General features: G+C 43.2%; 2 protein-coding genes across 3 annotated transcripts in view; one reads left to right on the top strand and one right to left on the bottom strand.

Moving 5' to 3' along the window:
* cep72 (centrosomal protein 72) overlaps window positions 1–97,356 on the bottom strand; it is a 144,845-nt gene extending 47,489 nt beyond the window's left edge. Inside the window, exons 1-7 of the mRNA XM_080203009.1 lie at window positions 97,293–97,356; window positions 87,292–87,419; window positions 76,793–76,985; window positions 67,830–67,938; window positions 54,288–54,466; window positions 17,266–17,360; window positions 10,873–10,918 (exon numbers count right to left, since the gene is read on the bottom strand). Of these exons, the coding sequence (XP_080059135.1) occupies window positions 10,873–10,918; window positions 17,266–17,360; window positions 54,288–54,466; window positions 67,830–67,938; window positions 76,793–76,985; window positions 87,292–87,419; window positions 97,293–97,356 (814 nt within the window). The remainder of the gene's footprint in view (window positions 1–10,872; window positions 10,919–17,265; window positions 17,361–54,287; window positions 54,467–67,829; window positions 67,939–76,792; window positions 76,986–87,291; window positions 87,420–97,292) is intronic.
* A 19,145-nt stretch (window positions 97,357–116,501) lies between these two features.
* On the top strand, window positions 116,502–243,849 carry slc9a3.1 (solute carrier family 9 member A3, tandem duplicate 1). 2 transcript variants are annotated; one of them, XM_080202988.1, is made up of 17 exons: window positions 116,502–116,763; window positions 199,208–199,510; window positions 203,169–203,329; window positions 209,568–209,646; window positions 213,120–213,297; window positions 214,717–214,937; window positions 219,326–219,528; window positions 220,921–221,010; window positions 222,772–222,842; window positions 223,868–223,997; window positions 226,023–226,129; window positions 227,727–227,856; window positions 229,914–230,087; window positions 233,093–233,159; window positions 235,138–235,221; window positions 236,752–236,992; window positions 240,757–243,849. In XM_080202988.1, exons 1-17 carry the CDS (start codon window positions 116,505–116,507, stop codon window positions 240,758–240,760), a joined length of 2,502 nt encoding a protein of 833 aa, XP_080059114.1. In that variant the 5' UTR covers window positions 116,502–116,504; the 3' UTR covers window positions 240,761–243,849. The 2 variants fall into 2 exon arrangements, with proteins under 2 accessions (XP_080059114.1, XP_080059122.1); XM_080202996.1 differs by lacking the exon at window positions 116,502–116,763 and adding an exon at window positions 157,110–157,405.
* Window positions 243,850–288,358: the final 44,509 nt, after the last annotated feature.

Below are 288,358 nucleotides of genomic sequence, written 5' to 3'. Positions count from 1 at the left end.
GGTAGTACCTGTATGACAACAGTTGATGGTATGGAGATGCCGGTGTTGGACTGGGGTAAACACAGTAAGAAGTCTCACAACACCACATTAAAGTCCAACAAGTTTATTTGAAAGTAGTCCAACAAGTTTATTTGATAGTAATCCCGCAAGTTTTCGGAACACTCACCTGACAAAGGAACAGTGTTCTGAAAGCTTGTGGGTTTACTATCAAATAAACTTGTTGGACTTTAACCTGGTGTTGAGACTTATTACTGTGAAAACTTTTGATGCAGACAACAGATAGAAAGAATGAAATAAATAAAGTGGTACAGGTAACATACACATCGCACTCAATTATGCTGGACACTATGCTAAGTTGAAACAGGGGTTCTTGCTTCAAAATTCCCAAACCCTGTTCCAAATCTTTGCTAGTTTATCAGAACAGAAAATGCTGAATTGAAGGATGTAGAGGCTCCCTGCAGAGAGGTGAAACTAAAAGAACAGTGAATAGACTGTAAGCAATCAGTTACAGAGGCGCTGAATTGATAAACAAATTGCTTATACCTGTTAAATCCATGCTGTCAGAAGACAGGAAGAGATGACAAACAAAATCAGTTAAAATTTCTACACTGGCTATAAAAAAAGGAGTCAGTCATACCAGTAGAATGACATAATGTACTGCACCTAAGATATGTGAACTTGTGAGACCATATTGAAACTACTAATGAAAAGATTTCTACACCACTTTGGATATTGCTAGCCCTGTATCCTTAAAATATTTAAGGACTGACTGCACCTTGGTCTTCAATTCATCTTGATTGTGAGCTCCTCAAGCTAACTTTCCCTCTTCCTGCTGTGTCACAATGTCTACAGCTCAGCATTCAGCTGATCAAGAGCTGAAGGCCAAGCTGCAGACACTGTGATGTATCAGGGAGAGGGAAGGAGTTACCTGGAACACTTCGTTCCAGAAGGCCATCATGCCCTATAGGCTAGTAAAAAAAGTGTTTGAAACAGCATCTCATCTTCCAGCTCGTCATGTTACAGCCTTCTGATCTCAACATTAAATTCAACAACTTCAGATGATTACCTCTACTCCACCTCAACCCCTTTGTTTTCATTTTATTTAATTTTTAACTGTTCTCTACCTTTCATTTCTTTATTGTCTTTATTTTTCTTTCCCCCTATTTTATCCTCCCTTTTCTGCCCCTTTGCTCCCTTTTCTCAATTTTACCTCTCTCTTACCCATCTCTCAACTCCTCCATATCTTCATCTATCACAGTTTACTCCCTGATATCAGCTTCTTTGCTGTTTGGCCTTTCACACCTTCTATTCTTTCCACGGACTTCCATTAGCACCTCTCAGCCTTTCCCCTTGTTTTTGTTGCTATGACTCATCTTTCATTCCCTCACCCTAGAGTATGAATACATATTGCACTCTCCATGCCTTTTAGCTTTGACAAAGGGTCATCCGGGCTCAAAACGCCAGCTCTTTTTTCTCCCTTTACAGATGCTGCCAGACCTGCTGCGATTTTCCAGCATTTTCTCTTTTGGTTCACTTTGGGCTAGTGTTGTCTTACTTGGTCAGTTATTAAGAACAGGAAGGTAAGGGGGGGATCAAGAAGGTGAGAGTGGAGGAGCTTAAGCACTTACAATTGGGCAGTAATTTTGATATCTTTGCAGCTTGTATGAACAAAAGAGCGGGCTGCAGTATGGATAAGCAGACTTTATTAGCCAAGGCACAGAATATAAGATCAGGCAGATTATGATGGAGCTAAATAACCACTCCTTAGACCACAGCTAGAGTACCGTATTCAGTTCTGGTTACCACGCTATAAGAAGGATATGATTGCACTGGAAAGGGTGCAGAGGAGATTCACCAGGATGATGCACGGGCTGGAGCATTTTAGCTCCGAGTACAGGCTGGTTAGGCTTGGGTTTCTTTCCTCACAGCAGTGAAGGCTGTGGTGTATACAATTATGAGGGACATAGATAGAAAGAAACTTTTCTCCTCAGTGGAGGGATCAATAACCAGGGGGGCAATAATTTAAGGTCAGGGTAGGAGATTTAGAGGGATTGGAGATAAAACCTTTTCACCTAAAGGGTGGTAGAAATCTAGTACTCACTGTGTGAAAAAATGGTGGGAAAACAGGCAGGAACCCTCACAACATTTAAGAAGCATTTAGATGAGCACTTAAAAAACGCCATAGTGTACAAAGCTATGGACAAGTGCTGGAAAATGCGATTAGATTGATAGCTGCTTGATGACCTATGCGGACATGAGGGGCCCTGTGCGGTAAAACTCTATGACTGACCATGGCCATTATGGTACACGAAGCTATTCAAGCATGTTGAGGTAAAGGGGATGTATTGGTAATAGGCGACAGTATTCCCTCTACCCAAGAGTGAGAATTCTGAAGGCTCTTTTGCTTGCCTGATGCCAGAGTTTGGAATACCTGCTCAAGGCTGGAAAATAACTTGAAGTTGGAGGGCGAGGATTTGGATATCATGGTCCAAGTGATAAGTATGAATGAAACAGGTAAGATTAGGAAAGAGGTTCTGCAAAGGGAGTATGAGGAGCTAAGCACTAAATTAAAAAGCAGAGCTCCATAGCCTCTGGATTATTGCCTGATCAACTTGAAAACTGGTATAGAATAACAGATTCTGGAGATGAATTTGTGTAAAAACCTGTATGGGAGAAGTGGATTCTGGTTCGTGGGGCACTGGCTCTCATACTAGGGAAAGTGAAATGTATTTCATCTGAACAATGCTAGAACCAGTGTTTTGAGTATCATATATTTAGGGAAGATTGAGTAAATTAAAGGGAAATTACAAGGTAATCAATCAAGGCAGCAATAAAAGGTGATGACAATCAGAGTAGGACAGGAAGGGACGGTGATTGTAAACTCAAGACTGTACCAGCAGTTGGGGCCAGAGTTCACACAAACAGTGATCAAAAAATTGGATTAAGAGATCCATATCTAAATGCCCACAGCATTCGCAATAAAGCATATGAATTGTCAGCACAAATAGAAATGTATATGTATGGCCTAACTGCCATGTAAGAAGTCTCACAACACCAGGTTAAAATTCCAACAGGCTAATTTGGTAGCACAAGCCACAAACTTTTGGAGTACTGCCCCTTCATCAGGTGAGTGGGAGTTGTGTTCACAAACAGGGCCAGAAGGTCTCTGGTAGGAAGGAGGGGAAGGGAGGCACAATCGCTCTCTGGTTAGGGGGTTGGGGGTGGGGGAGGCCAGATGGATGTCTGGTGGGGAGGTGGGGGTAAAGGGACGACTGCTACTCTGTGGGAAGGAAGTGGGTCAGAGGGTCACAATCGATCTGGGTAATGGATGGGGTGGGTGGATAAGGGGGACAGTTATTTTGTGGGGGTGGGGCAATATCTGTGGGGACCGTCGCTCCTGCTTTTCACTCCCGGGCTGCTTTATCCGCTTTTTGCGGCCAAGGAGCAATATGACAGGGGTGCGATTTTTCAAATTTCTTTTCACTGCACATGCACAGTTCAGAGCTTCGATCAGAGCTGTGTAATAAGCGCTACCCACAGCGCGATTCAGACCCATGATTTTTTTTTCAGGCCAAGTGCATATGGGGGCGCTTTAGATTTCCTGATCTGAATTGCGTCCAGATTCAGCACTCAGAATCAAAATGGTAAAATCGGGCCCTGTAGATACTCAATAGGCTAAATGGCCTCCTTCTGCACTGTAGGGATTCTAGGATTCTAAACCTGGAAAAAAATCAGCCCATGGAAAACAGTGACAGCAGTAAAGAATCACCTTTCAATTGCAGAACACTGTACCATCACCCTGAATCCAGGCTTTGAGAAAGGGGCCAAATATATCAAGGTAATTCCTTCCACTTGATCTCTGCTCAGTGTCGTCCTACCAACATAATGAGATTTAGGCCCACGGAGTTTGTACATGCGTATGGATATTATATGCTGTTGTGTTCTTTATATTTTGGTATGCTACATTACAATAGAACTGGATATGTAAGGTTCTGTTTTCTACACAAAGTTTTAGTTAGCACAACACAGTTAATTGCTTCCCTTCTTTGTTAGGCTGCTCTATCCAAAAACAAAAAGGTTTAGTTTATTATACAAATCTCAATAAAGAAATGAATAAGACCTATGAAATTGACAGTCTGATCACTTCACTTTGTCTAATTTACGAGCAATTAGCTTCATTCTCAGTTCAGGATTCCTGTTACTTGAATCTTATTCTAGCCAAATTTCTGATCATCCCATTGAACCCTTACAGACTTCTAATAGTTCCTTATCTCCTACCACAGTAAATCCGAAAATTCTCATCTCCTCATTTGTAAATCCACTTTGCAACATATTGTCCTGTATCCATCTCAAACCCTTCATTATTCTGTACGTGGACTGTTCTATGTTGTCCTCTTTTCTCTGTCCCACGACATGTGGTAGAACAAGTTAATTTCCAGAACTTCTTTTAACCACCTCCAATTTACCAGCCTTTCCCTCCCCATCTTCAGAGTCTACATATACCACTTCAATTTGATAATCTTGCCCCAGCATCTAAAACTCCTACATCATGCCTTCTCTTTCAAATTCCCTGAGCTACTCCCGTTTATTGTGCCTTTGTGAAGAATCTGATGACATTTAAGCCACTAAATATATAAAGCACTGAAGTTATTTCATACTGTTCTTCAGGATTATGCTACTATTATGTGATACCTTTTAAAAATTAACTTCACAATTCTTAATTTCTTAATTCTTTAATTATATTTCACATCACTAACTTGCAGCAGATATATAAATACCATTAGACTAATAAAGTGTATCAGATGCTTAGAATTATAGATGGACCCAATCAATTTGCATTCCCTTATTAGATTTAATCCTAACCCAATATGGATTACCCACACCTCTGAATGTGAATATCCAATCAGGTCCGAAACTCCTCAGTTATATCCAGATCTGATCTGTCCCCCATTTCCTTCAAACAAGGCAAGGTTCTCCCCAATTAGTCTCAGCCTTTCTGCTCCACTTAATCCCATTAAACACTGGAAACTTTTGCACATGCATAACCAGCAAAAAACTTAAAAGTTAGAAAATCAAACCCAAATAGATTCTGTTCTTTGAACTTCCCGTTTTCTCCCCTCTTTTTCGTTGGGCATCGATTAAGAATGGGCTACAGTTTCCTCCTGATCTTATCCAAGTGACTAGCCTTTACGGGCAAGTTTAGAAAGCGACTGTCAGCAGGTTATTCAATTTCACTGAGGTGTGGAGGCTAACAGGTTTCAGAGTTGAGCCTCTGAATTTGAGTAGCTGAGGGTCACTGCCCTGATGGAACTTATTTGGGTTTTAAAATGTAACCTGTGTGATTAACACCTCATAGTCATGTGGCTAAGCCTTGAGGCAGCCTCTGGAGGCAGACATCTTAAGGTCAGTTCAACAAACACCGCTCACAGAAACACAGGACGCAGCTGTCCTGATACTTGTAAAATGGTGTCAGAGAGTGGTGAAAAAAAAACAGATGTTTGAAACCTGCAAAAGGAGCAGAGAAGACACTGAGAACAGAGATATTTCATTATTGTCACATGTGCATCATCATAAATGCAATACCAAATTTCAAACGACCATAGCAGTTTATACTTCAGCATAAAAAGGTTGCTGAAAGTTGCATAAAATGTGGAATGGGATTTTCCCATCCCGCTTGCCACGGGGATCAAAGCACATGGGACAGGACCATGCAAAGGCCCAGTGACAAAGGTTCAAAATTGCAAACAGTTGCTGAAAAGAAAGGAAAATAGGGAAAAACTGCAAAACTACAAAAGACAAAATAAAAGACACACAAAGACTGCAAATTAAGTTGCTAGCTGCAAAGAGAAAGGAAACAAAATCAAAAAGCTGCAAGTAAATAGGTTCAATATTACACCAGGCAAGTGATCTTTAAATTTCTCATGTACTTACACACTCCTGCTTTTCAAACTCAAATTGTCCTTGCTGGAGATATGACAGGTGGTGCTATATGTCTGTAGATGTTGCTTGGAAATTATTGCACTGACTTTGCTGTGTTAATTTAGCCTCTGCACGTGCCTGATGAAAGTCTCTTGGTGCCTTCCCAAATTAACCTTTTCCCATTTTGGTTGGTCATCATGAGTTCATGAAAAGGTATGATATCTTCAGAGATGCTTTGATAAAATTGCTAACACTATTCAATGGAGGCGGCTTTGAGTGGTTTAGAACCTCCTTGCTGGGCATGTTGGCTTGGGGGAAGAACTTGCTGTTGTGCTGCATTGTCTTTCTTGCCGATGAATTTCAAGGATCTTTTGAAGACAGTGCCGGTGATGCTTTGAGGTGCCTGCATGGTGCCATGCCCCTAAGTGTTGGGCTTGAGATTCTAGTCCTCTTCTTCCGAGATGATGATGGAGTGATTTTGGTTTTGAATTGAAGGTGGCATGTGATAGCCAGGTCCTGCTGAAGTTAATGGGTCGAAGGGGCAGGATCATCAATAATCTTAAAAAATCTATCCAAGGACTGTTGGACAGTTTTCTTGTGTTTCTCTCATAGATCTCTTTGTAGCAGTTAGTGGAATTATTGATATCCCTGTTCACTTTGGCATTGCGTTATCTGCTTGGATCATCATATACTCTTCTGATCGTCCATGAAGATTTCCATTGTATCTTCAATAAGTTGAAAAGCTCTTAACAGTTTCACTGACAAAACTCGAGGGGGTGACATTTCAATATGTTTTTCCTCTTCAACTTGTTGACTTTCTAGTTGCGTGAAGTCTTCAACAGACAATTCCTCTCCTTGGAATGCAAGCAATTCCACCATATCTGGGTTCCTATCAAGTAGAAAAGTTTTATGACCTTTGGCAGCTTCAATTTCCAACTCTATTACTCTTTCAAAATGTATGCTCTCCATGGCACATGTTTCCAAAGAAGTCCTGTCTCATCAACAATAAAATCCTGTTTTGGTGAGTAGTCACCCTTTTCACTGACTCACTACAAATAGACAAGGAGTACATTAGCCACTTCCATATCAGCACTAGCTGCCTCACTGGGCAGGTAGAAACGTCTCATGAAATGCTCAAACCATCAATGCTGAGCACTAAAACTTTCTGACTAAGAACTCTCATTCCGCAGTCTGTAAATCTTCATTCAGGCTTTTGGCTTTTCCTTGAACAACCAGACTAATAAGCACCTTCTACTGGTTCTGACCTTCAATCCAGCCTGCCAAGAGTATTTCAATGTTTTCTATTATGCTGCTTCTGATCAGACTCACCCTGGCAACACTTACAGGTGTAACACTTGGCACATATTGTTTGATTTTGTCAGCATTTACTACAGATTATTCTACGGATTTTCATCAGCATAGCCCAAGCACTCTAGCAATTGTCGACTGCTGGTTCTCCAGCCTCAAGACATCCAATTTCGCTGCTAGGCTGACAGCAGCAGACTCACAACCATTATCCGTTGGGCATTCTGACCCATGTTTTGAAGTGATTCAAAGGCTTTGCAGCAGTAAATCACTAGTCTGAAAGAAAGGAACTTTAAAATGGTTGCTCTTCGTCATCTGATGCAAATGTTTCCCTTGCCGGTTTCAAAACGGCTCTTGCCTCACCTACAGCAAGCAGAGTTGAACAAGGGCCTCAGTCCGGGGCTCCAAAATTTATCAGGTGATTGCAAATTAATTGGATGATGGCAGAGTCAGCCTCCTGAGGGCTAAGTACTGTGCACCCTGTATTTTTCACCTCATGTCTTGAGACCTGAATACAACAGTGAATGCCTCTTGTTCTCAGAAGTGAAAATGGTTTGTGTGTCTCATCCACACTGGCACCCCGGGACTCCAAAATGGAAAACTGCATGCAGAGTCAAGAAATGGGCCTTTTTCCACAGCAACAAGCAGCCCAGGCTTCAACTTTGTGTTTGAAGTAAAAAAACACTCCTGTTTTGGATATTCTTTCTTTATAATGTTGTAGGGCTTTTATCCCCCTCGTGCGCAAACAAAGACCTTTCTTTATGAAACCCTATGTTAGATCGAAATTAAGTGACCTGACATGTAAATGCACATGCGTGCAACGAGGAAGCGCGATGTAAAAATAGAAATTGGAACTTAAATTGGAGAAACAGGCCTTAAAGGAATTATTTTAAAACAACAATGGCACAGTGGTTGGCACTGCTGTCTCACAGCGGCAGGGATCCAGGTTGGATTCCCGGCTTGGATCACTGTCTGTGTGGAGTTTGCACATTCACCCCATGTGGGTTTCTTCTGGGTGCTCTGGTTACCTTCCACAGTCCAAAGATGTGTGGTTTAGATGGATTAGCCATGCTAAATTGCCCCTTAGCGTGAGGGGGATTGGCTGGGATTGTGGTCGGTGCAGACTCGATGAGCCGAATGGCCTCCTTCTGCACTGAAGGATTCTATGACAACGTGACATCATGCAGGGAGACTTAAAGCAATGAGTTACTGCATAACTTAACAATATGACATAGAAGACACATTAGGGATGTGTGTGATTTTAGCAACTGTAAATTATTTCACTATGTCAGTTTGCTGGATAAGTAGCAAAAAGTTGCTGACATTTATTACTTTCACACCAAAATGATAATTCTATTGAAATTAATGATTCAATTTGCTGTATATTAGATTAACATACCCAATGTACTTTAGTAATTTACTTGGGTCAAATCAATATGATTTTAAGATAATTACACTAGTTGGATTCCACAAAAGGTTCAATAAAGCAGCTAAAGTTTCTTGTTTACTTGTCATTCCAAGCTAACTGAATGGGTGGAAATTTTAACAAAGTATAAGCATGCATTGGAGGTGGTACAGCAAAGCTTCCTGAAATGAAAGAATTGTCCCAGGATGAAAGGCTGAGCAAATTTGACTTATGCTTGCTGGAGTTTAGAAGAGTGAGAGGTGATCTCGTACAGGATTCTCAAGGGGCTTGCTAGGTTAGACACAGAGGTTGTTTCCCTTAGTTTGGATGAATAGGACATGGGGCCACATCAGACTCAGGGTAAGGGGGTGAATATTTAGGAGATGAAGAGAAACTTCTTCATTCAGACGGGGAATTGGAATTGTCTGCACGAGCATGTTATGGGTGCTCCATCATTGAGTATATACAAGGGCAAAGAAAAACTCTCAGGAAATCAAGGGAAATGGGGAGCATGAGGAAAGTGGAGTTGAGGCAGATCAGCCATGATTGCACAGATTGGCTGGTCAGGTTCAAGGGGCTGTTCCTTTATTTCTCATGAATTTTACTGAGAGCCGAATAAAGTTTGGGGCATGCTCATTATAAGCTCAAATATCTCTTGCACTGTAAAGGGGAAAGATCTCATCATATTAGTGATTTCTAAAGACTGCGGTCTGCAGAGACCACAGTGAAATAGCCTGAAATAAGTGATCGCAAAGTCTGGGTTTCCATATTTAACTGTACATGTGCAGACATCTGGCAGTTTCACAGGGCAGTGACAGTGAATGCTGACAATTTTGCCATTATTAAAACTACCAAATCTGGGTCATTGTATTCTGCTGACAATAATCCCAACACAACAACCGTTTATTAAGTGCTTACATATAGTGGCACAGTGCTGCCTCATAGCACCAGGAATCCAGCTCAGGTCACTGTCTGTGTGGACTTTGCACATTCTTCCCATGAGTGCACGTGTTTCCTGTGGGTTTCCAAGTTTCCTCCCACAATCCAAAAATGTGCAGTTACGTGGATTGGCCGTGCCAAATTTGCCCCTTAGTATCCCAACTTGTGTAGGTTAGGGGGATTAGCAGGGTAACTGTATGGAGGTATGCGAGGGCAGTGGGGGGCTCAGACTCAATGGGTCAAATGGCCTCCTTCTGCACTGTAGCGACTCTCATTGGCATCCCATTGTAAACATTTGCTCCCTCTACTATTGGCATAGTATGCACTGCTGCAACTATCTACATAGAGTTTCGCAAACTGTGGGTCACAACCACCCAACCCCTACCGCCTTCCGCCCTGCGCGCACGCACACACACACACCACAAAGATGAGATTCTGCGGTTGCGAGCTCTGATCAAATTTTAAGAGCCACAAAGTCTTTTTAATCCTTGAAGCTGCAAATTTCCCTTCAAGGCACATGCCATCCTACCTTAGAAATATGCTGTTGCTTCTTCATCGTCACTGGGTCAAAACCCTGGAACTGCTTCCATAACAGCACTGTAACGTACTTACAACACATAGACTGCAGTGGTTCAAAAAGATGGCTCGCCGTCACTTTCTCAAAGAATATTTTCAATGTTGGCCTTGCTAACAACATCCCAATCCCATGATGAATAAAGAAAACACTAGGAAAGGTTAATCAGATCAGTCTAAGTTTCATTGTTGAGGAAAGGGGTGATGATGCCGATTTTTAAAGCAGGAAGGACGATGCCTGAACAAAGGAAGCCAAGTATGAAAGAGTTAGGAGAGGAAGCTGGGTTGTAAATTGGCTGAGGACAGGAACAAGGGAACAAAAAGTAGGACTCATTCAAGATAGGTGCTGAGAAAGACATAGGAAAGAGAAAAGAAGGAAGAAAAACTTCTGAATAATACTGGGCTTGAGGTAGAATGTGTAGGATACTGAGGAGGCGGTGAAGGGTAGGAGAGAGAAAATGGAGATCATGACAGAAATAAACATATTGAGGACCTTAATTTTCAATTTATCAGTTCTACACGCTTGGAGTCAAGGACGGGAACGGTGGGGAGTGGGCTTTGAACAGACAGCTGATCAGGAAGAAATGTTCAGCATCACTTTAGTTAGAAACAAATTCTCGGTTTAGTGGTTATAAGAATGACGAAAAAGTTAGCTCAATTCATTGCGAGCTTCAAATCTAAGGAATGTTTAACAGTATTTAATGAATCATATTTTAAAAGAGATCAATTACCTTCAGTGAATGGTGCAGAACCTTTCCTTTGCAAATTCATATTAGCCTAAGTGGAATTAAGAAGCAAACAAAAAAAAAATTAACATAAAATCAATAACTTCACAAGAAATCAGAAAAGGGCATTCCAGGACAGAATCTAGACTTCTTGACAGGCTACATTACACTTTGGTGTACTATATTCTTTAAGGAAAACTAATTTTCAGAGCAAGTGTCTCAGAAAAATCTTGCAAATGTCATGCTGCCTTTGCCATCTTGCAAGATAGCAGAATAATAATCTGACATGACAATCTAACCTCACATCCATGACTTGTTGCATTCCAAAGGTGACACTTCAAAGACACGTAAACAGAGTGATGCATGCACATAGTTTTAAGAAAGCTTGGCAAATGGTTGAAAATTTCAATTGAAGTAAATACAGTTAAAAAAAAATTATAATTAAATAATTGCATCGTTCTCAGCTGTGGAATTTGCTATTGGAAGATCTGCAATCACACCTACCTACCGCCGGTTGGGGGAGAAAGACAAGGTGCATTCCGGGGCAGCGGTACATTATTTTTTTAAAAAATTAACTTATAGGATGTGGGCGTCACGAGCTAGACCCGCATTTATTGCCCATTTCTAACTGCCCTCATCTTGTGGTGAACTACTGAACCCAAAGTAGAAGGGCATTTCTAATCACGCACAAGGAGGTGTAGGTCATCACATGGTTAGGCAATGAGGGTGATAGGAGGAAAGAATTTGACCTCTATATGATAGTTTTCCTTAACCACCATAAAAATGTTATAATATCAAATAAGAACAGTTCTCTTTGCTTTGTTAAGGCATTTCATTGACTCCATGACAATACAACAGAATGTAAAAGCTGTTGTTTATAATTGAGTGAATTTTGACACCATATGTCCTTAAAGGGGAAAAGTTCCTTTGTCCTTTGCACTGTTTTTAAAATGCCAACTAACATAGTCAATGACATTCTGAAGTGAATGCGCACATTTGCTCGGAATGCTGAATTCTAATTTGGCCTGGTTGCATGCTCATAGTACTTGGCAGTGCCTCCTGCTCAAAAGATTTGTGTGTGGGGATAATGGACAAGGGCAGGGTAAGCCTCAATGTCATAAAAGAGGAGAAAAAGATTTGTATTCATATAGCTCCTTCCACAACCTCAGGACATCCAAATTATAAAGATCTACACACAGCAAGGTCTCACAAGCAGTAATGAGATACATTGCGATGCAGGCTTTAGGAGCCCTATGGTCTACTCCTATTGCTATTCATGGAATCAGAGAATCCCTACAGTGCAAAAGGAGGCCATTCGGCCCACTGAGTCTACACCAACTCTGACAGAGCATCTCACACAGGCCCTATCCCCATAACCCCATGTAATTACCCAGCTAATATCCCTAACTGGCACATCTTTGGAGTGTGGAAGGAAACCAGAGCACCCGGTGGAAACCCACACAGGCAGGGAGAATATACAAACTCCACACAATCACTCAAGTCTGGAATTGAACCCAAGTCCCTGGTGCTGTGAGACAGCAGTGCTAACCATTGTGTCACCTCATATTTTCTTACGTAAATGAGAAGTGCATTTGTGGATTTGGAGAAGTGATAAATGTTGGCCAGTATTCCAGAAAGAACCCCCGCCACTTCTTTAAAATGCCACTGAATCTTTTATTTGGCCTGAAAGGGAATACTACCTCAGTTTAATGTCTCATTCCTACAGTGCTGCACTCGTATGTCAAGATGAATTACACGCTAAAGTCTGAGGTAGAGCAGTGGTTACATTAGTTAGTGGAATATTAATCCAGAGGCCGAGACTAATGATCAGGGGATGTGAGTTCAAAGCTCACCACAGGAGATGGGGAACTTAACTTCAGTTAGTTAAATAAAATCTGGACTAAAAAGTAGTGTCAATAACGGTGACCAAGCAACTGCAGGATTGTCAGAAAAACTTCACTTGTTCACTAATGTCCTTTAGGAAAGGCAATCACACCTTACATGGTGTGAACCAGGTGACTTCAGACCCACAACAATATGGTTGATTCTAAATTGTTCACTTAAATAGCCTATCAAACCACTCAGTGTATTCAAAAATGTGTTTCACCACCACCTCCTCAAGGGATGCTGGTCTTGTTATTGACATCCAACGAATGAATGGAAAAAAAAACGTGGGGCTTAAAAACACAAGCAGTCACTTAGTAACACATAACTTAAGTATTGCTGAGAAAAGGAGACATGTTGAAGCTTTTTCTCTTGCACTCATCAGGACACTCCACAAGATTACAAGGGGAAAACAACAATTTATACTGTAATAGGAGAAAGTGCTGATTCACTGATTGGTTGGCAAATAGACTCTGATTGAAGATGTTGCCATGGAGAATGCACCAGGTGATTAATAGTTAACCACCAAGCACTATTTGAAATTTAAACTAAGCAGTTTGACCCTGACTTTTCAAGGCAATGGCATGGGATATATTTTTCCAGCAATACCTCTAGCTCAAGTGAGAGTGAGCTTCTGTATTTGGAACAGAGCATTTATTGTTGTTCACAGAAATCATTAGGATGCCTAATTTTTATGGTGTCAAGACAATTACCTCACGAACAAATAATTCTGACTTGTGCAATGCATCTTTAAGAGGTAATAATTTACTCTCTGTTGGCAGAGTATTAATAGAGGAAGCGTCAAAGGTTGTTTCTTGGCTGTGCTGAGCTACATTCTATCAGTCACTATAGTTAGCCTGGTTTAAGGAGAGAAAATGGGGAACAGGGAGGATAGTCAAGATTCCTGTTCTTGGTCACTTTGTAATGATTCTAGCTGTAAATGGACATTGGTGTAGTATGTGGTCTAGATTGCCCAGACACTTGTCATGGTCTTGTAGCCTAAAAAATGGCCACTTGAACAAGTACTACTGCAACCCCTGGCCAGTACATGAAAAGCAGAACAGGAATTGAAAGATAATTGTAAGAAAGGACATGTGTGAATGAGTATCTCCAGCACTGTTTTGTAAAGATATCTGGAACAGTCTAAATCTCAACACAGTAATTTTCACATATCAAGCGAAAGAACAATTCTTTAACAACCTCAATCAAAACACCATGGCCCCATCGCGGTGGGGAAGGGGATAGAAAATATGGTAAGCTGTTTGAAAATCCATTGACTTTGTTGAGACCGGAAAATCTTGCCGATGAGAGGGGCTGTAAAGTTCCACCCCATTATTCCCCAATGACTACCCACATCAAGTCATTCTCAGATGCAAAACAGCCACTTTCCAACCAAGAACTGGGATAAATATCTTTAATATCTTTCATGTGGCGATGCCGGCTTTGGGCTGGGGTGGGCACAGTAAGAAGACTCACAACACCAGGTAAAACTCCAACAGGTTTATTTGGAATCACAAGCTTTCGGAGCATTGCTCTTTCCTCAGGTGAGTCACCTGATAAAGGAGCAGCACTTCAAAAACTTGTAATTCCAAATAAACCTTTTGGACTTTAACCTGGAGTTGGGAGACTTTTTAATATCTTTGTCAGTGCTCTCTCTGCAAATAGTGTTCCTGTTCCCGCAATCATATTACCATTAAACCTGATCATTCAATCTCTTCTCTTGGCCTGCGTGTTCGCTGATACTGTAAATGATTTCCTCTCTTCAGGCACTGTCACTCTCTCCTTCAAATCTGCAATGAGCACCCTTCTCCTAAAAAGAACTTTGTAAACTACCATCCCATCCTATTTTCAATCTCCAAAGTCCTTCAGCACATTGCCCCCTTCCAAATTGGTTACCATATTTCCTGGAACTCTATGTTTCAATCTCTTCAATCAGGTTACTGGCCTGCCACTGTATCAAAAGTTCTTAACAAAATCACAAATTACATCTTACGTGACTGCGACAAAAGCAAACTTTCCTCCCACCTTCTTCACAACCTGTTTGTAGCTTTTGACAAGGATGACTTCATCCTCCTGCAATACCTCTCCATTGGCTGGGACTGTTCTCACCTGGTTCCACTCCTATTTAACTAACCACATCCCTTCCTATTATATCCATGTAATCGAACCACGACCCATTTCTTTCCTGCTCCTGCACTATTAATTACCTCTGGTCTCCTACAAGGATCTCTTCTTAGCCCCATCTTTTTTTTCCATCCTCATGCAAACATCATCTGAAGGTACAGCGTTTAGTTTTAACCTGTACACTGACGACATCCAGCTCACCACCACCTTATGCGACTCCTCCACTGTTGCTAAATGATTGGATATCCAGTACTTGACAATCATAAATTTCCTCTAATGAAATAAAGACTGAAGCCATTGTTTTTGGTCCCCTCTCCAAAATCTGTTCCTTAACAACCGTCTCCATTCTTAACTACGGCAACAGTCTGAGATTAAGCTAGTCTGCATGCAACCTTGTCATCACATTTGATCCTGAGATTAACTTGCATCCTTATATTTGTGCCATGTCCAAGACTGCCTATTCCCTCCTTCATATCATTGCCTGATTTCACCTCTCTCTCAGCTAATCTATTGCCTCCGTTCATGCCTTTGTTACTTCCGGACTCAACTATTCCAATAAACTGCTAATTGGTCTCCCACAGTCTACCCTCTGTAAACTTGAGCTCGTCTAGAACTCTGCTGCCCTTGTCTCAACTCGTAGCATGTCCCACTGCCGTGACATCTGTCTCGCTGACCTACACTGGGTCATAGGCAAGCAACATTTCGATTTTAAAATCTATTATCCTGGCCTCAGCACTCCCTATTCATCTTGGCCCCACAACCTTCAAGGATATCGGCACCTTCCAATCCTGGCTTCTTCTGCATGCCCGATTTTAATTGCCCCACCACTGACAATTGTGTCTCGAGTTGCTTAAACCCACGTTTTGGAATGTAACCCACACATCTTTGGACTGTGGGAGGAAACCCACGCAGACATGGGGAGAATGTGCAAACTTCACACAAACAGTGACCCAAGCTGGAAATCGAATCTGGGTCCCTGGTGCTGTGAAAGTTCTCCCTACACCAATCTGCCTTCCTCCTTTAAGGCACTCTTTAAAATCTGCCTCTTTGATAAAGCTTTTGGTCATCTGATTTAATATCGCCTCATGTGGTTCGGGTCATGCTTAGTTTTAAATGCTCCAATGAAGCACTTTGGGATATTACATTATGTTAAAGGTGCTTTATCACTCCAGAATGATCAGAGCAATTCAATTGTATTTTGCTTTTAAAAAAGGTAATTTAGGTTACTCTATTTGTGGTACTTCTAAATATGATAGCATTAAAGGTTTAAGTGGAGTAATTATACGGAAAGAGCAGGGAAAGGCAAGCAAAAATAAAACATATGAAATGTTTTTAATATTAATTCAAAGTCTAAGTTGTTCTTTAGTAGCAAGTAACTTTAGTTAGTTTATTTACTGGTCACAAGTACAAAGAACAAAGAACAACCCAGCACGGGAAACAGGCCCTTCGGCCCAACGAGCCCGCGCCGCCGCATCACCCTACACCTGTTCTACCCTGCATGTCTACGAGTGGGACCCTACTCAGTCAGATTCAGGGAAGAAATAGTGTCAATTTGGTAAAAACCGATTAGCCTAAGAGCACATCTTTGGGGTGTGGGAGGAAACCGGAGCGCCCGGAGGAAACCCACGCAACCACAGGGAGAATGCGCAAACTCCCACAGACACAGGCCCAAATCCATGTGTCTGCACAGCCAGCAGTGCTAGTCACTGAGCTGTTGCGGCGCCCGTCTACCGGTCCAGGATCAAGTAAGGCTTACTTTCACACTGCGATGAAGTTACTGTGAAAATCCCCCAGTAGCCACACTCCAGCACCTGTTCGGGTACACTCAGGGAGAATTTAGCATGGCCAATCTACCCAAACTGCACACCTTCAAAATCGAATCCGGGTCCCTGGTGCTGTGAGGCAGTAGTGCTAACCACTGTGCCACCATGTCGCCCTTATGGAGGAGCAATGGGAAAAATATAGATAATAATTGGAGGTGTTTTTATTTATACACATTATACTATGCATATGTATATAATTGCATGTGAATAAAAGCATAGTAACTAGCAAAAAGTACCTGCAATTTCTTGGTGTTGTCAGAAAGGCGTGGGTTAAAGTACATGGTTTTACAATATGAGCAGGAGAGTTAACAAGAGACAATGCAGAGCAGAGAGCACAAATGGTTCATTTTTTTGGTTAACCTGGAGCCAATTTCACAATGTGTACCTTCAGTCTAATTAGCAAATTTGGAGAGGATAGACAAGAAAGTTGTCTTGCCAAAAAAAGCCCCTTGTGAAATGTTCTTATTGCCTCAAACAGGACTCTGAATGTTACAGTAATTTGATAATCGGTTATGCACTGTAACAGTACACTTCACTTATTGTCAATAGTAAGGATCAGTCTTGAAACCTTAGGAATGTTGACAGTCAGGGACCTGGTCGGCTGTGAGGTGATTCTTGTTGCAGGTTCCTGGTTTACTGCAGCATCATCAATCTCCCGAATACCTTAAAAGAGTAGTGGTCGTGAGGGGAGGCGGGGGGTGGAGGGGAGAGAAAGAGAAAGAGAGAGAGGGAGGATGGGGTGGAATGGCAGGTGAGGATGGGAGGGGGGAATATGAAAGAGAATGGGAAACCACAATTATTACGCCAGCAATATATAGAAAGATAAATACTCAATTCCAGTTCACGCGACTCATACTTTTCAGTTAAGTACAGAGCTGCTCCACAGAATTCATGCAAATTCCACAAAAGGACAGAATCAAATACCCTTTAAAGGTAGTTTAAACAGAGAACAAATGATTGAAGAACAGCATGATGGTTAATGCTAGAACTTGAAATCGGAACACAAAATATTTCTGTACACATAAAGGCTGGTTGTTTTGGGGAAATAATAGCACCTGAAAACAAACTGCATAGTGGCACAATAGTCAGCACTGTTGCCTCACAGCACCAGGGACCCGGGTTCAAATCCAGCCTTCGGTCACTGTCTGTGTGGAGTCTGCACGTTTTCCCCATGTCCGCATGGGTTCCCACTGGGTGCTCCAGTTCCCCCCCCACAATCCAAAGGTGTGCAGGTTATATTGATTGGCAAAACCAAATTGCTCCTTAGTGTCAGGAGGATCAGCAGGGTAAATACATGGGGTTATGGGGATAGGGCCTAGGTGGGATCATTGCCAGTGCAGGCTTGATGGGCCAAATGACCCCCTTCTGCAATATAGGGATTCTATGATACAAGAATTCCTGCTATCAGTTTGAGTCTTTTGAACCTTTTAATAGTGCTAACATCACTCACCCTGATCTAGGGAAATGATTTCCAATGTGCTAATGATATCACCACATGAAGGGAATCTTATGCATTTGTGGCCATTTATTCACTGATGTGTTTATTATTTGCAGGCCAACTCTTCAGTCAGAAACATCTCTAAGTAGACTGCTATTGGTAAGCTACAAGATCAGAAGCATAAATTGCACCTGGCAGGATGACTTGCTCCACTCGTTCTTGCTTTTCTTAAAACTACAGCGGTGCATCTGCATGATAAACCACCCACTAAAATAACTGAAAAAACACTTACCTGACTATAAAACTTATTTAGATATATGTTATAAAAACATTGCCCACAGGCCATTAAAAGAAAGTTCTAAAATACTTCACAGCAAATGAGGTACTTTCAAAGTCTCGTCAGAAATGCAGCAGCCAACTTCAGTTCTAGTGAAGTGCATCCAAATTGCCCTAGAGAAATGCAACTCAGGTTGTTTACATACACCACCAGATTTTGAAATGGACTATGCCTTCTTGCTGCTCGTCATGCTTTAATATCTGGAATTATCACCCTAAGGGCATCATGATGGCACAGTGGTTAGCACTGCTGCCTCACAGCGCCAGGGGCCTGGGTTCAATTCTGGCCTTAGGTCACTGTCTGTGCAGAGTCTGCATGTGTTTTCTCCTGGTGCTCCGGTTTCCTCCCATAGCCTGAAAGACGTGCTGGTTAGGTGCACTGGCCATACTAAATTCTCCTTTGGTGTACCTGAACAGGCGTCAAAGTGTGATGTCTTGGGGATTTTCACAGTAACTGCTTTGCAGTGTTAATGTAAGCCTACTTGTGACATTAATAAATAAACTCTGAACTTTAAACCTCTTCAACTCTCCCTTTCTTCTTTAAAACACTCTTTAAAGCTTAACTTTTCCCCAGCTTAGATATCTGGGCTTCAAACCTTGTCTGATTACACTTCTGTGAAGTGCCGTGCAATGTTTTTCTATGTAAAAGTACTCTACAGGTCAGAATTTCCAGTCCCATCCACTGCCAAGATCATCCAGTTCCATCAGTAGTAAGTCAACATTTGGCCAACCCACCCCATCTCCCATGAAGGAACACGCCACAGCGGGACTGGAAAATTCCAGCTTACGAGTGTAAATTGTTGTTCTGAAGAATTGTGAACAGATTGTATTGGGACATAAATAATTGTGCTGCAATTACTTATGATTATTTCACAGGTAAATAAATCCAACCCAAGTGATTTCACCCTAACTGTTTTGGCCTGATGTTTCTACATTCTGCAATGAGAAGCGGAAGATAACCTGGTATATTATGTGGGCTATTGTGTAGCCACTAGTGTTCAGCCATTAAATATCAACTTTAACATGTTTCCTTTTACATGTTCACGAAGACTGGGGAGGTTGGGGTTTATAGGGCTGCTTATGGAAATTTTGTAAGAAGTCTCACAACACCAGGTTAAAGTCCAACAGGTTTATTTGGTAGCAAAAGCCACTAGCTTTTGGAGCGCTGCTCCTTTGTCAGGTAAGTGGAAGTTCTGTTCACAAACAGGGCATATAAAGACACAAACTCAATTTCCAAAATAATGGTCGGAATGTGAGTCTTTACAGGTAATCAAATCTTAAAAGGTACAGACAACGTGATGGAGAGAGCGTTAAGCACAGGTTAAAGAGACGTGTACTGGAGACAATACATACTTCTTTAATCTGTGCTTAACGTTCTCTCCTATTGGTTATTGGCTTTTGCTACCAAATTAACCTGTTGGGACTTTAATCTGGTGTTGTAAGACTTCTTACCGTGTTTACCGCAGCCCAATACCAGCATCTCCACATTATGGAAATTTTGTCAGAGACCTTAAATTGGTTACAGTACTTCAAAGAACATTATTAAATTTTGCCATAAACAGAGGAACAAGTGCTGGCAAACATTCAAACTGGGGCAACAACATTAAAAACATGCTTGCAAAATAAAAATGAAAACAGCCAACAACCACAAAAGCTCGCATTTGCAGAAAAGGCTCAATAATTATACTGCTATTCACTAATAGTGAAAAATGAACACCTCACAAACTTAAGACTGCTGATTTACTACTGCTTTGCTCAAGTGAGGCAGAAGACACATTGAAATGTGCAACATATTGTCCATGTTAGTGATTTAGACTGAAAGAAGTAATCAAGCTGTATTTGTACTAGAATTAGTGAGATTTGCAAACTCCATGATTATAGCCATATTTAAGTGACAGTTGTAGAATATAGGCTTTGGTCACTATTAAAAGTTTTCTTTGTTCTGTAGCTAACTCTGCTCACTGCAAACAGGGTGATGTGCTGCCTTCTAAATGGCAGGCGTGTTAGACCTTTCCACGCACAATGTAATTGCTCCACTGCCAAGCTCCAGTTGTGCTGAAGCTCGTTTTTCTACTTAATTCCAGGAAGTGAGGGGTGTAATTGCTGTAAATAAATGCAGCTCAAGGTCATTCAAGAGGTTAACTATTGTTTGATCATATAACTTTCCAGATTGGAATGCGCCGGTCTGTTTACAGTACAGAGGCCATAAGCATTTTAAGATCGGTTTGCATGTGTAGCCATATAGCATTGGGTGTGCACTGATGTCCCAGTTTTACTGTAATAGATGTTCTTTGAAGTACTGTTACCAATTCAAGGTCTCTGACAAGCACCAGCATATACCGACCACATCTGTTATAACACAATCGCAAACCTTTTGGATAGGTGATCTCCTGTAATAACTAAAATATTGGGGCAGCACAGTGGCACAGTGATTAACACTGCTGTCTCACAGCACCGGGGATCCGGGCTCAATTCCTGGCTTGGTTCACTATCTGTGTGGAGTTTGCATGTTCTCCCATGTCTGCATGGGTTTCCTCCGGGTGCTCCAGTTTTCTCCCAAGGTCCAAAAATGTGCCGGTTAGGTTGATTGGCCATGCTAAAATTTACCTTCGTGTCAGGGGGATTAGTAGGGTAAATATGAGGGGTTACAGGAATAAGGTATGGGAGGGATTGTGATTGGTGCCGACTTAATGGGCTGAACGGTCTCCTTCTGCACTGTAGGATTTCCAGGATTCTATGGTTCTTTTTCAGAGCATGTTGGCTCTGAAGAGTCAAACGGACTCAAAACGTTAACGTTGCTTCTCTCTCCACACATGCTGCCAGACCTGCTGAGCTTTTCCAACGGTTTCTGTTTTATACCCAAATACATCTCTGCTAACCTTCAAAGGACAGCATCACTTATCCTAAGGAAACAAGATGATCATCTTGGAGAAAATTAATTCATGCACAACAACAAAAATGAACAGATGGCTAAAAATGAACAAATCTAATGAGGCAAAGTATTCCATACTCCTCCTTGGGTCCGGGGATTTCAGCCTTAACTAAAATTCTTAACCAGAGTACCAGGCTAGCAGAGATCCTGCCAACTGTACCTCAATATTCTGTACCAATTCAAAAATTTAACACAAAGTTCAGCAACCAAGAAATGTTATATACTCTAGGGATCTCTCTCCAAGACAATGCAGTGGTGTAGAATTCTGGTTCTTGTGAGCAATATTCTGAGCCACACCTCTACCAGAAATGCTAGTGTTCGTTCAGCTCTGTGAAATCAATAACAACCGATAGAGAAGGATGTTCGAACAGAAAATAACGAAACCAACTGACATGGGGAAAACTCTCATCCTGTTATGATTTAGTAAAAAAACAACAGTTGTCACCAAGAACTATAAGTTTTTTTTTCATTTTATTCCAATTCAATCAAATCAAGTCCAATTCAGAGTCTCAACAAGTTGACAAGACAGGACTCTCACCTCCTGTATTGGGCTTGATCTACACAATCCAAGCTGACTGGAGTAGGCATAGCTCCCCCACTAAGGCTTGATCTCATTTGCATCTTAGCCAAAAAGGCCAAGATGCCACTTTTAAAAGTTGTTTCAAATGAAGCTAAGGTGTAACCTAATGACTTCAACCAAGCACAGCATGTCGATACTACACTTGATCTTAGCCAAAAGGCTGAGAATGATGAGATACTTTAAAATCAATACAAGTAGAGGTTTAAGATGAGGTTTATTCTCTTCCACATTTTGTTTGTCCATCTCCTTTGGTTCTTTTAAATACAGCTTGGTTAAAAGAGATGAACTTGTGTTTACACAGACCTTCTCAATTTCTCACAACATCCTAAAATGTCTTCACAGCCAATGAATTTAGTCATGGAGTTACACTAATTCTTATGAGCTCTAGTGAAGCTTTGTTGTATTAACATATTCACTCAAAGCGACTTCAGGAAGCGTAAAGAAGAACATGCACCTGTCTACATCGACGGGGACAAAGCAGAAAGGGTCGAGAGCTTGAAGTTTTTAGGTGACCAGATCACCAATAACCTGTCTTGGTCCCTCCCATGCCAATATTATAGTTAAGAATGCCCACCAACGCCTCTACTTTCTCAGAGGACTAAAGGAAATTTGGCACATCAGCTACAACTCTCACCAACTTTTACAGATGCACCATAAAAAGCATTCTTTCTGGTTGTACCACAGCTTGGTATAGCTCCTGCTCTGCCCAAGACTGCAAGGAACTACGAAAGGTTGTGAATGTAGCCCTATCCGTCATGCAAACCAGCCTGAAGTCCACTGACTCTGTCTACATTTCCTGCTGCCTTGGCAAAGCAGCCAGCATAATTAAGGAGCCCACACGCCCCGGACATTCTCTTTTCCACCTTTTTCCATCGGGAAAAGGATACAAAATTCTGAGGTCACATGCCAACCAACTCAAGGACAGCTTCTTTCCTGCTGCTGTCAGACTTTTGAATGGACTTACCTTGCATTAAGTTGACCTTTCTCTGCACCCGAGCTATGACTGTATCACCACATTCTGCATTCTCTCGTTTCCTTCTCTATGAACGGTATGCTTTGCCAATATAGCGCACAAGAAACAATACTTTTCACTGTATGTTAATACATGTGACAATAATAAATCAAATTCCTAAGTCCTGGCACAGGAAGGGAGAAAAGAAGCAGTCATGTAAGAGACCGTACACATTGTAAATAAAACTCTGTTGTTTTCAACCCCACTACTTCCTAGCACCACATCTGCAAAAACACAACAAATTGGTTTAGCAGTTGCTGCTGTCTTTTCTGCAAACATGCAGCCAATTTGAACACTGCAATATCTCCTCATGAGATAATGACGAGTTATTTTCAATGGTACTGGTTGAAGAATTACCACAACACTGGCAGAGCATCCTATCACTTTGAACAGAGCCATGGCCCCTTTAATCTGCCCACCTGAACAGACGGACAGAGGCCTTGCTTTAATGTCCCATCCAAAAAGCTGGGACAATCAACAATGATTTCGCTCAGCACTGTACTGTGTATGTTCTCAAATTGTAGAATGGGGCTTGTATCTGTGATTCTGATTGAGGAGAGAAGTTTGCTTTCAAATGAGCCCTGCTGACTTAAAACTAATAGTGTACTAAAATACTAATGTGAAAAAATTCAAGTCAGCATACCCAGTTCACAACACTTTTCCCAGTTAGGAAGTTACAGTTTTCACCTCTAATCAAGGATTTGAGCACATAACCTCGGTTACTCCTGCAGCGCAGTACGAGAGAATGCTGCGCAGTCAGAGAAGTCACACAGAATGACTACTAAACACATCTTCCCCTACTCATTCCAGCATTCTGAAGGGACCGTTCCCTCAGCAACACACAAAGCCATATCTCAGTCGCCACTAACATACCCATCCCACGGCACCCTTCTGTGCAACCCAAGAGATGCGACGCCTGTCCTTTAACCTCCTCCCTTCTCACCATCCTAGGTCCCTAACACTTCTATCCAAGAGAAGCAGCGATTTTCTTGTACTTCCTTCAATTGACTGTACAGTATTTCTTGTTCACATTGTGATTTGCTCTACATGTAGGGGGTGTCAAATGCAGACTGGGTGACCACCTTGTGGAACACCTCTGCATGACCCCAAGCTTCTGTTTGCTTGTCATTTTAATTCTGCAGTTTCCTTCCCTGCTGATCTTTCTGCTTGTCTACTACAGTGTTCCACTGTAGCGCAATGCAAACTGGAGGAACATCACCTTATCTTTTGATTCTGCACTCTACAACCTTCTGGAGTCAACACAGATTACAACCTATGCCTGCATCTTGTCCTAAGTGTCTTTCTTCTTTTTTTTGATTTGCTGGGTTGGCTTTGCTTATCTTTCTTTATCCCTTCATGTTGCATTCAGGTTTTTAATGAAGCCATTTATGCTTCATTTGGACACAACCTCTGTTTCTTATCCCCATAACCACAGTTTTTGGCTGTTTATAATGAAATCTGTTGTTCTTTAATCTAAAACTAACCAGTGGTAAACTGTCATGTTGGTGAACAGTTTCCTTTCTGAAAAACATTTATTTATTAATGCCAGTAGCTTTACATTCACACTGCAATGAAGTTACCGTGAAAAATCCCCTAGTCGCCACAGTCCGGCGCCTGAACAAGTATACTAAGGGAGAATTTAGCATGGCCAATGCACCTAACCAACATGTCTTTTGGATTGTGACAGAAAACTGAAGCACCCAGAGGAAACCCACGCAGACATGGGGAGAACAACTCTGTACAGACAGTGACCCGAGCTGGGGATCGAACCAGGTCCCTGGGCGCTGTAAGGCAACAATGCTAACCACTGTGCCAACCTATTTGCTACAGATCAAGCTTCTCTTTGTTTTCAGGTGTTATGGCCTTTTCTTTTCTGTTGATGGGTAGTGAGAATGAAGAACTGACTACCACATGGATTGGGGGTGCAAATAGCACAGATCCATTTTACTTACATTTATGTATCACTGTTAAAGTAGCATTATCTAATAAAATTTTACACTGAACCACATTAGGAGATATTAGGGCAGATGACCTAAGTATTGGCCAATGAAATAGTGTTTAAGGAGTATCGCAATGGAGGACAGAAGGATAGAAAGGCAGAGGGGTTCAGAGAGAACATTCCAGACGCTAGGACCTCAGCAGCTCAAGGTACAATCACCAACAATGGAATGACTAAAATTGGGGATAAACAAAAGGCCAGAATTGGAGGAACACAGATCTCTCGGAGGATTGTAAGGCTGGTGGAGGTTACAGAGATAATGGAAGGGCAAGGCCAAGGAGGGGTCAGTTTTTGTACAAAGCGTGCAGGAAGGTTTTTTGACTCAGTATGTTGATAGGCCAACTAGAGGTGAGGCTATATTGGATTTGGTGCTGGGAAATGAGCCAGACCAGGTGCTAGACTTGGAAGTTGGGGTGCATTTTGGTGATAGTGACCACAATTCGGTTACGTTCCCCTTAGTGATAGAAAGGGATAGGCATGAACCTCGGGTCAGTAGTTTTAGCTGGGGGAAGGGTAATTATGAGGCTATTAGGAGAGAATTAGGAAGCATAGGTTGGACTAGGAGACTACAGGGTCTCGGAACGTCCGAAATGTGGAGTTTTTTCAAGGAGCAGCTACTGCGAGTCCTTGATATGTATGTCCCCGTCAGGCAAGGAGGAATTGGTCGAGCTAGGGAACCGTGGTGCACTAGGAAAGTTGATTCGCTGGTTAAAAAGAAAAAGGAGGCTTATGTCCTGATGAGACTTGAGGGCTCAGGTAGTGCACTAGAAAGCTTTAGATTGACTAGGAGGGAGTTAAAGAGAGAGTTAAGAAGGGCAAAAAGAGGACATGAGAAGACTTTGGCTGATAGGATTAAGGAGAATCCTAAGGCGTTCTATAGATATGTTAAGAACAAAAGGTTGGTTAGGGCAAGATTAGGGCCAGTTAGAGACAGCAGTGGGAATTTATGTGTGGAACCGGAAGAGATTGGAGAGGCATTGAACCAATATTTCTCTTCGGTGTTCACGCAGGGGGACATAAATGTAGCTGAGGAGAACACTGGGTTACAGGGTTGTAAACTGGACAGTATTGCAGTTGATAAGGAGGATGTGCTAGATATTCTTGAGGGTTTGAAAATAGATAAGTCCCCTGGGCCGGACGGGATTTACCCTAGGATTCTCTGGGAGGCAAGGGAGGCGATTGCAGAGCCTCTGGCTCTGATCTTCAGGTCGTCGTTGGTCACCAGTATAGTGGCAGAAGATTGGAGGTTAGCGAATGTTGTCCCATTGTTTAAGAAGGGGAACAGAGACTTCCCCGGGAATTATAGACCGGTGAGTCTTACTTCTGTTGTGGGCAAGGTTTTAGAAAAAATTATTAGGGATAGGATTTATAGTTATTTGGAGAGTAATGAATTGATTAGAGATAGTCAGCATGGTTTTGTGGAGGGTAGGTCGGGCCTTACTAACCTTACTGAGTTTTTTGAGAAAGTGACCAAAGAGGTGGATGGGGGTAAGGCAGTTGACGTGGCATATATGGACTTTAGTAAGGCGTTTGATAAGGCTCACCATGGAAGACTTCTGCAGAAATTGCAGATGTATGGGATTGAGGGTGATCTAGGAAATTGGATTAGGAATTGGCTGGCAGATAGGAGACAGAGGGTGGTGGTTGATGGTAAGTATTCGACATGGAGTTCAGTTACGAGTGGTGTGCCTCAGGGATCTGTTTTGGGGCCACTGCTGTTTGTAATTTTTATAAATGATCTGGATGAGGGTATAGTTGGGTGGATTAGTAAATTTGCTGATGACACCAAAGTCGGAGGTGTGGTAGATAGTGAGGAAGGGTGTCTTAGTCTACAGGGAGACTTGGACAAGTTGCAGAGCTGGGCCGAGAGGTGGAGGATGGAGTTTAATGCGGAAAAGTGTGAGGTAATTCACTTTGGCAGGAATAACAGATGTGTAGAGTATAGGGCTAACGGTAGGACTCTGAATAGTGCGGAAGAACAGAGGGATCTAGGTGTATGTGTACATAGATCCCTGAAAGTTGGGAATCAAGTAGATAGGGCTGTTAGGAAGGCATATGGTATCTTGGCGTTTATTGGCAGGGGGATTGAATTTAGGAGCCGCAGCGTCATGTTGCAACTGTACAAAACTCTGGTGCGGCCGCACTTGGAGTATTGTGTGCAGTTCTGGTCCCCACATTATAGGAAGGATGTGGAGGCTTTGGAGAGGGTGCAGAGGAGGTTTACCAGGATGTTGCCTGGTATGGAGGGGAGGTCCTATGAGGAGAGACTGAGGGATTTGAGGTTGTTTTCGTTAAAGAAGGCAGCTACGAGGGGACCTTATTGAAACATATAAGATGATTAGAGGTTTAGATAGGGTGGACAGTGATAGCCTTTTTCCTCGGATGGAGAAAGCTAGCACGAGGGGGCATAGCTTTAAATTAAGGGGTGGTAGTTATAGGACGGATGTCAGGGGTAGGTTCTTTACCCAGAGGGTGGTGAGGGATTGGAATGCCCTGCCTGCTGCAGTTATAAATGCGCCTAGTTTGGGGGCGTTTAAGAGATCCGTGGATAGGTTTATGGATGGTAAGGGTTTGGTTTAGGTTAGAGGATCATTGTTTTTTAACTGGTTGGCGCAACATCGTGGGCCAAAGGGCCTGTTCTGCACTGTAATGTTCTATGTTCTAAGGAAGGATTTAAAAAGGAGAAGAATTTTGGAATTGAGGCATTGTTTGCTCGGGTGCCAATTTATGTATAGGTGAGCATGGAGATGACGAAAGAATGGGATTTGATGTGAATTAGGATATAAGTAATATTCTATTACTTATATCCTAATCCACTTTAAAAGAATAGAACTTTTAAATTCTATCAAGATAGATTATTCGCCAGGACCAGATGGGATGTACCCCAGGTTACTGTGGGAGGTGAGGGAAGTGATTGCAGAGCCGCTGGCAATGATCTTTGAATCGTCAATGGAGATGGGAGAAGTTCTGGAGGATTGTGGATGTGGTTCCTATTTTCAAGAAAGGGAACAGGGATAGCCCGGGAAATTACCGACCGGTGAGTCTGACCTCAGTGGTTGGTAAATTGATGGAGAGGATTCTGAGGGACAAGATTTATGAGCATTTCGAGAAGTTTAGAATGATCAGAAATAGTCAGCACGGCTTTGTCAAGGGCAGGTCGTGCCTTACAAGCCTAGTTGAGTTCTTTGAAAATGTGACTGAACACATTGACGAAGGAAGAGCGGTGGATGTGGTTTACATGGACTTCAGCAAGGCGTTTGAGAAGGCCCCCCATGCAAAACTTCTTGAGAAGGTGAGAGGGCATGGGATCCAAGGGGCTTTGGCCTTGTGGATCCAGAACTGGCTTGCCTGCAGGAGGCAGAGTGTGGTTGCGGATGGGTCTTTTTCTGCATGGAGGTCGGTCACCAGTGGAGTGCCCCAGGGATCCGTTCTAGGACCCTTGCTGTTTGTCATTCTCATAAATGACCTGGATGAGGAAGTGGAGGGATGGGTTAGTAAGTTCGCCGACAATACGAAGGTTGGTGGCGTTGTGGATAGTCAGAAGTTGCAGCGTGACATAGATAGGATGCAAGACTGGGTGGAGAAATGGCAGATGGACTTCAACGCGGATAAATGTGTAGTCGTCCATTTTGGCAGGACCAATGGGATGAAGGAGTACAACATTAAGGGTAGGAGTCTCAGCAGTGTTCAGGAGCAGAAGGATCTTGGGGTCCGGGTCCATAGGACACTCAAATCTGCCTCGCAGGTGGAGGATGTGGTCAAGAAGGCGTATGGTGTACTGGCCTTCATTAATCGAGGGACTGAGTTTAGGAGTCGGGAGGTAATGCCGCAACTTTATAAGACCCTTGTCAGACCCCACTTGGAGTACTGTGTGCAGTTCTGGTTGCCTCACTACAGGAAGGATGTGGAAGCTATCGAGAGAGTGCAGAGGAGATTTACAAGGATGTTGCCTGGATTGGGAGGCATGCCTTATGAAGATAGGTTGAGGGAGTTAGGTCTCTTCTCCCTGGAGAGACAAAGGTTTAGAGGCGACCTGATAGAGGTTTATAAAATGTTGAGAGGAATAGATAGGGTGGATTCTCGGAGGCTATTTCCCAGGGCTGAAATGGTCGCTACAAGGACACCGGTTTAAGGTGCTGGGAAGCAAGTACAGGGGAGATGTTAGGGGTACGTTTTTCACTCAGAAGGTGGTGAGTGAGTGGAAACGGCTGCCGTTGGTGGTGGTAGAGGCGAACTCACTGGGGTCTTTTAAAAGACTTCTGAATGAATATATGGGATTTAATGGGATTGAGAGTTACAGATAGTTCTATGGCTTGGTAGGTATGGATGCGATCGGCGCAATTTGTGGGCTGAAGGGCCTGTTTGTGCTGTAGTGTTCTAAGTTCTAATACTGGACGAGCTTAAGCTTATGGAGGGTCGATAGCTTATTGAGGGTGCATTGGAGTACACTGAAATAATAAACTACAGAGGGAACAAAGTCACCGATGAAACAGGGATTATGAGGGAAAAAGGAATAAAAGAATGTGTTGATTGGCTGGGATGAAGTAAGTAGAGTGCAAAAATTTTGTTTTTAAAGTTTATTTATTAGTGTCACAAGTAATACTGTAATGAAGTTAATGTGAAAATCTCCTAGTTGCCACACTCCAGCGCCTGTACAGGTACACTAAAAGGGAGAATTTAGCATGGCCATGCACCTAATCAGCACGTCTTTTGGACTGTGGGAGGAAACCAGAGCACCTGGAGGAAACCCACGCAGACAGGAGGAGAACGTGCAGATACCACACAATGACCCAAGCTGAGAATCAAACCTAGGTCCCTGGCACTGACAGGCAGCAGTGTTAAGCACTGTGTCACCGTGCGGCCCCTACGAGTACAGCATAAATACTGAATGGTCTGTTCCTGTAATCTAAATTCTATGAAAATAGTAATAAATCATTCATCTCATTTTTGTCTCTGTATTATGTAAACTGAATTTTCCATAGCTTCATAGCACAAAGCCACAGGACACTACGTGCCCAATTTTACTAAGTTGTACTTTACCAAGTTTTGGGTGTGAAAACTTGGCAAAGTCGGGCATGAGGCAAGTAGTGTGATCCGTGTCCATCTCCACACCCATTCCCCCTTTATCAAGGGCCATAAATAGCCACCGTCGGGACCGTGCACGAAACAGGCATGACGTCAATTTAAATGGATTTGTACACATTTAATATGATTTAATGGGTTGCACACCGAAACTTACTGGCACATCCCCCTTTACCACCGTGTTCGCCTGCCAAGATTCGGTGTCTATCAGACATGGTCCTATTTGGGCATTCCGACTTCTAAAGAGGTAAGTGCTGAGCTTCTAGTGGCTCTCTGCTTCAGGCTGGGTGTGTGCATGTGTGTATGAAGATGCCTCTTTGAGTCAAATCGGGGGGGGGGGGGGTCACATGGTTCCACTTAGATCAGTGAGGGGGGGGGGGGCAGATCTGCTGCCGATCGGTGTGTGTGTGTGTGTGTGTGTGTGTGTGTGTGTGGTGGGGGGGGGGGGGGGGGGGAAGGAGGGTCTGCTGCCATTCTATGTGAAATCAATCTGGGTACCGATGGGTGGAATGGGATAAGGAGGTTATTAATGTTGTGGGGGTGGGACAGTGTGGGAGCCAGGAGGACACATTATCCAGCCCAGGAGCGATGTGGCTGGAGAGTGTTTTTCTATCTTTTTTTTACTGCGCACGTGTAATTGGTGGCACTGACCAGAGCAATATCCTGGTAAACCTCCTCTGCACCCTCTCCAAAGCCTCCACATCCTTCCTATAATGTGGGGACCAGAACTGCACACAATACTCCAAGTGCAGCCGCACCAGAGTTGTGTACAGTTGCATCATGATGCTGCGGCTCCTAAATTCAATCCCCCTACCAATAAACGCCAAGACACCGTATGCCTTCTTAACAACCTTATCTACTTGATACCCTACTTTCAGGGATCTATGTACACATACACCTAGATCCCTCTGTTCATCCACACTATTCAGAATCCTTCCGTTAGCCCTATACTCGACACATCTGTTATTCCTACCAAAGTGAATTACCTCACACTTCTCCGCATTAAACTCCATCCGCCACCTCTCGGCCCAGCTCTGCAACCTGTCTAAGTCACCCTGCAAACTACGACACCCTTCCTCACAATCTACCACACCTCCAACTTTGGTGTCATCAGCAAATTTACTAATCCACCCAACTATATCCTCATCCAGATCATTAATAAAAATTACAAACAGCAGTGGCCCCAAAACAGATCCCTGAGGCACACCACTCGTAACTGAACTCCATGACGAATATTTACCATCAACCACCACCCTCTGTCTCCTATCTGCTAGCCAATTCCTGATCCAATTTCCTAGATTACCCTCAATCCCATACATCCGCATTTTCTGCAGAAGCCTACCATGGTGAACCTTATCAAACGCCTTACTAAAATCCATATATACCACGTCAACTGCCTTTCCCCCATCCACCTCTTTGGTCACTTTCTCAAAAAACTCAGTAAGGTTAGTAAGGCACGACCTACCCGCTACAAAACCATGCTGACTATGTCCAATCAATTCATTACTCTCCAAATAACTATAAATCCTATCCCTAATAATTTTTTCTAAAACCTTGCCCACAACAGAAGTAAGACTCACTGGTCTATAATTCCCGGGGAAGTCTCTGTTCCCCTTCTTAAACAATGGGACAACATTCGCTATCCTCCAATCTTCCGGTACTATACCTGAGACCAACGACGACCTGAAGATCAGAGCCAGAGGCTCTGCAATCACCTCTCTTGCCTCCCAGAGAATCCTAGGGTAAATCCCGTCCGGACCAGGGGACTTATCTATTTTCAAACCCTCAAGAATGTCCAGCACATCCCCCTTATCAACTGCAATACTGTCTCGTTTACACCCCTGCAACCCAGTGTTCTCCTCAGCTACATTCATGTCCCCCTGCGTGAACACCGAAGAGAAATATTGGTTCAATGCCTCACCAATCTCTTCTGGTTCCACACACAACTTCCCCCTGCTGTCTGTAACTGGCCCTAACCTTGCCCTAACCAACCTTCTGTTCTTAACATACCTATAGAACGCCTTAGGATTCTCCTTAATCCTATCAGCCAAAGTCTTCTCATGTCCTCTTTTTGCCCTTCTTAATTCACTCTTCAACTCCCTCCTAGCCAATCTAAAGCTTTCTAGTGCACTACCTGAGCCCTCAAGTCTCATCCGAACATAAGCCTCCTTTTTCTTTTTAACCAACGAATCAACTTTTTTAGTGCATCACGGTTCCCTAGCTCTACCAATTCCTCCTTGCCTGACAGGGACATACCTATCAAGGACTCGCAGTAGCTGCTCCTTGAAAAAACTCCACATTTCGGACGTTCCCAGTCCCTGTAGTCTCCTAGTCCAACCTATGCTTCCTAATTCTCTCCTAATAGCCTCATAATTACCCTTCCCCCAGCTAAAACTACTGACCTGAGGTTCATGCCTATCCCTTTCCATCACTAAGGTGAACGTAACCAAATTGTGGTCACTATCACCAAAATGCACACCAACTTCCAAGTCCAGCACCTGGTCTGACTCATTTCCCAGCACCAAATCCAATATAGCCTCACCTCTAGTTGGCCTATCAACATACTGAGTCAAAAAACCTTCCTGCACGCTTTGTACAAAAACTGTCCCCTCTAACGAGCTAGAGCTATAGCAATTCCAATCAAGATTAGTAAAGTTAAAGTCCCCCATAACAATTACCCTATTACTTTCACTCCTAACCAGGATCGTCTCTGCAATCCTTTCCTCAACTTCTCTAGAACTTTTAGGAGGTCTATAAAAGACTCCCAACAGGGTGACCTCTCCTCTCCTATTTCTAATCTCCGCCCATACTACCTCAACAGACAAGTCCTCATGATTCAGAATCCCTGATATTTTTTCAGGCAGAGTGCGCATGGGGGTGCCTTATAACAGGTCTAAAAGTTGGATCTGAAAATGGCAAAATAGGGTCCTATATGACCATTTGCATTAACTGGGCAAGTAATTTGACAAGGCAAATTGTTCCCACTCTAAACTCCCATCTAATTTTTATCCCAGTTTGGGTGCCAATGTGGAATTTTTCAGATTATTTATTTCCTTGCATGATATTTTGCAGTTATGTAGACCTACAATGTCATAAGACATAACATTTGCTCAGCAATAACGTTCAAGTAAAACTAGTCTTAGGCTGAAGCCTCACACCAGGATTTGTGCACATTGGTTGGATAGTAGGGGCGATTATAAACCCCTTCCTCCCAATTTTTCCTTCTCCATGTAACTAAATTCCGCTGGCAATACAGAGCCTCATGGGTGCATGCGTTTCCTCGGGTGTTCCAGTTTCCTCCCATAGTCTGAAGACGTATTGGTTAGATGCATTGGCCATGCTAAATTCTCTGTGTATCTGAACAGGCACCGGATTGTGGCGACTAGGGGTTTTCACAGTAACTTCATTGGAGTGTAAGCCTACTTGTGACATAAGAACATAAGAACATAAGAAATAGGAGCAGGAGTAGGCCATCTGGCCCTTCGAGCCTGCCCCGCCATTCAATAACATCATGGCTGATCTGTCATGGCTCAGTTCCACATTCCCGCCCTCTCCCCATAACCCTTAATCCTCTCTCTCATCAAAAACCTATCAACCCTCTTCTTAAAAATATTTAGCGAGGTAGCCTCCACCGCTTCAACAGGCAGAGAATTCCAGAGATTCACCACCCTTTGAGTGAAGAAGTTCTTCCTCAACTCCGTTCTAAACCGCCCCCCCTTTATCTTGAGGCTGTGCCCCCTTTCTGAGCGGGAAGAGTCTCTCCACCTCTATCCTATCCATCCCATTCATCATCTTATACGTCTCAATGAGATCTCCCCTCATTCTTCTAAACTCTAACGAGTACAAGCCTAGTTTATTCAGCCTCTCCTCATAGCTCAACCCCCTCAACTCCGGCATCAGCCTAGTAAACCTCCTCTGCACTCCCTCCAAGGCCAAAATATCCTTGCGTAAGTATGGCGCCCAAAACTGCACACAGTACTCCAGCTGCGGCCTCACCAATGCCCTATACAGCCGCAGCAAGACCTCCCTACTTTTATATTCAATCCCCCTCGCTATGAAGGCCAGCATCCCATTCGCCTTCCTGACCACCTGCTGCACCTGCAAGCTGGGTTTTTACGACTCATGCACAAGGACCCCGAGGTCCCTCTGCACCGCTGCCTGCTGCAGTTTTTCTCCACGTAAGTAATAGTCCTTCCTACCATTATTCCTACCAAAGTGGACCACCTCGCACTTGCCAACATTGTGACGAACAAATAAACTTTACTTTACAGCCAATTGGAAATATACTCACATTTTAAAAGGTAGTCAAGATAGAGGTAATCAAATTTGAAATGATCAGATAACAAAAATCGATCGTGCGCATAAGTTAAGCTTTGGTACTCAGTTTACTTATTAGTGTCACAAGTAGGCTTACATTAACACTGCAATTAAGTTACTGTAAAAGTTCCCAAGTCGCCACACTCCAGCACCTGTTCGTGTACACTAAGAAAAAATTCAGCACGGCCAATGCACCTAATCAGCACATCTTTCAGATTGTGGGAGGAAATTGTCATGCCCCAAGGAAACGCATGCAGACACAGGGAGAATGCGCAGACTGCACATAGTGACCTAAGCCGGGAATAGAGCCTGGGTTCCTGGTGCTGTGAGGCAGCAGTGTGTACCATTATGCCATGGTGCTGCCCTTATTATTCCTTATGTAGCAATTTTCAGCTAAATATTTCAGAGCCTGAGTTGCACATTCTTTGGATACTACGTACACTATGTGTCTTATTCAGCGCATTTTAATAAAAATAAGTATCATTGGAATTTCAGAAACTGGGCTGCTGATATTTCATGTTGGTGAAAGTCTGCACACAAAGTTCAAAGCTCAGTCGGGTTGTAATTAGTTAATTTATAACTTCGGCTATCGTGACCTTTGCAATTAATGATGACTTATCACTAATTACAGGCACCAAATTATTCAACTCACATCTCTCTTTGGTTTGAACAAGAGCAGTCATAAAAAGGAGCTCCTGTAAAATGGATAGCAACGCAGATTGTTGCAATTTATCCCCTGCTGGATGAAAAAGGTTTGCCAAATTAGCAGAATTATTATCTTTGCAATTCCAAAGTAGAATCAATAGCTTAGGAACACCATTGCTCACTACATTCACATTTCCTAAAGCGCATTTTTAAAAGTTCAAATCATCTGTGGGTGCTATTTAACATATGTGGAGACGCCGGCGTTGGACTGGGAGAATTCTTACTGTACTATTTAACAAGCAAGCTTCTGAAAGGAGGTTACACTGAGTTGCCACCAGTTTCTAAGGCATGGCGCTATTGTGAGACTTTCACCTTTTCTTGCTGCAGGTAACCTAGTTCTCCATAAGGGTTTTAGAAAAGTTCAGTGAAACATCTGTGAACATTTTGTGATCTACTCAATTTGAGAAAAGCAGCTAGCAAAGCTGTACAACACAGATATTTTTGCTTACGGGCTTGTCAGTCCTGTTGGCTGTCATGTAAACAACTTGAAATGATGTCCTAAGAGTATAACACAAGAGGCTTTTGTACAACATCGAAGCATATGGAAAGAAATAACTTGTGTTTGGCATTAGATAGTTTCTGACTGACAAGGGAGTCATGGAGAGTTGGAACTCCTAGCTGCTCAGCCACAATCTTATCGAAGAGTGCCTGCCTTAACTCTAATGTTCCTATATATACCTAGGAAATTCGAGAGGTGCCATAGTGGGTAGATTTCTGAGCCAATTTTATCAAATATGGTCCATTCAGAGTTTATCACCACAATGTCATTCAAAACATCAGAAGTGATACATATAACAGAAGCACATTATTAACTTCCAGTTGGAAGCTGGAAGTTACAAAAAAAAGATAGCTAGAGCTTGATGCCCCGACAAATATGTCAGTATTTGGCTCAGCAAATATGGCTCAGTAATGGCTGACATCACAATAGTGACTACTCTTCAAAAGGAATTGCAATAGTTCATCCTAAATAATCTCTCACCTGTGGAACACCTTGCAAGGGGGAAAGATTTCAAATGTGTATCAATTCCAATGCCTTGAATTCATCTGTAGAGTGCAATAGGTTTATGTTTCTCAGGGGACAGACCTTTGTTGCTTGTTGGGGTAGATCCAATGACCAAAATTCAAAGACTGATAACACTTCAGCTGAAACTATCAACTGTGATATGTGTTTATCAGGCCTTCAACAAAAGCCAGTCAGATTGAACTTCCTGCCAGATATCAATTGCCTAACAATTATGAATGATACATTTAGAGGAATTGCTTGTGTCATGAAGTTGGAGATACAGCTATTAAGTATGACTCAAATTGATTATTAAATCAAATTTTCACAACAAAGTGGAAAGCTGAATTCTTTTGACAAAATGCCTTTGCTGACTGACTGATAGCAAGAAATAAATGCTGACAGCATTTTTATTGCATTGAGTATACCCTCTGGCATTTATTGGAAGGACAACTGCGTATCTATCAAGTTAAACAAGGACCTTGCTGAGTCACAGAGTTAAAGGGTCCAGGCTGAATTCCCAATTTGTGGTGGATACATGATCTCAGACAAGGTAGCATCAGGAATTCTAACAAGAGCCTTCTGCTTTCCTCTTTCCACTACGATCGCCAACACGGATAAGGACAAGAGTAGGGGAACATTCTTTCACTTCAAGCTAACAAGCATTCAACACCATTCCTTCATGTCCTACCTAAAACCCTGGTTACTACAAGGACTGTAGTCATTCATGGTAAAGCAAACGCAATAAACAAACAAATAAAGCAATCTGCCAACATCATCATCATCAACATCACTAAAATAGAGTATCTGGTCATTATCATGTTGTTTACACATAGAAGGAGATTACAGATAGTTCCAAGAAAAATAGGGTGGTAATTGTGAGAGATTTTAACTCTCCCAGCATTGACTGGGACAGCCATAGTATTGCAAGGTTGGATGGAGAGAAATTTGTTGAATATATTCAGGAGGAATGTCTCATTATGTGGATGGCCCGACTAGACAGGGGGCAATACTTGACCTCCTCTTGCGAAAGAAGGAAGACAGAAGTGTTAATGAGTAATGCTATCAGTTTGAAGATAGCTATGGAGAATGATAGGTCTGGTCCAAAAGTTAAAATTCTAAATTGGGTCAAGGCCAATTGTGATGGCATCAAGCAGGAACTTTCAAAAGTTAATTGGGGGAGTCCGTGGGAAGGCAAAGGGACATCTGGTAAGTGGGAGGCTTTCAAAAATGTACTAACCAGGGTTCAAGGTAAGCACATTCCTCTTAGAGTGAAGGGCAAGGCTGGTAGAAGTAGGGAACCCTGGATGACTCAGGATATTGAGGCCCTGGTCAAGAAGGAGGAGGCACATGACATGCATCGGCAGCTGGAATCAAGTGAATCCTTTGAAGAGTATAGGGGGTGTAGGAGTAGGGTTAAAAGAAAAATCAGGAGGGCAAAAAGGGGACACAAGATTTTTTTGGCAGATAAGGCAAAGGAGAATCCAAAGAGTTTCTACAAATACATAAAGGCCAAAAGAGTAACTAGGGAGAGGGAAAGGCCTCTTAAGGATCAAAAAGGTCATCTATGTGCAGATCCACGAGAGATGGATGAGATCCTAAACTAATATTTCTCATCAGTATTTACTGTTGAGAAAAGCATGGATGTTAGGGAACTTCAACATAAGAAATAGGAGCAGGAGCAGGCCATCTAGCCCTTCGAGCCTGCCCCGCCATTCAATAAGATCATGGCTGATCTGTCGTGGCTCAGTTCCACATTCCCGTCCTCTCCCCATAACCCTTAATCCCCTCGCTTATCAAAAGCCCATCAATCCGCATCTTAAAAATATTTAGCGAGGCAGCCTCCACCACTTCAACGGGCAGAGAATTCCAGAGATTCACCACCCTTTGAGTGAAGAAGTTCCTCCTCAACTCCGTTCTAAACCGCCCCCCCCCCCCCCCTTTATCTTGAGGCTGTGCCCCCTAGTCCTACTGTCCTTTCTGAGCGGGAAGAGTCTCTCCACCTCTATCCTATCCATCATCTTATATGTCTCAATGAGATCTCCCCTCATTCTTCTAAACCCTAACGAGTACAAGCCTAGTTTATTCAGCCTCTCCTCATAGCTCAACCCCCTCAACTCCGGTATCGGCCTAGTAAACCTCCTCTGCACTCCCTCCAAGGCCAAAATATCCTTGCGTAAGTGCGGCGACCAAAACTGTACACAGTACTCCAGCTGCAGCCTCACCAATGCCCTATACAGCTGCAGCAAGACCTCCCTACTTTTATATTCAATCCCCCTCGCTATGAAGGCCAGCATCCCATTTGCCTTCCTGACCACCTGCTGCACCTGCAGGCAGGGTTTTTGCAACTCATGCACAAGGACCCCGAGGTCCCTCTGCACCGTTGCCTGCTGCAGTTTTTCGCCATGTAAGTAATAGACTTGGGGAAACAAATAATGATGTCTTGAGGAGTGTACATACTACAGAGGTGGTGGTGCTAGAAGTCTCAAAGTGCATCAAGATAGATAAATCCCTGGGATCTGATGAAGTGTATCCCAGGTCATTGTGGGAGGCTAGGGAGAAAATTGCAGATCCCCTAGCAGTGATATTTGAATCATCAATAGTTACAGATGTGAAGTGCCTGAAGATTAGAGTGTGGCAAATGTTATGCCTTTGTTTAAAAAGGCCTACAGGGAAAAGTCTGGGAACTACAGGCCAGTAAGCCTCACATCTGTGCTGGGTAAGTTGTTGGAAGGTATTTTGAGAAACAGGTTCTACAGGCATTTAGAAATGCAAGGACTGATTAGGGACAGTCAGCATAGCTTTGTGAGTGGAAAGTCATGTCTCACAATTTGATTGAGTTTTTTGAAGGGGTAACCAAGAAGGTAAATGAGGACAGTGCAGTTGATGTTGTCTACATGGACTTTAGCAAGGCCTCTGACAGTGTACCTCATGATAGGTTGTTGCGTAAAGTTAAATCTCATGGGATCCAAGGTGGGGTAGCTGAATGGAGACAAAACTGGTTTGATGACAGAAACCAGAGGGTGGTTGTAGAGGGTTGTTTTTCAAACTGGAGGCCTGTGACCAGTGGTGTGCCTCAGAGATCAGTGCTGGGTCCACTGTTATTTGTCATTTATATTAATAATTTAGTTGAAAATACAGGAGGCATGGTTCGTAAGCTTACATTAAACACCAAGCTTGGTGGCATAGTGGACAGTGAAGAACGTCATCTCAGATTGCAACAGGATCTTGATCAATTGGGCCAGTGGCTGACGAATGGCAGATGGAGTTTAATTTAGATAAATGTGAAGTGATGCATTTTGATAGATTGAGTAAGTCCTGTCCTGGTTCAGTTAGGGGTAGGGCACTGGGGAGAGTTACAGAGTAAGGAAATCTAGGGATACATGTTCATAGTTCCTTGAAAGTGGAGTCACATGTGGACAGGGTGGTGAAGAAAGCATTCAGCATGCTTGGTTTCATTGGTCAGAACGCTGAATACAGGAGTTGGGATGTTTTGTTGAAGTTGTACAGGACATTGGTAAGGCCACACTTGGAATACTGTGTACAGTTCTGGTCACCTATTATAGAAAGGATATTAAACTAGAAAGAACGCAGAAGAGATTTACTAGGATGTTACTTGGACTTGATGGTTTGAGTTATAAGGGGAAGCTGGATAGACTGGGACTTTTTTTCCCTGGAGCACTGAAGGCTGTGGGGTGATCTTATAGAGGGCTATAAAATAATGAGGGGTACAGATCAGGTAGATAGTCAATATCTTTTCCAAAAGGTAGGGGAGTCTAAAACTAGCGGGCATAGGTTTAAGGTGAGAGGAGAGAGATACAAAAGGGTCCAGAGGGGCAATTTCTTCACACAGAGTTTGGTGAGTGTCTTGAACAAGCTGCCTGAAGCAGTAGTAGAGGCAGGTACAATTTTGTCTTTTAAAAGGCATTTAGTCAGTTACATGGGTAAGGTGGTATAGAGGGATAGGGGCCAAATGCAGACAATTGGGACTAGATTCAGGGTTTAAAAAAAGGCAGCATGGCAAGTTGGGCTGAAGGGCCTGTTTCCATGCTGTAAATCTCTATGACTCTATGACCCTATGCTTATGTGGAAACTTGTGTGTAAAGTGGCTGCCCCATTTCCGTCATCAAAACAGCTGCTATAAACAGTGGTTATGTGGCCATTCTAGTTCAGTATTTCATTAACTGGAAAGTACTTTGGGATTTTGTGAGCTTGTGAATTTCACTATATTCGTGCGATTTGTTTGCAGCGGCAGAAATAAAACCCATTACAAAATGACTCAGCAAACAAGTACAGCAAATGACTAATACTCCTCTCCAAATATAGTCTCTCTCTCAGAAATAGTCTACAGACCAAGCTAAACCATAAGCCTCACCTATCACTGACCTATATACTCTGCATCTTGTATGCTGTCAATGTGGAGATGCCGGCGTTGGACTGGGGTAAACACAGTAAGGAGTCTCACAACACCAGGTTAAAATCCAACAAGTTTATTTGGTAGCAAACGCCACTAGCTTTTGGGGCTTTGCCTCTTCATCAGGTGAGTCACTCACCTGATGAAGAGGCAAAGCCCCGAAAACTAGTGGCGTTTGCTACCAAATAAATCTGTTGGACTTTAACCTGGTGTTGTGAGACTTCTTACAATGTGATTAAAGGTACAGGGACAGTGCCTCAAACCTAGCAACCTTGGGACCCAGGCAGTGCCAGATCTTACTGGATTTTTGGGTTGGGCAGTTCAAGTAGTTTGCAGTTTGGTCAAATCAGGTTAGGTGGTGTCAAGGGTGGCTTGGAGCGCAGGATAAAGCACGTGAAGTGGCAAAGCCAATAATTAGTCCAGTAATTACAGAATTCCTGCAGTATTGAAAAAAATTGCATGACTGTGCTACAGATACCAATCAACCTTTTGAAAACACTTCCTATACATGCCAGGAGAATAGAATATAATGTGCAATGTATTTACACTTGGTTTCACAACTACCTCATTAATTTTCTTAGACGTAATTCGGACATCTCCAACGAAGCACTGTGCACACAATGGCATCACATTTGCCCTTCCTTACTGGCATGACTTGACAGTCAGTACTGTGAGAAACAGCCTCAATATAACATGCAACATTCTTAAACACGTGATGGTGCTCAATTATTTTTCCATTCCTTCGACAAGAAGTACTGATATGCTTTGCAGCATTAGACACCAACTTAAGACACACTGGATGAGGCTGTCTTCTTTATTTTGGTACCTTTCCGTACTTTATTCCTAATCAAAAAAGCCAATTAAGTCCAATCATGGTCCCCACACGAGGAACAAACCAGGTCCAAGCTGACAAGACAAGGATATGGCATCCCATCTTGGGCTTGATCAAACAAGATCCAAGCTGACGGAATAAGGATTTACAACTCTCCCCCCACTACCCCCGGGGCTTGATCTAACACTTCATCTCAGCCAAAAGGGCTTTGAAAAACTGCATCAGATAAAGCCTTGGTTTAACCTCATTGGCTACTCCAATTCTTTACTCTAACGTAGCTTTGGCAAACCACGATCACAGGCGTCAGCGCAACACATCCCAAGTACAATGGACTAGCCACATCCCCTGCCTGATCATGGTTTCACCTTGCCTTCTTTTTGACTACAACTTAATGGATTCACTTCATTTTTCAATCTTTTTGTCCTTTTCCCCAACTGTGCCAACCGTGGCTCAGTGTTTTTAAAAACACCTGCTTCTGAGCTAAAAGATTGTAGGGTTCAGGTTGTTCTCTCGGGACCTGAGCACAGAATCTCGGCTGACACTCTCGTGCAGTAGCAATGGGGTGCTCCACTGCTGGAAGACATTAAAGTGAGGCTCCATGAGCCCTCTCAAGGAGATAGAAATGATCCCATGGTGCTATTTCGAACAGAGTTCTCTTTTGGGCCCTGGTCAATATTTAGCTCTCAACCATCATCACTAAAAGCCAGATTATCTAGTCATTAGCTCATGGTGGTTTCTGGAACTGTGCACAAACTGGCTGCCAAATTTCTAACATTATGACAGTGACTACAATTTCAAAAGTACTCCATTGCTAGGACATTCTAAGTTCTTGAAAAGGTACTCCATATGAGCAAGCCTTTGTCTTCCAACAGCATTGACCCATGAAGGGACACCATTCCACTGATGTCAACAGCTTTCCCGAAAATCATTCACGTCACCAGTATTGAGCACAGGCAGTGTGACTGGCAATGGGCTCTTCAAAATTTAGGGGATATCAACCCAATTCTAATGCAGTTTTCGCCTTCGAGGGTGAGTCACTATAGTCAGTCTCTCCGTTGCACCTTTCTGCCCTCCAAGCCTGGCCAATTTCAACACAAGTAACTAACAACCAAATCTAAGTCCAATAACTGAGCTTGGATCAGAAATCAAATTTGTTCATCTCTAGTTTTGTACATTCTTCATCATGGTGATACAACAACATACTGAGCCTATAGACTCCAAGCTAGAATTTTGTCACCTATAGACTTGACGATTCCAATGCTCTCCTTGCTGTCCCTCCCACTCTCCATAAATGTCAGCTCATCCAAAATTCTTCTGCATTAAGTCTTGCTCCTCAATTTCAAGTTCTCATCCTGGTTTCAAAATCCCTTCATTCAATACTGTACTTCAATGCTCTATACCTCCAGCCCAGTCCCACACTCTTCTCAGAAGTCTACATGCCTCTGACTGACCCACTGTTGACTTGATCATGGATGCCCATATCATCAATTAACTGATGCACTAACCCATCTAGGTGAGGCCACACCTGGAGTAGTGTGTGCAGTTTTGGTACTGTTATCTGAGAAAGTATGTCCTTGCTATAGAGGGAGTACAGTGAAGGTTTAACAGGCTGATTCTTGGAATGGCAGGCCTATCACATGAGGAGAGACTAAGTCAATTAGGATGAAATTTACTAGAGTTTAGAAGAGTGAGAGGGGATCTCAGAAACTTATAAAATTCTAACAGGTAGACAGGGTAGATTCAGGAAGAATGTTCCCAATAGTGGTGGAGTCCAGAACTAGGGGTCATAGTTTGAGAATAAGGGGCAAACCTTTTGGAACCGAGGTGAGGAGAAATTTCTTCACCCAGAGAGTGGTGAATGTGTGGAATTCACCACCACAGAATGTAGTTCAGGCCAAAATGTTGTCCGATTTCCAGAAGAAATTAGATATAGCTCTAGGGGCTAATGGAGTTAAGGGATATGGGGAGAAGAGGGGGAGATCAGGATATTGAATTCAATGATCAGCCATGATCAAAATGAATGGTGGAGTAGGCTTGAAGTGTTGAATGGCCTACTCCTGCTTCTAGTTTCTATCTGCTTGTTGCCAAGTAATGTTCTCTGTTCTGTTATACAGAGAGGAAACATAAAAGTCTGAGTGTTTAATGATATGTGTCGAGATGAGGGAAGGACCTCACACAATGTGAGTGACTGTGAGGCATGGGTTTGAAAGGGTAAGAGGCTGAGGGTGAGTGCAAGCATTGGCGGCAGGAATAGGAACAAGTGAAGCTGCAAGGTTGCTGTGCAGCAGCACGCTGACAGGTCAGAATGCAGAGCCCAAAATGTTCTACCACTCACTGGTCCGAGATCTGCTTGGTGCATTGTCACCAGATTGAAGGGACTGCACGCCACTGCTCACTCATCCATGCTTGCTTGGTATGAGAGGTTTTCTTCTTTCTCCAGTCCTTAGGAGCACTCACTGCAATCCTGTAGATCCCACAGCAGGAGGTCCAGATGGTACAGCCTTCAAATGGTGCACCCGAACAGGTGCCGAAGTGTGGCAACGAGGGGATTTTCACAGTAATTTCATTGCAGTACTAATGTAAGCCTACTTGTGACACCAATAAATAAAAAAATGCAACTGTGTTTTCCGTTCCCCGTGCTGTAGGCTGCAGGTCTCCTCTCTACTTTAGTGGTTGCTGCGGCCTCAAAGATCAGGTTGCTGATGAGCCCTTGTAACCTACGCCATGGTCATCTTAATTCGGAATCATTCCTGTGACGGAATAGACCTACCTGCCCTTCCTAATTATCCAGGGAGCCCAGAGCAGGATGTTAATTTGTTTGGTCTGGGACAGAGCAACAGCCAGGGTGCCCAGATCAGTGAGTTGTGTTCACAACCCATAATGATCCCACCGTTCCAACCGGTACTATGGCAAGAGAACGCCACCAAACTTCTCTTGTCAGCCTTACAGATGAGTAACTTCAACTTCTAATCAACTGTTACTGAGCTGACCTCAGCTGGGACTGTGGTTCTGGTGCTACACTAACAGGGAGCAGGTCTGAGAAAGATACATATTGGAATGACGCAGCTAACGTATTCACTTGCAAGATTCACATGTGAATGATTTATCAAAAGGCAACAGCTTCTCACAGAACTCTGCTCCAGTGAGTTGGTCAATATATTCACAAGGAGGGGGGCAGGTGAAGAAAACTGGAAGAAAATAAATGTTTCCTTGATGATGCTTTCTGTTCTCTTACAGCATGACAGCAAATTGAGCTGCAGCAACTAATTCCAATGCCATTTAGTGGTGAAATTGGTGGCACAGTTGTTAGCATTGCTGCCTCACAGCGCCAGGGACCGGAGTTCGATTCCCAGCTTGGGTTACTATCTGTGCGGAGTCCACATGCTCTCCCCATGTCTGTGTGGGCTCCCTCTGGGTGCTCTGGTTTCCTCCCTCAATCCAAAAGGTGTGCTTGGTTAAGTGTATTGGCCATACTAAATTCTCTCTGTGTACCCGAACAGGCGCCAGAGTGTCGTGATTAGGGAATTTTCACAGTAACATCATTGCAGCGTTAATGTAAACCTAGTTGTGACACTAATAAACAAAAAAATGCTTGCGTTTTCAGTTCCCCACATTGTAGGACTGGTTACTACAGCCAGGTGCTTTTTTCACAGTGCAGGGAACAGACGGCACCTAAACCTAGCTACTCAGAACAGCACTGAGGCAAAATATGCTACTCTCCTCTCATTTCAATCACTGTTTGTAAATAAAACCGGGTGGCCATGAAAATTTTTAGAAACCAAGGGATTACACAAAGAAATTACTATTTTTTAAAAATCGCGAGCTTCTTTGCTTCTGCCACAAGGTCGCAGATAAGGGCCGGTTCTGATTTCCTCCTCCTTGCGGGGGTTTTCTTGGCAAATAGTTAATGAAACCAAAGTGCAATGAATACTTTCAAAATATGTGAGCAAGAATGGTGGTGCTTTGTGAGGGAAGAAGGCCAAAGAGAATCATATTGCAGATTTTCCACTATACATGACGCACCAACATGACACACCAAACATTAGTTCCTGTCAAGGAGAATTAACATCTCATTGACTAAAATCTTGCTAAATCCAGGCCTAAGCTGGTTGCCTTTAACCTCTTGTTTCAATTCACACTAATGACAAAGAAGAATGTTGCAGTTTGTGACTTAAATCTCAACCTACAGGAAGAAACAGCAGTGATGTGATAGTGCAGCACGCTGAATTACCACTAAATGGTGCACACTGGTTTAAATCCCCACCAATAATGAGTCTCAATTGTCCTGAGGCATCCAATAGACATACGCCTGCTGGGAGATGGGAAAATAAACTTGCAAGCAAAGTTGCAAGTAGATTTAATCTGTGCGTTATAGATTCTGATACAAAGTGGCACTCATGGGAAGCTGGGAACAAGTCAGTCACAGGCATTTACCCAGCTCTTTAAGGTGATAGAGAAGGAAGGTGAAAATAAAAAATAAATTCAGTAAGTGGTCTTTTAGGTTCATCTCCAGGCTAATACTGGAAAATAAACAAAACGCCTTGTCTGTCTTTTTTTTAAATTTATTTTCCTCTCCCCCCCCCAGCCCCACTCTTTCCCTTTTTCTCTCTCTTTGGTTCCCTTTTCCCTAATTTTACCTCTCTCCCAAGCCCCCATATGTTCATCCATCACAGTTTTCCCTCTGATTTTAGATTCTCTGTCATTTGACTATTCACACCTTCTATGCTCTCTGGACTGCCATCAGCACCTCTTAGCCTTTCCCCTTGTTTCTGTGGCTATGACTCATCTTTCATTCCCTCACCCTACAGCATAAAGACCTCCCACTTTCTACGCCTTCTTAGCTTAGACAAAGGGCCATCCAGATTCGAAACGTCAACTCTCTTCCCTCATTTCAGATGCTGCCAGACCTGCTGAGATTTCCCAATATTCTCTCTTTTGGAAACAAAATTTATTTTTCCTGTGACTGCCCCTTTGATTAGTACATCCATCTCTTTGCTTTGGATTTGCGGCACAGTGGCACAATGGTTAGCACTGCTGCCTCAGTGCCAGGGATACAGGTTCGATTCCCCACTTGCATCACTGCCTGTGTTGAGTTTGCACGTTCTTCAAGTATGTGCTTGGGTTTCTGCTGGGTGCTTCAGTTTACTTTCACAGTCCAAAGATGCGCTGGTTAGGTGCATTGGCCATGCTAAATTAACCCTAGTGTACCCAAATAGGCACCGGAATGTGGCGACTAGCGGATTTTTACAGTAACTTCATTGCCATGTTAATGTAAGCCTACTTATGACTAATAAATAAACTTTACTTTGTGTCAGGCATTTATTACAGTTCAACCTTTCACTTTCCATCCTTGACATCACTGCCCACCACATTCCCTTTGGCCAATCCAACGTCTATCTGATGTTTATTGTTAAGAGATGATCTCTGTAAGCAGAATGATCTGAACCCTGTGCCGTACACTGGTTAGGATACCCGGGATTGAAAGTAACTCCAATTGCAAAACTGAGGCCATTGAAAAATCACACGTGCTATAGACAATGTTCCCCTGCTTATTCCTAATGGCAAAATAACATCCTGGTCAGAACACTGGTTCCAGGCCAAAACAAAGTAAAATGTATTTATATGTTAATAATTATGGCCCAGATTTTCCAGTCTCCAGATGTCATATCCTGGAAGATATGCTGTCGGACCCCTCAAAAGTCCCAACGCAAGGACACCGTAGGAGTTGCCAGGGAGGTTTTCAGTTCCGCAGAGCAGTATCCAGAAACTTCCGAAAAAGTTTTTAATTGTTGAGTTAGAGTCAGAGACTTTGGAAGGTTCTCACTTATGGAATAACTACACCAGAAATGCAAGACAAGAAGGAAACATATCTAACACCAGGGTATTTATGCATCTGACCCCCCCGCCCCCCGGCTTTCCACTGACACCACCTTCCACACCCAGTTCCCCTCTGACATCTCCCCTCCCCCCTGCCAAATCTGACTGCTCCCCCCAATCTTCCCACCCAAAACTGGCCTCACTATGCTACCACCTTGCTATCCTACCCACTGGCATCATGCCCAGCTTGCCATTATCATCCTGCCGCCCTTTCCACCTCAACCCCTTGTCACCTACTACCCACCTTGACACCTACCATCCTGCCCAGCTCGCTCACACACACATTTGCTAACACAGTGAAAGGCTATTTAAATAACCCAAAGCTTTTCAGTGTTTGACTGGATGAAGGCTTACCAAAATACCACAGCTACTGGCATAAAATGGGGGCACGTCATGGATTCCGCTGATTATCCTGCCCTATGAAGAAGGATTCCAAGGACAAGCACTTCTGAAAAAGGCCCAGTTTGGAATTCCGATTTAGAAATGAGGAGATGTAGTACTGTGCAAAAAAGGAGTGGAGTGGCAATTCGACAGTGACTGCCGTTCCTCGGAAGATAGGAAAAGATAGTCCCAAAATTTAAAAAATGAAACAAAAGTCATCTATGTGCAATTAAATGCCCCTTAAACATTTAGGACTTTATTTTACCATTTTGATTCGAAGTGCAGGGTGGATTTGAAACTGGGAGTGTTTCAGATCCAACTTTTAGACCTGTTCTCAGGCGTTCCCATATGCACCTTGCTTGAAAAAAATCAGCAATTCCGAATCATGTTGCATAAGCTGGTGGGCGGGGCTTACCGTACCCGAAATCCTGCAACTCTGCTCGGCACCTCCAACTGCGCATGCACAGAAAAAGAGTGATAGAATGCAGCTCCCCTGCCACATCGCTCCCAGGCCAGATAATGCCTCCCCCGGCCCACACAGATATTGCCCCATCCCCATAACATTACTGACCCCACTATCCTCCCACCCCACCCACCACCCAAATCGATGAGGGCCCCTCCCCCCTCCACTGCATTGGTTACAGGCAGAGTGGCAGTGGACTCTCCCTTCCTCCTCACTGATTACAAGCAGAGCAACAGCAGACTCCCCCCCCGTCCCCCTCACCGATCACAGGCAGACTGCCATGAATGCCCCCCCTTCCCCTGCCCCACCGATCTCAAGCAGAGATCTCAGCACCTATCTCCTCACTAACTGGAGTGCCTGAATTGGACTTCTATAGAGCATGTCTGTTTCGTGCCGATCTGAATGGGTGAACATGGTGGTAAAGGGGGAAGTGCCGTTAAGGTTGGGAGTGCAGCCTATTAAGTTAATTTAAACGCATTTAAATGGCCATCGCACCCATTTCAGGTGCAGGCCCGTTCGCGGCCATTTCCGAGCCTTGGTAATGGAAACCGGCACGGGGGTGGGCGTGGATCATGCTACATGCCTCACACCCGAATTTACCAAGTTTTCGCACCTGAAAATGAGCGCAACTTGATAGTAAAATCAGGCCCCAAGAGTCTGATAAGTATTGAGGTTTTTTTTGATGAAGCATTAGATTTGTGTTGTTGTGGACCTTGGACCTTCCAGCTGCAACGTGAATTTCAATTAATTCAAGTTCAGATTTGCTGAAAGAAACTAAGACGGTGGGAAAATTCCAGTCTTTATTCATCCCTAAGACTGGTAAAGCCACAGCTGTCAACCATCTATTAGAGGCACAATAGTTAGAATTATTGCATGGAATGCAACTGTGAACATAATATCACATTGGTATATAGCAGGAGGGAACAGGTCTGAAAATCCACAACATTGACTCTAGGCCCGATGTTGTCTCATGGCATCCAGTCAAATGTGGGCAAGGAAACCTCTTCCTGATTACCACCTACTGTTGGTGCAGGACTTTTCATCAACAAGAATAGCATGCTAGCACCATTGCAGACCAAGGACTAAAGAACACAGCGACCAGACTGGGTTTGCAGCAAGTGATGAGGAAACCAATAAGGAAGAAAAATATACTTGATCTCATCCTCACCAACCTACCGACTGCAGATGCATCTGTCCATGACACTATTGGTAGGAGTGGCCACTGCATAGTTCTTGTGGGGATGAAGTCCTGAATAGTCCATAAAACATAGGAGCAGAATTAGGCCACTCGGCCCATCAAGTCTGTCATTTAATCATGGCTGCTATTTTTCTCATCCCTATTCTCCTGCCTTTTCCCCATAACTCCTGATCCCCTTGTTAATTAAGAACCTATCTATCTCTGTTTAAAAGATCTCAATGACCTAGTCTCCAGAGCCTTCTGCGGCAGAGTGCTACAGATTCACCACTTTCCGGCTGAAGAAATTCCTCCTCATCTCTGTATTAAAGGATCATCCCTTTAGTCTGAGGTTGTGCCCTAACGTTCTAGGTTTTCGTACTAGTGGAAACATCCTCTCCATATCCACTTTATCCAGGCCTTGCAGTATCCTGTAAGTTTCAATAAGATTCCCCCTCATTCTTCTAAACTCCATTGTGTACAGATGGAGGATACCCCCCATTGCGTCGTGTGGCACTACCACTGTGCTAAATGGGAAATATTTTGCACAGATCTAGTAACTCAATTCTGGGTAAGCATGGGGTGCTGTGGGCCATCAACAGCAGCAGAATTGTACTCAACCAAAATCTGTAACATCATGGCCCAGCTTATTTCCCACTCTACCATTACCACCAAATCAGAAGATCGACTCTGGTTCAATGAAGAGTGCAGGAGGGCATGTTAGGAACTGCATCAGGTGTTGCTAAAAATGAGTGTCAATCTGGTGAGCTACAACACTGGACTACTGAATGACAAACATCAAAACTTGCAAGTAATAGAGCTAAGCGATTGCACAACCAACAGGTCAGATCTAAGCCTTGCAATGCTGCCACATCCAGTTGAGAATGACGATAGACAATTTAATAACTCACTGATGGAGTTATTATGGAGGTTCCACAAACATCCCCATCCTCAAAGATGGAGGAGCCCAGCACATTGGTGCAGAAGTTAAGACTGAAGCACATGCAACAGTCTTCAACTAGAAGCGCCAAGTGCATGTTCCATCTCGGCCATCTCCGTAGGCCTCAGCATCACAGATACCAGTCTTCAGTCACTCCTTAGTGTACTAAGAAAAGTCTGAAGGCTCTGGATACTGCAAGTTCTATGGAAACTGACAATAGTTAGACAATAGTACGAAAGAATTGTGCTCCGGAAATTGCCATGTTGTCCTGCTAGTGCTGCAGAGAGTTTGGGGGGTGGGGGGAGGGGCGCGGTGGTGAGGTGGTGGAGATGGTGGTGGTGGAGGATAGTCATTGTGCTTTCATTTCCATCCCACTAACAGGATGCAAATTGTTTCACACCAATCTCCTCTGGGATTCCCAATATGCCATAACAAGCACCCACAGAAGATCCAGTGGGAAATTCACACTAGCATAAAACTGATTTTTTTGAGTCTGGAGCAAGGGAGTGCCCCGAGTGTCAGTGAACAGATTATTGCTGCGAAATTGGATTTGTCCTGCTTTTTATATACAGGGCACATCTGAGCAATTTTCCACATCGCTGGGGTGATGCCAGTCTTGCATATGTACTGGCACACCTTGGCTAGGGACACAGCTAGTTCTTTAGTATCATGTTTGGAATGTTGTCAGGGCCATAGTCTTTGCAGTATCTAGTGCTTCCTGATGATTCTCGTTATCACATGGAGTGAATCAAACTGGCTGTAGACTGGCATCTGTGATGCTGGTGACTTCTGGAAGAGACTGAGCTGGATCATCCACTTGGCATTTCTGGTTGAAGATGGTTGTTAATGCTTCAGCCTTATTTTTTGCAATGATGTGCTGGGCTACCCATCCTTCAGGATGGGGATATTTGTGAAGACTCATCCTCCTGTTAGTTTTGCCCACCTGCATTCACAACTGAATCTGGCAGGTCTGCAAAGCTGGTGTCTGATCTGTTAGTCCTGGGATTGTTTAGCTCTGTCTATTGCACACTCCCTCTGCAAGTGGTCATATGCTGTAGCTTCATCAGCTGATATCTCGTTCTTAGCTTTGCCTGGTGCTGCGCCTGGCATGCCCTCCTGCATTCTTCATTGAAACAGGGTTGATTAATGGCAATGGTAGAATATGGTTTATGGTTGGCTATGAAGTTACAGATTGTGGTTAAATACAATTCTGATGGCACACAACAACTCAGATGCCAGGGCTTTGAGGTGCTCTTCACAAGGACTGTGCAGTGGTCTCTCTGCACGAGGTCAGGTAGGTTTATCCCTTACACAGGGTACATTCTGGATTCTTGCCATCCTCAATGCTTCTTCCAACCGCCGTTCAACTTGGACGAATAATGATAGATCTTCTGAAGTGGGAGGGCAGTAGGTAATATCAGCAGAAGCTTTCGTTGCCGATTTTTGACTTGAAGCCAGAGACTTCATGGGGTCTGGAGTCAATGTTGTGTACTCCTTCACGATTATATATAAGTGTGCTATCGCCACCCACGTGTGTCTGTCCTGTCAATGGGACAAGACATAACTGAAGACAGCACTCCTGATGTCTGGGACACTGAATGGCATAATTCAGTGAGTATGGCTATCTCAGGCTCTTGTTTGTCTACTCTGTGACAGCTCTCCCAATTTTGGCGCAAGCCCAAGATTACAGTAAGGCTGACTTTGCAGGGTTGACAGGGATAGGTTTGCCATTGTCATCTCCAGTTTGATCATATACAATTCAATTTTTACCAACATGGCATTGCCTTATATAGAAAACTCATTTAGAAAAAAGAACTGCACAGCACAGAAACAGGCCCTTCAGCCCACCAAGTCTGTGCTGACAACAGATGCCTCTCTAATCTAATACTTTCTTGCCTCTACATGGTCTATTTCCCTCTATTTCCTACCTAGTCATGTATCTATCCAGATGCCTCTTGAATGTTGTTATAGAAACTGCTTCCACCACCTCCCCCAGCAGTACGCTCCAGGCAGTCACCACCCTCTGTGAAAAACTTGCCCCTTACATCTCTTTTAAACTTTCCCCCTCTCCCTTTCAACCAATGCCCGCCCAAGTAACTGACTCTTCGACCCTGAGGAAAAGACTCTACCAACTCTATCCAAGCCTGTCGTAATCTTTTAAACCTCAATCATGTCCTCCCTCGTCCTCCAACGCACCAATGAAAACAAGTTCAAGTTTGTTCAACCTTTTTTCATAGTCCATATTCTCTAACCCAGGCAACATCCTGGTAAATCTCTTCTGCATCCTTTCCAATGCATCAACATCCTTCCGGTATTGTGGCAACCAGAATTGTACACAATACTCCAAATGCAGCCTAACCAAAGTCTTATACAGCTACAACATGATTTTCCAATTCCTATACTCAATGCCCTGACCGATGAAGGCCAGCATGCTATACACCTTCTTGACCACCTGAGTTGCCACCTTCAGGGAACTGTGGATCTGTGAGCCTAGATCCCTTTGCTAAAATGTCTAAGGGCGCTACCATTTACTGTATACTTTCCTTCTACAGTAGGCCTTCCAAATCACATCACCTCACATTTGTCTGGATTAAATTCCATCTGCCATCATTTGGCCCAGGTCTCCAGCTGATTTATATCCTGGCGTATATGACAATCCTCCTCACAATCTGCTACTCTTTCAATTTTTATATCATCTGCAAATTTACTAGTCAAACCATCTACACTTTCCTCCAAATCATTTACGTATATTACACACAGAAGGCCCCTGAAAAGAGGCCTTAAGTCCTAGAATCTGGTAACAAATGATAACTTCCATTTGAACACTGGCCATTCTGAAACTGCAAGAAATCATATTTTGCCATAATTCTCTCAACATCCTGTGTTTTCAAGCAAGTTTCTAAAATGAAACATTGTGATGAAAACAGTCTTCTAAGGTTACCAATCTACATAAACCAAACTATTACACCAAATTCTAACCATGCCAAAAAAATTTGGTGAGTTGCAATTTAAAAAAAAACTTAACTTTTGGTTATGAACATCTTTTGTCACTGCGTGGCCTTGCATTTCATCTTGGTTGATTCTTCTCTTTATTGCCTGAAGAATAGTCACTGATCATCAAGTCCATTTAATCAATAATTTAATGATGCCCCAGCAAAAACAAACTTTGATCCCTCGCTGTGTCATTCAAAAAAAGTGACTGAGCTGCCCAATGTGATGCATCTCCCCAAATCCTCTTCAAAAACATGCACACTCGAATGCTTGCAACAGAATCCATCATTAGAGTTTCCAATGAAACAAAAAATTCTTCAATATTCAAGAATTATCTGAGGGACATTCTATCACATACTAATGTGAGAAACAATTCCAGTTCCAAGGGTAGAAAAGTCAAGTACTAGAGGACCTAGATTTAAGATGCATGGGGAAAAGTTTAGAGGAGGTGTGTGAGGCAAGTTTATTTTTACACAGAGGGTGGTGAATGTCTGGAACGCATTGCCCAGGGCGGGAGCAGCATTTAAGGGGCAACTAGACAAATACATGAATAGGACGGGGAAGGAAAGGGTGCAAATGCCGTAACTGCATTCGGTTTTCGTTTAGGCAGGCATCGTGGTCAGCGCAGGCTTGGAGGGCCAAAGAGCCTATTCCTGTGCTGTACTTTTCTTTGTTCTTCATTGATTTCTACAGCACAGAAACAGGCCATTTGGCCCAACAGATCTCTGCTAGCATTTATATTTCACATCAGCTTCCTCCCATGTTCCTTTATCTCGGCTTATCGACATCTTTCCATTCTTTTCTCCCCTTCATGTACAAACCTCACTTCTTAAAGGAATACAAATAGCAGTCAATGCTTCTTATATGCAGAACATTTGCAGCAGCACGAAGTTCCCAATGCTGACAGAATCCATGCTTTTGGTATTGTTTAGCACTAGTCAATCAATTGTCCAGCAACAAATGAACAACTTGCCATCACAAAACATATCAGAACATGATTTCAATGAGCTAAATTAGGCTTTATTCCTTCTGTAGTGCTACAGAACTAAGATAGATATCAAGATATCTTTAACAAAAAAATCTGAAGCATATAAAATATATGTTGCAATCTTCTTACCTTGCATGTTATGCAGCTTGACCTCGGGAGCACTCTTGGCTGAACCTGTGATTCCAGGGGACTTGTTCAAATCCCAGTTACACTTTGCGATGAGGTTCAAAACAGCTTCATCATCTTCATCGAGTTCTGAGCATTTCTTTGTCAATGAGTTTACAAATTCTGCCCTCGGGTGTCTAGGCCTAAAGTACAAAAGAAATTAATAGCATAGAATGCAGTGAACAAGGAAGTATATTCTGTTTTGTTATTTTAATATGGCTAATATGTTAGAAACACAATGACATCAACAACTTCCTGTTCGCATTCATGATTAGTAATCTCCACTGTAAAAAAAAGGGACTTTTGTGTGTAAAGTCATTAGGGCTTTTCAAATTGTACGGGTAAAGGCTTATAAGTTAGACGGTCCCAAATTTGATCTTCATCCACATTCAAATTGCTGCACATCAATAAATCTTAATGTCTTTGGTTGAAGAGCAGAAAGAAAACGATCAGCCTCAGTTGCTGTGGCGAACTATTAGCAGAAATGTGGCAAAGTATAGTTGTCAAGAGAAACTCAGAATTGGTCTGATCATGGCCAAAGTTATTTAGCAACATCCTTAGTCTGGGATCACAGAATTTCTCAACCCATCCAGCTGCCAGCAAACAATGAGAGTCAAACAATATTTACTTTTGAAGAGCAAGCTCTGAATTCCCTCAAAGCTGTTCAAATGCGGTTCAATGACTGCACACCTCCTGGTGTTTCAACCTCGTCTCCCAAGATACCATCCACCAGGATTTCCAGGACTACACTCCAGCTTCTAATAACTGGTGGAATTTCTGCTCTGTGATATTCAGCTAGATTCAATGGGTTGGCACTGCCCCTGGATTTCACCAGACTCCATCTCCGCAGCTACATCAAGCCGCAAATGACTCCCAGGGCTTCTTCTGGGCCCTAACCCTTTCCAGTATGGAGACAGTGACCTCTGCCACTTTCTCCACTCCCCAGAACTTCTCCCAAGCCCTAAATACCCTGGCTTATCAAACGTCTTCTGGGACTCCTCCTGAGCCCCAACTACACAGAGCCAGCTAACAACAATACCTTTGCTCCCTGGAGCCTCCTAATAACAACAACTTTTTGGTATGGTCTGTGCCTCTATGCCCGAACACTCACTCTCCCAGCAACAGGCAGAAAATTGAAATGGATCATTATATATATTTATAACACAGTAACAAGGATAACTTGGTATTTACATGGTACAATCTATTAAACTCTTTTTAGTTTTACGCCTCAATTTGACATGACACGCGACATAGAAGAATATGTAATGAAATACAATAATATTGAGTCAGCTCATTCTAATGTGGAGCTGAGTGATGCAGATTAGAGAAGTCTCAGGCTCAATCCTTCGACTGTACTGATTTGTTTCAGCAAGCGTATCCTAATAATGTTGTTTAATGAACTAATAACGATGAAGTGGTAATGTCACTGGATTAGTATTCCAGAGGAATGCTCTGAGGATATAGATTCAAATCCCATTATGGAAGCTGGCGGAATGTAAATAGATTAATAAAATCTGGAAACTAGTCTCAGTAATGATGACTATGGCGACTATTATTGATTGCTGTTGAAAGCCCATCTGGTTCACTACTGTCCCTTTTAGAGAAGGAAATCTGCCATCCTTCATGTGACTCCAGACCTACAGCAGTGTGGCTGGCTCTTTGCTGCCCTCCGCAATGGCAAGCTACTTAGTTCAAGGGTAACTGGGGATTGACAACAAATGCTGGCCTTGATAGCAAAGACCACATCCTATCTACATTCCCAGGCTTGACAGGGAATTATTAGCTCTAGTGCCTAAAAAAAACACACCCCTTATTCATTAACTTCAGGAAAGGAACAGGAAAAATTAGTCCAAATCATATGACCACATGAAACAGAATGCAAATATCATAACATAAATCCAGATAGAAACATTTTCCATACATTTTAGCATTAGTTACAGCCCCGAGGCATCAAGACACAAGAATGAAACAAAAGTATTAATACACACAATATAGCCAATGAGGACTAGCAGAATCCACCATTAACAACTGGGTTGTTTGTATTCCCTGAAGGTTAGACAGTTTAAAAAGGACATAGATTTAAAGAAATTAATAATAAAGCAATTAGAAGAGAGGAATAGAGAATTCTTTTTTACCCAGTGAGTTGTAGGGGTCTGGAATACACCTCCAGAAAAGGACAGTAGAGGCAGAAAGCCTGATCATATTTAAGCATTTACATCAACATTTGAAGTGCTGTAACCTACAGGGTTACAGACCGAGAAATAGAAGGTGGGAGTAGGCTAGATAGCTCTTTCCTGGTCAAAGACACAACAGAACAATAGATTCCTGTTGTAAGGCTTTCTTACTCTCTGAACAATGGCAGGGTCAAGGAAAGTAATGTGCTTCTTCAGGGAATAGATAAAACAAACGTGATAACATGCTCAACATAGCCACAAACCTTAAAGTCAGCCTTTTTTCTGAGTTTATACTTTCATATCACTGTTGTCTATTCAAAGTGACCCATTCCTCTGCACTACTGACATACTTCCAATTTGCAGACATCTACTTGAGCAAAACCAAAATGATTGAACTTATAACAAAGGCAAAGCTCACATAAACTGATTTGTAAACAATAAGTGAAGAAATTGGGCAGAAAAAGAGAAGTAATTATAGCATCTCTCGAACAGGAAAGTTAATGTAGGCTGTGACTTGTCAACCATTACCAACTCTCAAGTTCTCTACATAATCTGGGAGTAGAGATGGCATTAGCATCAACCAAAATCTTGAGCTCTTCTTACACGAACAGGAATCAAACTCTAAAATTTTCCCTGTTCCTGCAATTCACTGCTTGGAGTCCCTGCGTTGAGCTTAACTGCGCAACATTGAAAGGCAGTACTATCAGGTTCATTTAAGATCACCCATTGGAATGAATCAGTGGTTAACATTCGTAAGAAATTACAAAACTTGTGACTAATTTGGTCGTGTGTGTGTGCGAATAATCTGTTCTTATTTTTTGATGTCAAAACTATCAGCAACAGAATTCTGTAACCACTTAAACCCGAGTCCCAAATGTTAAGCTCATGTGTGCATTCTCCAATGTAACCTCCAATTGTCAGCACAGCAATCAGGAACACATACATCAGCATAAGATCATACAGAGATCAGAAAGATTCATACAATAAGGGATGCAATTTGACGCTTCCAATTCTTTCTTCCTTGGATACCTACAAACCTCTTATCACAGCACACAATGGCCAAAGTATAATATCTGAGCCTTAGCCTACAAATCCCCACAAGGACAACTTCAGTAAAAATAAGTATTGTTAAAGTAATAAATTAATTTCATTAAGCTTGTCCAAAAACGGGTGAAGCCTCCCAGTTTCTCGCCCATTGGGCACTTAGAAATCTTTTTGGAAAAATCACATCCACTATTTCAGCTGTGGGCTGATGAGGGTATTACTAATTCTGTGCTTTTATACTCTTTATCTCTGTTTAGAAAGCCAATAATCCCATTTGCTTTTTTTTTAAAGAAATGACCTCAACTTGTCCTGTCACCTACAAAGCTTTCTCTATGTGCACCCAAGGTGTTCCAGTACGCCCTTTAACATTTAGTTTAAATGTATGTTCATTCTTCCTACTAAAATGTATATTTTACACTTCTGTGTTAAATTTTATCGAAAACGTGCCTGCCTGTTTTACAGTCTGCTTAAAGGTAAACTTTGCAAATGGACACTGGCATCATGAACTTGGCAGAGATTTTGTGCATGAAGCAATTAACTTTATTAATTTGGAACTAGTTATAAATTTAATGATTCTCAATAGGGCTATACCAAGCTCTAAAGTTCAAAAATGATAATCAACGTCATAAGCACCATATAACCATTGACTCTTTGGACAATTTTGAGTATACTATGTTGTGAATTTGCACTCAGGATGTTTGCAGGAAAGAGCTGTATAATTAAGTCAATAATTAATAAGCCCTGAGAAAAGTATACAAGCTTTAATATCAGCAATTTCTAATAGCTCTCATTCCTCATATATGTTCTGCTTATGTAAGCAGATTTTTTAACCAGTAGGATGAATATCAATTTCCTTAGCACATTTGAATACTTTCCCTTCCAATAAATGCTACTCTATCCAAATGTACAGCTATGGGCCCGGTTTTAGCATCGCGTTGCACCCATTTTCAGGCCGGAAAACTTGGTAAAGTCGGGCGTGAGAGGAGTAACGTGATCCGTGTCCGCATCCGCCTCCGCGCCTTTTCCCCCTTTACCAAGGCCCAAAAATGGCCTCAATCGGGACTGCACCTGAAACGGGCGTAACGGCCACTTAAATGCATTTAAATTGACCTAACGGGCTGCACGCCCAACCTTATCGGCACTTTCCCCTTCACCACTGCGTTCACCCATCCAGAATCAGTGCGAAACAGATACACTCCACAAAAGTCCGGCTCAGGCGCTCCAGTTAGTGAGGAGGTAAGTGCCTGGCTTCCGATGACTCTGGCATTCTGCCTGAGATCAGTGAGGGTGGGGGGGGAGGGGGGTGTCCGCTGCCACTCTGCCTGAGATCAGTGGGGGGGCCAAGATCGGCCTGGGTGGCAGAGGAGATGGAGGGATAAGGGGGTCAGTAATGTTGGGACGGGGTGGGGCAATGTCTGTGCAGGTCAGGCAGAAACATTATCCAGCCCGGGAGCGATGTGGTAAGGGAGCTGCACTCTTTCTTCTGCGCATGCGCAGTTGGAGCTGCAGGATTTCGGGCACGTTAAGCCCTGTCCATGGGCTTCTGCAGTGCGATTCCAAACCGCTGGTATTTTTGCAGGCAGAGTGCGTATGCAGATGCCTGAGAACGCATTGGAAGTCGGATCTGAAACACCCCCAATTTCAAGTCCGCCCAGCACTTAGAATGAAAATGGTAAAATAGGGCCTTGTGTGTCTAAAAAGCTTGGAGATAAAAAATGCACTTACTCTCCAACGGTCTTAAGTCAGAGTCTGAGCAGAGTGAGGGAATGGTTTCCTTTTTTCACATTGTCTGAGAATCTACCATTTGATGCTCACGGTTTCCTTTAGGATTTAAAAGACTTGCCTTTATTCTTGATTACTGGATGACCCAAAGTGTTTTACCACCAAATCTTCGCCATTGTGATGCGAATGTCAATGTTGGTGAAGCGTAAAAATGCTGCAACATGCTGAACCCACCCTGACTTGTCCCTCTTTCACGTTGATTTCAGTTTTCCTACCAGTCACCCACTTAGTACAAAGCTGTCCCCTCTTACCGATCTCGATCGCCTGTTCCTGGCTGCCTCCTCATCTGAACTTCTACCATCTCAGCTCTCGCTCTCTGACTGCGCCTCCTCCTCCCTTTTCCCTGAACTCCGTTCTCAACTGCCAAAACAGTTCTAACATTTGATGCTGTACGTGGGTCTTGGCTGCTTCTGCTGCGTAAATCATAGCCCAAATGGACAAATATTTACATTAAATATCCATACTCAAAACCTATGAACTGACTAGATCAATTCATTAGAACATTCTTTCACTATTTGTCCCTGCTCTCCAACCAGCCAGCATGACAGTTTTAAAAATCACCTTTCTCTGCTGGCTATAAGGGACCTCTATGAAACAAGTCCAAGAATTTTTAAACCAGTTTAGTGAATGCAGGTCCACCCTGCTTCAGGCAGCAAACTCACTCAGGCAAGTTACAAGGGTAGTCGCTACGGGAAATGCAAAATGACAAAGCTGAAGTGCTTAGGTTGGGACAGAATAAAAAGGAATCTTAAACTGCTGTAACGTTGTACTTGACAACTTGGTGCTGACGGTAGATATTAATAATGCAAGATTATGCTCCAAGGACTGGCGTGATTCATTTTATTTGGCTGTCTTTTCATTTTGACCTCAAAAAGGAGCAGAATAAAAACCTCACCTTAGGACTGATTCAAAAAAGGTACTGCCTTGTGACAAATCAGTATCCGTAAAACAAGATTCACTCTGGGATCACGAGACCATAATGAGTCAGGTGATGGAAGGAACAACAAAACTGAAAATGCTGGAAATTCTCAGCAGGTCTGACAGTGGAGTGAGAATACAGCTAGCATTCAATTCTAGGTGACTCTTGGTCAGAGGAAGACTCTGACTAAGAGTCATTCAGACTTGAAACATTGGCTCTGATCTCTCTTCACAAATGTTGTCACGCCTGCTGAGGATTTTCAGCATTGTCTGTTTCTGTAGTAGATTCCAGCATCTGCAGTGATTTTTCACAGCATCAGGGTCCCGGGTTTGATTCTCGATGTGACTGAACTGGCCGCCTAAAAAATGGCAATTTACGGGGCAAGCTGGGGTCACTGGACAAGTATTGAAACAGCAGACTGCAGCTTAAAAGACAAAGATAAACAGGTTGCAGCTCAGACAGCTGAATACACAGGAAATAGGCCATCCAAAGATAATGGACACTTTCTGGTCAAGCATATTTGTTTATCAGACAAAGGGGAGCCTTAACCCCTTATTTGGGAGGGAGGTATATGACCTACAGGCATGGCCCTTGGGTACACACAGTAAGAAGTCTCACAACATCAGTTAAAGTCCAACCAGTTTATTTGATAGTAAACCCACATGCTTTCGGAAATGCTGTTCCTTCATCAGGTGTGTGTGTCAGGTGGGGACACACCCAGAGATTGGTGTGGCAACACCTGATTGGACTCTTATCGATCAGGGTGATACAGTCCTGATCGACTGATTGACAAGAATCAGGAGAGCACCCAAAAGGACACGAAACCGAGGGATAAATGGTGCTGCACAACAGAAGAAGCTCCTTCTCTCTCTCTGACCCCATGAACGAGCTACAACAGTGACCAGCTTGGATCATGTAGATCAAGTCCAAGACAGGAGGAGGTGAGAGCCCCGTTTGTCAGCTTGGATTGGGAATGTCTCACTTGCTAAGACTCTGAACAGTACTTGATTTGATTGAATTGGATTAGATTAAAAAAAAGGTGACCATTGCCAGCAACAACTAGCACGAGGAGTGCCACCACACCCCAAGAAGGAAGGAAGACTAGATCCAGCGTGTCAGGCTGAACCAACGGACCAGATTATGCAGAGGATTACAGAGACCAGCACACAGATAAAGACCAATATCTGCCTGGGTACTTGCCAGTCACTCAAAAGATAAGATAAGATCTAGTATTGGACTTGAACTTTAATATTTCTGTAAGATAACTTATTGTTGGTTGAGTGGGTGATTATTGATTGTGTATTTAAATAAATATTGTTGTACTAATAAGAAGCCTACCACATTAAAGTTAAAACAGACTGTGCGGCAGGCACAACACTGGCTTGAGTCTGTGCGAAGTCTGCACTTTCTCCCTGTGTCTGCATGCATTTCCTCCAGGTGCTCTGGTTTCCTCCCAGTCTGAAAGACGTACTGGTTAGGTGCATTGGCCATGCTAAATTCTCCCTCAGTGTCTGAGTGTGGCGACTATGAGATTTTCACTGTAACTTTATTGCAGTGTTAATGTAAGCCTACTTGTGACACTAATAAATAAACTTTAAAAACTTTAATTTGCTTTGACAATAAAGCTGAGATCAGCACCACTGCCCTAGAAAAGGGTAAATAAAACGCCAGATATCTCACCCTTGATTTCTAATCCAGTAATGCCTTGTTAAAAATCGAGGGTGTGTGGATATCAGATAAGGACAAGATGTTGTACAGCTCTGAAGGCCACAGTGCCCTGTTTCCAAAAGAATGGTCCCTTCACAAAATGCTGGAGGACAGCCTGAACTCAGAGCCATTTCTTACTTGCTAACCAGGACCAATAAAACATTATCTGCACTAAGAGACATCCCATTACCATCAATTAATAATTTTCTATTCTGAAGTTAAAAAAGTGAAATAAAATCACACATGATTCAAATCTGAATGAACCATTAGTATCACAGTGTGGCACCTATATAATATATATACTTCATATATATCAATATGCAGCAGCTGCCTTTAAAGTTGCTTGAATATTTATATACAAGTACAAGGTTCCATATATAATTCGTTGACCTCCTCCTGGATGATAGGAAAATCTGATTCAAGAGGATGTTATATTATTACTTTAGTTTTACATTTACACTTTTCAGATTATTTTCCATATTAATTTTGCAGCTCGATTTTAGCCTCTCAGCGTTAATTATCTGAATTACAATTTGTTGTACTTAAATACATAGTAAAAAAATCCTCCTGTAGCCCCATCCCTTTCCATCTTGGAAACATTCCCCAATGCTACAATCCATTGCCTCCAATTCTCTGCCTCTCCGATTTTGCCCTCTTGAACATCCAACTTCATTTACCCCGCTAATGGCAACCTTGTGTTCAGACACCTGCGCTCTGAGCTCTGAGATAAATAGCGCATGAAGATTCAATCACCAGTTGTGAGGCAAAGGCTATAACATCACTTAGGAGTAGAAATGAAATAAACATGTGAAAAGGAGAAATATAAAACAATCAGAAGAGAATGAGATTGCAAGAGGCAGTGCTGAATAACTTTGTCCTATGCTGTAATTTCTGTTGTTATGAAAGCTTCTTTGTTGAGCCCCAGCCCTTGGGCTCAAAACTGAACCACCTGCACTTTGTGTGATGTCTTTGGCTGAGATCAGTTTTGTCATATAGTAGGTGGTTCTCCCAGTCCACTGCACTGTTCAGTTGGCATCCAGTCGATCGTGAGTCTCCGGGACCACGTTTTATGATGTAGTCAGCCTTGCGCTAATATGGAAATTCACATTTCCATATTATACACAGGTACGAGATTCTACATATAATTTGTTGGAATACTGACATTTCCGTATCATTAGCGAGCCCAGGAAGGTATTCTCCAGGTTCGATAATGTCTCAAGGCTGCACGTGGAAGGATGGTGAGGGAGAGGATCTGGGCTGCACATTTGAGGGTGGGATGGAGACTGCCTCCTTTTCCAACAGCGAATTTTGGATGATTCACACAAGGAGGAAACAGGAACTCATCTAGGCCACCTGAAATTAGTGCTGAATTCAAACAGACTGGCTGTTGTAAGGCCTTACCCCAGCGTGGGTGTCACAAATTAATGAAGCAGACATAAATACTCTTGAAAGGGAAGATAAGATCTGTATAACCATCAGAATCGCCCCTGTTCTTTAAATTCTATTACAAAAAGTCCTCTGATTGATTGCTTTGATTAAAATACCATCTGATGCAAGTTAGAAAAAAAACACTGGCGTCTGATCCTGCAGTTTCAATGTTCCTTGACATTTCCCCAAAGCTTATTATTATGTCCTTATGATTTCTTGGCAAACTTTCGAAAGCTACAATTATCTTAGCAGGAGGTTTTGAGTTCACAGTTTCATTAATTGTTTAAAGAGGTTATGAGAGACTGTCTTTGATAATGGGGTCTGAATAAAAGATTGTCTTTATATAAAGACAGTCATTTGAAAAGATATGAAAGTGTTGAATGGACTTTGTGAATGGAAGTTTCCACTATCTAGTGTTAATGAGTGACAGCTTATTAGATTGTTAGAAGATTTTCTTTTCATCCCCATGTGGCTCCTGATATCTGCCCATAATTTATACTGGATGATTGGCTATGGAAGTGGCATGGTCAGTATGAGGAAGTACAGTGTTTATGAGGAGGTATATACATGGTGTGTAGGGCCAAACATTGTAGTTGGGGCGGGGGGGGGGGGGAGAGATTCCAGAGTCTTACTGCTTCCGAGACAACTGGGGCAAAGTCTCAGAGAACCATGGCAGGCCTTCTAAATCAATTTGGCCAAAGATATGCTCTATTTCCATCCAGCACCCCTGCTCTCCACACCCAAGTGAAAATTGTGCATGTCAAGGTAGTTTCTCATGGAGGTGGATCCAGGGAGCTCGCGTGACCCCACTGGGTAGCCAACACCTGGTGCTTAGACTTTGATTGCGACTCACACTTCAAAAGTTTTACCTTTACATAAAAATTCAAGAAGACTGGGACAGAGATCGTGTCTCTTAAAATCATCACTGACTTGGGTATCGGCTGCAGTTCGTGATGGGATTCAGACTTAAGTTCCAGGCTGAATATCAGCATTTTATTGGTTGCTGATTGGATATTGGACTGTCTGTCTTCCGTAAACTTCACACTTTTCTCTTTGTCTTTTTTAATTTCCTTTTAGAAGTAAAGTTGCAGGTTTGGTATGGAGCTGTCTACAGCTCCTAACTTTATTTTGGGAAAGGAGTGGCTTGCAGTATTAAACGTGATCCTCAGCAACTCCCTGTGCAACCTCCTCATCATAGACATTTCCTCACAGCCCATCAAGTACCCTTCCTTCTCATCGTTCAAATCATCCAACTAAATGCCAACTGCTCTCACCCAATAGTCCTATCTCTTCTGGTTTCAAAATAACCCCTTTATCTTCGATCCACTCCCACTCATTTCCCACAATGGCAGATGACAAAAGGTCAGATGCCTTATTTTCAACCATCTTCCTTGCTCTCCTATTTTTACTTAACTTTCCCTCAAGCAGATTTGCTTGCGTTTAAAATGTAATTTTCAAAAATAAATTACATGGACGAAAGACACCACTTTACTCACTGGTGTTAACAACTGCAGTACTTACATGTTCTGTCAATAAAACGTGGCATGATAAAGAGTGTCACGAAAAATACTCTCATCTTATAACAAGCTTTCTCAAGCACAGAAAAGCTGCCAGAAGGTATGCAGTCAGCTTGCTGTGAACCATTTTCATCTCACACAAAAAGACTGAGGAAATTTGTCTTCTAGCTCTTCTTCAAACAATTTCTAAAAACATCCAAGCAGAAGCTGCCAAAAACTAAAGAACCACAGTCAGTGCAGCTGTCAGCAATACTGAAGGCATCCTGGCAAATTCAACACCTCACGTGTTCAAACAGTGCAACCCGAACCAGGTATGAACTTCTAAAATAATGCTTGGAATCACAGTTGGTTAAATGCATAACTACTTTGCATTTATACAACATGTTTAACATAATAAACCATCCCACTGTGTTTTTCAAGTACAACAAAATTTGAAGGAGCATGGAAATTCTTTGAGAGGTGGGGGGGGGGGTCGCATCTGTAAGACTGGAGACATTAATGGGGATAGGGAGGGGGGAGGCCACAGAGATTTGAAAACAAGATTGAGAAATCTAAGTAGAGATATTGTTTAAACAGGAGAAATTTAAGTCAAAAGGCACTGGAGAGAGCAGGGAGTAGAACAGGCTACAGTCAAAAGTATGTTCGAACAATCAAGCTGAGAGCTACAAAGGCTTGGATCTAGCAATAGAAAACCTGAGGCAACTCAAGGGCGGAGCCGGCCGACGTTACAGAGATGCAAATAAGTGGCCTTGGTGACATTGTAAATACGTAATAGGAAGTTCATCATCAGGTGAAGTGTGACATCCAAGGTTGTGACTAAAATGCTTCAGCTTCAGACAGCTGCCAGGGAGACGGATGGAGTTGTCAGCAAAGGAATGGAGTTTGTGACAGGAACCAAAGATAATGGCTTATGGTCTTCCCAATATTTCATTGGAGGAAATTCCTGCTCTTCCAGTAAAGGGTCGATCAAATAGTCTGGCAGTTTAGAGAGAGTGGAGGAGTGAAGAGAGGGGGAAGATCAAGGAAATCTGTGTGTTAGAACATAAGAACATAAGAAATAGGAGCAGGAGTAGGCCATCCAGCCCTTCGAGCCTGCCCCACCATTCAATAAGATCATGGCTGATCTGTCGTGTCTCAGTTCCACATTCCTACCCTCTCCCCATAACCCTTAATCCCCTCTCTTATCAAAAACCCATCAACCCGCATCTTAAAAATATTTAGCGAGGCAGCCTCCACCAACTCAACAGGCAGAGAATTCCAGAGATTCACCACCCTTTGAATGAAGAAGTTCCTCCTCAACTCCGTTCTAAACCGCTCCCCCCTCCTTTATCTTGAGACTGTGCCCCCTAGTCCTACTGTCCTTTGAGCAGGAAGAGCCTCTCCACCTCTATCCTATCCATCCCATTCATCATCTTATACGTCTCAATGAGATCTCCCCTCATTCTTCTAAACTCTAACGAGTACAAGCCTAGTTTATTCAGCCTCTCCTCATAGCTCAACCCCCTCAACTCCGGCATCAGCCTAGTAAACCTCCTCTGCACTCCCTCCAAGGCCAAAATATCCTTGCGTAAGTATGGCGCCCAAAACTGCACACAGTACTCCAGCTGCGGCCTCACCAATGCCCTATACAGCTGCAGCAAGACCTCCCTACTTTTATATTCAATCCCCCTCGCTATGAAGGCCAGCATCCCATTAGCCTTCCTGACCACCTGCTGCACCTGCAGGCTGGGTTTTTGCGACTCATGCACAAGGACCCCGAGGTTCTGAGCATACATGTGAAAAGTAATGCTGCACTTGGTATAATGTTTCTGAGGGGCAGCAAATTGGAAGGATCCATGGTTACGTCTTTGGGGGACACATCAGAGGCAATGGTATGGGAGAGGCAAGAAAAACCATTGCTGGTAAGACTGGTTGCAACTGAACAGATAATAGAACCAGACACGTGCAGCCCCGTCCAAGTGGACAATAGCAGAGAAGCACTGGAGCAAAATTTTGTGGTCAACCACAAAGGTTGCAGAAAAGTTGAGAAGGATGAAGAAAGATGGTTACCTATTCACGGTCACATAGGATAGAATTTGTGACTTTTGCAAGAACTGTATCAGTACTATGGCGAATGAATAAATCAGATTCAAACATGAAGCTCTAGAGATAGATTGGAGCAGAATTGTGAGCCAAACAGGGAAGTTGGGTGGTCAGGAGTTTAGTAGGAATGAGCGTGATATCTTATAAACTGGTTATCTTTTAAACTGTCTTCCATAGAGATAGAGGGCCCTATTTTACCATTTTGATTCCACGTGCTGGGTGGACTCGAAACTGGGAGTGTTTTAGATCATCCCTTCCTCTGGTCCTCAGAAAGCATTCCTGGCTCCCAAATACTAAATGATTCTTTGAGAGTTCTGAAACCCCAGATCCTACCCCCAGTGCTCTTTGATACCAGAACAGCACAAACGCTCCTACAGCCTGAAAACTTTCATTCCACTGCACACAAATGCCAGAATTTACAGCCTCACCTGCCCGAGGCTTGTAAGATCCCACCCGAGGCTAACAGAATGCCTCGCCTGTCCCAATGTTGGGGCAGGCACGCTGATAAAATTCCGGCCAAGATCCCTCTAACCAGTGATCATAAATCTCAAGACCTGCTTCCTCTTGTGTTGGCTCTTCCAATGAACCTTCCTCCATTGAAATGGTGCATGATCACCAAGGCCGTTCCTAATACTGACAGACGCAGTTGGCATTCCCAATGTTTTGACAGCTGTTATTGAGAAGTCATTGCTCCAGGTAACATTATTTCACACCACACTTCTTTTCCTATAACACCTCCAATTTACTGAAAGCAATATAATGGGAAAAATCTACTATTGGGTAAAATTTGTATATCTTAATATATGTAAAAAGCAATTTTCCCGTTTGCTTTGTTGCCCTATTTTGCTCTCACCTTTCATTTTCCACTTGCTGAGCAGGATAATCATGGAATTCATATGCCTGATCTGTGCTGAAGTGCATCAGTGCTGCTTTGCGCTCACTGTCTCTAATTGGTCGATCGTCTGCAAGAGAATACACTGCTATTTAAATGGTCAACAATGAAAGCACGCTGGTTACTGACTACATTCATTTAATAAAAATCAGGGTGGAGCTAAGCTTTCATAATTGTACAGAAGCCTGAAGAACACTTGTATTTCAGACATTTATGAGTCAAGTTATTGCACCATCTGACTTAATTGAGATGTAATTTTTTAGCTTGTGTAACCTGTGGACGAACTAAGGATTGCAATTTGTTTTATTAAAGGGATCGGCAATTGTAGATTTAGACACAAAGAACAGCACATAATCACCATGAAACAATGTAGAAATGGATTTAAGTACATTTCCTTCCTGGAAAGTTTGGGAGAAGCAGTGGTGACAGACAGATTCTCAGCTTGACTGGAGGCCCAGATTTTGAATACTGTTGCAATATCCCATAGAAAAATCTTTGCATTCAATGTCTGATCACTTCTCAGAAATATCTGGGAGGTACTTCACATACTGAAGGCTTTTTTAAAAATTAGATATTTTTTCTTCCAATCTAGGTTTCTCTACTCTATTGGGACTGTTTGCTTTGCCAAGAATCACTTTCCTTTGGGAATTATGCATTTTTATGACAATTTTGACCATTTTCTCCTCAAACTGTCCCTCAGCAAAACCGCCCCTTTGCTTTCTTTTAGCTTATTGAGTAACATATTTGTCCCAGTCTGCACTGACATTGTCAGATAAAGTAGAACGTTGTCAGAAGCAAGTCAGCCAGAAGGTGGAGGAAGATAGTTATAGGGCTTTTGAGGTAAGAAAGCCACAAGGCTAGAAAACCCTATAAAATGTGCAGGACTAACCTCCTACCATCATCTAAAAATTCCTGTTATAGGCATCAGGGATATTCTTTGACAAAGTGCTAGAGCCTGTAATAACAAGCATTTCCCAAGACATAGTGTGTGCACAATATAAAAATTTTTGAAGTCACTCATACCTACTCTAACACTTGCTCCTATAGCAGTGGTCATTCATTATACAGTAGGCAGGTGAACATAATTTTTTTGGAACTAAAGGGTACTTCTTCTATCCTGTTAATGCATTATCAGAACAGTTTCCTGCTGTTCTCTTTGCTTTGGCACCATCTAATGCCTCTTTCATTCCAGCTCCTGATGAAACTGAAGATTCACAGTGAATCGATGCTCCAAAATGGTTAGTGTTGACTTGTTCTGATTAAAACCAAAATAGCGTTAGGTGCAGTTGTGCAATGCCGGCAGGCATCAATCTTTCCCTGAAGGTTGGGGTCATGGAAGCAATGTCACACCACGACATGACAGATATCAATACCATCCTCTGGAAACAATGCTCCTGTGTGAGTTTTCTCATTGTCAACCTGAATTATTCTGTTTAGATGGAAGATGCTAAAATGAAAAGCTGCGAGGGATATTGATTAGGATCAGTTGAGGTGCCACATGCACAATATGCATCATATGCTATGCTGAAATTGAATTACTTTACAAACCATGTCCAAAGAGAATTGAAGATATTGGTAAGATTATGATGAGGGATGGTTAGTGTGTACATAGCACACAGCTCCCTTCATTAGGTGTAGTCTTAAACACAGGAAAAATAACATTACTCCTTTCAAAATGATCATTGCTGCATCACTCCATCTATTGCATTCTCTGCTTAGGTCTTACTGTCGACAAACAGTTGCGGTCTATTAGGGAACCTTAAATATTCAACAATCAAACATACTGAAATGACAGCCAGGTAAACATGTTTAGTGACAGAAGTAAATTAAAGCGATGGCATTCCAAAACAGGAGACAGTTGAATGCACACAGCAGACGATTACCAGTAAAATCAGGAAAAACAACCTAATATAACTAAATAACTAAACTGTCACAGCAAAGAAAAATGTGGATGGGTTTAGAGTAAGATCCAGCAGAGCGACTCCAATGAGTAGAATGAAAGACTGCCAACTGAGCATGAATTGCATAAAGAAAAACTTGGATTATAAAGCACCTTTCACAACCACGGAATATCCTAAAGCATTCTACAACCAATTAAATACTTCTGAACTGCAGTCATTGTCACAATGTTGGAAAGGAAGTCAGAAGATGGACAAATGCTAGTGATAATTGCAGAAGTTCAAACCTTGCATCCTTGCTTTTGAAATTAAAAACCATTATTCTGGTAGAAATGTAATTTATGTCAAAATTTTGTAATTGATCATGCATTTATCTATAGTTTTAATTAAGTTGTGATTTATAAAATTTGCAGTGCAGTGAAGCTAATGCCATACACCCTAATATCTCTCACTTACCTAGAATAAAAGTTAGAACAGCAGCTATTGTATTATAACCTGCAGCGTAGTTTTGTCACAGAATAGATGAAAGAGGCAATGAGGCATTCTTGTTATCTATCTTTGATGCAAATCAGTTTCATTCAAGTAACTGTATCAGTAAATTTATAAACTGGTACTTCAATGTCCACTTTATCTTCATGTCACAGTAATAGCTCTGATGTCATAAAGACATATCAATATCAAATCAGTTTAACTGCTTTGTATTTAAAATGAAGTCGATTTCTTGTTCAAGCGCATCCTAGAACGTTAGTCAACTAAGTGTCAAGACTTGGATGGGATTAATGGACTCTTATGTCAAATTAGTACCAGCATTCCATTCATAAAGATCTGCACAGCTCAATAAGTTACAAAGTTATCTTAACAATAAAGTGGATACTCCAGTGCATGCAATTTCTGGCAGAGATCTTAATGCTTAGGTGATCTACAAAAGAGAATCTGGCTGTATGCACTTGCATCATCAGGTCCATTTACTGCATCTCCAGAACAAATCCTCTATGCTTTAACTGTGCAAGCAACTGGATCTTATCAATCATCCACAATCTTCTGCAAGTCTAACTGCATGGCAAGTACTAGTTGTTTTGTACATACCTTAGTCTGACGATCGGTTTATTTTCCTTCACCAAACAGAATGCAATACCAGTTCTTATGGATGAAGTTATTGTACAAATTCTTCCAAATGATAATTGTTCCAAGTATTTTAGCTGATAAGGGAAATTGAACCAAAAGATCCAGAGGTTCTGGGTTTGAATGCTAGTCTTTGTTGACTAGCATGTCAAGACCAGCAATATGTTTAGATTCAATGTCCTTGGAAATCACTAGCCAGGTTTTCCAAACCCAATTGCTCTCCAGTGACTCCACCTAAAGAGTGTTTGTGTACCACGTGAGAGAGCAGGAAGGCATCTTTTTGACTTACAAAAAAACTAATTACCCTTCCCTAAAAATAATTAAAGCAAGTGGGACAGCTTCACCACCTGCACCCAAGAGTAGACAGACAGTAAGATGCGAAAAAAGCATGAAGAGGAACTGAACTCCTTCAAGGCAGCTATTCTCATGCAAAGCTGTAATTTGTGGTTCTCAAAGTGACAGATTATTGAAATTTTAGATACTTCAATAGATTTACAAATTTTGTTAAAGGCAAACAACTGTGGATGCTGGAAACTGAAACAGAAACAAAATGCTGGAAATCTCAGCCAGTCTGACAGCACCGATGGAGAGAGAATAGAGCCATGTTTCGAGTTTGGATGACCCTGTGAGACCTGCTGAGATTTTCCAGCATTTTCTGTTGTTCCAGATTAACATTTTCAAATCTAAACTTTTTGGGATGGGTTGAAGGAGGATTCCATTACTTTCTTAATTAAGGTGTCTTCAAAATTGAAATATTCAAGATGCTTTCTGAAAAAATGGTGTATAAAATTCTCACAATGCAGATGCAGGCCATTTGGCCCACTAAGTCTGCACCAACTCTCTCTGATAAGGCATCCTCTCAGAGCCTATCCCTGTAATTATGTATTTACCCCGCTAATCTCCCTAACCTACACAACTTGGGACACGAAGGAGGAATTTAGCATGGCCATTCAACCTTCTCTGCACATCTTTGGACTGTGGGAGGAAACTAGGAGTACCCAGAAGGAACCCACGCAGACAACATACAAACTCAGCACAGATAGTCACCCAAGAGTGGAACTGAATCCGGGTCCCTGGCGCTGTGAGGCAGCAGTGCTAACCACTATGCCATTCTGCCACCCTTAATTGAGTTTTCCAAAAGCTGTCTTGAATCTCTTGGTTTTCAGACATAAACATCTCCAAAATGTTCTTCACTTTTCTCTCAAAAGTACTCACTACCAATTCAAGGTCCTGCTTTTCAAATTGCTCCGAGGACAATCCCAAATGCCTCAGAGAAAAGGGAATCCTTGATCTGGATTACTGCTTCATTAAATCCAAGTTAATTATAATTGTGTTCCAAGTCATACAATGCAACAGAATGAGAACATGGCTTCAGAAAAATTAGAAACATAAGCCCTTAATAGGAAAGCTAGATGGATGTCCAGGGTTTGTTTCTCCATTTGCAAGGCCTCTTTCTGTGCTGCATGATTCTACAAAGTGGCATGTTTCTTAATGGTTTCCAGCACAGATCTGATAGCACCAGAAATCTGGCGTAGGGAAATGCGCGCATGGTGGCAACACAGGCGTGAATCCTGTGCATGCCTAACCGCAAGATTCTCCCAATCTGCTGCACTAGAAAACTAATGCAACGGATTGGGGAGAATTACACCCTTAGAATTTTTGGGGGAGAATTCCGCCCGTGATATTTACACAGGAATATAACAACCTGCATTTACATAGTGCCTTTAATGTAGAAAAGCATCCTATAGTCAGACATAAATGGACATTGAGCAAAAGAAATAGGAGGGGAGGGCACACAATAACTTGATCACAGAGGTGGACTTAAGGAGAGGCCAGCAGGAGGACTGGGAATAAGAGATAAATGAATGGACTAAGGTGGACAATTCCAGAGCCTGACGCCACCACTGCTGAACATACAACAATCCCTGGTGAGGCCAAGACAAAAGGATACACTAGTAAAGAAGCTCAGGAGATTACAGAAATAGTAAAGGGAGAGCCATGAATTAATTTAATTACGTAGAGAGAATTTTAGATTGGATACTTTAGGGACTAGGAGACAATAAAAGGGCAGCAAGATCAGGAGTGATCGGTGAGCAGGACTTTGTGTAGGATAGTTGCATTTTGGATATTTACTGAATCTGGAGAAGCTGGAGTTCAGCCAGAAGAGCACTGGAACAAAGGTTGGTGTTGATTAAGGCATGGATGTGGGTTTTAACAACGGACTGAGAGGCAGGGGACGGAAGTAACATCGCAAAGGTTGAAGCTTGGACTGTAAAGGATGGAAACGTGGCATCAAACAAAGCACTGTTTCAACCCCAAACAATGGCAGGCAAGGGGGCTGGGAGATGAAATCAGTGTCATGGGCGAAAGATGATTCAGAAAAGTACAGTGCTGGAAAAGTTTATAAGCTCCACCGGCCAGTTCGCAATCATTTAGTCCTCATCATCCACTTTCTGCACAGTTGATACTGCCACACGTTCGAAGCCTCCATTGCTTATGAACCTCTTCTATTCCCTTTGGAATTTTGAATGCCTGCACAGTTTCTTTCAAAGACTCTTCTGCTCAAGCAATAACAATCAGAGTCTTCAGGCTCACCTCATCACACAAACTACCTAGGACACCAAAGGAATCAAAAAGCTCTCTGGAAAGTTAGATACAGAAGACTGTCCTTCTGAACAGTAAAAAAGATCCAAATGAGATACACCCATACAGAGCAAATCTCAACTGTGGGTAAAGGGATCCTTCTTTAGGCAACATCATTTACTGTGGTTTTTAGTTCATTTATCAGTGTCACATTATTAACTCTGCAATGAAGTTACTGTGAAAATCCCCTAGTCGCCACACTCCGGCACCTGTTCAGGTACACCGAGGGAGAATTTAGCATGGCCAATGCACCTAACCAGACTGTGAAGGAAACCGGAGCACCTGGAGGAAATCCACGCAGACATGGGGAGAGCTTGCAGACTTCACACAGACAGTCACCTAAGCTGGGAATCAAACCCATGCCCCTGCGCTATGAGGCAGCAGTGCAAAACCCTTATAGGGCAGACATATAGAAAATATTTGCACTTGCATGAGTAGCCACAGTGAAGCACATGTTTGTGTATTTGTATAATTGGCCTGCCCAAGGTTTAACTGTGTTTGATTTTAATATGTCCAATTCTTTAATTTAGGCTATCCAATTTAAAATCGGCCTTAAAACTAGGCCCTGATTATATTACCGCAACATGCTTCAAAATGATTTTGGTCATGGAAAAGGGGAAGTTAAATGTATTTTTCTGCATAGTAATAATACACTATTATTTTAAGAAAATCCACCCACTTTCTCAAAAAGACTCCTAATTGAATCTGGTCTTTTTGTTGTCTACATCTTACACGAAAATGACTGAGCAACCTTAGCCTGCTCATGCTTGTGCAAATACAAGCCTTTATGGGGAGGTGATGGCCTAGTGGTTATATCGCTTGACTATTAATTCAGAAACTCAGCTAACGTTTTGGGGGCCCAGGTTCGAATCCCGCCACAGCAGACAGTGGAATTTGAATACAGTAAAAACACCTGGAATTAAAAATCTACTGATGACCATGAAACCATTGTCAATTGTCAGAAAAACCCATCTGGTTCACTAACGTTCTTGAGGGAAGGAAATCATATAATCACAGAATCCATACCATACAGAAGGAGGCCATTTGGCCCATCGAGTCTGTATCGATTCTCTGACAAAACCTGAAAATATGTATACATAAGCAACAGCATTGAGGTGGACACCTGGGGGCGAGCCTCAGTGTCCTGTCAGGCAGACATCAAGAAACCCACTGGGTATTGGAACTCCCTCCTGGGACCTCATCGGCCAGAAACCAGAGAAGTTTCTGGAAAGGCAGGCAGGGGGATAAAGGTACACACTTCAAATAAGATTAACGAGAATTTACAAATCCAATAGGAAAAATCAGGAGAAATGTTTCTATCGAGAGTGATTGAAATGTGAAACTCATTTGCATTTCAGGGGTTGTGTGGAACATTAACACCAGTTTGGAATTGTTAGCCTAATAGCATCTTCCAAAGCAGTAAATACTACAGAATACATTCCACAGGTGAACAAAATCCCTTTCATTCTCAAATATTTAAAGCCTAAAATATAGCTTCAAAACCTTAATAAAAATTGGTTCTGTTTGTCTGACTCCAAATTATAGCTGCTTCTCCTAAAAGCAATGACTCATTTCAATTTTTGTTACATTACCATGTTCAATTAATAGCCATATCATGATGAAGCTTTTGAAATTCAGAAATGGTAATCCCTTGAAGCAAAAAAATTTCTAAAACATTACACCCTAATAATGAAGCCTTTTTTCAGATTTTAGTGTATTATTACTATGCAAAAAATACATTTAACTTCCCCTTTGCCACGACTGAGATCATTTTGAAGCATGTTGCGGTAATATAATCAGGGCCTAGTTTTAAGGCTGATTAAAATTGGATATCCTAAATTAAAGAATTAGACATATTAAAATCAAACACAGTCAAATGTCGGACAGGCCAATTACACAAATACACAAACATGTCTGGGCCTGGCCCATCAATCACCCATCAAAAATCATTGCACTCTACTGAGACACAGCAGGAAATCATTGCACCCCATTGAAATGCACCAGCCTATTGTTAGGAGCCCAGGTCAGCCTAGACTTTCTGTCACCTAGAGTTTCTGCAGTTACCTTATCTGGCAACAGGTTATATGCAAGCAACAGCATGGAGATGGACATCTGGGGGCGAGCCTCGGTGTCCTGTCAGGCAGACATCAAGAAACCCACCGGGTATTGGAACCCCCTCCTGAGACCTCATTGGCGGAATCCAGAGGAGTTTCTGGAAAGGCAGGCAGGGGGATAAAGGTACACACTTCAGACACACCAATAGCAAAGACTCGACGAAGGAGGCAGCCCTGACCATCCGGAAGACTAATCCGAGAAGGAAGAAGCAGCCATCGAGACTCACCTTCGTGACGACAGACTAGAGGGACTCAGAATTGGGCCTGCAGTTTAACTAAGCCATCTTTGCGGGTAGTATACTTGATTCTGGGGTATCCTCTTGTTTTATGTGGGTAATTTAAGGGTTAATAGTGTTATTATTAATAAACGTATTGAATCTTTACTTGTTTTTGTCCATCTTGCAAATAAGGGCACCAAAGTAAAACCTTGGAGTAAGCAAATTGGTTGAAAATATCTGAGAATTAACAGATACAACGTTTTTTTTTGCATCAGAGCAAGTTAACAATAGTTTTTTTTAAATCTCTCGCTGACCCCACCTTATTAGTCAGTTATTGCATTCATGCTGAATTACAGGTATTACAGCACATCAAAAGTCACAAGATCTTTAAAAGAAAGCGACAGCATGTACTTTTTAATTCTTCAGCAATGAAATAGTTGAATTGACATAATCTGTAAAAGAACTTGCATTTATATAGCCCCTTTCAAAGCCCAAGGTTGTCCCAGAGTATCCTAAGCCCAATTAAGTATTATTTTTGAAGTGTAGCCACTTCTGTAATGTAGGAAATACTGCAGCCAATTTACATAAAGTGAGTCTTGCAAACAGCAATGTGATAATGACCAGATACTCCCGTTTAATGATGTTAGCTAAGGGATAAATAGTGATCAAGGCACCAGGGAAAGCTCACCTGCTTTTTGTCAAATAGTGCAACAGAATCTTTTAAGTCCACCCCAGAGGGCCTCATTTTTAATGTTTCAACCAAAAGATTTCATTGGCACTGGCATTGGTAGTATCAGCCTGGATTATGTACTCAAGTGTCTGGAGTGGGACTTCAAAACTTCTGACACAGTGGTGAGAAATGTCAGCGGACCAGAGCTGAGAAAGAAACAAAGATGACTGTTGTTACTGCAGCCCAGCAAGGTACTTACCTAATTTTCTAAGATTGGGGAGCATGTGGACGACAAAGAGTCGATAGTCTGATTCATTTTTGGACACAGGGTTCAGTCTCAAGTCAAGTTCTCTCAAACAACCCAGATTACGAAGGAGAAATATCTCTTTCAAGCTTGCAATCTTGTTATAATACAGGTTGAGCTTTTCCAGATGAATCAAGTGTTGGATCCCCTGTGGGCACAATATAGACAAGGTGAAAATGCATTAAAATCTGTGGTATTGTATTAAATGTGCATAGATAGCTTTCTTTTGAAGCATAATGTGTGGGCATGACAAAAAAAAAGAAACTGGTATATTCAGAAGTGAGTCCATTTTTAATGGATAATTACTGCCAAACAACCTTCCTGGCTTTGGAAATTTAATTTTACAAGTGAGAAGACTAATTTCTTTGTAAGTTAATTAGTGTTTGGGCTTTTTTTTCCAACTTGTTCAACATACCTTTTTATCTCTCACACTTAAAGCCTTTCCTTATTATTTCATCTTCCATATACATCTTAAAAATAATTTATACTTTTTAGTTCAGACTCAACACATCTGAGTGAGAATTTATCGATCTGACTTTACGACGAGTTTCCCAGATGCCCTGTATAAGACATCACAATGGATTAAAACTGGATTAAAGCTATGTTCCACTCAAAACTCCCGCAAATACTTCAGGGCAGTTGACATAATGACATAAACATCATGAGTTGTTCCTTTGTTGCTGACTGTAAACTTCAAGCCATCATCAAATTCAAATGATGGCACAGTGGCCTTACAGTGCCAGACAACTGGCTGTCTTGTGTGGAGTTTACATGTTCTCCCCGTACCTGCGTGGGTTTCCTCTGGGTGCTCTAATTTCCTCCCACAATCCAAAGACATGCAGGTCAGGTGGATTAGCCATGGTAAATGAGTTGGGTTACAGAGTTATTGCGGGTGGGGGGGGGGGGGGGGGGGGGGAAAAACAGCTGGGTAAGCTGTTCTCTCAAAGTGTCAGCACAGATTCAATGAGCTGAATGGCCTCCTGCACTGTAGGAATTCTATGAATTATTGAATCTGATACTGAACCCTAATATTAATAAATAATGCAGAAATTCATAGCAACATTTAAATGCATACAACTAGCAAAAATAAAAGCTAATAATCCACAGGTAAATTAAAAGGGAAAGCAAGCATACTGTTTGTTAACAATTCATTAACTGTTGAATTGATTTTTTTTTAAACTGGAACTTTGCAGGGTGTATGAAATAATTAGGATGGGGTTATCTTTTCTGGCTTGGAACTAAGCTGTGCTACACTTGCAACAGGTAACTTATAAATTCATTATTGGATTTTTAGACTAAAATGGTTGACGTGCAATGCCCAGTGCAAATTCAGTGTAATTTTTGTTATGAAACAAAAGCTTTGTTTGTTCCAGTCACGTGTTTACACTCCTCTCCTAATAGAGGTCATAACTCATACTGGACAAACTCCAATATGGGCCACTGATACTGCTCCCTAATTTTATTTATTAGTGTCACAAATAGGTTTACGTTAACACTGCAATGAAGTTATTGTGAAAACTCCCTGGTCGCCACACTCTGGCGCTTGTTCGGGTATACTGAGGGAGAATTTAGCATGGCCGATGCACCTAACTAGCATGTCTTTCAGACTGTGGAAGGAAACCAGAGCATCTGGAGGAAACCCATGCAAACATGGGGGGAACGTGCAGATGCCACCCAAGCCAGGAATCGAATCCGAGTCCCTGATGCTGTGAGGCAGCAGTGCTAACCGCTGTGCTACCATGCCGCATCCAGGCGCCAGAGTATGACGACTAGAGATTTTCACAATAACTTCATTGCAATGTTAATGTAGGCCTGCTTGTGACACTAATAAATAAAAAGTCCTGAGATGGTGAAAAGTGCTCTATAAACAAAACATTTTTCATTTTTTCAACGTTTTGGATTTGGATCCAGTTTTAGGATTTGAGGCAGTTTGTACATGCAAGTCTACTTATCCATACACAGATAACAAATGAATAATGAGTAGGTTGTCTGATTACCATGGCAAACCCAACAGGCCTGATACTTTCCTCAATGAAGTAAATGCACTGCTAGTAAGAAAGTAAATGTGTAGCCATCAGGAGGAGGGACCATGGCTAGTTTAATCTTTACGCGTGAATGAGCACTAAATCCAACTGTCATATCACCATCACAGACTGAAATGAGATCAGCTAACTCAACACCCTGGGACTTTTCTGGTCTGTGAGACTAAAACAGCTGGAGAAAGTTCAGCCACTATTCTATTTGTAACCATCAAACAACTTAGCAATATGTGAAAGTGACAGGCAAGAAAAGGTCTACTGCCTACCCAGCCTATCCCACATGGCTGAGATTCCTTATGCGTACACACCCCACAGAAAATATGATCTTCTGGGAGAAGCAAAAAAAACAAAATAAATTAGGGGAGGAAATGGCAAATGCCTCTTTGCCCCTTCAGCAATTGAAATTAGGTCAGGAGAGCACATTGCCTCCAATTTATATTACAGGTTACCTAGCTCTTGTACCAGGTGTTCTCTGACCCAACCATAAATTCTTGCTTGCAGGAATTCAGAGAATCAGCATTTGCTGCACAAGCCAGCAACCTGTTGGACAGGCCCTTTATTCTCTCTGAACAGAACCACCTAATATCCAACATCATTCTATGGCCTTTAGCTATCTGTCAGCACAACCCCCTGGTCCACACCAACCGGTTTATGTGAACAACAACATCAGTGTGTATTTACATAGCACTTTTAATGCAGTAAAAACATCCTGAAATACTTCACAACAGCACAAACAAACATAACTTGATATTTGGACAGGGAAAAGGAGGACTTAAGGAGTTTCTTAAAGGAGAGGTTTGGTGATAGAACAGCAGAACGTTAAACCCAAGAAGCTGAAAGTGCAACAGCCAACAACAGAGCATTGAAAAATCAGAGATGGACAAGAGGTCAGAAACATTAGATGTGCAACAACTTAAAAGCTTATCTATCCCTTCATTCTTTTATAAACACTCAACAAATTTATTTTCACACTTTCTCCTGCTACATGACCTTTATTATGAAGCAGCCAAGAAAGAATATTGGAAATTCATCTTGGATACTGCAATCCTGATTTACCAATACTGCAATTTTAACTGGAATAACAGGGACCTTAAAAAAATTGAATGTGTTCCTAGGTTGAAAACTGACTAAAATAATTTTGATGCAAACGTAAATAATTCATGACACAAACAAGTAATAAATTAGTAGTATAAAACACAAAACACTGCAGGTGCTGGAATCTGAAACAAAAACAGAAAATGCTTAAGAATCTCAGCAGGTCACATGGAGAAATAGAAAAGAGCCGATGTTTCGAGTCTGGATGACCCTTCACCAGAGCTGAATAAGAGGTATCCTCTACTACAGGTTGCACTGAAGTGAAGACAGCAGTAATACACTCGACGTAACGGAGATCAAAACAAAAATGCGATACCTATCAATGTTAAAATTTAATAAGGTACATCTTGATGAGTTAGTGAACAAATGTCCTGCAAAGACACTAAGTGATGCTGTTTAGGCCTTAACCAAGTTAGTAGTCAGGAGAGCAGAAGTCATCATTCGCCTCAAGTGCTCCCAGGTTGCAAAAAAGAGGGGGACAAAAGCAGGCACTCGCCATCATGAATGCAGCTACTCTTGCTATGGATGTGATATTGAAGTGAGCTTTGCTGTGATGTCTTCCACAATTAAGCAACGTGCCAGAGCTTAATACTTAAGCTCACGCACAAAAGAATGTCACTTGAAAAAGACGCCTGAAAGGGTGATGTCGGTTGAAACACACCCTACTGTGATCCAATACCCTGATAATCAAGAAATTCCTTGTCCAAGGTCATTTTTGCTATTGGGCAAAATAGATAACCAGGCTATTAATTTGTAAAAAAAACAACAAATGATAACACATTGCACATTACGAGCAATTTGATAAACTTCACCAGTTTAACTTATATTAAAGGCAGCACACTCTGTTCCAAGGAAGTGCATTATTAGGTAATAAGTGTTCTGTAATTAGCATATGAAAGCTGTTTTTTTTAGCACCATTAACAAGACTTGCATTCTTGTACCACACTGTGCCCTCAGGGAGACCCAAACGCTTCACAGCCAATTAAGTACTTCTTGAAAACAAAAACTGAAAATGCTGGGAAATCTCAACAGGTCTGACAGTATATGTGGAGAGCGAATAGAGACAACGTTTTGAGTCAGAATGACCATCTGTCAGAGCTCAGTAATTTTTTAAAGTTATTCACTGTTGTACCATAGGAAAATAGCAGCCAATTTGCAAACAGCAAGATCCCACAAACAGCAATACAATAGTGACAATCTTTTTTGAAGTGATGTTGCTTGAGGGGAACATCATATCAGCACGGACACCAGGGAGAACTTTGAATAATAGCATGGGATCTTTTATGTCCACCTGAGGAACGGATGGGCCTCAGTTTAACATCTGCTCTAAAAGGCAGTGCATCATCTCAATACTTGATTTATTGTCACATGTATTAACATACAGTGAAAACTATTGTTTCTTGCACACTATACAGACAAAACCATTCATAGGGAAGGAAATTAAAGAGTGCTATGTGTAGTGTTACAGTCATAGCTAGGGTGCAGAGAAAGATCAACTCAATGCAAGATAAGTCCATAAATTTTAAAAGCATAGAATGAGAATATGCTGGACACAGCTTGCAAGAAGTTGCCTCGTTCCGGCACCATCTTGGAATCTGCATCACTGCATTCGGCTGGAGTTTTATGCAGCTAAAGTTTCTAAAGCGGAACTTGAAAAACCTACGAACATATGAATTAGGAGTAGGATACTTGCCCCAGGAGCCTGCTCCACCATTCAATAAGACTATGGCTGATCTGATTGTAATCTCAACCCTATATTCCCAGCTAACCCCCTTAAACCTCTCAGCCCTTAGCTGATCAAGACTCTAGCCTTCAAAGATTCTGCTTCTACCACCTTCTGAGAAAAAGAGTTCCAAAGAAAAAAAATATCCTCAGGTGTCTTGAATGGGCCACCTCTTCTCCTTTAAAACAGTGACCCATTGTTCTAGATTCTCCCATAGTTTGAGACATCCTTTCATCATCCACCCTGTCAAGAGCCCTCAGGGTCGCATATATTACCTCTTACTCTTTTGAACTCTAGTGGACAGAAGGCTAACCTGTCCAACCTTTCCTCATAAGACAACCCGCCCATTCCAGTTATTAACCTAGCAGAACTTTTTCTGAACTGCTGCCAATGCAGCTACATCCTTCCTTAAATAAGGAACAGTACTCTAGATGTGGTCTCACCAATGGCCTGTATAACTGAAAAATAACCTCTGCACTCTTGTACTCAATTCCCCTCACAACAAATGATAACATTATATTAGCTTTCCAAATTACTTGCTGTCCTTCATACTAACCTTTTGTGATTCACGCACTAAGACAGTGAGATCCTGCCGGTACCTCTGCAAACTCTTGCCATTTAGATAATATATTACTTGTAGAAAGCTGAGACCCCAGCACTGATCCCTGTGGCACTCCACACATTACACCTTGTCAACCAGAATATGACCCATTTCCTTTCTTCCTGTTAGCTAGCCAAATTTTCTATCCATGCTAATATGTTAGCTCTGCACCATGAGCTTTTAATTTGGAGGTGAGAATGCTACCATTTAGTTAACCAAGAGAGTTCCAAGCTGGACAGCAGGGAGTTTCACTACAAAGTGCCTGAGTTAAGCCACCTAAGACCCCTTCTTTTTGAGATGTTCTGGCCTAGTTTTGTTTGTCCAAGGGTGTCAGAGGCATTTCCCAGGCAATTTTCTTCCAAATTAGGCTCTGTTTCTATTTAATTTTGTGATGCTTCCAGGTTTTGGAGGGTGAAGACTGTAATTTTTTCTGAAGCATAAAGTATCACAATTATCCAGGACAGGCTAGAAGCACCAGCTTTAGGGACCTCCATGGCATTCTTCACACTGGTTTGAAGCTGAATTCCTACTTTTTGATTTTGGCAACTTCCTCAATTTGGTTCTACTCCTATTAAGCTTCATTAATTAAATAGTTCAGACTCAGTTGCTCTTATAGAACTAAGCATTGTGATTAATTCTCTATTACAAAGTCTATGGAGCCAAGGCAAACATATAAACGCCTCTATTTCCGCCCAGCTGAGATCAATTAACACAGTGCAGACATGGTCCAACTGAAGACACTGATTGAACCTCGGATTCTCTACTATGTAAAATTTACACCACTTACTTCTAAGGGAAACTTCTTTTTGCTGACTTTAATTCTTGTAAGTGAAATTAATTTGGGTATCTTCATCCATCATTAGATGGATAGAGGTTCTCATTTTCACACTCAAGTGTGGCTTTTTCCAGAAAAGTGGCAGTATAACTCCCGATCCAATGCCAGAACACAGCAGCATGAAGACAATCAATTTTCTTTCAATTCATTCCCTGGATATGGGCCTCGCTGGTGGCAACAGCAGGACTTATTGCCCTCGTTGTCCGAGAAGCTAATGGTGCCTTGGACTTCTATTTGGACTGCTGTAGTGACTTGATGCAACTGAGTGACTTGCTGAGCCAATTCAGAGGGCAGTTAAGAATCAACTGTAGAGGCAAGATTAGATAAGAACAGCAGGTTTCCTTCCGTGAGGGACAGTGCTGAAAGAGTTGACTTTTTACAACAATCAGGTAGATTCAAGGTCATAATATTTAATTTCAAAATGCTCTTTAAACTGACCTTAAATTCACAGTAGAATTTCATCAATTAGTCCAGTCTCATAACCACAACACTATTATACCTCATAATTCACTCAGTTTCATAATGGGTAGCATCCCCATCTCTGGGTCAGAAGCCCTGGGTTGAAGACCCTTGATGTGGGTATGCCGGCGTTGGACTGGTGTAAACACAGTAAAAAGTCTGACAACACCAGGTTTTAGTCTATTATCAAATAAATCGGTTGGACTAAAACCTGGTGTTGTCAGACTTGAAGACCCTTGCCAGAACTTGTTGGCTTGGGCGAAGCATTCAGAAAATGATTTATTATTGTCACATGTATTAGCATACAGTGAAAAGTATTGTTTCTTGCACACTATACAGAAAGCATGCCATTCATAGAGAAGGAAACAAGAGAGTGACGTGTAGCGTCATCAAGGAGGAAATAGCGAGGCATCTTGAGGGGAACTGCTTGATAGAGCAGATGCAGCACGGTTTCCTTAAAGGGAAGTCGTGTCTGACAAATTTACTGGAGTTCTATGAGGATGTGTCTAGGGCGGTGGATAGAGGAGAGCCAGTGGATGTGGTCTTTCTGGATTTTCAGAAGGCGTTTGACAAGGTACCTCACAAGAGGTTATTGCAGAAGGTAAGGGGGCGTGGAGTTGGGGGTAGGGTGTTAGCATGGATAGAGGATTGGTTGTCAAATAGGAGGCAGAGAGTGGGGGTCAACGGGTGCTATTCGGATTGGCGGATGGTGACTAGTGGAGTGCCCCAGGGGTCGGTGCTGGGGCCTCAGCTATTTACCATTTATATAGATGATCTGGAGGAGGGAACCGAGTGTAGGGTGTCGAAATTTGCTGATGACACCAAAATTGGTGGAAAGGCAAATTGTGCGGAGGGTGGGGAGAGTCTACAGAAGGATCTAGATAGGCTGGGTGAATGGGCCGGGAAACGGCAAATGGAATTTAATGTCGGCAAGTGCGAGGTGGTCCACTTTGGTAGGAATAATGGTAGGAAGGATTATTACTTACGTGGAGGAAAACTGCAGCAGGCGACGGTGCAGAGGGACCTCGGGGTCCTTGTGCATGAGTCGCAAAAACCCAGCTTGCAGGTGCAGCAGGTGGTCAGGAAGGCGAATGGGATGCTGGCCTTCATCGCGAGGGGGATTGAATATAAAAGTAGGGAGGTCTTGCTGCAGCTGTATAGGGCATTGGTGAGGCCGCAGCTGGAGTACTGTGTGCAGTTTTGGGCGCCGTACTTACGCAAGGATATTTTGGCCTTGGAGGGAGTGCAGAGGAGGTTTACTAGGCTGATGCCGGAGTTGAGGGGGTTGAGCTATGAGGAGAGGCTGAATAAATTAGGCTTGTACTCGTTAGAGTTTAGAAGAATGAGGGGAGATCTCATTGAGACGTATAAGATGATGAATGGGATGGATAGGATAGAGGTGGAGAGATTCTTCCCGCTCAGAAAGGATAGTAGGATTAGGGGGCACAGCCTCAAGATAAAGGGGGGGCGGTTTAGAACGGAGTTGAGGAGGAACTTCTTCACTCAAAGGGTGGTGAATCTCTGGAATTCTCTGCCCGTTGAAGTGGTGGAGGCTACCTCGCTAAATATTTTTAAGTCGCGGGTTGATGGGTTTTTGATAAGCAAGGGGATTAAGGGTTATGGGGAGAGGGCGGGAATGTGGAGCTGAGCCAAGACAGATCAGCCATGATCTTATTGAATGGTGGGGCAGGCTCGAAGGGCTGGTTGGCCTACTCCTGCTCCTATTTCTTATGTTCTTATGTTACAGTCGTAGCTAAGATGCAGAGAAAGATCAACTTAATGCGGTCCAACAAGCTGATAATTAGTCCATGAATCCTTCTACCACTTCCTCACAATTCCCCAAAAGGAGAAAAACATGCACAGATGAAGCTACCCTAAAATGAACTCAGTCTCACAGCTTGTTGAGTGCAATACCAGTGAGGCTGCAGGCAAAGTCTGGGCATTGCTTAACGGCCCACACATTAGACTGCTCCTAGACCCTTTCCGCTTATTCTAAAAATGCTTTGAAGAAGTTAACATTCCTGCTTATGTGCTGAAAATATAGTCCAACGCCGGCAGCTCCACATCAAGCTGAAATTATTGCCAGACATTGTGTGCTTTGGAGCAAAACACCACTATTGAGGGTAAACATGCACAGAGATCTCCTCTGCTGGTTAAAGAATGTGATTCGCAACATGATGGGGTTTAAGCTGCGAATCATACTTTGCAGCAAATCTCTGACAAGAGAGACAAAGCAGTTTCACTCAGAAGAGGTCCAATTATTGCTGAAGGAAATAAATGTGTCACACTAGTAAAGTACTAACTCCACTGGAGTTTAAATAGACAAACCACTACTTTGCATCCAATCCACAGCACATTTAACTATGAACTGGCCTGGGTATGATGCTCTGTTGGAGGGTTGGTGCAAACTTGATGGGCCTCCTGCACTGTAGAGATTCCATCGATTCTAACTGTTTCTTGGTCAAAGTAAATACCGTGACTTCGTCAATGAATTCCTGATCAGGGGTCCATAGCCTCGGAGAAGATCACAAGATGGTTTAAAAGGATCCATCATAAGTAACATCCAGCACTTTTTAAAAAATTCAAGCTACAAAAAAAAAAATTCAGGTACAATTGAATTCAGCAAGCTGGTATCTCATGTCCATATTCATGCTTCTGTTCTTGCCTTTTTGCGAGCCTGTGCAATGATGGTTGCAGCTTCCAGTGAGTCCCAAGCCTCGATTTAAGAAGGAAAAAAAGAGACAGCAATCATTGGTTGCTGGATGCAGACCCCTCAGTTTGAGATTCCCACCTTCCATTCTTCCCTCCTCAGGTTCTGCTGGATATTTTTGACCACTCCCTCCCCCCCACCCTTTCCAAACATTTACTCCACGCTGCAAATTGTTGTTTCTCTCTCCCCTATTAAGGTTAAATGGGGTATTTGGCTCTCTTACTCTCACTCTAGGGGATTTTCACAGTAACATCATTGCAGTGTTAATATAAGCATGGTGGCATAGTGGTTAGCACTACTGCCTCACAGCCACATTCAATTCCCAGCTTGGGTCACTTTCGGTGCAGAGTTTGCACGTTTTCCCCATGCCTGCGTGGGTTTCCTCTGGGTGCTCTGGTTTCCTCCCATAGTCCGAAAGATGTGCTGGTTAGGTGCATTAGCCATGCTAAATTTTCCCTCAGCATACCTGATATGTGGATGGTGGCTAGAGCATGGAGACTCAGGGATTTTCACAGTAACTTCACTGCAGTGTAAACTTGCTTGTGACACTAAAAGAGTGACGTTCTGCAATATACCTTTCTACAGGAACAGCAGATTTGCCTTGTAGTGATATTACTGACATTTTGTAGTTAAATATCTATAAAGGGACTGATGCCCAGGGTGTGTTTACCTATGTATCTAACCAGGTGAGGTTCTTTTGAGGGATGCACTATGAAGCAAATTCTAACTATGTAACTGTAATCTTGTGCGCTTAAGTTTTTTATTTTGTCACGTTTTAATGTTCAAAATCCCAAAAATATTACCAGAATTTGCAGCTTCAGAATTCTCATCAGGATTTTAAAAATAGATTGCGATATGTGGGCCAAGTCTCCCTTTGGGACTTAGATTTGTGCGGCAATTAACATTAGCTGGATCATAACAACTGAATATTTGAAATATGTAACAAAGGCAAATGGGTTAGAGATTAACGAAAACAAGTAAAAAAAACTGACCTCTAATGTAACCAGAGAATTACGAGATAGGTCAAGTGTTTTAAGGCGGGTGAAGTTCTTGAGGGACTTTCCAAGATGTGTGATTTTTTCTTCATAACCTCCTGGTAGAAACAAAGAACGTACATCCGCTGAAAAACAAAACAAAAAAGGAATCTCCTTTTGTTGCATTCACAAGCGCAGTCATCATCTAATGATTCATCATAAATCAATTATAATTTTTACTTTATTGTTCCTACTTGGTACATAATTGGAACAAGACATCAATTAACTTCCAGTAATCCAAAAGCAATTCCCCCAGCCTTTAAATGTAATGCTCCTTTCAAAACAAAAATTTACCCATCTTTCCAGAAAGTGCTGATCCTTGCTCGGGAACAGTTTCCACTGGCACTCAGAGCACCCAAGTCTTAATGTTACTCCTAACAGCGAGCAGGAAGATGAGGATAACTTGCAGAAGACCTATAATTGAATCCCATCTTGTTCTCACTCAATGTTTACAGATATTAGACCACTGGCTAATTACTGGGAGCAAGGATTTTTTTCCCCTTCTTTGAGCCCAGGAGCACTGGGGACCAGAGGAACAACTCAAACAATTATCCTGGCATCATCTAACAGGCTCCACTTTGTATTCCACACTTAAGCAAATAGAGACCAGAAAGTTAGAGGTTCCACACCAGTCTGCAATTTCAGGGAAGGCAGTCATTGGATGCAATTGGATTCAATGCCTCCAGGCTTTGGAGGAAAAATAAAAATCAGTTAGGGTTCGCATTCTCAAACAGAATTCAGTATCCACTAATGAAAAATGCATATTGGTGTTGAATGAGATACAGCTGCCTCTGATGTTCCACATTGTCACACTGCTGATATAAACTACTCAGGTTCCCACATGACAAATGAGAAAGAATATGGAGATTGTTAAAGCTGTACAAAAAGGAAATTAAGCGATAGTAGTGGGTCTCTCCTCTATGTACAGTTCGCTTTTTCTATATAGCACGCAAGAAGCAATGCTTTCCACTGTATACCAATACACATGACAATAATCAAATAATAAATCAAATCTGAGAGAAAGGGCAGAACGAGGAAAAAGCAGTGTAGAAAAAGCGAAAATGATGAAGAGAACGAGCAAGGGGAAAAAAAAGAGAAAATGACTGGAGCATAATCTTACGTTTCAGAATCTGTCCTCTAATTTGTGCAAACTAATTTCTCCTGTAATGGATGATGCATGCTGCATTTAAGGTGTTCAAAATGCAACATACACTTCCTACCTCTCCAGCTCGTGAAGCCCAAGTCACATATTTTCTATCTGTTTTCTTAAATCTGTAGCACTCTTGACCTGCAGGCTTCAAAGCTCAAACATTTCCAATGTCGTTTCCCAACCAGCGAATCAATTCCAAATCACCTGGCCCACAAAATACAAGGAAGATGAACCTAGCTAAGTGCAAATTAGCAATTGTCAGAGAAGGGGAGATCAAGAGCAAGGGGACAAATGTCATGACTCTCAGTCCACATACTTTGTCAGTACATGCACTGAGAGGCCAACAGAAAGAGTGAGACCAAACAGGCAAAAATAGCTGGGAGGTAATGGGTTGAACGATCAGGGAACGAGACATGTAGGCAAAATAATAGTTGTTGGAAGAAATCTGGTCAAATATATTTCCCAAGAAGTTAAGATTCACTTACCCATTCTTTACTTGACCCATTTCTTCATGCTCTTACACCTTTTGTATCAGCTCAATAGAAAAGTCAACTTCAGTGGCAAGTAAGTACTTTCAATGAACTGAAACTTGACCACGTGTGGTCAGAATGATCACCCCCCCTGCGCAAACCCCCCCTTAATGTTCCCTGTAAGATGCCCAGCTGCACAGGAACAGAGGAATGTCTCACACAGGTCACAAGATAAGATCTTGTTTGTGTGCAGCCACACAACAAAATTTAAAGTGACTGGCATGGAAATGAACAGGTGAACACAACAGAAAAAGAAGAGAGGGACACTGGTCACCCACCAATTGAACAACTAATCCCCTTTACCTAACAGGTTGCAATAGACACAGAGTGGGCTACCATCACCAACAACAACTGGCATTTATGTAGCACTTTTAATGTACTAAAACATTCTGAGGTGCATCATGGGAACATTGTTAAAGTGTGATCATAAGCCACGTAAAGGAGACATTAGGATAGGTGACCAAAAGGTTTGACAATGAAGTAGGTTTGAAGAACTGTCTTAAAAGAAGAGATAGGTAGAAAGGCAGTGAGATTTAAGGAGGGAATTCCAGAGCTTAGTCTGTAGATTGCTATGTCATTAGTAGCTACGTTCCAGCTATGAAAATCAGGATGTAAATGAGGCCAGAATTCTTAGAGGGTTGAAGGTTGGATGATGTACTGGTGTACATCTGTGTTCTCAATAAGTGAAAAGCATCTTGTGAAAACAACATAAGCCTGGAAGAGAAACTGCTAACTTGCTTTTAGCAAGCAACGGAAGCAAGAATGAATGGAAACACTGAGTAATTTTACAGATTATTATAAACCAATAACTGCTCAAAATGTTTTTGCAGTTCTTAATGGTAATTTTGGACCATTTAACCATGATTAAAAGTTTATTCACAACCAAAAACCCACACATCACAGCACCAAATTATTTCAGATCCTTCTAGGTTTCTGTCATCCCAATCCACTGGCCTGTGTGTTGATGACTCACGTGTTTTGTAATTTCAATCATGAGTTGCCTTTCAGTTCTTGGAACCTGTGCCACCCTTGTCCTACCACTCACTTCTTTCAATCCTCATTATTTGAATATTTATAAAGATACTAAATTCCTATCTTCCAGTAATCTTTACTTTGTTTAATGCCAGTTATGCAGTTCACTGAAGTGAATACAAACTGCAAAAAGCGAAGAGAGATGCAAAAAATTGCTGGAAGGAAGCATCACAGCTGTAGCTAAGTTGCAATTGTAAAGTAATTCAGTACCGCAGAAGAAGAGCGGTTAGACAAAGTAAGGACATAGAAGATCTAAACTGGCTTTGAAACTGATAGGCAAAGTGGTAACGAGCCATGAATGACATAGTATCTGCAACAAGATATCCCAAGTATAATCAATGACTTTGTTATGAATGAGGTGAAAGACAAATTGGACTTGAAATAAATAAATCTCCAGGCAATGATGGTATTTATTCCAGAGTGCTGAGAGATTCTACAAACTTCTGCAGCACTGACGTTTAGTAGGAGGGAGTCAGTTGACATCAGTGTGGCATTAGAAGGTTGGCAACATGCCAGTCATTTGGTAGTACAGAACTTTAATATTACTGAAGACAGAGACATGCTGCTGAAGCGTTTCATCTTGTAATCATCAGGACAAAACACAAGCATGCCAAATTTCAAACAATCATGACAATTTATGCTACAGGAGAAAAGGATGCCGATTAGTTGACAAAGCAACTCTGACCATCTGAGGCGTTGCCTCATGTGCAAAATCAAATATCTACTGTTAGATATGAGTCTGTGATTGGGCAACCCTTACTGAAAAAAAATCTGAGTACACTAATAGCTACCTGGCAGGGGTGAAACCATCATCAGGCAGGGGACAAGGCTAGTCCATTGCACTTGGGGTGTGCTGACGACTGTAATCATGGTTTGCCTCAGCTAGGTTAGTGTAAAGGATCAGGATAGCCAATGAGGTTACACCAAAGCTTCGCCTGATAGCTTATGAAAAATTGTATCCTCGGCCTTTTGTCTAAAATGAAGTGTTGGATCAAGCCAGGGAGAGGGTGCAATGCCTCATACTATCTACTTGGGTCTTGTTTGATTGCATCCCATCTTGGGCTCAATGTCTCATCTCATCAGCTTGGATCTGGTTTGTCCCTCATGTGGGGATCATGATTGGGCTTAATTTGAATTGGGTTTTTTCAAATTAAAGCACCAAAAAAAAGCTAAACTAATGAGTTTATAATTAATTTAATAATCAATTTAAGATGACCAGTTGAGCTCATAACATGGCTCATTTATGCTTGCTAGAACAGACATTCAATTGCAAAGACTAGTTCTCTGCAAATAAAAAAGGAAGGAATAGATTCAATCCATGCATTTTTTAAAATAACTGATCTTTGGAAGTCTAGAGCACTCGCTGCTTTCTCCGTGACGTCTGCTTGAACAATAATTGAGCTTCTTACCACTGGGTTTTATACCAGTAGTTAAGCTCTCTTCTTCTAACACTCTCTTGCCTCTCTGACCACTCTTTCAACATGGCCTGGTATGTTCCTTTATTCATCCAAATTGGAAGTTTGACATTCTCATTACAGCATGGGTAAAGATCATGGTGGTTTAAAGTTTACAAACAAAAAGGAGCAATCTGAAAGTATTCTTTTTCAGACATTCACATATTCTTAACTCTTTTGCCCTGGGGCTTTTCAGCTTGATTCCCTCCTACATTCCTAAACACATTTGTTTTTCCAAATCAGCTTTTCATTTTCACCTGCATTAAAAAGTTAGTTACACTCCAGGCTTAATCCCAATGCTTTAATTATCCATTTAACGCTGGAAGAGCTTTTGTTAACAGATCTCGGTGTCTGTTAGACTGAAGCCTGTAAACTTGTACATGCCATGTACAGCTTAGTTTCAACATCTATTCGCAATGTAAAACTTTGGAATCCTGTTCAACCCAGGAGTGAGCTTCAAATTCCACATCCTGTCCATCAGCAACTCCTGCTTTCATAACAATGCTCGTCCTGCTCTGGTGGTGAAGACAGTGCATTTGTGACTTTTACATGCAAATTTTCCAGTTTCTTCCTGCTACTCTCTATCTCCCACTGCACCCTGGGCGTATTCTCTTCCAGCTTCTTCCATGGGAAAAAGATACAAAAGTCTGAGATCACACACCAACTAACTCAAGAACAGCTTGAATATTAAGTTGATCTTGCCCTATACCCTAGATATTACTGTAATACTATATTCTGCACCTTCTCCTTTCCTTCTCTATGTATGGTATGCTTTGTCTGTATAGTGCACAAGAAACAATACTTTTCACTGTATACTAATACATGTGACAATAATAAGTCAAATTATCATTAACTCTATTCTATCCATACCTAGGGTTCCCATGTATGACCCCCCATCCTACTTCCACAGCTTCTGTCCACCCAGTCTGCACAACTGCACCCACAATCTCCACCCATTCAGCACCCATGCCAACCTTCACTCATATTTCATCCACACTCTTTTATCCTCCAGCTCTGGGCTCCCGTGCATCCCAAGTCTGCCTTTGCTTCAACAGTGATTGCAGAGACATGACTCCCTCAGTGTACAACTCTACAACTTTTCCCCACTTTCAAGAAAAATTCTCAGTCAATATTTTAACTGTCTTGTCTACAGCTCAGTGCTCATATCTTTTCCTGTTGTCTGCTTTCCTTCTGAAATGCCCCAAAAGAACACTTTTCCTGCTATAGGTGGTGGCAGAATGGGTATTTTTTTCCTGCTGGAAGAAGCGGAAGAGAGTTTGTTCGCAGTGCGTCTCCCCTTCCCCAACCCCACACCACTGGGGCCATCTGTTACCTGTTCCAGATTGTTCTTTGTCACACTGCTTACCTTTGTTCTGCCATTAATATATTCTGATCTCTTAAGATGTCATTACCAGCACCTTTCTTGGCCATGATCACCACCACTTACATTCCCTTTGGGTCTTTTTGTCCATGACATCTTTGTCAATGGCCCTATATCCAGCCCCTAATGCTCTACCCCATCCCCCACAGCAGTATTAATTTAATCCTATTTCCAGTTCTCTTTAGCTCTGACAATGAGTCTTCCAGACTTGAAACATTAAATCTGTTCTCTCCACAGATGCTGTCAGACTTGCTGTGAGTTGTCAATCATTTTCTGTTTTTATTTCAGATTCCAGCATTCGCAGTAACTTGCTTTATCATATATAGGGCTTAGAATGCCAAACTGCAACTTACGTCACAGAACATCTCTCATGCCTTAATCATTTCCTTTAACCATTTTCTTTACATAAAGAAACTTATAAGAGGAGTTGTTAAAGGATTGGACATTGATATTTCCTCCAGAATTATTTCACAGAATTAAGAGATTTTACGAGAGTAAAATTGTCCATTCTACCATGTGTTGACATTGCGAATAAAAGCTATTCCAGCATTTTGTTAATTTAACTGGCTTCTGAACTAAATATTGAAATAATTTCTAAAAGCAAATATTGTCCATTATTTATGATGAAAAAAGGTTTGAATTTATATGGTACTTTTGCAACCTTAATGTCCCACAATGTTTTACAGCCAATTAAGCATTGTGAAGTGTGGTGATTGTTACATAGGAAAACGCAGCAACCAAGTTTACCCACAGCAATGTAATAATGACCAGAAGTCTGGTCTTAATGATTATGTTTGTTGAAGGATAAATGTTGGGCAGGGTTAGGATAACATTCCTATATTTCTAGTGTTGCCTTAGGGTCTATTTGTCCAATTGTAAGGACCTCGATTTAACACCTTATCTGATATTAGGGCACCTCTGACAATTCCTTGGAGCCAACCTGGATTTTGTAATCAGGTTTCTGCAGCCGGACCTGAACTCAAACTTATAACTCCGAGGCAAAAGTGCAAGCACTGAGCTAAGACTGGCACTTCAGGTTTGATCGCCCACAACTAATTACCTGCACTGGCTCCCAATATCACTGTGGAATGGCATTCTAATAGCTGGCTGCCACAATTTTTAAACCAGATTTACCCTAACTATCTGACAACCTCTGAAAGAGATCAGAAATCACACCATGTTGCACAATAAAACATGACTCTTGTGTAATATCCAGCAATAACACATGGGACATACATAGGTGTATCTATTAGCAGTACATCAGACAAAATTAGCCACTGCTCATTAACCATACATAAATAAAAAATCTGCATCTATATAGCATCTTTAACAACTTTGTGAAATCTCAAAGCGCTTTGCAGCGCAAATACTTTTTAAAGTGTAGGCATTGTTAATGTGTGATGCCTCACTTCCTATTCGCAAGTTGCAGTTCTGCTGCTGCAATGAGGATACAATATCCCTATAAGAGCTGACACTGAATCATGATGCTGGTACTATTACAAGAACAACTTGCGTTTATACGAAAACTTTCACATTATAAAACATTCCCAGGCACTTTACAACACTGTTGAACAAAATTTTACACCAATCCACACAAGGACACACTTGAATAGATGACCAAAAGCTTTGACAAAGAGGTAGATTTTAAGGGGCATCTTAAAGAGGATAGGTAATTTTAAGAACCTTGCAAACCTACAGGGGATAGGACTTGTTTGAAGTTAAAATTTATTTTACTAGTGTCACAAGTAGGCTTACATTAACACTGCCATGAAATTACTGTGAAAAAACCCCCACTCCTGCACGTGTTCGGGTACACTGGGGGAGAATTTAGCATGGCCAATGCACCTAACCAGCACGTCTGTCGGACTGTGGAAGGATACCGGAACGTCCGGAAGAAACCCACGGAGACACGGAGAACGTGCAGACTCCATACAGTGACCCAGCCAGGAATCGAAGCCGTGTACCTGGCGCTGTGAGGCAGCCATGCTAAGCACTGTAAGGTGCTCTGTCGGAAACACTGATACAATGAACCAAATGGCTTCCTTCTGCACTGTAGGTAATCTATGATTCTATAACAGTGTGTTAATCACATCTGCTCTCACTGTCTGTCATCCGTGATTGCATTTGCAGAAACTGTCAGATTGTATGCACAGTTAGTTGACCATTTAGCCAACATGCAAGCCCACGTGCATACATCTCCTGCAACATTTGCACCTCTTCATCAACCTACACCATGGGTGTATTACTCATTCCTGTGGAACTGACAGCAGACACATTGCCATCCATGCACACCTCCAGGCGTGCAGAACCACAGCTTTAGATGATCTCATATACAGACCAAAAATTCCAAACTGGTGCAGATTTCACATGTTTGGACTCTCCCTGCTGCAGTCCAACCTAGTTGTGCACTAGTGTCAGCTCTGGCTCAATTAATAGCACTCTCATCTGAGTCATGAAGGTTCAGATTCAAGTTCCATAGAAACATTGAATCCATAAAGTACAAAAAGAATTCACTCGGCTCATCAGGTTTGCACCGACTCTCTGACAGAATATGTTACCTAGGCCCTCTCCACTGCCCTATCTCCATAACCCCACAGTTACTATAGCTAATCTCCCTAACCTGCACATTTTAGAAATCTAAGGGACAGTCTAGCATGGCCAATCCACATAATCTACATATCTCCAGAACAAATGAATAAAAATCAAGGCTATTCCAGTGCAGTATTAAGTGAGCACTCTATTGTTAGAGATTACATCTTTTAGTTGAAACATTAAATCAGGGACCCATCTGTTCTCAAGTGGATTTAAGGATCTCACCATGCTATTCCATAGGGGAGCTGAGAGTTCATAGAATACCTACAGTGCACAAAGAGGCTACTAGGTGCTGACAACAACCCTACCCAGGCTCTATCCCTGTAACTCCAAGTATTTACCCTGTTAGTCTCCCTGACACTAAGGGGAAATTAAATATGGCCAATCAACCTATTCTCCACATCTTTGGAGTGTGGGAGGAAACCAGAGCACCCAAAAGAAACCCAAGCAGATACAGGGAGAATGTGCAAGTTCCTCAGTCACCCAAGGCCGGAATTGAACTCTGGCACTGTGGTAAACACTGTGCCGTCCAGTTATCCCAAGAGTCCTGACTAATATTTATCCTTCAATCAACATCACACAAATGGATTATTGGGGTGCAATCACATTGCAGTTTGTAGGAGCTGGCTGTGCACAAATTGGCTGTTTGCATTGCAACACTTTTAAGTTTATTTATTAGTATCACAAATAGGCTTACATTAACGCTGCAATGAAGTTACTGTGAAAATCCTGCAGTCACCACATTCCGGTGCCTGTTCAGATACACTGAGGGAGAATTTATCGTGGTCAATGCACCTAACCAGCACATCTTTTGGACTGTGGGAGGGACCCAGAGGAGACCCACACAGACACATGGAGAACATGCAGACTTTTGATTTGATTTATTGTTGTGCATGTATTAACATATAGTGAAAAGTATTGTTTCTTGCATGCTATACAAAGCATACTGTTCATAAAGAAGGAAACGAGAGAATGCAAAATGTAGTGTTACAGTCGTACCTTGGGTGTAGAGAAAGATCAACTTAATGGAAGCTAAATCCATTTAAAAGTCTGACAGCAGCAGAGAAAAAGCTGCTCTCGAGTCCGTTGGTACATGACCTCAGACTTTTGTTTCTTTTTCCCCGAATCTGCATTGACTGTGATCCAAGCTGGGAATCAAACCTGGGTCCCTGGTGCTGAGGCAGCAGTGCTAACCACTGTGCCACTGACTACCCTTCAAAAGTGTTTCATTGCTCATGAAGCCTTTGAGATATTGGGTGGTCTTGAAAGATACAACATAAACGAAAATATCTTCAGAGCTTGGAGTGGTAGAGTTGGAGCATGGTGGCACAGTGGTTAGCACTGCCGCCTCACACCCACCACCAGAGACCCAGGTTTGACTCCCAGCTTGAGTCACTGTCCATCCAGAGTTTGCACATTCTCCCTGTGGGTTTCTTCCAGGTGCTCCAGTTTCCTCCCATGGTTCAAAGACGTGCTGGTTAGGTCCACTGATCATGGTAAATTCTCCCTCAGTGTATCCGAACAGGCGCTGGAGTGTGGCGGCTAGGGGATTTTCAGTAATTTCATTGCAGTGTTAATGTAAGCCTATTTGTGAGACTATGTTGGATGGAGGATGTTATATCTGGTAACCATTGACAATACACACTCTAATAGGACAGGTGTGCTGGGCCAGGGCCTGGCAGTGGCTCCCAGCTAACACACAGCGGTTGAACAGGGGGGGGGGGGGGGGGGAGGAGGAGTTGGGAGAGGCCTGGACTCGAACCCGGGGCTGTGACTATCTCCGCTCCCGGCTCTGGGCGCTGACGCTCCGCCGCCCTTACCCAGCCGCTGCTCCTTCAGCTCCACTCTCCGCCGGATCCACTCCTCTGTCACCATCAGCGCCATCCTTTCAAACCCCGGCTCAGTGCGCACGCGCACTGCCCTCCTGTCACTCAGAGCTCGGGGGCGGGGCAGGGCCGGGCCGGGCAACTCCGCCCACTGGAGAGAGAGAGAGAAGAGAGCGGGAACACAGTATTAGTGTAACCGGATAGAGCGGAAAGTCATACATATGAATGGATAATATCTCCAGAGTGGAAACACAGAGCATTACTGTAGCTGGATAGAGAGGGAACAGAGAGCATTACTGTATCGATATAGAGAGAAATTACAGAGAGCATTACTGTAGCTGGATAGAGAGAGGGAACACAGACCATTACTGTAGCTGGATAGAGGGAACACACAGAGCATCACTGTAACTGGATAGAAAGAGGGAACACACACAGAGCATTACTGTAGCTGGATACAGAGAGGGAGCACAGAATGAATTGTTTTAGCTGGATAAGAGGAATACAGAAAATTATTGTAACTGGTTAGAGACAGAAGACAGGACAGAGTTACTGTAGGTGGATAGAGAGAGCAAACACAGTAACTTGATAGAGAGGGAGGACACGGGGAGGGTGTTACTGTATGACAGAATACAGAACAGAATCCCTGGAGTGCAGAAGGAGGCCATTTGGCCCATCAAGCCTGCACCAACTCTCCAAAAGAGCATCTTTACACTGAGCCACCCCTCCAACCTGCCTCAGTAACTCTGCACAATTACTATGGCTAATCCTCCTAACTTCCAAATCTTGGGACAGCAAGGAGCAATTTACCATGGTCAATCCACCTAACCAGCACATCTTTGGACTGTGGGGGGAAACTGGAGCACCCGGAATAAACCCATGCAGACACAGGGAGAACATACAAATTCCACAGAGACAGTGACCCAAGCTGAGAATCGAACCCAAGTCCCTGGCACTGTGAGGCAGCAGTACTAACCACTGGGCCAGTGTGCTGCCCTAGCTAGATAAAGAAAGGGAACACATAATTACTTTAGCTGGATAGAGAGGAGACACAGAGTATCACTGTAAATGGATAGAGAGGGGACACAGAGTATTTCTGTAGCTGGGTAGAGAGAGGGACACTCTTACCTGGTGAAGGGGCAGCGTTCCGAAAGCTAGTGGCTTTTGCTACCAAATAAACCTGTTGGACTTTAACCTGGTGTTGTGAGACTTCTTACTGTGTTTACTCCAGTCCAACGCCAGCATCTCCACATCAGAGAGAGGGAACACAGAGTGAGAATTACTGTTAGTGGATAGAGTGCCACCATGCTATCTTATTTTTCCAACAAAAGTTATCGTTGCAGCAACTGCAGTGATGGTCTTAAGGAATCACTTATTGTGAAATCATATTCTCCAGTCAACAAAACTCCTGCCATTAAAACTCATTGACATTTATACGATGCCCCAAACTTGGGGGTTAATGAGAAGCCAAAGAACAGATGCAAATTAATTTTAAAATAGGCATTGCTCTTTGCAATTTATGGGCGCACCCCGTGTTGAATTCGCGTGTACCAGAATTGATTCGTTTGCTTTGCTTTCCTTGTCGGTTTGACCCGACAGAAAGTCGATTGTGAGCTACAGAAAGAAGATGCGGCGCTTCCTATCTTGTCTCGCAGGCACCCAGGTACTTACGCAGCTCTCAGTGTCGCTCAGGAACCCCAAGACGCAACATTCGTCCCTATGTGGGGGCGGAAGCTGAGCTGGTTGTCTTGTCATCAGTTTGTTCATGGACGGTTGGGACGAGGCGCTTAAAAAGCCGGCAAGGAGCGGGAAACACTGCAGAAACTGTAGACCTTACAGAGAGTTAATATAAGCAGTATCCGTAGACCGGTATCAATAAACCGCTGAGAGAGGGCTCAGTAAAACAAAGCTTTGGGGATTTCGCAGGGTCTTTAATAATGTATGGACAGATTATTCAAATTTACCGAATCCATTTGCTTAGATTTGATTCATTATTGTCACATGTATTAGGATACAGTGAGAAGTATTAATTCTTGGCGCTGTGCAGACCGTTCATAGAGTACATAGGGGGAAAGGAAAGGAGAGGGTGCAGAGGTGTTACAGTCATTAGCTAAGTTTAAAGTTTATTGATTATTGTCACAAGTAGGCTTACACTAACACTGCAATGATGTTACTCTGAAAATCCCCTAGTCGTCACACCCGGGCGCCTGTTCTTACGGAGAATTTAGCATAGCCACTGCACCTAATCAGCACTTCTTTCGGATTGGAGGAGGAAACCCATGCAGACACGGGGAGAACGTGCAGACTCCACAAAGACAATGACTCAAGCTGGCGAATCGAACCCGGGTCCCTGGCACTATGAGGCAGCAGCGCTAACCACTGTGCCACCCCTTAGAGAAAGATCAACTGAATATCAGGCGATTAATATAGTAGCGATTATATACTTCATTTGAAAACAAAAATTGCGTCTGCCACAAACCTAGGAGTGACTTACAGCCAATTAAGTATTTTTTGAAGTCACTGCCATATACTACAGGTAAAACAGCAGCCAGTGTGTATACAGCTATCTTCCACACCCTGTGTTCATGAATGACACAATCTAAAAAGGTAAGTTCTCCTTCGATATTCACCAACGCAATGTGGGCAGACAATTTCATAAGATTTCGCATCTCCAAGGCAATATTATTTTGCCCCAGTATGTGAGCGGTTAAATCCAAGGCTTGTATTATTGAGTAGTCAGCGTTTCGTTTTGATGGATTTATCCCCAAATGTAGCTTAAAATCCAATGAATGTTTTGCGATGTAATACATCCTTGCCTCAAAGGACGCCGACTGGGAGATAAAACATCCACTTGTGTTATCAGGTATTGCATTGCTCTAGGACCTCAGCATCCGACCTGCATTTGTGAATAAACCACAATCCCTCCCCAACCCTGATTGAATGGGAAAGGGAATTCAAAATGATGAAGTCTGGAGAGAAATGATAAGAGAAGGACAGGAAGATAAAAACAAAATACCGCGGATGCTGGGACCCAAAACAAAATCTCAGCAGGTCTGACAGCATCCCTGGAGAGTCTCCACAGATGCTGTCAGGCCTGCTGAGATCTTCCAGCACTTTTTGTTCTAGGAGTAGGACAATGCTCTTCATCTCAATCATGGCAAGACTCAAATTCTGAACATGAAAAGATCACCCTCCTCTTCCAGAATATCAGGATTTGAGTCTATCAGTTGATCAGTAAGAGATTGGCACAATGCATATTATAGTTATTTTGTTCTGATGGAACGTATTCTCTCATAGACAGTAGTAGTATTTACATCCCACAATTTGAAGGCCCTGGGGGTGATAGTCAGGCCCGTGGCTATAGGCCGTCAGTTTTTCTGCCTTGCCTCAGTAGTCGCACTCACAACACCCTTCAAGAGCTCAATGCATTCAATCCCCACACTCCAGAGACATGAACACACATTCAGGCCAACATACTAATGCAGTACTGAGAGGGTGTTGCATTCTCTTAGGGAAGACATGAAAGCATTGTCCCGTCCATCTCCTTAGGTGGACATGAAAGAGACCATTGCACTACTGAAGAGAAGGAAGGAGTTCTCCTGATATCCTAGCCAATATTTACTAACTTCACAAAGAAAAAAAGCAGATATTATGTTCATTTACCTCACTGCTATTTGCAGGAATTTGCTGTGGGCAAGTTATCTGTTGCAATGTAGGAAATGAGGCAATGACATGACTTCAAAAGTACTTAATTGACTGAGTTGCTTTGGAATGTTTTGCGGTCATGGAAGGTGGTGTATAATTGCAAGTGTTTTCTTTCCTCGTTACTTAATGTTGCTTCAGTATTTTTTCCTCTTTCCTGTTTTGGCCTAAATTCCCGTCAAAATGTGTTAACATCTACTATTATCTGTATAAATTAGGTGCAATTTGATATTAAAGTTTAAATATGAGTCATGGAGATTCTTTGATATTCCTGCAAAGATAACTACATAGAAGAATTTGAATAATACAGGTAAGCATCAAATGATCTCCCTTGTCTATACCTGATACAGGTGCAAGATCTTATGCCCTGCCCATTGAAACTTCCTGTGTCATTTTATTTCCTCCTTGCTAAAAAAAAGTCATTAATCTATATGTTCTGCAACAGATAATGAGCCAGTAATAAATTCATAAACAAGTATTAATCAAAATAATTTTATGTTTCCAAAAAAAATTCATTAAATTGAAAAGTTAACTCAGTTTTTCTTTCCTCCGCAGATACTGCCCAACAACCTACTGAATATTTCCAGCATTTTTTATTTCAGATTTCCAGCACCTGTAGTATCTGTAAACCAGAAGCTGGTGCTCATCTTGATCTAACGTACATTAGGTATGAAAGCCACCTTACTCCAGGGATCAACTAATTGCATTTATATATAGAATCCCTACAATGCAGAAGGAAGTAATTCGGCTCACTGAGTCTGCACTGACTCCGAGAGCATCCCACCCTATCCCCGTAACAGAAGTATTTACTCCACTTATCCCCCTAACTTACACTAAGGGACAATTTAACATAGCCAATCCAAACCCGCACATCTTGGAGTGTGGGAGGAAACTGGATCACTTAGAGGAAACCCACACACAGACATGGGGAGGATGTGCGAACTCCACATGGTCATCCAAGGCCAGAATGGAGCTCAAGTCCCTGACACTGTGAGGCAGCAGTGCTAACCACTGTTTTAAGTGTATTTATTATTAGTCACAAGTAAGGCTTACATTAACACAGCAATGAAGTTACTGTGAAATTCCCCTAGTTGCTACAGTCCAACACCTATTTGGGTCAATGCAACTAACCAGCACATCTTTCAGATTGTGGGAAGAAACCAGAGCACCCAGAGGAAACCCACACAGGCATGGGAAGAACTTGCACTATACCACCTAATATAGTGTCAGTATATTGTATAGTGTCTTTACTGAACTAAAAATCCCCAGGCATTTCACAGAACAAATTAACAAAATTTGACATCAAGCCACATAAGGAAGCTGATAAAACAATTTGTGCAAAGAAGTGACTTTTAAAGAAACCCAAAGGGATAAAGAGAGAGAAGTGGAGAGATTTAGAGACGTAGTTCCAGTGTTTTGGAATTAGGCAGCTCAAAATTCAAAATTGAAATGTGCAAGAGGCAGGCATTGAAATATAGAAATTTCCTAGAGATGGAAGGTTGGAGTATGTTAGACAGAGGGCAAGATCATTCCATGAATGACTTTGAAATTGTGAATGAGAATTTTAAGATTGCAGGATCAGCGTAGATCAGTCAATACAAGGTGACCAGAGATTTTTGCCTGAGACTCAGAAGTGCCTTACACCTGAAGACAATCAAACTAATTTTGATGGAATGAGGAAATGACTAAAACAAATAATTTGAAGGAGGTTGTTCAATAGTAGTTCAGTAGATTTGACCTTATAGACATAAGGTTGTTCTTCACCTGCAATTACCTGCTCAAAGACAGATATTACCCACAGCACTACAATCTCTACCATGAGTAGAACAAGGAGTCAGAACCCAAATCCACCCCAGCCAGAATGGGGATTGAACACCATACTATTGGAACTAATCTATCCAAACCAACTAAACGGGGCCACCAATGAGTCTGGAACGCCTTGGCAAAATACACGTTGACATGCATATTGGAGCCTGGAGTAATATAGTATGGTAGAGGGTCCAATTTTTTTTTCCATCAAGCAGCTGACTAGAAATCTCTCCCATTCGTACCTCTTACCATTGTTGGATGGTCAACCTATTTGACGACATTGTAAACATAACTTCCTTCACTACGAATTCCTGAAGTGTGACTTGAACCCACAGCTTCTAGCTCGAAAGCAGGAATGTTACCGTAAGATTGTTAGGGTGCAGAAAGAGTTAACTCGTTGTGGTAGCCTTGGTCCCTTTTAGGGGTGATTGTTTGCTGATCATGTGATCCACCCAAGGACCTATTCCTTGGACATGCGAAACTCAGCGAATGGTAAGAAAACGCATGGGTCGGGGCGAGCCAAGGAGTAAAGAGCTGGAAACGTAGTCGCTTGTATATAATTTTACCTTTTTGTTTGAATAAATCACTGTGATTTAAAGCAGCCTCCTTGTCAATATCTTGTGTTATTGCACCCACTTGAAATTAAACAGCAGGATTAGAAATCGGGTCATGAGTTAAAAGTAAATTGGTATCAGAATATATTTTTTTCACAAAGAACATAGAGAAAATTCCTTAAGCGACTTTGGGATGAAAGTGCTCACTGCAATGGAAGTATCTTTGAATTAAGATATGCTGACTTCACCCTCATCCTTAATTATCGCTACGTACTTAAATCAGTTAAACGTGCACAGCTGACACTGCATTTTATCTCAAAGGTGAGTTTAAACGATATTTTTCAGAAACATCACGCAACTGCTCACGTTTATATCAGTTGCTAATTTGGCCTGTTTATGTTGCACTATGTTAATCGCAGCAACAATAAACCAGCATCTAGTTGCTCATTGTCTGGTTATTCGGTGCCCACTCCTAAACCAGAACTGTCTAGCTTCGAACCAGACGTGTGTCTTCAGGTTAAGATGCTGTGGGAAACCACCTATTTAATCTTACAGAATGATATAGTTAGCACAAAGGTCCATGCTGAACAAAAACACATGGATAACTCCTTTACCCCCTAATCGTTCAGTATTTCTTGTTGATAGGATCTTGTTCTTGTAAGTGTTAGTTGCGATATAGATGTGGCACATTAATCTCTGAGTCAAAGACACAATACAGCGAATGGAGCACACAATCTAGGTTGTTGCTACAATACTGAGGGAGTGCAACAGCAGCTTTTGAATGGAACGTTAAACCAAATTCCTGTACGCCGCTCAGATGATCATTAAAGATCCCCCGGCACTATTTAACGACAAGCAAAATGTTCTTCCTAATGCCCCAATCAATATTTACCCCTCAGTCAACATCACAAAACAACTATTTGTGTTATTGTGGTGCTTGTGAATAGGTTGCAATCTTCCCTTGTTTTAATAGCGCACTTTAGGACTTTGAGATTGTGCAAGGAGTTAAATTCTTTCCTGCTGATGCCTTAATTATCTACCTTACACCACAGGTTTGTTTCAGGGAGTAGGTACAAGATATGCCCAAGTGAGATATTCGGAGAGCTGCATTCAAATGATTACAACTCCAGTTATGGATCTTCCCCAATATTGAGAGTTGCTGCAAAGCAGGCAGCAATGTTGAAAGTGACTGGGCTAAATGGTGGGCCCAATGGTAAGTGATGCCCTTGGGAAGTATTATCAAGCACTTTAATTCCCCACCTAATTTCAATCTGCTCCTCACTTACTACCCGCCCCTCCATCATAATCTCTGAAAGAGACATCAGCCGACAGAATTGTAAAATCCTTACAGAGCAGAAGGAGGTCATTCAGCCAATCGTGTTTGCAATGACCACAATGCGCCCAGACCCTACCACATAACTCCATGCACTTACCCAAGCTAGTCCCCCTGATGCTAAGGGGCAATTCAGCATAGCCAATCCACCTAACCTGCACATCTTTGGACTGTGGGAGAAAACTGGAGCACCAGCAGGAAACCCATGCAGGCATGGGGAAAATGTACAAAATCCACACAGATCCATCCAAGCTGGGAATCAGACTTGGATCCCTGGTGCTGAGAGGCAGCAGTGCTAACGACTGTGCCGCCTCTTAGGGTAATTATCCTCCTGAACCTAAGGTAATTGTCCTGTACAAAATTCAGAGACACTAAAAGCCAGGTGTGGTTTCTCCAGCTGCTCCAAACTGAGATCAGCTATTCAGCACACAGTCAGGGTCAGGATTTGAATAAACTCATTTAATAATTGAAGGAATTGTTCTTTACCTAATAACAGTAATTTGACATGCAACAGTAATTTTGTTACAAAGAAATATTACCATACCTGCTGTTTTTATGTGCAAATGTAACAAACACAAAGGATTAGGACAAAAGCTCAGATTCAATGCATTATATATCTTGCTGGCTTCAGTTAGGCAGGGAGCCGGGATGCTGAAATGGATGCCTCTGGGCTAGGGAGAGTCAAGCCAGCACCTCTGCTTTTGATCGTTATCTTGTAACATCTATTGATTTGCAATGCTCCAGAGATGTCACGTGAGGCCAGGATCTGGCTTGGCAGCGAAACCTTTGTGGTTAAGTAGCATGTGGCATTATTTAGCAGAATCATGACAAAGAGATGTTTAATCGTTGGGGAGGTATGTCTTTGGTTGTAGTTCTGTAGGAAGGCACTCATGCTTAAATATTATAAGCTTTAGACTTGATCCATCAGTTCCCAGGGTAAACTGGAGCCAGGCAACAGTTTGTAGTTATAAAAGCAATTACTGTGGATGCTGGAATCTGAAACCAAAAAGAAAATATGCAGGAAAATCTCAGTAAGTCTGGCATCGTCTGTAAGAAAAGAACTGATATTTCGAGCCCAAATGACCCTTTATCAAAACTTCAGTGTGAAGTTAGTGAATTAGAGCCTGTGTAATGGCTGAGATGTCATTGTCCCAAAAGTGATCAAATGTTTCAGAACTGTGAAAGCACTTTAAAATAATTAGCTCAATACAGACCAGGAACCAGAAGTTCACTCTCACACTTGTGGACTGTTTGGAGGTGTTCCGCAAATAAATTATCTTTCAATTTAGTATACCGTATCTGCAGTCTTTGGCTACTTTGGAAAGCAAATGCAGATTGGGAATTTGCTTTGCAGAACACCTCAGTTCAGTTCGCAGGTGTGAGCCTGAGCTTCTGGTTATTTGTCAATTTCATTCTACACCCCATTCGCACTCTGACCTCAAGCATCTACATTGATATTATTTCATCTGATTTATTATCACCACATGTATTGGGATACAATGAAAAGTATTGTTTCTTGTGTGCTATATAGACAACACATACCTTTCATAGAGTACATAGGGGAGAAGGAAAGGAGAGGGTGCAAAATATTGTATTGCAGTTACAGATAGGGTGAAGGGAAAGATCAGCTTAATATATGGTAGATCCATTCAAAAGTTTGATGGCAACAAGGAGCATGGAAGGAGAGTAAAAGGTGGCGTTAGAGGGTATGCTGGGGATAGCTCACAAGGAGTCGCCTTGCTCCAGTGCCATTGCTTTTTTACGATGCACAGTGAAAGTTTGAGGGATAACGCCCCATTTTACAATTAGGCACTTTACTCCCTTCTGAACATAACAATGAGTTGAATAATTTCAGAACATATCCTCCTACTTCTTTGGCTAAACTTGTTGATAATGATTCTGCTATTGGAACTTACTTCCTCTGGACCCAACAATTGTTTCTTTATTTGCTCCATCATCTTGTTTGTTAATCTCTCCTGCCTTCCACCCTATCATGTGCATTTGCTTTGGTTCTTTTTTCTGTCTGGCCACCTTTCCCTGCCTCTGTAGTTGGTTGTCACGGAATAGAATGATTCACAGAATGCCTACAGTCCAGAAGGAGGCCCATCAAGTCTGCACCGACCACAATCCTACCCAAGCCCTATTCCAGTAACCCCACATAATTACCCGGCTAATCCCCCTGACGTTAGAGTCAAATTAGCACAGCCAATCAACCTAACCCACACATTTTTGGACTATGAGAGGAAACCCACACAGACACTGGAGGAATGTGCAAACTGCACACACAGTGACCTAAGGCCAGAACTGAACCTGAGTCTGTGGCGCTGTGACATAGCAGTGTGAACCACTATGCCACTGTGCTGCCTCCAGCTCAGCTCAAGTGATTTGAATAATCTAGGCTAACATTCCAGTACAGTACGGAGAAAGAGCTACCCTATCAGATGTGCAAGGGGAAATTTTAACTCCCAAAAGTGGGTGGCTTGGGCGTGGGTGAGGAAACCGTTTAAAATGTTTGATTTTTTTTTGGCTGGAAATACGGACCAGCTTCATGGCAACCATTTCTGGATTTAACAGAAGTGCAATTGGATGTCTTGCTCAAATCAAGATCTTAATTACTGAAGGTGGGAGGTCGAGGGTATTCATTGGTGCTATAAACATTCTTGCACGTTAATGAGATCTTTGCAAGTTATTTTTAACTTGACTCTAAATTTGCCTTCCACAATCCCAGGGCTCGGTTAACTGACCAGCGAAACAGAAGTGAGTTTGAGTCACAGATCTGTTATTTCCACCTGGAATCATACAATACAGTGTGGAAGGAGGCCATTTGGCCCATCAGATCTGCACTGACCACAGTCCCACCCAGGCCCTATTCCCATAACCCCATGCATTTATTCTAGCTAGTCTGCCTGACAGTAAGGGGCGATTTAGCATGGCCAATCCACCTAACCTGCACATCTTTGGACCTGAATGAAAGAGTATTTATTGCAACTGGTGCCTCAGTTCTTTCTGGCTGATGTCTAGCAGAGATTTTCTGTGCGGGCACAGCTTTCTTTCAACTTTCGGGGCTTTCAAAGTGTCAAGAACATTGGCGGGAGGGGAATTTTCTGGACTCTCCGAAGCGTGTTTCTCATAGCAGAGGTGGTGCGCCATCCACCTTTTGGTCTCACCATTGTCAAAGAGATTTCCTATTGACTGCACCCCTGCCGCTGGGAAACCCAGGGTGGGGTTATGCTGTCAGCAGGACCAGAAGATCGGATATGAACAGCTGGAAAATTCTAGCCCAGGACAGGAAGTGAATTGGACTAAACTAGTAATCCTGAGGCCCAAGTTAAGACCCAGGGACCTGGGTTTAAATCCCACTACAGCACTTTATAGAATTTAAATTCAATGAATTAAAATCTGGAATATAAAGCTAGCTTCAGTAACGGTGACCATGAAGTTATCATCGATTGTTGGAAAAGACTAACTGCTTCAATAATGTCCTTGGAGGAAGGAAATCCTCCTTCCTTACCTAATCTGATCTACAAGTGACTCTAGAGCCACAGCAATGTGGTTGACATGTAACTGTATCCTGGGATGGCATAGCAAGCCATTCAGTTCAAGAGCAATTGGGGAAAGGAAACAAGCGCTGGCCTTGCCAGTGACACCCATATCCCGTGAAGGAATAATAGGAAAAAAAATCCACTGTAGGTGATGGGATTGGGAGGGAGATCCACAGGAATGGGTCTGAGTTGACAGAGGGATGTTCAGCTTCCTCGACGTCACGAAAGAGGCAGGGTATCGGCACTTTGAGATTGTCACGCCATGTGGAAATGGATGTCAGAAACCTCCTCTGCTCCCTGGTGGCCATGCATTAACCCCTCAACCTCTTCACTCTGGATCTTTCCAGGGCATTGCCAAAGACATACTGCAGATCTCCCAATGAGCTGCATGCAAAAACATGAGGGCAAGACAGCTAATTCGCCAAGGCTGACAATTAAGTGAATTTCTGGTGTCAGGGATTGATTTTGATGATGGTCCTAAAGAGGATAAGGGAGGTAATGGGTGGAGATGTTTCTGGAGGAAATTCCAGATCCTTTGGCTGAGATGGGTACAGTAGGTTGAATTTTTAGGTCCTGCGGGGTTTCAAACAGAGGAGGCTGTGGAGGATGAAAATGCCAGCAGTAGCTGGCATGCCAGTCTCCTGGCACTGGTGAATTTTACCAGGGCAGGGGTGGGCTGACTCCAAGAATCCACCGAATCCATGAACGACAACAATTAAGAATGTCAAGGAGCCCACTGAGAGCTCATTATGGGGCCTATTCTGCTTCTGACTGGCACTTATATACTGCCAACCTGACTGGGGAAGAGAGGAGATGGTGGCCTACTGGTATTGTTACTGGACTAGTAATCCACAGTCCCAGGGTAATTCTCTGGTGGACATGGATTTGAATCCTACCGCGGCAGATGGAGAAATTTGAATTCAATTAAAAAACTTGACTGGGGAAGACCAGAGGAATAGAGGTGGGCACACAGCGTGGACCCTGTTATGACTGGCCCAGGAGGTTAGGTGGGCCCCATGACAGGATCGATGGCACAGAATGGGACTGAGACACTGGCACAGAGGTGCCATCGGATCATTGAAGGTTGTGGGAAGAGTGGGCAATGCAGGGCGTTGTCACCCTCTTGGCATCTTGGGTTCATACAAGAAAGGGGCAAAGCTGCCAAACACAACTGGGACGCTTGCTGAGCACAAGGAAGCAACATCTGACGAAATGGCCATGAGTTGCTTACCCATCCATTCTCTGACCGCTCCCCCCCGCCCCCCACCGCACTTGCCAACCCTTCCAATTTGCTGACCTCGTGGCATGCCAACACCCCCAACCTGCCGATCTCCCATGCTCACCAGATCCCACTGTTTGCCAACCTTCTTACCCACTGACCCTCCTGCTTGCTAACCCTCCTGCTTGGTGCACTCCTGCTTACCCACCCTCATGCTCCCCAACCTTCCCTGTGGCCTACCCTCCCATTCGCCACCTCTCTCCTGCCCACTAATCATTGTACTACCTGACGCTCCAGGGCAGCACGGTAGCACAGTGGTTAGCACTGCTGCCTCATAGTGTCAGCGACACAGATTCAATTCTGCTCTTGGATCACTGTCTGTGTGGAGTTTGTACATTCTCCCTGTGTCTGCGTGGATTTCCTCCGGGTACTCTGGTTTCCTCCCACAGTCCAAAGATGTGTGGGTTAGGTGGATTGACCTTGCTTAGTGTCAGGGGATTCGCAGGGTAATATGTGGGGTTACGGGAATAGGCCCTGGATGGGATTGAGGTTGATGCAGATGTGTGGGCCGAATGGCCTCCTTCTGCACTGTGGGATTCTAGGATATGATTTCCCTGATCCTCCAGTTCCCAGAACTGCTTGCTCGCTGAGTCCTCCTGCTCACTGACCCTCCTGCTCCCTGGTCCTCCCATTTGCTGGCCCTTTCACTTGCTGACAGTCCTGTTCATTGACCTTCTCGCTCACCGCCCCCCTCCCTGACTGTCCATCTTGCTGCCTCTCCCACTCCTTGACTCTCCTGCACACTGAATTCCCAGTGCTAACTGATGCCCACCCCCCCCCCCCTCCATTCACGTCCCTCTTGCTTATTGACTGTCTACTCACTGCTGTCTGGTGCAGGGGTGGAGGATTAGCCCAGTACACCAAGAGAATGAGATATTTCTTCCAGGCAAAAGGGATAGTAGAGGTTACCTGGCAAAAATGCAACCTCCTGACTGCTTGTGGGGCCCCAATTTTCAGCATCAAAAAAGGTTTAACCTATCTGGTAGTCCCGATTCAAAATTTTTTGTTGCATTGGTAAATATTATATCAGATCACTACCATCCTAAACTGTCTGTTGTATTGCAACAATACTGTTTTAATGTGACAAATCAATTTCCTGAGGAAGCAATCACTGAACTCTTGATGAAATTGCAGAAATTGGTGCAATGCTTTGAATGTGGGTTCACACTTTGAATGGTTAAAGGATCATTTAGTTTGTGCAATTAATAATACTGCAACCCAAAGGAAGCTACTGAACCAACTCCTGACCTCAAGAAAACCATGGAGCTGCCTCTCTCCCAGTGGATAAAGGGGCCCAGGTGCTTCAGGGGTCCATAGACGGTACTGTCCTCAGCCTTCGGTGACCCCCATATCACAGAACCAAGTCCCCAGTGGATAATGCTCGCATCACCCATTTGCTGTGGGACAGTGGTTAACGCCACTGCCTCACAGCGCCAGGGACCTGGGTTTGATTCCCGGCTTGGGTCACTGTCTGTGTGGAGTTTGCACATTCTCCCTGTGTCTGCATGGGTTTCCTTTGGGTGCTCCAGTTTTCTCCCACAATCCAAAGATGTGGGCATTAGGTGGCTTGACCTTGCTAAATTGCCTCTTAGTGTCAGGGGATCAGCAGGGCAAATATGTAAGGTTACGAGAATAGGGCCTGGATGGGATTGTGGTTGGTGCAGACATGATGGGCCAAATGGCCTCCTTCTGCACTGTGGGATTCTAGGATATCTATGATTCCCCTGATCCTCCTGTTCCCAGAACTGCCTGCTCCTCCCACGCTCCAAAGATGTACGGATTAGATGGAATGGCCATGCTAAATTGCCACTCAGCGTCAGGGGACAAGCGGGGATAAAAGCATGGGGTTATGGGGATAGGTCTTGGTTGGGATTGTGGTCAGTGTAAACTCAATGGGCCAAATGGCCTCCTGTACTGTAGGATTCTACGATATATAATCTAAAAGACCATTGGTCGCATGAATCCAGAATTAGGTGTGAAGCCTCACCACAATACAGTGAGGTGAGAGCACATCAATGTTGCACTTATAGTCATGGGTTCCACCCATGCAAGGCTACCAAAACAGGCAAAACTAGTCCTGACAAGGTTGAAGGGCAAAGCCACCTCAGGACAGGGTTTTCCAAATAAACTAGCCCGAGAATAGGAAGTGATGCAGCTGAACTGCATCGCCGCACCCAAAGTGGATCCAATCCAGATTAAACTCCAGGTGAAAGGCCAACCCTTAGACATGAAGAGAGACACAGGAGCCGCTGTATCTACTAATGGGGAGCAATCCTTTCAGACAACTCTGATTGGGTATCTTGCCTTTAAGCCTGCTGGACACTAAATGAATGGTCACATACACTGGGGGGCCCATTCGTATTGTTGGGACCAATGTAACCCCAGTTACGCATGGGCAACAGACAACCTGAATAATAGCACAGTGGCTGGGGCCCAGACTTTTGGGAAGGGACTGACTACAGAAAATCCACTTGAATTGGCAACAGATTTTTAAAATGGGTGTTGGCAATTTATTACAAAGTCATTGGGAAGAATCCTGAAATGTTCCACGAAGGCCCCAGGAAGATTAGAGGCACTAGAGCCACAATCCATTGTGGACCCAAAAGCCTGACTTCATTACGTCAAGGCACGGCTGGCCCCCTATGTGGAAAAGTAGAGGCCAAGTTGGAATGGAACTTGGCATTACATGCCCAGTACAACTTGCGGCATGGGTCGCGTCGGCAGTCCCAGTTTTGAAACCTGACAATTTGGCTTGTCTCTGTGGGGATTATAAATTGATGGTCAACAGAGCTCCCTGCTTATACAGATACCCTGTGCCACACATAGTAGACTTGTATGAGAAGCTGGCTGGGGGTCAGATATTTTCCAAATTGGACATGAGTCACGCCGATCTCCAATTGGAGCTGGAGGTCTTATCCAGGAAATATGCCACAATAAATACTCACAAAGAACTATGTGCCCACCCCAGTCCAATGCTGGCATCTCCACATCAAAGGACCGTGTGAGTATACTTGCTTCCCTTTGGGTTGTCTTTGGCTTGATCCATTTTTCAAAGGGTGATGGAGAACATCCTTTAAGGGGTGCCCAGGGTGACTGTCTACCTAGATGACATTTTAATCTCAGGAACTACTGCAAAGGAACATTGGGAGAGTTTGGAGGAGGTCTTACGGTTTCTTTCTGATGCTGCTGTCTGATTAAATAAGGGTAAAAAATGTGTGATCGAGGTCAAGGAAGTAATGTAGCTCGAGTGCAGAGTTGACGAGGATGGATTACATCCTGTTGAAGGGAAGGTGAAGGCTATAAAATGGGGTCCGACTCCAAGGAATGCAATGGAGTTAAGATCTTTCCTAAGGCTCATAAATTACTGTGGAAAATACATAACAAACTCCATGACCCTGCTGGCATCTTGCCACCCATCCTCAAATGGCCTAGTTGAATGGGCAGTCCAGACATTCAAAATTGGCATGAAGAAACAAATCACAGGCCCTCGTGAGACAAAGCTTGTATCTTTCCTTTTTAACTATAGGACTGTCCCGCACAGAAACTCTACCTTCAAAAAACACTCGAGCCAATCATCTGGACCATGAAGATTCTGGCTCGGACATGGAGATGGGGGTGGGGCAGACATGAAGTCAAAGGTCGCCACCGAGGATGAGCCCCTGTGGTGGCTCTTTGACCCTCTTCGCAGAAGAGGCGTTCACCTATCCCAACATCCAACCCCCCCGCTGCATCCCCCCCCCCCTCCAACCAGACCCTACTAGTGATGGAGATGAGGCCACAGGAGAAGAAATGGAGAAGGCCCCATCATAATTGAAATGCAGAGAAAATCTTGGACTTGAGGGAGGTGGTGGGGAGGAAGGGTTTGATAACCCCTACAAACTCCATGGCCACTCACTGATTGATCTCCTGGTGGGAATCAGGACTGGGCCTGCTGAACTGAAGTCCCAGGCAGGGACTAGTGTGTGTACAACATGGTAGTGGTTTTAGTTTGCATTCTATAATAAACCATGTTTCTTTTCAGTCATTAGACTTCCATTCCTGACCATCCCACTCATTGCCTCTGCTGCTCGCTGAGTCGCTTCCACTTGTCACTTCCCTCCATGACTCACTTCCTCCCTGACCCTTCTGTCTGGCTCACCGCCTCCCCCATAAAAAGCTTCCCTTCCGCTTGCCACTGACCCTCTATCTCACCGCCTCCCCCAGTCTTGTTTACAGTTGCCCCACCTGAACCCTCACTGTGAGGGAGGACTTGGGAGGGTTGGTGAGAGGGAGGAAACAAGTGAGGAGGACTATGAGTGGGAGGGAGATGAGAGAGACAGAGGTCAATTGGAGGGAAGTAGTGAGCAAGCTGCAGGAAATACACTACAGATGACACAAATGCTGAGCACACTCTCATTCAGTGTTAGGAGCAAATGTGCCCCCTTCAGCTGGTGTGTCTGCTGGAGATTGAATATACAGTAAGAAGTCTCACAACACCAGATTAAAGTCCAACAGTTAAAGGTTAAAGATCCAAAGTGTAAAGGTGTTGTGAGACTTCTTACTGTGTTTACCCGTCCAACACTGGCATCTCCACTTCATGGAGATTGAACACCCAGAGGCCTGCCTAAGAGTATGTTGTTGCACTCACCATGCCAGGATGACTAAGTTCATTGAACCTCTTTTGACATTGAACCCAGAGGCTGCACAGCAGACTTTCTTCCAGCCTCTGTGAGGAGGAACTCTCTCTTCCCCATCACTGCTTGGAGGATGAACACCAGACCTGCCTCAATTAAACAAAGGGCTAGCCTGCCTTGGGTTCCAAGCCTTTGCCTCTTTGGGCACATCTTCCAAACTGAAGGTAAAGCAATGAAGTGGCTGCCAGGTATGGTCTGCTTAAACCAGGGCTGCACTTGCACAGTCCTGCCTCTGTTCCTAAAATAATTAAAAGATAGGAGCAGGAGGAGGCTATTTGGCCCATCGAGTGCAGGAGCAGCCCATTTAGCTTATCGAGTGCAGGAGGAGCTCATTTGGTCCATCAAACACAGGAGGAGGCTATTTGGCCCATTGAATTAAGAAGACTTGGGAGGCGGGCACTGGGCAAAATACTTCACAATGAATTTAAGTTACAAACATCCAAAGAAAACTGATAAAAGATAGGAAGAAGGGAGGTATATAATCACTTGGGGAGTTTGTGTACATTGCAGACAAGCTTGTGAATCGCATGTCTAGTTTTGTAATTCAATCTATCCAAAAAGAAGTATTGGAATTACATGACAAAGTGTGGCTATTTGGCCCAGCAAGTGCTAGAGGAGCCCGCTTGACCTGTTGAATGCAGGAGGAGCCCATTCGGCCCATCGAATTAAGGAGGAGGCTTTTTGGCCCATCAAGTACAGCAGGAAACTATTTGGCCCATTGAATGCAGGGGGACTTCATTTGGCCCACTTGAGTGAGAGGAGGCTGTCTGGCCCATCGAGTGCAGACGGAGGCTATTTGGCCCCCTGAGCCTGCTCTGCCATTCAATGAGATCAAGGCTGTTCTGCTTGTGGTCTTACTATGTCCCCACCCCTGCAGCCATGAATTGGCTGCAAAATTCAATTAACTTGGTGCCCCTTGTGAAAATTAGGGCTGGCCGCTGTTTCCCCAAATTCCCTTCCCTCACCCCAACCCAGATGTGGGTTCTGGACTGGAAGTGGTCCCGTTTTCCATTTTCTGGCACTCCGGAAGAAAACATCCTCTTCAATAACTCAGTAAAAGCTCATAATCAAGCAAAGATTTACCTGGGTCCACACCACTTGGTTACCCAATGGATAAAAGCAGTCAAGGCAGTTCATCTCTAGCTTGTTTGTTCTCTCTCTCTCTCCCTCTGTCCTTTCACCCCTTCCTTCCTTGTCTCAAACATTCTTGGGATGTCTTGTTGAAGCTGTACGAGACATTGGTGAGGTCACACTTGGAATACTGTGTACAGTTCTGGAGGATGAACACCCTATTATAGAAAAGATATATAATTAAATTAGAAAGAGTACAGAAAACATTTACTAGGATGCAACCGGGACTTGATGGTTTGAGTTATAAGGAGAGGCTAGATAAACTGGGATTTTTTTTCCCCTTCTCTGGAGCGTAGGAGGCTTAGGGGTGATCTTACAGAGCTCTACAAAATAATGAGGGGCATTGATCAAATAGATAGTCAATATCTTTTCCCAAAGGTAGGGGAGTCTAAAACTAGAGGGCATAGGTTTAAGTTGAGAGGGGAGAGACACAAAAGTGTCCAGGGGACAATTTTTTCACACAGAGGGCGGTGAATGTCAGAGGTAGTCGGGGAGGCGGGTACAATTTTGTCTTTTTAAAAAAAGTGGACAGTTAGGTGGGTAAAATGGGTACAGGGGCCAAACACAGGCAATTGGGATTAGCTTAGGGGTTAAAAAAAGGGCGGCATGGACAGGTTGGGCCGAAAGGCCTGTTTCCATGATAAAAACCACTATGATCTATTTTTACAGAGTTGTCACAGTTCCGTTTCACAATCTGAGGTTTCCACTTCCTCAGAACTTTGAAAACATTATTTCCTTTATAAACTGACTAGTTCTTATGGTGCAATTCTGGAGGGTTGATTTGGGAGGTGGGCACTGGCCAAAATACTTCACAATGAATTTAAGTCAAGAGCGTTCAAAAACAAACTGATAAAAAGAGAGGAAAGAAGGGAGGTATATACGCACTTAGGGAGTCTGTGTACATTGCTGACAAGCTTGTGAAACTCATGTCTAGTTTGGTAATTCAATCTGTCCAAAAAAAAAGCGTTAGAATTACATGACAAAGTGTGAAAATAGAAGCTTCCTCCCTCCCCTGATGTTTTGAGAGATCTACAGATTGACTCTCTCCTCACCTTTAATTGGTTGGGTTTATAAATAGGGCGGCTGGGAGGGGTGATTTAAATGCTGGGAACCGGTTTCACTGAGGATTTTGGGCAGAGACAGACACATACTCATACACAGAGAGAGAGAGAGAGAGAGGGAGGAGATGGAGAGAGGTAGCAGCGGCTGTGTGGCTAGATGCGTCTCGCTGACAGCTCTGGCTCTGTTGCTCTGCTGCCCGGTGGCTCAGAGCTCGGAAGCCGAGACGGATCCGCACAGCCACACCGAGCACGGCGGCTCCTCACATGGGGGCTCACACAAGGGCAACGAGACGGGATTTCAGATCGTCACCTTCCGCTGGGAGCATGTCCAAGCGCCCTATGTTATCGCACTGTGGATTCTGGTGGCCAGCCTGGGTAAAATAGGTGAGTGATGGATGGGGTGAGAAAGATGCCTGGGTTAAAGTGTCATTTTCCCTCTGAGAATTGTGTCTCTGCCTAGCCGGGAAATAAGAGACCGTGGTGGTACATGCCTGTGTTATCTTTTTTTTTAACCTGAATCCCCTGTACTATTATGGGTCTTTGGTAACCTTGCGAACCATTCAGTAAAGGTTCCCCACGGCGTGAGCTTATTGTGATGCTGCCTGTATGATATTCAGATCACACCAAGGTGTTTGGGTGGGGGTGGGGAGGATGTTGCGGGGGGAAGAGAGGCAAGGGTGATAACTGGGGTAGGTGGGAGAATTTGCAAATATGAAATGGGAAAAGTGTCAATAACAGCACAAGGAAGGGGTCGTTAAATCAGTTTCTATCAATGATCTTTCAAGTTTCTACTACTTAAAAATCGACTAACTTAGGTTGGTCATGAATCTGGTGTGATATTGTCCCACAGGAATTTAGGTTCACACCCCAGTGCAATTCTGAAGATGCCAAGCAGTTAAATTTGATTCATTATCGTCATATGTATTGGGATACAGTGAGAAGTATTGTTTCTTGGGCACTATATAGACAAAGCATACAGTTCATAGAGTACAGGGGGAGAAGGGTACAGAATATAGTGTCACAGCAATAGCTAGCCTATGGAGAAAGCTCAGCTTAATATAAAATTATTAGTGTTTTCAAGAGTTAGAATTCAGTTGTGGCCTTCCCCTCTCACTGCTCTTTCTAGTCGACTTGAGCATTATTTTGGGAGGGAGAAGGAGGCCGATGTTATCTTCTGTTTCTTATCTAATCTTTATCCCTTAATCAGTATTGTCCAAAAAAAACCTATTAATAATCAATTGCTGTTGGAGTTCTGGCTGTGCGCTAAAAGGCTAGCATGCTAGTAATAGTGATTACATTTCAAAGATACCTCGTTGGCTGTCAAGTGTTTTGGCACATCACGCAAGATGCTATGTCAATGCAAGTCTTTTTTCCTAATCCATGGTTTTAAATCTATTGTGAATGTGTCCTCTGAATTATTCAGTTCAAGGGCAAATGGGGGTGGGCAGCCAATGCTGACCTGGCCATCATTGCCCACATCTCATGAAAGCAGAAAGGAAAACAAAATTATGTTCATGGTGATGATGTGTTTTTAAATTTTTCCTTAAACAAAGTGGTCCAATCTTCTTTCTTTTTGTAGTAATCTCAGTTTTCTAAAGATGCTATAGGACATTGCATTTTATGGTGCTTCTAATTAAAGTTTTTAAAGTTTATTTATTAGTGTCACAAGTAGGCTTACATTAACACTGCAATGAAGTTACTGTGAAGATCCCCTAATTGCCACACTCCTGCTCCTGTTTGGGTACACTAGGGGAAGAATTTAGCATGGTCAAAGCACCACTTTTAGACTGTGTAAGCAAACCGGAGCACTTGGAGGAAACCCATGCGGACATGGGGAGAACAAGCTGATTCTGTGTAGACAGTGATCCAAGCTGGGAATCGAACCCGGATGTCTGGTGCTGTGAGGCAGCAGTGCTAACCACTGTGCCATCGTGCTGCCCTGGTCAGTGACGTTTTGCAGAGGTGGAAGACGAGGAGCATAAAAGTTTCCCTGTATGGGAATTTTTAATACTATGTCAGTTATGATTGGTTGATATCTGTCTTGGGCAATAATTGCTTGACTAAAACACTTGGCAGCTGTTCTCCTGTTGTCCTTGTTGAAATGCCAATAAGAGGTGCAACATGTGATGTCAAGAAAATAATGCAAGTGATCTTATTTCCTGATTTTTGTGGCCCAGTTACTGGAGCTGGGAGACCTGCCCCATTCCAGTGACTGGTAGCTATTGGTTTACCTGCTTCATGTGGTCTTTTTTTTAAGTATTTATACTTGTACGTTTTTAACCCTTGAGTGAAAGGACCATAGCCTCTGCCTTTTGAATGAGATTTTGAAGCAACATTCCAACCATCTATAAGTGAGACAAGTGTAATATATGGAGAGAAGGGAATATAAACTCATTAAGTTAGTGCTCGTAACATGGAAAAATAATACGAAGAGCTTCAATACAATAGCAAACAGCTACCAGGAGGAATGATCAAATGGGGTGGAAGGTTTTGGATGACTGGGTGTCAGTGTGGAGTTTGCATGTTCTTCCCTTGTCTACATGGGTTTCCACACACAGTCCAAAGATGTGTAGGTTAGGTGGATTAGCGAAATGAAATTGCCCTTCAGCATCCAAAGATGTGTAGGTTAGGGGGAATACCCCAATAATAAATGTGCAGGGTTAGTAGGGACTTGGCGAGAGTTGGCCTGTGTAAGAGACTTTGCGGGATAGTTGGTGCAGACTAGATTGGCTGAATGGCCTCCCTCTGCACTATAGGGACTCTATAGTTCTATGGGGTTCTTAAAGTAAGGAGCTGAGAGATGGAGGCACAAAGGTGCACTGTGACACAGTGGTTAGCACTGCTATCTCACAATGCCAGGGACCTAGGGTCAATTCCCAGTTTGGGTCACTGTTTGTATAGACTTTGCACATTATCCCTGTGTCTGCATGGGTTTCGTCCAGGTCCTCTGCTTTCCTCGTACCATCTAAAGATGGGTGGTTCAGGTGGATTGACAATGCTAAATTGCCCCTGAGTGTTAGTGGGATTAGCTAGGGTAAATATGTGGGGATATAGCCTAGATGGGACTGTGGTCAGTGCAGATGCGATGGTCCAAATGGCCTCCTTCTGCACTGTAGGGATTCTATTCTATGAAAGCAAGTTGAGAATTTGACCTATCTGGTGTCGTGTGACCTGCAATAGGGCTGATCTGTCATCAGTGTTTAAAGGACTGAGACTTGATGTGGGTGGAAGACAGGAGATTGTCCTGTAGACCATTAGAATATTTGGATCTGGAGGCGATCAAGCCTTGATTGAGGCTTTGAGCTATATAGATGCAGTGTTAGGTACTGTTAGTAAAATGCAATTTAGGTAGCCTTTGTGACAGAGAGAAAATTGAATTGGAAGAACAAGCAAGTGCTAAGATCAAAAACCAAATGCTTTTGTCAGAACTGGGGCTAGAAGTATTGGCAAAAGTACTACATCTGTGCTAGGGGCAAAAACTTGAGCCTTGATTAATCTGAGGAAATTGTGGCTCATGGAAGATTCACATACGCAGGCTGACAACATAGGAACAGTGAAGAATGGCAAATGGCAAATGGAATTTAATGTTGGCAAGTGTGAGGTGGTTCACTTTGGTAGGAATAATGGTAGGAAGGACTATTACTTACGTGGCGAAGAACTGCAGCAGGCGACGGTGCAGAGGGACCTCGGGGTCCTTGTGCATGAGTCGCAAAAACCCAGCTTGCAGGTGGTCAGGAAGGCGAATGGGATGCTGGCCTTCATAGCGAGGGGGATTGAATATAAAAGTAGGGAGGTCTTGCTGCAGCTGTATAGGGCATTGGTGAGGCCGCAGCTGGAGTACTGTGTGCAGTTTTGGGCGCCGCACCTGCGCAAAGATATTTTGGCCTTGGAGGGAGTGCAGAGGAGGTTTACTAGGCTGATGCCGGAGTTGAGGGGGTTGAGCTATGAGGAGAGGCTGAATAAACTAGGCTTGTACTCGTTAGAGTTTAGAAGAATGAGGGGAGATCTCATTGAGACGTATAAGATGATGAATGGGATGGATAGGATAGAGGTGGAGAGACTCTTCCCACTCAAAAAAGACAGTAGGACTAGGGGGCACAGCCTCAAGATAAAAGGGGGGCGGTTTAGAACGGAGTTGAGGAAGAACTTCTTCACTCAAAGGGTGGTGAATCTCTGGAATTCTCTGCCCGTTGAAGCGGTGGAGGCTGCCTCGCTAAATATTTTTAAGACACAGGTTGATGGGTTTTTGATAAGAGAGGGGATTAAGGGTTATGGGGAGAGGGCGGGAAAGTGGAACTGAGCCACGACAGATCAGCCATGATCTTATTGAATGGCGGGGCAGGCTCGAAGGGCTAGATGGCCTACTCCTGCTCCTATTTCTTATGTTCTTAAGAAGGGTCAAGAGGTATATTCTGGAACCTGATTCTGAATGTCAGCAGATAATATTGCCAATGGATAGAAGACATGTTAGGGGGAACAGGGGCTAAGGATAGCTTCTTGGAAAATGACGAGTTGCAGTGTGGGGTTTCAAAGCAAATCCATTTGTGGAGGTGTTGTGGCTATTGATTGTATAGGTAAGATTGTATAGAATCAGATGGGGACAGTAATTCTAAAAATGGAGCAAGGCTTTGAAGGAGAGTGGTATGGCCACCCATGTCAAGGGCTGCAGTGAGGTTGAGGAACGATAGTGCACTATCGTTGCAATTGCGCAGACTTGTCACTTGTGAAATAGGTTGGGGCCAGTTTTGTGTTGCAAGTGGGGAGCTGCCCACATCACTGGACTGCTGAGGTTGAAGCAGGAAATAGTTTCTTATGTGTCGTTTCTGTGTACCACCTTCTTGCTTTTGCATTGCTCTTTAGGACATGCTCTCCAATGTTCTTGTCTCCACTGAACAGTGGAGACCTGCAGAATGTGCTTCTTTGGGATCATTTCCGTAGTGAAATCTCCACACGAGATGTAGCCTGGATTTTTTTGCAATTGTAAACTGTTTTATACAGTGGAGATGAAATGGTTAAAGGAGACCTTTGTCGCTGTCTGCTATTCCCACATAACTTAACATGTGCATGTCTGTCTGTGTTGTATCATTGGCTATTCCATGGGACGAACTTGATGATGGGTTTGATGCCAATTGCAAAAAGGCTTAATGGTTAAATGATATGGGTCAAAGTTTCAAATAAGATTTAATTTCAAAGGACAACAATTAAAACCACTTGTGCTTTGAAATGTAAATCAAAATAGCTTTATAATATCCTTCCCTTTTAATCATATTGTTCTATGTGCTTGGAATTTCCTTGGAAGTATCTTGGGCTTTAATTCTGTGTATTGAAATTTTGAAGGGATTTAAAATCAAAGTATTAATTAGAGTATCTTTTTCTCCGTCCATCATGATGCTTCAGAAGCCATAACCTCATGTGTTTCTGAACCATGTATTGCTGGAAGATTCAATCTATGGTAAATCAGCTGGTCTTAGCCCGTATAATGAGGGGGGCTGCTCCCCTGCAGAGAGAGGAGACCAATTCCACACACTGCAATGAAGTTACCGTGAAAATCCCCTTGTCTCCACACTCTGTTGCCTGTTCAGGTACACTGAAGGAGAATTTAGCATGGCCAATTCCACCTAACCTGCACATCTTTGGACTGTGGGAGGAAATTGGAGCACCCGGGGGAAACCCACGCAGACACAGGCAGAATCTGCAAACTTAACACCGACAGTGACTCGAGCTGGGAACCAGCCAGGTTCTTACTTCCTGTTGCCTAATCAGTTCTGGCTGGATAATACATGGGAGACAATATAGTGAAGTTCAGATTGTACTCAGTTGCATTGCAACCCCTGCGCTCCAACCCGTCCCAATCCCTATCCCATTGTATAGTAGGCTGGTGCTGATAGAATGGTCAGAAGTAAAGAATGGAAACTGGTAAGGTACAAGAGGGCTATTGGTGTCCATGGAATTGGTGTAGCATGTATTGACCCTTCTTGAGGATAGCTAGGTGGGAGTGTTGCAAGTTCTGCCCCTCCAATGGGGGCAAACTCATGTAGGAACGTTGTTTGCATGCTCTGCTGATCTTCTGAGACCATTCCCAAATGGCCATTCTTTGAGTGAGCTTTGGTGCCTGTCAATAGACATCAGAAGGAGTTGGCAATACTTAAGGTGGAAGCTTACACAACAGCCTAACCTGGATTTATGGTACTAACTTGTTACCAAATAACGTGCTTTGTTCAGGTGTCAGCTAAACACTGGTAGGAAAGAGATTTTGCAAACTTCTGGTCATGTCACTGCATGAGACATTCTCTTTAACAAACAGTTTAACCTAGAACAGTGCAATTAGATAGCCAGAAGTAAATTGGGAGGATGTTATTTCATCTCTGGATTCTGATGACTTTAAAACAGGAGAAGACAAAGCTTGAAACTTGATGAATTTTACATGATTGCAGATTAATGCTGCCTTGGGTGATGTTAGGTCGAGACTTTGACTCAGTGAAGGCAACCCGGCTTCTGAGTCAATTGTAGGTTAAGGAACTTGTACCCAGCACTGTCTATTAACACTGTACCGGTTAGTGATAACGAGATGAGGACAAGTCATCTTTCACGCTCTCTCACAGCAGGGGGTGGAATTCTCCCAAGCCCTCTACTCGTGGGTTTGATGGCAGGTTTGGGGATAGAATACACCAGGAGGCCCAGAAAACATTTTCATGCCAGCATGAATTTACAGTGGGATCCATTGGTGCCTGCTGTGGCAGGTGGGTAAACCTGCTGGCATATTTTCCTCATTTGCATTCCGTTAATGGAATGCAGATGAAGGCTTGACTAACACTGGATTCTCAACAATACTGCAGGGAAAACACACCATTAGGAACACTTTTGGAACAAGGTGGTGTGCAGATGTCAGGACTGGGGACAATATCTGGGGCTGCCTCTGGAGTTTGGGATTGAAACCACACACAACCCGGGACTCTGGAGAACAGCAGCGGGTCAAGGCTGCATCTGCAGGTGGATATTCCAGTTTAGATGTCCTGGAGGAGGTCCATTTACCAGAATCAATGTTCCTGGAGATCCATCTTCTGTCTCAAGAGGTTTATCTTCAGTGATGTTGGGTGCCTTTTCAATAAGGTGCATGGATAGGGTGGCAGACTATGTGCCACTAGAGCTGCATCATCGTAGAAGATGATGGAAAACATCCGGGTGCATGGTTAATAAGGTTGGCATGTTTTCCTGCTGGCCTCTCAGTGAGAAACTCTCCACATTCCCACCCCTGCTTTGGGACTTAGTCTCAAAATGGGAGATTCCTGACCAGGCGATCTATTCCTCTGTTTCCCTAGAATAATCTTTAGCTGATTTTCCTGATATCTGATGAGACTACTCATCAGAAGGCTCCGTGGCACATATTGAGGAAGAGAATGAAATTATCTTGGCAAGGTAGCACAGTGGTTGGCGCTGCTGCATCACAGCACTAGGGACCTGGGTTCGATTCCTGGCTTGAGTCATTGTCTGCACGGAGTTTGCATGTTCTTCCCATGTCTGTGTGGGTTAGGCTGATTGGCCATGATAAATTGCCCCTTAGTGTCAGGGGGATTAGGAGGGTTACTATGTGGGGTTACTAGGATAGGACCTGAGTAGGATTGTCAGTGCAGGCTAGATGGCCCAAATGGCCTCCTTCTGCACTGTAGATTCTAGGGTGGCACAATGGTTATTACTGCTGCCTCAATGCCAATGACCTGGGTTTAATTCCCAGCTTGGGTCACTGTCTGTGGGCAGTTTGCACATTCTCCCCGTGCTTGAGTGGGTTTCCTCTGGATGCTCCAGTTTCCTCCCACAGTCTGAAGATGTGCGGGTAGGTAGATTGACTGTGCTCAATTCCCCTTAGTGTCAGGGGGCTAGCTAGGGTAAATGCATGTGGTTATGGCAATAGGGCCTGGGCGGAATTGTGGTTGGTGCAGACTTGTTGGGCCAAATGGCCTCCTTCTGCACTGTAGGATTCTGTGACTCTATCTTCGGAATCTTGATTAATTATCCCAAAGATTTTCTGGTCGCTAACACATTGTGTGTAAATTGACTGCCGCATTTCCTATATTCGCACAGTGACTACACTTCAAAAGGCTTTAGCTGTAAAGCACTTTGGGACATCCTGTAGTCATGAAAGGTGCAATACAAATGCAAGCCTTTATTATCATCAACCAGTGGAGGATTTTCCTCTAAAGCTGCAATGCTTTTAATTCACTTCCTCCACCACCGATGCAGCAGTGTAAACCATCTATGATGTATTGTAGCAACTCGACAAACTTGACTACTCAAAGACGAGGGCAGCTAATGCATGGGAACTCCACCACCTGCACGTTCCACTCTCAGCTGCACAGCCTCTTGACTTCGAATTTATCTCACGGATGCTGGATCAAAAATACTGGAACTCCCTCCCTAACAACATTACAGATGTTCCTGCACCAAATGGACTGCAGTGGTTCAAGAAGGTGGCTCACCACCCCTTCTTGAGGACAGTTTTGGATGGACAATAAATCCTGGCCTAGCCAACGATGCTCACATCCTGTGAAAGAATACATTTTTAAAATCCTCCTCTCTGTGTACCATGCCGAAACAATAACTCTTGATCTGATTTTTGTTAAGTGGCCAAATTTTAAACATGTTGGCATTTATATTCTAGAAGATACTCCTGATTATCTTATTGATAGCAGCTATATTACTCTGTTAGGTAACTGAAAATTTTATTTATTAGTCACAAGACCTACATTAACAATGCAGTGAAGTTGCTATGAAATTCCCCTCGTCGTCACAGTCCAGTGCCTGTTCGGATCACTGCACCTAACTAGCACGTCTTTCAGAAAGCAAGAGGAAACCGGAGCACCTTGGGGGGGGGAACCCACACAGACACGGGCAGAATGTACAAACTCCACACAGCCAGGAATCGAACCTAGGTCCCTGGCGCTGTGAAGCAGCAGTGGTAGCTACTGTGCTGCCACTGCTACCATGCTGCCCCTAATCTTGAATATTAGTTTAAAATTGGGAGGAGGACTTGGGTTCAAACTAGACAAGGACAACTTTGAGATTAATATCAGGTGGTTTTTCACAAGTACAATATTGGAGGGAAAATGTCGTGGTATCCCCTTAAACATTTGGACACAGCACCTGAACGTTTCTTCATGGTTAGCTACTTTGACCTCTCTAGTGTTGGTGCTTATTTGAAAACCCTCTTTTTTTTTTGAGGAAGATAATTTGCTGTCAAAGCAGCAATTGAAGTTATTTTGAGACCTGTTTGGTAGGGAACTTCACATCTTCCAATAGTACCATGAGCTCTCAGTATCTGAGGTAAGACGCAACTCCCACATCTTTCATGACCTCTGGACATCCCAAAGCACTACGCAGCCAATTAAGCACTTCAAAAGTTGAATGACTTTGTAATGTAGGTTTGCATCTTCTTTGCAGAATGACACCTCTCAGTATGGTATTAAAGGGTTACTCCATTGTTTAGTTAGATTTTTGTACTCTGGTTCTGGAACAGAAATTAAACTCTCGGCCTTCGGACAGTGAAAGTTTTACTAACTGAGTGGAACAGACACAATGATTTAAGGAACATAATTCTAAAGCCTCTAGAAAAGGCACTGGCTTCACCTCGTCGCTTCTGAATAGCTGGTCCCCGTGAATGGATTGCAGTGGAGGTTCTGGTGTTCTGTCACATCTTGACAGACTAGTATTAATTATACAGTAGGATAAATGCAAAATACTGTGGATGCTGGAATCTGAAACAAAAACAGAAAAATGCTGAAAAATCTCAGCAGGTCTGACAGAGAGTGGAGCCAACATTCAGTCTAGATGACCCTTCGCCAGGGCTGGTGAAGGGTTATCTAAGACTTGAAACATTTGGCTCTACCCTCTCTCCACAGATACTAATGTTTCAAGTCTAGGTGACCCTTTGCCAGCCCTGACGAAGGGTCATCTAGACTGAGCATTGGCTCTGCTCTGTCTCAGATACTGTCAGACCTGCTGAGATTTTCCGGCATTTCTCTGTTTTTGTTAGAGTCCAGTAATTATTCTTTTCGTGGGGGATGGGGGAACTTCAATTTATATGATCAAAATGAAAAGACTCCTCTATAAATCAGTGTATTGGTTTTTATTAGTTTTTTCCAACATCAAAATGAATGTAGTCTTCTATGGAAATACTGTGCACTTTTTATTGTGACATTTTGGAAGCAATGCATTCTAACTTTCGAGGCTCTCTTTGCACTGAAATGTAATTATATGAGGCTGTTTTGTTTTTAAAAGCCAAATTAGTAATGTATACATGTTTACAGTTACTTGTCTTGCTAATATTTGGCTAGATGGTTTGGGATTTTTAAGTTTCAATTTTACAGTGGTATGACTGTTATAGTAAAAGGAACCGAATGCCAACTCTTGGGACTGGCAAGCATGGGGAAACCCAACTTTTCCCCTTCTATATCATGTTCTCTGTCTAAAAGGCCTTAGGGGTGAGTGTGAGACAGCCCAGAATTGAACCAGCTGGTATGAAGCATAGACTGCTGGCCACACAAGGAATTGAAGTCCAAATTAAAAATGCTATCAAAAGCTCACATTTCATTAATATCACAAAGTTATATGCTGGGAGGAGACTTGAAGTTTTTAAAATTTTATGAAGAATTTTGATAGTAAATGGGGAAAACTGTGAATGGGTGGGTGGGGCGCAGGTGGGGAAGTATAATTCCTACTCATCTAACTAATATTTCGACACATGGAAAATATTGAAGCTATTGCAATGTTTATGACACAGCCTTTGACTTCCTGCCAAATATCATGTCATGCATTAAGCCTTTAAATAAACAAAACATCAGGACTGGGGAATGAAACACTTTTCTGATCTTGAATGTCAAACACTCTAAAAGTGCAGTGGTATTTCCAGGTCAGATGTAACATGATAAGGTAGATTAAAGCCTTCTACTATGATTTGAGCATTTTACCTCTGATTTGAAATGCACATGTTCCACCAGGGAAATGTATTAAGGCAAAATACTGCAGATGATGGAAAAACTCCGCAGGTCTGACAGCATCTGTGGAGAGAGAGTAGAGCCAACATTCCTGACTCAATGTTGGCTCTATTCTCTCTTCTCAGATGCTGTCATCAAAATACTGCGAATGCTGAGATTTCCAAGAATTTTGTCTCAAGGAACCAGATCAGTTGCCCCAACCAGTCTTTTGCCTCCTTCACACAAAGAAATAATTCAGTTTGCCATGTCCCTTATTCTCCTTTTCCTTTAGCCCCTTAGGGGCACAGGTTCACTAACTCCTTTTGAAATTGGAGTCACAGGTGGACAGAGTGGTGAAGAAGGCATTCGGCATGATTGGTTTCATTGGTCAGAATATTAAACATAGGAGTTGAGAAGTTGTTGAAGTTGTACAAGACATGGGTAAAGCCACACTTGGAATACTGTGTACAGTTCTGGTCACTCTATTATAGAAAGGATATTATTAAACTAGAAAGAGTGCAGAAAAGATTTACTAGGATGCTACTAGGATTTGGTTTACTGGATAAACTGGGACTTTTTTCTCTGGAGCGTAGGAGGCTGAGGAATGATCTTAGAGGTCTACAAAATAATGAGGGGCATAGATCAGCTGGATAGTCAATATCTTTTCCCAAGAGCAGGAGAGTCTAGAACTAGTGGGCATAAGTTTAAGGCGAGCGGGGACAGATACAAAAGGGTCCAGAGGGGTAATTTTTCATATGGAGGGTGGTGAGTGTCTGGAACAAGCTGCCAGAGGTGGTAGTAGAAATGTGTACAATATTGTCTTTTAAAAAGCATTTAGACAGTTATATGGGCCAAACATGAGCAACTGGGACTAGCATAGGGGCTTTAAAAAAAAAGGTGTGGCACGGACGAGCTGGGCCAAATGGGCCTGCTTCCATGCTGTAAACCTCTAACTCTATCCAATATAATCTTGAATGTTGATGATCTTTCTGGCTCAACCACGCACTCTGGAAGGGAACTGTTTCTTCTACTATGTTCTTAACGTTTGGCTTTCAATTTCGTATTCATGACCCTTGTTCTGAGCCTGTCAATAACAAAAAACCTTTGAACTGCATTTTTTTTGGAATAGGCCATAAATTATTTTTCTTTTTTACATTCTGGCACCTGCTTTCACGTACTGAAGCTAGGGGCTAGGATAGGGGTCCTCAATCATCTCTGTTTATTTGCAGCCACTGATCCTGACACTTCATGTGGGTTTTCCAAAGTGTCCTCTAATTTTGCAGTGAACCCTGTCAAATGTCAACAAACCCATCATACCAAGTTTTATTGGAGTGGTTCCAATGGAAGTTCTTCCTTTATGGAAGTTCAGTGTCACTATCTTTATTGCCTTCCTGGGTGGTAATATTTTGGGAGAGGACAGACTATTTTTTTTCTCCTTGCAGTGGTCAATCATATCAGAATCAAAGGTAATATTCAGTCAACACTTTGATTCAAAGTTGAACCTCTTTTGGTTGATAGTAGCCAAGAGATTTTGGGTTCAAGTGCCACTTTAGGACAGACGCTTGAGTACAACATTAAGTTAATACTGCTCTGCTCTCAGAGCTATCTTTCAGATAGGGGTGGACTTTTCCAACTGTTCACACTGCCTCTGCCGCAAGTGAGAATTTGGAGCTCAGCCAAATCCCCGTTCACTGCAGCGGGATCAAAACTCCCGTCGACGTGAACAGCTGGAAAATTCTGCCAAAATGTTGAATGGAGCCCCTTAACTGTTGTCTGATCCAATGGCACTATCTTGAAGAAGTCTAGGGAAGTTCTATCCAGTACCCAAAGCAACATTTATCCCTTGACAAATGCCTAAAACTGATTTGGTCATTTATTTCATTGTTACCCATGGAAGATTTAGCTGGGTAATATGACAATAGTGGCTAAACCTCAAAAAAAGGTACTTCATTGGCCATGAAGCATTTTGGGATGTCCTGAGGTTGTCACACAATTGAATCTCTTGTTTTTAAGCTGTGTCCAGTGAGTAGGGTTGGAATGGAATTAAAATGGGTACTGTACTGACATTAATGCACTGTAGTAAGATTCTTGTCTGGTGCATGTCTTGGAAGATTGCATGAAGAGCTTCTTGATGGATTCCTGAGAACCTTGATAACTGTTGACGATGTTTGAGCAGTGCATTGTGAATGATGTTGGTCAAGGAATGCTTACAAGAGCTGTTCTTTACACTGCAGAGATGACTATTTATCCAAGATGAATATCTAGTAACCCACCTCTTTGATAAAACTTTTGGTTCCTGTTTTAACATCTAACTTTGTGGTTCGGTGTAGTTTTCTTGTCTGATTATACTCCTGTTATGAGCCTTGAACATTTTACTGAAGTTTGAAAGGCACAGATCTCTGCTCAGTATGTTTCTCCCACATTTGTACACTAATGCCAAGCTTGTGAGATCTGTGATAATGATGTTTTGATTGTTATCTGTAGTGGGTGCAGTATTTTGCACTATGTACACAAACTATGAAGCTTCTTTGTGACGTTTTGAGTCCAGATGACTGAGGCAAACCAGGTGTGCCAGACTGTGTTGTATGCTGCAGTGAGATTGAGAAAGACAGCACCTTTTTTGAGGTTATTTTTAAAGCCCATTTTCAATGAAGGTGGTTAAAGCAATGATCTGGTCGCACATGTTTCACCCTCACAGAAAACAAGCCTGATCAAATTTTCTCTACCTTTGTCTCTATCTGTTGTAAATGAGATGCTCTAAGACTTTGTAGCACTCAGAAGCAGAGATATTGGTCAGTAGGTGAAAATAGTTTTGGGTCTTTGCCTGATTTTTGGGAAGTTGGTGTCTTTGGACATGCGCCAGAGTTTAGGCATTCTTCCTTTGCAGAGAACCATCTTGAGGATTTGGGCCAACCAGCAGTGGACATGTGGATCAAGCTGTTTGAGGAACTTGGGAAGAATGTTGTCAAAGCCAGCAATAGTGCCAAGCTTGGTTTTCTTTTGGTAGCATGTTGTTCAACTCCATTGCAGTGAAGGATTCAGAGGGTGACTTGAAACTGTAATATCTTTGACAGGCTCTCTGCTCCGCCTTTGCTTTTTCACTTCATTCCCCAAGGGTGCCTTTCCTGTATGGAGGAGATGTGTTGCTACTTAAATTGCTGGATTGGTGTTAAAGGTTGCTGGGCTGCTCTGAGATGGTGTAAGGGCCTTCAGTGTTTCTGGTGGTCTCTTCTCATCTACCTCTGTGGGCAAAGTCCAAGGGCTCCATCTGGTGAACAGCTGCATCCCAGTCATCCATTTCCCAGTAATGTTGAAGCAGAGAAGCAAATTCCTCTTTGAAACAGGGTTTGTACTCTGCTCGTGGAATGGAGGTGAAGAGAGTGTCTGCCCGCTCCTATGGGATGTAGTGGGGTGGAATCACTTCCATGCTTTGTTCCAGTCCATTGCGGTATTTTTCCCAGTTGCCGCTGATATGTCTCTCCTTTTTTGAGCTGGTGGTAGGTAATTGAAGACCAATGTGGGTAAGAGTTCATCTGTGCTGACTGTGTGGGAAGCTATGCTAGACTTGGCAATCCACTCCCAACATCATGCCATAAGTTGAGCTGATCCAGCAAAAGTCAGGTGAGTTGTCATGCCTCTATCTGGCAGAGCGGAACATTTTCAGCTGTTTGGAGTCATGGACAAGATTGAGGTTGCTCTGTAGAGCCTAATTTACAAATTTTGTGCCATCAGCCAGTAACCTTATTGTAGTCCCAGTCTGAATAATACCTGTTGAAGTTTCCAATATAGACAGTTGTAATAGGGCAGGAAGAACATTATCTCAGGCACTGGGAGACTTGTAGACATTTGCTATCTTAAAGACCCCAATCTTGATTATACCAGTGTCTTGAGCACAAGAGAAGCAGACTACGTGGTACACTCCCATGCTGTGGAAGGGCAGCATGTAGGATTATTGGCTTCCCTGGGTTTTGCCAGGTACTAACTGATGGTGCAATGTGAACACTGATGCATGATTACACTGTGTTGACAGGTCAGAATATGATCTCTGCAGTAATCATCTTTCACATCGTCAAAGATGTGGTTTATCCTATCAAGGCTTAAGTATTTCATTAGTTTCTACAACACATGAGGGAGGGAACGACCCACACCCATTGAGCTGTATTATTTATAGTTAAGATGCCCTCTACTGGGTGACGTTCCAGAATTCAGACTGGGCTCCACGAGCTGAAACTCATGAGATTTTGTCCCCCTCTTTGTACTTTTGGCTAAGATAAGTTCCGGGCCAAGCCCAAGATGGGATGCAATGACGTTTTTGTCAGCTTGGATATTGTATTTCTCTTATCATAGGGATCATGAATTGGATTCAACTTGATTTATTTTTTATTCATTCATGGGACATGGCTGTCGCTGGCTGGCCAGCATTACATCATGACTACAGCATATATTACCCATCCCTAGTTACCTGAGGGCAGTTGAGAGTCAACCACATTGCTGTGACTCTGGCATCATATGTAGACCAGACTGGGTAAGGGCAGCAGATTTTTTTTCCCTAAATGACATTAATGAACGAGACGGGTTTTTCAGACAATCGACAATGGTTTCGTGGTCATCAGTAGATTCTTAATTCCAGATTTTTTTTTAATTCAAATTCCACCATTTTTAATAGTCTAGTGATAATACTACAAGGCCATCACCTCCCCTTGTTTGGTTTCTGGAGCAAGCAAGGCATTGGATTTGGCCTTGCCTGGTCCCCTCTGCATTGGCTTTGTAATTTTAATGATGTGGGTATGCCGGCGTTGGACTGGCGTAAACACAGTAAAAAGTCTGACAACACCAGGTTTTAGTCCAACCGATTTATTTGATAATAGACTCACAAGCTTTCGAGGTTTCCCTCTTCGTCAGGTGTATGGAGAGTTCAAGTGAATGGAGAGTTCTCCATTCACCTGATGAAGAGGGAAACCTCAAGCTTGTGAGTCTATTATCAAATAAATCGGTTGGACTAAAACCTGGTGTTGTCAGACTTTTTACTTTGTAATTTTAAGCAGAGTATTTTTTAAAAGTGAAATTCAATCCCTGAACCTTCTGACTTGGGCGGAAATGTTACCTCTGAAGGCTCACGCCAATTTAAGTTATTCAACACATTAACTTTGGACCTGAAGGGTGTTTTTGATTTGGAATGGTAGCTTTGTTGTAGTTCTGGTGAAGTGTTTTACCAGAATCATTAACCTGTCTTTTCTCCGCACACTGTGCTGCTTTGGGGTTTGCTTTACATTTTAAAGAATCTCAATGTGTGGTGATTTGCTGGTAGCTTGGTTTAGCGTCTTGCAAAAAATGTGGCAATAAGTTTTCATGAGCAAGTCCAACTGACCCAAGAGAATTCCTCTGAATGATTTGGATTTAATAACAACATTTAGCGTGCCCTCTTAGTGCAGAAATCTCTGCACTATGCACCTACTGGCCTAAATGCCAGTAATGAAATATGACTTTTATATTAGTGATTAAAAAGGCAGAACTCAAGATTGTTCAGATAATCGCATTCTTGGCTCTTAAATCAGAGGTTGCATTTGAATGTAGTCCAGCTTGATAATTTAGATCAGTTCTGAGGGGTCTGTGACCCTGCCTCAGAAGAGACATGTGCCTATTTGGATGGTCTTCTCCCTGCGCGCTATTCAAAGAACATTCTTTGGTTAGAGTGATCACCAGTTATCTGTCAACCAGCGTTATCACAACTGGGTTAACTGGCCATTCAACACCACTGTGGGATTCTTGTGTACAGTATTGACTGCCACATTCACTTCTACAACTGTGGCTGTAAGTAACTAATCACTGGCGATGTGCTTTGAGAACATTGTAAGGAAATGAAAGACTCTTACAAATGCAAGCTTGTTCATTCATTCATTTTTACAATCTGATCAGAGTAAGGCAAACAGAATAACGGGAATTTGCAGGATGCATGTGTTTTGTTTGAGAGCAAAGCTATCCAGCTAAGACACCGACTTTTGGAATAAGAACATAAGAACATAAGAAATAGGAGCAGGAGTAGGCCATCTAGCCCTTCGAGCCTGCCCCGCCATTCAATAAGATCATGGCTGATCTGTCGTGGCTCAGTTCCACTTTCCCGCCCTCTCCCCATAACCCTTAATCCCCTCTCTTATCAAGAACCCATCAACCTGCTTCTTAAAAATATTTAGCGAGGCAGCCTCCACCACTTCAACGGGCAGAGAATTCCAGAGATTCACCACCCTTTGAGTGAAGAAGTTCCTCCTCAACTCCGTTCTAAACCGCCTCCCCTTTATCTTGAGGCTGTGCCCCCTAGTCCTACTGTCTTTTTTGAGCGGGAAGAGTCTCTCCACCTCTATCCTATCCATCCCATTCATCATCTTATACGTCTCAATGAGATCTCCCCTCATTCTTCTAAACTCTAACGAGTACAAGCCTAGTTTATTCAGCCTCTCCTCATAGCTCAATCCCCTCAACTCCGGCATCAGCCTAGTAAACCTCCTCTGCACTCCCTCCAGGGCCAAAATATCCTTGCGCAGGTGCGGCGCCAAAAACTGCACACAGTACTCCAGCTGCGGCCTCACCAATGCCCTATACAGCTGCAGCAAGACCTCCCTACTTTTATATTCAATCCCCCTCGCTATGAAGGCCAGCATCCCATTCGCCTTCCTGACCACCTGCTGCACCTGCAAGCTGGGTTTTTGCGACTCATGCACAAGGACCCCGAGGTCCCTCTGCACCGTCGCCTGCTGCAGTTTTTCGCCACGTAATAGTCCTTCCTACCATTCTTCCTACCAAAGTGGACCACCTCACACTTGCCAACATTAAATTCCATTTGCCATTTCCTGGCCCATTCGCCCAGCCTATCTAGATCCTTCTGCAGACTCTCCACACCCTCCGCACAATATGCCTTTCCCCCAATCTTGGTGTCATCAGCAAATTTCGACACCCTGCACTCGGTTCCCTCCTCCAGATCATCTATATAAATGGTAAATAGCTGAGGCCCCAGCACCGACCCCTGGGGCACCCCACTAGTCACCAACCGCCAATCCGAATAGCACCCATTGACCCCCACTCTCTGCCTCCTATTTGACAACCAATCCTCTATCCACGCTAACACCCTACCCCCAACTCCATGTCCCCTGACCTTCTGCAATAACCTCTTGTGAGGTACCTTGTCAAACGCCTTCTGAAAATCCAGAAAGACCACATCCACCGGCTCTCCTCTATCCACTGCCCTAGACACATCCTCATAGAACTCCAGTAAATTTGTCAGACACGACTTCCCTTTAATGAAACCGTGTTGCGTCTGCCCTATCAAGCAATTCCCTTCAAGATGCCTCGCAATTTATTCCTTCCATATGTTACCTAAAGGAATGAAGAACTAGATTGTTTTGAAAAGGGGAACTCCTGAATGGATTGTATGCTTGTTGTATATTTGTGGTGGTCTGCAGTTGTAGTTAGATGTATGTATAATTGATTCCTTGCTGTTTTAAAAAAATAATGGCTACACTCCAACTGAAGTGGGGCAGCACGGTGGTACAGTGGTTAGCACTGCTGTCTCACAGCACCAGGGACCCGGGTACTATTCCCAGCTTGGGTCACTGTCAATGTGGAGTTTGCATGTTCTCCCTGTGTCTGCATGGGTTTCCTCCTGGTACTCCAGTTTCCTCCCACAATCCGAGAGACATGCTGGTTAGGTGGATTGACCATGATAAATTCTCCCTCCAGTGTACCTGAACAGGTACCAGAGTGTGGCAACTAGGCAATTTTCACAGTAACTTCATTTGCAGTGTTAATGCAGTACTTGTGACAAGTGAAACGTGACTTAACTGAAAACTTTTTGCAAAGGTTGAAAACTCCAATGATCAATTAGCCCAAGCTGGATACCCCGATCATCTTAAATGTGGGCTGTCTTGGTGATTGTGTTTGAGAGGGAATGATTGTGGGATTACAGGGATAGGGTCTGATTGGGATGCTCCGTCAGGGAGTTGGTGCAGACTCAATGGGCCGAATGGCCTCCTTTGCAATGTAGGCATTCTATGATTGGACTCTTTTCTGTATCTGGCTCATTGACTGTGATTCTTCCTGGCTACATGACCAATCTTCCTTCAGAATTGAGTTGATTTCTCCCCATCCCCATATCTGTTTTTTTTTGTTTCTTCAAATTGAAAAATATTTTTACATTAGCGGCGTGGTTAGCACCAATGCCTCACAGCACCAAAGACCCGGGTTTGATTCCTGGCTTGGGTCACTGTCTGTGTGGAGTTTGTACATTCTCCCCATGTCTGCTTGGGTTTCCTGCAGGTGCTCTGGTTTCCTCCCACAGCCCAAAGATGTGCGGGTTAGGTGGATCGGTCGTGCTAAGTTGCCCCTTCGTGTCAGGGGGGCTAGGTATGAGATTATGGGGAAAGGGCTTGGATGGGATTGTGGTTGGTACAGACTCAACGGGCCAAATGGCCTCCTTCTGCACTGTAAGAATCCTAAAGGTTAAATGTCAAAAGGTCTTGCTGGTCAATCCTGGCGCAGGTCACTGGACCTTTATCTTTGCTGCGAGCTTTGTGTGTTCAAGATTTGGTGGAACTTGATGAAGCCATGTCTGAAGACAATGTTTGGACTTTATAGCGTCAGCTTGACATCATTAGTTGTAGCCACTATTTGGAATTACTTGGTTTAAGGTGTGGTGACTTGTTATTACTGGAAGACACTCCTAGTTTCTGATAGTTTGTTAATTCTTGAAAGTATTTTATTGTTTTCTTCAAATTATGATGGATTTTTTTTACACAGTCTGCTACAAAGGTCATTGTGTTAGCATTTTATGAACAGCAGCATATTAACTTCCAGAGTCTTGGCAGTGGCTGTCAATTAAAATCTGACATAAGAGATCCTCCTACAACATACTTCCAGATAAGCAATCAGACTAGTACTTGCCACAAACCATAATTCTGAAGGTAAAAGAACCAATGGCAGGAATTTAATCCCTTTTCCCATGGCAAGCTTGGCAGAGAGCATTTAATCAAATGGGAAGGTGGCAGGTGGAGACCCTGTCCCCTTCCCATCGCCACATCAATATAACACCTACTTAATAACTGGCCGCCACTGATATTAACCTAAACAGGGATTCACCATGTTGGGAGTACTACAAACCTGTGTGAGGTTGCTTGTACGCTTTCCCCAGGGGGAGATTCCTCATTGGCATTCTCATTCAAAGACAATCAGTGCCTGCTAAAGGAACTAGTTCAGAAAAATTTGGGGGTGGGGGGAGCGAGGTTGTTTCCTGCTGAGACCCACCTTCCTACTCTAGCCCTTGACCACATTCCCCTACTATCACTAACTGGTCTGGGATCCAGTGACCAGGCCTCGAGTGGGTGTTGTATCAGCAGTTGCCACTGTTTCCCTGATGGTGCTACTGCCCATTAGAGCTAGCAACCCCTGATTTTTTTTTTTATTTGCTCTTGGGAAGGCCAATTATTGTCCTGTTAAGTGCTTGTCCTTTCCTAAAAGAGGCAACAATTATATTTTTATATTGATTCCCTTTTTCTTTCACTGCTTTTTCCAGGTGTACCAGTTGCACTCTGTTACATTGTCCAAGGCCATTTATTTTAAGAATGGTGTAGCTTATCAATCGATTTGGAAGCATCCCATCCAAGGCTGGCACAGTGGTTAGCAGTGCTACCTCACAGCACCAGGGTCCTGGGTTCAATTCCAGCCTCTGGCCACTATGTGTTTGATTACATTCTCCCCATGACTGTGTGGGTTTCCTCCAGGTGCTCAGGTTTCCTCCCACAGTCCAAAGATCTGTGGGTTAGGTGCATTGGCCATGCTAAATTGCCGATTGGTATCAGCGGGACCAGCAGGGTATGGTGGGTTACAAGGATAGGGCCTGGGTAGGATTGTTGTCAGTGCAGGCTCAATGCACCATAGGGATTCTATGATTTTAAGTCTGATCCTAGTCAGGCTTGTATTTCTGGCCTTGATAACTGGATAACATTCTAAAATGGGAATTCTCATTTTCTTTTCTCCTCTTTCAAACTTATGATGGCACAGTCCAAATTTAGCATTAGAACTGAGCTCCATAATCCAGCACTGACTTGGACTTCTTGTATGTTACAGTGCACTGGCACTTGCAAAGTCTAAATGAACTTGCAAGTGCCAACTGCTAAATTTCCAAATACAATTTTCAGTATTTCTTTTTGGCTATTTGATCCAGAGAATAACTATTGAGGAAATGCTGCAATGTGGGAGGTGTTGCCTTTTGGGGGTGACATCAAAACAAGGCCCTGTCTGACACCCCTTCCCAACATGAAGCTGGATGCACAAGTTCCTGTGAGACTATTTTGATGAGGAGTTGAGTTCTCCCTAATATCCTGGCCAATATTTCTCCTTCAATCTATATCACTGAAAACAGTTTATTTGGTCATTATCTGATTGCTGTTCATAGTACTTTGATATACAAATTGGCTTGTGTTTTCTACATTACAACACATGCTACACAGCACTTCAAAATAATTTTAATTTATTGCAAAGCACCTTGTGATGTCGTGTCAGGAAAGCTGCTATATAAATGCAAATTAATTAACTAGGCATGTTTTGGTATGCTGGCTAGTTGCTATGTTATTCCCTTGAATTCTGTCATCTAATGCAGTTCATTTTGCACTTAATATGAGGGAATCTGGAAACTGAACTGCCCCCTGACACTTTAGTTAAGTGGATACCCTTGAGGGAATGTAAATAATGGATATCTTTGTGTCCAATCCTGATCTCCAACAAGTCACAGCCAAAAAATAGGCCATAACTTAATTCTGATCCCTCAATACCTCCAATTTAAAATTTTCATTCTTTGTGTTTTTAAAATCCCATAATGACATTGGCCCTCCCTCCACCCTCTAGTTTTCTGTACTTGCTCTTTGTCAAACTCCAGGATCTACTGCATGTCATCTTGATCCCTCAATCTTCAGTCAGCTGGTCCCTACTACATTTAACCTTCCTTTCTTTGAAAATCCATTTCTTTGACTAAGCTATGATCGCCAAGCCTTAAAGACCACTTTGAACATAAGAACATAAGAAACAGGAGCAGGAGTAGGCCATCTAGCCCTTCGAGCCTGCCCCGCCATTCAATAAGATCATGGCTGATCTGAAGTGGCTCAGTTCCACTTTCCCGCCTTCTCCCCATAATCCTTAATTCCCTTGCCTACCAAAAACCTATCTACCCGTGTCTTAAATATATTTAGCGAGGCAGCCTCCACCACTTCAATGGGCAGAGAATTCCAGAGATTCACCACCCTTTGAGTGAAGAAGTTCCTCCTCAACTCCGTTCTAAACTGCTCCCCCTGTATCTTGAAGATATCTCCCACTTTGATATCCGTTTCTTCTTGGCTAATGGTTCTGATTTATACTGGGCTTTTTTTTTGAGGGGGGGGGAGGCAATAGGAGTGCTTATAAATGATATTTGTAGCCACGTGTAAATGAAAGGGCAGATTCATGCTACAAAGAAAAGGTGATTCAAATTTGAAATTGAAAAAGAGTGGGGTATTTTGCGATTGACCCCCTAGCATCTATTACTAGGTTAGTGCATTTGATTTTTTTTCTCCGATTGTTACGACTTTGAGACTTTTGAGTAATTCAGTACATATTAAGTGTGGAGACATTGATCCAATGTGGACAAATGGACATTCAATACCCCCAGTTCCCAAATGTGCCACAGATTCCTTTTGTCTTCAATTCATTAATGGATTTTGGACAGGACATATTCAAACAAGTGCATAACTTTGGGTGATGGTTATGAACTAATTAGCAATGAAATTTTGCACGTTTTTATGTGGTAATTTCTTGCTGAAAATTTAAAATATAACCAGATTAAAATTGAACTCTGTCTAAAAGGAATTGAAAACCATGTCTCGCATTGGTGTATAATAACAATGTGGATGTCGAGAACTTGGAAATTGACTTTGAATTCTACAATCAGTCAAAAAAAAATGTTTATGACCAATCAATAATGATACACCACTAATTCCTTAGTGCATTTGGTAAGCTAAAGAAACCTAGTGCAATATTTTGTCTCGACTCAACAGCGTGCTCCTCCCAAATTTTATCAAGCTGAGTTACAGATCTATGGTTACTGACTGTTTCTGAAACTTTGTCAAAGTCGCTGTTCTTGGGTTAATCTTAGATTGAATAAGTTTTATGCCCTGTGTCTGTTCTCATCTGCCACATCTCAATACATGAACCCCCAATGCATTTACCCAATTCCTTATGAGTGATTGGTGCCTTTATATCATTATAAAAACACAGCACTTCACATCCTGACCCTTAGCAATAAGGGATCCTGGATAGCAATAGGGAGTGGGGGGAGGTCCAATTTTCTTCCCCGATCCAATTTATAGGCACTGAGAATCCTTCTGTTTTAGATAGTCCTTTCTTTGACAGGAATTCACTGAGCAAATGCTGGGAAACAAATATAGGAGCATACCTGGTCTTGCTAGATGCTGCATTTATAAGCTAAGTTACCTGGAGAATGTAAATTGTACTTTTCTTGTCATTAGCCCTAGGTTTTAAGCATTCGTGCAACATGGGCATCACTGGCAAGCCTACTTATTTCATGTCTCAAGTTATCTTTGCAGAAGATAACCATGGCATAGTGGTTAGCACTGTTGCCTCAGAGCTGGGGACCTGGGTTCAATTTCTGGCTTAGGTCACTGTCTATATGGAGTTTGCACATTCTCTCCATTTGTGCATGGGTTTCCTCCAGGTACTCTGGTTTCCTCCCACAGTCCAGAAATGTGTGGGTTATGTGGATTGGCCATGCTAAATTGTCCCTTAGTGTCAGGGGACTAGCTAGGGGTAATTGCATGGGGTTATGGGGATTGTGGTTGGTGCAGACTCAATGGGCTGAATGGCCTCCTTCTGCACTGGAGGGTTCTATGAAGGTGAGCCACCACCTCGAATTGCTGTAGTTGTGGTGGCGAAAGTGCTTCTGTAGTATTGTAAGGTAGGGTGTTCCAGGGTATTAACCCAGTGACGATGAGGAGCTGAGTTATATTTCCAAGTCCTGAGGAGAGAACTTTTGTGGTGATGGTGTTTCCTTGCATTTGTCCACTTAAGTGGTGGTGAATGGAGGAGGCTTAGCGAGTTACTGCATAATCTTCTTAAAGCTAGCACATAGTGTCAGCATGTTTAATATTGTGGCCGGAGTCTCAATGAAATGGACTGCTTTGTCCTGGACAGCAGTTATTTTCTTGACTGGAGCTGCACTCATCCACACAAGTGGAGAGTATTCCATCACACTCCTGATTTGCACCTTTTATTGGGCGGCATGGTAGCACAGTGCTGGTAGCACTGCTGCTTCACAGCTCCAGGGACTTGGGTTCGATCCCCTGCTCAGGTCACTGTCTGTGTGGAGTTTGCATGTTCTCCTTGTGTCTGCGTGGGTTTCCTCCAGGTGTTCCGGTTTCCTCCCACAGTCCAAAGATGTGTGGGTTAGGTTGATTGGCCATGCTGGGATGTGTAGGTTAGAGGGATTAGTGGGTAAATGTATAGGGGTATGGGGATAGGGCCTGGGTGGGATTGTGGTCGGTGCAGACTCGATGGGCAGAAGGGCCTGTTTCTGCACTGTAGGGTTCTATGTTCTAGATGGTGGAGAGGGCATTGAAAAATTAGGTGAGTCACTCGCCATAGAATCCCAAACCTCAGCATTGTTTTGCAGTTTGGCTTTTTGGCATGATTAATAATTTACTTAATCAGCCTCCAGTATATTAATGAAGTCCAGTAATCAAATAAACAACAATGAAGTTCAAGTCTTGATTTGTATGTTATCATGCAAGCAATTGTTTCTGTATTTGATAGTTTTTGTGCAATATTGTACTAAAATGGTTGGCCATCTGCTCTGAGTCAAGTTATTGAACAAATTTAATATATTGTTCTCACTTCAATCAAATCTTAAATTTATAATGAAGAATCTAATAATAGATCAATGGAAAAATCAATAATGATCAATGTTCAAGTATCATAAAGTAATTACTAGTTGTGAAGGCCATCTCCTTTTGCTTATTAAGAATGACTGGAGCTTTTTCTCTTCTGCTCTACTACAGGGCCATTATTGATTTTAAGTAACTCCAAGTTTGTACATGACATTTGTTTGAAATAAAACATTTTCCATGTTTGAATTACTGAACTATTTACTGACAAATTGCCACCTTTACTTGTGTTTCTTGTCCAAACGGGGTGGCATGGTGGCTAGCACTGCTGCCTCACAACACTAGGGACCCAGGTTCAATTCCCACCTCAGGCCACTGTTTGGATGGAGTTTGCACATTCTCCCTGTGTCTGAATGAGTGTCCCCTGGGTGCTCTGGTTTCTTCTGACACTCTAAAGGTGTGTGATTGGCCATGGTAAATTGCCCTTAGTGTCAGGGGAATTAGCAGGGTAAACACATGGGGTTATGGGGATAAGGCCTAGGTGGAATTATGGTCAGTGCAGATTGATGAGCTGAATGGCCTCCTTCTGCATTGTAGGGATTCTTTTGAAATAGTTCTGCTTTTTCTCCTCATTCTGACACAATCTCTACCTCAGGATTACCCTTCAAGGTTGGAAAGTTAAGGTTCATTCAATTGTTCCTCATATTTCTTAGACTGGGAGTAAACCCTGTGGCTTTGCTTTCTGCTTAAATGACCCCCTTGTGTTCTGATGACCAGCACCAGAGATTGACCAAGGCAAGGTGGGGTTTGAACATGACTCTCTTTGACTTGTTGACATGTTTACTTCTGCATTCTATTACCTTGTTTTTTTTTCCCTTTCCGCTGCTTATACATGTTGAGGATGGAACATGATGGAAAAACCCAACAGGTCTGGCAGCATCTGAGGAGAGAGAAGCAGAGGTAACATTTTGAGTATGTATGACATCTCATCACATTGGGTTTGGGCTTACTAAATTTTGTTCACCACCGTTTGCAGTGCTCATTATCCAGTGCTCATCATCCTACAGTACCTCCTAGGTTCAGCAACACTTGAAATTTAAAATTCTCATCCTGCTGTTCAAGTCCCTCCCAATCTATATGATTGCCCTCAATAATTCTGCATTCATCCAATTCTGGCTCCTTGTGCATCTTGGATTTCTTGAGCCTTTGTTTGAAAGTACTATCAAATGGTTTTGGAAGTATAGGCAACGCCATGTTGGGTACCTGCTTTCCACAGTCCACTTGGGATGTTACTTCCTCAGATATTCTGCTATCAGGATATATCAGAACTATTTCCCAAGAAGAACACAGAAATAGAAGCAGGAGAAGGCTACTAGGTCCTTCAAGCCTGTCCCACCATTCAATATGATCATGGCTGATCTATGCTAGTCTCAACTCCTCCTCTTCTGTGCCATTTCCCTGTAGCTCTCCTTAATCTATCAAATATTTATCCATCTCCACATTAAATACTTCCAGTGATCCAGCCTCCATGATCCTTTTGGGCAGAAAATTCCTGAGATTCACCACCCTCTGTAGGAAGAAGTTTTAAATGAGTGGTCCTTTTATCTTGCAGATATGTCCCCTTGTTTGAGACTCTCCCACTACTGAAAACATCTCATCATCTACCCTGTCAAACCCCCTCAGGATCTTATACCCTTGAATAAGATCACCCCTCACTTTTCTGAACTCCAAGTAATACATACCCAGACTATTTAGTCCCTCTTGATAGGACAACCCTCATTCCAGGAATTAGCTTGGTGAATCTCCTTTAGACTTCCTCCAATGTTACTATGTCCTTTTTAGGTAAGGGGACTAAAACTATACACAGTATTCCAGATGAGGCCTCGCCAATACCTGTACAATTGCAACAAAACCTCCCTATTTTGAAACTTCAATTCCTTTGCAATAAAGGCCAAAATGTCATTTGCCACCTTAACTACTTGTTGGACCTAGCTTTTTGTGGTCATGCACTAGAACACCTTGATCCCTCTGTACTTCACTCACTTGCAGCCTCTCTTTATTTAGATAATAATCTATCTTTTGATTCCTGCTACTGAAGTGCATGACCACCAACTTCCCCACATTAAACTCCATTTGCCAGGTTTTCACCCAATCTATCTATATCCCATTGCAGAATCACAGTATCCTCATCACAACCTGCCTTTCCACGTATTGTCGATCATGGAAACCTGGCATTCTGTTCCTTCCTCCAGGTCATTAATGTAAATAGTGAACAATTGTGGCACATTCTGGCTATGAGAAATTTCTTTTTCATGTGAATAAAATTAGGAAACTTTACACTAGCTCCCCTGGATTTTCAAGGGCCATTGAGAGCTCAGCTGATGCTACCAGAACCCTTCCCAAGGCAGGGGGTCCCCCTTCCGGGACAAACCCATTCCAGGGCACTCTGCCCTTCCCTATCAGTATCCTGGGGGGTTACGATTTACCAGAAACCAAATTGGAATAACCACAATAAATATGCGGCTATAAGAGCAGGTCAGAAACTTGTAATCCTGCCATGGGTAATTCACCTCCTGAGTGCCTGAAACCTTCTGCACTCTTACCATGTGTGCCTGTGGCATCATGTGACCACTCGGTCTCCAAACTATATTAGATCATCTGCTCAGCTTACTTTCTTCAAGAGAAAAAGAGAGCCAAAATGTTGAATTTTTTTTTCTCCTCCTCTCCCCATCCCTCATTTCTGATATCATCATTCTAAGTCTTGTCCATACCCTTCCAGGTTTATTCTTCCATAAGGTAATTGCCCCTTAGTGTCAGAGGACTAGCTAGGGTAAATTTATGGGGATAGGTTGAGATTGTGAGCAGTGCCGACTCGATGGGCCAAATGGTCTCCTTCTGCACTGTAGGATTTTATGATAATGGCCAGAACTGCAGGCAGTAATTCTTGATACTGATTTAGCACAACTTCCAACTTTTCCTTCTGGAAATAAAACATGATGCTTGATTTGCTGTTTTTAATGGCCTCGCCAACTTGCGGCACAACCTCTAGTGATTGGTGGATTTGAGATCCCATGAGAGTTTGCACCTTCTGGGGAACCAGTGACCATCCTTTACTTCCTTCCAAAATAGATACTGAGGCAAACTGTAGCACCTTAACTGCTGAACCTGCTTCCACATTAATGCTTTGTCATTCTTTCACAAGCAATTCATCTGACTTTGCTGTTTTTTTTAAGATAACACTTGGCAATGGAGTCATCTGGAATGTGCTCCTAAAATTATTTTTGACTCCAAACAAGCAAGTAGTGCAGTAATAGTTTATAATTGTACCAAGTTTATTGGATAGTATCATTTACCATTAAATGTCAGTCTGTGCCTTAAGACCAAAAGTTGGTTTTCGAGCTTGCCAGATAGCTTGCATTACGAAACTAACATTTTGATATTTGTTATCTAGTCCATTGTATTTGGTTGAATGTTGAAGTTTCGCATTTAGTTTTGAAATGCAAGATAAGATTGAGATTGCCTGATTCCAATTAAGCCATGATAAAATCTTGAAGATTAGATTTTACAGTTGATATGAAAGTTATGATGAAGGAACAGACCTTGCTGCATTTTATCTTTGCTCATATTTTGAATGACATCCACTGGATATCCCATTGAACAGTCGTGTCAAAGTGCAGGGGCCACCACTGATAGTTTTGCCATGATATAAACATGATTTGGAGGGTGGGGAAAAGAGGTGGTGGGGTGGGGAACAAGAAGGAAGGAGAAAAGAGTTCAATATTTTTAACTCAGTATTTTTAAATGCAGTTGACAGTATGTGGAATTTCTCCTGGTTATACTAGGATAGCTCTTTCTTTTAATTAGGTTTTAGAGTACACTTTGTCCAAATGCACTGTGATTCTTTATTTGCAATCATGGTGCTGTAAAATAACTCAGCAGTGTTTGTTTAAGATTGTTCCTTGGGTCTAAAAATAGTTTTTCTCTAGCCTTTAAACTTTATGTCACAATAGAATATCGATCCATTTTATGATTACTTTTAAGATGGTGTGGGTTTGTAGAGAAAAAAAATGGACTGTAAACCCTGACAGTAGAGCTATATTGTAGCAGTGTACTAGATATTCATTCAACATAACCTGTAACAAAATAGGGCTACTGTGCTTTGGGTTCTTTGTGTCCCTTGATATACTTCCAGTGAAGACTCAGGCAAGAGGACTGTGAGCACAGTTTCGTTTTATTTTAACGTGGGGGTATCCAATGATCTGTTCCTGGTTTAAGTTGGTTCCTGGCCTAAACAGGTGGTTGTAGTGCTAGACAATGAAACATTTTCCCTCGCTCTCACACTCTGACTCCTTATCTCTGATACAAATCAAGTGAAATCTGGCACTCTCTCTCTATTTCTTCTTCAGGCCGGTTCTCTTCCTAATTAGAAAGCTTGGCTCACTTTTTTGCTTGAGTTGGGGGTTTAAGTCTAGAGGCTTCAGTACAGAACTTAATGCACTGTTGAAAGAGTGCTGCACTGTTGGATTTGTACTCTTGTATACGAAAAGATAAACCATGATTCTCTCTTGAGGGATCCCATGGCACTCTGAAAACAGCAAGGGAGCTATCCTGATACTTGACTGTCACTTCAGTGCAACTGAAGTACCATGTTCCTGTTCAGTTGGGTATTTTGTTCTATTTGACATCCAGATTGGATTAGTTCATTTATACAGAAAACGCAATGTCCTCGCGAACAAATTTTTATGACCTGGTTTTAAAATCTAATTGATTTTGCAATATACTATAGTGCTTTAAATCACATGACTTTTACACTGTGCAGACATTTCTGAAGCAACTGGAAGTCGACAATAAAAACTGTAAAAACATTGATCTATTGGCATCTGTAAAATGATAAGATTGGTATGATAATCTGGGTGTACCTGTAAGATGTATCATCTTTATCATATTATACACATTCTAGTGTGCTGAGATTGTGTAGCTTCATGATAAAAGATGGTGCTGCTTTTATTAATGTTGTCTCCTCTTTGCTCCCTGATCTCTCTTTCTCTCGTATCAAACCAGACATGCTGGTTAACATATTCTTTCCCCTTCCTATCTTTTTTCCACTGTTCAAGTGAGGGCCCGTGACACTCTTCCTGTTTTCAACCACCTACTATGTGTCCCTCAGTCTTTCAGTCCCTTCATAATCTCCAGATCTTTTAAATCCTTGCCCGTTATTGCTAAGTGATATCATTGCTTGGTAATTAATTGCATCTTAATCTTTTGCCTCACTGACCTTTCCTTTCTTTAATAAAAATGAAAATAAATATTTATTTTGGAGACCACCATTTTGCAGTGTGAATTTTAGTCTGTTCACTTGGATTTCCTGGGTTTACTCTTTTTTATATAATTTTAAAAAAAATACAGTTGCATTGTTGATGGCTACCATTTTAGAGCTCCAGCTCCTCAGTCATCTGGGTTCTTGATCTTGAATGTAACTGCGTAAATAATGAGTGTGTGCCAATGGCTCACCAACTGGTCCTACATTGTGGGTTTTGACAATTCAGTTCAGGATGTCAACCCTTGCTAGCAGCATACTATCTTTTGATCTTAACGCAGTAGCTTGTCATATGGACCTTTTGTAACTTTTAGTAACCCTCTTTCCCTAATGATGGGCAACTGAGTTATATTTCTAGTCCATTCATTACTGTCAAGCATTTATGAACTAATTCTGCTTAAACCAAGGACTGAACACTTTTTCTGTGGTGCCATATTGCATTGCGTGTGAGTCATTGAAGTAGTTGGATTTGGCAAATTGGATGTGTGGAGGGTGTGTGTGCAGCTACGATGGTTGGGGTAGTAAACTGAGAATTTGGCCAGATTGTTTCCTCTTTTTTTCTTCTTCTGGTGAGGAAGAAAGCCTTGCTTGCCATTATTTGGTGACAATCCGCCTTCAGAGTATCAGGTATCCATGTGCTGGAGTGTGTAGATATTCCCTCTCCAAACTTTTAACCTGTAAAGATCATCCATTCTCTCTACAATGTAACACTCCTGGTTTGTAAGCAGGCTGCTGAGTACAAAGGAAAAAAACATTGAAATTGGAGCCAAACCATTGTTCTAGGTCATGCTGGAAATCCAGATCTCCCACATCCCACTCCCACCACCATTTGAAAACAGCTATCAGTCAGATTTCACTTCTGATTTATTTTTGTTACACAAGACTTGAGGAGCTGAGATAAAGATCAGGCTTGATTTTACTTGAATGGCAAAGCAGGCTTGTGTGATGGAGAGGCCTATTCTTGTTCTTTATGTTCCATGTGATTCTGTTTGAGGAGCAGACAGCTAATAAAACTCATGAATAATGTTGGTAAAATACTAATTATTCATATAACCCGTAGATACTCTGATTTACATAGAATCTCTACAGTGCTGAAGGAGGCTATTCAGCGTATCGAGTCTGTACTGACCACAATCCCGCCCAGGCCCTATTCCCATAGCCTCACTTAGTTGCACTGCTGACCCTCGGTGCAATTTAGCATAACCAATCAGCCTAACTCGCACATCTTTGGAGCATGGGAGGAAATTGGAGCACCGGGAGGAAACCCAAGCAGATGCGGGGACAAATGTGCAAACTCCACACGGACAGTGACCCGAGGCTGGAATTGAACCTGGGAGCCTGGTGCTATGAGGCAGCAGTGCTAACCACTGTGCCACCACAAATTGTGCGCACATATATAAAAGTGAAGCAATTTGCATCCAAGTCTTCCTGCATTGTGTCCTTTGCAGTATTTCAAGCATCAGTCTAATAGCCTGCACAGCGATAGTGTTGCTGTAGGAGGGCAAATCTCCGTAACATGAAATTTTCATTCATTACGTTATTAGTTATGGCAGTGCGTATGTATAATAATGACCAGGCTTTAAGAAATTGTGAAAATAGAGTGCAAATAAAGTATTCCCCATCAAGCTGCTGACTGCGTTTTGAGAGAGTGAGTTGAATAACCTGAGTAGCAAAAGCAATGAGAATAATAAATTCTGGATAGCAAAAACAGTCATTAGACCCCTCTTTATTCTATGTTGAGGCACATCCCTTCAACACCTTTACTCCGCCACTCATTCACTCAAACTTTTAAAAAAAAAAGTAAAAATAATTAGTTGGAGGAAGGACAATTTAATAGGCTGAGATTAGATCTGGCCCAGGTAACTTCAATTCAAATATTGGCAGAAAGAACTAATTGAACAATGGCTTGCCTTTAAACGAGCAGGTAGTATGTTTTCTTTTCATTCATTCGTGGGACATGGGCGTTGCTGGCTGGCCAGCATTTATTGCCCGTTCCTAGTTGCCCTTGAGAAGATGGTGAGCGACTGAATCACTGCAGTCCATATTCTGTGGGTCAACCCACGATGCCACAGGGGAGGGAGTTCCTGGATTTTGACTCAGCAACTGTGAAGGAATGGCGATACATTTCCAAGTCAGGATGGTGAGTGGCTTGGAGGGGAGCTTGTAGGTGACGGTCTTCCCATATATCTGCTGCCCATGTTCTTCTGGATGGAAATGGTCGTGGGTTTGGAAGGTGCTGTCTAAGGATCTTTGGTGAATTGCTGCAGTGCATCTTGTAGATAGTACACACTACTGCTACTGAGCACTGGTGGTGGAGGGATTGAATATTTGTAGATGAGATGCCAATCAAGTGGGCTGCTTTGTCTTGGATGGTGTCAAGCTTCTTGGGTGTTGTTGTTGCACCCATCCAGGAAACTGGTGAGTATTCCATCACACTCGAGACTTGTGCCTTGTAGATGATGGACAGGCTTTGGGGAGTCAGGAGGTGAGTTGTTTGCCGTAGAATTCCTAGCCTCTGACCTGCTCTTGTAGCCACTGTGTTTTATGTGGTAAGTCCAGTGTACATTCCCACAAGGGGAAAAAGGAAGGACAAATCAAGCCAGACCTCCCTGGCTGATGGAAGAGAGTAAAAAGTCTGACAACACCAGGTTTTAGTTGTGAGATTTCTTACTGTGTTTACCCCAATCCAATGCTGGCATCTCCACATCATGACAAACCTACATTGGTTTGCAGCATATTTTTATCACACTGAAAATTATTCAGCAAATATGGTCCAATCATGGCATCTAATGTCAGGCACGTGGTGTTGTCAGACTTTTTACTGTGTTTACGCCAGTCCAACGCCGGCATACCCACATCATGATGGAAGAGAGAGCAAGGTGAAACAGAAGAGCATGCATCACGGATGTCTGGTTTGTCATACAAGTAAGAAGCAGTCTGAATATAGAAAGTTTTGAGGGGAAATGAAATGAAGGCAGCAAAGATAAGAGTATGAGAAGAGACTGGCAGCCAATAGGAAAGGAATCAAAAGGTCTTCCATATATACATAAATAGTTAAAGGAGGATTGGGCTGACTAGGGACCATAAAGGGAATTAACATATGAAGGTAAAGCGCATGGCTGAAGTACTAAATGAATTCTTCACATCTGTCTTTATCAAGGAAGAACATGCTCCCAAAGGCAAAGTGAAAGATCAATACTTCAGATGCTGGAGGAGCTAAAACTCAGTGAGGTGTTAGAGCTGGATGTACTTAAAAGTTGATAAGTTACCAGGATCGATACATCCAAAAGCATTTGTGGAAGTAAGATAGAAATTATGGAAGCATTGGCCATAATCTTTTAATCCTCTTCAGATACAAGGGTGCTGTCAGATGACTGGAAAATTGTAAATTTATACATGATGTTTAACTGAAGGGCATAAGGATAAGCCCTGTAACTACAAGCCAGTCAGTTTAACCTCCATTGTGAGAACCTTCCTAGAAACAAGATCCTGGAAAAATTAAATTATTTGAACAAATGAGCTGACTTTCTTTAATTAATCCATGAAAAGAAAATTGTGTTTGAACCAATTACTCATTGGGACAAGAGCTTGCAAAACTCGAAACAGTGCCTGACATTAGATGCCATGATTGGACCATATTTGCTGAATAATTTTCAGTGTGATAAAAATATGCTGCAAACCAATGTAGGTTTGTCATGATGTGGAGATGCCAGCATTGGATTGGGGTAAACACAGTAAGAAATCTCACAACACCAGGTTAAAGTCCACCAGGTTTATTTGGTAGTGTGAGCTTTTGGAGCACTGCTCCTTCGTCAGGTGAGTGAAGAGTTCAGTTTACAAACTGGGCATACGGAGACACAAACTCAATTATAAGATAATGGTTGGAATGTGAGTCTTAACAGGTAATCAATCCTGTACAGGTGCAGACAATGTGAGCGAAGAGAGGGTTAAGCACAATTTAAAGAGGTGCAAATTGTCTCAAGCTAGGACAGTTGCTGAGATTTTGCAAACCCAGCCAAGTCGTGGGGGTTACAGATGGTGTGATTTGAGGCCGACCTCGTGTGCGGAACTTGGCTATCAGTTTCTGCTCAGCGATTCTGCGTTGTCGTGTGTCCTGGCTGGAGACAATTCACATCTCTTTAACCTGTGCTTGACCCTCTCTCTATTCATGTTGTCTGCACCTGTAAAGACTTGCTTACCTGTTGAGGCTTGCATTCCAATCATTATATTGTAATTGAGTTTGTTGTCTATGTTTGCCCTGTTTGTGAACTGAACTCTTCACTCACCTGATGAAGGGGCAATGCTCCAAAAGCTGGTGCTACCAAATAAACCTGTTGGACTTTAGCAAGTAGTCTCACTACACCAGGTTAGCTTTGTTAGTTAGGCCTGCGTTGTGGTGCATTTGTGTATACCATAAGCCACATATATTAATTCACAGGGCCTCGTTCTTTGTAGACAGAACATATACGTACGTTGCACCTGTTTCAGCAAAACAAAATAAGTGATAGCCATTTGCTGGTTCATTCCTCAGGGCAATGCTGTGACTTCACAGAGTTAAGCTGCCCTGGTTTAAATTTTAAACATTGCTTGGCATCAACTGGTGTGTTCCCCATGTCCGTGCTTCTACCAATCAGCAATCTCTTCTCATACAATATAAAGTTGTTGTTTCCTCTTGCAATTGTCCTGATGAGTGTGCAAGAAAAAGGTTCAGCAAGATGCCTTTTTTTTTCAGCAATTTACAGATCAATTCATGGCCTCGGGGCCTTTTAGACCCAGACTTCCTTAATACATTTGGCCAAATTCTGTTCCTCTACCTCCTGACCTTTTTGTATAATTTTTCCTTCCCTTACCCCTACTTTCATCTGCAACACTGGTTCAGGCACGATTTTAGTTTTATCTATTAGTGTCACAGGTAGGCTTGCATTAACACCGCAATGAAGTTACTGTGAAAATCCCCTCGTCATCACACTTCGGTGCCTGTTCGGGTACACTGAGGGAGAATTTAGCATTGCCATTGCATTTAACCAGCATTTCTTTCAGACTGTGGGCGGAAACTGGAGCACACGGACACTGGGCGAACGTGACGTGCGGACTCAGCACAGTGACCCAAGCAGGTCCCTGGTGCTGTGGGGCAGCAGTGCTAACCAATGTGCCGCTGACTAAAGTCCCAAGTCTCACCACCTATTTCTAATCTGTTTTTGCTTTCCAGAAGCTCTTCAGCACCCATCTCTCCAGCCAAGCTCCACTCTAATCTTTGCTTTGCTGCTCACTGCCCATTTCGTATGTTGTCTATCCATGAAGCCTCTGGAGATAACTTAAATGCATGATGATGGCAGCAGCAACGAAATATAATAAGAAGTGCAATCTCTACTTCAGATCAATTATGCTAACTCTGCTAAAATGGTTTTTTTAAATGATTAACAATTCAGAGTGCAAACTGCATAATGAATAACACATTAACACGTTGTAAGTGTGCCTTTTGTTGTATGATGTGTTCTGAAGTGCAAATATAGAGTTTGAAAACTAAATATTTATTTTGTTTTCCCAATAATATAACTGGCCTAGAGTATTTTTAATATTCAGGCATAACCAGGGCTGGTATTCTTCGTCAGCATCTGAAGACTTGGTTGAGAAGGCTGATTGGCGTACTTGTGCCCAATGCCTCTTTTATTTAACAACTGCTCCTCACAGTTCTGTAAGCAGAGTTTTTCTCCTAACTAAGATCTGTAGGTCTTACTGGGCTAAAGTTTACATCAATCGTTAACTCCAATTTGTGGTAAAGATTAATTTGCCAATTTACCGTCTTGAGTGAAGAGAGAATGTGTTGCACAGAGGATCCCCGCAACACTGAATGTCTCGCCACGAGACGTACTCGCAGGAAAGGCCATTCGGCCCATTGAGCCTGCACTGACTCTGCAACAGGGCAACTCACCCAGGCCACATCCCCGTAATCTCATGCATTTACCCCATTATTCCCTTCACCAATCGATAGTTACATGGGAATGATGGGTATAGAGGGATATGGGCCAAATGCGGGCAATTGGGATTAGTTTAAGGGCTTGAAAAAAAGGGTGGCATGGACAAGTTGGGCCAAAGGGCCTGTTTCCACTGTTGTAAACCTCTGACTCTACACATCTCGCAACACTGAGGGGCAACTGATCATGTTCTATCCACCTAATCTGCACATGTTTGGATTAGTTGTGGATTGCTCTCGTGAAGTATCAGCATAGATGATGGACTGGATGGCCTCCTTCTGTGCGATAAACCTCTGGCTCTAAATTGCCTGGCTGGAGAGTACAAATGATGTTGTGCACTTCTCCATGGGGAAGGTGGAAAAATTGTATGTTTTTGTGCAAATATACTCTTTTTCCAAAAAAAAAATTTTATAAAAGTAAATAGCAGAATACTTCAAAACTTTAACCAGTGATAGACAGCCAGTGGTGGACTGCACGAGTGATTCGCCTTCATTGTGAGGGCTACAAGATTGAAATCCAAGCTTGTTCATTAACCTTGACCTCATGAATAAGATTGAATACATTTAATAATATTTCTTAACTTTTGAAAATATCTAATCACTTGTACATTAATGGAACTGTCATCAACTTCAATTAGTAAAAACACAATAAATAGTCCAAAGATGTACAGGTTAGGTTAATTTGCCTTGCTGAATTGCTGTTTAACGTCAGATGTGAATAAGTGGGGCTACGAGGATAGGGCCTGAGTGGGATTGTTATTGGTGCAGGCTTGATTGGGTCAAATGGCCTCTTTCTGCACTGTAGGGATTCTGTGATTCACACTTAAGAGGCAGAGGGACGGCATGGTTTTCAGTCAATGTTGCGTGCAATCAGTATGGATCTCCTCTTACTTGTTTATCATTTCAGTTATACCAGTAGGAGAAAGGAAAAAACTACACGGATGGAAATCCGAGAAATGTGGCAACTCTGCACATGGGCAACAATCAACAAAATGAGCTGCAGGTTGCCCATTACTGCTATAAACTCTTCACTCTCTTGAAAGGAACACTTTAAATTGATTCAGTCTTAAACATTTTTGGGAGCATATGTTTATACTTGGAATATTCGTGCCCCAAAGAGTTTAATGTATTTTTGTCAGCATTAAGCAATATTTATTCTTCTGACTTACTGACATTTTTATGAGCCTACAATTCTTTGCACCTTAACCAACAATCATTTAACAAAATTGATCAAAACCTCAGGATGTTCATTGGTTGTAGAAGAGCTTTAGAAGTACTTTTCAGCTGTAGCCACTGTTTTGATGTGTGGTAAGGTCAAGTTACACACAATGTGGTAATGATCAGGTAATTTATTTTAATTATGTTGGTTGGGGGAGATAAATATGGTCTATTACCTAGGGTAGAACTTTCCTGATCTCCTTTTGAAATGGTGTTACATTCAAACGGCAGACAGGATCCAACATCTCATCTGAAAGATGAGAACCTTTTTTTTTAATCGAGTACCTTTTAAGATTATTCCAAAGTATTTCACAGGAATGTTATCAGACAAAATCTGGTACTGACCCACATACATCAGCTGACTGAATATATCTTTAAGCAGGATGGCACGTGGTTAGCACTGCTGCCTCACAACACCAGGGAACTGGGTTCAATTCCAGCCTCAGGTCACTGTCTGTGTGGAGTTTACAGAGGTGGTGTTAGAGAGGCAGAAATCGCTGGTCTTTGCAATAATATAATCAAAAGCTAATCTCAGGATCAAATATGACACCAAAGTTGCAAACAGACTGAGTTAGTTTCAAACACCAAGAGGGTGATGGCTGTGGATAGGAGAGGGGATTGAAGACACTGTGTGAGTGTCTGCCTGAGTTTCCTCTGGGTGTTCTGGTTTCCTCCCACAGTCCAAATATGTACAAGTTAGGTGGATTGACTCTAATTATCCCTTAGTGTCGGGGGATTGGCAGGGTAAATACGTGAGGTCCAAGGATAGGGCCTGGGTGGGATTGTTCAGTGCAGGTTTGATGGGCTGAATGGCCTCCTTCTGCAGTGTAGGGTTTCTATGATTCTCTGAAGTGCTTGGTCAAAATTGGCTTTTGAGAAGTATGTGAGAGAGAGAAAGAGAGAGAGACAGAGACTTATGGGAGGAAATACCAAAAGCTTGGGACCAATGATAAGGTGAAGGAAATCAGGAATGGACAGGGAGCCAGAAATGCAGATTTTTAAGCATTGTGGCAGATGACTGAGATGGAGAGGGTGGCGACTGGAGGTGGATTTAAACAGGAGGATGAGAATATTAAATTTGGAATGGGAGTTGATCACGGAAGGCACGTGTGATTGGTCAACAGGACTTAAGAATAGACACTAGTGGAGTTTTTGATCAGATGACACTGATGTTTTATTCTCGTAAAAGGGACCTGAGGGGGCAACTTTTTCATGCAGGGTGGTGTATCTATGAAATGAGGTGCCAGAGGAGGTGGTAGAGGTGGGTACAATTACAATATTTAAAATTATATTTGCATAGGTACATGGATGGGGAAAGGTTTAGAGGGACATGGGCCAAACTCGGGCAAATGGGACTAGTTCAGTTTAGGAAACCTGGTCAGCATGGACGAGTTGGGCTGAAGGGCCTGTTTCCATGCTGTACATCTTCAACTAGTGTTGCACCCTCTGACTCAGCATCCGTATGGCCATTAAAAGCACGACTGAGATCCACTGATTTGTTCGAGAGGGTATTGAAGAATATGAAACAAAAAAAAGGTGCAGATCAGCTACAATATAGTTAAATGGCAGAACAAGATCTGAAATAGAAACAGAGAAAATGCTGGAAAAACTCAGCAGGTCTGGCAGCATCGATGGAAGGATTTTCTATCATAGAATCCCTAAAGTGCAGAAGGAGTCCATTCAGCCCATCGAGTCTGCACCAATCACAATTCCACTCAGGCCCTATCCCCATAGCCCTAATTATTTACCCTCCTCACGCCCTGACACTAAGGGGCAATTTAGCATGACCAGTCCACCTAATCCACACATTTTTGGAGTGTGGGAGGAAAGCCACGCAGACACAGGGAGAACATGCAGACTCCACACAGTCACCCAAACCAGGAATCAAACCCAGGTCCCTGGCACTGTGAGGCAGCAGTGCTGCATACTTTCTGTTTAACTTTAGCCTTTGCTACCAGGCTTCCGTTTTAAAAAATAATTAATAGGTGACTTATATACATTTAGCCAGGTCATATGAATTCTAATGTTCAGTGAACTCTGCAGATTAACGGTATTAAAAAAACATATTTTCTCACTTTGTGGGAGCTGGGTATCCAACCGCATTTATTATTTCAGCACAAAAAGACCATGAATCCTACTATCAGGGACTAATGCACTGAATGATCTTGCTATATATTTGCGACAACTGACCTTATTACTCGCAGTCCTATACTACATGCAAATTAGTGAGCTGGGATTCCATCATATCGGCTATTCATTTCTTAACTTTTCTTTTAAAGGTGACCTTTGCAACTTGCACTTTTTAATGCAAAATCTTGATCTTAATGTGTTTTTGTTTGTGAATATTAACCTGTGTGGTGAGAGCCTGATACCACCACTGCAGAAATCAAGGGTTCTTTTATCAGTTCGGGTTAAATAGCTGCTCTGTTAAGGCGGCATGGTAGTACAGTGGTTAGCACTGCTGCTTTACAGTGTCAGGGATCGGGGTTCAATTCTCCGGCTTGGGTCACTGTCTGTGTGTCGTTTGAACGTTTCCCCCGTGTCTGCGTGGGTTTCCTCCCACATTCTGAAAGACATGCTGGTGAGATGCATTGACCCAAACAGAGATGCTGGACTGTAGTGACTGGAGGAATTTCACAGTAACTTCATTGCAGTGTTAATGCACGCCTTACTTGTGACTAACAAATAAACGTTTTATACCCCTGTCTGTTTAACGCGTCCAGTGCTTTCTGGCAAGTCACATAGCTACACGTGTTTATGTGGTCTGTATGTTGAGATCTGAACCTTTTCAAGTGCTGGGAAATGTTTTTTTTGTTCAAACTTTGGAGAGTTAACTTTGACAGACAAGAGAGAATGGGGCAGAATGCAGCTTACCCTGGAAGGATAGCCAGGGATGGTGCTAGCTCTTTCTCTCTCTCTCTCTCTCTTCCCCACTCTGCGTGAAAGCAGGCGACACACGTTCTTGCTTTTCAACCAGGATCCTTAGGGATTTGTAATAGTGGTTGGGGAGCTGCTTTCATTCAACTCTGACCCAATTGACAATTTGGTCTCTTGCTCTCCCCCCGGGGGTTAAATAACACCAACAGGTCTTTGGGATGGACCCAGGAATGTGCAGGTAAAAATAGCGACTTTCTGCAAAGGAGAAGCCTTAACAATCCACCTGGAATTGAAGGAAAGGCGGCACTCAATCAGACTGGAAGTGACAGTCAGTGAGTTGAACAGGAGGGAGTGGGGTAGCTCCCGGGGTGTAGTTGTTGGGTACTGTAATTCTGTCCCAGGTGAGACACTGGCTCCACCTCCTCCTCTTTTTAATTGACCGGCTTTATAAATGGAGCACCTTCCAGCTTTGCCTGGAACACACTCGAGCCGGCATCTGATCGCGGAGCAATCCCGGACAACATGGGCAAAGCGGGGAGCCAGTGTGCGGGCAACCGCTGTATTTGGTCCCTTGCGCTGCTGGCCGCCGGCTGCTCGGCAGCAGGAACCTTCAGCCCCAGTGAACCCAGTGCGGAGCTTCGGAGCAGTTCACAGAACTGCAGCAACCCCGGCTACCAGATCGTCTTCTTTGATTGGGAGTATGTGAAGGAGCCCTACATGATTGCAGTCTGGATCTTAGTGGCCGGTTTAGCTAAAATTGGTGAGCAATTTGTGGGGGGAGGAGGGGGGTCTTCACTAGACTCTCTCATAAGGGGCTGCCAACTAATGCCAACTAATTTTGGATTAGGACATGGTTGAATGTAAAAGAACTTTCTTTGGAGTTGATATTTTGGTTAGATAATTCTAGGTATCGATTTCTTGTGCATCTTGGAAGGTCTGTAAAGAGATACATCAGATCCGTTATTTCAATGGATACCAATAGGTAATCATTACGGCATCTGCCAGACTACTGCCTGACCAGCTTTCTAACCTTGATGACGTACAAATGATCTCTCTCTTTCTTTCCATCTGAAGAAGTTGACCCTTCTGAGAGAGAGAGAGAGAGAGAGTTTCATGGACTTGGACTGGTTGCACATCTTGGCTTAAGTTGCCATTTGTTGAGTCTTGATTATTGGCATGAAACAACCATGGGCTTGTTTCTCTGTTAATTTCAACCCTGGCACATTCTCTTCTCTTTCTGCCTCCCAACACTTACCCACTTAGTGGGCACTTCCAATAATTCTACCTGTGGTACCAAATTTAACTTGCTGCAAAAAATATCCTAGTGATGAAAGATTGTTCGAGGCAGTTACATGAGTAGTGTTTGATTGCTCTATCATGGTAAATTATTCCCTCTTGGCTGGAAGTTAAGAGGAATAAGTTTGGTGACCTGTCTCCAATGAGATGAAATTGAGTTACTCTAGAATTATCAGTAACATCAGTCCAGGAATATATGGCCCTAAGAATATTTAAGTTAATTTATTCGTGTCACGAGTGGGCTTATATTAATTAACGTTGCAATGGAGTTACTGTGAAAATCCTCTGGTTGCCACACTCCACATGGAGGAAGAATTTAGTCTGGCCAATGCACCTAACCAGCATGTCTTTTGGACTGTGGGAGGAAACCAGAACACCCAGAGGAAATGCACGCAGACACTGGGAGAATGTGCAGGTTCTGTACAGACAGTGACCTAAGCCAGGAATTGAACCCAGGTTAATGAGCAGTGCTTGCCATTAGTTACACTTCTCCGTGCCCCTCTAATCATCATGATGTTTCACATCATAGTTTGCAGTGCAATTTGCTGTAAGTCTGAGATTAAAAATGGTGCGCACTTTCTACAGGACATCTGAAGTCTTGAGTGAATAAAGGCAAACAACAGTGTGCCTCCTTTTAACCAATCCAGTTGAAGGATTGTGAAATGAGCAATGCAAGACTGGGAGTGGAACAAGAACATGTAAAATGGATGAATTCAGTATCTATTCCAATTGGGTGCTGAAAGAGAAATAAAAAGAGGAGAAAGAAGATTGGATTGAGAGAGTTTTAAAAAATGGTTTTCATTTAAACCTCAAAGATCTCCAATAAAGGTTAAAACTTGAAAGAGATGAGATATGTTACGGTAAATTTTCAGTGCCAGAGAGAGTGGCTAGAAGTAAGTAACAGTTTTCATGCTGTTAAAAAGTAAGTTGTGGTGGATTTATTTCAAATATACAGTACAAAAACAGTAACTTTGTCATTTTAATGCACTTGAACAGGGAACCAGACTGAGGTGCCACTTTTGTGAAACTAAGCAATGCACCTCGGAAAACCACTTCTCAATTTTCTGCATTTAATCATACATTTTCTCTCGACTGAAGTTTCTTTGGCATTTGCACTTAATGGGGCATGCTATCAACTTTGCTATTAATTTGATGGCACTTTTTGATCCAATATAAATCCAGCTTCCAAAGTGTTGGCTACTCTTTTCCCTCCTAATTGAAGCCAATTGTAGGAACCATCCCTCTATTTGGAGAACAACTGAGTGAATGAATCAGACATGAACCATAAACATTTCCTAATCAGCAGAGATTAACTAATCATGTTTACCAACAGAGCTTAGGCTGGGAATTGCCCAGTGAATTCATCTTGTTGGCTCATATTTTAAAATTGAAGCATTTTTAGTTCCTTTTTCGAATTATTTAGTTTTGCATTCAGATTGCCCTTTTTAATATCTAAGAACTAATAACTTGCTGTTGTGTTTTGCACAATTGACTGGACAAATGTTACTGAAGATGTGCTTTGGACAGCTTTAGGTCAGATCTGACAAAAGGTCATCCTAACTCGAAACGTTGGCTCTATTCTTTCTCCACGGATGCTGTCAGATCCAGGCATAAAGGCATCCAGAATATCCAGGTATAAAAGGCATCCTTTGATGCTTTCAGTTTCCACATGGCGGCACGGTAGCACAGTGGTTAGCACTGCTGCTTCACAGCTCCAGGGTTCTGGGTTTGAATCCTGGCTCGGGTGGATGTGTGGAGTTTGCACATTCTCCTCGTGTCTGCGTGGATTTCCTCCGGGTGCTCCGGTTTCCTCCCACAGTCCAAAGATGTGCAGGTTAGGCTGATTGGCCTTGCTAAGAAATTGCCCCTTACTGTCCAGGGTTGCGTAGGTTAGAGGGATTAGTGGGTATAACGTGTAGGGATATGGGGATAGGGCCTAGGTGGGATTGTGTTCGGTGCAGACTCGATGGGCTGAAGGGCCTCTTTCTGCATTGCAGGGTTCTATGAGTGATCTGCTGAGATTTTCTGTTTCCATTCAATTGTGGTGAGATGGGGCAATGCTGGATATGGTACTTGATGTTGTTTTGCAGATGACCAAGGAAGTCTTTGGCATTCCCAATTTTGCTTTCTTTGAAAACTAGCGCTTGATTCCATGGCCACTCGCTCACTGTCATCTCATTGTCCTTCATACACGGGCCTATGCGATGAGTGTCATCAGGCTACTTCTCCCACTGGAGATTGGCAGAACGAAAGAAGAGGAGTGTTGCAACCAATTATAGTGAACAATGATCTGACCAAACTACTTAAATTTTAGGGGAGAGAGGAGAAATTGAGATCAGTTTTAGTGGCTTAATAATCTCACCTGATGCTGAATTAGAAATTTTTATCGGTCTATACTATAGATCATGCAGGATGCCCTCTTTCATCAGGACAATTTTGTAAGGGCAGGTGGGAATGTGGCAGGGAGAAGGTTTCCAAAATTAATTTTCTGGGAAAATGACAGTTCAGTGAATATTGAAGCAGTGTTCACTAACACTGTGAAAGATGTGTCCTAAGTTTCTAGACAAGCTTCCTCTTTCCCTGAAGACATTCAGGGCTTTTTTCTTTTTGCAGCTGCCATGCTATTCAGCTTGAGGTTGGATGCTGAATGGATTTTTCTTCCTATGTGTGCATTGCCAGCAAGAATCACTGAAGAAGAATTGGGGAAAGGACTGATGTATTCTCTTCTCTTTTTCTCTATGGCTGTCTAAAAGTGATGATGAAGCTAGTTTGTGGAATATATGCTGCCACCTTGGCTATATCTCAGCATGGGGTGGAATTTGACCCTTGACTAGCAGTTATGTACTAACTGCATCCATTGAACTGTTTACAGAATCTCTAGACACTTTCTTCCATATTTGGGTGCCTTTGAAATCTTCACATAAGAACATAAGGAATAGGAGCAGGAGTAGGCCATCTAGCCCTTTGAGCCTGCCCCGCCATTCAATAAGATCATGGCTGATCTGAAGTGGATCAGTTCCACTTTCCCGCTCTCTCCCCATAACCCTTAATTCCCTCGTCTGTCAAAAACCTATCTAGCCGTGACTTAAATATATTTAGCGAGGTAGCCTCCACCACTTCAATGGGCAGAGAATTCCAGAGATTCACCACCCTTTGAGTGAAGAAGTTCCTCCTCAACTCCAATCTAAACTGCTGCCCCCGCCACCACCCCCCCCCATCTTGAGGCTGTGCCCTCTAGTCCTGCTATCCTTTCTAAGCGGGAAGAATCTCTCTACCTCTACCCTATCCTTCCCTTTCATTATCTTATACGTCTCTATAAGATTCCCCCCTCATCCTTCTAAACTCCAACGAGTACAGACCCAGTCTATTTAGTTTCTCTTCATAGTCCAACCCCCTCATCTCCGGTATCAGCCTAGTGAACCTCCTCTGCACTCCCTCCAAGGCCAAAGTATCCTTGCGCAAGTGCGGCGACCAAAACTGCACACAGTACTCCAGCTGCGGCCTCACCAGTACCCTGTAGAGTTGCAGCAAGACCTCCCTGCTTTTATATTCTATCCCCCTTGCTATAAAGGCCAGTATACCATTCGCCTTCTTGATCACCTGCTGCACCTGCAGACTGGGTTTTTGCGACTCATGCACAAGGACCGCCAGGTCCCTCTGCACCGTAGCATGCTGCAGCTTTTTGCCCTTTAAATAGTAATCCCTCCCACTATTATTCCTGCCAAAGTGGATAACCTCACACTTGCTAACATTATACTCCATCTGCCAGGTCCTCACCCACTCGCTCAGCCTATCCAGATCCCTCTGCAGACTTTCCACACCCTCTGCGCAATTTGCTTTTCCACTCATCTTCGTGTCATCAGCAAATTTCGTCACCCTACACTCAGCCCCCTCCTCCAGATCATCTATATAAATGGTAAATAGCTGAGGCCCCAGCACCGATCCCTGCGGCACTCCACTAGTCACCAACCGCCAATCAGAATAGCACCCATTGATACCAATTCTCTGCCCCCTATTAGACAACCAATTCTCTATCCACACTAACACCTTACCCCCAACTCTATGCCTTCATTCCTCCTTCCAAAGTACATAACCTCACACTTTTCCACATTGTATTCCATCTGCCATGCTAACACCTTATCCCCAACTCCGTGCACACTAACCTTCTGTAGCAACCTTTTGTGAGGCACCTTATCAAATGCCTTTTGAAAATCTAAAAACATCACATCCACTGGTTCCCCTCTGTCTAACGCACTAGTCGCATCTTCATAGAAATCCAATAAATTCATTAAACACGACTTCCCCTTAACGAATCCGTGCTGCGTCTGCTCTATCAAACCATTCCTCTCTAGGTGCCTCGCTATTTCTTCTTTGATGACGGATTCAAGCATTTTTCCAACAACAGACGTTAAACTAACCGGCCTATAATTCCCTGCCTTTTGTCTGCTACCTTTTTTAAACAGCAGTGTAACATTAGCCGTTTTCCAATCTTCCGGCACTTCCCCGGAATCCAGTGAATTTTGGTAAATAATCACTAAGGCATTTCCTATTCTGCATCTAAATTGAAACAAAAATTCTAGAGTTGTAGAAAAAAGAGCATTATATTTATTCATCCTTTCACCTGGATGCATAAGGGAAAGCAACCTTGCTGATCCAAAGTATTTGTTTGCATGAACCTCAGCAGAAAGTCCAAATGTACTTAGCATGTGTCTTGTGTGCTGACAGTTAAGTAGACATTGTATTTTCTTTCAAACAAGCTTGTTTATTTTGAGAAACATGGTATAATACAATGGATGTCTCCTGCAATTTATAATTGGCTGAAACGAGAAGGTGTTGAGGTTGAACAGGATTACTGACTAATGACAAAGGTTGCGAGCAAACACTTGATGACTGAAAATAATTTTTGTTGGATGCCTCACTTTGCAATCTCTCGACTGCAAAGTGCCAACTTTTGCACCACACCATTTTGTGAGTGTTCCACTCGCTTTCTGATTATGCACAAAGTTATCCTTGAAGCCCAAGTGTTGGGGTGGGAATGTTGGCATGCCTGTTTTGACTGTGGAGTCCGTTGTGGTTGAGTTTTGTTCTAACCATGGAGGCAAACAACTCATCCAGGTGTCACCCAATTTCAGTCGGTGTTAGCCATGGCTTTGTGGTAGCAGTCGCTCCTCAGAGTGCAGTGAGTTCAAGTCCACTTTGCTGATTTGATCGCACAGCACTGGCAGTGTTAGACAATCTTTTGGTGGAAGTGTTGAACCAAAGTTTTGTTGGCTTTTCTGGGGATGTAATAGATCACATGGCATTATTTAAAGAGCCATGGCAGTTCTCTAGTTCTCAAAGCCAATATTTACCTCTCACTAATGCAGATTAATTGGTTGTCATTGTGTTTGTTGTTGGGACTTGCTGTGTCCAAATAATTACATTTTGTGCATTTCTGCAGTGACTACAGTCTACACTGAATTGGCAGTCAGATTCTATGGAACATCCCCGGCTTTGAAAGACACTAAGAAATGCACGAAAAGGAAACAAACAAAAATCTTGCATTCATTGTTTACCTATCATAGAATGGCTACAACACAAAGCCCTCAGGTCCATACTGGCTCTCTCCCAGTGCAGTTGAGCTAGGTATACTGACTGTCATCTTCCCATAGCTTCCAAGGTTGATTTCCCTTCAGTGGTTATACGGTTACCTTTTGAAAGCTGCATTTGAATCTAGCTCTGCTGGTCTTTCAGGTAGTGCATTCCTGATCGCAAATGCAGGTCATCCTAAAGTGCTTTACAGTCAGCAAGATACTTCTGAAATGTAATCACTTGTAGTTGATTTTCTCCTTCTTGCTTTTTTTTTTAAGGGCAATAGCATAAGAACACAAGAAATAGGAGCAGGAGTAGGCCATCTAGCCCTTCGAGCCTGCCCCGCCATTCAATAAGATCATGGCTGATCTGTCGTGGCTCAGTTCCACATTCCCGCCCTCTCCCCATAACCCTTAATCCCCTCTCTTATCAAAACCCATCAACCCGCGTCTTAAAAATATTTGGCGAGGTAGCCTCCACCACTTCAACGGGCAGAGAATTCCAGAGATTCACCACCCTTTGAGTGAAGAAGTTCCTCCTCAACTCTGTTCTAAACCGCTCCCCCCCCCTTTATCTTGAGGCTGTGCCCCCTAGTCCTACTGTCCTTTCTGAGCGGGAAGAGTCTCTCCACCTCTATCCTATCCATCCCATTCATCATCTTATACGTCTCAATGAGATCTCCCCTCATTCTTCTAAACTCTAACGAGTACAAGCCCAGTTTATTCAGCCTCTCCTCATAGCTCAACCCCCTCAACTCCGGCATCAGCCTAGTAAACCTCCTCTGCACTCCCTCCAAGGCCAAAATATCCTTGCGTAAGTACGGCACCCAAAACTGCACACAGTACTCCAGCTGCGGTCTCACCAATGCCCTATACAGCCGCAGCAAGACCTCCCTACTTTTATATTCAGTCCCGCTCGCTATGAAGGCCAGCATCTCATTTGCCTTCCTGACCACCTGCTGCACCTGCAAGCTGGGTTTTTGCGACTCATGCACAAGGACCCCGAGGTCCCTCTGCACCGTCGCCTGCTGCAGTTTTTCGCCACGTAAGTAATAATCCTTCCTACCATTATTCCTACCAAAGTGGACCACCTCACACTTGCCAACAGTAAATTCCATTTGCCATTTCCTGGCCCATTTGCCCAGCCTATCTAGATCCTTCTGTAGACTCTCCACACCCTCCGCACAATTTGCCGTTCCACCAATCTTGGTGTCATCAGCAAATTTCGACACCCTACACTCGGTTCCCTCCTCCAGATCATCTATATAAATGCTAAATAGCTGCGGCCCCAGCACCGACCCCTGGGGCACTCCACTAGTCACCAACCGCCAATCTGAATAGCACCCATTGACCCCCACTCTCTGCCTCCTATTTGACAACCAATCCTCTATCCACGCTAACACCCTACCCACAACTCCATGCCCCCTTACCTTCTGCAATAACCTCTTGTGAGGTACCTTGTTGAACGCCTTCTGAAAATCAAGAAAGACCACATCCACCGGCTCTATAGCCCCAGCTCTTATCTTGTTGACATTGTTTGGGGTGGCACAGTGCTTAGCACTGCTGCCTCACAGCTCCAAGAACCTGGGTTCGATTCCTGGCGTGGGGCACTGTCTGTGTGGAGTTTGTACGTTCTCCCCGTGTCTGCATGGGTTTCATCCCACAGTCCCAAGATGTGTGGGTGGGGCTGATTGGCTGTGCAAAATTGCCCCTTAGTATTCTGGGATGTATAGGTTAGAGGGATTAGTGGAATAAATGCGTGGGATGAGGCCTAGGTGGGACTGTTGTGAGTGCAGACGCGATGGGCCAAATGGCTTCCTTCTGCACTGTAGGGTTTTTATGATTCTATGACAACCTGCACACAACAATGAAGTAGAAAGTTTTCAAAAATACAGTTTCATTGATTTGTTATATTGATTTTCTTTCAAACCCTTCAAGTTACATTGAAGGTGAGGCTTGATTTGAGTTTATGACCTTGCACACTTGACAAGTAAATGATTTTTTTTACACAATACTAGTCACTTGAGTGTGGTTTTTTTTTGACCAGGGTTCCCTGGTGCCCAAGAGTTCAGCAAACATCTCTAAAGGGGTTCTTGTGAAATTTTCAGATCTTTTGTAAATTGTACCAAATTTTTTGAGGAAACACTGGCTGAGATTCTCCGGTCTCCCAGCTGTATGTGGTGCGTTGTTCGCTAGCGGCGGGATTCTCTGGTCCCGCCACAGTCAATGGGAATTCCTGGAGAATCCTGCTGGCGTGAAAGGCCGGAGAATTCCAGCCATGGTTCTTGCACAGAAGGATAGTCAGTTGAGTTTCCGCAGAATGTCACACTATTATAGAGAATTCTTAACCAAAGAGAGCTTGTAAACAACTGACTTGATGACTTGCAAATGATCAGCTTGATAAGTTGGCCATGTGCAATTGTAAGCTCCTTGATATTCAGTATTATAATTGTCCCATTGAGTTACTGTTTAAATGTATTATCTTGTACATTGGGAAACAATTGATGGGGAAGCATAATAAAACGTATTGCTCATTTAGTCAATGATTAATTTACCCATGTATTGATTTAAATGTGAGTGCAAGACAAACAACTAATTTTATGTTTTTTTTACTCTCAATGATTCACTTTGTTTCCTCAACACCCTTTATATCAAATCTTAATCAGATATATAAACAGCTTATTCTCTGCGCAGGGATCCTAATTTATCTTGAAGCATTTGGCAGGCAAACTCTGCAGCAGAATGTGCAACCAGATAAGAAATGTATTAAAACAATGGAGAGTTGTTGGTAAAGGAAGGTGAAGAATTAAAAGGGAATTTTGTAGGGCTTGATCCTTGAACTCTTGTTGATTCTAATTTAAGCTAATGACCTAGATATCAGAAACAAATATAAACTTGTCATGTTTGCTGCAGATAGCAAAGTTGTTTTGATACAATCGAATCTGTGGCAACACGGCTGATTCCCGATGGACAAGTCTCTTTTCCGCAATTTTAAGAAGGAGACTAGTTGCGATTTTCTGAATCTCAGCATTAGGAATACCCAGTGTTTAATTTTTTAAAATTTGATTTATTAGCATTATTTCTCACCAACTGTTACATATGTATCTTAGAAAGCATTCTTCCTGATTTGTATCACAGCTTGGGTATGGCTCCTGCTCTGCCCAAGACTGCTACAGACAAAAGGTCATGACTGTAGCCCAATCCATCAGGCAAACTAGCTTCCCATCCATTGACTCTGTCTACACTTCCTGCTGCCTTGGCAAAGTAGCCAGCATAATCAAGGACCCCACACACCCTGGACATACTCTTTTCTGCCTTCTTCTTTCCAGAAAAAGATACAAAAGTCTGAGGTCACGTACCAACCGTCTCAAAAACAGCTTCTTCCCTGCTGCCATCAAACTTTTGAATAGACCTACCTCACTTAAGTTGATCTTTCACTACACCCTAGCTATGACTGTAACACTGCATTCTGCACTCTCTCATTTTCTTCTCCTATGAACAGGATACTTTGTCTGTACAGTATTCAAGAAGCAATACTTTTCAGTGTATACTAATACATGTGGTAAATCAATCAAATTATTGCCACATGTATTGGGATACAGTAAAAAGTATTGTATATTGTGCTATACAGGCAAAACATACCAGTCATAAAGTACATTGAGGAGAAGGAGAGGATAAAGAAGCTAGTGTTGCAGTTACAGGTGGGGTGAAGAGAAAGATCGTTGGTGGCAGCAGGGAAGAAGCTGTTCTTGATTTCATGTCATCCCTTTCCCATCTTGGGTTGCACAGGGTTGGGAGGGGAGGGGGTGGCCTTACTTGTCAGAAACCAATAATAGAATGATCAGTACTGAACTATCACACTTCATTGGGAGCATGTTGAATTCTGCTTGTCCTAACCAGAAAAACACATGGACATTGTAGATGCCACAGAGAAAAATAACATATAATTTAAATTTTCAGCACTGGAAAAGATTTTTCTGTGCACTCCTCAAATCTATCTGGCAGGTTGACAGACTGGCTTGCGTCCCTATTTAAATTCCAATGTCTCTGTATTCCTTGGGTATTTTCTTGTGATATAAATATTATGCTAGGCTGGTAGAGCTCACACAGCACTATGGGTTCTCTGTGTGTATGGGTTTGTGTGGTTAAGTGGACTGTTATAGCTTATTATATACTTTGCATTTTAAAGTTTGATAAATATTCTTTAATTCATCACTAAGCAGTGTGGCACAGTGGTTAGCACCGCTGCCTCACAGCATGTGGGACCCAGGTTCAATTCCTGGCTTGGGCCACTGTCTGTGTGGAGTTCTCCCCGTGTATGCATGTGTTTCTTCTGGGTGCTCCGGTTTCCTCCACAGTCCCTAAGGTGAGCTGGTAAGGTGCTAAATTCTCCCTCGGTGAACCTGAACAGGCGCTCGAATGTGGCCACTAGGGGATTTTCACAGTAACTTCATTGCAGTGTTAATGCAAGCCTACTTGGGACACTAATAAACTAGGATATAATTTAAAACTTTATAACTAAACAACTGGACTTCTTCCCCGTGGTTTGCATAACTTTTCTCATAGAGTACCAAATTGGAAAAAAAAAATACACCACTAAGAACTGGGTTTTGGGATACCCTCACATTGAACATCAGTGGGATTCTTAACAGGAGTTAATATGGAGTAAGAAATTCAGGGAGGTTTTGAGAATGGTGAACAGGATGCAAAAGCATAATGAGTTGAGACTGAGTTTGAAATCATCGAGGATGAGAGCATTCTGTGCGGAGGCTGAGGGGGGGAAAGGGTCACATTAAAAGCAGATAACATTCTTATTTTGTTTGGGAGGGTCACAAAGAACGATGATTTTGAAAGAAGCGAGAGAGGTGGGAGATGTTTAGAAGAGGTGAGTTGCAGGGATCAGGGAAAAGTCTGGTCTGATACCATGGATCTTGTTAAGGTAAGTGGTGAGGTGGGGCATCTTCATTTAGGGTGAGATGTCATCGCTCTTCAGCCAAGTTTCCACTAAAGTCATGATGCTGATGCATTCATCCACAATGAGGGGGGTGGAGGGGGTGGTTTCTGGCCACCTGGCAGCATGTTTCCTGCTGTGGGAGGTGGCATGCATTTGCCAGTGGTGGGATCTTCCAGTCTCGCCACTGTCAAAGGGATTTCCTGTTGACTGCACCCCATGCCGCTGGGAAACCCATGTCAGGGGTACGCCATTGGCAGGACCAGAAGATCCTGCTGGCATGAAAAGCTGGAAAATTCTGTCCAACATCTACATGGATGGCAAGGATCTTGCTGGAAAGTGAGCAGATGATGTGGAGGTAAGATGAGTACTGATCTGCCAGCAGAGTTTATAGTGTCAGCAATAGGAGTGATGAGTTGGACAGGAGGAGATTAACAAGGTTAGCCCTCAGCAGGGCAGGAAGATAAATGAGAGTGGAATGGGGCGTTCGGGGTTGTTGATTTTAGGCATGAAGGCATGACAATTAGATGCTAATGCATTCAAATGCATTCAAATGAGGTTTCTGACATTCAACATCAGGAAACATGCTTTGTCATTGACTAGGAGGAGGGAACAATTGCACCATGCTTAGATCAGCCATGGTTATATTGAATGGTGGGGCAGGCTTGAAAGACTTGGTAGCCTTCTCCTGCTTCTTTTCCTGTATTCTTGTGTGTTCAATTCCATAAGCATCTCTGGGGAAGGTAGGATGGAATGATTAGCAGTTTGACTTGAAATGGCTTCAGTGTTGCCTCTTAGCTGCAGGGCTGGAGATGGACATGTTGAAGGCATGGCTATCCACTGGTAGTTGCAAAAATTGTTATTATCGTTCTCAAATGGATGCAGTAGAAGCTACAGGGCTCAGCATATGAATGGAGATCAAATAATGCATTAGATAAAAATTACTATACAGGTGTCTGATATCTGATTGGAATGATTGCAGAATAAAGTAAGAGGTGTCCAAATCTAAATTTACTATTTTTTTTCCAAAAGAAAGAAGACCCTTCTGAGACATGCTAGTAATGCCTCATAGTGCTGGGAATCCAGATTCGATTCTGGCCTTGGCCTCCTTCAGCACTATAGAAATTCTATGACTGTCTGTGTGGGTTTCCTCCCCAGAAGTGCAAGTTAGGAGGATTGGCCATGCTTAATTGCCCCTCAGTGTCCAGGAATGTATGCATTGGGTGCATTAACCATGGTAAATGCTTGGGGTGTCAGGAGTAGGGCCTGGATAAGATGCTCTTTCAGAGAGTCAGTGAGGACTCAATGAGCCGAATGGCTTCCTGCACTTTATGGATTCTATGGTGGTTCTATATTTAAATAGTGATGAGTTTTAATTAGATTCTTGTGGCCTTACCTTGAACTTGACTCTTTCCATAGAGTGAAAAGTATGGAGAAAGAAGTGTATCATTTTCACTTTTTTCCAAACTCCTCCCATCCACTAAATTTTGATGGATTTGGAATCCAATCAAATGTTAATGGCCATGCTGTATCTCATCCGGAAAGCGGATAAGGTACTGGGACTTTCCTGCTAAAGTCATTATACTTGGTGGCAATTAATTGTAGGTGAATGCTTTGTGCTTTTAGATTAACTAACTGCTTTATCAAAACCATGCCCTTCCTTTTCTGATAACTAAAATTGAAAAACAATCTTGCATTTGTACGTGTTGGTTCTAAAGGGCTGTAGCACAAGAAGGTTAACTTCAATCAATCAATCAATCAATCTCCTTGAATCCGAATATCCGTGATTACACATTGCTATAATGCAGCTACTTATAAATATGAGGCGTGTTATTGATAATTTATCAAATGGGGTTAGATGATTATATGAACTGGGAGAGCTAAAGTATGTTTTCTTCATTATGATTCTCGGGTATTGGGGCAACCTGTTTAAGCACAATTTGCTAAAGAAAATTTTTAAAGAACAACTTATGATTTCTATGAACAACCTACATCACGGCAAACTTGTGCTTACATTGGCCATTGGGAGCGATCAGAGTTGTCCTGTTACAGCCTTCTTTCATAACATCATATTGTATTCAAATCTGTAAAGATCTTGTCTGGAATTCTTCCATCCTGCCTCCCACTGGAGTTTTAGCAGGCGGCTTGCAGAAAATGTGAAACTCCATTGACACCCTGTGGAGTTTGCACATCCTCCCTGTGCCTGCGTGTGTTTCCTTGGGTGCTCCAGTTTCCTCCTACAGTCCAAATATATGTGGGTTAGGTTGATTGGCTGTGCTAAATTGCCCCTTAGCGTCAAGGAGATTAGAAGAGTAAATATATGGGGATTATAGGGATAGGGCCTGGACAGGATTGTTGTTGGTCAAGGTGCTAAGGACAAAATGGCCTCCTGTACTGTAGGAATTCTATGAATTGTGATCTCTGTCACTTTCAGAAGGACTGCAAGGAACACCACTATACCCAAGTCACACACTATCTAGGCTTGGATTTGTATCACTAGCCTTTCATAAAAAGGACTTCAGGATTTTTACCCAATCTGACAGCACCAGGGGAGTATCTTCACCCTATAGACTGAACAACGTCAACCATCACTGTCTGAAGTGCTTCTAGGGATGGGAAAATAAGTGTTTGGCTTGTCAGTGATTTGCCTGTATCCCAGTAACCTACCTCTTGTGCACCTGAGGGACATGTTTACACTTACTTGTTTGTCCTTTTGCTTTCCAATTGCCCAAATTCTTTTCCTTAGTTTGATTTTGAAAATTAACAGATCAATTAACTTGTGCAATCTGTGCTTCTTTCTTAATGACAATGTTCATAGCCCCCAAGAGGCGAGTACTGGCTTGTGAAGAAAAAAGTAAAAATGGGTATATATTTGAAGAAGACTTCAATTTATACTTGAGGACATTTTGGCATGCTCGACAATCAATGATGTACTTCTACAGTGCAGGCAACTATTGCGATGTAGGAAATGTAGCAGCATAGAAGTGCACACATAGTGGACAGCAAAATCTTACTGTAATGTGATTCTGTTTTGGTGAGCATTAAGGGATGAATGTAGACCAGGATACCTGGGGAGAATTTAATGCTTTCCTTTGAATACTGTCATTGGACCTTTTATTATATCCACCTGTTTCAGTTTAGCAACTCATTAGAAAGATGGTGCCCTGATGGTGTAGCACTCCCTCAGTACTATGCTGGAGTGTCAACACTAGTGCACAAGGCTCTGGAACAGGTTTGCCATTAATTACACACATCAGTACATCCAATGAAGTTATTACATGTATATCACCACCCTGGTGTCATATCTTTTCATCCTATTTTCCTGCATCGATCCATCTGTCTAATCTCTAATTTTGACCAGGATTCTGGCTCTATCACTAATCCTGGAAGTGACTTCCACAGCCTTGAAATTCTATATGGACAGAAGTTTCTCTTTCCTTCTGTACTAATTCACTTGCATTTAATCTTTCATCTTAATCCCCTCATTTCAGGCCACTCAACCACAGGCAAAAAAAACTTAATACTTTTTCACAGAATGTGGATCACAAGTCAAGCCAAGGTGGGGGTGAGCCACCTTCTTGAAACTCTGTGGTCCACCTGGTGTAGGTACATCCACTGCTGTTGGGGAAGGAGTTCCAGAATTTTGACCCAGCGACACTGAGGGCATGGTGATCTATTTCCAAGTTAGGATGTTGTGTGGCTTGGTGGGGAACTTGCAGGAGGTGGTGTTCCCATGCATCTGCTGCCCTTGTCCTTGCAGGTGGTAGAGATTGCTGGTTTGGAAGATACTGTCCAAAGATCTTGGCCACTGCAGCAACTCGCATCTCATAGATTCGTACACACGACTGTCACTGTGCCTCGATAGTGGAGGGAGAGGATGTTCAAGGTAATGGACAGAGTACCACCTTCAATCATATTGCCTGTTATCTATGTTGCACAAAGCAATGAGACCCAACTTTAAACCTCTATGTAATTCATATTTGCATATAAAATAGTACCACTCTGGTAGGCAAATGTTGGAGACAAATTGTACACAAAGATTCTGCAAACAGTAAAGGGTGACTAGCTAATTAATTTGTTCACTTTGATAGTGCTAGAAGTATAAATCAAGGAATATGTGCAGAAAAGAAGTTGAAGTTAAGTTTAGAAGTTCAGTGTTTCTTCGGAATTTTGGGGATTGGGTACATTCTTGGGGTTCATTGAACCCTGAGTATCACTTAACAGTATCCCTCTAATGTTAAAAGGACGATGTGCTTACTTTCAAATTCCTCAAAACTGCTACAAGTTCTAATTTTAAGAGATATTGGGAAGGGAATGTTTGCTTTCTTCCTGTTGACTGAGATATTGGGGGAAAACCCTTGCAGTAGCTTTGGTCCGAATATGTATAGTGTCTGTCTTGTCTACACAGTGCTTGATAAACGAATGCTTAAAATTTACTGGGCTTCACCACAATAGTGTTGTGACATTTACAGATTGCAATGTTGGTGGAAGGTGGGATGGTTTTGGACAAAAGGAACGTTTGACTTGGAGGATCAGTTTTGTGGCACATGCTGTATAAACATCATTCTGTTATTTACAGTCAAACTTTTGTTTTAAAATATTACACACCCACCACTTCACTGTCCCATTATGAATGATGAATATCTAGACTTAAGCATGCTTTTGGCAATTGCAGCTGCAAGTTTTTGACATATGCTTTGTACACGCGTGTCAAAAAGCACCTATAGTGGAACATTTCCTTTAAAGTTATAAATCCTGCTTCAGGACTCTTCCCGGATAGATGTATTTTGTTTTTTGGGTGAGGGGAAGAAACATTGAAATTGCTAAGCAAGGGAAGATCATTGCCATCTACCAACCTGAAAGCTACAAAAATAATAACATTGTAATTGTATAGAAAAAGGAGTACTGAGGAGAAATGGTTGGCAAGTTGCCAGTGTGCTTGTTTCTAAACTAGTAACTTAATGCTCTAATTAAAGATTACAGGATGGTGTTCTCTTTAGACTTATGACGTGTGTGCCGTGCATGGAGCACAATGTCTCACAGAAACTAACATACAAAATTGACTGTTGTATTTCCTACAATTATCAAAGTTTAAGGTTTATTTATTTATTAGTCACAAGTAGGCTTATATTCACACTGCAATGAAGTTACTGTGAAAATCCCCAAGTCGCCACACTGTGGCGCCATTCCGGATACGTTGAGGGAGAATTTAACATGGCCAATGCACTTAAACAGTGTGCCTTTCAGACTGTGGGAGGAAACCGGAGCACCTGCAGGAAACCCACACAGACACTGGAAGAACGTGCAGACTCCACAGACCGGGTCTCTGGTGCTGTGGGGCAGCAGTGCTAACCACTGTGCCACCTGCGTATTTGCATTATTGATTAGTGCTGAAGCTCTTCAGGACATCCTGCAGTTGTGAAAGATGCTATATAAATGCAAGTCCCTTCCTTGAGGCATTGGAAACTTGCCCAAGGTTCTTGTGCTTCCCATTGCTAAACAGTGATCTGTGGGTGTGAATGTGTGTCTGGAGTGTGTGTACACATCCGATGGGTTTAGCCAGAATAACCTGCCAACTCTCACTGTGGAACTTGATTCCAGCATGAGTTGATCTTTCTGACAAAGGAGGGATATGGAGGGGAGGGAATGGGAGGGGTGTGAAATTGATGGTTTGTATATTTGGGTGGAATACAGAAAGGTTTATTTTTTATGCAGGATAATGCATTTTTTAAAAAAATACATGACCATTTTTCTCCACAATTGATGGTAATTAGCTTTGCAACTATTTCTTAAGAGCAGTGAATTAATGTAAGCTGTTCAATGGAAAAATACTGGAACGTAATTGTGATTTAAAAAGTAGACATTAGAACTCTGGAATGTGTATCTTTTTATAAACTGGGTGAACAGGACTGTTAGTTAATCATCAGTTTGTAGTGTGAAATAAGCAACACCCTGGGCTCAAGGACTTACAAGGGCAAGATTCTTCCTGGTCCATATCAGGAATTGGCTTGCGTTTTCCGATTTTTATTTTTGACTGCTCCCTGAAATAAGGGTGCCTGGATTCCAGTTCCATCCAGAATCATTTGTAGGCTTTGGCCGTGTGTGTGTTGACACAGGATGCTCAACACTAGCCTTCCAACAGAACCCAAATTTTGTAACTCCAACATCCACCCACCTGTCCAGAAAGGGTGGCCTGGACAACTGTCTGTAATGAGGGACATGTTGATAACTCGGGACAGGTTTTTTTGCTAATCAATCCCTTGATATTGGCTGCATATATCCTCCCCACATTGCGCTCTGGATGGATTTGTGTCACATCCCAAAGCAGGCTAGAGGTTGACCAATGCTGAGGCTAGCCTCGCCTTCACCCTCCCAACCCCATACGCTTTTCCCCATTCATCCTTCAAACTCGCTCACCCTAGTGTGCCACCGGCACCTCCGCATCCATTTTTGGCTGATCAATGTGGTTTTGCTTGGCACCTGGATGGCAAAGTCTACCTCATCGAGTGGAAAAGCTCTAATTTGGTCACAACTAGGGCATTGCATCCATTTTGGGTCACTATACTTTAGGAAAGATGTGTCCTTCAAACTTGTGAAGTAGGGAAACAGTCATGGTAGAGAACAGGATATTTATCGGTACGGTTCCAGGGATGAGGGATTTTGGCTACAATATTGGAGAATTGAGGTGGTTGGTCTAGCAAAGGGGGTTGAAGCTAGATTTGATGAAAGGTGTAGAAGATTATAACAGGCTTGGATCAGATAGATAGAGGAAAAATTTCTTCCGTTAGCTGATTGTACAGAGATTTAAGATCTGTGGCAAGAGATGCGTGGTGGAATGCAAGAATCTTTTTCACGTAGCAAATGGAACTCAAGGCCTTCAAAGATAGTGGAAGCCAAGACCATCAATAATATTAAAAGGAGACTAGTTGGAAGAGTTTAAGGAAATACACTTGTGGGACTATGGAGATAGAGTAGGACATTGGATTTCCATATTGTAATGATGCATGTTCACAGACTTCATCAGGAGAATGCGTATTTATTAACAAGGAAAAACTGTACAGAGGCCAGCAGCTCTCCCACTGCCCTGGAGCAGCCCAGATGCTGTCTGGCAACTTAGTTGCAAACCTTTGTTTGCATAATAGTCTTCTTTCAAGCAAAGCCTGGGGGCAATATCCCACATAGAAACTTGCTCATTAACATATTCTTTTTCAATTGTGGAAAGTGCAGATGGAAGGTTTTCCTACTCTGGTGAAGAAACCATTAAAGGCGATCCTCTGTTTTCTGTACAGCATCAGGGCTGATATTTAGCATTCAAATCGACGACTGTGATGTGTAACCTTGTTTTGTTCACCTTTCAATGTCTCGCGCTAACCAATAGATAGAGAAATGACAATACCCCCTATCTATGTAACATACATTCTGCACTCTGTCATTTCCTTCTTTATGTACGGTATGCTTTGTCTGTATAGTGTGCAAGAAACAATCTTTTCACTGTATACTAATACATTTGACAGTAGTAAATCAAATCAAAGACTCTAAGTCAAATGGTGTCCTTCTGTGCCATCTCCCTTAGTGTACCCAATAGGTGCTGGAGTGTGACGACTGGGGAACTTTCACAGTAACTTCATTGCAGCGTTAATGAAAGCCTACCTGTGACGTTAATAAATTTAAAATAACTCCATGTATTTCATTTCCCAGAGATGTTATTGTACAAGGTTAATAAGTTTAAATGCATGGTTAATGTCATAAAGTATTGAAACACTAGCAGGACAATTATATATTCCTGGTTGTAATTAATGCCAAGTTCCTATCATTCTGATCACCATTCTGCGGTAAAGATACCCCAGTGCTTCCTTTCCTGAAGCTCATAAAGTTGATGTTGTTTATCATGGGGGATTATAGATGCCTCATAAAATTACTGAACATTTTGCCCGAGGATAGTAACTTATAAAAAGCTATTCACAGACTGCTGTCTATTCCTTCCAATGCCAGACCATATTATATTTGTTTCCCATCCTTCACTCACCCCATTTCAATTCTTCAACATCATGAAATCATCATTTATTTTCTCCTTTAAAAAAAGTTCCTGAATATGTACAACTTGCTCCCAGTTCATAATTCTCATTTGCACAATGAAGTTTAACAAAAATAAAGGACTTGCATTCATATAGTGCCTTTCTCACTGAAAGTTGGCTCAAAAGCCCCTCACAATAGGGAAGTATAGCAGTCAGTTTGCGCGCAGTAAGGTTGTGCAAACAACAATGAGATTGAGGGATACGTTTTGGCTGGGGTAGGGTTGCCAACTCTGGATACAGTGGCACAGTAATTAACTGCTCCCTCACAGTGCCAGGGACACCGGGTTCAATTCTGGCCTTGGGTCACTGTCTGTGTGAAGTTTGATGTGGATGTGCTGGCGTTGGACTGGGGTAAACACAGTAAAAAGTCTGACAACACCAGGTTTAAGTCCAACCAATTTATTTGATAGTAAACTCACTAGCTTTCGGGTTAGTCCCTTCGTCAGGTGAATGGAGAGTTCTGGCCTCAGACAGAGCATATAAAGCACAGACAGTTTACAGATTACTGATTAGAATGCAAATCTTTACACTTAACCTGCTGTTCAAGTCTTAAAGTGGCCGACAATGTGAGTGGAAGGAGCACTGATCACAGGCTAAAGAGATGTGTATTGTCTCCAGACAGTACAGTAAGTGAGGTTTTGCAAAACCTCTAATGGCACCTTTTAATGGCAGGAAAATCTCCAGTTTTCCCACCCATCGGACACTTTGATTTTTTTTTGGGTAAATTGCACCCAACATCTTTTTCTTACCAATATTTAATTTATGCCCTTTTCTCTTAACCCTTCTACTCCTGCACTTCATATACTCTTCAAGGCTTTTTGTATTTGACATAAGTTTTTTGCCTCATCCTCCCCTGCATGTCCAAGAGTCTCACTTTGGGAGTCCCAATCCTTTTCATTGTAGGAACATATTAGTTCTGAACTCTTGACTATTTCATCCAACAAAGCCATCCACTATTATGACATTGATGTACCTTCACTAACTATTCCTGGTCCTTTTTTTTTTGGAAATCGTATCTCAGCTTAGTAAAAGTGTCCATTTCACTACTCAGAGACTGTCTTTTTTTCCATTCTTGACGGTACCACGAATACCCCCTTTCACCTGCTTAAGCTAATTTCCGTAATACTAGAATTCCCCCTTCTTTTGGGGGAGGGGGAGGGGTGGTGCTCCTTGCCTGTCTAGTCTTCATCCGTTTCTCCCTCTTCCTGCACATTCCTGGAGATCCACAATGGCTATCTCCTGAAACATGTGGTCCACGTGCTTCCCAGCCTTGCTGGTTACACTGCAGTGATGTCAGCTGTTTCCCACGTTTCGAAACCTGGAGCTCGACCTGCTCTATCTGACGACATTGCTGCCCCTTTTGAGATGCCCAGAAACTTCCTGGAGTCCCCACGTTGTTTGGGATGCACAGTCAATGGGGCTGGGCCTCTTTTTTCGTAGGCTACCAGAAGACATCCTGAGGCTTGTCCCTTGTGCTGACGTCAACTGTCACCCAGACAGTTTACCTTTTAATTTCTATTTGTTTGATCTTTCTCTACATCCTAGCTATGATGGCAACACCATATTCTGCATTGTCTCCTTTCCTTCTCCTCTATGTACTGTATGAATGGTTTGTTTTATCTGCATAGCACACAAGAAACAATACTCTTCATTTAATATCAATACAGGTGACCATAATAAATAAATTATTTTTGTCTTTTAGCCTACTTTTGCGTTAACACCAGAATACACATGCTTACCACTTTTAAAAACAACACTAAACTTTCTACTTATGTGGTGCGACACTGGGGCACTTGTTAGCATTGCTGCCTCACAGCACTAGGGACCCAGGTTCAATTCCGGCCTCGGATCACTGCCTGTGTGAAGTTTGCATGTTCTCCCCATGTCTGCGTGGGTTTCCTCTGGGTGCTCTGGTTTCCTCCCAAAGTCCAAAGATGTGCAGGTTAGGTGGATTGGCCATGCTAAATTGCCCCTTAGTGTCACAAGATGTGTAGGTTAGATGCATGGTAAATATGTAAGGTTACGGGGATGAGGTGGGGGAGAGGGCTTGGGTAAGATACACTGTCAGAGAGTAGGTGCAGACTCGATGGGCTGAATTGCTTCTTCTGCACTGCAGGGGTTCCATGTAAGTTGTATTTTCTGTTTTGTTTGAGGTTTACTCTATTTATTTGAGATCTAATTCTCTGCTCCCATGTTGCTTAAATCTGCCTCGCTGCTCCTAGCTCTCTCCTGCTGTTTTAAATCTGCTGCTATTCTGCTCCATGGACAACTTTGCTGAACGAGTCCTCATTTTTTTTTTCCTCATCAGCCCAACTTCAAAACCATTAACATATTTAGTACTCAGTAGCCTCAGGAAGCAAAGCAATTACTGTTATATTAAAAGTGAAATTAAGGGGAATGGCTCCTTATATGCGGTTTTAGGTTACTAAGTGGCTCCAAACCATGGCTATAAAAGGACAAGCTGGTTCTTTTGCAAATGATGGGACTAATTGAACAGTTCCATTAACTAACAGCATTCCTAAAGCAAAGGGGCAAATGGGAATTTGAAAACAACAATTAGTTTTGGAGAAGTGTTTTTATTGAGGATAATTTATACCTGTGATGGTTAGGAAGGCAGGGAGAAGTGAAATATGGATTATATCCTACCATTTCTTGTAACCTCCCTCAGGGTGGCATGGTGCCACAGTGGTTAGCATTGCTGCCTCACAGCACCAGAGACTTGTATTCAATTCTAGCCTTGTGCGACTGTCTGCATGAGGTTTGCGCATTCTTCCCATGTCTGTGTGGGTTTCCTCCCACAGTCCAAAGATGTACGGGTTAGGTTGATAGGCCATGCTCAATTGCCCCTCAATATCAGGGAGATTAGCAGGGTAAATGGGTGGGGTTATGGGGATAGGGCCTGGGTGGGATTGTTCTGGGTGCAAGCTCAATGGATCGAATGGAGGAAAGACCCAGGGGAATGATCCAGGGATTGGGGAACATGTCTACCTCGCTTCAGCTCTGAAGAAGTTCTGCGGATTTGAAACGTTCCCTGGAATTTTAATGCCTCGCCCACCATGGAATTGTAGTGTGTGAGAGGTGGATAATGGATTTGCCTGAGATCAACGGACAGAAACTTTCAGTCTCACTTGAGCAAAGCCATAAATCCTACCCATTTCTATCTTCTCAGATGCTGTTGAGTTCTTCCAGCATTTTTCTGATCCAATCTCCATCATGCGGGTGCGTTGTAAAAACTCAGGTTCTTTTCCTTGGAAAAGAGACGTTTGAGATGAGATAGAGGGGCTTAAAATCATGGAGGGTCTCGACAGCACAGATGGTGACAAACTGTCCTCTTTGGAAGATAGGTTGAGAATCAAATTTTAAGATGAACGCGAAAAGAACCAAAGACTTTTTTTAATGCAACATGTGGTTAGGATCTGGAATGCACTGTTGGAGGGTGTGGTGGAGACACATTCAGTTATGGCTTTCGAAATAGAATTGCATAAACACCTGATGAGGGAGAATCTATGAGGCTAAGAGTATAGGGAAGGGGGCTGGGACGAGTTTGGTTTAAGGTTTATTTATTAGTCACAAGTAGGCTTACATTAACACCGCAGTGAAGTTACTGTGAAAATCCCCTAGTTGCTGCACTCCGCTGCCTGCTCGGGTACACTGAAGGAGAATTTAGCATGGCCAACCCACCTAATCAGCACGTCTTTCAGACTGAGAGGAAATCGGAGCGCCCAGAGGAAAACTACGCAGACTCGAGAAGAATGTGCAGATTCTTTACAGACAATTATCCAAACTCTTGCAGAGACTTGATACAGATAGGTTCACTGGAATGGTCTCCTCCTGCGCTACAGCCATTTTATGATTTGATTTGGTACAGCACACGTCCCCTCATAAGTGAAGCTTCCTAGCCATTACTCCCCACCCCCCCCCCCCACCCACTTTTTTTTTTTGAAGCCACTTTCTGTTGAAAGAAGAGGAATATACTTTGTCAGATGTCTGGATGTATTCCCAAATTGTCAGAGAAACTTGCCATTTGGCCCAGCCGATCAACGCTGGCATGTATGCTCCACTCGAGTCTCCTCCCGCCCTCAAATGAAAATATTTTTCATTCCCCTTGTGCCTCCACCAGCCACGTGCCAAGCAGCTGTATTTGAATAATCAGCTCTGCTAACATTGCTTTTGCGATGCTCTGAGACGGTACCCCATGTTGACCAAACCTCTTTTCTTTTTTCACCCTACCCCTGTAGCTGCTGATGACCAAATGCTAAGTGAGTAATGCACAGCATCTGTTAAGGTGGGGGGCGGAGGTGAGTGTATTGCAGAGGTTGGATTTTGTGGAAGTTTTGTGGTTGCAAAGCTTTGGCCCACCATTTTGGTAAGAAGTCCCAACACTAGGTTAAAGTCCAACAAGTTTATTTGATAGTAAACCCACAAGCTTTCACGATTTGCCCCTTCGTCAGGTGAGTGGAAAGTTCTGGTCTCAAACAGAGCGTATAAAGGCACACATTGTTTACAGAATACTGATCAGAATGCGAGTCTTTACATTACCACTGCAGGGAAGTCTATTGTCAACTCGTTGGAGCATCTCCAAATCATGACCACCATTTGGTGGCAGTGCTGTGCCATTTGGCCACTGGAGTTTATTTTCAGAATGCTCAGGAAGGGTATGCTCATACAAGCTTTGAAGAGAGCACTTTAGCAAATTCCTTAGTTGACTGAGATTTAAAAACAGAAGATGCTAGTTCTTGGGATTGCCCATATCTAATTGTCCTTAAGGAAATTGTGGTGTGTTGTTACCTGGAAAAGTGTAGTCCATGTGACGTTCGTACTCCCATAGCTAGGTCCATGGACTTTAATAATTGTCCCAAATTGTGCGATGCTATGACTTATTTGGAGGGTATGTTGTACCTGGTGTCTCTGAGGTGATGGAAGCCCTGGACATGCCAATAGTGGCGGGAGTGGATGTTTTGTGTGGTGCATTGGGCTATCAGTCACAAACAGGGGAGTTGCAATATGGGGAAAAGTTCATGGTCCATTTAATTCGCCTTCTACCATCCTGGTACTTTCATGATATAATGGTATTGGAGTTATTGATTAATCCTGACAATCATTAGAATAGGATCTCTACAGTGCAGAAGGAGGCCATTTGGCCCATCAAGCCTGCACCAATGACACTCCCATTCAGGCCCTAACCCTAATATTCACCCTGCTTGTTCTCCAGACACTAAGGGGCAATTTAGCACGGCCAACCCACTTAACCTGCACATCTTTGGACCATGGGAGGAAACCAGGGCACCTGGAGGAAACCCATGCAGACACTAGAGAAGGTGCAAACTCTGCACAGGCAGTGACCTGAGGTTGGAATTGAACCCAGGTCCATGGCATTGAGGCAGCAATGCTAATCACTTTGCTACAGTGCCTCCCTATCAATCAATCTCGATCAATTTAGTCTACAGCAAACTCAGGCATGAGGTGGAGAAATCCCTCCTGAATGCAATAATAGAGTATTGTTCACTCATGCCAAGAACTTGATCGCAGTAATCTAGGCTTACACTCCAGTACTGAGGTGATGCTGCATTGTCTCTGGTGCTGACTTTTGTTTGAGATGATGAACAGGGACTCTATCTGCTCTCTCTAGTGGATTGAAAACATCCAATGGCACTATTTGAAGAAGAGCAGGGGAGTCCGAGCCAATATTTATCCCTCAATCAAAATCCTAGAAATGGATGACCTGTTCGTGACCACATTGATGTTTGAGGGAGCTTGCTGTGTACTAACTGGTTGCAACTTTTTCTATAAAAGTGACTCCAAAAGTGCATTCTTAAAATTGGCTGTAAAGCACTTTGGGACATCATACTTTCTATGAAGCTGCATCCAACGCTTCCACACTCATTCAGTCACCAATGCATATGCAAAGGGGATATATCATTCTTAATATTACTTCAGCTTGAGATAAATCTTCCTAGCAGTTGGCTAATCTTGTACAATGACTACCAGAAGATTGGGCCAGTTTCCTTATGGATATGCATTGTAGTGGGTTCCCTTGGGAGGTTTTGTTAGTGTTTCCGATATTCTGTCACCCAATAGTCCCAGCAATCGGAAATGTTGCTGCAACCCAATGTTTGAGGGAATTTAAAACTTCAGCACCATTTTAAAAAAAAGCATAGAACCCGCTGTTAATGAGAGAGTTTTCTTAATCTTGCTTTCTGATCAGCAGATATTAATTGTTGCCTAGTGGCATTTCTCTGGAAAGAGCTGCTATGATGCTGTTTTTATTATTCATTTATTGGATGTGGGCATTGCTGGCTGGGCGAGCATTTATTGCCCATGAAATGAGTGACATTTAAGAGTCAATCACTTTGCTGTGGATCTGGAGTCGCATGTGGAACAGGCCAGGAATTAACAAGAGGGAACCAGATGGGTTTTTACAAAAATTGACAATAGTCATCATTAGACTTGAATTCAGTAAAAATCTGGAATCAAATTTCTGCTGTGGTGAGATTCAAACCCTGTACTACAGAGCATTAACCTGGATCTCTGCATTACTAGTCCAGTCACAGTACGACTACGCCACTACCTGCCCCCATGTTACTGCAAGCAGAATTGCTATTTCCTGACAGTATCAAGTAGGGTTTATTATGGTCATATTCAGAATAATGTGCCCTGAGCTTGGCTCGTTTCCTGATGAGAGTAGTAATCCTAATGAGTTGTAATAGGTTTTTTGAATATTAAGAGCTCTTTTGTTCTGTATAGTGTGGCATGGTAGCATAATGGTTAGCACTGCTGCCTCGCAGCACCAGGAACCCGGGTTCGATTCCCAGCTTGGTTCACTGTCTGTGTGGAGTTTCTCCCCGTGTTTTGCGTGGGTTTCCTCCCACAGACTGAAAGACGTCCTGGTTAGGTACATTGACCCAGGCAGGCACCAGAGTGTGGCGACTTGGGGAATTTCACAGTAACTTCACTGCAGTGTTAATGTAAGCCTTACTCGTGACTAATAAATAAATTTTAACTTTTTTTAGTACACTGGATGGGTATCAGACCATGGCATTTTTGAAGGTTCAATAGATAGACTCAGAAATGATGTCTTTACAAGTTGCACGGTATTTCATTTCATCATTTAAGACCCAATTAAAAGTTGAATGTCTGACCTGAGTTAAAGGAAAGAAAGACTTGCATTCTGTATGTTCTGCAGTGTCACAACTGCAGAATCTCCCTATATTTGCAGCCAGGTCAATACTTGGTGTAGTCACATGTTGTAATAAAGGGAAGGTGGCAAGAATTGGCACACAGCAAGGTCACAATGTGATAATGATTGGCTATTCTCTTTATGACCAAGAGATAAATATTGGTCAGGACATTGGAAATGACTCCCCTGGTGCCCACTTGAGGCAGTTGATAGACTTCTGATAGTACAGTGCTTTCTCTGTAACACACTGGAGGCATTAACCAACATCATGTTCTGAAATGGAACTTGGACCTCATAGATTTGCAGAATCCTTACAGTGCCAAAGGAGGTCCATCGAGTCTGCGCTGACCACAATCCCCAGGCCCTATTTCCGTAACCCCACGTATTTACTCTGCTAATCCCCTGACACTAGGGTCAATTTATCATGGCCAATCAACCTAACCTGCCCATCTTTGGGCTGTGGGAGGAAACTGGAGCACCCGGAGAAAACCCACACAGACACGGGGAGAATGTGCAAACTCCATATACAGTGATCCGAGGTTGGAATCGAACCTGGGTCCCTGGGGCTGTGAGGCAGCAGTGCTAACCACTGTGCTAACCAATGACCTTTTAACGTGGTGGTGAGTGTGGTAACTGGTGGTGGCCAAAGCCAACATTCAGATGAGTTAAAGGATCTTCCTGCTCATTGTAAATCCAGAATGTAGCTCTGCTTTTAGTGCTGTTAGTTATCATTTATTCAGTTTCCATTGTGGGCAAGGCTGTTAGCTTGTAAAATAATGACCAAGATCTTTATTTTTTTCTCTCTGTTAAGCTTGGTTTTGATCAGTGGGTTCCTGACTTTATCTTGCTCTTTATTTACTAATGCTAATTTTGGGGCCATTTCCATCTGTTTTTGCTTAGAGCAGCTATTTACGAACAGAAACTTGGGCTGGGATTCCCTGCACCCGTTCGCATCAGGACAGCAACAGGAGCATGAAATATACCGAGAAGTAAAGTCATGTTTTGCATTGGTGTAAATGCCACGATTGTCTCCCTGCTTCCCACACCCACTCCATCCCATAAGTCAGGGACCTCCTTTGAATACAGCATCACTTAATTATCGGGCACCTACCCACAGCGTAAGGACTGAATAGTCTGAGGCCTGACTGATTTATAAAGACCAAGCAATCCTCCTAGGGGATCTCGGGTGAGCTCAGTGCTTGGGCGGGGGAAGAGGATCATTCCTGGCACTGCCCAGTCACCCTGCTGGGGCTACCTGGGGGATTCTGCCTAGGTTGTGTTGGATGTGAGGGTGGCCCGATAGTGCCGAGAGGTGCCTGGACACAGGCCGGTGGAATCCAGGGTTAACAGTTTTGGTTGCTGCACACTAGAGCAACCTTTAGAAATGGCTCCTCTGTTCCCCTCATTTCTACGTTGTTGGTGGGCTGGATGAATCGGAGGCCATTCAGTGATGCAGCATGGCACCTCAACCTTGAAGCTTCAAAGATCCCCCCCCCAATTCCCGGGCTACGTGGCCCAGAAAGCCATCATCGCCGTTGATGATTTTGACGCCGCTTTTCCCACCCGCCATTGGCCTTTGATTTCCCGGGAAACAGAGGCCCCTGTCTGCCTGCTCCGGTGGATATAAAAGATCTAACCCCTTAGAAGAAGAACAGGAGAATTGGTTTCAGTGTCCTGGCCCGGAATGATGTCAATCACATTGCTATCTATTCAGAACTGTGACAAAGGTCACTTAGACTCCACGTTGGCTCTATTTTCTCTCTCTCTCTCTCTCTCTCTACAGATGCTGTCAGACCCGCTGAGATTTTCCAGCATTTTTGTGTTGAAGGCATGCTTTGTCTATGCCAGTATAACTGAAATGGCCATGTAAATGACATCTGGAGGCTTAAAGCATATCCTTGGATTTGCTAACATCTGGCATGGTTGCTTTGGTCTTCTCTGTACCTTTTTGTCCTTGTATCCAAGCTTTCTGGCAGAAGTGACAGAAGTCTTCCTAACAGTGTGGACCCGCCTCACAAGTGTTGTTGGTGATGGACATTCTGCAGCTTTCTGCTGTCTGTCACCAGGGATCACGCAGACAAATGCTGTTCCAATTTGATGTGAGAGAATTGTGTCTTTTTTTTTCACGAATAATTGCACAACCTGACTCTCGCAATATTTTGAAGTGGATACTGATTCATGGAAACAATAGACTTTGTGACTGTTGGCACTGTCATGGCCTGTATCAAAAGTGCTACGTCTCAAGAGAGAAAAGAACTGGCAAGCTGCCAACTCTTTAATTCATGCCAGTGTTCAAGTTCATTGTTTTGATGGCAGCCTTCCAAAATGCTGAGACTGTTTGTTTGTTTGAAAAGTATGCGCAACGAGGGGAGAGAATCATCTCTGTTTATGCCACCATTTTTAAAAATGACCCCCCCCCACCGCCCCTTGCCCACTGACCATTAGCCAAGAGCAAGATAAACCTCAGACAAACTGAGCATCTGAAACCCAGGCATTCGTTGTTGTATCTTTTGTTTACAAGAAACATTTTTTCTCCATCAAAAAATCAACAGGCTGATTCATCGCCACGTAAATGAGTGAGATGTAAAGGTATTGGTCGGAACTCTCCAGCCATTCTCGCCGGCACGGGGGTGACATCAATGGGAGTTCCCGCGGACAGTGGCAGGACCAGAGAATCCCGCCGCTGGCAAACAATGCGCCACCTCCCACTGGCGGGAAACACGTGGCTGGGAGGCCGGAGAATCTCGCCCATTGTGTCAGCAGGGGAGTTTAGCCAAATTAGTTCCGTTCCATACAGAGTCCCTGATGTTCACTCATCACAGAAGAATCCATTTTAATTTGCACTTCCTGTCACACGCACTCCCATTGTTTCACTGTTTTTGACATGGTTCCGAGGTAGTGTTCTCACTTCCTGTGTCAGATTTTTGTGGGTTCAAGTGGCACTTCGTATACCTGCACACATAATTTAGGCTGATGTGCAGCCCTGAGGGAATGCTGCTCTGTCACTGTGTGTTGTCTTTTGAGAATGATGCTAAATCAAAGCCATGTTTCTTTAGGATTTGCATTCATAGTACTGTTTTGAAGAAGAACAGTGGTATCTTCCAGCTGTCTTGGCTAAATATTAATCTCTCCAGCATCACAAAAACAAATGGTCCGATCATTATCAGATTCCAGTTACTGGGAACCTGATGAGTGCAAGTTGCCATTTGAGTTACCTATGTTACGGCACTGACTCCACTTTAGTACTTTATTGGATGTAAAGAGGTTTGGCAGATCAGTGAGATTGCGAAAGGGAATCTATAAATGCGAGTGTTTTGGTTTTCTTTTTATTCATGCATTTTATTTCCAAGTTGAGATGTACAATTGAAAAGTTCCCCTCCCACAAGGAAGGTTTGCATTTCGCAAAGTTATCTTTCTCTTTATCCAAGGCATTGCCAGTAACATTGTGGTTGCAGATAAGAAGCTCCAAAGATCATGGCATTTGGTGACTATAAGAGAGCTGTTTGACAGGTGGAATTGACATTATATGGTTTCACTTGGCGAGTATTTAAGGGAAGAGCAAAGTACTGCAGATGCTGAAATAATACGAGAAAATATTTCTGACAAAAGATCATTGACCTGAACTGCTGATTCCGTTTCTTTTGGCAGATGCTGCCCGAACTATAAAGTGTTTCTGCATTTTCTCTTTCTATCTCCACATTTCAAGGGAGTTTACTGGATTAAATCCCGCTGTCCTGCATTAAATTTGATTTGATTTATTATTGTCACATGTATTAGTATACCGTGAAAAGTATTGTTTCTTGCGTGTGATACAGACAGTTCATAGAGAAGGAAAGGAGAGAGTGCAGAATGTAGTGTTACAGTCATAGCTAGGCTGTAGAGAAAGATCAAATTAATGAGAGGTAGGTCCGTTCAAAAGTCTGATGGCAGCTGGGAAGAAGCTTTTCTTGAGCCGGTCGGTACGTGACCTCAGACTTTTGTATCTCTTTCCCGCTGGAAGAAGGTGGAAGAGAGAATGTCTAGGTAGGTGGGATCCTTAATTATGCTGGTGATTTAAGGTCCAAAGGTCTGGCTAGAACAGGAGGACTTTAAAATCTGCCTTGCCCCATATTTACATTAGACCCAGAGTATAAATCTTGCTGACCCTTTGTTTTAATCAGATCTTGACATTTCTCTCTTTAAAAATTTGAATATTCATAACCAGCATATTAAACATAAAATATACCACAGTGCTTTACAGGAGCATTATCCAACAAAATTTCACACTGAGCACTTATTGGGTTAGAGTCTCAGAAGTAGTAGACTTCACGCAGAGTCTTGGAGGACAGAGAAGAAGTTTGGGGGATGAATTCTAGAACTACCTTCTGATCCAAATTTATGGTTCTGTATAAATCATTGCACTTAATAGTGCACAAGGCAGACTTTCATCTGTTCCCATAAGTTTTTCCTGGAACAGGCCACACTAGCCTGTTGCCAAAGGTTTATAGCTTGAGGGGTGCCACTCCTCACCAAGCATAGCTGACCAGGAGTCCCTCACACTCTTTAGTAACCTGCCGTTGTCCTGTGTTGGAAGGAGTTTGCAGGTCGATACTCAAACCTACTGGCTGCATTATGAAGGCACCTTCCTTGACCGTCAAGTCCTGGGATGGGACTTTAACTTCGAGCTTCTGACTCAGAGGTAGAAATGCTACCCACTGTGCCACGAGACCATTTTGTACAGTGCAGTACAAAAACACTTAACCATCCTTAACACCAAAATCAAAGTTATAATGCCAGCAATACCCAATTTGTATCATTCTAATTGTAATACTCTGTAAACATGTATTGACAGCTCAGTGGTTAAGTTTTTAACAATGCCAGTATGCAACTTGTTTCTTGAGGTAATGGAATTTTAACTTTCTGGTCGGCTGACGGGATCAGGTCTGCTTTCTGCTGAGTGTTGGGTCACCAGTGTCTGACTGAAATGCAAGCCCTGGGAGGGAGGGCTGTCATGACCCTTCCAGCTGTGTTTCCCATTTCAGCAGTTGCCAATTGGATTCCCAATATTTGCACTTCCAGGTAGTCCCCAAGCACCCATGAAACAACTTTTGGGAGATTGTGATTGATCGGATAAGTCGTTAAGGGGGAGCGGGGGGTATAAATCGGATACTCACCCGGGGACCCACCTCATTGTTCTCCGGAGCATTGAACCTGGTGGCTGTGGCTGTGGTGAGTGACTGATTTAAAGTGAAAACCGCTTTTTTCCTGTACTTCCGGTTCTCGGGGCTTGTTAGAGTGTAGTTTACTTCCGTACCGGAAGTTAGGCCAGGGGATTGTCGTTAAGGGGGAGCGGGGGGTATAAAAAAGGGGTAGCAGTATAGAGCGGGCAGCGTCGGGAGCGGGCAGCGGAGTGAGTGGGAACTGAGTGAGAAGGGCTTTGGCTCGCTGGGCTTAGGCGAGGGCAGGCTTAGAGAAGGTGAGAGTCAGATTCCTACCTTGGGCACTTACAGGAGGTTGGGACATGGCAGGGAATATAGGGAGGAATGTAAGTTGCGTCCGGTGCCACATGTGGGAGTTCCTGGTGGTGTCACGGGTCCCCAAGGTACACATCTGCAGTAAATGTTTAGAACTGCAGCGATTGAGGGCCCGGGTCAGGCAACTCGAGGGGCGACTGGAAGATGCGTTTCTAGTTAGGGAGAATGAGGAGATAATGGCTGGGAAACATGAGCAGGAGGAGGTCTCAAGGGCGGAAGAGAAGGGAGGATGGACGACTGTTAGGAGGGGAAAGAGGAAGAAGAAGAGTAGTCAGGGTCCCCCGGCCTCCCCGGAGGCCCCCCAAGGTTCGTCGGCAGGGGCACAGAAAGATAGGAAGGAAGGGGAGACTGATTCAGAGGGACGGAAAGGGTCTGGTAAGATGATAGTGGTAGGGGATGGGAGGGTCCGAGGGATTGATAGGAGGTTCTGTGGGCAAGGGCGCGACTCCAAGATGGTGGTCTGCCTCCCTGGAGCAGGGGTAAAAGATATAATGGAAAGGGTAGAGGGAATTTTGAAAGGGGAGGGGACCCAGGCAGAGGTCATAGTACATGTAGGGGAAGGGGATATAGGAAGAAGGAGTAGGGGAGAGGTCCGTAGGCAATTTAAGGAGTTGGGGGCCAAACTAAAGGGCAGGACCTCTAGGGTGGCACTGTCTGGGTTGCTGCCCAGTATGAGCAGGGCTAAGAATGACGAGATCATGCAGTTGAATGCATGGTTGAGGGACTGGTGTAGGGTAGAGGGGTTTACTTATGTAGATCATTGGGAGGTGTTTAGGAGAGAAAGGCAACTGTACAGGAGGGGTGGGGAGGATTTGAACGGGAGGGGGACTAGTGTCTTAGCAGGGAGGTTAGCTGGGGTGTTCAGGAATGATTTAAACTAATAGGGAGGGGGGGTGGGGAGGTGGCTGGGAGAGAGACGGGTGAAAGGAAAATTATAAGGGAGAAGGTGGTTCCGAGGGACATTTGTGGGTTGAACTGTGTCTGTTTCAATGCTAGGAGTGTGGCAGGGAAAACGGATGAGCTTAGGGCCTTGATGTTTGTGAGGCAGTTGGATGTGGTGGCTGTAACGGAGACGTGGTTACGGGGAGGGCAGGACTGGCAGCTGAATGTTCCTGGGTACAGGTGTTTTAGGTGTGACAGAGGAGGGTTGAAGAGAGGTGGAGGGGTGGCACTGTTAGTCAAGGAAAACATCACAGTAGTGCGGAGGGAGGGCGATATGGAAGAGATAGGGATTGAGTCGCTGTGGGTGGAGTTGAGGAATAAAAAGGGAGAGATCACACTGCTAGGGGTGTACTATAGGCCACCCAACAGCCCAAAGTCAGTGGAGGAGGGAATTTGCAGGGGCATTTTGGACAGGTGCAGAAAGAATAGAGTGGTTGTAGTGGGAGATTTTAATTTTCCCGGAGTGAATTGGAGGGGGCCTAGAGCTGGGGGTACGGAGGGAGAGGAGTTTGTGAGATGTGTTATGGAAGGGTCGCTAGAACAGTATGTAACTTGCCCGACTAGGGGAGGGGCTATACTGGATTTAGTGTTGGGAAACGAGCCAGGGCAGGTGGGTGAGGTAGAGGTAGGCGAACATGTGGCGAACAGTGACCACAAGTCCGTCTACTTTAGGATAAAAATGGAAAGGGACGAGTGCCGTCCAAGCGGGAGTGTGCTGAACTGGGGAAAGGCGAGCTATGGCAGGATTAGGAGGGAGCTGCAGCAAACTGACTGGGAGGGACTGTTAGCTGGCAAGTCCACGGTTGGCAAGTGGGAGGCTTTTAGGGACAAAATGAAATGGTTGCAGGGGAGGTTTGTTCCGGTTAAGCGAAAGGATGGGAAAGGTAGGATTAGAGAGCCGTGGATTACGGGGGATATTGAAGACTTGGTTAGGAAGAAGAGGGAGGCGTATGATAGGTCAAAACAAATGGGTACGGAGTGTGCGCTGGAGGAATATAGAGAGAGTAGGAGGGAGCTAAAAAGGGGAATTAGAAGGGCGAAGAGAGGGCATGAGATGGCTTTGGCCGGTAGGATTAAGGATAATCCTAAGGCATTTTATTCCTATATTAGAGGCAAGAGAGTAGTTAGAGGGAAAATTGGTCCTCTTAGGGACAAGAGTGGAGAGTTGTGTATTGAGTCGGAGGGAATGGGGGAGCTCCTGAATGAATACTTTGCGTCGGTATTCACGAAGGAGAGGGGTTCGGAATCGTGCGGACTCTTGGAGGGAGCGGAGGTTCAGTTGCAGGATATAGTTATTACGAGAGAGGAAGTGCTAGGGCTTTTAGGTAGCGTAAGGACGGATAAAGCTCCGGGGCCTGATGGTATTTATCCCAGGCTGCTTAGGGAGGCGAAAGATGAAATTGCTGGGCCTCTGGCGCACATCTTTGTCTCTTCTTTGGACACAGGTGAGGTCCCAGAAGACTGGAGGGTAGCAAATGTGGTCCCGTTGTTCAAAAAAGGTAGTAGGGATAACCCTGGGAATTATAGGCCAGTGAGTTTGACGACGGTGGTAGGGAAGTTAATGGAAAAAATACTTAGGGGTAGGATGTATGAGCATTTGGAGCGTTGCGATCTGATTAGGGATACGCAACATGGCTTTGTTAGAGGGAGGTCTTGCCTTACGAATCTGGTGGAATTCTTTGAGGAGGTGACAAAAACGGTTGACGATGGGAGAGCCGTTGATGTCATCTACATGGATTTCAGTAAGGCGTTTGACAAAGTCCCTCACGGTAGGCTGGTAGAAAAGGTTAAGGCGCATGGGATACGAGGCCAGGTAGTTAGGTGGATTGAGAACTGGTTGGGAAATAGGAGACAGAGGGTAGTTGTGGAGGGTACCTTGTCGGGCTGGAGGCCAGTGACCAGTGGTGTGCCGCAGGGCTCGGTATTGGGACCTCTCCTCTTTGTAGTCTACATAAATGACTTAGAAGAGGGAGTAGGTGGTGTGATCAGCAAGTTTGCTGATGACACCAAGATGGCAGGGTTGGCGGGTACAGAGCTGGATTGTCAGGTGATACAACAGGATATAGATAGGTTGGTGCAGTGGGCAGATAGGTGGCAGATGGCATTTAATCCTGACAAATGCGAGGTGATGCATTTTGGAAGGAATAATGCAGAGAGGAGTTATGTGATAAAAGGTAGGCCGATTAGGAGTATAGATGTACAGAGAGACCTGGGAGTGCAGGTCCACAAATCCATGAAGGTTGTGTCACAAGTGGAGAACGTTGTTAGGAAGGCTTATGGGATGTTAGCCTTTATAGGAAGGGGCTTAGAGTATAAAAGCTGCCGTCTAATGCTTCAGTTATACAGAACGTTGGTTAGACCGCATTTGGAGTACTGCGTCCAGTTCTGGTCACCTTATTACCGGAAGGACGTGGAGTCTCTGGAAAGGGTGCAGAGGAGGTTTACCAGGATGTTGCCTGGCATGGGGGGACTGGGTTACGAGGAGAGACTGAAGAGACTGGGGCTATTCTCCTTGGAAAGAAGGAGATTGAGAGGGGACATGATAGAGGTATATAAGATACTGAAGGGAATAGATAGAGTTAATAGTGAGAGACTGCTCCCTAGACTGGGTACGAACACAAGAGGTCATCAATTAAGGGTGAGGGGGGGGAGGTATAATTTGGAGGTAAGAGGAAGGTTCTTTACACAGAGAGTTGTGGGGGTCTGGAATGCGCTACCGAGTAGGGTGGTGGAGGCAGGCACGTTGGACTTGTTTAAGATGCAGTTAGATAGGCATATGAGTGAAACGGGAATGGAGGGATATGGTAGGGGCTATTAAATAGGGTAAACCTCGGGAGACACCGGAAGGGCAGGCTGTATAACTAATATGTTTTGTCTTTATTCCACAGGTGGAGGTCCACCTCGTGTCAAGCGAGGGGCATGCACACGGCAGGTTGTGCGTGGGCTGCTCTTGGAAGTCCAGGAGTGGCCTAGTACTTCATGTCGGTGTGTGTGCTTGATCCTGGACCGATAGACGGGCACCGCAACAGCTCAGTGACTAGCACTGCTAGCTGTGCAGATACATGGATTTGGGCCTGTGTCTGTGGGAGTTTGCGCATTCTCCCTGTGGTTGCGTGGGTTTCCTCCGGGCGCTCCGGTTTCCTCCCACACCCCAAAGATGTGCTCTTAGGCTAATTGGTTTCCACCAAATTGACACTATTTCTTCCCTGAATCTGACTGAGTAGGGTCCCATTTGTAGACATGCAGGGTAGAATAGGTGTAGGGCGATGCGGCGGCGCGGGCTCGTTGGGCCGAAGGGCCTGTTTCCCGTGCTGGGTTGTTCTTTGTTCTTTCTTGTTCTTGGAATGATTTAACTGGCATTGCAGCTCCTCACTGCTATCTCTTATCTATGATTAGCTCATCCATTTTGAACTTCCCTTGACTTTACTCTTTGTTCCTTTCTGACTTTTATACCTGCACTTTCCTCCTTGGATCTGATATTGAACGTGATTTGCATCCTTCCTTGTGTACTTCCTATTAGCTCCTGGGGCCTTTCTGACTTGTTTAGTACCTGCCATTTTCAAAAGGTTAAACTTTTTGTCTCAAACCCATTCCCTTTTGAGGGTAAGATTTGTGTTGCCTTTTTCCCTTGTTGGATTGTACAATTAACACTCAGTGTCCATATCATTTAACATTATGGGGAGTGGGGGGGGGGGCGCGCATCTAAGTCAAATTAATGTAAAAACTGAGTAAATCACACTGGTTTTTTCAGCTGAAGTTTTTCAAAATTAACCTCCCACACTCCATGCCCCGCTGAGTGCACTAGTGTGAATCAGTCCAAAAAGCTTTGGGCCGGGCCTATTCCCACTGGAGAGGCCTGCAGCATAGCGCTGAGAGGGCCACTGCGCTGACAGGTCGGTGTATGCACAGTGGCCCCTGTATACTGGCCTCCTGACTACTGGTCAGCTTAATCATCCCCCTAAGCACTGGCACTTTGCCGTCTGGGCAGTGCCACAGGACCCAGGCTGGCATTGCCAAGGTGGTAATGGCCAAGGGGTACACTGGCATCTAACCCCCTAGGTCCCTTGATTGCCTCTCTTTTCCCCACACCCCCCCCCCCCCCCCCCCCCCCCCTCACTCCAGCGGGGTCAGGCCACCAGCTCCTTGCAAGTGGGGAGCTATACTGAACCCTGCTGGAGTGAAATACTCCTGCTGGGGCGAACAGGCTAGTAGGCCCAGAGATTTCCGTCCTGGGCCCGCTAATGACATTTAAATTATATTAAAATGAGGGTCTGCAACCATTATGATGGCGCTGGAAATCCGGTTGCTGAAGACATGTGGCCAAATGGCCTCTGCTAGAATGTAGCGCAGTGGGTCCGGACAAGAGGGCTGAGAAATTCATCCCCTACATCTCTCATTGTCTTCACTCCTTTTCTCCCCATGTGAGAAAATGTCACAATATTTATGTGCCAGCTGTGAGGAGTACTTTTCCCTCTGAGCAGGTTGTCTGTTTAAATGCTACACCAGAAATTGGAGTACGTGACCCAAGCTGATCCGTGTCCTACTCCTCCTGTTTCTGATGTTCTTGCCCTACCCGGGGGAGTGCAGCACTGTCGGAAGTGCCATCATTCAGATAAGATATTAAACTGAGCACCCATCTGACCTCGGGTTGGTGCGAAAGATCCATTGGCATTCTTCAAAGAGCAAGAGTGTTCCCCTTGGTACCGTGGCTCCCGTTGATCCCTCAACCAGCATGATTTCCTACTTTACAATAGCTTGCCTCTTTGAAAGGACTTCATGGGAGGTGACGCACTTTGGGATGTACTCGGGTTGTGAAAGGTGGTATACAAAGTTGAGTTCTTTCTTTCCTTAAGGCCCTTCACTGTAATTTCTGTGTTGTTTTGGTTTTGATTTTGTGTTTAATATTCGGGCAATAGGAGCAATAACATCAGTTGGCGTAACATCAGCTTCTGAACTATCATTATCAGATTGTACCATGACCTGTACCTCACAAACATATATGGTTATATCATGCAGAGAAACGACTTCCTGATGAATAGACAGAGCTTTGCCATTAGCATTGTGACTGCTGCTTAAAAATGATCATATTTTCAACACATCATTTGGAACTTTTTGCAGAAGTTAACTTTCAGTGGCTTTACTTTACTTTAATGCCATCTCAATGCAAACATTTGGACAAATGATCCTTTCTTATACCTTTAACTAGCACCTGATAGTAAAACATCTCTAAAGGAAGGCGTGGCATAGAATCAATCCCTACAGTGCAGTGCTATCGAGTCTGCACCAACTCTCAGAGCATCCCACTCAGTCTCTCCGTAAACCTGTGCATTTATCACAGTTAATCCATCTAACCTACGCCTTTGGATATGAAGGGGCAGTTTAGCATGACCAGTCCATCTAACCCGCACAATTTTAGACTGTGGGAGGAAAACAGTGCACCGGGAGGAAACCCATGCGCACATTCAGAGACTGTGCTGTCTGTGTGGAGTTTGCACAATCACCCCAGGCTGGAATTGGACCTGGGTCCCTGGCGCTCTTGAGGCAGCAATGTTAACCACTGTGCTGCCTTGTGGCGCAATGGGTAGCTTCCCTGCCTCTGAGCCAGAAGCATCGGGCTGAAGTCCCACCTCGGGATTTAAATGGTCAGGGAAAATGCATTAATGAGGCGGTAAAGTAGGTTGAGTGTTAACCTGCAAATCCTTCCAAATGTGCAAATGGCTGATGGTAATAGCGGGAGAGACTCTGGTAGGGTGGGGGGAAGGAAAGAATGATTGGGCCTGGGCGTGCCAGGGTGGGGGGGCGGGGGGGGGGCAACAATTGGGCTGTGGGGAGCTGGAGGGCTGGCATTGTGGGGCTGGCCAGCAATTGGGAGGCTGACAGATGGGCCACTGCGCATGCGTTGACCTCAGTGCTGACAGATTGGCACATGCGCAGTGGCCTGCTCAGTGCTACACTGTCGACCTCACCAGCAGGAATAGCCCACTGATTTTTAATGTGAGTCTTCCTGCTGCACTCAGCAGGGACACACAGTGTGGGAGATTCTTCTCGGGACTCCCACTGGGAAAAGAAACAGCAAGATTTACTCCAGTTTTCATGCAAATTCAACACTTAGAATTCTTTTGAGAGACCCTGGCCTTGATTTCTATTTTATTCTTAGAGGTTGGGTCGAGCTCCATAGGTTGTCTTCTGTAGTGGAATTACCCGACTCTGTCTAGGCACAGACATGAAGAATGTTCAGTTGAGCGATGCCATGGAAGTAGAATCATAGAATCCCTACAGTGCAGAAGGAGGCCATTTGGCCCATCAAGTCTGCGGCGACCACAGTGCTACCCAGCCCCAATCCTTGGTAGGCCCAGATATTTATCCTAGTTATTTCCCCTGATAGGGGCAATTTACGTGGCCAATCAACCTAACCCATATATCTTTGGACGAAAGTAGATTTCATCATTGTTGCAACTTCGATTTCTGTCTGATATTTTTCATTCAAGTTCACTGCAAATGTCCACTTTCGCAAGCAAAGTGATTTGATCAGCAGAAAAATGATCTCTTGTGTAAAGTGTTTGTATTTACTGTATATTGCTGGTCTATGCTCCATTATTTCTGGCTTAATCAATCCTGCCAAGTTGATACTACAAAGGCCATTGAGTTGGTTGTAGAGAGTAAACAATTTATTTAATTGTTGGAGATCTCTCAGAAATTTGTAAAATTCTAACATGATTAGACAGAGTAGATTCGGAAAGAATGTTCCCAATGTTGGGAGTCCAGAGCTAGGGGTCATAGTTTGAGGATAAGGGGATAAACCTTTTGGGACTGAGGTGAGGAGAAATTTCTTCACCCAGAGAGTGATGAATTGTGGAATTCGCTACCACAGAACGTAGTTGAGGCCAAAACATTGTGATTTCAGGAAGAAATTGGATATAGCTCATGGGGCTATAGGGATCAAGGGATATGGGGGGATCAGGATATTAAATTCAATCAGCCATGATCAAAATATGATGTGGAGATACCAGTATTGGACTGGGGTGGGCACAGCAAGAATTCTCTCAACACCAGGTTAAAGTCCAACAGGTTTATTTGGAATCACGAGCTTTCGGAGTGCTGTTCCTTCTTCATCCACTCACCAGGAGCAGCACTCCAAAAGCTTGTGATTGCAAATAAACCTGTTGGACTTTAACCTGGTGTTGTGAGACTTCTTACTATGATCAGACTCGAAGGGCTGAATGGCCTACTCCTGCTTCTAGTTTCTATGCAAAACCAAATTAAGTCCCGTTAATGTTGTTAGATCTTGTTAATTTTGAGAAAGCGGCCTGTGGTCAGGAGGATGGTGAGTCTCTTGTTGATTGTGGGTATCCGCTGCTCATGCATGTCAATTGCTTGTTGACTGGTGAGTCATTTTCCCCTTCCCTCTTCTTTTGGAGGGACAATTTGGCAAGGGTTAGTCTTTAATTGACTTAATTCAAGAAGTGAAGGTGAAATGTGGCCTGTGATAATGGACAGACAAGTTCTCGATGAGTAGTGATAGTGTAGCAGAGGGAAACACGGCTGTACTTTTCCACCTGATTGATGTCCAAGGACATCAGCAGTGTCCTTGGAACATGGTAAATGACTTAATTTTATAACTTGCATCCTATCATTCACAGAAAAGTAGTCACATGGGTGCTAAAAATACTTTGCAGAGCATAAAAAAGAAGTTGATTATCCAATTTTTATTTGTTCCATAAAATTTTTGCATGCAGACTATTTGATTCAGTAATATTTAACAAAATCCTTCTTGGATGATGCAGAGTTCAAAGCCGTATAATCATAAACCCTAATTTCATAACCACACGGATGGATTTCATTGAAAAAGCTTAACTTCCAAGAAGTGGGGGCAGGGAAACAGCTCAAAGACAAGACAAAGCAGAAGTTCAGGCAGTATCTCATGTGAGTGTGTTAGGCAAGGTCCATGGAGGGTATATCAACTGACAAGATAAAGCTGGTGAACGTTATCAAGTGTGAAAAGGTCCTTTTATGAAGCTCGAACCTGCGCAGCATTCGGATAATTCTGTTTGTCCTCTTGCAAAAGGGTACTGTAGCTATAATGGTCAAAGGTGACACCCTTAATGTCCCATTTTGAGACATCTCGGGTCAGGGATTAGCCCAAGTGCTTTTGACACTGAATGTCATGTGCAAACAGACAAACAGCACAGTTTAAGGCCACTACAATAGTGTTTTGTTGCCTAGGAAGTGTTAGTTGCTGGAAAGATGTGTGTAGACCAAATTTCATTAGCAGCAGAGCTGTATTACATTCTTGGATCATAAATACACAAGCCCATATGATTTTCTATTTTGATTTATCTAATATTTGCCATTATACACCTTTAAATCTCAGTACATTAGTCTATTAATGTGGGAAATATTCCTGATATAGTCACATGCAGAATAGTTTGGTGATTGCTTCTACAGCAGCACCTACACTTGATGTATTTAATTGACTGTAATGGGGTGTCATGCATTTGTGTTACTTAAGGTTATGAAAGGTCTTATATGAATGCAAACTTTTACAAGTGAGTCATAGTTGATTTGAAGACTGATTAAGCCGCATTTTGAGGCAAGATTAAGGCAAAATACTGTGGATGCTGGAATCTGAAGCAAGAGCAGATCTAGGGGGCAATTCTCCCGGCAGTGCAGCAGGTCAAGAGACTTAAGGCGAGGTTGTGTACCAGGCTTCTTGCTGGGCACACATCCTCCGCATATCCCTGCCCATTGGATTTCCGGCTGAGGGCGAAATTCGCATGGCCAATGTGCCTAACCAGCATGTCTTTTGGAATGTGGAAGGAAACCCTTGCAGACACAGGGAGAAAGTGCAGACTCTGTATAGACAGTGACCCAAGCCAAAACTAAAATCCAGGTCACTGGCACTGTAAGACAGCAGCGCTAACTTTAGCTGGGTAACTGGGGTGATCACTCTGTGTTAATCATATACTTTTTAATCCGCTCAATTTCCATGTAATCCAAGTTATTGATTTTGTTCTTTTTTTTTCTTTTGTTTTCTTTAGTTTTCCATTTGTCTGAAAAAGTCACCTCCGTGGTACCAGAGAGTGCTCTGCTGATCGTGCTGGGCCTCATCCTGGGAGGAATTGTCTGGGCTGCTGATCATACTGCCTCCTTCACCTTAACACCGACCGTCTTCTTCTTCTATCTCCTGCCACCCATTGTATTGGACGCCGGGTACTTCATGCCCAACCGGCATTTCTTCGGAAACCTCGGAACAATTCTAATGTATGCTGTCATTGGGACAGTTTGGAATGCTGCGACCACTGGTCTCTCCCTCTATGGTGTCTTTCTGACCGGCATAATGGGTAAGCTTTATCTAACTGAAGTGTGATCAGGGTAAAATACAAGTAGTGGTTATTCCTCTCTGGAATCTAATGGTATCCCCAGGCACTTTATAGCAACATAGATCTGTCATGGTCTATTTCTGACTGGTTTCAGGGACACATTCATGTTTAACTCAGAGTATTTGCTGTTCAGGCTGAGAACTTGACCAGTACATTTGAATCTCATTGCATCAGTATTGCTGACTCGGGGCAAACCCAGGAAGAGGATATTTTTTACACAGGGGAATCTCTTATTTAAAAGAGTACAAATATCGATGTGGATATATAAACTAGAGATCTTTGTGTTGTATTTAAAATGCAAATTATTAGATTGGGATTACCTCAAAAATCTAATCATTTTAATGTTTGCTTATTCTCCAAGTCTGATCCTTTTACTTCATTCGGGAAGCAAAATGAACCATTCGAGATTCTGCACTTGTGATATACAAGTGGCTAAATGGTAGCATTGTTGAATGTTCCTTTAAGTGACTTCAAAGAAAAATAAAGCCCTTTATACTCAATTAAGTACTGTGAATAGACACTGTTGTAATGTGGGAAATGTGACAGTCAATTTACACATAGCAAGGTCCCAAACAATGTGCTAATGACCCGATACTATGTTCCAGTGGTGGTTAAATATTGGGCCAGGCTCGAAGAGAGCCCCCTGCTCTGTGTTGTCACAAATACTGCCTGGAATCCTTTTATGCCTCACCTGAAGGAGCAGTAGTGGCCTCAGTTTAACATTTCTGTTGAAATGTGGCATCTTTGGCAGCACAGCACTTCAGTACAGTACATGTGCAGGAATGTAAGGCTTGATTATGTATTTAAATCTCTGGAATGCCATTTGAAAGCAAGGACTCTGGACTCGGAGGAGAGACTGCGACTGTTGACGGCAGTTGAATCAAGAGGTTAATTCTTCAGCTGTAAGTTTTTCTTAGACCCAAATTTGGACACATGTGAGTGAGCAGTTGTGTAATGTGCAGATGAAGCAATATTGTGTTCATGTTCAAGATAGCATATGAATTTTGATGTGTTTGCCTTGAGGTAATTGGCACGTGGAGCTTAGTTGTGAATGATTAATGCTATCTGTGGGCTTCAGTTGTCAGCTGCTCCCTGGTAATGAACAGAAATTCTGTCTTGGAATGTTTTTGGCTCGAGTTCCCGATCCAGAGAATTAAGCCCATTTGTGCGATTGCTGCACTGTTGTTATCGCTTGGGTAAAATGTTAATCTATGGCTCAGTTTTCTCTCTTGGATGGGTATCAAAGATTCCATGGCACCATTTCCAGAAGAACAAATGAGTTGGTCACCTAGCTTCATTTATCCCTCATCAGACTATCTGTAAAACATATGTCAGGCCATCTCTTCCTGGTTCCCCAGTGTCAGGTTTCCGGGAGGTACTCCAGTGATGTGCTGGGACATCCCTCATGGAAATCCCCGGCCATTGCCCAGAAGCTCTAACTTCCCCTGGACAATTGCACTGTGCTGGGAACCATCCAACAAAATGATTTTAAATCACTAACTTTGGACGGTTCTGCCAGTTTTACACTCACGGTTACTCTGAGGTAGAAGGAATAAAAGCAGCCCTTACTTCAGACTAACTCTCTTAAAGACCCAGACCAAGTCCCACATGCCGCTCCCCGGCTCAGCCCAGCCAGACACCATTTGCCGATGATTACCACTCTGAGGTTGGCTGTTTGTGGGATTATGCTGAGTGCATGTTTACCACTTTACAAAAGTGACTCGATTTTTTTTTTAGAAGTACTTAATGGGATGACACAGTGGTTAGCACTGCAGCTCACAGGGACCCGGATTCAATTCCAGCCTCGGGCCACTGTCTGTCTGTGTGGAGTTTGCACTTTCTCCTCGTGTTCGCGTGGATTTCCTATGGATGCTCTGGTTTCCTCCCACAGCGCAAAGATATGTGGGTTAGGTTGATTTGGCCTTTCTAAATTGCCCCTTAGTGTCAGGGGGATTAGCAGGGTAAGTACACGGGATTGTTGTCGGTGCAGGCTCACTGGGCCAATCAGTCTCCTTTTGCACTGTGGCGATTCAATGAATTGGATATAAAGCACTTTGGGAAGTCCTGACATTGTGAAATACACTTTATAAATCTAAAATTTTTCTCTCTTTCTGACTTTGATTTGGATCATTGTTTTCTTTCTGTGCTCTACCTGACATGTAGATTTGTGCCTTGCTGCTCAGAGCTGATGTTCGACGTAAGGCATTATATTGTGTAAGTGTCTGGTTAGCATTGTAACCTGCGCTTTGTGCTTCCATTAGCAATATGAGTGGGAAAAGCGGGGATGGATGCTGTGTTAAAATGCACATGGAGTACCTGCCTCTTAGTTTGTGTCAGGCTCATGCCTGTCACTGTTTCACCTCCCAGATTTCAGAAGGCATCTGACCCAAGTTAATTTTTTTAATGTGTACATTTGTTAGACGCCTCCTTCCCCAGACCTGACCCCCCCCCCTCCCCCTGCCCCACAACCCAACTGCAACCCCATGTTTAGCTTTCCCGCTTCCCACTTACGTTCTTGACAGTAACCTCCTGCTGCCTAAATTTTATCACTGCTACCTAATGGCTAAATATTGATTCTCAACTTGGCTCAAGCATTAAAATTCCCCGGGGGTAGTTGTGGAGTGTGTAGCGGTCATAGAATCATAGAGTCCCTACAGTGCAGAAGAGGCCATTTAGCCCACTGAGCCTGCACCAACTCTCTGGCAGAATATCTTACCCAGGCCCCCTCTTCCACCCTAGCTCCGTAACCCCACACATTTTCTGTGGCTAATCCACCTAACCTATAGATCTTTGGACTGTGGGAGGAAGCCCATTCAGATATGGGGAAATGTGCAAACTCCACATAGACGGACAGTCACCCAAGGCTGGAATTGACCCCAGGCTCTGGAGCTGTGAGGCAGCAGTGCTAACCACTGTGCCACCAGGCCACCCTAGAATTCTTGTATAGTATGATCCTAAGTTATGGGCCCTTCTGTTTGTAGTTTAAAATCAAATGGACTCTTCCACTGCTTCAGGCACTTTAGACAAAACTGGCATTGTGAACAGTAAATGCAAAGACCTCTTAGGGTGTTGTGATGGGCTATCAATCTGCCCTAAACACTTCCTTTAGTTTGAACTTCCCATCACTTTTTTTTTCTTGGAATCCCTATATGGCTTTACATCTTCCCGTCTCCATAACCATCACCAATATCCCTGTTCCTTTAGAACCTGCTTGTTTTCCCTTTGCTGCCTTCAGCTGTTTCCATGGAATCCCATCTCTGGACCTCTCCACACTCTCTTTCATCCTTTTAAACTGCTCTTTAAAATCTATTTCTTGAACTAAACTTTTGGCCAACTTGGGCAGGTGCGTGGATGAGAGGGATATGGGCCAAATGCAAGCAAATGGGATTAGTTCAGATAAGGAAACCTGGTCGGCATAGATGCGTTGGGCCGAAGGGCCCGTTTCCGTGCTGTGTATCTCCATGACTCTCTCCTAAAATGTCCTTTTGTAATTTTTGTTGGTTCTCAGCTGCAAATATTCCTGTGAAGTGCCTTGGCATAGTTTTAAATATTCTATATAAATGTTATCCTCGTTGCAGCTGGAAGCTAACATTCCTGGTGCTTTCCACTATCTCTGCAGGAGATCTCAAGGCGAATTTGTTGGAATTCCTTCTGTTCGGAAGTCTGATTGCAGCGGTTGACCCAGTGGCTGTGTTGGCCGTGTTTGAAGAGGTCCACGTGAATGAAGTGTTGTTCATTATTGTGTTTGGAGAATCGCTGCTTAACGATGCTGTCACTGTGGTAAGTTCAGCTAAATACTTGGCAGTTCTTTCTCTATAATCCAGTAATGAAGGGAAAAAAACGTTCACAGTTGCGCTGGCACCTTTTCCAATTTGGATTTTGAGATATTGCCCCAAATATTTCTGGTAATGTCAAAGGCATGTTTTATTCCCTTCGTTTTTCTGGATGTGCTTACCATTGGCAAGTCACCCGTAGAGGGTTCTGGGCCAACTTTCTTGAACCGCTGAGATCCACGTGGCATTTTATTTTTTGTGTAACAGTTTGATGCGGTTGAGTAGCTTCACACCGTGCCCCAGCAAAAGAAAGATTTGCATTTATACGGTGCTTTCACAACCTCCCGGATGTCCTCAAGTGCTTTGCAGTTGATGAAGTACTTTGACTCTTAGAAAAGCGATTATGCTTCAATAGGATTGGCGTAGAACCCCAACAGTGCAGAAAGAGGCCATCCGGCCCATTGAGTTTGCACTGACTCTCTGAAAGAAAATCCTGCCCAGGCTCTCCCCTTCACTCTACCCCCGTAAACCTGCGCATTTTACCATGGCTAACCCACTTAGCCTATGCGTCTTTGGGGCAATTTAGTGTGGCCAATCTACCTAACCAGCACATCTTTGGACTATGGGAGGAAGCTGGAGTATCCCATGGAGACACGGAGAAAATATGCAAACACTATGCAGACAGTCATCCGAAGCTAGAATCGAACCCAGGCCCTGGCGCTGTGAGGCTCTAGTCATCCACATTAATCCTTGTGATGTACCGCCTTTCCTCATCAATTGGAAACCAAAAAGGCTCATTGTTCAACTGGATGCTCGTTGACTAAGTCATATCACATGACCATCCCCCAAATGTCTGTTCCAAGAAAATGACAAAGAAACCAACAATCTGTTTTAATGTCCTGATGATTATTCTCTAGGGTCACACACAGCAGTGCGCTGAGGGTTAGTCTTCAGTTCCTGGAGATTTGGAATGGGGCTCGAGACATGTATTGACCTGAGTTTGGTTCCTAAAGGACACTTTTGAACGAGTGGTGTGTTTTCAGACAATCCAGTGTTTCCTTGGTTGCATTTCAGGATATTTTGAAAACTGAACTTTAAACATATTTGAGCTTCCTTTTTCCAAAATTGCTCCTCCAGAACCATAACTACTACACCGCAAGAACTGGATCTTAATTTCTTTATCCCTTCTAAAATTCTCACCTTATAATGTTGGAGGTTTTCTGGTCATCAAAGTGAAGATGCTGTGGATTAGAATTCTCCACATTTGTTCCCAAGCTGCTCCCAGTATGATGTCTTAACAGGAGCATGAGTGAAGGCTCCTGGTGCTCTTTATAACCTAAGCATTAACCAGAACCTTGGAATGCCCAATAACGACTATCCTTGTAAACCTGAAGTACGATTAATATCGGGTTGTGTGAAATTGTGGGCAGCTTTGAGTCAGTGTAATTTTGACACGTTTCATTACCACACGGACAGAAGCAAAATACTGCGGATACTGGAAATGTTTGCAGAATTCGACACACGTGGAGAGTAAAATGGAATTAACATTTCCTTTCGTCGGAACTTAAGCGGGTTTGAAACGTCATCTGTTCAAAGTGAGGACAGAAACTGGGGAAGAGGAGGGAACAGGGCAAAAGGAAAGGTCTGTGATCAGGTGGAAGATGGGGGTTTGAAAGGGATGATGGCACAAGCAAAAGAAAGGCAGCAATGGGGTTAGAAAAGAAGTAAAGGACCATAAGGTGTGTATCTTGGTCCAAACATTGAGATAAGAGCCGAACACCAGGCATGAGGCAAGAGCGTCTACCCTTGACATCAGGCATCATTTGACTGAGTGTGTCATCAAGGGGGAAGGAAGCTTTCCTCTGATTGGAGTCATGCTCGACACAAAGGAAGATGGTTATGGTTGTTGGAGGTCAATCATCTCAATCCTAGCACATCTCTGCAGGAGTTCCTCATAAAGTCAGAAGCAGGGATGGTCGATGATGTGCTGAACTTTGTGCAAATCTATTCATGACTCCTCAGATGCTGATACAGTCCCTGTCCAAATGCAGCAAGATCTGGACAGTGTTCAAGCTCAGGGTGATAAATGGCATAACCATCACCCAATCTCCTACCATCAACATCTTAGAGGGTTTTCATTGACCAGAAACTGAACTGGACCAACCATATAAATACTGCGGCTGGGAATTCTACAGAGAGTAACTCCTTCAAGGCTGTCCACCATCTACAAGGCGTAAGTCAGGACATGATGGGATTCTCTCAATTTGCTTGAAATAAGTGCAGATCCAACAGCACTCGGGAAGCTTGATATCATCCAGAACAAAGCAGCCCACTTGATTGGCACCAGGTTCAAAATCTAATGCTGGCACCACCAATGAACAGTGGTAGCTGTGTGTACCATCTTGAAAATGCACTGCAGCAACTCACCAAGGCTCTTTTGACGGTACCTTCCAAACACACTACTTCTACCGTCTAAAAAGGCAAGGGCAGCAGGTACATGGGGACGCCATCACCTGCAAATTCCCCGCCAAGCTGCATCCGTCCTGACGTGGAACTATATTGCAGTCCCTTCATTGTCACTGCGACATAAATTTGGAACTCTTCTAACAGTTCTGTGAATTGAAGTGATTTATAGGGCAGCACGGTAGCACAGTGGTTGACACTATTGCTTCACAGCTCCAGGGCACTGGGTTCGATTCCTGGCTCAGGTCACTGTCTGTCTGTGTGGAGTTTGCACATTCTCCTCGTATCTGCGTGGGTTTCCTCCGGGTGCACCGATTTTCTCCCACAGTCCAAAGATGCGCGGGTTAGGTTGATTGGCCTTGCTAAGAAGTTGCCCCTTTGTGTCCTGAGATATGTAGGTCAGAGGGATTAGTGGGTAAAATATGTAGGGATATGGGGGTAGAGCCTGGATGGGATTGTGGTCAGTGCAGACTCGATGGGCTGAAGGGCCTCTTTCTGCACTGTAGGGTTCTATTATTCTATGAAGAAGGCAGATCACCGCCACATTGTCAAGGATAATTAGGGAATAAAAATGCTGACCTAGTTAGCGATGCATATGCCCTATGAACAGATTTTAAAAAATGTAATTGCTGTAATGGATAAAGTTTGTTTAAAATTACAGTGTATTACCATCACACGTGAATATAATTCATGCCAGGAAATGAAGTAATTGTAAATTATTATAGCTACCAGACAACTGAAGGAGCGGGGTGTTAAGAATCATAGAATCCTACAGTGCACAAGGAGGCCATTCGGCCCATTGAATCTGCATTGACTACAATCCCATCTAGGCCCTATATTCCCATAGCCCCATGCATTTACCCTAGCTAGTCCCCCTAATACTAAGAGGCAACTTAGCATGACCAATCCAGCTAACATGCATATCTTTGGACTGTGGGAGGAAACCGGAGCACCCAGAGGAAGCTCACGCAGGCATGAGGAGAAACTCCACAAAGGCAGGGAATTGAAGCCAGGCCCCTGACGCTGTGAGGCAATATGTCACCCAAACAACAGATGTGATGTTTGTCTTGTATTTGAAACAATAATACATTTTTGACACTTTTTATAACTCGAGGTTCTGTTCTTGACTCTGGGATTTTAGAGCCCTCCAGCTCACTTCCAGTACAGGCCAAATAAGGAATTCTCATCCTGATGGCACCTTTCCCTGCCTCGGGCCATCCTGAAGTCCTTCCCAAAGAAGGAATTTTAAACTGCAGCCACTATTCCAGGGAAATGCAGCAACCAGTTTGCGTACAGCAGTTGCGGTAACAAACCAGATGAACAGACTTGGTGGTGTTTATTGAAGGATAAACACTTTCCAGAGCACTGGAACAACATCCTCACCCCTCTTTCAATAGAACAAAGAAAATTACAGCGCAGGAACAGACCCTTCGGCCCTCCAAGCCTGCACCAACCATGCTACCCAACTTAACTAAAACCCCCTACCCTTCCAGGGGCCATATCCCTCTATTCTCATCCTATTCATGTATTTGTCAAGACGCCCCTTAAAACTCACTATTGTAAATGCTTCCACTACTTCCCCCAGCAATAAGTTCCAGGCACCCACCACCCTCTGTGAAAAAAAAATCTGCCATGTACATCTCCTTCAATCCTTGCCCCTCGCACCTTAAATCTGTGCCCCCTAGTAATTGAGTCTTCCACCCTGGGGAAAAAGCTTCTGAATATCCAGTTTACCTGGAAATCCGAGAATGCAGAGATCTGCAAGATGGCACCTCCTACAGTGCTCTTGCCTCTTGGCCAGAAGGTCATGGGTTGAAGTCCCACTCATAGTCGTAGAGTTATAGAGGTTTACAGCATGGAAACAAGCCCTTGGCCCAACTTGTCCAAGCGCCCTTTTTTGAGCCCCTAACTTAGTCCCAATTGCCCGCATTTGGCCCATGTTCCTCTATACCCATCTTACCCATGTAACTGACTAAATGCTTTTTAAAAGACAAAAAAGTACCTGCCTCTATTACCACTTCTGGTAGCTTGTTCCAAACACTCATCACCTTCTATGTGAAAAAATTGCCCCTCTGGACACTTGTGTATCTCCCCTCTCACCTTTAAACCTATGCCCTCTAGTTTTAGACTCCCCTACCTTTGGAAAAAGATATTGACTTTCTAGCTGACCTATGCCCCTCTTTTTATTTTATAGACCTCTATAAGATCACCCTTTAGCTTTCTATGCTCCAGAGAGAAAAGACCCAGTCTATCAAGCCTCTCCTTATAACTCAAACCATCAAGTCCCGGTAACTTCCTAGTAAATCTCTTCTGCACCTTTTCTAGTTTAAAATAATATCCTTTCTATAATAGGGTGACCAGAACTGTATACATACAGTATTCCAAGTGTGGCCTTACCAATGTCTTGTACAACTTCAACAAGATGTCCCAACTCCTGTATTCAATGTCCTGGTCATTCTGTGCACCTATGACTCCACTTTCAAGGAGCTATGAACAGGTGCCCCTAGATCTCTTTGTTCTGTAATTCTCCCCCATGCCCTATCATTAACTGAGTAAGTCCTGCTCTGGTTCAATCTACCAAAATACATCACCTTCCATTGAGCACACAAATCCAGGCTGATGCCTCCATTCCGATGGGCTGTTGCCTGTCTGAACTGCATAAAGTCAGTGCCCTATAGTGATTGCTATAGACAAATTACTAGAACAATAAGTTATTGTTTTGACTGGCAGTAACTTTTCTGGTTCCTAATGTGTATTGGCAAGGTACCATAAGGCTGGTTACTGAAATAGAGGCTCGTGTGATAGGAGAAGTGGCGCCAACTTGGGTAAAAAAATTGTAAGACAGAAAAGGGAGCGTCATGGTAACTGGGAGACGTGGTGGCACAGTGGTTAGCACTGCTGCCTCACAGCTCCAAGGACCCGGGTTTGATTCTGGCTCTAAATGTGGAGTCTGCATGTTCTCCTCGTGTCTGCGTGGGTTTCCTCTAGGTGCTCCAGTTTCCTCCCACTGTCCAAAGATGTGTGGGTTTGGCACATTGGCCATGCTAAATTGTCCGTTCGTGTCTCGTGATGCATAGATTACTGGTATTAGCGGGGTAAATGGGATTATGGTGATAGGGCCTGGGTGGGATTGCTGACATACAGACTTGATGGGCCAAATGGATTCTCTCTGTAGGGATTCTGAGTCTATGAATATACCCAGAAATTTCAAAATTGGGATTGGTAAGTGATTTGTTGAGCCAGGACATTATGGACTACATGTCCAAGGTAAGTAGATTGAGTTAAGAATTAATTGAATGGTGAAATCATCATGAGGGGCTGAGTGGCCTGCACTACTTCTGTTCTTTAATGGACCTAAAGTAGTTTTATCTAACTATGATGTCGTTTCATATTTTACCCCACTCAACTAAATTTTTTTATTCTGAGCAGTCAGCTGACTGTCGATTGGTACCATTATGCTGTTCTTTGTAAAAAAAAACAAAGGCCCAGGATCAATGTATAATTTGCATCAGGTATACACATGGTATCTTTGTGCAGACAAGAATCTCATGGTCTATGTTTAAGAGATTGTGGAAATTAAGGGAGGGGGAGTTTTTCCGTGTCACCCACCACGGAGTTGTTGACCTTGGGCGGGTTTCTCCGGTTTTGGGGCAACCTTGGCTGGAGAATCCTGCCTAAGATGTCTGAATCCAGGGGCTTTTTGAGTCAGAACAGGAAGATGCTGTAACATGTCTTGAGTGCAATCTTGGCTGATCTTGAGTATTTCTTTTCTCCATCTTTAGGTGCTGTACAATGTCTTTAACTCATTTGTGGAAGTAGGACCAGGGAATATTAATGGCCTGGACTATTTCAAAGGCATAGGTATGAGAGCACTATCAAACATGGCCACAAAACAGCTTGCCTAATGTCCTTTCATATTGTGTGTGTGTGTGTGTGTGTGTGTGTGTGTGTGTGTGTGTGTGTGTGTGTGTGTGTGTGTGTGTGTGTGTGTGTGTGTGTGTGCGCTCTTCCTAAAGGCAGGTCCTTAACTTGTCATCTGTCAATGCTTAATTGTGAGCTACGCTCTTGGCAGTGTTTTGCGAATGTTGATCTGTCATTGCTTCCCGTTCTTGGGGCAGCTTTCATTCAAGTCGATCTCAGCCAGTGCAAGAATCGAACCCGTGCTGCTCGTGTGACTGTGAACCATTAGACATTTAACCAGCTGGGCTTACGTGTCCTGAATGCCCCCTTGTTAGGAAGGAAACCTGCAATGGATTTTTATCTGAGAGGCAGGTGGCTTGAGTGAGGAAACTTTATAGCTTGGCACATGTGCTTTGGAGAAAAAGTGCTCTGAATAGTGGCATTTTTGTTCTGGGATTGGGTTGGGGGGGTAGGGAAATGGGATGGGGCTAGGGTGGTGGCAGGGCAGCAGATGGGCCCCACTGATCTCCATAACTTCCCCTCTCCCAAAACCCCCATTAGAGGCAACCAGAGATTACTAGGTGCTGGAGGGGGGTGGGGGGGGCGGAATGGAGGGGTGCTCATTAAACTAGTTATGAGGTCTGGCTCAGTTGTTTGGCAATTTGTCTTTGTTGCATTGCTAAATATTGGATCCTGTAGCCCTCTATCAATCCCCAGTGACCTGTGTATTTTCCCCTGTCCCCCAAAGCTAACACAAGCCCCCTCATTCATCCCTGTGGCAATCTTGGCGCCAATTCATGCCAAAACATGTCTCCCATTTTTACCCTTAAACCCTCCATATCATTGCACCTAGTATCCACCTTGGGCAGACCTTGGGAGCCATCTAAAGTTAAATAAATTCTAAGTATCCATTACAGACGCCACATGTATTTAAAAAAAATGAAATCCCACCCAATATATTTAAATCCAATCAATATTTAATCCCATATAAAAAAACAAATATTTGTATTCAAAACCCTACATCAAAGACAGTTGATAATCCTTTGATAACATTTCAGAACTGCCAATAAAAGTGTGAACTCAGTCCCCACTATCATGATGACCAGGTGTGGAAGCGTTTGAGCAATAATAATGCAATAACAATTGTATTTATATTTGCATCAAATATCTGTTGGAACTGCCAGGACAATTAATTTTCACATTTGCAGATGCAGGCAGTTTTTGTGTAAAAAAAAAAAAATTCAAGAGCAGGCTATTGGAATAATTTGGCAGTTCTTCATAATTTGTCTGCTTTCATGAGAATTTACATCTCTGCCATAAAGGCAGAGAACACACTGTTAGTTGAGTCTGTTTTTGGAACAAAAAATCAGATCTGATTGTCCTGTGCACGCAGTTTAACTGCTTAGTCAAATTGTAAATTGCTCCTGTGCACTTCACGCTCCACCCCAATCCACTTTTGGCAAAAATGGGATCCACCAGAAATGAGGCAAGATGCCTGGATTCCATTCACCATTTTGAAATGTTTCTGAATACGATTCAGTGCAAAATCAGCCCACGATCTCCCAACTCTGAGGCAACACCGAGCTACGGCTGACGTTCCTTGAAAGAGAATATTGGAAACCATTGTCCTTGGTGCTCTGCTCAAACTCTATTCCTTACCCACCAACTCTATCCTTCTCCCTGGCAACTGTTGAACTAGGCTCTTTAGAACCTTGGTTGCATCTTTGACTCCAGCCACACATCCACGTCGTCAATAAGACTGTCGATTTCCACCTTGGGAACATCAGTCCCTGCCACCTGAGCTCATTTGCTGAAATATTTAACCGTTCCTTTGTTACTTTTAGACTTGACTACTCCTGTACACTCCTGGTTGGCTCCCCCAGCATCCACCCTCTGAAGTAATAAGCTAGTCTAAACCTCTTCTGCCCACATCCTAGCTTGCACCCAAATGTCCTCTGATGATGGAGTGCATGCAAGGTCTATGTTAAGCAGTATTTCAGTTTTAAAATTCTCACCCCTGTTTTCAAATGGCTTCGCCCTTACTATCTCTAACCTCATCCAACCCTAGAATCCTCTTGAGATTCTGCACCTCACTAGTTCAAGTCTCTTCTCTATGCCACCTTTTTTATTTGAAACCTCGAAGCTAGCCTCAATTGCCCACATTTGGCTCATATCCATTTATACCCATCTTACCCATGTAACAATCTAAATGCTTTCTAAAAGACAAAATTGTACCCACTTCTATACTGCCTCTGGCAGCTTGTTCCAGACACTCACCATCTACTGTGTGAAAACATTGCCCCTCTGGACCGTTTTGTATCTCTCCCCTCTCATCTTAATCCTATGCCCTCTAGTTTTAGACTCTCCCACCTTTGGGAAAATATATTGACTATCTAGTTGATCTATGTCCTTCATTATTTTGTAGGCCTCTGTAAGATCACCCTAAACTTCCTATGCTTCAGGGAAAGAAGTCCCAGTCTATCCAGCCTCTCCTTATAACTCAAGCTATCAAATCCCAATAGCATCCTAACAAATCTTTTCTGCACTCTTTCCAGTTTACTCTGTACCATTGGCAGCTGTTCATTTCCTCCCCAGATCCCTCTACCCTTCTTTCCTCCTTTTTTAAAATGCTCCTAAAAACCTACCCATGTCCTGACCAAGCTTTTGCCATCTTAGTTAGGCTGTTCTTGGAATATAGTTTTCAATTCTGGTCGCCACACTACCAGAAGGATGTGAAGGCTTTGGAGAGGGTACAGAAAAGATTTACCAGGATGTTGCCTGGTATGGAAGGCATTGGCTATGAACAGAGGTTAGAAAATGCTGGTTTGTTCTCACTGATTACGACAGAGGTTGAGGGGCAACCTGACAGAAGCCTACAAGAGGCATGGATGGAGTGGATAGTCAGAAGTCTTTTCCCAGGGTGGAAGAGTCAATTACTAGGAGGCACAAGTTTAAGGTGCGAGAGGCAAGATGCTGGAAGGAGATATACAAGGCAGACATTTTACACAGAGGGTGGTGGGTGTGTGGAACACATTGCCGGGAGAGGTAGTGGAAGCAGATACGGTAGTGACTTTTAAGGGGCATCTTGAGAAATACTTGAATAGGATGGGGATAGAGGGATATGGTCCCCGGAAGGATAGGGGATTTTAGTTCAGTCGGGCAGCATGGTCAGTGCGGGCTTAGAGGGCTGAAGGGCCTGTTCCTGTGCTGCAATTTTTTTTGTTCTTTGATCTTCCCTAACAATTCCCGAGGTGCTTGGTGCCAGATTGTATTATATAATGCTGCTGTGAAGAAACTGGGGGCACTTTACTGTATTATAATGAAGTTGTTATTGCTATCCAGTATGATAGTATGTTGACATAATCATTTAAAAAAAAATATGTATTTGACATCAGATTGACAGCTTAAATGAGACTTTTTTTTTCTTTTCCTAGTTTCTTTCTTTGTTGTAAGTTTGGGTGGAGCTGCTGTTGGTGTCATCTTTGCATTCATATTGTCCCTGGTAACCAGATTCACCAAGCATGTGAGAGTGATCGAACCTGGATTTGTCTTTGTCATTTCATACTTGTCCTACCTCACAGCAGACATGCTTTCCCTTTCCTCTATATTAGCGTGAGTATTTTTTTAACCTGTTTGATGTTCACTTATTATTATCACTTATCTTCTATCATTAAACTGGAAAGAGTGCAGAAAAGATTTGCTAAGATGCTATTGGGACTTGATGGTTTGAGTATAAGGAGAGGCTGGATAGACTGGGACTCTTTTCCCTGGAGCATAAGAGATTTAGGAATGGTCTTATAGCAGTCTATAAAATAATGAGAGGCATAGATCAACTAGATAGTCAATGTATTTTCTCAAAGATGGGAGAGCCTAAAACTAGAGGGCACAGGTTTAAGATGAGAGGGGAGAGATAAAGGGTCCAGAGGGGCAATGTTTCCACACAGCGGGTGGTGAGTGTCTGGAACAAGCTGCCAGACACAGTAGAGAGGCGGATACAATTTTGTCTCGAGGTCCCTGTGAAGAGAGTTTACGATCACTGATTGACCCTTGCTAAAAATAGAGCTGGTTTGGAGGATGGGTTATCACAAGATCAGGTTTGGCTCTGTGCCAACGTCTTTTCGCATATCAAGATTGGTCAACTGGGTGAGCGTTCCTTGTGCATGGTTCACCCCCACATCCTCAAGCTGTGTTTTGCTCAGATTATTTTTGCGTTGGAAAGGAAATTTTGGTGAATTTTTTTTGTTCTCTTTTATTCTTGGGATTTGCTGGTTGGGCCAGCATTTGTTGCCCATTCCTAATTGCCCCTTGAGCTTAATGGTTTGTTAGGCCATTTCAGAGGGCAGCCATATTGCTGTGGGTCTGAGGTAACATGTAGGCCAGACTCGTTAAGGATGGCAGATTTCCTTTCCTAGACACATTTGGTGAACTAGATGGGTTTTTACAACAATCGACCATTGGTTTCATGGCCATCAGTAGGTTTTTAATTCTTGATTTTTTTATTGAATTCAAATTTCACCATCAGTTCAGTTTCAAGCTATTAATACTAGGATGGGCAGGGGACTAGGTCCTTCCCTTTTTTTGGGAAACTCTTATTCCAGAGCTCCATTGAAATTTATTAAAGATCAGCGGTGATGAGATTTATTGCGGGCACTGTTTTTCACAGAATTTCATAGAATCTCTACAGTGCAGAAGGAGGCCATTTGGCCCATCATGCCTGCACTGATAACTATCCCCGTAACCTCAGGTACTTAGCCCGCTAATCCCCCTGACACTGACGGGCAATTTAGCATGGCCAATCAACTTAAACTGCACATCTTTGGAGTGTGGGAGGAAACCGGAGTATCCGGAGGAAAGTCATGCAGACACAGGGAGAATGTGCAAACTCCACACAGACAGTAACCCAAGGCTGGAATTGAACCCGGGTCCCTGGTGCTGTGAGGTGGCAGTGCTAACCACTGTGCCACCCACACTGTTGTTGAAGTTTTGCTTCTGCTCTCCTATCCTTAAACATTCTTGGTTCTTTTCCACCAGTATTACATTCTGTGGCATTTGCTGTCAGAAATACGTAAAGGCCAACCTCTGTGAGCAGTCTATCACCACCGTCAGGTATGCCATGAAAATGCTGGCAAGTGGAGCGGAGACCATTATCTTCATGTTTTTGGGAATCTCTGCAGTGAATCCGGAAATATGGACATGGAACACGGCCTTTATCCTTCTCACACTGGTCTTCATCTCCGTCTACAGAGTTATTGGTGCGTGCTTGAGGGCTATTGTTTAACTAATTACTACCAATGCTTAGGCAACTGTAAAAACATGTGACTAAGACGGAACCAGTTTTGATATAGTAAAACTCCTTGTATTTTATTTTCTAAATATTTAATCATTTCACCTTTCCTGTCTCATGTGATGCTGTTTCTTGCCAAAATAAATGTTTACCCAGCTCAAGTTTGAGGAAACCACTCAGCAGGTCTGGGAAACATCTGTGGAGAAAGGAACTAAAATTAGCACTTCAACAGAATCACCTTTTGATAGGATGGACCTCTCTACTGGTGTATACCATGGGCGGGATTTTCCAGCCACGCTCACCCTGAAACTGGAAAATCCCACCTGAGGTCAACAGACCTCAAGGTCCGTGTCCTGCCCGCTCTGATTCCCGTGGCAGACGGGACGGGAAAATTTCAGCCCATGGGTCTGGTGTCTTTCTTCAATCCCTTTTTCCAGTTCTGATGTAAGGTCATCAAACATTAACTCTCCATCGATTCTGCCTAACCTTCTGAGTGTTTCTTGTGTTTTTATTTCTGATTTATAGTCGCTTGCTTTTGTTATTTTGGGAAGAGGTTGATCAATACAATATTGATGAGAAGGGTTGGGTATCGATTTCATAGAATCCCTACAGTGCAGAAGGAGGCCATTCAGCCCATTGCCATTGAGTCTGCACTGATCATACCATACCACACCCCCCTCCCCCCCCGCCCCATCCTCAGACATCTACCCTAGTTAGCTGAGCTGGAGATGAACAGGCCTAGGATGGATCATAGTGACATTATTTGATAATTGGTGTATGATTATGCAGGACTGTCCATTCAGCTTTTAATAGATTAGAGTGTAATTTTTTCCTGAGATTTCCCATCCACCATGATGAAAATCGTGAATTGGAGGTGCAGAAGTGGAAAGTTCTGATGCAAGCCAATAGTATGGGGCTAATGGAAGGACTCTTGGTAGTATGGATGAGCAGAGAGATCTTGGTGTACATGTGCATAGATCCCTGAAAGTTGGCACCCAGGTTGATAAGATTGTTAAGAAGGCATATGGTGTGTTAGCTTTTATTGGCAGAGGGTTTGAATTTCAGAGCCGTGAGATCATGTTGCAGCTGTACAAAACTCTGGTGCGGCCGCACTTGGAATATTGTGTACAGTTCTGGTCGTTGCATTATAAGAAAGATGTGGAAGCACTGGAAAGAGGAGATTTACCAGGATGTTGCCTGGTATGGTGGGAAGGCCTTATGAGGAAAGGCTGAGGGACTTGAGGTTGTTTTCATCAGACAGAAGAAGGTTAAGAGGTGACCTAATTTTGGCACACAGGATGATCAGAGGGCTAGATAGGGTGGACAGTGAGAGCCTTTTTCTTTGGATGGTGATGGCTAACACGAGGGGACATACCTTTAAATTGAGGGGTGATAAATATAGGACGGATGTCAGAGGTAGGTTCTTTACTCAAGAGGGTAGTAAGGGCGTGGAATGCCCTGCCTGCAGCAGTTGTGGACTTGCCAACTTTAAGGGCATTCAAATGGTTATTGGATAGGCACATGGATAACATTGGAATAGTTTAGCTTAGAAGGTCATTAGATTGGTTCCACTGGTCGGTGCAACATCGAGGGCCGAAGGGCCTGTACTGAGCTGTAATGTTCTATGTTCTAATAGAAGGATGGTAACAAGTTAATTAGCTGTTCAATCATTGGGTCAATCAGAATGAATTAAATCCCGGCAATATCCAGCCTTTTATACATGCTTAGTTTCCAAAAGGCAACAGTGGATAATGAGCAGTGATCGCATAAGATTCAGTTCATTCCTTGGGCCAGTTCTAACAGGAGTCTCCCAAGAGTAGATGTTGAGATAGTTTCCAATAATTTCCCCCTGGTTTTTACCTTTTGAAGTACCTTCTTCGAATATGTGCCACATATTAAGAGTTATAGTAATCCGCCTGCACTTTGGGGATCAGGACCAATTTTCCCCTATTATTGGACTTCCAAGCAATATTCGGAGCTAGCATTCTAGCATTCTGCTTGCTGTTTAGAATGGGCCCTTTTGCCAGAGAGGTGTGAATGCTATCACTGAGCCAATGGCCACTCTGGGCACAGCGATGCTATTGAGTTCCAATCCAGCATTAGGAACCACACTGCTCAAGGTGACTTCCATTGCAGGAGCACCAAAGCCAATAACAGTCTCTGTACTAAGGTGAGTTAACTTTACAGTGGCTAAACATTAAGTCAGCCAGTTACATAATACTGACCCTGCATAGCTCATTGCAACACTGTGCAATACAATTCAGTGATAAAGACCTAAGGAAAAGTATGCCATTCAGTCTCTCAATCCTGATTCTATTTTTTTGATGTGATCATGGCTAATTTATACTTTAGTTGATTATATGTCAAAATCTAATGGGTGTAGAATTAGTCTCAATTTTGAAACTTTAAGTTCACCCACAGCTTCCTGGTAGAGACGTTCTGTACCCTTTCATGTGACGATGAGTGCTTTCTTATGTCAGCCTCTGTACTCATTACTCTAATATTAAGTTTGTGATTCCTTATGTCAAAACATCGACCAGAAGACAAGTGTAGTTGCTGTGAATCTACCCTATGCAAGCCTTTAATCATTTTATGCTCCCCAATCTGATCATTTGTTAATTTTCTGTACTTGAGGGAATAAAGCCTAGTGTATGTAAGTATTTTTTCTAATTTAACCCTTCACGCCTCAGTCTAATTCTGATGTAACTGTGCTACACCTATTGCAAAGCCAATTCATTGTTCCAGAGATCCACTATCCAAGGTACGACTGGGACATTGTTTTCATTGTTTCACTTTTAAAAAAATTTATTGGTGTTTCAAGTGGGCTCACATTAACACTGCAATGAAGTTGCTGTGATGATTCATAAGAACATAGGAAATAGGAGCAGGAGTAGGCCATCTAGCCCTTCGAGCCTGCCCCGCCATTCAATAAGATCATGGCTGATCTGTCGCTGCTCAGTTCCACTTTCCCGCCCTCTCCCCATAACCCCCTAGTTGTCATGCTGCAGCACCTGTTCGGGTGCACTGAGGGAGAATTTAGCATGGCCAATGCACCTAACCAGTATGTCTTCGAACCTGTGGGAGGAAACAGGAGCACCTGGAGGAAACCCATGCAGACATAGGGAGAACGTGCAAACCCCAGAAAGACAGTGAACCAAACTGGGAATCGAGCCAGGTCCCTGGCACCGTGAGGCAACATTGCTAACCACTGTGCCACCGTGCTGCTCATATGTGGTGGCTTCATACATTTGCTATAGGCTTTGTATGTTTTTTCTGTTCAGTAGGATGGTATCTGTGTCTTTTACTGTAACAGATGGGGTAAATTCTCATTGCACGATATCCATTCAAATGATGTGCTATTCACAGCAACATACACTTGTATCACATTTGCTCTAAGTTATTTGCTACATTAACTAAAGCCAAGTAGTGCCATATTTCTGAATGATTTGCCTTAAGTTTGTGAGGGACTCAAATCAATTGCATTCTCACGTTGGAAAGCGATAAACTCTCAAAGGGCAAAACAGCTCTGAATTCCTGCTGCATGTTGGCCACTAATGGCATCTCCTCCTGGGGGAGGGTGATGGGCGAAGGGCTTCAACCAGGCTCGGGGGTGGTGGGGTGGCTTCAACCAGGGCTGGGGAGCGTCTCATAAAGTTTGATTTTAACCTGTAGTGAGCTAGCCTAGATGGTCAAGTAGAAAACTACAACAAGATACCTCAGAGCTCACTGGACCTATGGAATTATATTAAATTAAATCAAAAAAGACAGTAGGACTAGGGGGCACAGCCTCAAGATAAAAGTGGGGCGGTTTAGAATGGAGTTGAGGAGGAACTTCTTCACTCAAAGGGTGGTGAATCTCTGGAATTCTCTGCCCGTTGAAGTGGTGGAGGCTGCCTCGCTAAATATTTTTAAGACGCGGGTTGATGGGTTTTTGATAGGAGAGGGGATTAAGGGTTATGGGGAGAGGGCGGGAAAGTGGAACTGAGCAGCGACAGATCAGCCATGATCTTATTGAATGGCGGGACAGGCTCGAAGGGCTGGATGGCCTACTCCTGCTCCTATTTCTTATGTTCTTATGTTCTTATGAATTGTATCACACAAAAGGATTCTACTGTGGCGAGGAGATGAAATAACTAATGTCAAACAATAGAAGAAATTACATTGCTTTTAAAACAAATCTATTGATCCTTTATCATCTGAAAACCAATCCTACCAAATGTCACAGGCAAAAGGAATTCATCCTTTCATACAGCTATACAATGATCTTGATTTAAAGGTGCTGTATCTGCTAGTTTAAAATAAATGCTAGTAGTTTTGAGCTTTAACTGAAATATTTCCACTCTTTCAATATTTTAGGTGTTGTAATTCAGACCTGGATTCTCAACCACTACCGTGTGGTGCAGTTGGAGATTATAGATCAGGTGGTGATGTCGTACGGAGGCCTGCGTGGAGCTGTTGCCTTTGCTTTGGTGGTGTTGCTGGATAGAGACTTCGTACACGAGAGAAAATTGTTTGTCAGTACGACCATCATTGTGGTGTATTTCACGGTCATCATCCAGGTAACCAGTAGTGCTGTGCTGTCCGCACTCTCTACAATGATTCAGTCAACCCCAAAGCTATTTTATCTTTTGAATGAAATGTTAAGTGGCTTGAGTCACTGCACATACTCCTCATGCCTGCGTGGGTTTCCTCCAGGTGCTCCGGTTTCCTCCCGCAGTCCAAAGATGTGCGGGTTAAGTTGATTGGCTGTGCTAAAAATTGCCCTTAGTGTCCTGAGATGTGTAGGTTAGAGGGATTAGTGGGTAAAATATGTAGGGATATGGGTGTAGGGCCTGGATGGGATTGTGGTCGGTGCAGACTCGATAGGCCGAATGGCCTCTTTCTGTGCTGTAGGGTTTCTATGATTTCTATGAAGATCTTGTGGACCCTCTCGGTTTGTACAAATGATCTTGTGATAAGTATTCGAAAAAGAGCAAGAGAGTTCTCCCTAATGTTCTGCCGAGTATCTATCCCTCAAACAATATCACTAAAGCTGGTGTTGTAGTCATTATATCAGCCGTTTGGAGGAACATTTGCTGTATTGAAAATGACTACTGCATTTCCTATATTACAATGGTGACTGCACTTAAAGCATATTTAAGTACTTTATAATATCTTGAGGCTGCGAAAGGCACTTTATGAATGCAAATCTTATTGCATATAGCTAAAGGAGTTACTACATATGCACAGAACATGTGTTGAACAGCTTATGTTTTAATTGAGGTTTCTTCTGCTCCCTTTTCTCATCTAGAGCAGCGGTCTCCAAACTCTGACCCGGATGCGGCCCACTGCAGGCCAGATGTGGCCTGCGGGCCATAGTTTGGAGACCCCTGATTTAGAGGATTATAAATATTTTGAAATTGCCCAGTTGCAGAGGGCCACAGATGCTCACTTGTTGTGTTTATTCAAAATCGATGGCATATTGGGCTCAAAATTGGACAGGAAATTGGAATTGAGGTCCAGGACCTGCCATAATCTTAGTCAGTGGTATGAGCAGGCTTGAGGGGCCATATAGCCGACTCCTGTTTCTATGTGTGGCGGAGTAGGAGAACTCTTTTTTTTCCTTGGTCCGCACTGCATGAAGATGGATGAAGGCTATTTGTTTAGTCTGTACTGCATAAAGAAAGGTAGGAAAGAGAACATTTGGTAAATTGAGTATTCTGAATAAATGGGAAACTGACAATATCATACATAAACCCTAACATGGGCCAGGATTCTGCAGCCCGGCTATGGAATCTCCCGGACAGATTTAAATTGCAATTTGCTTTATTGGTGGGAGATACCGTAAAGTCCTGGCCCTGGAGGTGGCTGACCTCTGTTGTCACTGATCTATTGGAATTTATCATATCCATGTCAGAAGTGTTGTGGATTCTGCTCAATGATGATCTTGAGCTCACTGCGATATCTTTCAGGGGTTGACGATCAAACCTTTGGTCAAATGGCTGAAAGTAAAGAGGAGTCAGCACAAGGAGCCTTTACTCAATGAGAAACTCCATGGAAGGGTAAGTTCAGTTTTTGTGGCTGTTGCAAGATCCATTCATAAATCAGCACTATGATGATGCAATAGTGTCCATCTGGGAGCATGACTTTAGTGTCTCTATGACGACAGCTGTACTCGTAACAAATCACAGTCTAAGCTGCCCATTTTAGGTTCAGCGCTTTGATAGCTAATGTTGAGATTTAATTGTGTCTACCCCCAGCATGTGCTTATTTGTGGGATTCACAGATTTGTTTGTGAGTAAATTTATCCTTGTGTAATGTTCTAACTATGTTTAGGGATTGTGGGTTGTAACAGAAAGGAAAGAACGTGATTGGCACACGTGGATTCAAACTTGAACGGCAGGTTTTATTGAAAGAGGTGTTCTCTTTGCACAGAATACAAAACTGAAAGTAATGTTGCAGCCTATGGTAACACTCTAATGACATCGCCATCAAATCATGTGATCAGCTCTTGAAGCAACCCACAATCCTTTTTCCCCCCCCCTTGACGATAGCAGTGTTGACATCAGGACCAATTTAAAAAATAAATACTCTCCTAATTTTCAAATTCACCACCCTGTCTCATTCTGGCAAAATTTATTTTTAAAAGGCCATTGATTCCTTGTCAAAGTGGCAAACATTTCTCTTCTTGGTGTTTCAAACCACAGTGTAAAGACACAAATGGTTTCGTTGTTGGCCATAAGCAATGTCTTAGCAAAAATGACTTTTTTTAAAGAAATCCAGATGTTGAGACAGAATATCAACATTTTTAACTTTGTTCTTAGTAAGCGAGTTCAATGACATCCACCGATGGGTCTGAGGACTAGAAAAGGAGTGAACAGGTTGTGGTTTAAAAATGGTTTCCCAAACCAAGCTTGCAAGAGAACTAAATGGGCATTAGAGAGATGGTCACAGACCTGAGGGGAAATCTGTATCAGTTAGTTTATTGCACCTCTCTGGATTTTTGGAGTTGGTGATCCAAGAACATGATAATATTATAAAGCTGTTCAAAGAACAAAATGTGTTCCAACACTGCCAGGAATGGATGAATCAATGAAAATGATGTTGATTATAATTTGCATTTTTTTTTTAAGTTTAACAAATTCCAAAAAACTTGGGATACGGATTTTTTGGTGATGAAGGTGGCTCACCATTGGCAGGTCCAAAAGGTTCCACCGGTTCCCAATGTCTATGGTATTTTGTGTGCTGCTAAAGAATCCAAGGGTGGCAGTGATTAGCACTGTTGCCTCACAGCGCCAGGGACCTGGGTTCGACTCTGGCTGCGGGTCACTGACTGTATGGAATTTGCACATTCTCCCCACGTCTGTGTGGGGCTTTCCTCCAGGTGCTCTGGTTTGCTCCCACAGTCCAAAGATGTTCAGCTCAGGTTGATTGGCCATGCCACATTGCCCCTGGTTTTAGGGGAATAACAGTGTAAATATGTGGAATTACAGAAATAGGGCCTAGGTGGGATTGTGGCCAGTGCGGACTCAATGGGCCAAATGGCCTCCTTCTGCACTGTAGGGATTCTATGAACTCACCACGCGGGGTCACCTTCGGCAGGACTGGAAAATCCCACTGGCGGGAAGGGCCAGAAAATCATGCCCTTGGTCTCAAAACAATTGTTAGACATGCGGGTCTTTTGTAAATGGGGATTCTGTGTAGTTAATGCCTTGTCAGATAGAAAGGAATCTAAAGGTTTGAAACAACTATCCTTTGAATGTTAGTGTTGCAAGTCCGGTTTCCCCCTCATTTTAAAGAATCGCACTGCTTCTTTTTTAAAGGCATTTGATCACATTCTGTCCGCAATTGAAGATATTTCTGGGCAAATTGGACATAACTATCTTCGAGACAAGTATGTAAATATTGTGATAGATTTTTTTTCAGAGTTCTGTAAATGTTCAGCATAACTCATGAAGGCTCCCTTTATTCTGTCACTTAATCTTTATACTTTTTTGGGAGAGGTGCTTGATATCCTATCAGATCTTCTTTCCACTGGTTTTTTAGCTGGATCTGTGCTAGTGCTAAAAACACAAGTCAATTCTCCTGCAGTCCGAGTTCCCTTCTGTAACAGCACAATTTGGAAAATAGGTGGTTAGCACTGCTGACTCACTGTGCCAGAGGCTGAGTTCAATTCCAGCCTTGGGTGACTGTTTGTCTGTGTGGAGTTTTGCATGTTCTCCCCGTGAGAACATGCGTCTGGAACATGTGTCTGGAACAAGCTGCCAAAGGCAGTAGTAAAGGCGGATACAATTTTATCTTTTAAAAAGCTTTTATCTTTTAAAAACCAACTTCTTCACTCAAAGGGTGGTGAATCTCTGGAATTCTCTGCCCGTTGAAGTGGTGGAGGCTACCTCGCTAAATATATTTAAGTCACGGGTAGATAGGTTTTTGGTAGGCAAGGGAATTAAGGGTTATGGGGAGAAAGTGGGAAAGTGGAACTGAGCCACTTCAGATCAGCCACGATCTTATTGAATGGTGGGGTAGGCTCGAAGCGCTAGGTGGCCTACTCCTGCTCCTATTTCTTATGTTCTTATGTTATGTTCTTATGTGAGTGCATGGGTTTCCTTTGGCTTCCTCCCACACACTCCAAAGATGTGCGGATTAGGTTGATTGGCAATGCTAAATTGACCCTGAGTGTCAGGGGCACTAGCAGGGTAAATACATAGGGTTACGGGAAAGGGGCCTGAGTGGGATTGTTGTCAGTGGAGGCCTGATGGGCCAAATGGCCTCCTTCTGTACTTCCGCAAACTCCATACCCAATGACATTCCACAAAATGGTCACTTGAGATTTTGCTGCCTTGTAGTTCTTTCTTGTATTCAAGATTTGGTTAGTCTACATAAAACCGTGACCTTTTAAAATGGTGTGTTCCGTTTCAGGTGGACTAACTTTGATAGGAAGTACCTGAGCAAAATAATGATGAGGAAATCAGCACAGATTAGTCGGGATAAGATCCTAAGCGTTTTCCGTGAGCTGAACTTGAAGGATGCCATCAGCTACGTGTCTGAGGTAATCTCATCGGTGGGCCAGTTGGTTACACAGAGGCAGAAAAGACGGATGTTGTAACTGGTAGCTTGACGATACGTTAATCGTAAAATAAAACAGAGCATGTTTGTAAGGAAAATACCAAACCTTATAAATCACTGCTCGGTTTTCAGCTGAAGTGTTATGTTCAATCCTCAGCACCACATCTGGGAGGATGCCCAGATTTTGGAGCGGGTGTAGAGAATATGTGATTGGTATCAGGGATGAAACTCTTCAGTTATGTGGGACTGGGATTGTTCTCTAAGCAGAGAAGGCTAAGCGGAGTTTTAATAGAGGCGCTCAAAATCGAGCAAGAGATTTGCTAATTTCTTCTTATTTGCTCCAGAGAGCAGGCAGGAAGGTTAGTCGCAAGAAGACTTTTAAGATAATTGGTGAAGGAAGATGAGGAATGAGGGGGGAAAAAAAAATCATCTTAAGTTGCACTGATCTGACATCCGTTACCTGAAAGGATGATAATGGGAACGTTTAAAAGGAAATTGGACATATCCTTCAAAAGAAAAATAAAGGAAGGCTATGGGGAAAGAAAAGGGGATTGGGGTAAATTAGATGGGTCTTTGAAAAAGCTGACACAGGAATGGTATGGTGGCACGGTTGTTGGCACTGCTGTCTCTCAGCGCCAGGGATCCAGGTTCAGTTCCAGCATTGGGTGCCTAGTCTGCATGGAGTTTGCACATTCTCCCCGTGTCAGTGTGGGTTTCCCCCAGGTGCTTCAGTTTCCTCCCATATTCCAAAGATGTGCAGATTAGGTGGATTGGCCATGCTAAATTTTCCCCTTAGTATCAGGGGGATTATCAATGTAAATATGTGGATTATCAGGGTAAATACATGAAGTTATGGGGATAGGGCCTGAGTGGGATTGTTGTCGGTACAGACTTGATGGGCTGAATGGCCTTCTTTTGCACTGTAGGGATTCTATGAACAATGGACAGAATCGCTGCCTCCTTTGCTATCTCTTGCTGTCCGTAAAGCTGAGTTGTCCAGTGTATATTCCAAACAGAACAGCTATATGCTTGATAAGAGATTGAAAAGTGAGGGTCCAAAACTGCAGATTTCCTTGCGTTTTGTCACTTCTGTTCACTGCTCAGGAAAAGGACAAAGCTGCCACTTTGCTGGGCAAGGGCAAGTAAGAAAGATTCTCAGCATATTCTCTTTTGTTTACCATCCTGCTGGCCTAACCAAAAAGAGAGTCCAGTTGTGTTTCCAGGGTAATTAATCTCCTTCACCTTGCTCATGCGTTTCTGCTTTTCCTTTGGCATGGGTTGAAACTTGCCATGTGTGGTGAGCCCTCTTTCTACATGGATTTTCACCTCCTTTCTCCTTCCATGCTCCTGATAACTTGGAGCGCCAAGTTACATGCCACCACATTCCTGCAGCGAAATAGGGCAAGGACCTTCAACTAAACAGTTCTGTTTTCTACACTCTCTTACTCCTTTGTAAAGTGCAGTGTTGGATATAAAATTGACCTCCTTTTGCTGAACTGCTTTCTTTTTCTCCCGGACAGCAAGTATCATCTGGGGTGGGGGGGGGGGGGAAGAGGTGGTGGGTGGGTGGTGTTGGGGGGGGGGTGGTGGGTGGGTGGTGTTGGGGGGTGTTCTATTTGAACACCAAATTCCTAAATCGTTGTGTTTTGAAGTGAACATGATGGGTAAATCTTGACTGCCAAGTTTACTAATTAAATACCAAGATTGCAAGCTGCAGTCTGGTTGGAGTTTGGGGTCCTTGCTGCAGCTCAGCATGTGGTAGAACATGCAGTCTTGACCACAGTGGTGTTGAAAAATAGTCTTGTTCAGCCCAGAAGACAGTCATTCAGCACACCATGCGTGCACCAGCACTGAAATGTCAGCCAAGACTGTGGGCTTGAGAGTGGCAAAAACAAAATGTTGGATTTCTGCTTAAACTCCTGATGCGTAATTCTCCCCTCCAGTTAAAAGTTAATTCCTGTTTCATTGACGGTCGATGTCTGACTTTTGTGGCTTTCCAATTCTGCAGGGAGAACGGAAAGGCTCCTTGGCTTTTATTCGCTCGAGCAGTGATGTTAATGTTGACTTCACTGGCCCTCGTCACTATGTTGTAGACTCCTCTGTCTCTGCAGTGTTGTAAGTATTGATTGTGTGAGAGAATGTTGGCATAACAGGTAAAATTATTTGATAGCAGTCGTACACGCTTCATAAAGTGCATATTTTTCTGGACCACATATAAAAAAAACTTCAGATTGAGAACTGAGTGGGAAAGTTCTGATGAATTTTTCAAATTGAATTGGGAAAGAATGGCATTTATATAACCCCTTCTGTAACATTCAGACACCATGAACTGCTTTAAAGTCAATGAAATACCTGATAAATGTATTCACCTTAGTATCTATTCTGTTATGATGTGGATGATGATGTATCGCTAACAATCAATCATGCCATGATGTGGAGATGCCGGCGTTGGACTGGGGTAAACACAGTAAGAAGTCTGACAACACCAAGTTTAAGTCCAACCGATTTATTTGATAGTAAACTCGCAAGCTTTCGGGGTTTGCCCCTTCGACAGGTGAATGGAGAGTTCTGGCCTCTGAGGTTGGACTTAAACCTGGTGTTGTCAGACTTCTCACTGAATCAATCGTGTACCAGACTTTGGAGGGAGGGAACAGGGTTGGAGCAGTGCTCAGGTGCAGTATAGCTATTTTGTAACCTGTTTATATGTAGGGTGTTTTCTTTTTTGACAGTGTCAACTTGGAGGGGAAAAGCAGGTTCCATTGCTGGCATTTCCCACTATATTTTTTGGCACTTGGTCAGAAAGGTTCCTGGAGGTATGATGTGCCTGGGCCTGACCCTCTTCTCCCCACCCCCAGCCGGGGCCTGTACTTAGCTGTGCGCCCCTTGGCAGGTTCACTTTGCCAGGTCCCCGTTTGTCAAACGTTGTTGTGGACCCCACCGACGTCACGTTGGAGGGGGCAGGGTGATTAACTCATATAGGGGTACAATAGAGGGGGAAGCCCACTGATGATATGACAGTTGATGGAAATAGGGTTTTGGTGGCAGGAACCTCGTTACTTTAGTGGCCGGGAGCAGAATGGGAGATCCCGACGTTTAAAAATTGTTTGGGGTCTCGCACTGGATTCTCCATCCCCGCCACCATTCTGACCCACCATAAGTGGGGTGGGGGGGGGGGGGGCGCAGGATCATACCCCTGCCTCCCCCACACCCGCCCACTCCCCATAGCATTAATAAACTAGTTGAAATCAACTACCGGAATATAACTGTAGTTTATTTCGGGAAAGAGAGGTCACACGTAGCAGTAAATAAGAGTCCAAAGACCAATCCGATCCAAAATAGTCACTCCAAAAAATGCTCCAGATAATTTACACCATTGCTGTTCGTGGAATATTACAATGTGTTTGAGGGGAGAGGTGGGGGAGAGAAATTTGGTGTAGTGATGTTGGTTGAAGGGTAAATATTGGTTAGGTCACTGGGTAAACTCCTCTCCTGTTCAAAATAGTGCCATGGGAACTCTTACCTGTCAGAGCAGATAGGGGCCTTGGTTTAATGTGACATGTCCAAGTGTGCAGTGCTCCCTCCATTGGGAATATGGGCTGAGATTACATGCTTAAGTCTCTGGTATGGGGCCACTTATTGACTCTGAGGAAAGATTGTCGTCAAAGGAGTCGAGGCTGATGTGTTGTTTTAAAAAATTTTTTTTTTCCCCTAGACGAGAGAGTACCAGTGACGTGTGCCTGGACATGCAAGCGATTGAGAATAGAGCAAAGAGTCCAAAAGACCGAGAGGAAATAATCACTCACCACATGTTGCAGCAACATCTGTACAAACCCAGGAAACGGGTAAGGAAACCTACGTAGCCATTTCGGGCTGTTTGATTTGATTTATTATTGTTACGTACATTAGCATACAGTGAAAAGTATTGTTTCTTGTGCACTATACAGATAAAGCATACTGTTCATAGAGAAGGAAAGGAGAGAGTTAAGTGTTTCAGTCATAGCTAGGGTGTAGAGAAAGATCAGCTTTGTGTGAGGTAGGATTCAAAAGTCTGATGGCAGCAGGGAAGAAGGTATTCTTGAGTCGGTTGGAACGTGACTTCAGACTTTTGTATCTTTTTCCCGGTGGAAGAAGGTGGAAGAGAGAATGTCCGGGGTACGTGGGGCTCTTGATTATGCTGGCTGCTTTTCTGAGGCAGCAGAAAGTGTAGACAGTGTAAATGGTTGGGAGGCTGGTTTGAGTGATGAACTGGGCTTTAATCATGACCCCTTTGTAGTTTCTTGCAGTCTTGGAGAGATCAGGAGCCATACCAAGCTGTGATATAACCAGAAAGAACACTTTATGTGGTGCATCTGTAGAAATTTGTGAGAGTTGTAGCAGACGTGTGCATGCTTTTGCGCATCTTACCCTCCTGAATTTGGGAAGTGTCAGAATTCTAAGTTGTGCACATTTTTTTTCTAATTCAGTTTAAAACTTAGACAAATGCCAAAACACGAGTTGTCGTCGCCTGATAGCTAGTTGGTTTGGTTCACACAAGGTGCTGCTAAACAAAAGGTTGGCAAAGTAAATATTAGTCCATTTACATATATTTGCATTTTCTATCTGGAATGTTAGAGAATGAATGGGGGGGGTCATGATCTCATAAACTCAGAGATAAAAATAACCTTCAATACAAACAGGCAAGAAATTGAAGTTTGAGGAAATTTTGGAACTTTTAAGTATTTTTAAAAGTTTTGAAGGAGTTTTTTTGAATTATTGTGTAATTATTAAATTGGGGCTTATTATATATGCATCGACTTGTTCCGGTGGTCAGTTCGGGTTCACCTCAATGGAATTTTTTAAACAGCAAGTAGTTTTTACCCCAGCCCTCTCTCAGACCAAATGCCAGGAAGAATATGAGGACCATGGGAAAGAGTAAGGGTTTGGAATTAGAATGGTTAGTCCCAGGTTAGGTTAGCTCTAGGTAAGGCTCGAGGAGGCAGGATGGCCTTGCTTTGGGAAGTGATGTCCATCATTCTGTGTTTGTTGGAGTTTGAGTGGGAATTATACAGTGCCAGCTTCTTCATTCTCTTTCTCTGGCTCTTCCCCCTGTCTATACTTGCACTGGCTGACTGTCAGTGCTGGTCTCAGTGGGTATTCCAGCACTTTGTCACTTAGTGTATATCTCGATTGATTGAGATTGGGCAGGGATGGGACAGGTGCCAGGCAAGGTTCGTTGTCCATCAGTGTTAATGGCTGAACTCCTGTCCTAACTAGTATTGCCCTGGTTCAAATGGATCACAGTGTGAAGTTGGTATCCTCCTGTATAATACGTTGATCCGTTTACTAATTGAATTTACTCTTTTATTCCTTAACATCATAGTGTCACAGAGGTTTTATAGCACAAAAATAAGTCCTTTAGCCCATTGTGTCTGCATCAGCCATTAAGCACCTACCTATCCGTTTTCCAGCACTTGGTCCATAGCCTTGTAGGTTCTGGTGTTTCAAGTGCTTATCTAAATGTTATGAAGGTTCCTGCCTCTACCATCCTTTCAGGCAGTGAATTCCAGCTTCCCATCACCCTCTGGTTGAAAAAGCTTTTCCTCAAATCACCTCTAAATCTCTTGCACTTTGCCTTCAATCTATGCCTCTGGTTATTGGCCCTTCTACTAAAGGGAAAAATGTCCCATCCTATCTACGTCCCTCATAGGGTTGTGCATCTGCTTGGTCCCCCTGGATGTTTTCAACCTTTTCGGAGAGACAATAGGATCAGGAATAAACTATCCAGGTCCTCCAGCCTGATCTGCTATTTGATTCCATTTACCCACCCTTGCTGTGTTAGCTGAGGTGAGTGAGCTGTGACGGATGGGGGGAATCTTTTGCTGCACCCTATATTCACCGGCCCAATGGTTTCTTTTTAAAGTACAGGCTTAATTACAGCCGCCATAAGCTGGCGCGCAGTGAAGGCGAGAAACAAGATAAGGAGATTTTCCAGCGCACCATGAAGAAGAGACTGGAAAATTTCAAACCCACCAAACTTGGAAACAATTACACTACCAAATTTAGGAACATGAAGAAAGAAAGAGCAGCTAAAAAGGTAAACTGAAATTATGGCAAGTTTATTTTCATTGCAGATTAAACCTTTTTTCCAATATGGCTGTTTTACACTTTGCAAACTATACATTAAGTTGGGATCATCTTTCTGAAAGTGTATTGAGGGAGTGGGGGAGTGCAGTGGGGGGGTTGTGTGATAGTTTTCCTTTGGGATGTGATGTCCATCATTCTGTGTTTTTTGGAATGGTTTGTTTGAGTCTGACTGGGAATCGCAGGTGAGGAGGGGTTTGGGGGTGGAGGGGGCTAGGTGTGGAGGGGGTAGGTGAGGGGGGGGTGGGTGGAAGAGGTAGGTGAGGGGATTGGAGGAGGTAGGTGAGGGGGGTGGGTGGAGGGGGTAGGTGAGGAGCAGGTGGAGGGGGTATGTGAGGAGGGGGTAGGTGAGGGGGGTGGGTGGAGGAGGTAGGTGAAGAGGGGTAATGCATGGAAGGAACAGCTTGACATTTCTGTAGAATTTTATAAGATAATTGGATAAATACTTCAAAAGGAAAGAGAATTACAAGGTTCATCTAATCTCTACAGTACAGAAGGAGGCCATTCAGCCCGTCGAGTCTGCACCAATCCTAATCCCACCCAGGCCCTATTCCTCATAATTCTCTGTATTTACCCTAGCTAGACCCATTGACACTAAGGGGCAATTTAGTATGCCCAATTCACTGAATCTGCACACCTTTGAACTGTGGGAGGAAATCGGAGCACCCGGAGGAAACCCTCGCAGACACGGGGAGAATTGTGCAAACTCCACACAGGCAGTGACCCCAGCCAGGAATCAAACCCGGGTCCTTTGCATTGAGGCAGCAGTGTTAACCACTGTGCTGCCTCTAAAAGTCATGCTCTTCCCCCAAGATTATGGCTGAAGAGCACGGGAGTGGGGCTAATTGGACAGCTCTTTCAAAGAGCTAGCACAGGGATAATGGGCCAATAGGCCATTTTCTGTGCTGTAAAATTCTATAGCAGATGTGTAACTTACTGATATCTTTGAACACTGATCTCCTGTCATCTGAATTGGAGTTTATTGACCACTTGGCTTAGAGTACACCATCCCCACTGGAATTCCTTATGTTTGGGGGCCCCAATATTTACAGGAATGTGTGAAGGGTATAAAGGTGGGTGCGAATACATTGAAGCTTTGGATATGGAGATTCTGCTAAATTTAATAGCAGTGCATCATTTTGTGATCTATTTTCCTTCTGTTTCTTGCCCAAAAGCTGTAGTCTGCCTTCTGGGCAGAAAAAAATCACCAGCAGTGACATTTGGGCATATTCTTTGGCAATTGTTAAGTGCAGAAAGGCCTTGGATCATGGTGAAAGAAGGAAGTTGTAGAAAGAAGCTTTTGTGTGCAGAGAGGTTACATTGATGCTCGGGGCAGGGGAGAGGTGTCACCAGCGGGGAAAGGGAGCTTGTGTGTTTGGGGGAATGTGTGCTTGAACTAGGTGGGGAGAAAAGACGGTGTTCTGAGTGGGGGATGGGGTGTGGAGACCTTCGAGAATGTTGGAAATACCTGCTCCTGACCCACAAGGGAGTGCAGTAAAATCCAAAGCATTCCCCTTTAGCTAGTAGTTCTTGCCTCACTCTTGACTGCTGCGTTTCCAGCACCCTGGTCTCATATATATGCTCTGTTTGAGACCAGAACTCTCCACTCACCTGATGAAGGGATAAACCCTGAAGGGTTGTGGATTTTCTATCAAATAAACTGGTTGGACTTTAACTTGGTGTTGTGAGACTTTTACAGTTGTCCAGTTGGGTGGAACTGCACTTGCCTGGTTCCATTCTTAACGACCTAATCATTGCTGGAGAAGAACTGGTAGAATCATAGAATCCCTACAGTGCAGAAAGGAGGCCTTTCGGCCCATTGAATCTGTACCGACCACAATCCCACTGAGTCCCCCTGACACTAAGGGGCAATTTAGCATGGCCAATCCACCTAACCTGCATATCTTTGAACTGTGGAAGGAAACCGGAGCACCTGGTGGAAATCCATGCAGACACAGGGAGAAGGTGCAGACTCCTCATAGACAGTGACCCAAGTTGGGAATCGAACTCGGGTCCCTGGTGCTGCAAGGTAGCAGTGCTAGCCACTGTCACCATGCTGCCCATTGCTTGGATGAGGGATCCAGCAGCAGATGAGCTGAGAAGGAGATAGCTGGCAAAGTGGAGGTGAGAATAGGTGGCCTTAATAAAAGGCGCAAATGTGATCGGAAGCTCACCATGGGGTCAAATACGGTACCAAGGTTGCAGATAGTTAGGCTCAGCCTCAGAGGGGTGGCGACAACAGTAGTGAGCGAGCTTTGTGATAAGGGGTTTTCCAGACCTGCTCACCGCAGGGAACGTCGTGGGCGGGATGGAAAATTTGACAAGACCATTGAAAGGTCCGGTTTAGTTACCTCAGGACTTGATGCATCTGGTTGTCCTCCCGTAGACCACCCTTTTTAAAAACTTCAGCTTGTCAAAATACTGCTGCCCACCTCATATGACATCCCATTCATTCCCTGTCTTCCCTTCCCCCCCCCATTTTCTCTGCTCAGCAGTCGACTTTAGTTTCCAGTTGAGTGCCACTTGATTTTAAAATTCTCCTCCTTGTTTACGAAACCCTATGGTCTCACCTCTCAGCCTTTCTCTCTAGTCGCACAATCCTTTTAAGATAGCTGTGTCCCTCCAATTCCAGCCTCTTGCGTATCCCAGATTATTAATTTTCACTATCGATGGCCAGTCCTTCAACTGCCCAGAGCATAAGTTCTGAAATGTTGTTGAACAATGCTCTTGCCTTAGAACATTTTACTGTGTTAAAGGTGAAATAGAAATGTGTTTCCGTCTGTGCAGTTGTACACAGGGAGAACATAAAAGCAGATAATCACCTTTTGCATTTGAGTGATGCACTTGATTTTAATTTGGATTGCGTTTGCAAATGAACAATAACAAATCAATAAAACCTTGTCTTGTGAACCTATTTCCTCTTTAACTCTTGTGATAACTGTCCTGGTTTTGTTTCAGAAACACAGTGATGCAGTGCCAAATGGAAGACTAGCAACACACTCTGTTGCTTTCCATGTTAACAAAGGTAATTCCTGGCTTGTGTTCTTTTTTCCTTGCTGATTTTTAACAACTTATTCCCACCTTCCTTCCCAATCTCTGCTGACATTTCTGCAGGTGGCTGGTTAGTTTCTGAGTTCTCGGCTAACTTATTACACTTGCGGGAAGTGGGAGAGAGTGGGTGCTGGGGGGCCAATAGGCTTTGGAAATAGTGGCTTCAGCTGACTGACACTGACTTACTTTGATGTATGGGGATTGCTTATAGCAATAGATGGAAGGAAACCTGACTTTTGGCCCTATTTTACCATTTTAATTCTGAGTGCTGGGCGGACTTGAAACCGGGAGTGTTTCAGATCCAACTCTTAGTCCTGTTCTCAGGCGCCCCCATACGCACTCTGCCTGAAAAAAATAGCAGCAATTCTGAATCGTGCCGCAGAAGTCAGTGTGGGTGGGGCTTAATGTGTTCAAATGGGAATCTCCAACTCCACATGTGCAGTAAAAGAAAAGAAAAAACACTCCTCTGCTGCATTGCTCCCAGGGTGGGTAATGTTTCCCTCTGGCCCCCACAGACATTGCCCCCCGTGACTGTATTACTGACCCCCTTTATACGCGCCCCCCCCCCCAAACTGATCGCTGGCACTCCCCCACCCCCATGATCACACAGAGTGGCAGCGGACCCCCCCCCCCCTCCCCCACCGATCACACGCAGGGTGGCAGCGGACCACCCCTCCCCCAATGAGGACAGTGGCATCAGGAAGCCAACAACTAGGCTTTTTATAGTGATTAAAGCTCTGTCGTATACTAGACAAGTGCATTAGCCCCATGGCCCAACCCCAGGGAAATGCATGACGTCCACTTGGCTTTGGAGCTGGAACTCCATTTGCAACAGTTGATTATGAACAGAGTTTAGGCTCTACTCTGTTCACATTCCCTTTTACACTGAGGCAAAACTGTGGCCTTCCTTGGTTTGGATTGCGTGAAGGAACCTGCAGATAAGAATATCTTAGAATCCTGTTTGATGGTGAATTGGGTATTCTTAAGGTGGTTACAGAGGACTCAATTGGTCACCATTCACCTGAGTTCAGAAGTAGGAAATTGACGAATTGTCCCAGGGCAAAATAAAGTTCCACTGCTGTTATTTTAACAACAAAATGGATGATCATCTGTCACCAAGCAGATTGGTACAGAAGTGCCTATTTATAAGTATTCAGCAAATGATGCGTAAATCCCAACAGTGTGCATTTAGACTCTTTCCCTAGATTCTGAAGGGCAACTGGCATTTTGTGCTCTCACTCAGCCATTTTGACTGTTCTACTTGCCAAAGTGAAGAAGAAAATAGTTATGAACTAGAATGACTTGTGCTTTCTAGTTAACAGCCTGGCACCATGTTCTGCTGTAGTAGCTGGGTTGAAACCACACAGATTCCTGGGTGGGATTTTCTGTGTGTCCCCACGACATGTTTCATGGTGTTGGATGTGGCCCGCAGTTGGGTTTCCCATTCTATGTACCCCCCCGCTGCTAAGAAACCTGTGGCGAACGTTTGCCGGACTAGAAGATTCCAATGGTGAGAATGGCTGGAAAATTCAGCCCCCTTTTTCAGTTGAGAACCTTTTTTTCTTAAAAAGCTGGAAAAGATTGTATCCTGTAACTCCGGATTCAAATATATGGCATCTGCCAAGGAGCAACCCATAATCGCAGTTGTCAGCGCTGCTGCTTTACCAGAGACCTGGGTTCGATTCCTGGCTCGGGTCACTATCTGTGTGGAATTTGTATGGTCTCCTCCGGGTGCTCTGGTTTCCTCCCACTGTCCAAAAGACGTGCTGGTTAGATGCATTGGCCATGCTAAATTCTCCCTCAGTGTCCCCAAACAGGCACCAAAGCGTGGCAACTAGGGGAGTTTCACAGTAACCTCATTGCAGTGTTAATGTAAGCCTACTTGTGATACAAATAAATAAACTTTAATTTGTTGCTGTATTTAACAGCTGTTTTCTACCTATTTCTTGCAGATTCTGAGGCAGAGGATCCAGCAGATGGAGGAATTAGTTTCCTAATTACTCCTGCAAGCAATGACTCGGATGAAACAAGAAGTGGTAATATACATTATCTGTTCATTGGTGAATACTGCTCTGGATATTTCCTCTATTGGAGTCTAAAAGTTAAATGTGAAAACTGCAGCTTGTGTAAGCAAGAGAGGGTGTTACATCTAAGGACTTGGCCCACTTTTTCAAGTTGAGATACTTTTGCACATAATCTTTGCTTCAACGCAATTTACAATATCCTGGTGACTGCTAATTTGAAGGGCTTTCCAAATATCTCTTGAAGATCCTGGATTCAGTGTGTAGTCTAGGTTATCTGATCAGCGTACGCAGGGCAGCCTCGCCGCCATTTTGTAAGGGAGGAGAAAGCAGCCAGGGCTCCCAATTCTAATCACTATTAACTTGTAGGTGGCACAGTGGTCAGCACTGCTGTCTCCACAGTTCCAGGGACCTGGGTTCGATTCCCAGTGTGGGTCACTGTCGATGTAGAGTTTGCACGTTCTGTGCGTGGGTTTCCTCCAGGTGCTCCGATTTCCACCCATAGAATCATAGAACTCTATGATTCCATCGAGTCTGCACCGACCACAATCCCACCCAGGCCCTACCCCCAATCCCGACACATTTACTCGCTAATCCCTCTAACCAGGAATCTAAGGGGCAATTTTAGCATGGCCAATCAACCTAACCTGCACAGCTTTGGATTGTGGGAGGAAACCGGAGCACCCGGAGGAAACCCATGCAAACACGAAGAGAATGTGCAAACTCCACACAGACAGTGACCCGAGCCGGGAATCGAACCCAGGTCCCTGGAAGTGTGAAGCAGCAGTGCTAACCACTGTGCTACCATGCCGCCCAATAGTACAAAGATGTTCGGGTTGGATTGATTGGCCATGCTAAGTTGCTGCTTAGTATCCTGGGGTGTGCAGGTTAGTGGGGTAAATAATATGGGGTTATGGGGATAGGGCCTCGTGGGGTTGTTGTCAGTGCAGCATCGATGGGCTGAATGGCCTCCTTATGCACTCTAGGGATTCGATGATCTACATAAAGGGCAGATGTTGGTTTAGGTCAGGTGTGGGTCTGTTACTTTGCTTCCTTTGATTGCATTGACCAATTGTTGGCTAATGTAACAAAATACAGAATGCCACAGAAAATGCTGAAATCAGTCAGCAATTGCAGAGAGAAGAAAAGTTTGGTGTCCTTCCTGGTGGAAGTAAATGTTTTAGTTTTAAAGCCTCCCTTGATATACTAGATGTCTTGAACCACATTGACGCATTCCAAAACCTGAATTTTGGGCTGCGGCATATTTAACGCTATGACTGAGTAATTATTGTAGGTTTCAGATCTATTGCAAGCTTGCAGATTCTAGCAATGCTGGATATCGACATTTATTCACCGTAATCTCGTGATATTTCCTGTGTTGAGGAATTCAGACGGACTCTTAACTTTGACTTTATTACAGCTCTGTTATCTCCTTACTCAGATTCGAATGTTACAGTGTTTATCATTGATATAAGATTAGATTGGATACTCTGCTGCGATCTATTTGCCAACCCTTCAACCATCCTTATTTTGCCATTCCTGCAGGAATCGAAAACCCGAGTTTCTCCAATGAGGAGGATCAGTCTATTTTCCAAATGATTCCACCATGGATATCCAACGAAGAAACAGTCATTCCATCCCAAAGGGCACGCTTACAGATTCCAAGGAGCCCCAACAACTTCAGACGCCTTACACCCTTACAGCTCAGCAACCGATCCATTGATTCATTTTTGCTAGCGGACATCTCTGATGAGCATCCACTGTCTTTCCTACCTGAATCATCAATGTAAATATATCATCCACTTTATCTCTTTGCTTCATGCAAGAAAAAAAATAGTTTGTTGCCCTCATAATTTCCCATCAACCACAGAAATTGGAAGTAAAAGCAAAATAATGCAGATGCTGTAGGTCTGAAATAAAAACAAAGTGGATTAGTGGTCTGGCAGCCAAGGATCCAGGTTTGATTCCAGCCTTGGATGACTGTGTCTGCGTGGAGTTTGCATGTTCTCCCCCGTGTTTGCATGGGTTTCTTCCAGGTCCTCCGTTTCCTCCCATAGTCCAAAGATGTGCAGGTTTGGTGGATTGGCCATGCTAAGTTGCCCCTTAGTGTCTAAAGATGCGCAGATTAGGTGGATTATGGAGTGGGGGGGAGGCTGGGCCTGGGTAAGAATCTCTTTCGGTGAGCCAGTACATATTCAGCAGGCTAAATGGCATCCTTCTGCACTGTAGCGATTCTATTTTAGCATCTGTGGAAATGGAAAGTTGTGGACATAACTTGGACTAATGGCTTTGTCTTCTTGGAACTGTGGACAAAATTACTCTGGGTGAAGCAAAAAAGCCAACATCGACTTCAGAAAGGAAGATTGTACTTGATGAACCGGAATGTATTCTCTGAGGAGACGACTAGAGAAAATGCAATAAATGAGATGCACATGGTCTTTCAGAAAGGCTTTGCCAAGGATCCACACAAGCAAGAGAGGATTGGGAGGTGCCAAAGTAATGAAAAGTAGCAAATTTTGATTAAAAACTGGTTAGTAGCTGGGGGTGCAAACTGAGCTTAGGACAAATTTTCAAAGTGGTTGGTTCTGGGATGGTTTCTGCTCACTGTATATATCAGTGATTTGGATATGAGCTAAGAGGGGTTAATGGTCAACTTTGCAGATGACAGCAAAATAGACTTGGGGCAGGATTTTCCAGCCATGCTTGCCCCAAGACTGGAAAGTCCCACTCCTCTGGAGATCAATGGACCTTTTGCGTGGTTCCACCCACCCACTACAATTCCTGTGGCAGGTGGGATGGGAACATTCTACCCTTAGTAAATAATTGAGTCTAATGTAATCTGCAAGAGGTTATGAATATAATGATGGAAAAGGCAAAAAAAAACTGATGGAGAGTTCAATGTCGGTAAGTGTGAGGTGCTATAGTTTTTAGATGTGTACTATAGGGGAAGGCTGGTTGATGTTGAAGATCAGAATTTCGGGTTCAGTTTCACAATATATTAAAAGCAGTGGATAAACTACACAATACTGTCAATGCTGAGAAGCATAGAACACAAAAGTGGAGATGTACTAGTGAGTAAATATGAACTCAGTTGGAGGACTATTTTCAGGTTTGGTCTCCACAGTATAAGAAGAATGTTGAAGTAACACAGGATACATACAAAGATACATGTAGAAACAGTATAGAACTTTGGTGAATACTGTGTGCAGTTCCGGTCGCCACATTATAAGAAGGATGTGATTGCACTGGAGGGGGTGGAAGAGAAAATTCACCACAATGCTGTGTGGGATGAAACATTTAAGTTATAAAGAGAGGTTGGATAGGCTTGGGCTGTTTTCATTGGAGAGGGAAGACTGCGGGGTGACCTGATCAAGGTGTATAAGATTATGAAAGACGTGGACAGAGTGGATAAGGAGCAACTATTCATATTAGTTGAAGGGTCAGTCACAAAGGGACATAGGTTGGAGGTTTAGGGCGGATTGGTCAGAGGGTAAATGATGATCTGTACTTCGTGGGAGAGTGGTGGAGGCGGAATGCCTCACATCCTTTAAAAAGTACCTGGTGTTGTGAAACTTCTTACTGTGCCCATATAAGCTTAGGCTGTTTAAAATTACTGAGATCCTTCCACATTCTTTGGCTTGTGAGAATTGCATTTTCCTATTTTCTCGCATCTCGGTTGAACTTTGCAGATTGAAATGCTTGTTCATTAACTCTTGTTTTCTTGAAATTCTTACAAACTGATTTTGCTTTTCCCTCTCGTCCTTTATGATCATTTGATTCCTCTGTTTAACAGAACAAATTTCCCCTCTTGTATAAACACAAAACACTGCGGATGCTGGAATCTGAAACTAAAATAGAAAAATGCTGGAAAATCTCAGCAGGTCTGACAGCATCTGTGGAGAGAGAATAGAGTCAACGTTCTGAGTCTGGATGACCCTTTGCCTGAGAACGGTCATTGAGACTCAACTTGGCTCAACTCTCTCTCCACTCAACTGATGAAGGAACAGTGTTCCAAAAGCTTGTGATACCAAATAAATCTGTTGGACTTTAACCTGGTGTTCTGAGGCTTCTTGCTGTGCCCACCCCAGTCCAATACCAGCATCTCCACATCATAGAGTGCATGGAAACAGGCTCTTCGGCCCAACTTGTCCATGCTGCCCTTTTTTTAAAATCCCAAAGCTAGTCCCAATTGCCTGCATTTGGCCCATTTCCCTCTATACCCATGTAACTGTCTAAATGCTTTTTAAAAGACAAAATTTTACCTGCCTCTACTACTAAGTCTGACAGTCCACAGATGTTGTCAGACCTGCTGAATTTTTCCCTCTTATTTTTGTTTTTTTGCTGGCTGGATTGAGGTACTTTGTTGTGAATAATATCAAGTCTCAGGCAGCAAAGTCACAGGACAATAGTGGAGTTAAAGACCTCCAATAAGAAAATAAACTGAAACCGACCTGGTTTTCAAATCTCCCGAAATGCATGGTTTGAAACTGCTTTGAATTCCATCTTATAAAAATATTGTGGCTAATACTCATGAATTATGCGCAAGGTTGTGTGATTTCTGTTTAATTTGTTATTTATGACTCTCTGATCTTCTTGGATTCAACTCAGCGAGCATCTGTAGCAAGAAAATTTGATCAAAGTGATAACTGAAGGTGCAAAATGATGTTTTTCTTTCACTGTCCAATAACTAGGACAAACATTACTCCAAATACATTGGCTTGCTCTTCCTCGATCCATGATATGATTTTAAGGAACAACAGCAATATTTTTGCTCGGTGTGAGCTGAGTTTCTTTGATAGGATTCTGTTTATCCAACATTAAATGAGATGCCATCTTGTGAATACGCTCCAAATTTTTCATTGACTGAAGCTTTCTGAACCTCCATCTGAAAAATCTTACTTTGAACTATTTTAAAGTTTATAAATCAGTGTCACAAGTAGGCTTACATTAACATTACATGAAGTGACTGTGAAAATCCCCTAGCCACCACACTCTGGTGCCTGTTCGGGTACACTGAGGGAGGATTTAGCATGGCCAACGTACCTAATCAGCATGCCTTTCGGTCTGTGGGAGGAAACCGGAGCACCCGGAGGAAACCCACACAGACATTGGGAGAAGATGCAAACTCCACATGGACAATGACCCAAGCTGGGAATCGAACCTGGATCCCTGCCACAGTGCTAGCCACCTTGCGGCCATACTCTAGCCATTGGCCTGTATAAGTAAACACCTAATTGGGTCAATTTAGCATTTGCCAGCTTTCAAGATAAAGGAAATATAGTCAAGGATTAATAGCTGTTAGCTTTTGACAATAGAACAATGCAACATTGTTTAAAAATAAATGATCTGAAAGAGCATTCTTATGATGCTAGGCAGCAGAATATCTCACCAAATGATTTTCCTTTTGCTTTTGTTGTGTTATGCTACTTGACACATTTGTGTCTAAGACAGGTGATTATTTTGTGAACAGAACAGTATGATTCTAAAGCTTTTAATGAGTAGATAGCACGTTTTTTGCTCATAGACTGACTTTACCTTTGTGTCATGCAGGTAACTACGCCAATCATTAATCCCCCTCCATTGCCTAACCCTTCCACCTTGGATGAGAAACAACTTTCCAAAAAAGATGACCCAGTAAGCCAAGATGACTTTAGTTGTGAGAGATCCTTGAGGATCGTCCCACCTTATTTCTAGAGACACGGGTCCAGAGGTATTCTTCACTGGAAAATGTAGAATTCCAAGTGTTCACCATTTCCGAACATGGGTCGCACAAAAAAGTGAGTTCTACCGAAATCATTTCGAAAGCAACTACTGACATTTTCAGCAAAGCTTATGGAAGGCCATCCCCACTTGGCTTGCCGTCGAAGAACTCGCTGTGAAAACACAGCCGACTCGAGATGCTGAATGAAGAGTTGGGTCGAACAGGGATGGAAAAGCAGAAGCCAAAGATCAGTAAGGCACTAAGATGCACTCTGTGCGGCAACCAGAGCAGGGTTGCAGAATTGACCAGCTTTTCATTGGTGTTGGTCTTTCCGTGAACCAGGTCACCGGAAACTTGGGTCTCTCTTCCCAGTCTCTTGTCGCATTTCTTGGAACAAGGCGCAGCACAGTTTCAAGCACAGCCATGCTCCGATTCACCAGCAATAACACAGAACCTAATAGCGAAGTGGGCATCCTCTAATTGTGCCATATCTCTTCAGAACATGTAATTCCTGTACAGACACTGAAACATGACTACTGCAATCATACACCCATTTTTTTTAGTTTGTAGAAGGGAAAATTGGGCGCGGTTTTGCCAAAGAATTTTAAAGGGTATAGAAATGATATCTATAATTTCTATATATAGTTTTCTATATGGGTACTTGTAAAGAAGGGGGGTGGGGAGAGCAAAACTCATTTCAAACATTGAAACGCAGGGAGGTTCCTCTTAATGTTTATTCGGGAATTCATCAAACGCAGAGGTTTTTCTCTCTCATCCAATTTATATTTTAGATTATTTGTGCTGTAAACAAATTGTTACAGTTCAGGTTTTCAAACTTTATTTTAACCAGAAAGAAAGACAAACGCACACATCAGTAGTCAGTGGCGGTGCACTGCTGTAAAACCTATGAGGTGTGAAAGTTAACCAACCAGAGAGCCGCCAGGAAATTGGAGGTCAAAGATTTTCTTTTTTTTTAAATTCAACATAAGTGCGGATAATGTTCAGGCAAATACTTGAAAACCTGACATCCTGTGCAGAGAGATTAAAGTTGAAGATTAACCTTCATGGTGTCGCAAGTGTGTGGAAAAAAGGATGAGGCAAAGTGTTGGAAGGTGCACGTTCTTGTATTAAAAAGCTATAAGGACATGCTTTGGGCTTATTTTTTTTTTCCTTGAGCCATTGAGACTCCTTTTAAACTGTGACAAAAGTCAACATAGTGTTACTTCAGTTAAGAAGGAGTCTTCTAATGTAATCAGGATTTCTAATGCTTTGTCTGGTCAGGACAGGCATTTTAAGTGTGTCCTTTGCAATGCATAAGGGCATATTCTGGTGGATGTGTGCAATAGGTCTCAGTGGCCACTGAAAGTAGTCTATGAACACCTCCCTATTTATTCCCATTCTTAGAAGAAAGGAGATTAGATATCCTCGTTTGAATGCTGGTGTTATATATTGAAATCTTAGTGAGTTCCCAACATCAGAAGTGGGGAGTAGCTGTGGCAATGATTGACTCTTCTCCTCTGCAGTTGGGAGAATGCAGCATTAATGAATAATTCTTTGTCTTCCAAAGTTGTGCTAGAATTTTTCTCGATTGCCATTAGTCTACATGGCTAAAGACAATGATTTCTCCTACCGCTCCCCACCCCCCCCCGCTTCCTCCACAGTTCCAGGACTGAGGGGCAACCATATTTATCGCAGTGAGGCCCCATTGAGTGTAACAAGTATTTTAAGGTGATCAAGCTGGCAAACAAAAGCTGCCAAAGGTCATTGTAGTCAAATCGAGGGTTAACTCACCACCGTTGGTTTGAGTGCCAGTGTGAAAAGAGCTTGCTAGGCTAAAGTCAGTAAATGTCATCCAGGTTCAAATTTCCATGCGTCTCCAATCCCCTGCAACTTTTCAAGTCAACATAGATGTTCAGTGAATGATGCAAAGCTGCATTGTTGCAGATTAACATTTAAGCAAAAGACAAAGACTCTTAGGCACCAACTTAAATTTCATAGCTGGTCTATGGGAGTGATAGCATAAGTATCACACTGCAGCGGATCTGCAGCCCAGGAAATTCTGCTTTCTGACTTACTCTGATTCATGTTGCGGAATTATCCTCCTTTATTCTATCTCATAATTCACTATCTCTGACAGGACCGACACCTGGCCTCAGCCGTAGTGACTCTCTAACCAGACACTAGGAAGTGTGTAGGAGTTCCCAGATGTGATGGCTGCCTCGTTCTATTCTTGCCTTGAGGTTATCTATTCGTTGTGGGAGGAATAACTTAATTCCACGATTTAATTATTCAGATAGCATTAAGTCACGTATAATATGCAATTGATTTTGCAAACTTTTTCAGTGTATGCTATACACAACGAAAGAACTAATTTTGACTTTTAACTTAGAGGTTAAATATGTAAAACAACTTGAAAATGACACTGCTTTAACATGCCCGATTCTTTTGTATGCCAGTTGTTTTCCTTTATCAGGTTTTTTTTTCCTCCAACTTAAGATTTTTATTTTGTGTGTTTTCATTTCAACCTTCTATCCTTTTGTTGAACAATGGATTAGTCATATCTGGGTCTATGGTGCTTCTCTATGTTGTTGATTTAACCCTGTAAATAATGAGGTTGAACAGACTGAATTTTTAAATACTGATTTATTGGGCGGGTATGACGACTATTGGCTTTAATCAGGGTTCTACAGGGATACTCTGTCATTTGTCTCTTGCCCCCATCTTCATGTGGTGGCCAATCAAGTGTTGTACATGAGTCAAATTTGACTTTATTATGTCTCTGGTTTGTTAATGTGAACTGTACATTAAGTAGACCTGGAAGTTATGTCAATGTGTCTGCCACATGTTTTGTATATGCTGCTTTAATATGTATCATGTTCAAAGTTTTACTAGCTCATGTTGGGAGAAAAAATATATTTTAAAATAAAAAGTTAAAAAACAAATAGTGGATGTTTTATACTAATAAAACTGCCAGTGTTTCCTCACGAATAGAATCTTCGAATCTCTACGGTGCAGAAGAAGGCCATTTGGCCATCACATCTGTACCAACATCATCTAATCCAGGCCCTATCACCATTACCCACATTATCCAGCTAATCCCCCTAACCTGCACATCTTGGGACACTAAGGGACAATTTAGCATAACCAATCCACTTCACCCGCATGTTTTTGGAAGGAAACCCACGGAAACATGGGAAGAACATGCAAACTCCACACAGACAGTCACCCAGGCTGGAATTGAACAGGGGTCCCTGGTGTTATGAGGCAGCAGGCAGTTGTCATTCTTGTGAAAGAACATTGGGCATGTGCCAAAATACTTCTCACTGTAACATTTTTTACCTGGTTTGGCTTAACCAAAAGCTCAGATATACAGAGTATTTATCCTTTTGTAGATCAGAACTATTACAATTAGAAAGGAATTCTGAACTTCAAACCACTTTCTGTAAAACCAGGGCCCAGGTTTTCCAGGATTTGGAAGGAATTTAAGGAATATAGCAATCATCACGGGATTGCCACGCCACTCCTATTTTTCTGTACCATGCTGGAACTCTGCATTTAGAATCATAGAATCCCTACAGTACAGAAGGAGGCCATTCGGCCCATTTACTCTGTACTGACCATGATCCCATCCAGGCCCTATTCCCATAACCCTGCATACTTACCCTGCTAATTCCCCCTGACACCACGGTCAATTTAGCATGGCCAAGCAACTTAACCCACACATCTTTGGACCGTGGGAGGAAACCCATGCAAACAGGGGGAGACACAGACAGTGACCCGAGGCCAGAATTGAACCCGAGTCCCTGGCGCTGTGAGGCAGCCATGAGGTTAACCACTGTGGCACACCCATCAAATCTGGCAGGACTTTTTAAAAAATATATTTGTAAAATATCCGAAAGAACATTACAAAATGTTTCAAAATGGCCATCACAGACTAATAATAGTCCTCTTTTCTTCAGGGATCATGTTGCTCTCAGAGGTGCTTCAATACAGTTGTGAGACATTTCATATACACTGCATACATTCAATGTGAGTCACACGGCCCAAGAGGGTTTTATATAAACCCTGCCCCTTGGTGCACTATGGCTGAAAGGCCTTAAATAGCAATCTTTCCCCATTGTGCCTCTTGGCGGCTACCCCAATCCTTTGTAGATTTGGTTATCATTCACCTGGTGTGAGGTTAGCATTGTTGGGTTTCTGATGTAACCTGCCTGTGTCTCATATCATTAAACCATGAACTTTGTTCATCTTTCTCCTCAGAATTTCTTTTAGCCACTTGATGTCCTTGATCTTGGCATCAGGAAGGCATCCTACCACCGTGACATCAAACCTGTGATCATGGAAATGCTAGTCTTCTTAGCCCCACCCCCACCTGCCATGCCAGCTGTTCAAACTTTGATCACAATTATTGACCAGATCTTCCTCCTACCTGGCCTGCACAGTTGTGTGGCCTTGGCTCTGGCTGCAGTCCCAGAGGAAACAATGCCTCCATCTATGTTCAGAACCAAATACTGGTTGGGGAGCAAGATGCACTCATGGGGACTTTTGCATTACCTGCCTAGTGCTGCTTGACTATGTCCGTCACCTATTCCCTACCTATCCTTGGATTGCAGGGTGATCACATCCAGAGATATGCTTTCCACATAACCCTGAGCCTTTACAGATACATTGGAGTTGCACCAACTTCTGCTGAAACTCCTCCAGCTGATGGTAATTCTGCCATGGGTAGTTGTGAGGTTCCTGAAGTTCCCACGTGGAACAGGATGTGCACTGTAGAAGACAGAGATGCCCTGCCATGCCTCTCTTTATTCAACTAACTAGACACAGCAGGAAGAAAATATTTATTAAAGACATGTCAAATTAGTACCATTCTTTGCACTGAAAATTTTTTTTAGTTTTATTCTGCCCTGCTTTCATTCATGTCCCCTCCAGACTCATGCTCCTTAACCTCTGGATTTTCTAATTTGAAGCCTACTCTTAGAGCCTAATATTTTGTCTTCTTCACTGACTCCGCTGATCTTCTCCTGAACTCCTTCAGGTTAATGAACCTTGTCTCTGGAGTCTTGAATATCGTTTAATTTTACTGGCTTCTTCAATGCTGAGCGTGCTTGCAGCTGCCTAAGCCCCACACCCTGGTTTCCCTCCAAAATCTCTCTGCCTGTCAAGATGCTCTTTGAAACTTATCTCTCTTTGAGTATATTTTGTATATTGAGTAGCCACATTTCCAAATGTCCTAGTCATTCAGTGTACATTGCTGTCTCATTTACAATTTGTGAAGTGGTTTGGGACATATTTAACAGAAATGCTAAATAAAGTCAAGTTGCTACTGTTGATGGGAGATTCATTTTTTCCCCCCCATTTTCCTTTCTGTTTCTCCAACAACATCCCCCCCCCACTCCGCATCCCAAACTCTTGCATGAATCAGGAACAACCGTTACCAACTGCACATTCTCCCCATGTCTGCATGGGTTTCCTCTGGGGTGCTCCGGTTTCCTCCCACAGTCTGAAGATGTGCAGATTAGATTGATTGGCCATAGTGTCAGGGGAGATTAGCAGGGTAACAGGGTAAATATGTGGGATAGGGCCTGGCTGGGATTGTTGTCAGTACAGGCTTGATGGGCTAAATGGCCTCCTTCTGCACTATAGGGATTTTATGATTCTACACAGTACCACTCATGAACATCCTAAATGTCAAATTACCACACTATGACCCTGAGGAAAAGGGCTGGAAGGTGGGTGGGCTGGTAAAATACAGTCACACTGATCAGAGGTGTGCAGCCAATTTGAATTGGGGCTATTTTCATAGACTACTAGGGGAAGCTATCAATTGCATTGAGGTGGTTTCCCGGTGGGTGAGGGTGGACGGTGGTGAACAAGGTGAATAGGGTTGCTGAGAAGTGAACAGATAAGTTTACTCGTACGGCCCCAATGATTTCCCTGGCAAGGTTTTCCCTCTGGCACCTCTTGAGCCCATAGTTTTTTTCCTCCATTTACTTGCTGCAGACTTGATTTCCAGCATGCTTCCTCTGTGATTATCTTTCAATAGCACTGCTAAGATATTGGGCGAATGTGCTTTCTGGGTTGGCACATTAGGCGGCACAGTAGTTAGCTCTGCTGTCTCATAGCACCAGGGACATGGATTCAATTTCGGCCTTGGGTGACTATCTGTGTGAAGTTCGTATGTTCTCCCCGTGTCTGCACAGATTTCCTGCGGGTGAACCGGTTTCTTCCCACAGTCCAAAGATGTGCAGTTGAGGTGGTTTGGCCAGGCTAAATTGCCCCTTAGTGTCTAAAGATATGTAGATTTGGAGGGATTAACCATGGGAAAAGGACGGGGTAAAGGACCTCTCAAAGAGTTGGAGCAGACTCGATGGGCTGAATGGCCTCTTCTGCACTGTAGTGAGCTAGGGTGTAGAGAAAGATCAGCTTAATATAAGGCCAATCCATTCGAAAACCATTCTTTAGTATGGCATGATTAGAAGTGCTGTCTTATCTGCCAGGGACCTGGGTTTGATTCCCAGTTTAAGTCACTTTCTTTGTGGAGTTTGCACGTTCTCCCTGTGTCTGCATGAGTTTCATCCGGGTGCTCTGATTTCCTCCTACAGTCCAAAGATGTGTGGGTTAAGTGGATTGGCCATGCTAAATTGTCCCTTAGTGTCTGGGGGCCTCGCTAGGGTAAAAGCATGGGGTTATGGGGATAGGGGCATGGGATTGTGGTCAGTACAGACTCGACGGGCCTAATGGCCTCCTTTTGCACTGTAGGATTCTATGATCTCAAGGTCTGATGGCAGCAGGGCAGAAGCTGTCTGAGTAGTTCAAATTTTCTAAACTTTGTCCCTAGCTTTTGTAGGATATTGGAACATGCTCAATGCAAATTAGGAATGCTAGTTGAGGGTGGGTTTTGGTGTTTATATAAGGTAGATTAGGAGGCCTATCTCTATATTAGGATCACTGTGTCATGGTCACAGTACTGCTATTGAGGTTTTGGGAATGTGTTAATTTTATTGAAATCTTGCACACGTCTATGGAATGGTTTTTGATTAAATAGTTTGACGGTGGCTTGAGTTAATTATTATCTCTGGTATTGGTTTTAATTCTGCCTTAATCATTCATCCATCAGCATGGAATCTGAATGTTTAGTCCATCATTGACAAGTAATTGGAATTCTCAACTTGATCAGTGTTGTTGTTCCTGTCCTTACCTTATCCCACCATGACACTGAGTTACAACATCAGATAAACTTGCAATATATGACCTGTTAACAGTAGAATAGTATTAGCGGGTGCAGATGACAGCAAGGTGAAAGTTGAGCAGCTGAACCACCTAAGCTGTTATTATTGTGTTTGAAAGGCTTCCTGCTCATTTTGATCCTGACGGATGAGGGAATTTTCCTTTTGCGACTAATAACATGTTGTGGTTGTGTTATGAGGACATTTCTACACGGGTAGAAATCTTGAAGACATCAGTAGCAGAGCTGTTCATGTGCACTTTGAGCATAAGGGAAACTAAGATTGGATCACGTGGCACACTCCCCTCTCAGTGATGTGGTGATGCTATTCCTTAAAGGCGTGTTACACTATCACTAACACTACATTTAGTTTTGATCGACACATGCTTATGTTTAGCTTTGATAACACGGTTACCACTGCAAATACTACACTAACTGAAAGGTAGAATCACACATGGTTTTCAAATATGATTGCACTTTGAGTTCGATTCCATGTACACCTGTGGGCTGAAGGGTAATGATGGTTCAATTCAATTGTACCTTTGGTGCAATACTCTATCAAAAACATAGACACATAGAAAATAGAGGCAGGAGTAAGCCATTCAGCCCTTCGAGACTGCTCTGCCATTCATTTTGATCAGGGCTCACCACTGAATTCAATATCCTGATCCCCTCCTTTCCCGTGAACCCCCCCTCCCCCACCCCACCCTTCCTCCTATATCCCCTGAGCCTTTTAGACCAAAGAGCTACATCTAATTTCGTCTTGAAATCAGACAACATTCAGGCTGCAACTAGTTTCTGTGGTAGTGAATTCCACACATTGACCACCCTCTGGGTGAAGAAATTTCTCATCTCAGTTCTAAAAGGTTTACCCCTTATCCTCAAGCTATGTCCCCTAGTTCTGGATGCCCCCACCATTGGGAACATTCATTCTGAATCTACCCTGTTGGAATTTTATAAGTTTCTATGAGATTTCCTTTCAATCTTCTAAACTCCAGTGAATATAACCCTAACCAACTTAATCTCGTCTCATATGACAGACCTGCCATCCCAGGAATCAGCCGGAAAAACTTTTGTTGTACTCACTCTATAGCAAGGGCACTCACTTCCTTAGATAAGGACAACAAAACTGCACACAATATTCCAGGCGTGGCTTCAACAATGCCCTATAAAATTGCAGCAAAACACCCATGTTCTTGTACACAAATCCTCTTGTTACCTTCCAAGAGTGAGGTGACTCTTCCAGAGTGAGGTGACTTCTTGTAAACTGTGCCCAGCATATCTTCTAATTCTATCCTTTACTCTTATTCTAACTATTTTAAACTCTCTAACAATGCATTAAGTTGATCTTTTTCTATACCTCAGCTATGACTGTAACACTATATTCTGCATTCTCTTCTTTCCTTCTCGATAAACGGTATGCTTTGTCTGTATAGTGTGCAAGAAACAATACATTTCACTGTATACTAATACATGTAACAATAAATCAAATCAACATACCATATGCCTTCTTTACTGCCTGCTAGAACTGGGCACTTACATTCAGCGACAGATGCACAGGGACACCAAGGTCTCACTGAGTATCTACCTCCCTCAATTTACAAAGTTTGTCTTCCTATTATTGCTACCAAAGTGGATAACCTCACATTTATCCACATTATAATGCATCTGCCATGCATATGCCCACATACTCAGCCTATCCAAATCACGCTGAAGCACCTCTGCATCCCCCTCACAGCTCACCTTCCCACCCAACTACCCAATATGAACACTTGGGGTTCCAGCACAGATCCCTGTGAAACCCCATTAGTTACTGACTGCCAATCAGAAAAAGACCCATTTATGCCATCTCAAGACATTACCTGGAATCTCATGTGCTTTAACTTTACACAGTAGTCTGTTATGTGAGACATTGTTAAAAGCCTTCTGAAAGTCTAAGTAAACCACATTCACTGGTTGTCCTCAATCAACTCTACTAATTACATCCTCAAAGAATTCCAATAGATTCATCAAGCATGATTTCCTTGTTGTAAATCCATGCTGACTTTGTCTGATTATACCACTGCTCTCCAAATGCTAAGTTATGAAATCATTGATAATGGATTCTAGCAATTTCCCCAGCACTGCTGTCAGGCTCACTGGTCTATAGTTCCCTATATTCTCTCTACCTCCCTTTTTGAATAGCGGGCTTACATTAGCTACCCTCTAATTTGTAGGAACCAGCCCAGAGTCCCAAGAATTTTGGAAAATAGCCACCAATGGATCTACTATTTCCAGGCCCACTTCCTTAAGTATTCTGGGATGAAGATGATCAGGACCTGGAGATTTATCCACCTTTAATCCCATCAATTTCCCCAAAACAATTTCTCTACTAATGCTAATTTCTTTCAACTCCTCACTAAAACTTGTTTCTCTCAGAAGTTCTAGTGCACTATTCATATCTTCCATTGTGAAGATTGAAGCAAAGTACGAACTTAGTTACTTGGCCATTTCTTTATTTCCTGTTATGAATTCCCTGTTTCTGACCATAAGGGGCCTATTTTCAATTTTGTCAATGTTCTTTTCTTTACATACCTACAGAAACTTTTACAGTCAGTTCTTAGTTTCTGCCATCTTACTTTCATACTCTATTTTTCCCTTCTTAATGCCTTGGTACTCTTTTGCTGAATTTTAAACTGCACCCAATCTTCAGGCCTAGTGTTTTTGCTTGCCAATTTGTATCCGTCTTCCTCGAATCTGATTCTAATTTCCCTTGTAAGCAATGGTTTGGCCACAATTCCCTTACCATTCTTGCGTCAAACAGGAATACATAACTCCTAGAGTTCACCTATTCGTTCTTTAAATGCCTGCCATTGTCTGCCCACTGTCTTCTACTGCCCTGACAAAGAATTCTACCATATTATGGTCACTCATCCCCAAGGGTTCTCTCATAATTCTTTCTCATTGCACAACACCCAGTCCAAGGTGGCCTGTTCCCTTGTTGGTTTTTTTTAATGTGTTGCTTCAGAAAACCATATCCGTATGCACTTCAGAAATTCCTCCTCTATTGTACTGTGACTAATTTGACTCTTCCAATCTATATGCAGATTGAAATCGCCCATAGTTGTAGATGTTCGTTTATCACATGCATCTCTGATGTCCTGCCTAACGCAATTACCCAACATTACCACTACAGTTTGGTGGTCTGTATACCAGCTCCACTAATGTTTGTGTGAAAAATGCTATTGTCACCTTGCTGAGGCACACTGTGACTAGGATTGTAAAATAATGCATTGAGTCTGGATCCAAACCTTTCTGATGGTGCCGGCTGGGACATAGGCTGCTGCTGATGGTAATGGGTTCTTTTCAATGCTGCCAGTGATTTTGTTTCTCCCCCCTTCCATTTTCAACTCCCTCCTCACGGTCCCAAACTGATCTGCAATAAACTTTGTCCATGTATTCTTGCCATGTAGTAAGTGATATGTCACAGAGTGCTCAGTCACTAATTAATCATCTTGGCTTAAATCTATCTCTACATTAATCAAGATGATTAAAGGAATTAACATTGTAAATGGAAATGATTCTTTTGCTGGTGGTCTCTGGGGTAATGCTGGTCAATTAGATGTTTCAAATCTGTTGCCCGCACAGTTGCTTTAATTGTCTCCAATGGGATGTCTACGTACAAGTCAAGTGGGCTGGCCCCTGATGTTTCGCTATCCCAGTTCACTTCATTGTCAAGAAATTAGCAAAAGTGCAAGATGTGGGAAGTTGATGTCCTGGTGTAGGGGATTGTGTGAGGACCCTGTGGGGAATACCATACATTATAAAGAACTTCCATTTCAGGAATGCCTGGGAATGCTCCAAAATCCCCTCCCAATTGGGAGCCCTTGAAGTGTAAGCATCGTTGCATTGTAGAAAATTGTAGCAACACCAATTTTCATACAGCGCTGTCTCCAACCAATGTGAGATTAAATTGCCACTATATCTATTTCTGTGGTGTTGGTTGAGGGTTAAATGTTGGCCAGGGGGCACTGAGGGGAGCTCACCTACCCTTGTTTGAGTTGTGCCATGGTTTTCCATCCTGCTGAAGGGCAGTTGAGGCTTCACCTAAAAGATGAGGCCTCTGAAAATGCAGTACCTGCCTCATCCTGGAACGTTAATTCCAGTCGACTTTCTCTGGTGATAACCTCAGCTGAAATTGGAAACATCAACACAGTCATCAGTTCAAACCAGGTATCACAGCCAGGAAGTGGGTGTGTGCTAGACACTTCTCGTTACTGGCATGCTCAAACAATGCAGAAAGGATAAGTGTAAGTAATCGGAACATGTAAACAAGTATGAGGATCTCTCTCAATCTTAAAACTCTTGTTCTTGGTTTCGTAAGTCCGTGACCTCATCTGTCCCTTTTCTCCTCCAGTGCCACAATGCTCAGAGCACTCTGCTTGAGCACCTACTATCTGGAATTTCTGCAGATTTTTCCAGTTTTCCACCTTGCTTTTCTCCTTTAAGGTATTCCTTAGTCTAGCACTTTAACCAAACTTTTGATCATTTGCTCTAATATCTGCTTGTAGTTTCACGTAACATTTGTTTGTTAATGCCCTGTGCATTAAATGCCTTCAGATGTATTATCATTTTAAAGGTGGTATATAAATACAAATTGTTGGTTGTTGGCTTTTAGCTACACTGTGTGCCTATACCAATAACACTCCTGTGATTGGAGAAGGTCTTCTTAGAACCATTGAATCCTGACAATGCAGAGGGAGACCATCTGGCCCATCAATTCAGCATCATCTCCCCAAAGAGCATCTTATGCAATCGCACCCCATCCCTATAACCCTGCCTGTTTCCCATGGTGAATCCACTGTACCTACACACTTAGGACACTAAGTAGGAAATTAACATGACCAATTCACCTAACCTGCACATCTTGGACTGTGGGAAGAAACCAGAGCACCATGCAGACACGGGGAGAATGTACAAACTCCACACAGAAAGTCACCCAAGGCTATAATTGAACCCAGGTCCCACCCAGATGCAATCTCATGTTTCGATGGGAAGGAAATCCGTCCTTTCACCATTTCTCACCTAGCCTCAGTTTTAGACTGATGGACGTGGCTGCGTATAGGGTGGGAAACTCTCAAAAAAAATCTATCCCATCTATGAGGGAAAGGTGGGGGGGGCTCACTCTGAGGGCTCCTTCAGAGTTGGGGCAACCTCCCCCTCTCTCCAGGACCTGGGAACTCTGGGATCACCACCCCATCAAAGGCCTATCCCACAATGGGCCTCCTCTTTTCCCAGCTTTTCCATGGTGTCCCCGACCCTTCTGCCCTCAGAACTTACTTTTCCAACGGCTCTGGGACTTGGTTCCGGGCAGTGTGCTGCAGTACCGCTTCTGGCCACCTCAGCGCTATGCCCTGGTCAGGCTGGAGAGCTGTGGGCCAGTCTGATTAACTGATAGTTCTCAAGGACGGGGCTTAATTCCAAGGTCTGATAGAAGCCCTGCCCACTGCTAATCAGTGCTTGAGTGAGCATTAACTAGCAGTGGGAGTTTGAGTGTCGACAATAATCCGTTACATGCCAAGAGTCTATGACAGAGAATAAAAAGAATAACAGGGCACTTCACAGACATGTAGGCCAGAATTTTACCGTTTCACCCACCAAGGAACCTGAGGCAGACCATCTCACCCGCCAAGTTCCTGGGGCAGACCGTGGAAAGATCCTTTGATCTCGGGCGGGATTTTATGGTTTCAGGACGAGTGAGGCTGCAAACTCCTACCCTTAATCTGACATATGGATGTCCAGACAAAGGGCATATCCTGAGGGATGGCAAAAGGCTTGGTCCAAAGGGCAGGATTTAAGGAGTGGAGAGGCGGAGTTGTTTAGGGAGGGTATAGGATGGTGGGTCAGGGGCTGCTTGGGACCAGGGCCAGTGAGAGACAGAATTTGAGTAGAGACAGTTACAGGGCTGGAAGAGGTTAACAGGATAGGGAAGGACTTAAAATAGGCAACATGGGAATTCTAAAATGAGGCCCTAAGGATGGATGTGCTGGCCTTGGAGGGGGTCCAGAGGAGGTTCATAAGAATGATCCCAGGAATGAAGGGTGAGCTCACTCACCTGAAGAAGGGGCCTGAGATTCCGAAAACTTGTGGTGCCAAATAAACCTGTTGGACTTTAATCTGGTGTTATAAGACATTTTACAGTGCTTACCCCAGTCCAATGCTGGCAACCCACGTCATGGCTACCACCGACACCGCAAACTGTCGGCTCCAAGTGGAGAGGATCTCCAAGAAGATTGCGCGTATCGACACAGACACCAAGTTTCTACAAAGATGCAAGAAAGCAGACAAGATACTGAAAGGGGTACAGATCACAAACCCACTCAGGTTAACCTATAATACAGACTACGCTGAGAGACTTTGCCGATGCACCACTCTCACACTCCCCAACCCCCTCATACACCAACTGTTCAGCAAACACCGCAATCCTGGAAATCAAGATAGAGTCCATATTCTCAACTTGCTGTCAGAATGCAGACCAACTGCGAAACACAGCAAGCAGACGAGATTAGCTCACTCACCTGGAGAAGGAGCCTGAGGCTTCGAAAGCTTGTACTGCCAAATAAACCTTTTTTTTACTTTAATCTGGAGTCGTGCAACTTCTTACTGTGCTTACCCCAGTCCAACTCAGGAATGTCCACATTTTATAATTTTGCGCAGAGTTTGTGGCATCAGGATAGTACAATACCTGGGTGTGGGGTGAAGTGTGGGCGGGAGGTGAGCCTGCGATAGGCCTCAGCCTCGTCTTGAAATTTCAAGTTGGGATCCACTGCAGGGAACTCTCGCCGTTTGTCATCCGCAAATGTTACTCGGCCACATCGTGCAGTGCCCTCAGTACCACAAGCAATGGCATGAGACCATGAAGAGGAAGCACTGGGTGATCCTGGATATTCTACACGAAAAGAAACAAAATGATAATCCTCAGTTAAATCACACAGATAGTAGAATTCATTGACAAGAAAAGTTACAGCGGTTGATCATTATTGTCCCGCAACATTTGTCTATTCAATTCGATAATGGTTGATCTGTCTCTCAACTCCATTTACTTGCCTGTACTTCAATACCCTTACCAAAGATCTAACTGAAAATTTCAATTGCCCCCATCATTGGGGGAAGGGATTTCCACTGCCCTTTGTCTGAAAAATTTCCTAACTTCCTAATTTCACTCCAAAATGGACCGGCTCATGTTTTAAGAACATAAGAACAAAAGAAATAGGAGCAGGAGTAGGCCATCTAGCCCTTCGAGCCTGCCCCGCCATTCAATAAGATCATGGCTGATCTGAAGGGGATCAGTTCCACTTTCCCACTTTCTCCCCGTAACCCTTAATTCCCTTGCCTATCAAAAACCTATCTACCCGTGTCTTAAGTATATTTAGCGACCATTACAATGTCATGAAAATAGTTTTGACTCGCTGTTGCCAATAACAAAACAAACAGCATTACAGATAGTCACTCCATAACTTAAACCATTGAATACATTTAGAAGAAATGGTCCCCTATCTTTGTCATTGCCAGTTCTTCAAATGGTGCAATTCCTGGTGAATTGCCACCAGAGGGTGCATTTCCATTTTATTTAAAATATTTTTGTGCGGCTCCAGTCTTTAAAATTAGCAAAGAGGGCTATTGCTAATTTACTGTCAAATTGATACCGGTAATGAGGTGACGTGCATTTATAATTATGCGCTGCGTAACGGCAAAACAGCACTTGAGCGAATCTTCGTTCACAGCTGATTTACAAATGTTCAAACCAATTTAGCTGGCGGAAGTAGGGCAAAAGTACCAAGGCTTTCCCCTGGGTGCTCCGGTTTCTTCCCACGGTCCAAAGATGTGTGGGTTAGGTGGACTGACCGTGCTAAATTGCCCCTTACTGTCAGGGGACTAGTTAGGGTAAATACATGAGATTATGGGGATAGGGCCTGGGTGGGAGGCAGTCTTAATGGGCCGAATGGCCTCCTTTTGCACTGTATGATTTGATGAATGAATCTATGGTGTGTGTGATAGTTGAGACCCATTCCTGTACATTCTGCTCTCATCTTGCCATCCCCATGCCTGCTCCCATCATCCTTGACCCATCCAACATAACCAATCATCTCTCTGTTACCCTCGAGCCTTCCCCAACAGTAATCAGTTATTTTGGGTCTTATTACCATTTCCCTGGACATTCCATCTCTCCCACCTGTGACTGACCCAGTTCCCACTCTGGCCCTGGACCTTCGCATTATCCTTGTCCATATTTTTGTTAGTTCTGGTGACCCTGGACTCTCTGCTCATCCTGTGGCAGTGGCTATTCCCTCCCTACCCAACACCCTCACTTTGATGCTCACAACTTCTACATTGACAGCATTAATGACCTCCCCATTCCTCCCCCTTAGGCCCACCATCCATCTTGCCATTCCTGCCTCAAACCACTCCTTCTCCTTCCCCCATCCCCCACCCCCCACTCTACTGGACAACCACACCAAGGATGCTTAAGCTCTTCCCTCCACAGCAATTCCCTACCCCCGAATACCACTCCCTGCAATTCTCCCTTCCCTTCTCCGCACCTGAATGCTAACTTTCTAACACCCACCGCCTTGTGCCACAGAGTTGGACAACAGCTGACCTTTGTCACAATTGCACAAAGCTGACAGGTGCATGCCTTCTTTAAACAAGCATGAACTGTGTCCCACAAGGTTCTTGTACGCTGATAACTTTATGCCAAGGGTAGGGTTTTGTGAAGAGCTATTTCACCCCAATGAGTGATCATGGCTTGCAGACAGGTTAGAAGTATGTAGCCACTGCATGAGGCTCGACAGGCTGCAAAAAGCCATTGACTTTATTTCTGCATTGCAAGAACAGTCAGGAAATTAAACGTTCACCTCATGGCTTATAAGTCACCTTGCATCCACATTTCCCCTTCTTGCAGGCTCCACATCAACAGTCACGCTCACCCCAATAAGTTAGAATGATGTTTCATTTAATTAATCGCATCAAAGCTGGAATAGGTTGCTGTTTCACACTGCCACCGTGATACTCATGTAAAATAATTCAGCGTTGGATACATTAGGACGCCAATTTTAAGAAAATATTGTGAGATTGTGTCATTTGGTAATAATACACAGGGCAGCACGGTGGTACAGTGGTTAGCACTGAAGCTGTACAGTTCCAGGGACCCAGGATTGATTCCCTGCTTGCATCACTCTTTGTGTGGAGTCTGCATGTTCTCCCCGTATCTGCATGGGTTTCCTCCAGGTACTCTGGTTTCCTCCCATAGTCTGAAAGATGTGCTGGTTAGGTGCATTGGCCATGCTAAATTCTACCTCAGTTTATCCAAACAGGTGCCGGAGTGTGGTGACTAGGGGAATTTCACAATAACTTAATTGCAGTGTTAGTGTAAGCCTATTTGTGATACTAATAAATAAACATTTAAACATTGACTAGAAAATCATCAAACCTGGCAGTGCATTATTCACCACAGAACACTCCAACTCTGCATTGTCAAACTGTAATGATGCATGTTCACAGGCTTTGTCAGAAATATAGAATCCCTACAGTGCAGAAAGAGGCCTTTCGGCCCATCGAATCTCTACTGACGACAATCCCACCCAAGCCCTTAATCCCATGCATTTACCCTGCTAATCCCCAACACTAAGGGCAGAATTTATCATGGCCAGTTAATCTAACCTGCACATCTTTGGACTGTGAGAGGAAACTGCTGGTTAGGTGCACTGGCTGTGCTAAATTCTCCCTCAGGATACCCAAACAGGTGCCGGACTGTGGCGCTTAGGAGATTTTCACAGTTACCTCATTGCAGTGTTAATGTAAGCCTACTTGTGACTAATAAATAAGCTTCAAACTTTAAACTTTTACATGTCTTCCAGCTGCCTTCAAACCACCTTCTGCCTAAGAGAGGTCTTGACCCCTGGGGTGATTACCCACTCTCAGTCCCAGTTGGTCTCTCAAGCCAGGTGACTCTCTTCTGCTGCGATAAAGGGACAACCACCGCCTCAACATAAAGCATATAAGTAATAATTCCTCAATATTAAATTTTAGATCATGTTAGAATAGATCCTAATTCTTGTGAAAGACCTCTGAAATCCAGAGCAAGTTATTTCCACATGACATACTTGTTAATTTTGGAGCTTGAAATCTGTGAACAAAAATCTGGGCAAGGAGAAAGGTTGACAGAAAGGTGGCATTGGGAATAATCCAGAGAAAGAGCTCAGAAAGACAAAGATGCCAAAAAAATAAAATCCATCAGTTTGAGTTGCCTCAAACCCATCAAAATGTTGCCACCACCACACAGATAGGGGATTGCTTTCCACAAAGTAACACGCACACCAAAATCAAAGAATGCACTGATGATTTCTATACATAAAAAGGAACTTGATGTCTTTGTGGTGATTTATTCAACTATGTACATATAAATTTGTTACTTTTAATTTAATCCTTCAGTCAGAAATAACTCCTACCTATTACCCATTAATAAACCATGAGAACAGAAGGATCATTTGTCATAGTTAGGCTTCATTCCTTATTAAATTCCAATCAAAAAAAATAGTTAGAGCTGTGAATCTTGTAATGGAATCCATGGTTCCAAAGCTTTGATTTTTGTCAAAGATCCTATTTTGAGTTGATTTGATTTGATTTAATTTATTATTGTCACATGTATTAACATACAGTGAAAAGTATTGTTTCTCGCGTGCTATACAGGCAAAGCATATTGTTCATAGAGAAGGAAACAGCAGAATGCAGAATGTAGTGTTACAGTCATAGCTAGGGTGTAAAGAAAGATCAACTTAATGTAAGGTAGGTCCATTCAAAAGTCTGACGGCAGTAGGGAAGAAGCTGTTCTTGAGTCGGTTGGTACATGAACTCAGACTTTCATATCTTTTTTCCTACGGAAGAAGGTGGGAGAGAGAATGTCCGGGGTGTGTGGGCTCCTTAATCATGTTGGCTGCTTTGCCAAGGCAGCGGGAAGTGTAGACAGAGTCAATGGATGGAAGGCTGGTTTGCGTGATGGCCTAGCTGAAAAGGAAACTGATTAAGGAAATTGACCTTTCAAAGACTGAAACTGGGATTGGTAACCAAACTCCTGGAGAGACTGAAACTGCTGAAACTATCTAAAGCCCTCGGAATTCAGATGATGAAGCCAGAGGTGCAAAACAGGGAGGCTGAAGAAAATGGAGACTCGATTCAGAAGCTGAGACTAGGCAAATGTTTGATTGCCTCAGCTGTCTCTGATAACAATGTACATCTGTACATCTAGACTACTCTACGCAGAGTTAAGGAGGTTCTGCAGATATAGGAACAAAGGAATGTGGTCCATTCGGTCTTCCGGTCCTGTTCTGCAGTTCAGTAGACCATGGCTGAACTGGTTGTGATCTAAACTCCACTTTCTTGTCTGCCGCCCCCAATAATCCTTGTCTGACAAAAATCTACCGCACTCAGCTTTGAATAAATCCAGTCACCCAGCCTCCACAGCTGAGGATGAGAATTCGATAGACCAATGTCCCTCTGACAGTAAAAAGTTCTCCTTATCTCCGTCTTAAAAAGGAGACCTCTTATCCTCAAGCTATGTCCCATAGTTCAAGACTCCTCCACCCTATCAAGTCCTCTCAGGATCTTATATGTTTCACTAAGATTAGCACCCATATTTACAATGGATATACACCCAACCCGTTCAACCTTTCTTCATCAGTGGCATGATGGCACAGTGGTTAGCACTGCTGCCTCACAGTGCCAGGGGCCCGGGTTCAATTCCCAGCTTGGGGCACTGTCTGTGTGGAGTTTGCATGTTCTCCCTGTGTCTGTGTGGGTTGCCTCTGGGTCCTCCAATTTCCTCCCACAGTCCGAAAGACATGCTTGTTATGTGCATTGGCTATCTAAATTTTCCCTCAGTGTACCCAAGCAGGTGCCAGAGTGTGGTGACTAGGGGATTTTTCACAGTAACTTCATTGCAGTGTTAATGTAAGCCTACATGTGACAGTAATGAATAAGCTTAACAAACTTAGGTCCCAGTCCAAAGATGTGTGGGTTATGTTGATTGGCCATGGTAAATTGTCCCTTAGTGTCAGGGGGACTAGCTCGGGTAAATGCATGGAGTTATGATGGGCTGAATGGCCTCCTTCCGTAATGTTGGAAATCTCTGATTTTATGAACGATACGACTGAACTCTTCCATATATTGGCAGTGTGGTGTATCTTATCAAGAAAGACTGTAACGTAACTCAGGTAGTTATTACAAACTGGTTTATTTATCCCATGTAAAACATTTACAAGGTGGGCTACTGAGTAGGAACATCTCTCCTGAGTGCTGCTTGCTCTGTCTACTGTACAGATTCCCTAACAGATGATTGCTGACCTTTCAACCCGTTACACTACATGAACATTCTCTGAATTGTTTCTAATGATATTATATCCTTTTTTCAGATAAGGAGACCAGAACTGTGCACAGTACTTCAGATGTGGTCTCACCAATGCTCTGAACAGTTGCAACAAAGCTTACCTACCTTTATATTTCTCTTGCATTTCCCTTCCTGATCATTTGCTATGCCTTTTGTGATTCATATACACAGATTCCTCTGTACCATTGTGTTTTGTAATCCCTCTCCATTTAAGTAGTATACTGCTTTTCTACTCTACTTGCCAGAGTAGACAAGTTCACATTTTCCTATGTTATGTTCCATTTGCCAACTTTTTGCCCAGTTACTTAACCTAACTACATTCCTTTGCAGACTCTCTACCGCCTCTTGATAATTTACTGACTTATATGTGCCATTTTCTGTGAGGGCCAGGCCTCTGGAACTCATGTTGTTTGTACCCTGCTGTTGGTTGGGATCAGGCTAAATCCCAGAAGAAGATGAATTGAAATTCTTTGTGAGGAAGATAGCATTTGGAAAGACTTTGTGATTGAGATTGAAGACTTATCTGCTGAGTGGACTTCTGAGCCAATTGGTAAAATCTGTCTTAGTTGTATCTGCCACTTAATGTATAATTTATAGTTGACTGCAATTTGTCTGTTAATTTATGTTTAACTTACATCAATTCTAGGTTTTAGAGTGGATGGATTTAATGTTTATTTTGTTTGACTCATATTGTAAAAATTCTTTTGTTTTACTATCGTGGAATTTTGTGGCTACATTCTTTCAGTAAATAACTAGTATTTTGGGTTATTTCTATTTGAAGAAAAAGTTACATATTTTGACTATGATTCCAACAATCCACACAACAACCCATCCAAGAATAAAACTGGCATATTTTATGATTTTATCTTTGTAAATCATCAGCTATAGAAATTAATTAGATAAAAATATTTTCAGAGATAGAATCCCTACAGTGCAAAAGGAGGTCATTTGGCCCAGCGTGCTGCGCTGACAACAATCACACCCAGACACTATCTGAGACCCCACGTATTTGCCCTGTTTACCCCCACCCTCCCCCGATACTAAGGGACAATTTATCATGGTCTATCAGCCTAACCTGCACACCTTTGAAGTGTGGGAGGAAACTGGAGCACCCGGAGGAAACCCACGCAGACATGGGGAGAACGTTCAAACTCCACGCAGACAGAGCCAGAGTTAAACCCGGGTCCCTGGTGAGGCAACAATGCTAACCACTTTGCCACCATGCCGCCCCAGGAATAAGGATGTCCTAAAGCACTTCACATCAAATAAGATACTTTGACATGAAATCACTGTTGCAACATAGGAAACATGGCAGCCAATATTAGTTCTGTGAAGTGTATCCAAACTCCATTAATGAACTGAAATTCTTGCATGGTCTTGAAATAGCTGGTTCTTTATTGTTGCTTGACATACTTAAACATTTGCAAGTGCAGAGGCGGTGGCATAGAGTTATTATCACTAGAATATTAATCCAGAAAGTCAGCTAATATTGGTGATTCCCACCACGATAGATGATGGAATTTGAATTCTGTGAAATATATCTGGAATTAAGAATCTACTGATGACCATGAAACCATTGCAGACAGTGTCAACTGCCCTGCCTTCATCTACCTTCTTGGTTACCTCTTCAAAGAGCTCAATCAAATTCAAGGGACATGATTTTCGCTCACAAAGTCATGCTGACTGTCCTAATCACTCCTTGCAAATCTAAATGCCTGTAGATCCTGTCTGTCAGAATACCTTCTAACAACTTACCCACTACAGACTACCAGCTGTAGTTCCCAAGCTTTTCCTGCAGTCCTTCTTAAGCAAAGCACAACATGTGCCATCCTCCAATCTTCAGGCACCTCATTTGTAGTTCAAATATCTTCTAGGGGACTGCAATTTCCTGCCTAGCCTCCCACAACATCTTGGGGTACGCTTCATCAAGTCCAGGATATTTATCTATCTTGATGCGCTTTCGGACTTCCTGCACCTCCTTCTCTGTAATGTGTACGCTTCTCAAAACGTTGCTATTTATTCCCCCAAGTTTCCTAACATCCATGCCTTTCTCAACAGTGAAGTAATTTCTGTTTGCTAAGAAGAGAATATGGTAGATGTGAATTGATTTACAGCCAATAATGGAAGAGATTTTGAGGATAGCAAGGGATGAGAAAAGCTGATGCAGAATATGACTCAACCAGTGTGTCTTGGCAAGAATACTTGTGCTCTTTGCTAATACATAAGGCTCTCCACAATCTGTGAGTAGCGATGGCATCTGTGCCAACCAAGATCTTGAGATAACCTTACACATACAGTAATCAAACTTCTGCATCTGAGTCACTGTTTTGAACCTGTTGAGTTTACATATGTAATATTGAAAGACAGCACAAACAGCTTTCATGTGAGTCAGTCATTTGAAAAGGTCTCTGGCGATCGATACTGCATAGACAAGTGACTATGATGCATATGATTACACCGATTTTGCATTACTATGTTACTTTCTGATGCTAAAATGAATTGGTAGTAACAGAATACTATAAACATTTCAACCAAGTCCCAAGCATGGATATTCTGAGTATAACCTCAGAGTAATCTCTAGTCATCAACACAGCAAACAGGATCACACACATTAACATAATCACAGAATCCAGTATGGATGTCCACATAGAATCATAGCTTCCTTTCAATGCAGAAGGAGGCTGTTCATCCCATCAAGCCTGTACCAACAACAATCTCACCCAGGCCTTATCCTCGTAACCCTACGTATTTACCCTGCCAATCCTCCTGACACTAAGGGTCAATTTAGCATGGCCAATCAACATTTGGAGTATGGGAGGAAAGTGGAATACCCGGAGGAAACCTACACAAACAATCACCGAGGCTAGATGGGCTGGGTCCCTGGAGCTGTGAGGCAGCACTAACCACTTTGCCACCGTATCATACAGATGTCAGAAAAATGAATGCAACAAGGGTGGCTATTTGGTCATCAGACCATAAGAAATAGAAATGTTACTAGGCCAATTATGCCCTTTAAGCCTGCTCCATTATTTAATAAGATCATCACTAAGCTAACACTCACTCAGTCCATTTCCTATCTTAGCTCCGTAACCCTTAATTCCCCTACTGATTAAAAACCTATCAATCTCAGCCTTGAGAATATTCAAGGACTTAGCCCCCCACAACTTCCTGGGGTAAAGAATTCCAAAGGTCCACCATTCCTTGAGAGAGGAAATTCTTCCTCAAATCTGTCTTAAATCCATCAAACTCCTATAGAAACATACAGTTCTTGCATCATAGCACCCAATTGCTTTGTAAATTTTTGAGTTTAACATAAGAACATAAGAAATAGGAGCAGGAGTAGGCCATCTAGCCCTTTGAGCCTGCCCCGCCATTCAATAAGATCATGGCTGATCTGTCGCGGCTCAGTTCCACCTTCCCGCCCTCTCCCCATAACCCTTAATCCCCTCTCTTATCAAAAACCCATCAACCCGCGTCTTAAAAATATTTAGCGAGGCAGCCTCCACCACTTCAACGGGCAGAGAATTCCAGAGATTCACCACCCTTTGAGTGAAGAAGAAGTTCCTCCTCAACTCCGTTCTAAACCGCCCCCCCCTTTATCTTGAGGCTGTGCCCCCTAGTCCTACTGTCTTTTTTGAGCGGGAAGAGTCTCTCCACCTCTATCCTATCCATCCCATTCATCATCTTATATGTCTCAATGAGATCTCCCCTCATTCTTCTAAACTCTAACGAGTACAAGCCTAGTTTATTCAGCCTCTCCTCATAGCTCAACCCCCTCAACTCCGGTATCAGCCTAGTAAACCTCCTCTGCACTCCCTCCAAGGCCAAAATATCTTTGCGCAGGTGCGGCGCCCAAAACTGCACACAGTACTCCAGCTGCGGCCTCACCAATGCCCTATACAGCTGCAGCAAGACCTCCCTACTTTTATATTCAATCCCCCTCGCTATGAAGGCCAGCATCCCATTCGCCTTCCTGACCACCTGCTGCACCTGCAAGCTGGGTTTTTGCGACTCATGCACAAGGACCCCGAGGTCCCTCTGCACCGCTGCCTGCTGCAGTTTTTCGCCCCGTAAGTAATAGTCCTTCCTACCATTATTCCTACCAAAGTGGACCACCTCACACTTGCCAACATTAAATTCCATTTGCCATTTCCTGGCCCATTCGCCCAGCCTATCTAGATCCTTCTGCAGACTCTCCACACCCTCCGCACAATTTGCCGTTCTCCCAATCTTGGTGTCATCAGCAAATTTCGACACCCTACACTCGGTTCCCTCCTCCAGATCATCTATATAAATGTAAAAAGCTGAGGCCCCAGCACCGACCCCTGGGGCACTCCACTAGTCACCATCCGCCAATCCGAATAGCACCCGTTGACCCCCACTCTCTGCCTCCTATTTGACAACCAATCCTCTATCCACGCTAACACCCTACCCCCAACTCCATGTCCCTCGACCTTCTGCAATAACCTCTTGTGAGGTACTTTGTCAAACGCCTTCTGAAAATCTAGAAAGACCACATCCACTGGCTCTCCTCTATCCACCGCCCTAGACACATCCTCATAGAACTCCAGTAAATTTGTCAGACACGACTTCCCTTTAATGAAACCGCGCTGCGTCTGCTCTATCAAGCAATTCCCTTCAAGATGCCTTGCAATTTCCTCCTTAATGACAGATTCTAACATTTTACCTACCACAGACGTTAAACTAACCGGCCTATAATTCCCCGCCTCTTGCCTGACACCCTTCTTAAACAACGGCGTAACATTAGCCGTTTTCCAATCATCCGGCACTTCCCCGGAATCCAGCGACGTCTGGAAAATAACCACCAAGGCATCCACTATAACCGCCGCCATTTCTTTCAGAACCCTCGGATGCATTCCATCCGGTCCTGGGGACTTGTCCACAATCAGCCCCCTCCAGTCTGTTGAGCACCGCCTCTCTAGTAACAGTAATGTCATTAAGACCCTCCAGTCCTACCACCTTTCCATCGCTAACACCCGGCAAATTATTCACGTCCTCCTCCGTGAAGACAGAAACAAAAAAGTTATTCAATACCTTAGCCATATCCCCATCCCCTACCACTAGGTCCCCTTTCTCATCCTCTAAAGGACCAACGTTCACCCTTGCCAGCCTCTTCCTTTTTATATATTTATAAAAACTCTTGCTATCCTTTTTTATATTAAGCGCTAGCCCAGCTTCATAGTTTCTCCTACCCTTCTTTATCAACTTCTTTGTCAGTCTTTGTTGACATTTAAACCTCTCCCAATCCTCTTCTCGCCCACTACTCTTAGCTACTCTAAATTCCTCCGCTTTTAATTTAACACTTTCCTTCACCTCCTTGGTTATCCACGGCTTATTACCTCTCCTCCTACGGTCCTTTTTGACCATTGGAATAAATTTCCGCTGAGCACCAAGAAAGATCTCCTTAAAGATCCTCCACTGCTCCTCAGCAGACCCTCCCTCCAACGCGCTCCCCCAGTCCACATTCGCCAATTCTTCTCTCATCCTACCGTACTCCCCTGTATTCAAACAAAGTACGCGTGTCCGGGAGCCCACTTTCTCCTCCTCCAGCTGCACCAGAAACTCCACCATACAATGATCACTCTCCCCAAGAGGATCCTTCACCACAAGGTCCCTAATTCTACCCGCTTCATTACATAGCACCAGATCCAAGATAGCTCGCTCCCTCGTCGGCTCCAACACACACTGTTCGAGGAAACTATCCCGGCAGCATTCCAAGAACTCCTCCTCGAGCCCTCCACGTCCAACATGGGTCGACCAATCAATATGCAGATTGAAATCCCCCATAACTACGGCCGTCCCATTCCTGCACGCCGCACTTATTTGCGCGTTAACAGCCCGCCCCACCTCCAGATCATTATTCGGGGGCCTATAGACGACACCCACCAGCGTCTTCCTCCCTTTGCTGTTCCTAATCTCCACCCACAACGATTCCACTCTCTGCTCCCTCCAATATCATCCCTTGCTACCACCGTGATGCTATCCTTAATCAGCAGAGCTACGCCCCCCCCCTTTTCCCTCCTGCCTATCCTTCCTAAACACTTGATAGCCCTGTACATTCAGCTCCCAGTCCCTGTCACCCTGCAGCCACGTCTCTGTAATGGCCACCAGATCGTATCCATTTGTGTCGATCTGCGCCACCAGCTCATCCACTTTATTCCGAATGCTTCGTGCATTCAGATAAAGCGCTTTCATCCCAGCCTTCACCTGGACCCTATTTGCCGCAACGCCACCAACCATACTCACGCCCCCTACTCCCTCTATTATTGGGACATCCTCGACCTCTTCCCTTACCTGTACCCTCTCCTTAACTTTAGACCTCGTAACATCACCTACCCTCGCACCCTCCCCCCCCTAATTAGTTTAAAGCCCTGTCTACAGTCCTCTTTACTCGATTTGCCAGCACTCTGGTCCCAGCACGGTTCAGACCAACCCCATCCCGCCCAAACAGGTCCCACCTACCCCAATACTGGTGCCAATGCCCCATAAATTCAAACCCATTCCTCCCACACCAATCCCTGAGCCACCCATTCACTTCCTTAATCCTGTCAACCCTACGCCCGTCTGCACTCGGTTCAGGCAGTAGCCCAGAGATAACCACCTTGTCGGTTCTACTTTTTAATTCCATTCCCAGCTTTTCATACTCCCTCCCCAGATCCTCAGTCCGCATTTTGCTTACGTCACCGGCACCACAACGACCGGATTCTCACCCTCCCACTCCAGGTTCCTCTGCAGCCCAGCTGCGACATCCCAGACCCGAGCACCAGGCAGACAACACACCCTTCTGTGCACTTTGTCATTGTGACAAAGGACAGTGTCAATACCCTTCACCCCACTATCCCCAATCACTATTACGTTCCTTTTCCCCCTCTCTTTGCCTATGTCCTGCTGCATCACTGTACCGTGTGCAGTTTGCTCACCAACCACACCTGCCTCGTTCTCGTCCAGCCTGGAAGCAAGAACCTCAAACCTGTTATGCAGATTAAGAGGCTGAGGCCTCCGCTCCTCACCCCCCTTCCTCCTCCCAGCAGCCCCCTCTTGTCCCTGACCCTTAGAGTGAGCCAGTCTAGGGGGGGTGGATGTCATTTGCACCCCATTGACAATGGCACCCTCTCTCCCCCTGATGAGCCTCAGTGTCTGTAGCTCAGAGGCCAGCTCATCCACCTTGAGCTGGAGCTCCTCCAGCAACCTGCACTTACTACAGACATGGTCACTGGGATGGACCCTGGGGTCCACCAGTTCCCACATCATACAGAAACCACACATCACATGCCCCTCCATTATTCACTGTAGTAGTCTTGAAAAAAAATTTTTTTTTTTCCTTGTTTTTTCAAACGAACTCACCTGGCCTTTTTTCCCTCAAGCCCTTTTTGATATTAAGCCCTAATAACTCACTCTGCTTCCCCCTCAGTCCGCTGCCCGCTCCGACGCTGCCTGCTGTCTACACCAGGCCTCCTTTTAAACCTGGCGCTGATTTAAAGCTGTTGGCCCACAACTGCCTGCTAACCACTCCCTCAGAATTCTTAAAGCAGTAAATACAGGCTTAACTTGAAAGGGGTTGTCCTAGGCAAACAACAGGGAGACATCTCAGGAGAAGCTCTGCTAAATGAAGAGGCCTCAGAAGAATATTTGACAATTAAAATGGACTGAAATTGACAATCTTACGAAGCTTCAAAAAGGCAGCAGAAGATTGGTGGCTCCCTGCTGCGGGCTGTTGGGGAGAGGATAACCCTTTGGAGTAGTAGTGTCTTGTTTAGCACAGCCAAAGAGTTGAGGTTGTGCTTGTGAACTGGAGTTTTAGCACAGTTTTGGGAACCTAGGGAAACAAAATTTTGGGGGATCAGATTAAAATCCTTTGAGGCATGCATTGGTTGAAGTTGTTCAAGTTAAATTGACTTCTGAAGAGAATTCCAAGGCGAGATCTTTGAGGGTGAAAACTGGAATCCCTTGTGAGAAAATTAGAGTTTGAGTGAAATTGGTTGACTCACAGTGCTCTCTTATCTTTGGGTGGGTTGTTGAGAAATCTGTGGACTCTACCTTGGCCACATCAGTCATTTATTGTGCAGTGTGTTGTGCTCAACCACAGTTTGGCTGTTAATTCACATATACCTTATATTAATTCTGAATGTTAGTATATAAGATAAATATTGCAAATTGTTTTATCTTTCTGATCTGCATAGTAAAGTTTATTTTTGTTTGTTCAAAATTGTGGAAACTTGTAGTTTTATTCACTGAACAAGTGTCTTGAATCTCAAACTTTAACCAAATCATTATTGATCCGTAACCAGATTTTACCAAACTTTTGGGGGTTTGGTGTAGGATCATAACACTATGACTGAAATCCTGCTATCATTTATGTCTTACAGTCCTGCTGATGGCGCAACCCTGCTTGGGATTCTCGGCAGTCAGGGATTCAATGGGAAACTCTTTAACAACAGTTGGACCATAAGATCCCACCATCAGTGAGCAGTGTACCACCTCCTGCCATGGTGAAATACACCACGGAAGGGGGACGAATATCCCACCCACTAAATCCCTGCCCAGACTGTTTCCATGGAGATCCTTCCTGATGTTAATCTGAACCTGTATTTCAGCAGTTCCTGCATGTCTTTTTCCCAGCAGCTGTGGCTTCACTGAGAATATTGGTCAGATTTAACCTTTTCTATTATACTTCTCTAAAATATTCTCTTTGCAGGTTTTTTAACCATAGAACCATAGAAAATCACAGCTCAGAAACAGGCCTTTTGGCCCTTCTTGTCTGTGCTGAAACATTTTTTGCCTAGTCCCACTGACCTGCACTTGGACCATATCCCTCCACACCCCTCTCATCCATGAACCTGTCCAAGTTTTTCTTAAATGTTAAAAGTGACCCTGCATTTACCACTTTAACTGGCAGCTCATTCCACACTCCCACCACTCTCTGCGTGAAGAAGCCCGCCCTAATATTCCCTTTAAACTTTTCTCCTTTCACCCTTATCCCATGCCCTCTGGTTTTTTTCTCCTCTAGCCTCAGTGGAAAAAGCCTGCTTGTGTTCACTCTATCTATACCCATCAGAATTTATACACCTCTTTCAAATCTCCCCTCATTCTTCTATGCTCCAGGGAATAAAGTCCTAACCTATTCAATCTCTCTCTGTAACTCAGCTTCTCAAGTCCCGGCAACATCCTCGTGAACCTTCTCTGCACTCTTTCAACCTTAATTACACCCTTCCTGTAACTAGGTGATGAAAACTGTACATAATACTCTAAATTCGGCCTCACCAATGCCTTATATAACCTTACCATAACACTCCAACTTTTATACTCGATACTCTGATTTACTTTTCCCAAAGCTCAAGTGTTTGGTTTTGCCTGCAGACTCCGGTCAGAAGTTTTCAAATTATGGAGCACATTCCTGCTTTGAAAATCCAGCAACCTTTAAGAGCTGATTGCGCTGTTTGAATTTGCGGAAGGGAATTTTAAATCAGATAGTTAGATTTATAGACAGGTGTAATGCTTCTAGTGACAGAATAGCCAGAAGAGGTGAAGTGATTCTATCTAATGAGTTAATATTAACAGTTTGCTCATATATGAATGCATTACAACAAAATACATCTTTCAAAGTATTGAATGTATTTTAATGTGTAAAATGTATTGTTCATCTCAGTCAAAAGTGCGGGTGCTGCAAAGTGTAATAATAAGATCAAGAGTTCAGAGCTCTGAATTAGTCAGCAGAAATAAGCATTAGAAGTTTCAAGTCCTGGGACAAATGTTGTAACATTATAGTGGCATACATTGTCCTGACATAAGAAAATGTCTTACTAGGATCATAACACAATGGCCCAGGAAGGCACATGTCTCTCTGTCTTGGTGATGTGCCTGTGGGAAAGGTTCAGCACTGGAAAGTATCCTTAACTATGTAGCAACCAGGAAGTGGTTTAGCCAAAGTGGGAAGATACCAGGAATTAAATGGACAAATGAAATATCATAATATCGAGTGGCACATTGCTTATAGGTACCTTATCAAAAACTGGACTGACGTGTTAACACTAAATGAAATTGAATTTAAGTTGATAAGGAGGTGTACCTTAGATAACGAAAGATATAATTATTCTGTATTTTGGCTGAATGTCTCAGATCTTTGGAGAGGTTTCATAGCGCTGAACCTGGGCTGTCTGACACTCTGAAGGCCTCTGATGGCTGTACGTTAATGTTTTGTCTGTCTTGTATGACTTTTGTGTTTAAAATAAATTTTGGTTTCATTTTTTGAGTAGAGATTTTACCTTTTCCGAGTTTTTCAAAAGAATCTAAGTTTTTAGAAATCCGCCACCTTTTGAAAGAAAATCCCCACAACCGAACTATTATGGGCTTATTCTTCAGAAAGCCTTGTGTAACGTACCTCGAGGATAAGGTGGTTCCTGATGTGCGTTACTTGGCGTGTTGATCAAGTAAATTATTTTCACCGCGCTTACTGCAGAAGCAGGGTGCACAGGTCCTGGATGATTAGAGGAGGAACTATGGTGGCCAAGGGTTGCTCAGAATTCTGGATGGCTAAAGGTTCAATACAGTGTTTAGTGAAGGTGGTCAATGTAATATGAGGAATCTACCAGTCCCTTGATACAAAGGCCTGTATCCTCTTGTCAGCAAGAATAATTCCACATTTCTAGGAAGTTCCTCAAGCACTTTTAAAAATATCAATAACTCTCAGCCATTTTAAAAAGTTGGAAAAGTGCTTACTTTAATTTAAACTCTCATTCCTACTCAAAGCAACAGCACACCAGGTACCACAAGGCAGAATCACGGAGCTGATGGGTGTGGTCCAAGGTGACTCATTGCCTACCTGCTGCTTTGCGAACTTGCCGCGTGCAAATTCTTTTCAGTTCTGTGTACTTACGCTGCAAGTACAGAGCAGGAAAGGACAATATAAAACTCAGAACCCAACAATCAGATAGGTTTACCTCTGCTTCATGTTGGTGGCACAGTGGTTAGCGTTGTTGCTTCACAGCGCCAGGGACCAGAGTTCGATTTCCAGCTTGGGTCGCTGTCTGTGCAGAGACTGCTTGCGTGGGTTTCCTCCGAGTGCTCTGTTTCCTCCCACAGTCCGAAAGATGTGCTGGTTAGGTGCATTGGCAATTCGCCCTTAGAGTACCTGAACTGGCGCCGGAGTGTGGCAACTAGGGGATTTTCACAGTAACTTCATTGCAGTTTTAATGTAAGCCTACTTGCGACACTAATAAATAAACATTAAACTTAGATAAGGCATGATGTTACTTTGTCTGAAACATCCATTTCAAATATGTCAGCAGCAGAGTAATGCTTGAATGCTGTAACAATAGGAAGTGCAGTCAGTTTAAACTCCTGAAAGGAACAGAATCAAATGCCCTAGATATGCCAGTGCAGATATATGGGCTTAGAAATAGACACAGTGGGAAGCTCATTCTGATTAAATGTCATAGATATATAAATACCTAATTCAATGTTATTCTCACATTGTGGTCACCAGCCCTGATGATGGTTTCCTAAAGCCATTCTTAAAGAATGTTCAAAAATATTGTGCTATGAAATTGAAGGGTGATAATTCGACACAAGTTCAACTTTAAATTATAGTTCACATGGCAAGTTGTTGCATTATGGGCTTTTCACCTTGTTGCCATGGAGGAAGAGATGCTTCTGCATCTAATTAGTATTCCTTTGCTTGGAACCACAGCTTACAGCACAGAAGGTCAGGCATCCCAGCTTGTCTGTGCTGTCTCTTGGCTTTGTTGATGCTAATTTGATTCTACTGCTCTGTTCTCCACCACCGCCCCCCCCTTTACCTTGCATCCTCATCTGCTTCAAATGTCTATCCAATTTTTATCTAGTAGCACAATGGTCTCTGTCTCAATCAGTGCCTGGGGCAAACATTCCAGCCTCTAACAGTGTCTGCTGTATAGTATAAGTCTTCCCAATTTCTCCCCACAAAAGCGATCCATCATCATTGACTTTTTAACCAGAGCAAACAGAATTCCTTCATTCATGCTATGAAAACCTCTCATGATTTTAGAAATCTCTATAAAATATTCTCAATCTGCTTAGTTAATGTGGAAGTAGTCCAATATCTCAAATCTTTTCTCAGAACTAGTTTCCCATCCCTGGCATTATCCTGGAGAAATGCTATGACTGTAACACTCCATTCTACACTCTCTCATTTCCTTTTCTATGAGCAGTATGCTTTGTCTGTATAACGGGCAAGAAACAATACTTTTCACTCTATACTAATACATGTGACAATAATAAATCAAATCAAATCAAATACATTTACCCCACTAATCCCCCTAACCTACAGATCTTGGGAAACTAAGGGTCAATTTAGCATGGCCAATCCACCTAACTGCATATTTTTGGAGTGTGGGAGGAAACTGGAGCACCCGGAGGAAACTCATGCAGATAGGGGAGAATGTGCAAACTTCACACAGAGACCCGAGGCCAGAATTGAACCTGGGTTAGTGGTACTGTGAGGCAGCAGCGCTAACCATTATGCCATCATGCCGCCCAGGCTAATCAGTGCTTTGCACAGTTATTACCTTCCTTTCTGTGCTCATTATAACATCATTTATAAAAGCTGAAAGGTTTCTGGATAAAGAGTATATTTGTCATCTGACTGCACATGCCTTTATGGGATTCATTTCTTTGAAATGCCCAGCTCTCTGTTCATCCACATCTTTCTCTGTCTTTTCATTAAGTACACACTCCCATTTCTTACTAAAACGTAATCCCTTACAATGATTGATGTGCAATGTATCTGCTGCCCCTCTGTCTAATTTGCAAACCTGTCTGCATCTTTCCTGAAACCATTTACTGTTCTTGCTGTCAGTCAAATCCTGCACTTTTCCATCATCAGCAAATTTCATGTTTGTTCTTCCCATGTCCAAATCATAGAATCTATTATTATCATAGAATTCCTACAGTGTAGATGGAGGCCATTCAGCCCATTAAGTTCACACTGATTCTCTGACACAGCATTTCATGCAGGCCCTATCCCTGTAACCCCACATATTTACCTCACTAACCCCCCTAACTTACACACCTTGGGACCCTAAGGGGCAATCTAGCATGGTCAATCCATCCAACTTATACATCTTTGGTCATTGACAGCCTATAAGACAGAGGTCCTTGATTAGTAAAGGGACTAGGGGTTTTGGGGAAAAGGCAGGAGAATGGGGGTGAGAATAATATCAGCCATGATTGAATGGGTAGACTCGATGGGCTGAGTGGCTTAATTCTGCTCCTATATCTTATGGTCTTTAGACTGTGGGCGGAAACAGAACATCTGGAGGAAACCCAGACAGACATGGGGAGAATGTGCAAATTCCATACAGACAGTCACCCAAGGCCGGGATTGAACCCAGATCCCTGGTGCTATGAGGCAGCTGTGCTAACCACTGCGACCCTTGGTGCTGTGAGGCAGCTGTGCTAACCACTGTGACCCTTGGTGCTATGAGGCAGCTGTGCTAACCACTGTGACCCTTGGTGCTGTGAGGCAGTTGTGCTAACCACTGTGCTGCCCTAAATAGAAAATGAAAATGGTTATAGCTCTGGTCGCTCTTCTCCAATCCCCGCCTTTATCATAAGTTCTTCATTCCTGCCTGTCAGCCAATTTGTTATACATTCATTTTACTCGGGTCTAAAGTCATTTAATAAGCCTCTTGAGACACCGTACTAAGTTACTTTTTAAAAATACATTCACACTACACATACTGCTTTCTTTATTTATTAATTTCAATTTAAATAACAAATTCAAAGGAGTGAATTTCACAGGGGACAGATTACACCCCGCATCATAAACCCAAACATCCATTGGCACTATGCCAACCAAAAGCTGGCACTGCACAACAATAATATCTGGGTGGTCTTTAATTACTTGATTGTGGAACTTCTGCCTCTCAGGCACAGGAGGTCCCACTCTATAGATTTGCCAGCCAATCTGATGGTCTGGTAGCTCTATATCCCAGAATTGCCAGAACGCATTAGGGGCAACTGCTTAGACTAGAAAAACTTAACAGAGTCTCCTGAAATTTAGTCCTCGATTTTCAAGAGGCATGTTGTGTTAGAGAGAGCGGGGAACTACGGGTGGGGGGGCAGTTTGTGTGTGTGTGTGTGTGTGTGTGTGTGTGTGTGTGTGTGTGTGTGTGTGTGTGTGTGTGTGTGTGTGTGTGTGTGTGTGTGTGTGTGTGTGTGTGTCATGCAGCTAACTCTTTGGAGAGTGAATGTACTGTTGCATTGAATCCCAACACTGCAGCTCAGACAGCATCTGTGGAGAGAGAATCGAGTCAATGTTTTGAGTCTGGATGACTCTTCCTCAGTGCTGATAATCTGTGGGATGGGAAGACCATGAATGGAAATCCTGAGGGAAAGGCGAGCAGCAAACCTGCCTTGAAAGTCGCCTGTAAACTGTATAATGAACACTACTACAACTCCGAATAATTAAACATAGCAATAGAGGAATAAGAACATGTAATTTAGCCTTCTGAGCCTTTTCCTCCATTCAATCTCCACCTACCCGCCCTGGCCCCCTAACACCCTTTCCGATTATCTACCAACATCAACTTTGAATGAGCCTTCACAATTTTTGAGGGCAATAAGATTTTCATAAAACTTTGTATGAATAAATGCTTCCTGACATCACTTTGAATGACTTAACTCTAATTCTAACATTACGCTGCCTTATTGTGAGCTTCCCCACCATGGGATTTGGTTTCCCCTGTCCACTCAATCTCCCTTAATAATTTTAAACACCTCAATTTGATACCTTCCTTAATCTTTATACTTAAGGAACTATGCACTTAAAAATACAATCTGCCTTCATAATGTTGCCATTTTAGGTCTGGTACCTCTCGAGTTCATCTATGCTGAACCCCTTCCAACATAATTTATCCTTCCTGACGTACAGCGCCCTGAATGAAACATAGTATTCTACTCCAAGTGTGGCCGCACCAGAATTTTGTACAGTTGTAACATGACCTCACGGCTCCGAAATTCAATCCCTCTACCACTAAAAGCTAACACACCATACGCCTTCTTAACAACCTTATCAACCTGGGTGCCAACTTTCAGGGAGCTATGCACATGTACCCCGAGATCTCTCTGCTCGTCAACACTACTAAGAGTCCTTCCGTTCGCCCTATATTCTGTACTCCTGTTACTCTTACCAAAGTGAATCACCTCACACTTTTCCATATTAAACTCCATTTGTCACCTCTCGGCCCAGCTCTGCAGCTTATCTATGTCCCTCTGCAAACTGTAACATCCATCCTCCCTGTCAACAACTCCTCCGACTTTGGTGTCATCAGGAAATTTACTAATCCATCCTTCTACACCCTCATCTAGGTCATTTATGAAAACAGCAAACAGCAGTGGCCCCAAAACTTTAATCTATCAATGTCCATTTGTAATTTTCTGCTCTCACTATTTTCCTTTTAAATTGGTGTCATCAGCAAACTGGATCTATGATTCTCTAGTCTTTCAGATTAGTTATATAAATAATATTACACATTTATATATTTTACTATATTCAGTGCTGTTTACTGACCACCTTTCCTCTCCCCTTTCCCCCACCAGTACTGTTCTCTATTTCTGCCATTTCTTTGGCACAATATCATTAGATAGAATTTTTCTAACAGTGGGACTACCCATCCTGTCACCAGAAAGGTCAAAAGGGAATGAATCCTTGCCAATTAGGGTGCCCTGAACCATTCAAGCACCTGAGGAGCATCAGTTCACTGGAAGAGAACCTTTGGCCCCTCTCTCAGGTGGATGCACCACCTCAGAGATTTCTCTGTCAATCTGTTTAGCTATCATCTTTGTGGTCCAAGCCATTGAACAAGCAGTTCAAAGAGTCAGAATGTCAGAGCCCCCAGGACACAGCGACTCTGCTTTGTTGTGTGTTGTGAAGGCCGCCTTGGAGAACACTTACCTGACACAATTTTTGTGGAGTCAGGTAGCTTTACAATGAGTTGGCCAGCCACAGAGATGTCATGAATCATAATCTGGATGCAGGAACCTTTTGAAAGGCAAGTTCAAAAGATCTTACCCTTAGATATTAAGCTACGGCCCTCTATCAACACCCCACAGACTCAGTTGGGGCCGATCCTGAAAGAAGCCACTGAAGAAGGCATTCCACTCCTGTCAACCTCTTGAGGCCCATGCAGGAAAACTGGGATAAGGCAGGAAGTGGTCCTCAACTGGTCATTAACTGGCCACTTAAGGACCTCAACTGAGGTAAGGTTTGGTGGTCACTCCAGGTTTTGCCTGTAAAATTGTGGACAGTGTTTGACTGGGTTGGAGGGCACCAAGAAGGTCTTCCAGGGAATCTTATGGGTCCCTGGCTCAAAAATCTCCTGGTAGGTCACCACAAAATTCTGCCCATAGAATGGTTACAACACAGAAGAAGGCCACGTGGCCTGTTGTGTCCATGTTGGCTCTCTACAAGAACATAACTCCTAGTACCACACTCCCTACATGCCCCTTTATCTAACACCCATAGCCCCTCAATATGCCTAGACATCCATTAGTCTTTTGAAACAGTTGCACCAAGAGAAAATATAGTTTAGTTTACAGATTTCTTTCTTTAGTTTGATTTCTTAATTGCTCAATTGTTTTTGCACAAAATAAAGAGGTATTAAGTGCTTGCAGTTTCTACTGTTGATACATTAAATGTCTGATTGATTGACATTAGTATAGGGCTGTAATAAGAGTAATTTTAAAAATGAAGTCATGAATTTGTTTAAGGCTTTTTCCACATAAGACATAATGTTATAGGGTTCATTGGTTCTGTACAGTGTATGTACTGGATCATGCAGGGTGTGAAGAATAGGTAGAGTAGTGCGAGATGGCATGGAGGGGTATGGACAGTGTGTGGGGGGAGTGTGAAGAATTAGAGGACTATTTTCTGTTCTATTGCTTTTACTGCAACTTGGTCAAAGTCACAAGAGCACTGAGACAAGCCTTTTAAACAGCCTGCCTTTGCATTTGACAGCTCCTCTGTCTCCATATTATTTCTGGGGCCAGTGGTCCTGAAACCAGCGTACACTCACATCCCTCCTGGAAAAAAACATCCCTTGGCCAGTCTGAACCGAGAAATTTCCCCACTCCAGCTACCTGCTTTTAGGCTGAAAATGCAACCCTGTTTTACCATTTACTGATTGAGTAACTTTGTGTTGTACAATATTGTGAATCTGTGCTCAGGAACTTTGCACAAAGAGCTATAAAAGTAAACCAGTAATTAATATAATCTCTGGGGAAATTCCAATATAAACTTTAATATCAGCAATTACTAATAGCTTTCATTCCTCTTACATTGCTCCGATTATGCAAGCAAGTTCACTAACTGAACGAGGAACATGATTTTTTTCAGCACACTTCTACAGATCAAATGCCACTCGGTCCAAAGTTATTGCTGTGTCCCAGAAAAATATGGAAATAGTGTAATACATTAACTCTCTTACAGCCTTAAGGCAGGTTTCAGCAGAGTAACAGAATTGGTTCCCTTTTAAAGTTTGTTTATTGGTGTCATAAATAAGTTCACATTAACACTGCAACGAAGTTACTGTGAAAATCCCCTAGTCGCCACGCTCTGGCACCTGCTCAGGTACACAGAGAGAGAATTTAGCATGGCCAATGCAATTAACAAGCACTTCTTTCAGACTGTGGGAGGAAACTGGAGCAAACCCACGCAGACATGAGGAGAATATGCAGATTCCTCACAGGCAGTGATTCAAGTTGGAAATTGAACCCTGGTCCCTGATGCTGTGAGGCAGCAGTACTAACCACTGGACTACTGTGTTGTCTAAGATTTTAAGGTTTGATTCTGAGTTTGTTTCAAAACTTCAACATGTTCTTACTAAGATTTATTTGAACTAATGTTTATGGGATTCAGTTGTTTGCAATGACTTTACAGTTGTAAATCACACCTGATTTTACTGAATAACCAGGTGGCAAGAAATAGCGAATTCAGAAAATTTATTAACTATTAAAAAGTTAACAAGTCAGGAAGATAAAAAACTATTAACATTAAGAGGAGAAAGCTTAGCTTTAACAATTAAACATATTTCTCACCACCCTTCTCAGACCATTGGTGTAATAAGGTCTCTGAAAACATGGATAACATTAAAATACACCTCTCTCAACATGGCTCAACATGGTTTCTTGGGGTCCCTATTTTGTTACTCAAAAGTTGTTGAAAGCCCACCTTAGTTATGTGCTGAAAATAGTCAGTTGGTCTATAATTTATCAATAATGAAATAAGCCCATTGGTGATTTAGGTAGTTACATGTCTTGGGGATGATCTTGAACCTACACTCACCGTTCGCGGGTATGGAAGGAGGAGCTTGAGATGCAGTGAACCCCAGGGGTCACGGATCTCTCTTTTACATTTCTTTAACCCTCACTTGCCATATATTGACACCGACCCCCCCGCCCCACACAGTATATTCAAACCATGCTGACGTGATGTCATATTGGTGAGGTTTATACCAAGTTCACCCAAATGTGACTCTATCATGAGGATACCCCCCGGCAAAGTAAAGATGAGTATAGCTCCCAAGGAAGAAGGACATGGCCAAGCAGTGCCCTGGTAATGACACTTGGCTCTGATAACCTGCCACAGGTTGGCACTGCCAGGTGGGTGCCAGCACTGACTGCGGGTGGGGTTTGGGAGAAAAGAGCCTGATGTTCAGGGAAGGGTACTGATGTTGACTTTTGATAAAGGGTCCCAATCTATCACTGTTTAAGTAATATGCTGCCATTCTGTTTCTCCATCCAAAGTGGGTCACTTCACATTTATCTGCATTATACTTAGTTACCTTCATTATACTGTACTCAACTTGTCCAAATCACCTTGATGTCTCCTAACATTCTCCTCACCATACGCATTCCTCCAAGCTTTGTGTTGCCATCAAACCTAACATTACTTTTGTTTCCCTCATTCAAATCACTGATATATCTTGTGATTAGCTGGGACTAAGCACTGATCCCTGCATGATCCCACTGGTCGCTATCCCATTTATGTATACTCTATTTCCTGCAATTCGCAATCCATGCCAATATATTGTGCAGGGTTAGATTTACCACCCACCAGTCTGCCAGGCGTGTTCCTGAATCTACAAAAGTTTGGAAGATGACAACCAATACATCCAGTATTCCCATGGCCACCTTATTTAACATAGTAAGAAGTCTCACAACACCAGGTTAAAGTCCAACAGCTTTATTTGGTAGCAAAAGCCACAAGTCCTCGGAGTGCTCCTTCTTCATCAGGTGAATGGGAATTCTGTTCACAAACAAAGCATATAAAGACACAAACTCAGTTTACAAAATAATAATTGGAATGCGGTTTCGCACTATTTTGTAAATTGAGTTTGTGTCTTCATATGTAACTCTCCCGTTTCCTTCGCTACGAATGGTATGCTTTGTCTGTATAGCGCGCAAGAAACAATACTTTTCACTGTATGTTAATACATGTGACAATAATAAATCAAATCAAATCGAAAAAATCAACTTGTCCAACCGACACTATAGTTAAGAAAACCTATCAAACCTCTGTTTTCTCAGGGAGCTAAGGAAATTCAGCATGTCAGATACGACTCTTGCCCATTTTTACTGATGTACCATAGAAAGCATTCTTTCCGGTTATATCACAGCCTGGTATGGCTCCTGCTCTGACTAAGACTGCAAGAAACTACGAAGGGTTGGGAATGTAGCCTAGTCCATCTCGCAAATAGCCTCCCATCCATTGACACTGTCTACACTTCCCATGGCCTTAGAAAAACAGCCAGCATAATCAAAGGACCCCATGCACCCTGGAAATTTTTTCTTCCACCTTATTACTTTGGGAAAAAGAATCAAAATTCTGAGATGACATACCAACCAACTCAAGAACAGCTTCTTCCCTGCTGCCATCAGACGTTTGAATGGATGCATTAAATTGATCTCCATCCTTGCTATGACTGTAACACTACATTCTGCACCCTTTCCTTTCCTTCTCTCCCATGTACTTTATGTACGCTTTGTCTGTATAGTGCACAAGAAACAATACTTTTCACTGCATCTCTGTACACATGGCAACAATAAATTAAATCAAGTATTGCTGCAAGGCAGCCATTTGTTCTAAATAGGTTGATAGGCATTACCATCCCCTACCCACCTATAAACTCCAGCTCTATGATTAGATTCTAAAAACATAAGCATATAAGAAACAGGAGCAGGAATAGACCATATTCTTATGATTTTGATAGGTAAGTGGAGTTGAGGCCAAGGTGAGATCAGCAATGATCATATTAAATGCCAGAGCAGGCCTGGGGGGCTGAATTGCCTACTCCTGCTCCTGGTTTTTATGGTTATTATATAGCTGGCAAGCCTGCTGCATCATTCAATATGACCATGACTGAACCTGGCCTTCAACTCCACTTTCTCGCCCAGACCACTTACCCCCTGATTCCCTGAAAAACCAAACACCTGTCTGTCACAGCCCTAAATAGATACAATGATGGAGCATTCACATCTCTCTGGAGCTGAGAGTTCCGCAGGTTCACAACCCTCTGAGTGAAAAAGCTTCTTCTCATCTCAGTCCTAACTGATCGACCCTTTATCCTGAGATTGTCCCCCGTGTTCGGGATTCCCAAGATGGGGGAAACAACCCCTCAATAACAACCCTATAAAGCCCCTTCAGAATTTTGAATGTTTCAATGAGATTGCCACTCATTCTTCTAAACCCCAGAGAATATAGATCCAATGTGCTGTCATCATAGGATGACCCTCTCATTCCAGGAACCAATCAAGCAAATTTTTGCTATAATACCTCCATTGCAAATGTGGCCAATTGAATTCTCAGTGATCAACTTAAAGATGTTACACAAGATTTCAAGTTTTAAAACTTTTACTGTAACAAACAAATGAAAAACAACATTAACTAACATTACTCGACAGGAAACTAATGTCCTAAACTACAGAAAAGATGACCCTTATTAATGTCTTAACATCATCAACAACACCTCACTGCATATATATTTTCCACTGGGTCCACCCTTGCCACTGTGAAACCTGCAGTGGGGATATGCCATTGGCGAGACTTTAAGGTCCCACTGGCGTGAACACCAGGAAATTCCAGCCATATTGTCCAGTGACCCTGGAGGGTCCTTTCCCTCCCTCTACTGAGAAATCCCAAGCCCAACCGGATTGTGCCTTCCCTTGGCCATGCTAATATAGATCATTCAGGGTGATTAAATTCTGACTGCTAACCTCTTTTCAAAGAGAGGACCAGCTGCCAGTAGCATTCTCTCTGGTAGCTCACAGAAAATGGCCTTTTCCCCACTGCTTGCAGTCGCTGGTGTCTTTTTGCCCCTGTCTGCCTGTCTCTCCTTCTCTGTTCCTGTTCAAAGTCTTGGAGATGTAAGGTCCACAATAATAAGATTATCTGCGTCAGCCTTTATTTTCAAGTATTAAACCTGCACATGCATTTCAATAGCACATGACCTGGGCACCTATTCTCCATAGTAACCAAGCCAAACATGCTTGTTGTCAGACAGAATGCAAAGCGCATCATAGGACTACCTTCATTACTCCATTTTACTTCAGGTTAGAGAGATGTTTTAAAACAAAACTACCTTAGAAAATCTCTCATTCATAATACAATCACATGCCTCCTTAAATAGAGATCAAAACTGTACATGTACTGCCAGTGTAATGTAGTCAAAACCTTGTATAATGATAGCAAGACTTTCTTATTCTTGTACTTCAAACCCCTTAGAATAAAGGCCAACACGCCTTTCTAATTTCTTGCTGTACCTGTATGCTAACTTTCCGAGTTCCATGTGCCAGGAAATCCAAGTCCCTCTGAACATCACCATTTACAGTTTTCAAGCGTTTAAAAAAAATTCTGCTTTCCTATTCTTGTTAACAAAGTGAGTAACCTCACACTTCCCCACATTATATCAGAAATGTTGGTTTGGAAGTTTGCTTTGTCAGAACAGATGCTACAGAGATGCAGAAACTGGCAGAATAGGATGGAATTTGTTCAGAAAGTTGGCTTTGTTCAGGAAGCTCCAAAGGAAAGGAGTCTCTGGGGAATCTGTGCCATCAAGATTGCCACGGAGGTCCAGCAGAAATGTGCTGCTTGGGCAATGACCACCTCCAGAGACCTTGGATGGAATACAAATGTCTGTGAATGCGACTTGGGGGTGGAATCGATTGAGTGGGAAAGTGAGAGATCCTTTAGATGCTGAGTTGGGAGAATGTTGGAACAGCACAGGGTGCCACATGTTTGCAGGGAGTGAGACATATTTTTGCTCCTTCCAAATTCTTCATGGGGAAGTGAAGGCAGCTGACAGGAGGTAAAAAACACCTTGTGGTCACTCAATGTTGGTAATTCTATGTAAAATAGCTGGAATAAGCCATTTTGTAACTGAGAATGTTGGCCAGAATTCTCCAACTATTCATGCTGGCAGGATTCTCCAGTCCCGTCGATTTCCTGCTGACGTGGGGTGACGTCAGTGGGAATTCCCATTGATAACAGCGGGACCAGAGAACCCCGCTATGAGCAAACAACGTGCCACCTCCCACTGGCGGGAAACGGGGCTGGGTGGCCGGAGAATCTCGCCCAGAGTGGGATATCTCTGCTGCTCAGTCGAACGTCCATTAAAACAAGGAATAAATGAAGCTTGGCATGGAAATGATAAGGCAGTTAGTTTTGGGAAATCCATTAATCTGCAGTTTACACAGTCAGGGCATTATTGTATCGCAATGAACTTTGACCTAGAAGCAGTACAGAAAGGAAAATATGCAATTTTTAAAAAATGTCCCTGGAATCCACAATTGCTTTTAAAAAAGATTTGCATCCATTGGAAAGGGATCTATTGTAATTTTCTTGAATACGATAGAATACTGACCGGGCAACCTGTGACCTGGAAGCAGTACCAGAAAGGAAGTTAACATATGAAAGCCATGTGACCAGAAACAAAGGAGAGCTGCAGCAGAGGGGAGAACAGAAAAGGCACATTTGCGAGAATTGTGTGTGTTTAATGCAGTTAGGCAGGATAGAAAGCTGAAAACAGGGCTAGAGCAGAGGTTGTGAATTGAACGGTTTTACTGCTTGCTGTTTCGGTTTTCTCTGCACAAACCAAACCAGTTAACAGGGTACATTGCAAGGATTAAGGAAAGGAGTCTCTGGGGAATCTATATCATCAAGATGATCATGAACCTAGGCAAGGAGGTTCTGCAGAAATGTGCTGCTTGGACAATGACCACCCCCAGAGACATTGGATGGAATACAAATGCCTGTGAATGTGACTTGGGGGTGGAATCGATTGCATGGGAAAGTGAGAGATTCTATAGATGCTAGTTGGGAGAACATTGGAACAGCACGGGGTGCCACATGTTTGCAGGGAGTGAGACATATTTTTGCTCCTTCCATTGAATATTTTAAAGTGAAATTTATCTTTTTACTTGAAGTATTATTTGTCGGTTAATTGATGTTTAATTTACATTAATTCTAATTTGTGTTAAAACTGTAGTTGCAAAAGATGAAATTGTGTTTTGTAATTTCTTCATTTAGGAGCTGTTTGGTAAATTTGGTTGATTTGATTTATGGTTCCCCCAGGGATGATAACAGTACACACTAAATAAAACCTGATGTTTTATCTTCGTGCTAGTATTTATAATGAAAAATATAGTTTGGGTGACCATTCATCCAGTTGAATACTGGGCAGCCTGGTTTTCAGCTAGTCTGTCATCTGCCTTGTAGCAGACATCTTTTTGTCTGCCATGTTTATCCGGAGATCACCAAAACACGCACAAGTCTACAGAGACTCATCCCTTGCTACAAACATTGATGTGTTTGCTTGACTGGCTGCCATCAATGTCTCGATCCCAGCCTCGTCCTTGACATATGTAATAATGATTCTTGAGCGCAGTCATTCTCCATGTTAATGAACTCTGCACGTTCTCTTGACACTGAAAACAAGAGCATTGCAGGATGGCAAGGGTAGTCAGCATGGAAAGGTAACCCAAGACAAATAGATTTTGGCTGAAGGATGCAAGTGGTCTTTCACCCAGGACAATGGTAGGCTTCCATACACTACCTCCATAGATAAACTGGTCCGGGATAGACAGAACATTGTAACTGCGTGGTGCCTCCATGTGGTGTCAAATCTTTTCTAGACACTATCAAAATAAAACCCAAAATATGGAAAATCAAAACATTCATCGACTGATCTATACTCAAACATGATGGGTGGGATTTTATGTCCTCGTTTGGGCGAGTTTGTAAAGTCTTGCCCGAGGCCAACGGAGATTTCTGTTCTGGGACCCGCTTCCAGGGCAGGCGAGGTGGTAGAGTTTCAGCTGACATTTTCAGAAACTCTAAAGGGGCAATCCTATTATGATGAGTCAATGCTTCAACTTATAACAACATAAGAACATGGGAATTAGGAGCAGAAGTAGGCAATTCAACCCTTCAAGCCTGCTCCGCCATTCAATCAGATCATGGCTAATCTCTTCCTGGTCTTAAATCCACCTCCGTACCCGTTCCCCATATCCCTTTAACCCATTTAAAAAAAAATCAGGAATGTGTATAGTTCCTTCTTGAAACAATTTAATGATTCAGACTCCACTGTGCAGTGGGACAGCGAATTCCATAAATTCACCAGCCTCTGCGAGAAGTGGTTCCTCCTCATCTTAGTTTTAAATCTACTGCCTGACAACTTATACTTGTGACTTCTTGTTCTAGATTTCTGCGCAAGTGGAAATATTTGGTCTACGCTTATTCTATCAATCCATTTTAGAATTTGATATACCTTAGGTCAGTGGCCATCCTAAAAATGAGAGGGAGAATAACCCAGATTTTCTTAAAGCTACGCAGCTAATTTGCAGCTGCATCCTATTTGTCAATGCTTACATTTCCTGCTAAACCAATGCAGATCTAATTGATGAAATGCACGTGTGGCGAATGGAAGAGGTTAGTGAGAAATGTGAAATTTGTCAGACGTTTAGTGGGAGGCCCCTTCATCTTAGTGTAAACCTTCTATTGGCACAGGACTTTAATGAGGCAGTTGCCATGGATATAAGTGCACGGGACAAAGACGGGAGTGTTTTCATCTGCTTTTTGTTGACCTGTCTACAAAGTTTATTATTTCTATACTAGTATGTCATAAGAACAAGAACATTATTATGGACACAACCTTGGAAAATGGATGGGCAGAATGCAAAAAATTGACATAGCTGGGACATCAACAAATGTTTTGATTGATAATGGAGGTGAAGTTGCTAATGAGGAATTGAAAAATATGTGTGAGAATATAAATATCTTAGTCATGAATACAACAGCTGAGGTTTCTTTTGGCAATGGTCTTTATGACAGGACTGGCGCTGATACACTCACAGGGAGATTTGCTAGGGCCACTCAGGTGGGTTTAAACTAGTTTGTTAAGGAGGTTGGGAATCTGAGGAGTGACTCAAATTGGAAGCCAACAGGATGTAGCAGTAGGTCCAGAAGGCAGGAGGAACAAAGCAAAGCATTGAGAATGGGTGGGATTTTACGGCCTCACTGGGGGCGAGACCGGAATTCCTGCCCGAGCTCAACGGAGATTTCTGTTGCCAGACCCTCGCCCATTCGAATTCCATCGCCGCTGAGATGGTAGAGTTTTAGTCTTTGTGTTGAGTGCAGAATTTTATTGATTTATTGAGCGAATGCAAAGTCTTAAGCCAAGCATGTTTTCCAGTTCTGCTGTGTTGAGTGCAGACAGGCTCTGCAAATGTTTGCCAAAATATCCTCATGAACAGTTTGTCCAAAACATCCTCATGAACTACCCTCCCTCCCAAACTAGTTGAAGTCTTCCCATGTGACACTAGCAAACCTCCTAGCCAGAATATTTATGCTCTTCCAGTTTAGATGTAACCCGTCCTTCTTGTACAGATCCCACCTGCCCTGGAAGAGATTCCAATGGTCCAGATATCTGAAATACTCCCTCCTACACCAGCTGTTTAGCCACATTGAGCTGTACTATTTTCCTATTTCTAGCCTCATTAGCAGGTAGCACAGGGAGTAAACCTGAGATTAAAACCCTAGAGGTTCTGCTTTGTAGCTTTCTACAATGCAGGAGGCCATTGGGCCCATCGAGTCTGCACTGACCACAATCCCATCTAGGCCCTATCACCATAACCCCATTCATCTATCCTAGCTAGTCCCCCTCACACTAAGGGGCAATTTAGCATGGCCAATTCACCCAATCTGCACATCTTTGGAGTGTGGGAGAAAACTGGAACATCTGGAGGAAACCCATGCAGACATGGGGAGAATGTGCAAACTCCAAATTTATCAGTTTTGATCCTCTTCCTGTCCTGGTTGCATGCTATGAGTGGTGTTTCTCAGAAAAGGTGAGACTTTTGTTCGATTTATTTGAGTTGCTATCATTGAGGACACCAATTTTTGATTTTAAGGATGCAATAGAAGAAGTTTAGAAAGGAAAATCATGAGGTTTCTGTAATGGGCGACAGGTCTACAAGGCTGATTCAACTTTTTGCACATGATAATTGCCACATTGACTTTTGCCGGGAAACCACCGCCATGGATACCAGGGGCACTGCTGTACCCTCCTTGGCAACCATTGGGTAAACCTTGACCATGAGGTATTAATCAGAGGCTGTTGACCACAGCATTGGCACAGCCAAGCTTGACCCTGTCCTTACCCAATGTCCATACATTGCTCATCCAGCAAAGCGACGGTGGGGAGGTGGGGGGGGGGTGGTGTTGTTACTGAATGGTAATTCGAAAGCAAAATAGCAGTATTTCCTTTTCTCTTTTTAACCCAAGGACCCTGGAACCTCTTGGAGTTTCAATATAAAGACAACTTTCATTCACAAAGTTCCTTGATATGGTAAAGTATTCTGAGGTGCTTCACAAGAGGCAGTACTTCATCTGGAAATCTTAGCACAAGTGAACATAACCTTGATGTAAGAAGTTGGTGTTAAGACCCACCCAAGAGCAGAGAAGTAGTCGGGGAAGAGATTTAAAGGAGGAAACTTCAGAACCTAGTGCTTGGAGAGTTCTACTATCTCTGCAGAGACTGGTGATCAAACCAGTGTTCATCTAGGCAACTGGTGGCACGGTGGCACTATGGTTAGCTCTGTTGCCTTACAGTGCCAGGGACCCAGGTTCAATTCTCGGCTTGGGTCACTGTCCGTATGGAGTTTGCACATTCTCCCTGTGTCTGCATGGGTTTCCTCCAGGTGCTCCAGTTTCCTCCCACAGTCTGAAAGACGTGCTGGTTAGAAGCATTGATCCAAACAGGTGCCGGGGTGTGGCGACTAGGGGAATTTCACAGTAACTTCATTGCAAGCCTTACTTGCGACTAATAAATAAAAAATCCTACTTCACTTAAAGCAGCATCACTCAACGTGTTGAACCAGATAATCTTTTATTTGTTTATCTTTTATTTATTTTGCTTTCATATTACAGTTTGTCCCAAAGATCCGCATGATGCGCCCCCTCCCCTCAAAGTTCGAGGCTTCTCCCTCCTCACAATTTCGAGAAAACAAAATGTTTTCTCAACGTGTCATTTTGTGCTGAATGTTAGGGCTGAGGGTGGCTATGACTGTGCTGGGAGTTGGACAAATGTCAGATGAAAATCATAAAGAAACCATCCCCCCCCACCCACCCCAACCTCAATAAAGGCCGTGTTTCATTTAAAAGTGACACGGTAACACAGTAGTTAGCACTGCTGCCTCACAGTGCCAGGGACCCGGGTTCAATCTCAGCCTTGGGCGACTGTCTAAAGAT

This window comes from Carcharhinus amblyrhynchos, chromosome 2, assembly GCF_965287045.1.
Source record: "Carcharhinus amblyrhynchos chromosome 2, sCarAmb.v2.hapA, whole genome shotgun sequence".
Classification (NCBI taxonomy): Eukaryota; Metazoa; Chordata; class Chondrichthyes; order Carcharhiniformes; family Carcharhinidae; genus Carcharhinus; species Carcharhinus amblyrhynchos.
This window is presented reverse-complemented; position numbering and strand designations above follow the sequence as displayed.

Coding starts and splice junctions, on each gene's coding strand:
- slc9a3.1 (XM_080202988.1), top strand. CDS start 116,505: ATGGAGAGAGGTAGCAGCGGCTGTGTGGCTAGATGCGTCTCGCTGACA. Junction 199,511..203,168: donor CTTTCTGACCGGCATAATGG/GTAAGCTTTATC, acceptor CTATCTCTGCAG/GAGATCTCAAGGCGAATTTG. Junction 226,130..227,726: donor TCCTCTGTCTCTGCAGTGTT/GTAAGTATTGAT, acceptor TTTTTCCCCTAG/ACGAGAGAGTACCAGTGACG.